The 288,358-nt window shown below is 47.4% G+C and overlaps 1 protein-coding gene and 2 non-coding genes across 4 annotated transcripts; 2 read left to right on the forward strand and 1 right to left on the reverse strand.

Annotated features, from left to right (window-relative positions):
- The first annotated feature begins 32,892 nt into the window (after nucleotides 1–32,892).
- PLXNA2 (plexin A2) lies at nucleotides 32,893–240,255 on the forward strand. 2 transcript variants are annotated; one of them, XM_033092346.1, is made up of 32 exons: nucleotides 33,410–33,545; nucleotides 57,911–59,175; nucleotides 65,209–65,391; nucleotides 127,802–127,936; nucleotides 163,695–163,795; nucleotides 166,957–167,080; nucleotides 168,866–169,019; nucleotides 170,475–170,571; nucleotides 173,640–173,754; nucleotides 181,574–181,774; nucleotides 183,517–183,613; nucleotides 187,315–187,505; nucleotides 202,955–203,106; nucleotides 209,533–209,650; nucleotides 211,564–211,700; nucleotides 212,607–212,774; nucleotides 212,918–213,011; nucleotides 217,099–217,338; nucleotides 217,926–218,069; nucleotides 218,371–218,605; nucleotides 220,683–220,825; nucleotides 221,521–221,789; nucleotides 223,704–223,770; nucleotides 223,983–224,129; nucleotides 224,731–224,890; nucleotides 225,264–225,367; nucleotides 229,022–229,121; nucleotides 230,131–230,321; nucleotides 231,683–231,852; nucleotides 234,377–234,589; nucleotides 235,261–235,411; nucleotides 236,158–240,255. In XM_033092346.1, the coding sequence occupies exons 2-32, from the start codon at nucleotides 57,988–57,990 to the stop codon at nucleotides 236,251–236,253; spliced, it is 5,685 nt and encodes a 1,894-aa protein (XP_032948237.1). In that variant the 5' UTR covers nucleotides 33,410–33,545; nucleotides 57,911–57,987; the 3' UTR covers nucleotides 236,254–240,255. The 2 variants fall into 2 exon arrangements, 1 of the variants encoding a protein (XP_032948237.1); XR_004421527.1 differs by lacking the exons at nucleotides 221,521–221,789; nucleotides 223,704–223,770; nucleotides 223,983–224,129; ... (6 more) ...; nucleotides 235,261–235,411; nucleotides 236,158–240,255 and having other exon boundaries at nucleotides 32,893–33,545; nucleotides 218,444–218,605; nucleotides 220,683–220,819.
- TRNAV-AAC (transfer RNA valine (anticodon AAC)) lies at nucleotides 148,947–149,020 on the reverse strand. The gene has a single exon. It is a non-coding gene; the product is annotated as a tRNA-Val (tRNA).
- LOC117015492 (U6 spliceosomal RNA) lies at nucleotides 184,693–184,795 on the forward strand. The gene has a single exon (XR_004421730.1). It is a non-coding gene; the product is annotated as a U6 spliceosomal RNA (small nuclear RNA).
- Nucleotides 240,256–288,358: the final 48,103 nt, after the last annotated feature.

Below are 288,358 nucleotides of genomic sequence, written 5' to 3' on the forward strand. Positions count from 1 at the left end.
TCTTTACTTGCATGCAATTCAGGCTCTTCTTCCCACTCTCTGGCTCCAGTCTCCTGGGGCTGCCTGCCACCTGGTTCTGCTTGGATGCTGGGCTCCTCTGCCTGGCAACAGCCCCCACAAGCAACCTGCTTGACTCAGAAACATCCTTCTAGGGAAACTTGAACCTTAGGAGGAGGTAACACTCTTTAATGCATCTTCATTCACTGTTATGAATAATATCAGAACACATTTAAATCAATAGCAACAAGCTCTCAACTCCATCAGACAATAAGTTTAATGAAGAATAGGACGCACACACAAAAAAAAATATTTTGACTGTACGAGGTTAAATAAAATATATTACAAAAATTAAAAAAAAAAAAGAGTAGGACGCACAATTATGCCTGTCTGTGTTCAGAATGTCAGAACAAACTTCGAATTTATACATCAATATGGCACAAGCAAAACATGTAAAAACCTGAAGCCACAATGATGACAAACTGTCCCCAAACTGCACATGTGTTTTACAGAAAATTTCTCCTGGTCTAACTCTTTCTGACAGCAAAAATCAAATGATACTTTACTTTTCAACGGCTACTCAATCTCAAAGCTGGGCAGCCATTTTTTAAACTGTCAACAGCCAACTTTATAGCATGGAAACTCTGAGCACTCCAGACCGAGGTAAGGCTGATGGGCATGTGTGGTGCACTCCACAAGCTCATTACGTCCATGAAATTTCATTCTGCATTAATCACTAACTCCTCCCAATGGAACCTGCCATTCCTCACTCTGCAGAGCCTACCTGTCTTAAAGTTCATAGCTGTATTTTCTGCCTTCCCTTCCCACAATATAAAAATAATACCTACCATGTGTGTACCACTTTAGAGATTTCAGACTATATTTACAACCATACCTTAAATTGACCCCCACATCAACAAAGTTGAGTGGGTATTATTGTCCACATGTTACAAAAGTAGTACCTGAAGTTCTGAAAATATAAAGGGCTGTGCAAGGCTGACAGCTGGGACGTGTTCGACCTCAGGCCCTTGCTTCCACAGCCGGGCCTCAGCCTCTTCGTTGCTGCTCCTGACTCAGTCGCTCAGCACTCGGTGCCCTTCAGCTCCCACTTAACTCTTCTGCAGATGAACTCTTTTCATGCGGCCAACATACTCTTCCTCATCCTGACCGCATATCAGTACCGTCCGTTTGTGAACATGCAACGTATGTATTTCAGGTTCAGACACCACACATACGTTCTCTGCTCCGTCTCCCTCCCTCCTTTGTGCCCTTGAGCCACACCTCGACCATTGCACTTATTATGTTGTTTTGCAGTTACTCACTTGTGTATCTGTCCCCTCCAAGACAGCGAAGACCTTTGCCACCTCTGTGATCTATGTGGGTGCCTGGAACTTGGTCTGTGTGGATATCTTTGAGGATCTTCAATGCCAAGTACTCAACCAGACGTTGAGCACTGACAGGTGAGCCCCAGGTGAGCACCGATGTGGCTCTCTCAGCCCTGGGTGAGGGGACCAACAGGCTTGTCTGTGAAGAACCTCCAGCCTAACAGCATGCAGATCCCCATGTGGATTAGGTCAAGCAAACATGGCACATATCCTGTCCTTTGTGACACATGTTCTCCATCTTCTCTGAAAGCCCCCAAAAGAAAATGAATTACTAACATGCAGTAATTTTCATTGCAAATTATGGTATTGACCAAACCATGGGGACGGGTTTCCACTGGGCTATGCCAGGTTCCTTTGTCCAGCCCAAATGGTAATATGCGTTAGCTGGTTGGGGACCATTGGTAACCCACGTAAGGGCATTTAAGTGGAAACAAGCAAACCCTAGTGGTTAAAGACAAGATGGATAGTGCTGTGGCCAACCCTCGTCTTTGAAGAGAAAGGAGTGCAGTCATTATTACCTAGCTAATTACATCCAATTCTCCTCCAGCCTGAATCTCCGGATTAGTAAACTTGGGTGGAGCTGGGCTGAAACTGTGAAGTCAGTAGGAGTAAGGCTTTGTTGTTCTGGATTCTGGGTTATCAGGGACTAGAGAATGTTTCCATGGCAAAATAAACAATCTGAGAGTTACAAGAAAGATATTTATTTAAATATAAAAAACTGGACATATGGTTTGACAAGTATGAGTGTATTTTGGAAAATATAAGGAAAAAATTTAAACTGGGGCTGTTCTTAAAAACATTTGGCATGTGTCACCTTTACACAGTGCCCTCACTGAAGGGGAATACAGTATGTACCATCCAGAATAAGCCAATTAACACAAATCACTAATTACAACTATGGGTAACCTATGGTATACACACAAGAAGAATTTATCAGCACTGCTCAGTTGAGCCTCTTCAGTGACTTTCAGCAGCTGAGCTGGTCATTCGGAAATCTCAGCACCCTACAAGAAGAGCCTTCATCTCTGCATGTCAGGAGATAACAAAACTCGGGCCAGTGCAGCCCTGGGAGCAGACTCAGAGGCTAATCAAGGTAAAGGGAGCATTACACACTGTCCTCCCAGAGAGCTTACCCTGAGGGATTGTCCATCTCTTTTTTGTGCAATTTAGACCAGGATAAAGTGACAATTTTCCTTACTACCAAAGAATTGCTTTATTTTCATCTGCAAAGTGCGTAGTTGGTCTTGGTCACCCCAATACACATATATACAGATCTCCATCACAATCAATCTCTCTCTCTCTCTCCCTCTCTGTCTCTCTGTCTCTCTCTCTCACACACACACACACACACACACACACTGAGCAGGCTCCATTTGGTTGTAGCTCCTAGGAGGGATGCAAAATGGAGCCAAATTTGCATAGTATGCCAGACAAGCCCTCCAGCCCCTGAAACTTCACACCTGTCTCCTGCCAGGACCCAAAGTGCCATCTGCTTCTCTGGGAAAGCCAGACACAAGGCCCCTCTGTATGCCTTTGGTAGATGATGAGAAAATCTGGCATAGGGAGCCTTAATTGCTCAAAATAACTCCATGGTACATAACATACAGTTACATGAAGATCCGAAGGAAAAGCCTTGCAGTCTTTTTACAAACATGCAGGATGATGGTTGGGGCATGCAAAAGGGAAACTATTTAAGGACTCAACCTAGTCCCAAATTATTTCCAGTGCCAAGGACTCTACACATGAGGAGTTCCGTGTGTGGTTGAAAGTCCCACATAAAGGGACTGTGAGGCATCCCGGCAGGATCATATTTTTCATCTGCTCCACTCTGAATATGAGTTGCTCTTCTAAAAATTTTTCTACCCCCTCACAATAAATAATTTTACTCATTAATGCTACTTTTAAAATACAGTTCTATCTCCAGTTATAAGAGCAAAGCAGAGAAAAATTCCCTCTGCCAGGTCCGTATAGCAGTATCTGAGCAGAGACCAGCCCCACATAAAATAGGGAGGGCTGAGAGGAGTACATAGGTTGGCTTTCAGCATGATTTAAGCACAGGTCTGGCTTGAGGCAAGAGGAGCGACCAGTACAGAGTTTGTCGACAGTGGCACTACTGACATTTGGAGCTGGATGCTTCTGTGTTTTAGTGAGTTGTCCTGTACATTGTAGGATGTTTAGCAGCCTCCCTGGCCTTACCCACTAGATGCCAGTGGCACCCCCTCCCCCAGGGTGACAACCAAAATATCTCCAGACATTGTTAAATGTCCCCTGGGAGCAAAATCACCTTTTTTGAGAACTACTGGACTAGATGATCTCTTGAAGTCTCCTCAAAGCCCATTATTGGGGTATGTGGGTGGCAGAGAGGGTTCTGACCTCATAGCAGTTATCATAGAAGATATTGGTTATTTATGAAAAACTAGTTTTTCGAGGACAAGAACCATTTGCATTGGAGCACTACTGTCTCTCCAGCCCGCGACCCGGTGTCTGGCACAAGTCTTAAAGAAATGAATCAATGACTATATGAATGGCAGGTTGGATCCTACTCTCCTTTCCAATCTTATGCTCCCTGTGCCAATGTGGTGTCTTTGTGTTGGTGGGGGGGGCGGGGGAGATATCTTCACAAAACTAATAAAATAAATGACTAAATAAATGGAACCTCTTGTCTAAGGAACACAGAGATAAGATAAATCATTTTGAGTCCTGGGAAAATTATCTCCACCATCCTGCCCTGGTTTCTTCCATTCAGCCAGAAAACACTTTAATTTATCTTGTGAAATTTTTCATACACTAGAGTAACATCAAGTATTTCTTTCTTCTTCTCCTTCTCCTTCTCCTTCTCTTTCTTCTTCTTTTAATATTCTTCTCTCTACGAAGGTGGGTTGGTTTTCTACTCATTGGAATAAAAGCTCCATTAGCCTCAGTGCACGTAAGGCTTGTGAGATTGGCCTGGATTCAGGGCCAGAAGGAGGATAAAGAAACCTGACACTCATTCTTCACATAATTAGAGTTGGTAAAATAAACTGTGTGCATTTCATTAAGGGAATGGATCCATCAGGCCCAGGACGGAGCAGGAATCCCATGCTCACAGCACCAGCCTTTTGTCTTGAATTAACCCCCAGCTGATTAAAAAAAAATGTCCCCGTGGAGTCACTGGGGAACATTCCTGAACCCCTTCATCCTCTTAGTCTCTGAGTCCACATGGTTCCTCAGTTGGCTCAAACCCAGCAAACACTACAGTTGTCTTCTTACACGTGACACATGTTACCTGACTCCCCCCAAAGTCCCATACAGGATGTTTCCCTCCCTCAGTAACAAGATGCCATTTGAAAACACATATCCAGGAACCACCCTCGGCCCAGAGAGTTTTGCTTTTCCATGCTTGTCAGTAGCCAGGATGGGAGTTGTGCTGAGAAATCCACACCTTTGACCAGCCCCGTGACAAGCAGCAACATGAATTACATCATTGATTGAGAATCAGCAGAATGATCTGTGAGGATGGAACAAGTTCTCTTGGAAAAGTAAACAGTCCTTTCCTAAATTCAAACTATGCTTCTTAGCTATGGTAGGACCCTCTTCTAAAAATCTGACCCAAGCAAATCCAACCCAGCTTTCAAAAATTCATAAGGGTCTTTGAACTTCCATTCTACATTCTTGGATGACTTGGTGCTGCAGTCATAGCTCTGAGTAGTCTCTATTTCTGTCACTAGCTTTCATCCTGACTTCACTTTGGCTAACTTAAAATCGGTATCAATTTCCTCTAATGGTCCCTTCCCCGCTCCTGACTTAGTAGATATCCATATGTAGATAGATAGATAGATAGATAGATAGATAGATAGATAGATAGATAGATAGATAGATAGATCATACATATCTATAAAAGGAAGGTAGGTAGGGAAATACAATAAGCTTAGAGAACAGACAGGCCAGCTGTCCACTGACCAATGGAAGAATATCTCAAGCAAGAAGCAAGAAAGGCCCCGGAAGAATAGTACAGCACTGCTAGGAAGTAAAGACACTCTTCAAAACAGACAGGCTGAGGAAGAGGTTGCAGAAGTAGGAGTTGTTTCACCCAGAGATGCCAGAGAGCAGTCTGCCAGTTTCCCCTCAGTGAGTGCTTGCAGGGTGCTGATTGGCACTACACAGTTGTGCCCAATCATGGCAGATGGAGATAAACAACCACGGCTACAGTATCAGCTGATGAGGAGACTTTCCTCATGACAACGACTGTGAAACACAGTTTTCACCACATCTGGGGTCTTCAAGATTAGGAGAGGCAGTTGTGTCTCCAGGGAAAACAATGCTGAGCTCGCCTGGATGAATTCTTAGGAGCATTTTTAACTCTAGAAAACTATGAAAATCGAGGGGCTATACCAGGACAGAATGGAGCACCGGAGCAGGCTTGGGATGGGGGAGGGTGGTGCCAGCAGAGCCTGGCTCTACCCGTGGCTCAGCTCTTCAAACTAGCCTGGGTCTCCTTGGCTTAAGCATGTTCTGAGTGGCTGGTACATTTCTTCACAGTCGGGTGGGAATATTATGTTGTGTTTTTCTGTTTCATCTTCTCATGTCTCATTGATAGTTAGTTGTGTGTGTGCGTGTGTGTGTGGTGCGTGTGCACACGCGCGCACACACACACACACACACACACACACACACACACGGGCATTTCCTTGGCCATTTACCCCATGGAAAGTTTCCAGGATATTTCCATGAGTACAGAAGCCTCAGCAGAGGCAGGGAGCAGACAGAGATGGCTCTGGGGAGTGGGAGGGCGTCTGTTCATGCCTGTGCCTTCTCTTCTCCATGAACTCAGCTACTTGGCATCCATGACGTCTCTCCCTTTAAGCTCACTGGAGAGTTTAGGGCAGCTCGTCTTCCCTGATGTTCTTTGCACACCCTCCCTCTCTCCCTCCTGCCGCCTTCTAGGCCCTGCTCTCCTTCTCCCCTCTGGTTTCTTCAGTTGCAGTGAGTTTATTGGCATGACGAATGTTGCCAAAGCCAATAGCACTGCGTCTCAGTGTCTGGGGATGGATTTCACAGTGGGAAGGGGATGACCGGGGCCGCGGACCACGTTCCCACTGTGGGTTTCTGCTTCAGCCTGAAGTGGTGGCAGGATGCCAGGGACCTTGTTCACTTGGGTTTCCAGTCTCCGCTGAACTTATCAGCCTTGTCTCCAGACAGGGAGAAAGTTCTTATTAAGGCAGAGGTCATGTCTGGAGCTGCAGGTCGGAGGTGGGGGATGGGGGCTTCAAGCTTATGTTTTCAAGGAGCAGTTTATAAACAACCCCCTCACAGCGTGTACAAACTGCAATGTTAAAACTCCAGCCTCCCACTGACACTGCAAATACAGACTGGGACCAGGGTGACAAAGACAGGCAGCTCTGGTCCAGGCATTCACAGGAGATTAAAAAGGGTCCTTGATGGGTCTTCTGAACAAGTGTGAATCTCACCAATTTCCATACCCCCCCCCCTCCCCAACACTCTCTCTCTCTCTCAAACACACACACACACACACACACACACACACACACACACGAATAATTTGGAGATTCTGAGATAGGTATGAGAAAATGGATATTGTTATACCTCGAGCTTCAAACATCCATCTCAAATGAGTTCTAGCTAAGGAAATCTCCTTCCTAATGAACAAGCCTTATGAAGCTTATCAAGCTTCTCTCTCTCTCTCTCTCTCTCTCTCTCTCTCTCTCTCTCTCTCTCTCTCCCCACCCCCTTCTTTTCTCTCTTTCCCATTTTCTCAAACACATACACACATACACACACACATGCACGTGCACACCTTGTCAGCACAGCAGACATTCCCCTCCAGGGTGCCCCAGCTGATGGAAATTTCTATTTGCAATGAAATCAACTTTGGAAAAACATCACAGCGAGGGATTTTTTTTTTCCTGGCTGCCCCAAGATTGATCTGGTCCATAGGATGTCCCAGATCATTGCATTCGGTAATTTCATTCTGCTTATGATCTATTTCTTATACGATCAATATGATAAATGCGAAGCAGAGCAAAGTGGGTTCCGGCCCGACACTGGTGAAGTGAGTAGGAGAGGGGAGTGCGGGGCTGCCGCGCTGTGTGTCTCATGAAGCAGAAAAGCAATTCAGTCAGACTAAGGGCTACAGACAAGGCGGTATATTCTCCATGATAGATGCAAATGATGTGACTACATTTCCCCCAGTACAAATGGGGCGGGGAGAGAGAAAGGGCCTGCTGTCTGGGATCACAGCATTCCCTAGGAGCCCACAGGAAATTTGCACAAGGCAAGCATTATGGGGGGTGAGAGTAGGGGCACTGGGAGGGAAGAATTAGAGTTTGCTTACATAATCAGGAGGCTGACGGCAAGCCCCCTCTTCCCGACCCAGCCATGCCTCTGAGCATTGCCATTTTTAAAGCGCAATACAACAGAAACGAGCCTCAGCGAGAGGAGAAGCTCAGGGGACGACCGGACAGTGCACTGATCCATAAGACCCCATCATCCTCTCTGAGCGGGGAGCTCCCTCAGCGGCACGTTTCATCAGGCAGCAGTCATGTTCACTGTCTGCATTGTTATTTTGGGCCAGGCTTTTCCGTTTTCCCACGTGAGTCAACATTTCTAGGTGTCCTTGGACAAGGCATTGAATTCTCTGCATCAAAATTTCATCATCTGTTAAAGGGGATCAATTATATGTCTGCTCCTGCTGGGAAGTATCTTTATGAGGACAAAATAATGGAGATAACTTCTAAAAATATATAATGTGCCCCAAGTGTGAGGTATTGGCTGCTGCAGTCATGGTGAAGTCTCTAAAGGAGGAAGACAGGTCACTGCCCTCTGAGAGTTTAGAGATTAATGGGACAGTTGGGTCAAATGCATGAGAAGGACAGCAAGACAATTCACAGGGGATAAAGTGTCCTGAACCCAGAGGTACAAACCCTGAGTTGTAAGCAGGGCTCTACCACCCCTCATTAATGATTGTACAAGTTTTCTTCCCCACTCTGGGCTTCAGCTTCCCCAAAGGAACATGAGACAGTCAGGTAATCTCCAAGGCCACCCAGGGCTCTGACTTTTTATAACAAATTGAACACTACTATGGATGAAGACGTGAAAGGGTGATCCGAACTCTTGGAGGACATGGAATAAGCTAGATCTTCAAAAGGGGAAGAGCCTGCTTTGGCACAATGGAAGGGCAGGGACATTCCAAATGTAGAAATCCACCTCTCTGCGCCCCTCACTGGGAGTGAGCCAGTCCCAATCAAGTATGTTCTAACAGTTCAGGCGGCTGAAACCCAGAGAAGAGTAAGGAGAAAAGTAAAGAGCACGGAAGATCCCTTTGGCTTCTGAGCCCTTGTCTGGGATGAGAAGATGGGGAGGAAGGAGTGGACACTGCTGCTGGGCTAGGTGGGCTCTTCACACTGGTGCTGAGAAGAGCCGGACCTGCTGTCCTCTCTCCCTCATATCAAAAGGACCACAGCCTTTCGGGATATTTCTCCAGAGGAGTGCTCTGTCACCACAAGGCTGCTGCTTCTTGGGTCCTTTCAGGAAATTAAATTTGAAGTTGCTCAGCCGTGCTAGTGTTTGATCCTTTGCAGACACTTTTCCCCTCCTGCTGCAGAAAGCCTGAGGCTGCCCAGGGAAGGTAGGTGAGGGAGGGAGTGTCGTGGGTGGAGCTGTCATGCTAAGATGGATTCCAGAAACTCTGCATTGGTGATTCTCTGTCCTCCCACACCTCCCTCTGCGTGGAAGTCTGGTCTCTGGAGAAAGGCAGACAGAAGGCCCCTTCTATTTTCTCATCTAGCTGGCAGAGGCTGTGATGAGATCTTCATTGGGAATGGTGATTAGTGGCCACCGCTCTGAGGACCGGGCTGGGAAATGTGATCCAACTGATAAGCAAGCCGTTCACGACCCACGTAAAATGCTCGGGACAACTCACCTGGACGTTTTCCATTTGCAAGCTCACCAGAGGAATTGTGTTCTTAATACGTACTCTGTCAACCAAAGGTATATCTTAGATTTTATTAAAGATGACTGTTCATTTGTTCACTTGGTACACTTTCACCCAATGGGAAAGGGAGCTCCAAAGCACTAACGTATTGCATCCCTGCTCTATAGCCGAGATGGTTGAGTACTCTCTACGGTCATTAGAAGGCCCTCGTGTCTAGACCAGTGTGAGAGGTCTGTGACTTTGGAAGGAGATGAAGCCTGGGTGGGGGTGGGCCATATGCAACTGTTGAGCTGCATGCAACTGTTTGAAAATTAGAAAAAGAAACAAAATTTTAAAAATGGGAATTATTTATCTTAGTTGATGCTTTCTCATCTTCTCTCCATTAAAATATCTCAGTAAGTCTGAAGTTCAGAAGGGAGGACAGAGTGGTGTCAAGAATCGAAGGGCAAGGCCTGCCCTCTTTGACCTTCATGAAATGAGTTGCCTAGACAGAACACATCAGCTTCCTTATCAGTGACTGAAGATTATCAGCAAAGCAAAAAAATGTTATGGGTTTGTGTGTTGAGAAGCTGGCGCTGGTGTGTTAAATTAAAAATATGCAGGTTATGACCTGCTGAAGGAGGACACACAAGGCACCCACCCACACAGTCAGCAGATAGCTAGCTCCCTCAGTATCCGAGCTCCCACTTTGGAGAAGTAAACACCCCAGGGTCATTTTCATTGAAGATACAGTTCCAATATGCTCATACAAAGGAAGTCACAAGGTTTTTTACTCACAGATCCCAGACATACAGGGGTGGGGACTGTGCAATGAGCTGGGGTAAGGGCAGTCCTCCATCCCAGGTCACTAGTGACCAGATGATAGACAGCAGGGTAGCAAGCACCTATTGCTCACAGGTGGTAGGGGTGGAGGTCAGTAACTTTGCTGGGCTTAACTTTAAGTAGTTATTTAAAAGGTGCCCTGGGCAAAGCAAACGGGAACTTGGTGCAGGAATCCTAAGCTCAGATCCTTTTCTAAATGTCCCAGACTCTGCATATGAGCAGGGTTGTCATAGTGTAAAATGCCTAGGCAGTAACTCAAGATAGTTGTTTTTTCTTATCCCAGTTTGCCATCCAAAAAGGGAGAAATATTGTTCTTTCCCCATCCTCCCTACATCTGAGTTCACTTTCTATGACTTTACTTTTAAGCATTTTTGAGTCCTTGGCCTGGAAGTGATTTCTGACTTGCTCTTCGCCAGCAGCCCAGGCTGCTCTTCTTTTGTTGGTAATGAGTTCAATTCACCTGAAAAGCCAGAGCCTGCTTCTGAGACATTTGGGCAAGTCTCAGGAAGCACTTCTGCCAGTGCCACTTGCCCGAGAATTCCTCTCAAGCCCCCAGGTCACTTAGACTTCACTCCCTCCAGACTACCGTCAGTGCTCCAGAATAAGTCAAATACCAAAAACCAATGGAATATTCCAGTAGGAAGACTTCCAAAATTACCAAAGACTTGAATTACCTTTCCATAACTGGGGAAGTCCACCAAATAGCAGAGAAATGATCTCTTTCTTTTTCCCCTTACTTGCCAATCAAAACACTGTCTGCTCCCAATCCAAGGTGCGTCATAAGGTCTGCTCCCAACGAGCTCAGCCCCAGTAATTGGAAGCAGCCCTGCCTCGCCTTTGGTCTTGGGTTTTTCATCATTGGACGGTTGGAGCCAAGACATACATTTTGCCAAGGAAAACTTTCCTTTGAAAGCTCCATCTTATCCAAACAGAGCTGGAATTGACTTTTGGCAGCTCCAGAGATAGTTCTGAGTTATGAAAAATAGGATATATATGTCAGCCCATCTATGAGATTGCCCCCAATCTAAAAAAAAAAAAAAAAAGCACCCTTGCACATGAACTCTTCTTTCTTTCCAGTAAACTGGAGAAGCCAATGCACCCGTAAAAACTTCAGAACCCAGCTATATGGCCCTTTGAAGCTACCTGTCCAGTTCCTCTGACTGTGACCTCCAAATCCTTCTACTCAGAGAGGCTTTTGAGGCAAAAACAAAACAAAACAAAACAAAAACACAAACACACACACAAAACAAACAAAAACAAGGAGTGTTTCAATGAAAGGGAAGACCTGGGGTACAGTGAAAGTTTGTTGTATTCTTCACGGGGAGGCGTTCAGTTCTAGCTCTCGCGATGGCAGTTTGGGGAAGGTTTGGTCTGACTTGGAGGAACTGTAATGTTGGCAAACAGGGCGTCTGTAGGCGCTGTCTATCTCCTTGAGGAGTGGAACTCTTCATGAAGGGAACTAGGCTAGGCTTATATCCAGAAGCTGATGAAAACATTTTGCAAATATTCAAACCAGGTACCTGAACTGGAAAACAGACGGTATGACATCCCTAGACAGGCTTCTATAGGGTAAGGGAAACAGGGTCCTTCTCGAGGAATCCCGGGCTCTATGAATCCCTTGTCCTGTGCAGCCTCATCCTGGGTGACCGATTTCTCTCCGAGTTGCCTTCACAGTTACTGGAGGTGTGGTACTGCCATGTCACACTCTCAGGACTGTCACTTTAGAGGGGAAGAAGACGACTTGGAACCAAAGAATCTCATAATTAGACATGAGCTTAAGCCCATGTAGTCAGATCACCCATCTCCTGCTGGAAGGCCTGCATAACATAGGACACCACCAGTGCCGAGACAGTCACTGCCAACAGCACAGCTCCAGATTCAGGACTGCACAGAGCCACATCATCCCAAGTGGCAACCAGATACCACGGCAGAAAACCAGCTTTGCCAGTGGAGGGGGTTGCTGTAACTGGTGGTTAAGATCATGCGTTTAGATGTCTGGAGTTAGATTTCTTGACTCCTAGGTGACCTTGGGCAACTTACGTGACCTGTCTGTGCCTCAGTTTCTCCTCTGTAAAATACAGATAATGATAATACCTACCTCATTTGGTATTTGTGAGATTAAAATGAGTTAATATGAGTAAAGCGCCTAGAATATTGCTATCCCACCAAATCGACCAACTGAGATCCTCCTCATTTTAAACACTTTTCATTATAAGTAATTTTGTATATACACAAAAGCATAAATGTCAGTATACCGCACGTCATATAGCAACACATCATAATGAATGCTTCACCTAGTTTCAACGATGATCAACAGGTGGTCATTTTTGCTTTATCTTTACTCCACCCACTTCACCACCACGCCTGATTATTTTAAAGCAAATCACATTTATCTTTAAATATTTCAGTAGGTATCTCTAAAAAGGGGGACTGTCTAAAAACTTTATAACCATAATAGCGTTATCTCACTTCCCCCAAAATATAAAAATAATTTTATAATGCCAAATATCATTGCTGTCCCTCTCTCTCTCTCTCTCCCTGTTATAAATAATATGAAAAAATGGTCCACACGTTTGTCTCCTTTAATTTGTAGGTCCCCCCGTCAATTCTTCTGTTTTACTATTTTTCCCCTTGCAACTTTTTAGTCATGAGACTGGATCATTTGTTGTAAAATGTTTCTGACAGGCTGCATTTTGCTGATCGCATATCATTTACCATGTTTCTCTGTGTTTCCTGCAAGTTGATAGTTAGATCTGCAGGCTTCATTGATTCGGGTTCAATAATTTGACAAGACTCCTTCATGGGTCGTGGTAAGTATTTCTATCAAGAGTTTGACAATGTCTGGTTGGTTCTTTTGTTGTTATGTTAGAAGTACCGGCAATCATTGCCTCGATTTATTAACTCATTGTCAGATTGCCAAATAAAATGCAGATGTCCAGTTACGTTTGAATTTCAGATAAGCAATGAATGATTATTTAGTGTAAGTACATCCCAAATATACTTTCACTAAGCAATTTTTGTATTTATCTGAAATTTATATTTAGCTGGGGTCCTATTTTTCTATTTGCTAAATCTGGCAACTATAATTAGGAGCTGCAAAATGGTAACATTCTAATTCTATGATTCCTTTTTTATTTGTTAGCTGTAATACTTTTATAAAGATAAACTTCTCCTCATCTCTTTGACAGCCCTGAAATACAGATCATATATGAGAAGCAGGATAAATGCTTTATTTTTCCTTTTATTTATCAACTAAAAATAATGAAATATTTCCTTCAATGACCAATAGAGAGGTACTATTCTGAACTCACGGTTGTGAATATATTTGTTGTGAATGTCAGTCCTATGCAGTTATTATCCTTTCTGGTACTTAAACTCGCTCATCTCTGGCCAGTGAGAATCTATTCTAGTAGGCCCCTGAGTTCTTTTGACATGAAACTAGTAGTGTTTGATATTTAGGTTGCTATCTGGTATGATAGGATTTTCCAGGCTTGTCTTATATATTTCCTGCATTCCATCTGGAGTCAGATTTATTTATTTATTTTTCATTTATTGGGGTGAAAATTGTTAGTAAAATTACATAGATTTCAGGTGTACAATTCTGTATTACATCATCTATAAATCCCATTGTGTGTTCACCACCCAGAGTCAGTTCTCCTTCCATCACCATATATTTGATCCCCCTTACCCTCATCTCCCACCCCCCACCCCCCTTACCCTCTGTTACCCACTAAACTATTGTCTGTGTCTAGGAGTTTTTGTTTCTCATTTGTTTGGCTTGTTCTTTTGTTGTTTTTGGTTTATATACCACATATCAGTGAAATCATATGGTTCTTTGCTTTTTCTGTCTGACTTATTTCGCTTAGCATTATACTCTCAAGATCCATCCATGTTGTCACAAATGTTCCTATATCATCTTTTCTTACCGCTGAATAGTATTCCATTGTGTATCTATACCACAACTTCTTTCTCCATTCATCTATCGAAGGACATTTTGGTTGTTTCCATATTTTGGCCACCGTAAACAAAGCTGCAATGAACATTGGAACACACATGTCTTTATGTATAAATGTTTTCAGATTTTTGGGGTAGATGCCCAAGAGAGGGATTGCTGGGTCATATGGTAATTCTATTCGTGATTTTTTGAGGAACCTCCACATTGCCTTCCATAACGGCTGCACCAGTCTGCATTCCCACCAACAGTGTATGAGGGTTCCTTTTTCTCCACATCCTCTCCAACACTTGTTACTATTTGTCTTGTTGATGATAGCCATCTGACTGGGGTGAGGTGATATCTCACTGTGGTTTTCATTTGCATTTCTCTGATGATTAGTGATGTTGAGCATTTTTTCATATGTCTATTTGCCATTTGTATGTCCTCTTTGGAGAAATGTCTCTTCAGGTCCTCTGCCCATTTTTCAATTGGGTTGTTTGTTTTTTTGTTGTTGAGTTGTATGAGTTCCTTGTATATTTTGGATATTAGCCCCTTATCGGAGGCACTGTTTGCAAAAATCTTCTCCCATTCAGTTGGTTGCCTCTTTAGTTTGTTGATGGTTTCTTTTGCTGTGCAGAAGCTTTTAAGTTTCATATAGGCCCATTCGTTTATTTTAGCTTTTATTTCCCTTGCATTTGGAGTCAAATTCATAAAATGCTCTTTGAACCCAAGGTCCATAAGTTTAGTACCTATGTTTTCCTCTATGCAGTTTATTGTGTCAGGTCTTATGCTTAAGTCTTTGATCCATTTTGAATTAATTTTGGTACATGGTGACAGATAGCAGTCCAGTTTCATTCTTTTGCACGTGGCTTTCCAATTCTGCCAGCACCATTTATTGAAGAGGCTGTCTTTTCTCCATTGTATGTTTTTAGCTTCTTTGTCAAAAATTATCTGTCCATATTTATGTGGTTTTATTTCTGGGTTCTCAATTCTATTCCATTGGTCTATGTGTCTGTTTTTCTGCCAATACCATGCTGTTTTGATTATTGTAGCCTGGTAGTACAAGCTAAAGTCAGGGAGTGTGATCCCTCCAGTATTGTTCTTTTATCTAAGATTGCTTTGGCTATTCAGGGTCTTTTGTGGTTCCAAACAAATCTGATGTGTTTGTTCTATTTCTTTAAAAAATGTCCTTGGGATTTTGATGGGGATTGCATTAAATCTGTATATTGCTTTGGGTAATATGGCCATTTTAACTATGTTGATTCTTCCAATCCATGAGCACTGAATGTCTTTCCATTTCTTTGTGTCTTTTTCAATTTCTTTCAAAAATGTCTTATAGTTTTCAGCATATAGGTCCTTCACATCCTTGGTTAAGTTTATTCCTAGGTATTTTATTCTTTTTGCTGCAATTGCAAAAGGAATTGATTTTTGTATTTCTTTTTCTGAGATTTCATTGTGAGTCTATAGGAATGCAATGGACTTTTGTACGTTGATTTTGTAGCCAGCAACTTTACTGTATTCGTTGATTGTTTCTAATAGCTTTTTGGTGGAGTCTTTAGAGTTTTCTATATATAGCATCATGTCATCTGCAAAGAGTGATAATTTAACTTCTTCATTCCCAATGTGGATGCCTTTTATTTCATTCTCTTGCCTGATTGCTCTGGCGAGGACTTCCAACACTATGTTGAAAAGCAGAGGTTATAGGGGACAGCCCTGTCGTGTTCCTTCAACTTTACTGTATTCTTTGATTCATGGCAATTATTTATTTATTATTTCTCTTCCTAGACATCTACAGGAGTGGCTTCTGCAACAGGTTGATAGGAAGAAGTCTTTCTTTTGTTTTCCAGTACTTGTTGGCAGAATGTTTTATTTTCTCTCCGACTGCAGCCTTTTTTTCTCTCTCACACGGTAGTGCTATGTTTTCTCTGCACTATTCCAGCTTCTCACAATGGGGGGATTCCTGGGAGATGGTCTTCTTCTCTGTTAATAGTTCTCCTGGGTTACAGGGCACAGTGTCCGTGTGTGTATGTGGAGAGCTTTTGAAGTTCCAAAGCTCTTCCTGCACCAGATTTGGAGCCTGTATGTTTCATCAGTTCTGTTTCCTCCTGCAGGGATCTGCCCAGATAGGTGGGGCCAAGGGCGGGGTGAGTTGTGAGAGGTGGCCCAGAGCAATTGCGCGACCACCACCATAGCCGGTCCTGCTTCCACAGCTCCCTCCCCTTTGCAGGAACCATTGGGCTGCGAATCTGTGTCTGCAGACCACAGTCCTCAGAACAGCAAATATTCTGTTCTTTTGATCTGACACTGCCACTGTTCCGCTTCTAGCACCGGGCAGGTGGGGGCAGGGCGAGCTCTGGGAGGGTAGGGAGGGGCGGCTAGTCTCAGTGTCTAAGGCTTCCGTTCTGCTCGGCAGTGAGGGCTAACCACTTTCCGTTCTCTCTGCTCCCTCAGTCTTTGCTCCGAGGTCTCTGCCGTGAGCGTTGGGTTCAGCCGTGTTATCTGCTGTCCCCTCAGCCCTGTGGGCCATAAACAGAGCCCTCGCAGTCCGAGTTCTTCCCTCTCCCGCAGCTGCAGTAGTTCCAGGAGGCAGCGAGCTCGGAGCACTGAGCCAGGGTCTGCGTCCGTCCTGCGCCCACGGCGCTCTGTCTCCGCACTTCTCCCTTCCCTCCTCCCCTGCAAGGTGGTGCGATTCAACCACCTTTAGGTGAATTCAGTAGTGGGCCTCTTCGTCTTGCCTGTCCACTGTGCAGGGAGTCCTTTGTGGAGTTATAGTTGTTCGATTAGTTGTAAATTCCAGGGTTGCTTTACAGAGGCTCACCTCACGCCGCCATTTTGATGACGTTGAATCAGACATTTCTTCAAGAAATCTTGTTTCCTTTTAAAAGAAAATGGTATTTAGAAAACATAATCTGGGAGCTAGGGGTGCTCTGTGCTACTAAACTTTTCATCAGTTTAATTTTTTTCAATAGAGCCAGTAAGGCATGTATTTTTTAAAGATAATGAGTTCATAATGATATTTCTAATACAAATGCAGAATTACAGGTTTTTCTTCACCTAATCGATCTCACATCTGTGTCTCTTTTCTCACATAATAAAAATCCCTGCTCTCAGTGACATTGATAGAATTACTCACATATAACACATACATATTAAACAATATATAACAGGTCCTCAAATTACATCATTTCATTCAACATCATTTTGTTATAACATTGATGAGATGTCATAAGAACTTAACTCTCATTTATATCAACTAACCTATGGTAGAAATGGTTTCACTTTATGTCATGTTGCTTAAAGTTGCAAAACCTATCAATGACATTAAGTGGGACCTTACTGTACACTACAACTTCAGAATAAAAATATCGAACTCCCATCAACAACATGATTGCTAAAAAATAGCATAAGGTTTTGTTGCATTTTGTATTTCTTTTTGCTCTTTGGTGTATTCCATTAGGAATATGAAAATATATACTTATTTTTTAAATTACTTGAAATACTTTCTTGGTGTGCTTTTGCTCCAGCTGGATACTTCCTAATTTTTTAGGAATTGCTTTGTTGTATTTGTTTTAAAATTATATAAAATATTTACATAGTTCCAGTGATAAATCTATAAAATGTGGTATATTCAAAGGTGTCTAGTGTCTACACTAGTGTCTTCCACTCTATTCCCTCTCTCCTTTTGAAAGTAAACATGGTGTTTTGTGATTTATCCTTCATTGAGTTATCCTTCTATAATTACAAAATATACCTGTACCCTCCTCTTCTTCAAAACTCAACTCCAATATTACTCCTCTGAGTCCTCACCACCAAAAAGAGAGTACTCACCAAATTACTGTATTTCCCCCAAAATAAGACCTAGCCAGACAATGAGCTCTAATGCATCTTTTGGAGCAAAAATTAATATAAGGCCTGGTATTATATTGTATTGTATTATATTGTATTATATTACATTATATTATAAGACCCAGTCTTATATTATAATAAAATAAGACTGGGTCTTATATTAATTTTTGCTCCAAAAGATGCATTAGAGCTCATTGTCCGGCTAGGTCTTATTTTTGGGGAAACGTACTTCCAGCCAGAAGTACATCCTTCTTGACAATGGTATACTGGTATGGTCACAGGAATTGTTTACAGCTAGCCTCCATTCTGATTATTCCTTCTCTGTTCTAATTGGTTGATGCTTAAGTTTTATGAGGTGTGATCAAACAATACTGTGAATGTTTAAATTAAAAAAAAACATTATTACAATACAACACACATTTGCCATTAATCCCCTCAAAATATTCCTCCTCACTTTGAACACACTTATCCCATTGTTCTTGCCACTTCCTGAAGCAGTTCTGGAAGTCCTCTTTCATGAGAGTCTTTGTTTGCACTACTGTGGCTGCCTCGATGTCCTGAATCATTTTGACTTTGTGGAAGAGCCAGGAGTCACACGATGCCTGATCTGGTGAATAAGGTGAATGAGGACACAGTGTAATGTTTTTATTTGACAGAAATCGCCATATACCAGAAGCGATGTGTGACACAGAGCATCGTCATGATGGAGGATGATTTACGGCACACTTTAAAACACACCTTCTCTCAACTGTAGCTCACACCTGACTGACTGCACTGAACAAGTTGAAACTTGTCACACACTGTTACTAAGGTTTCACGTGCTGCTTCCCGTATTAAAGATCCCTGCCTTTCTGTTGGATGGCACTCGGCAGCAGCATTCACTGTATTTGTTGATCACGATAGAAAGGCTCTGTGTCACACATCACTTCTGGTACAGCAATTTCTGTCAAATAAAAACATTAAGGTGTGTCCTCATCCACCTATTCACCGTATCTGGCACCACGTGGCTTCATGGTCATCAAAATGACCATGAAAGGTAAATATTTTGAACTGATTCAGGACATTGAGGCAGCCACGACAGCACAACTAAAGACAGTCACAAAAGAAGACTTCCAGAACTGCTTCAGAAAGTGGCAAGAACAACGGGATAAATGTGTTCGAAGAAAGGGGACAGTATTTTGAGGGGGATTAATGGCAATGTGTTTTTTACTGTAATAAATTTTTTTATTTAAACATTCACCATAATTTTTTATCACACGTCGTATCTGACTACAGGTCATTGCATTCCCATCTGACTCCCTTGGTAGCAAAAGTTGCTAGGATTTCCTAGAAAGCCAAGACCTGACTGGCCCTTACATGTTTTTATATTTCATACAGCTACAGCCTCAATGAAAATTTGCTGAATTGAGTGCCTCTTAGCCCTGGATAAGCATCCAAATTACCCCTCCAAGCTTTCAGCTTTTTTGAACATATAGGTTGCCAAATTCTAACCCAAGACCCACTGAATCAGAATCTCCAAAAGTGATCGCCAAGAACTGAATTAAATTGTGAAGCATGATTCTCCTCTACAGTTTGACAGCCACCTGACCAACAGCCATTCTGTACAAAAGCCTAGGCAGAGTACAGACAGCACTGCAACGGATGTTCCCCTCTGCTCTTGGGATAGTGCAATTCTGTGTTGCAAAGCCAAAAGGAAAACTTAGCTGGTCATATCATTACCCTGATGGTTTTTCTTCAGAGAAAACTTAAAGAACTGAGGAGGGGAGCTTAGGCCTTTGACAGAGAATTCGTTGCATATAAAGGTTAATGACTTTTTAAGGTCACACAGTTCGTCAACAACTAGGAGATGAAACTGGCTTTGTGGTCTTCTGGCCCAGAGCTCTGTCACCATTAGCAAAACAGCTGTTTCCCTTTACCCCTCCCTGGAATTACCCGAGGGCAGAGATGACACAAATCTTCCCAACCCTCCCCAGGGGCACTTCCATCCCCAGGCAGGCAGGACTTGAGAGATAGAGATCTTGGGGCTCTAATTCAATCCCTAAAGTTAGAAAACATTTTGGTCTGGGTCAGAGAGGCAGGTAAAGGCAGTGCTAGGACTGAAATCCAAGGTTCATTCCCGGTGGATCAGCTTTTTACTTCCCTTGCTATATGTCTCATCTACGCTTGTGGCCCATCACAGCTAACAGTCAGTGCATGGAAGCCTGGTGGTATGAATGAAGCTAAGTTAGAGCTGTTGGACATTTAGTCTTGGCCTAATATCACATTTCTGTAACTGTGGTGAAGGCAAAAATCAGACCCTATTCCACTTATCTAAGCTTTAGTGACAAATGCCATTACCAGACCCTGAGTCCAGGAAGTTATACCCAATGTGAGCTGAGAGGAAGACGGGGGAGGGGACTGAAAAAGGATTATCTCCTCCTCCTACAATAACTTTAAATGAGCTCTCTCATTTGGTTTTCCTTGATCATCTAGCAGTGAAAAGAGACAATGGGATGGCTGGAGGTGGGGGGCCCCCAGAAGGAGCAGCACAATTGGCTTCCTCCAAGTCTGCTGTTTCACTTTTATCCCCAGAGCTCTACAGGCAAGAGATAGTCTAATTGGTGTCCTGGTGGAAAGAGATGGGGCTGAGCTCTATAGAAATTAGGCTTAGGTTTTTCTTCCATTATGCCAATCTATATAATCCCCGTTCCCCGCCCACAGTTTGAACCAAAGGCGGAAACTGGAGGTGGTCCACTTGGTACATCTGGCTATTTTTGGAAAGCTCCAGGGAGGGAGCATCATGGTAATCAAATGCATCAGTTAAACCCATCAGATCCTTTTCAGTCACAGGCAGCATGTACACACACACACACAATGTACACACACCACACACACACACACACACACACTAATCTAATTGCCTGTCTCAGTGTACTCTTCAGGGCTCACTCTGGCCTCTCTGGCTTTCATGGTGTGAGCCAAGGCAAAAAAGAAAAATCTATTCAGGCCTCAAGGCTGAGGTTTATGGGGGGTGAAGGAAACAGAGGGGACGGGCAAGCATGCCGTTGAACTTGAATGTGTTCCAGAGAAGGGGGGCAAAGGGCTTTGAAGGCAAAAATCCCAGAGCGATGCTAATCGTGAGTATTTTGTTGCGTTAATTCTGCGTCTCTTTGTCTCACTAGGATGCCCACAAAACTATGACACAGGATGGAGTCCCCCAGATGCTCACAATATTGCCACTGACAAAGTTGTTAGTGGTAAAGCCTTCTGCTCAAGGCTTTCAGAGAAAATCATTGCTTTCACTGGATTAAGGTTCAAAGGAAAACTTAGGCTAGAAATAAAATCTTTCAGGCTAAAAGTGCTGTAAAACAGTAACAGATAGCAGGCGTATTCGTGTTAGGTTGGTGCAAAGGTAATTGCGGTTTTTGCAATTATTTTCAACCTTTTAAACCGCAATTACTTTTACTCCAACCTAACAATATATTCTAGGCCTCTTAAAAGTTATAAGGTGGTAAATGCCTTATCATTGGATGGATACAAGAGATAAAGAATGATCACTTACTGAGTTAATATAAGATATCTTTTTATAGAGGCGGGTAGTGGGGTTTAAATTGTGTCTCCCAAAAAGATGTTCAAGCTGTAATCTCTAGTGCATCTGAATGTGATCTTATCTGGAAATAGGGTCTTTTCCAAGTAATCAAGTTAACATGAGGTCATCTGGAATAGGGTAGGCCCAAATCCAATAACTGGCTTATAAGAAGGCCATGTGAACGCACACGCACTCGCGCGCACACGCACACACAGAGGGGAACAGAGGCAGACATGGAGGGATGCAGTTACCAACAAGAACGCCAAGGATTGTGGGTAACCAGAAGCTGGAAGAGGCAAGGAAGGATTCTTCCCTAGAGATTTCAGGGGGAGCACGATGACACCTTGACTTCTGACTTGTAGCCTCCAGCACTATGAGAGAACAAACTGTGTTTTAAATCACCCAGTTCAGTGGTCCTTTGTTATGGAGAAACTAATACAGAATAAGATTAAATGACCTGGACAGTCTCTTCAAAGTGCAATAGGCTACAGTCCTAAATTTGTGGGGGTTTCTTTGTTGGGAGTTTATACAGAAAATCTTTCTGGACTGATTTTTACACAATCCTGTAATGAGAGAAGGAGGCATGGTTGTCAGTGAGACCCAGGGACTGTAAAAGCCATTGTAGGTCCTATAGAGAGAGCCGCAACTGGGCTTTCCTGAAGAAGGGGTTGACTTTTGCCTTACTACAGCATCCTCTCACACATGAGCTCCCTTCGTCCTCCTGCCATGAAAACCTACTGCATACTTTATATTCAATCTAGGGGACAGGAACCAGACCCCGGTCTCTGGGGATGTCAAGTGGGATTCCTGACTCTGGAGGCCATTCAATCCCAAACAATTAATATAATGCAATCAACATTGCAGACAGCACACACTGATGCCATTAGATTCAAAATCTCCCGGGCCGTGAGGGAGGGGAAGGGGAGACGAGGCACAGAGGGCTCGGTCTCAAGTTCACTGTGTTCTCTAGACTGGGTTTCTCGAGACAGATCGTTCGGAAGTGATGCCAGGCATCCTCAGGCGCAGACACCAGTGTCATCCTTCTAGGAAACTATGGCCCAAAAGTTAAAGATGGCCAATGTCAAAAGACAAGGAATCATGCTTGTAGGAGAGCCCAGGCCACCTCCATGAACACTGCATTGGGCCAGACTCAGTAGACCTTGTTTGGATCCCACGTCTCCATTTAATCAGCTGCACCCTCTTGGGCAGAGCAGTTACTCCCCTAAACCTCAGTCTCCTGGTTTGAAAACAGAGACAACTACCCAAATTTCATCTTTCTGGGTTGTTCTGAAAGACCACAATGTGTCAGGATCAATGCTTCTCACTTTATAGAGGAGGAAAATGAGGGGACCTGACTGCCCAAGACCACACCACCAGTTAGTGACCGACAGGGCTATCAGAGTAAACTGCCCTGTAAGGAGCAGTTTTCTTGTGCCAGCCACTGGGGTTTGCGAGACTCTCATTTAATTCTCCTAGCAACTTTATGATGTCTGTGTTCTTTTCCTGTTCACCCACTGAAGAGACCGAAGTTGTAAGAAGTTAAATAACTTTGCTAAGACCACGGAAGAATCAGTAAAGGAGTCAGGAGAACCAAACCCACTCTGAAATCTATGGTCTTAGCAAACTGTAATGAGCACAGCAATTTTTTAGTCTATATCTATCTGCTTCGAATGTACATGAAAACTTTGCCAATGGTAACCCTGCCTATAATGTTATTACATTAATTATTAATATCAACCATTAAATAAAGCTCATAAAAAGCACAAAGGTGAATTCATAGGTCCTGGGATGAGGTGGATATAAAAATTGCAAGCAATTTGGCACATTCTTGTGTCAAAGGGTTTTTTCTGAGCTCATCAGGTCAACAGAAAATGGAGGATGACTTGTTCAACAATTACCAACAAGTAGACGAGCTGGCTGGCTGTCACTGACAGTTGAACTAGTAGCAGTAAAACTGAAGGCGGCATCTCTAATGTCTCAAAAGGAAGAGCTGTTTGACCTCCTGACGTTCCTTGTGTCATCATGCTCCGTCTGAAAGAGACTCAGGGCAGTGGAGCAGATCTGGGAGGCTCGTGGTGTCACCCTTTGAGAGGAGCATAGATCATGACTGTTTGCCAATCCTGGGGGCTACAGGAGACCCAGCATTGGAGCCAAGACCGTCCAAAGTTGGCTCCATAATATTTAGCCACTTTTACAGACTGGAGAAAAAGTTGGGGTGAAGTGGGTTACAAGACATTGATAAACAACTTTCACGTCCAGTGTACAGTACAAGAGAAAACATAAGGCACGGTCCCTGCCCGTGAGGAATTTGCAATATGAACAATGAAGTGCTGAAGTTAGGCACCCTACTTAGTAACAGGAGAGGTCAGAGGGGCTTGAGGTACAAACACAGCACAGCGGAATGGAAAGGGCCCTGGACTTGGAGTTAAACTACCTGAGTTCCAGTATCTTCTCTGCTGCTTACTGGACCTGTGATCTACATATTACTGAAACTTCTCTGAACATCCTTCCTTTATCATCTCTGAAATGGGTAAAAAATTGGCAGATGCCACTAGTGAAAGTAATTCAGCAAACATTTCTGACGTGACATCTCGATGCCAAGCTTACATGGACATGGATAGGAAACAAGTTTACAAATTCTTAAACACGGTAGGACTATCAAGTGCCCTTAGCACAGGTTGGAAAAGATATCGTAAAAGAGATGGCCCTTGAAAAGGTCCTAAAGATGGTTCAGGCTGTGGGAAGTGAAGAAGGGGAATGACATGTTCCAGGAATTACATGGGCAGAAGCTCAGGGGTACATGAGCTTCGCAATTTCAAAGGGCTGACAGGGAGCCTATGGCTGGGTTGGCGGGTAGGGATTGTTAGATGTAAGACTGAGCACAGAGCGTAAGGCAAATTATTAAAAGTCCTGAAAGATGGCCGTTAAGTCCTCTGACATTATAGTTATGTGATGTTATTGTTATTCAATGGAAGAAAAAAAAAAGCATGCTTCTCGAAACCCAAACATCAGGACATTCTGTTCCTCTGATTGTGTTTCGTGAAAATGCTCTCCAGCAAAAAGAAAAAGAATGATTAAGGGAAAAAAAATAACTGGAGCCACATTCATTTCAGCTCTCCTGAAAGCACAGCAGGAGGAAGTAGCTGTGTTTGCCAAACTCCAGAAGAGACACAATTGGTGGGGGTGGGAGCGGGGGAGGGCAAGGCTGGGTGGAGGAGGTGTCCCAGTGTCGTTTTAGTCTCCCAAGAAGAGATTGTAAATAATGGCAAGATATAGAGTACAGAAGGGGAAAATTACTCTGACAGGGCCCTTTTAGGGAGGAAAAATGGAACTAAATACAATGTTCCATTATTTCTGATCTTTCATTCAACTCGCCATTTACATGGGGGCTCCCCGGAGCTGATGTTTCCCCTTTGCTGTCATAAGTAGTCATTGACTTGAGCCGATCATTTCAAATAACGGCCTGCAATTCTTCCATTGTCGTGATTAACACAAGGTAATAATTATTAGCCACACTGAAAAACTGCAGAGAAGAGGTACTGCTGCCAGGCAGCCCTGCTTTTCTGAAGTCAGGAAAGTTCCCCGTCATTCCACCAGGGGGGGTGATGTCCCCAAGAGACAACAGAAGCCTTTCTGCTCTTCACTTCTCCAGGAGGCCAGGAGCTAGAGCTCCCACACCCTGGCCAGCAGCCAGGGCCGGGATCTGCCATTATCTCAGGACCTTGTGCAATAAGGCAAATAGGAATTCACCAGAAAGAGAGAAGGTTGGAGAGCGTGTGTGGGTGGGGGAAGAACAGAAAAGGTAAATACGTGGTATGCAATCATCCCAGACCCTTGGCCTTTGAAACATCAGGAAATATTGTCAGCTGAAGTGATCGAATAGGGCTGGAGTCACCCATGACTCAGAAAGATTCGTAACACTAGAGCCCTTGAACAGAAGAGTTTATCAGAGGCAGGCAGAGGGAGAAATCATCCAACTCGAGACAATTCAAGGCAAAATCCTATTTTCTCAGCTCTGTCCCTGAATTGCATTCCCGCGTCGATTTTTTAAAGCTCTTTTGTGTCCAGTGTCCTTCCTCAATCTCCAAGGAGAGACTTGGAATGATGACATTTCTGCAGTGCTAGGAGAGGGGAGGATCCAGCCTAATTTCTACTTTTTACAGACGGGGACACCAGGCTAAAAGAAGTGAGGTGACTTTTGCCCAGCCAGGGAATAGCAGAGGGCAAGATTAGAACCCAGGTCTCCTGACACCCAAGCTGGGGATAGGGGTTCCAATCTCTGTGTTTTGATGAAAATAGCAGTGTTTTCATTCAAATGATTCCCAGTGAATAGAAGGCATTCCAGAAAAACCATGCTGTGTCCCAATGAGAAAGAGGAGGAAAGAAAATCAGATGGAAAGAATAGAAACATAATTACTCTTGCTGATCTTTCCTTCCCATTTCATACACTACCCAGAACATCCAGCAAGAGAGTAGTTTACACGAGGAATAGTAATGAACTTAACATTAAACTGACTATGAAGGGAAAGTGTGGACTTTTCTTTCTAGGACTTCAAAACTCAGAATACAGAAACAACATGAAAGTGTGTGTGTGGGGGGGGGGGGGTTTTGCCATCGCTATTAATGATGTTGGTGACAATGCAATTGATTCCTGCCAAGAGTTTGTGCCATTTTTGGGTTTTTCTTTTTAGACCTTAGTGGTTCATACCCTGCCCTAAATTATAGCACTGACACAGGCACTGAGGTTTGCAACTGGAGGTCAGGGTATTTGATTTACTTAAGCAGTGTGTTTATTTGTTTTTGCATGGGGGGATGGAGTCTACTTTCTGCCAGCCTCCTCTCAAGACAAAGCCCCACCCATCCCTACCCCCACCCTCTAGGGCTGTGGACCAGCCACCAAGTAGCTGACTTGAGACCTCCAAGACTGCCCCAACCACTGCTCTGCACTGCCTCACAGCAGACTGGAGACAGGCCCCTGGGGCCCGTCTTGCTTTCCCAACCAGCCCCCGTTCGTCACTCTCATCTCACATCGGCTTGGGGCCCAGGGAGGGCCTGGCATTGTGTTAGGGACTCCGAACATCAGCCAGGAAAGAGGAGTCAGGGCCGGGAGCAGACAGAGGGGCTGCTTAATGTTCTGTCGCTGAAGAGCCTGCACTCCGAGGCAGGGAGAAATTCTTCTGCTATCATCCTTGTCTTCCTTTCTCCCCTAATTAGGAGGAGATGTAAGTTTAATTCTGTTGGGGTTTATAGGACACAGATGCAATCAAGGAGAAGGCAGACACTGGCGTTTTGCTCACCCTGCTCCCCATGGGCCCCCACAAAGACCAGCTGGCATGCTCTCTCTAAGGGGTGAGGGCAAGACACATTGCACCCAATTATCCCATTATTTTGAAAGGCAGGTGTGGCCATGTATGTGGTGGTGTGCAGGGCAGAGGTGACATAAGCTAGTGAGGATTTGCATGTGTTGGCAACTTCTTTCCTCTGGGCCAACTCTCTTTGTTAAACACACACACCCCGCAAAATAGGGGAGAATTGAGCTCATTAGTGTAATTGTTTATAACAATCATGACAACAATTGCAACATGCTCTCCTTTGTAAGAGAAAATGACATTCCGGACCCTCAGTAGGACAGAAGCTCAGGGAAGCTTTGCTGGACTCTGATGGATCTGGAGGAGCCCTCCTGCTTCAGGAGTCTGGGTCTCCAGCTGGTTCCGTGCTAAGAAGAGGGATGAGACCCAGTGCCTCCCATTTCCTGGCATTTGAAGTACGGACTCCCCCTCTTTTGTCACTTTCTCCTCTTTAATAGAGGACAAAACTGAAAAAAAAAATGGATGTTAGATAAACCTAAGTTCAAATTCCAACCATACCACATCTTACCAGGGTGACCTTGGAACCAATCACTTGACTTTCTGCTCATCAGTTTCTGCATCTGTAAAATGGGGTGATAATACTTGCCCTGTAAGATTAGACTGGTGAGGACCGGGCGTCGTATCAGTCTACCACCAAACACTATGACTGAAACAGAGTGGGCACCGAATTTTAGCACTTACCATTATATTATGATAATTATAAGCAAGTGAAGGGAAGGTATCATTTTGTCTAAACGAAGAAACCTGGACAAAATGACCGTTTCCTATCAGTTCTGATCTGAAAGGAACAAACTACTGGTTTTGTCCTGTTTTATTCCCACCCTACTAGGCCTTGGGTGGGCCTGCCCATGAGACACTGAATCCCGAGAAAGCCAGAAGGCCATCTCCAACTGAAGCTCTGAGAGCAACTGTCATCCAAACCAGGTCGGGCCATCGAAGCCAGGAACGTACATATGAGGCTTCCTGGCTGGTGAGGGCTGCAGACAGGGAAGGATCCAAAAGTGCATCTTTAAAATACATCTCAGGCAATGAGGGTCCATGCCATTCTAATTCCTGTCCAACTGAGGGTGTTCCCCGAGGCATCTCAGTCACTTCTCTGACTGGGAGCGTATGGGCGTGTGTGTGGATCGCCTCACAATGAATGCCGACTCCAGCATTGATGTGCTTTGTGATGCCATGTGGGAAGGTAACACACAGAATCTCTTTGGGTCTGTAGCATTTTCCAGTGGAGGCTTGGGAGAGAAACAGGGACCCCCAAGTGATTGGAAGATGACGCAGCCACCCCTTAAGCAAAGGGGTATGTCTAATAAGCCCAGCTATTTTTCTTTGAAAACTGAACAGGAGAATGAACTGAAGTTATAGCAGTCAAGAAGTGGGTCTGGCACTGAAAGGAACTTCTAGATTTTAAGACAACCTCTCCACGCATTTGTATAATGCTTTCCAATTCACAGCCGGTATCTTATTTGATTCGTGTGAAGCAGAGTCTGCAGGGCAAAGCATGTTATTTCCACTTTATAGATGAGGAAACTGAGGCACTGGGAGCCTTAACCAGGAATTACATGACCAAATGAGTAGTGTCTTCATTTTTGGAATCTTCTAGGAAAAAACAATGAGGGAGGAAGGCCCTTTCTTATACCCTCAGTGCCAGGCCCAGAGCAGCAACAAAAGTCACCAGCCTTCACCAGCCCTCACTTTCCAGACCTGAAGCCCAGTTGCGTCAAGGCTCCCTCCTTTCCCCCTGCAGCCTTCTTACCTTGCACGTGCAGGATTCTTCCAAGTGTTCCAGGGACCCATTTAAGTAGGTTATGGGTTGTGGTTAGCTGAGCCTCACAGAGGATATTCTCCCTCCAGAGCAACATTCTCGATTGATGAAGGGGGGGAGGGGGCAGGGAAAGAGGGTGAGGACATAAGCTCCACTTGTGGGAGGTTTAGTGAGAAAGGAGTAAAATCCCGCCTTGTTTGATTTGGAGCCTTAACAGGCTTGCTACTGTTTAAAGTACACAGGAAAGTGGGATTTGTTAAGGGATGAGGAGGGAGTTAGAGAGGAGGGCCATCTTTATGAATGGTGAGGAAAACCCTGGAGCAGGTGCCCTGTGCTGTGTGTGTCCTGGGCCCCGGCCTCCTGGCCCAGGCTGATGCCTCCACTCCGGCAGCCTCTCTCTTCCATTCATGGGACTTGGCCCACACACTCCTGTCTGGCCCATCAGACCCATCCCTTTGTTCCCAACAATGTGGGGGGTAGAGAAGACTGCCACTTCTGCACTGAGGTTGCCTAACAGTGTCTGCTGGGAGAAGGTGAGGTACAGAGGGAGAGAGAGAAGGGCCCACCCACAAGGGAAACCCCAGGGTCAGGGCAAGTGAAAGATGACATGCATTTTAGAGCAGAGATAGATCAAGTTGGTGGCGGCATCTGTGGTCTCAGCTTTGAGAGCCAGATGTAAGCCCGCTAACAGAGCCTGCACACCCCAAAGATCACGCACTGATGCTGGCCAGCCCACCTGCCTCCAGACCACAGGCCCAGGGCATAGCCTCCCAAGCCCAGCCCCCATCCTGCTCCAGGCAGCTTAAATATATGCATGTACACACTCTCAGGCAGCATTCCCAAGCTAAGCACTGATGGCTTGCCACCCCCCACCTCTGAAAGCAAGCAAACTTAATGCTGAAAGCCTGCCAAAGTGTGGCTGGCTTCCAGCACCAAAAATACCTCCTGTGATCCTAGGGGCTACCATACTGGCATCTATTTGTGGCACTAGAGCTGTTGCTATAACAGAGAGAGGACTCCCCCTGGGGATCGGCTGGTTGCCCATTTGGGCCTATTCTCCCCAAAGTCTAAGCTTGCTTCCAAGGGCCTGAGGAGGCCTACTCAGCCAGACTTGCCCTCTGCAGGAGAAATCTGTACTCATTTCTCCCGGGAAAAATTCAGCTCCATCCCAGAAGGCGTTTGCTCTGTCCTCGCATACTTCTCTTATCCTCTTCCCCATGTCGTCCATCTAGTGACAAGCAAAGAAAAGGCCTGGGCCCAAGATAGCAATGCAGCAGACACAGATGACCTTGCAGGGTGAGGTTCCAGGGGACCATACCTGGTGGGGGTGGGGGTGGGGGGGAGAAGAACCCTGTTGAGTTTGTGAGGACTTTCCCAAGATGATGATTTAGTATAAGACAAACATGTCTCCGTCCATCCATCCATCCATCCATCCATCCATCCATCCATCCATTTAATATTTATTAAATACCCACTACTCACCCAGCACTGGACTGGGCTGTTTCCATCAGGCCAGCCCTCCTGATGGAAATGAGGGTGGACTGCAAAGTACTGGGATAGGTTTGGTGAGTCCCCAGGGGCTGTGGGTTTGACATCAGCTGGACAGGATGAGTAAGAGGATATCAAAGGTCAGATAGATGCCAGAAAAGTGGAGTCCCAGAAAGACATAGACAGGCCTATAGGTAGGGAACCTGTTGGATTATTAGCATGATTTCTTAAAATATGTGTGGAAGAGATAATTACGTACTATATATAATTCCATTCAAATAAAAAATTAAATAAACTATTTTAATAAATAATATTTGTGAAATAATTGAATGAATGAGTGAATACCCAATGATCAAAGGGATGAGGTTATCTGAACATCTTTAAAGACCAAAGCTCATGTATATATATAGTCATTGCCTTGGAGGATGTTATATCTAAATGCAAACCATGAACCTGAGTTGTTCTCTTTTTATTCCCAAGATACATTTGTAATTATGTGCTTAACTAAGAAGATCCATATTTTCTCTAGCCTATTAGGATTAAAAACATGAACAAATCTTTCCATTTAATGATATCATTAACTTTTCTAACATTTTAAATTATGTCTATTTTAATTCCCTGTCTGAAGATTAAAGGTAGAAATTCCCATCTTACAGATGAACAAACTGAGGCCCAGAGATGTTAAGGCAACCTCATCCAGGGTAACTCCCAGTAAACCAGGTGTTCTTCCCTTGTTATGCTGACTGCAGACACTCCCATAGTCTCACCAGACTCAAATCTCAGACACTGTTCAGTGGCAATGTGGAAACTGGGTGACATCGTGTCACACTGCCTTCAGTGTGTTCTCCTGCCTGTCTTCTCTCTCTCTCTCTCTTCCTTTATTTAGGAAGGGAAGGGAAAGCTGGTGGTGAAGGATAGGGGGAATGGAGGAATCTGTCCCTCCTTGCTCTTCATTTAGGGTTTATTTCTGAACCACGTGGGAAGGTGGTATTAGAAAATAATTTCAATTGTATCATAATCTTCCTAAGATGTGATTGAATTGAGGTGTGGGGAAGAGCTGTGACCTATACCAGGGTCACATAGCACTTGATTTAGAACCAAAAGCCCTAATTTTCAGCTTCCAGCTTTATCAATTAGAATTTCCAACCCTACCACTGGCTGTCTTAGTTGTAGCTGGCTAGACTGATGCTCTATGTATCAAACGAATGGGAGAAATGTTCCAAAATCTTCTAGTACCTTCTTCAAATCATCTTCCTTAATAAATTGTGGTTTAGATGTGGTCTACCCAGAGATAAGAGGGTAGACTAGACTGTCTGGATGGGGAGACAAGATCTACTTATAAAGAGAAATTAATAATAATATAGGATAACTTATGACAATTGCATGGAAGGGTGCCAACAATAAATGCCAAACCAGTTCAAAGAAAAGAACAAGTATGGATCAGAGAGACAGCTTAGGCTCTTTATGGCCGACACAACCAGGAATAACAGTGAAAGTCACAGGGAGACAAATTTCAGCTAATTACAACGAAGAAAGAATTTTTGAAGAATTTAGCTAACTTCTGTAGAGAAAGTAAAGACTAAATTTCCCCCACAAGATTTTCCACATCTTTTGCAAGATGATCAGTGGGTCTAAATTTCTTTTTCTAAGGCCCCTGCTGCTCTGAGAATTTCATGCAACTCCCATCAGGGTAAAAAAAAAAGAAAGAAAGAAAAAGAAAATTCTATTTTTACCACTGAAGACTGTGGCCACCAGAGGGCAGTCGAGGGAGCTTATCACAATACTTGGACGTGTACAGTAAACTCGGGAGTGCTCTAATCGCCAGCAGGGACTACGCAGATCCAGCCAACTCGCTGGGGTCTGGCTTGCAGGCCCCTTTCGAGAAGCGGCGTTCAGAGGCTGCGGAGATACGAAGAACTCTTTAGGACGCGTAATCAATGGCGTAAGGGCACGGAGACGTGATCATCAGGAATCCAGAAATCTCTCACTTTAGGTTATTAAAATAAGTTATCTTACTGCCACCTCTCTGATTCCCCTGCCAGGCAGGCTCCCTGGGTCTAGATATAGAAGGCTCCTCTCTAGTCTCCACCGCTTGCTAGAGGCCCAGGATCCCCAACAGAACTGGAAGCGTGAGATTCCGAGCAAGGCTTATCTTTGCATTATAAAAATAATAATTAATAAAACAACTTCAAACCTCATTTGACAGCTTGTTGGCTTTCTGAAATTCACCAGCAGAAGAAATCTGCTCGCACCGGTTCTGAGACCCCCGTGTCGACCTCATCAGGCAAGGCGGTTTCATCCCCCACTCGCCTCACACTCAAATTAAAGATGAAGAGGGAGGTTGCAGGATGTACGCGGTGGCAGGTGATGCTAAGGGTGGGGGAGCCCACGTCCCCACTACCCTCATCCCCCTCTGCGTGGGTCCTGAGCTCCCCGCCCCAGGTCTAAGCCCGCTGGGTTCCCCAGGCCTCCACCTGAATCCCGGCAAGGTTTTCGTTGCCTCCTTGCCACTTAAGGTGGCTGGTGGGACCGGGCTGAGCTGGGCGCAGGGTGGGCAGAGGGGCGGCCTCCGGATGCCAAACGTGCTTCTCCTTTGTTGACAGCTGAAGAAGGAGGAAGTCGGGGCGGGAGGGGGAGGGGGCAGGGGGCCGGCTGCGGCGGGCGGTGCCAGCGGCGGGCGCGGCCCCAGCGCGGCGGGTGCGGCTGGCAGGGAGGGGGTTAAAGCGCGCGGCCTCTATGATAATGAGCTGCCTGATAATATAGGGAGGGAGGCCAGCGCGGAGGGCTTCGCCGCCGCCGCCACCGCGGGAGCCGGAGCTGCCGGGCTGAGCGGCGTCCGCGCCAGGCTGGAGCGGGAGGGCGGCTGGGCGCAGTTGCTGGGAATTCTTCAGCCCGCAGGGCGAGCGATCAAAAGGGAGCCCCTGAGAGCTGGGGAGCAGTGGGGAGCGCGAGCGCAGCAGACCTCCCAATAGATCGAGAAAGCCGGTTCCCGGAGGAAATGGGACTGTGAGCAAACCCGGAGCGAGAAGGGAAGGAAACGCCGGTATTGCTGATGTCAGAGGAGCCCGGAAAGTCGAGCTGGAAAAATCTGAAGACAGCCAGGGCTCTGCTGCTTCCCCAGGAGAGACACCGCCAGCCACCCCCACGCCCCCTCGGTGCCTCTCGGATCCCCCCGTGAGCCGGCGACAGCGCCCGGCGGGTCTGCTGCGGGGCGACAGGGAACGGAGGAACGCGCGGACCGGAGACCGAGTGGCCACTTCAGGAATACAGATAAGTAGCTGGTGGCTTGACGTGGATTTTAATGAATTTGGACTCCATGTGGATGTGGTCGTCCCCGTGATTTCGAGCTGCGGGCTACGAGAGAGGCAGCGCGCCGCCCTCGGCAGCCGGCGGCCGAGGCGGACCGACCAGGGACACAAGGACAGACGGACGTCGCCGAGCTGGGTAAGCGGCACTCGAGTCGCAGGCGCCCTCAGTCCTCTCCCCAGACGCGCGCACTCCCCGCGGCGGCTCCTCCCGCGCCCGCTTCACCCGGGTCCAAACCCTTAGCTCCCGGGCTCGGCTGCGGCGGGCGAGTCCCCGCTCGGGCTCGGCCACTTTCGCGGCGGAACTCGGAGCCGCTGCCCTCCGGGGCTTCCCCGCCAGCCACCGGCTTCCCATCCAGAGGCTGCGGGCGGCAGCGGCGCTCCGCGGCGCGCCTCCTCCAGGCACCTGCCGGCGCTCTGCGGCTTTGGGGAGCACCGGAGCGGCGGGGCTGTCCGGAGAGCTGGAGCCCAAAGCGGGCCTTGGTGGCACGAGCAAGAGAGCCCAAGGCCACTGTGACCAGCGCTCATTTTGGGGGCGTTCCCTTCAGTGCTGGAGTCCCCGGCGGCCTCTGGCAGTTCCTTCGGATCAGGGGACTTGGGAATGCTGCACGGGTTCCATAGGCTCTGGGAGCGAGTCCAGGGCGCTGAATGGGGAGAAGTGCTGCCATGCCCCCTCTGTGCGCCCTCGTGGTCCACAACCATCAGCACCTTCCCCTGGTTTAAGCAGCACGAGAGGGTTGGGTGCTGAAGTGAGAGCTTGCCCAGGGTCCCAGAGGTGTCTTCTGACCATTTGAGAATACTTCGTCCATGGGCACCTTCTTGCCCCACCCCACAAGTCATGTAAGGAACTTAGAAAATTCTAGCCCTTTTGATCCATCCCACAGGCAGTCTCTATAAATGTTAATAGTGGGCTGGATGGCCAAATAGTCGCCAGAAACTGTCCAGGTCCTAGAAAAATGTCCACTTGTTTGGCATGACCCTTGACCTAGGAGGATACCTACTCAAACTCAGGTCCAGAGAGATAGAAATAAGGGGGTGGGGCAGAGTTGGGTAAAAGCCTTGGGGTTCTGGGTCAGTTAAACATCTAGAAATGAGAGCCCCCTGAAGTGGGCAATAAAAATATGGCCAGGTCTCCTGTAGGGATCTGAAATCCTGGAATAACGGTGACATACCAGCAGTGGGTAGGCAAGGGACCTAAGGCAGGACCAGTCTGAGGGAGTGGAGCTGCCAGCTGGAGCTTGAGGCAGTGGCTTAGGAGCTTGGAGGAACCTGCAGGAATTTGAAGACACATTCTCTTCCTTCTGTTCTTGAGCACAGTGGGTGAGGTTTGTGGAGTATCGGGGCTGGGCTGGACATTTTGGGAATAGAGTCGGTTTCAGCTCTTCCCTTCCCATAGCAGGCCTTTCTCATATCTTGAAACTTCATGCTTCCCTCAGAGCAAGCTGTGTATTCTGGGGCCTTCAACAGAGCGACAGAGCCTGGGGAAGAGATGGCTCTGGCTGGAGGAATTCAGCTATTCCTAATTGAAATGCACAAGTTTTGTACACTCACCCCAGAAAGCTCCCGAAGTTGCTAGCACCCAGCCTTCTTCTCTTCTGACCTCCTGGCTAGAAAAGAAAAGAATTCATTAACTTCCCCCCTCACCTCACAATGAGACATTTGAACTAATTACCTGTGATCTCTCCTCCTTGGCCTGGGGGATGTGCGTGGGGGGAGAGGAGACAGGGGAGAGAACGAAAGAAATGGAGAGAGCATCTGTCATGATAACCTAGTGAGGTTGTTTTTCTTTTCCCTTCTTCCACCTGGCACCTCCGCCTGTCACCCTAACCCTTCCTCACCCTGGAACTTGCCCTCACTTGCTAGCATTAGCTAAAAGAGTCCCTCCCCTCCATCCCCCAGCCAACCCTGTTCAGGGTCCCGCTGATAAAGGGAAGGCAGTACAGACAGCCTTTCTGCTCCCTCACTGTCCTCAGCAAATTGCATTTGTATGGGGCAGACGGGCTCGCAAAGCAGCTAAATAGAAATGACATTTGGAGCCAGGTGCAGTGGACATGGTGCTGAGGAGCAGAAGAGTCAACATGGTAAAGTCCCTAAAGGTCTCCTCTGCCCAGGGACCCCAAGTCTGGCAAAGGAAACCCACTTGGCCCTTTCTTTGACAGGACATAAGGACCTGGGTCCCTTATAGCCTGGAGCAGGGTAGCGGGGGCTGGTTGGCATTTCAGCCCAAGTGTGAGTGAAGAGTAAATGGTGGTGTCGCATGTCCATCACCTGAAAGAGACCATGTCATTACAAGGTTGGTGGCCCCCTTTCAGAGCTGGCCTGAATACCGACCCCTGCCTGCAAAGCACCAGGGGACATTCACCCTCCAACCCTCTTGACCATCATAAGCTGCAGGTGTGGGAAATGTAAAAGTTCACCATCAGTTTTACTGGAGTCTGCACTTAAAATAAGGTTAAAAAAGAAAACCTTCAAAGAACAGCTACTTCTCTGTTAGGTCCGTTTCCCATTTACAAACACTTCTGATCATTCCGTTGATCTTTATTTCAAGGGCATGTTACAAGAAAACACATGTGAGCGGGAGGGAACAGTGACACAGTTAAATATATACTGGGCAGCAGCTGGCAGCAGCCAAACTCACCCGTTCAGGTAGTATGAAATATTTATGGTGCTGGAGTTGTCACTGTTTAGGGTTTTATAGTCTCTCTCGTGACTCCTTTTCTAAGGCTGCCTCCCCAAGATATGGGGTTTGGTGTGGGGGAAAGCAATTCCTGTCTCCAGCAGCAGCACCCTCCCCTCCAGCTGTCTTTCTGCGTTGCCACACAGCTGTCTCCACACACACAGATTGGGGCCCAATATACTTCTGTCCATCACGGCAAACCAGGGAGGCTATGAGGCCCCCATCCACCCCCATTCTGATCATAAAGAGACTGGAGCATTGTGTTATAGTCTGTTAACTACAAATAATTCAGGACTGTCCACAGGGAAACTGGCTTTGAGGTGCTGTAGTTTTACAGTTCAAGTACACACCCCCATCACTACCACCTCTGCCCAGGGGCAGTCTGTAATCAATTCATTACATGGGACTCTTCTGTTTCTCCCCTGCACATATGCTCAGTTCAAGCAATGATGAATGGAACCAATCCCCTCTGGGAAACAGTTTTTTTACTTAGTTACAAAGATTTCATGCCCAGTTAGAGTAAATAAGAGTGGGTATGTGTCCACTTCTTTTTTTGGTCATTTCTAAAGGTGAGCCCCGTGGAGACAGAGAGAAAGAGAGTTCTTCCAGGGGTCAGACAGCTGGTCCCAAGGGCCCAAGAGGGATGGATGGTCAGAACAGCCCCCTCCCCCTTGGCTTTGCCCTCAGGCACTCAAGGGCCCCTTCCCTGGCATGGGGCATATGGAACTTCTTTATCTAGCTCCACACTGTTCCATCTGGAACTGAGGGCAGAAATAGAGGCGAGAAAGTTCTTTGTTGGGGAGCAGGGTCCCTACTGGGTAAGAGTGTAAAGAGAAGAGAGGAAGGGAGGGTGAGAGCTGAGAAAAAAGGCTTAAGCCTGAGCAGTGCAAAAGTCCCCTGCTCTCACAGTTGCTTAACCATTAACCCCTCGCCCTGCCCTGGCTGTATCTCTCACTGGGTGAAAGGATATATCTCAGTAACTCCGGGGACCAGCAGGTGTTCCCAGTGTCCTCCTGTCGCCCCAGCAGAATTTTCTCTGTTTCCCCTCCCCTGCTTCTGCCCCAGGCTTAGTCCTGGCCCCCACTCGCCCTTTTCTCTCCCTCTTCCCTGGCACCAACACCCTCTTCCCACCTCCTGCCAGCTGTCCCTTCACCCTGGCTGTGCCAGTTGTTTGCATGGCAGGATGCATGGCAGAGGCCGGGAAACAGGCAGGACAGTGGGGAGAATTGATTGAGGAAAGGGAGCTGGTTTCACACTGGACTCCAAAGCAAGAGTTCCAAGCTCAGCTTCTAAACATCTTCAACCATACATACAACCAAGGAGGCCAGGTTGGCTTGAGGAATGAAGGTAGGGAAGGTAGTTTTTGCCAAAGTTCCATTCTCCTCCAGGAACTCGCAGTTTCCCTAGCGCTTCTCACTGTGGGTCTGGCTTGTGGGTCCCTGCTTTAGCCCTCTGAGGTGAAGCCATTTGATCCAAAGCCTTGTCGAAGCCTTTCCAGCTCATCAGACCCGGCATCCTGAACTTCAGAAACAAACAGCAGATGGGCCAAAGATCCAAGATACTAGAGCCCCATGCACATGGAAAGACCCAAGTCACCATGTAGAAACAGTCACAGATAAACAGAGAAAGGCAGCATGACAGAAGAGGAAGATAAAGACAGAGAGAATAGAATGACAGTGTGCATGGGGCGGACATTGCTGAGCGCTAACAGGAAAGCAAGTGGAAAAGACCCTTCCAGGCAGACGGGGCATCTTCTCAGTCTTAAGACCCAGGCAAGGAGAGGCTCCTCTGGGCTGAACTAGCAGGTTATCTCCACTAGAGGGGGCTCTTAAAAGCCAAGCTAGGCCCTAAACAGTGGCTTTTGTGCATTTTTTTTTTAAGAGAAGAAAAAAAATAGACGGAGATATATTAGAAACTCCCAGCTGTCATTACCCAGAGACCACAACTGGTAGGGTCCTATTGCCAGTGGGACGTTTAGGCTCTGTCTGGTCACAGAGGAGCGGAAAGACGCCTGCAGCATTAAGCAGAAGGTGCCCCAGGGCTGTCAGTGAGCAGCTCAGGGAGAGGCCAGCCCACAGGATGCTTCTGGGGTGGGAGGCGGGGAGGGGGATGCCTTCCCAAGTTAGCAGGCAGTTCTGTCGCCTGGCTGGCGGTCCAACAGGCTCTTGCCTTTATCAGCAGAAGTTTTTGGCCCATCCCCAAGGCGCTTTCACATGCCTTCCCTTCTTCCAGGTCCCTAAGTGTGGACTTTCGAAACACTCTCAGGTGGTGGCAAGACTGGTCATGAGGAGGCTTTTGAAAAAAGACCTTTCAGGAACTGAAGGCATGTCAAGGTTGTATCTCTGATGTAATCTTTGTCTTCATTTCTTTCTGTGGGAGCCTGTCTCTGAATTATAATCCCCCCTTTCATTTCAGCAGAGGGCAATATGGAGAGAAAGCAGTGTCCAGAGGCTTTTCTCACGTAAGGAGATAATAACTGTCTAAGAGGGGTATGGAAAAATATTGAAGTTTTGGTATGGGCAGAGGGCCAAAAAGTAGCATCTCTTCAGATCTGATACCAACGCTTGATAGTTAATCTTGGCTTCACCTTGGCTCAAATTTACCTGGGTCAAGGCAGGAGGGAAAGGAGGAAAAAGAGAAGAAAACAGAAAAAACAAGATAAATGTATCGTTATGAAAGTTTAATCCTGCTTTCCCTTGGTTAAAATTACTTTCGGTATGAGAGATAAAAGGCAGTCGAGTTGCCCTTGGAAAGTTCAACTTGTCTTTGAGAAGCAAGGGGGAGGGATCCTAGGGCTCAGAGTGAATAGCCTGTGAGTGAACCTTTCTAGTCTGTGCCCCCCACTCTCCCTCCAACACACACTGTTCTCTCTGAAGCTCTGTGAGAGGAGGACAGAGGCTTCTGACAGAGGCACCTTCAGTGCTTCTGTGCACTGTCTGGGGAATTAAATTCCTAGGCGTTCTCTCTTTGTATTTTGACAGCCTCCCTTCCTACCTTAGTTTCTTGTTTGGGGATGGAGGGTTAGAAGAACCAGGGGCAAGTAGGACAGTTGCGCATCCCCTCCAACTTGAATCTTCACATTTGCATTGTCACACCACACTTCTTGCCTTTGCAATGAACCAAATAAGAAGATGCTGAAAGCAGGAATCGGAATCCATTTCAGTTTAAACAAATAGAAATTGATCATTTATGTAGTGCTAGGAATGTAGTAGCACCTAGTACAAAGGTGGAAAAGTAATAAAGCCTACCTTCAAGAAATGTACAGTATCCTCGGGGGAGGGAGAACTAGCCAAGCCAAGTACCCCCACAGAACTTTAGTAAACGTTTAGAATGGAGTTAGCAGTGCACTGGGGAATCAACAAGTGAGGGACAGAAGCTATTGGAAGATTCTGCTCTAGTCCGAGGAAGGTGCCCTGAGGGTGGGCCAGAAACTTCTGTGGCTGGTGAAGAAAGGCCAGGAGAGAGACTCGGTTGCGTGAGAATGTCACAGTTTCCTGTCAAGAATAACTATCTAATGCTCTCTCATTCCTCAGCCTCTGAAAACTGGCCCTAAGCATTTTTTTCTCTCATTCTGCTCCACGGATTTTAAACTGACAACACTTGGGTTGTTTTCTATTAGTCAACATCCTAGAGCAAGATCTCCAGCCCCCCACTCCCAGGGGTTTCGCATTGTATTCTATGTAAATTGCATCCCTTTCCGGTCCCCTGGAGCTGGCAGTGTGGTTCATCAGGAAATGTTATTACTCATCTGTATTCAAATCTCAGTGTCCAGAATCCTGCTGTTAAGTCACCCTCTCTTATCTGAATGAACTCATTAAATGGACGCGACAGAGATTTTTCGGATTTTACCCCTACCCCTTAGCTGAGCCAGAGAGCTCACTCCACCAGCCATTTCTGCCGTAGTGCTGTTTGCTACCTGGAGAAGGAACCAGTCTCTTAAAGTTTCTGTGCAGAAAAAAGGCAGAACAGGATTAATGGAGGGAGGTTAGGAGGAGGCAGACTTCAACTTAATTTTAAAATGGTCTATAATTCTGCAATGTGGTAAAGATGAACAAGTGGAAAGTCGTGTTCTTGCACCTTGAAGTATGAGAATCAAGTGTGGGGTGGGGGCGGCCCCTGTCCTGGAATGGACAGCACTACAGGACATGCTTGGGTTTTACGAGGACTTTCAAACCCTTGAAAGTTTGCTTTCAAGAAATATGTGGAGGTGACAGATAGATGAAAGATGATTGATAGATAGATAAATAGATAGATATCTGAAAAGGAGTTTATGCCGCCCCCATCCCCAACCCCCCAATGTTAAGAACCACTACACTCTAGTCTCTAGGGCCTTTTCCTACCCTCAGTTTTTGCTTCCTACTCTGATGGTGGAATGGGGGCTTTGGGTGAGGAACTGTAAACCCCAGAGCTTCTCCATATCTACAGGGGTAGATGACACACTCTCAGAGTAAACTAGAAAAATCCAGGGCAGGCTCAGAATGTCAGGGACACCCCGGGGTTGTCATTACTCTGCAACCATGGGCAAGTTGTTGGCCCTCTCTGAGCAGAAGGCAGGGCGGAGGGGGCACCTTCCTATAAGGGAGAGAGGCTGGAAGTTTCAGGAGAAGAGGAAGGGGTGGGTGAAACAGCCTGCCCTGCAAATGCAGGAGGGCAGGGCAGACAGAAGTGGCCAGAGGGGATGTCGCTGCTTTGAAGTGCTTTCCTGCTTCATGAAAGCGAAAGGCCTCTCTGGGCTGGATAAATATTACGTTGGCCTCTGACCTCCATCTCCCCTGACTGCTCCCCCAGCTTCCCGTTCTTTCTCCTGAGTAACAAAGATACCCCAAGGGAGCAGAGCCTGTTTTCTGAACTTGGGGATCCTGAGCGGGAACCCAGTCCAAGCCAGACAGGCAGACCACCCTCCTTCCCTGTGTTCACACAGGAGAGCCCTCTTCTCGGTCAGCAAGCTCTGCCCGGTGGTCCCCCGGTCCACATTAGTGGGTGGTGGTGTTCGCAGGAGAGAGGCAGTTAGGATTTCACAGTCCCCTGACAAGACTGGCCCCCCACCCTCGCTCAGCTGTCTAGACCATCCTGACAAGTCCCTTGGCTCTCTGGAATTAAAACCACACCACTAGGGTTTCTGTTAGGCAAACACCCCCCTGAGGTTTACCCGGAAATTAAGAAAATTCAAGTCTGCGCCCCACTCTGAGCTGTGAAGCCAGGAAGCCACACCCTCACCCTGGACAGGAGGCTTGGGTCCTACTGAGAGGGCAGAACAGATGGTCAGGAAGAGTCTGCTGTCAGAATAGGGTCCTGACACAGGAGGACAAGAGAGCCTCCCTTCACACTTGAGCTCTTCTTCTTCCTAAAAGATTTCTCACCTGTCCACCCAGTGCTCAGCCTCCATTTGCTCCCTGGTCCCAGGAGGGAGACAAATGGCGCCACAAGACACCAGGGAGACCTGCCTCCTGCCCCTCCCCAGCACCTCAGGTTCTCCATTTGCACAGTGGGAATGAATGTTTTTCAGGACTCCCGAAGTGCTCTCACTTGCCTTTGTTCCTGGAGCCAGGCATAGCAAGATGGTTAGAGGATCTGGAAAAATGACAGTTTTCGCAAACGTGCAAAACTATTCTAAAATTTAGAGCAGGAATAAAGCCAAGCGAGGGATATTTTTCTTCTCTCTCTCTCTGAATTTGTTTGGAACTTTCTGAGAAAAATAGGATTTTATTTAAAGAAGGGCTGTGTGCTAAAGGTTTATATATGTAAAACTACATGAAGGTTGAAGACGCAATGGAGACTGGAAACAGAGGGAAGCCAGTGGTGATCCTGGCACTGGGGCCGTGTGCTTGGCTCGAGGTTAGCATTTAACCAGTGGGGCTGGGATTGGAATTCTGAGTTTGCTACCCTTGTGGTTTTGGTGTCTTCAGGTTTCAGAGTAGAGATGAATGATACTGTCACAGAACTGGTAAAGTGGCATTTTTCTGGGAGTTAGCCTCCTGTGGCAGGGAAAGGGGCAGATTTCACGGGCCTCTGACTGCCTGCCTGCAATGGGCTTATATCTCAGTGCACATGGAGCTCCCAGGAGCATGGATATGGATGGGGCAGACATAGAATGAAAAACAGTAGCGGAAGCTCGGTGCCAGAGCCCAGGCTGGGTCCCGAGGCTACGGGATTAGATCCTCAGCCAATGCAGAACATAGCAGGCAGTCTGGGGAGACATATCAGCTGTCTTCTCCTAACCCAAGAAGCTCCTCCATGGCCCTCCCAGCTGAAGCACAAGAGCTTTATCCCTTGTTGGAAGTGCAGAGTGTGGGGAGGGGGCTCTCAGAGGAGAGAGTCCCTTGCACTGGAGAGCACTGTCCAAGAGCCAGCTGTGGAAAATGAGTGTGACAAGGGGCCTTCATTTTCTTTTCGGAAACATTCTTAAGAAAACAGTTTGAATTACAAAGGAAATAGGTGTTCTATGTCCAGTACCTGGGGAAAATGTTTCTGAGTATCTGACAGTAGCTTTTCCCTAGGCCACCTAATGTGAAACCCGAGTTCAAACTGGGTTCAAACTGGGGGAGTGGGTTTTCTGGAGTCACACAGCGAGTGGCCAGTCATTGCTCTGATTTTGAGGACGTTTGTTTGTTCCAGCCTTGGCGAGCACACCCTCTTGATCTGACCATTGAGCCCCTCCTCTTCCCAGTCTCTCCTTCCCTGACCTTGTGCCCAGAGATATGTCCTGGGTTGGAGCAGTGAGCAGGGCTCTCCCCCAAAGCTGACCTATCCCTTTCTCTGCCTGTCTGTGGCCATTAGGACACAGGGACTGCCTCTCTATGGCAATGGGCAGTGTGGTGTGAGAAGCCCCCTCCCCCCACTAAATAGCTTCCACCAGCTTCCCTCCATCCACAAGGAGCCTTGCTGCTTGCACAGTGAATGGCTCTGGCAAAGCCAAGCCTCCCCGCCCTCCCTGAGAGGCACTGTGGGCACTGTTTGTGTTTCGGTCTCTGTAGACTCAGCATTCACAACTTGAAGTGGGTGAGACAATGACCCCAGCAGCTGCCGGCAGACTGCTGGCTGGGAGGCTGCCGGGGAGTGTCAGGCCACCAGGGTTTGCCTACCATGCACCTGGGAGCGTTCTCAGGCAGCCATGACCGACCCACAGTGAATGAGGGGGGAATTGGGATCCAGAGGACTGATTGGCTTCCGCCCACATTTCCCAGCTTCCTCGGCCAAACTTTCCACCAGCTGTGTTATCCCTGGGGGCCTGGGGGAAAGAGTAGGATTCTGGCTCCTGAGGAAGTGGCCATTTCTCGCTGAAGACAGGAAAAGACAGAACACTTGTCCAGGTAGAGAAAAACAGGAAGCTTTCACGAGGAGGCTGCCCAGGTAGAAGAAAGGCACATTACTTGCAAGGAGATTGAACATCATTGTATGTGACTGAACAAATGTTTATTGAATATATTCTATGTGCCGAGTATCATGGGAGGGAGGCAAGTCACTCTGCTGGCTCGTGAGCTTACAATATGCCAAGGGAGGAAAGGTATGCACACAAATAATTGTCACACAAGTTAAATGTAAGTATTGCAAGACAGAAGTGAGAGAGATTAACCAGGTCCATTCAACCATGGAGAGGGCCATCTAGGGAAGGAATGAGCTGCACGTCATTTGGGGAATTCAAGCAGAGGTTGGAAGATGTCCCGCGGGTCTCAAGAAGGGATTCTGTGTGGAGCAGAAAGGTATTATAAGGGATGGCTGAGATCCCTACCCACTTCCAAATCTTCCAAACTTGAGTCTCCCTGTTTGCTGCTCAGTAAATTCAATGGAGGAAAAGCTGAGAAGTGAAGTGAAATGAAGTGTCAGGTCCTCAGCTTCTGGCCTTAATTCCTCAGTAAATAGAGCTGGTTCTCACACTTTCACCCCCCACTCCAGATTCCCCTCAGTGCAGGGTGCCAGGAAGCCTAGGCTGCGGTAAGCCCCCGTTTCCCCAGGAGCCAGAATTCTCCTCGACACATTAAAATGAGTACTCCCCCTACAAGCAGGGGCACACCCCTCTGAACTGAGACTTGGTCAGCTCTCTTCACAGCTCTAACTTCTAATCATTGTCATAAACGGGGTGGAAGCAGCTGCTCACTCCAGTCTATTATCAGCTTGGTTGGAGACAGAGAAATTTAAATGACAGTAAGATGCTTAGCAAAGAAACGAAAGTCGGTGTTAAAAATAAAGAAAACAAGACAGCTTGTTTCATCGAAATAGAAGGGTTATTAAACAGCCCTGAATTAATCAGTGATCTGCCAGGGTTGGAAATTGAAGAGCAGCATGGCCAGTGTAGCTGGGAGAAGAGTGGTGAGGGAAAGGTGGCAGCAGGTAGGAGCTGCTTGTGTTCTGGGGCTGGCTGCAGGGACTGTGGAAGTGTCACAGTCTTCAGAGGGCCAGTGGGCAGCTAGTTTCCTACCCTACAGATATAAGCAGGTTAGGTAGGGAGGGGACTTTGACACCCCAGCCTCTCCCTGCAAAATCCTTCTTCTGGACTCTTTCCATCTGCTACCACCTGCGCCACTCCTGGGACCAACGTCAGTCCTCAGCCCCTCCCCAGCCCTCCTTCCCACCAGCCAGGGCTGGACGGGAGCCAAATGGTGTTTGGGGATGGCCAGAAGCTCCCAGTCCCAGGCCCTTCCTTCTTTCACAGGGGGTCCCCAAGAACTCAACTGAGTTGAGCTCCTTACACCCCACCCCCATTCCGAAAGAGTAGTAACAGTATATCCCTGAGCGTGGCCAGCATCTTGCCTACCTGGAGGCAGAGAGGGATCACTGGAGTAAGTGATCTCTCCTTGCAGGTATCTCGTCCTGGCACCTACAACTCCAGGCAGCAGAAAAGCAGGGTGACAAGTTTAACTCCAGGAGCCCCATGTCCAAGTCCTACTTCCACATCTGGTACCTTCACCAAAATATTTCGCCTCAAATATACCTGCATTTTTCACCTGTAAAATGGTCACGCTGATGTTATTTTCTCCCTCACAGGCTTGCGGGGAGGGGTTCATTAATAGGGTAGTGTGGGCGAAATTCTTAGTAAACTGTAAAATCACTGCACAAATGCTAGTTTCTATTACAGTGAGGTCCCTTGGGGCCTCAGAACAAACCATCAAAAGAAAATTTTTGCAGAGGGCATAGAATGGGTCTGGGAAGAAGGGAGATTTGCTCCCCGACCTTAGCAGGGGTGGGGGAGGGGGCGGGGGCCAACATCTGCGAGCACATGAGCACCCATTGGGGTGTGCAACATGCTGGATCTTGAATCAATCATTCCAGGAGCATTTTTTTTTTGCTCTTTGACCTCAGCATTCTTTCTCCTCAGCCCTCCCTCCCTCCTGAGTCCCTCCTGGCTGTTTACCCTTTTCCAGACTCCTCTCTCACACCCCATTCATCATGGGGGCCAGATTCTCATTCAGGGAGTTCTTTTCATCTCACTGCCCCAGGTCCCCCCATGCTGCACTGGCCTGACTGCCTTCGCCTGGCTTTCCCTCCAGCACATTCTTCTTCCTTTGTCATCCCCTCTGATAATTGCTCCCTTCACTTTCCCTAGCAGTGGGGCTGGGGTCCCCAACTCATAGGGCCTCAGGGGCCTGAAAAGTCTCTTCTCCCCTGCAGTCTCACCCCGGGGCTGATGCCGCGCCAGTAGTTAAGGGTCTCCTGGCCAAGTGCACATGCATCTTGGCACAGACAAGCGCCTTAAGTGGACAGACCTCTGCCAAGAATGCCAACCACCCCACAGTTTCCACACGTCCTTTTTATCCAGCTCCACAGCACTTTCCCTACCCACATGTGTGACTGTGAGCTCTCCTGTTACTTAAGAGAGGCTGCCTGACAGCTCAGGATCTTTTCTGCAAGAGCTCAGAGTCTCAGACAAAGAGAAAAATAATAGAAACTGAAGGTGGGAAGGTACAGGGTGGGGACACAGCCTGCTTAAGAAGCTTCCTCATGAAAAGGAGTTACAGCTTTTTATTCAAAGGCTGGATGTTGGTTCAGAAAAGCACCAGAGAGAAGGAGAGGGAGGAAAAGATGAGGGAAAGGAGTGTCATTGACATGCTGGCCAAACCCAGTATGGGAAGAGCCCAAAGGATGTGGAGCTCTAGCTGGCTGTTCTAGCATCTCCTCCTCCTCCTCATATGGGGCAGCTTTTCTCTTTTGTCCTTTCCTCCCTCTTTCCTGCCAAGGATACCAGGATGAATCACCAAGAGCAGCAGAAGTGGCCCTTAAATCACCCTCAAGGCTGTGAGAGAAGCTGAGAGGGTGGGTAATCTGGACAGCGTGGGGCCGAAGGGTCTGTGGAGAATGGCTGCTAGAGACCAGCAGCACCCAGTTCCTTCCGAGAAACCAGGGTTTGGGGAGCTGGGTGCTGGGTCACCACACTGTCCCGCACAAGAATCACCCCTCTCCTGGCTGAAACAGCCCTCGGCCTTCATTGCCATCATACAGGGCAGCCATCGCTGCCAAGGAGATGATGCCCTGTTCAGTGTTTCTCCAAAAACAGAAATGAGAGTAACTGGTATTTGTTCAGAGCTGTCGAGTTTACTAAAACACTTTCATATCCACTATCTTATTGATTCACACCACAGCCCTGTAAAGTATTCTTTTATAGCTGAGGAAACTGAGGCTCTGAAAGGTTAAATACTATGTTCAAGTTCACTGAACAAGGAAGTGATAGAGCAAGACTTGAACCCAGGTCTTTATCAAACCCCATGGTCTTCTTTCTGCACCCGCTGCCTGGCTACATGCACCACAGTGAGTCTGGCCTCCTGTGGAAGAGCCCTGTTCTGAAACTTTCCTAGGGACTCTCACCCCACCCCACTCTGCTCTTGATCACTTCATGTTGTCAACTGACCATTTATTACTATATACGTTTCATGCGGTCTATGAGATTATACGATTTGTGGCTTTGGAGCTGTCCTTCCAAGACCTTGCCCGCACAAGCCCTGTCTGCATTTGGGCACTCTACAGAGGCAGAGCTGGTATCTTCCCGTTCTTCTTCATCCTCCTCCCCACCTCATCCACGAGTTAATGACATTTGTTCTTCATCCAGTGGGTTCAAGATGATCCTTCCCAAACGCTTCACTCCCTTATTCACTGCCGCCGAAAGATCAGTTACTGAGCCAAATGTGGTAGTTCAAACCACTGTCTTAGGGCAGCTTAGCCGCTGAGTATCCCAACTCCCCTCCTCTTTGCGCCCATGGTTCCCACGAAGCACAGACTGAATGCAAGGCCCTGGGCTAGCCCTGCAGGCCATGCTGAAGAGCCGGAGGTATTGTGCCCGCCCTCCAAGAGCCCCAACACAATGGAGGGATAGGACATAGTCATATAACATAGGAGAGCCAGCACTGCAATGCAGTATGTGCTAAAAACAGCACTTTCTAATTGACTTTGGAGAAGAAATGTGTGATTGGGGGCGGGGAAGTTCTAGAGGCTTCATGAGGTTTTGAAAGACGGACAGGGTTTGGATAGGCAAAGAAGAAAGTGGAGATGGGCATTCTGGGGAGAGGGGACCACAGAGGTAAAACTGTGCAAGGTTTTCTGGGGACTCAACAGTTTGTTGGGAGTGGAGTCACTCGGGGAGAGATGGGAATGAAGATGGAAGAGCCGTCTTGGAAAGGACTTGAACTAGGGTGCTTAGCAGTCAGGCTTTGAGTCTATCCGGGCAACAAAAGGTGTTTCCACAGGTGGATATCACACTCTGGCCATGTGCCTGGCAAAGTTAGACAAGGAGTCTGAAGCACAAGAAATGAAGCAGGCACAGCTACAGCTGAATCTTAGCTTCCAGGGACTTTTATTCAGGTCTGTCTCAGCCAACAGTCTCTGTAACAGTCGTACATGCACCATTTTCAGGGAGGCAGCACCAGGCTTGCTGGTAAAGAGACCCACTCTTTTGAACTTTGGGGAAACCTGACTTCTAGAAATGAACAGTGTTAAAATATGCACCTTGATCTAGCACTAATGGCCACTTTTCCTGACGAGAGGATGAAGCAACAAGGATGGGGAGTACTCCTTGTGCCTAGAGTGCTTCAGTGGGCGGTCCTGGGAGCCACGGGGGCAGAAAGACAAGAGGGTGTGCAAAAGAAAAAGGAAGTGCTCTCACCAGGGGACTTCTGGGGGATATTAAAAATTGTCTTCAAGAGAAGAAAGATGCATACAGCTTCCCGGAAAGTAAGTGGAGTTTAGGGCCAGTCCATTGCCTGAGAGCTGAGATGAATGCCTGGTGTTTTGTTTGAATTCCCCCCACCTCATTTTTTCTCCCGTTCCCTCTCACTGCTGTGAATTGGAGCTGTGTCATTATTCTTTGAAAACATTACGTGGTTAATGGCAGCATGATATGCCATTATGTGGAGTAACTGTAATTTATTTAACCATTTACTTGGGCACTTCCTATCCTGGGTCCTGCTCTCCTGCTGTTTCTGCCTCAGAGTCCCTGGCTGTGCCGTGGATAATAAGGAGGGGTGAGAAGGCAGGACATACATTTCCAGTCTCCCTGGAAGGGTTGTTTGGAATGTCTCTGAAAGGTGACTGCCAGCTAGCAACCCTCTTGCCACAAAACACCCCTGGATTCCACCTTGTAACACATAACTCCACCTACACCAGCTCCACCCCCAGCCCTGTTCCATTACCAAAATGGGAGCCTCAAGTTTTGACCTTTAAAATAAAGTACTTGCCAAATCTAATTTAACATTCTAGTGAGTCTTTCCAGACCAGAGATAAGAGGGTTTGGTTGAAAAATAAACGCTAAATAGCTAAGGCAAGGTGGAATAGTAAGCATGCGCATCAGAAAGCTCTGCTTCCTAGTGCAAGCAGAACTAGTCTAGTTATAGACTAGTTGATAACTAGTCAAGTTATCGACCTTCCTGAGATTCTGTTTTCCATCTGTGAAATGGGGAGAATAATACTCATTTTGCAAGATAATCAAAAAAATTTTCATTGCATATGCACAGAATCTAGTACAGCATGCCGTGTAGCAGGTAGTTAATTAGTAATAATAGCTGCTCCTCTTTATTATTGTTGTTATAAAAACAAATGGGAGTTGCTCTTACCCTGTTTCCCCGAAAATAAGACCAAGCCGGACAATCAGCTCTCATGTGTCTTTTGGAGCAAAAATTAATATAAGATTAGTTTTATTTTACTATAAGACCAAGTCTTATATAATATGATATATGATATGATATGATATGATATGATATGATATGATATGATATGATACGATATGATATAATTTTTGCTCCAAAAGACGCCTTAGAGCTGATTGTCCGGCTCGGTCTTATTTTCAGGAAACACAATATTATGCTACTCATTGCCCTTAGGCGTGTGAGTGTGAAGTCTCCGAACACGAATTTAGACTCGACTTAGCAAAGCTATATCCCCACTTTTACTCCTTTGCCTGCTTTTGGAAGGAACCTGAGACTTCCTTTTTCTGGCCTTGAATCCCACAGTGCCTACCCGAACAGCAACCTCCCTACTAGGATGGTTTAAGCAGGGTCCACTTTAGAGTCAGAGGAGAACTGGGGTGACTTCTCTGAGCCCCCATAGTGCCTAGGGCAGGCTCACTCCCAGGGTCTACTGCTCCTAGCCTCAGAGCCCTGCTAATCTGCAAAAATTCTTTCTACCCCAGGGGTGAGGTGGCCACGGCAAGGTGGCACTCCTCCCTGGCTGTCCCCCAGAGGGGGTTGAAGAGGGCAGAGCCCACATGGGTGGGGGGCGGAGAGTATGCGGGGAGGCAGCTTCTTGAAATTGATTGCTCTTGTACTTTAGTTTATACCATGGGCTTTCTCAGCATTGCCCGGGTAGCGACCTTTAGATAATAAAGGGAATTCTGGGAGATTTCTGACAGGGCCATGACATATGGGGTAGGTCTGCAGGGTCAGGCGTGTATCTCCCTGCTCCTGGCCCCAGGGTAATGAATTGTGTTTTGACTTTGCAAAGCCAGCCTAGCCAGCGCCCCCTCCCCTTCGCAACCCCTCAAGGGAGTAAGTGTCTTTGGAACCCTTCATAATTCAGGGAGACAACTCCAAACTTTTACGGCCTGTGAGAGCAAAGGACAAACACTGGATGTTTTGCTAAGGCCCTGGGAGAGCTGGTAGTGTTTCCAGGGTTCGATCAGAGCCCACTGGGAGACCTGGGGGGAAAGCAGCAGAGAACCATCCCTAGTCTGAAAAGGCAGGGTTTCCCGGGACAGGCAGGAGTGGGAGCTGCATGGGATTGGAGGGAGGTCACTCCCTGGGAGTCACAAAATATCCCATAAGGTTCTTGGGGTGTGACAAGTGACACACTGACTCTTCTGGGCAGGAGCAGAAGAACCGGGTGGAGGGGGCCAAAAGGCCAGGGACCACTCTGCAGGAAAAGCCCAACATTAATCCCCTGGGGATAAAGCTGGGAGAGACAGCAAGTGGATCCTCTGGGCTGAGCTGTGCTGCCTTCAGTCCTCACAGAGGTATTAGAAGATCTTCCTCTTCAAGTGTGTTGGCCCCAGGATGGCTCATACCCACCCACCCCCTCGATACAAGCATGCGTGCTTGCGCATGCAACCCCACACACCCCTTTTCTCTAAAAGAACAATCCCTGAGCCAAGATACTAAAGTACATTACTCCTCCCTGCTAGGTTAGTCTGCAAGGGTTGCTTGAACAAAGTACCACAAACTGAGTGGCTTAAATAACAGAAATGTATTGTCTCACAGTTCTGGAGGCCAGAAGTCAAGGTGTCGGCAGGTTGGTTCCTTCTGAGGGCCATGAAGGAAGGATCAGTCCCAGGTCTCTTTCCTTGGCTTGTACATACCCTCTTCTCCCTGTGTCTCTTCTATCTGTGCCTGTCCTATCTCTGTGTCTAAATTTCCTAATCCAACAGTCAGTTGGATTAGGGTCTTTCCTAATGACTTCATTTTAAGTTGATTACCTCTTTAAGACCCTATCTCCAAATACAGCCACATTCTGAGGTACTAGGGGTTAGGACTTCAACATATAAATTTTGGGGGACACAATTCAATCTATAACACCTGCCATCCTGCCTTTCTTGCCAACATCTAGCCCCTGCACTTTACCCTGTCACCCTGTCTGCCCACCATGCCATTTGGGAGGTAGAGTCCATCACTGTCATGTGCTCACGTGGAATGCAAGGGCCTATTGCCAGACTACAGAGCCACACACAGCTCTGGTCACACAGCCTCTTACTGCGTCACCACCTGGAATATGGGTTCTTCCCTCACTGCTGAGTGGACTGTTAGAAACTTCCTGAGTTTTCTTTGCTTACTCATTGGTCATTGGAGAGTGGATCTGGTTTATCCACTTGTGTGAAAGGAATTACATAGAAAGACAAGCGGGGGAGCTCTCTTCTCAGGATGAAAGTGACTGGATAGAAATTGTCACCAAAAGTTCTGTTGACACACACTGGGGCAGGGGACAGGGGAGCACAGTATCATCTGCTTCACCTTCTCAGGGAAGGATGCCAAGAGGGCATGTAGACAGATGCCTGTTTGTTTTCCTTCTCTGTCTCCCCTCACCTTCCTTCTCTCTCGCTCTGGGGCGAGGTGTAGCCACTTAGCTTCACATAACAGCACAGAGTCTGGGGAAAAATGACATTCGATTAATGAAGCAAATGCAGCTGGTATAGCAGTGACATCTAAATTGTTCCTTTGGTCCCGTTATTTTCCGTAAGAAATTCCCCCTCTCCCACCCCCACCCCCTTTTCCGTTTAAATCGTGTGCATAAAATACGCTAATAACAATCTTTGGTGTCTGTGCATGAGTGACAGCTGAAATAAGAAAAAGACTAATGGTACCTCCCGCAGCCCCGTCACATGGGGATTAAATGAGTCTCTCCCCCTCCCTGCTCACCACCCCTCTCCCCTACTCTCTCCTCTCTCTCCTGGTCTCTTCTCAATGAGAATCATGGGCATTTGAATAATAATATTATAGACACCATCAGGGTGACAGTGGGAAAAAATTCAGCTCAAACCCATGATTATTCCTTCAATCTAATAATTATTTAAATACCAGATAACTCCTTTCACTCTAATTGAGCCTTTCAGCTGCCAGCATTCCCCAAGGCCTTTGCTTTCGCCCTCTCGCTCACCTTGTGCTACCAACGTGCCTGGACTACCTCTGAGGTCGGTGTTAGACAGTGACGCCTAGAATGTTTGCATGTACGACCGCACAAATGACATTAAGTTGGCTCCTTCAGGGTCACTCCCCCCACAGGGAACAAGCTGGGCCCCACAATCTCACATTTAGTCATTTTATCCTCGTAGACTTTAATTCATAGAAATCTTATGCCAAAAGGAGCCCTCTGAGGTCATTGGGACCAATCCCCTGCCTCTGGGTAAACTTTTTCCTGGACAGCTGTCAGGAAAATTCACTGTCAGAAAACTTCGTAATCTCCTTGGCAGTGTGCCCCAGGGATCATCTCTGGATAGGATGCCCCCCTCCACTTTAACATCTAACTTTAGCCCCTTCTGCTACATACAGTTCTAACTCTTTGGGAAGAAGAGACTTCCTGTGATTAAACTCCATCTGATCTGTCTGTGAGGCTGTCTATAACCCAGAGGGATGTGGCACAGGACACCGTGGCCCCCAAGTCACAACGTAAGTGCCATACTTGTGTGTGACTACTACCTGGGCCTGCCTTGGGCCTGGAGTATGTCAGAGGTCATTCTCCGTACCACAGATGGAAGCCATTCTTAGAGTGCCTCTCTGCCTCTTAATCTCCTGCCTCCTTGAGTCTGCCTTGCAGACCTCCTCTTTGTCCAGGCCCAGAGCCAGGCTCAGTTCTGCCCATCATGGGGCCACCTCCATCAAAACACCTTCTTTCCCAAAACAGGGCAACCTCAAGGCAGAACATAAGTGATTCCCAGGACCTTTTCGCCTAGGCAGAGGAAACACTAGACTTTTTGCAGAGCTCTGATTGCAGCCTGACTCGTTTTGAGTGACCTTGGACAATTCATTTCCTTTCCACAGATTTTGGTTTCTTCATCTAAATAGAAGTCATAGATTGCAGTAATCGTATAATCTTCTTCATCATTGGCCCTGAATTGCTGCTTTAAAGGTGCTGCTAATTGGAAAAGATAGTTGGGGGAGAGGACGAACCTCCCTCCCTCCACCATGCGGGAGGATGGAGGTAGGGTGAATTCCAAATGCGGCTGCTCACTCCTTCTCTGACTTCATAGCCCTTGTCGCCATGCCTCCTTTTTCTCTGTCACCATGTGGTTCCTTGGGATCCTGGCTGTGTAAGCCACCTAGTAGGTGCAGTCATAATAACAGGTACCTTCTACTGCTGTTATGAAAAATATCATAGCCAGGTTGGTGCTGGTGACAGTGCAGGTGGTAATGAGGAGGGTGGTGACAGTGATGACGGAAAGGAACAGTGCTGATGGTGGAGCTATAGATGGGCCCAAGTCTGTGAGATCTACTGTCGTGAACTTTGAATCAATTTGGCAAAATCATATCCTGACTCGAATTCCTCTTCCTACCAACTCCTTATGCAATAAGGGAGACTTAGTGAAAGCATAGAGGCATGTGCACCCGGATCTCCTGGAAAAGGCAACAAAGCAGGTCAGCAGGGTGGAGAGAATCCTGCACTGAGCTGAACTGAATGTCATTTCCTCCCTGCTTTGCCACGGAGACTGCAGCAGCTGATCAGGATGGTATTAATGCCTCCACTGGCTGTCACCAACACCTGCCTCCTGAATCCTGATCAGGGAGGGAGTGTCAGCAGGTCCTCCAAATAAAATATTTAGCGACACTTGCTTCCCAAAGAGGCAAGCATGGCCTCTGCTTGGCATCAGGAGCACTCGGAGTAAGATGTCCTGGGAGGCTCCGCCAGTAGGGTGAGAGCATCCCAGAGCCACGTGTCCTGGTTGGAGACTTGGGGTCGGGGAGAGGGAAACTGGTTGGAGAACAAAGACTAGGCAAGTTTTGGCTCTTGAGAAGGCGTGTGACAAAGTGACTTCATGGACTGGACAGATAGTGGAAAAGTGACAGAAAGAAGGAAGCATCATTAAGAGGAAACACCTGAGGTTGACATTAGAAGAAAATTGGGGTGAGGAGGAAATGTTACCTGTACAAAGTCATAGGCATACGTTCTCTGGCTTCTACCAAAGTGAGAATGGACGATCCATTCTAAAGTAAATCATGGAATGGATGGAGATAAAGAGCCGGAAATATTAAATAAATTACTATTACTAAAGATTAATGTGTTACTGAGCACTTACAAGGGGCTGGGCATTGTTCTAAGTGCTTTATATGTATTAACCGACTTCATAATAATAATTTCATGAGGCAGATGCTGGTAGTAATCCGTTTTATGTAGATAGTGAGATAGTATCACAGAATGCCTAAGGACCGTGACCAAGTTTACATAGCTGTCAGCTCTGTTTGACTCCAAGCATCTAAGTTCAGAGTTCATGCATTTAACCATTGCACCACACAGCTTCTCACCAAAGATTAAAATGGGGTGTCCATCCCCCTTCTTCGGAGCTCAAATAGGAGATTTGATGTTTGCCAGCTGGGCCCTGCTTTGCAACAGCTACCTAGTTACGTCAGCTTTGACGTGGAAAGACAGAAGCCCTCAACTTGCTCTTGAAGTCAATTTTCCGTGTGAAACCACACTCCTAACGTAGAGTGTGAACCTTCCCTGCCACCCCTGCACTGCAGGAAACCAGGCTGCCTCTTGACTCCAGTCCGCCTGTTGCTGCTACTCCTAGATGGGTGATCCTTGAGCCCCGTGGGATGCATCCACTTGGCTCATCACCAGGAACAGTCTGACCCAGAATAGACAAGATTGAGGAGTAAGAGAAAAACAGCTCAACTATAGTGGTCTGCTGAGAATTCCTGGCCTAACTGGCTTTACCAGGTAGGATGGAAGGACCTCAGCTGCTGTCTCAATCGCAGACTCTAGAAACTGAAAGAAGCAAGCCGCAAGGTATTATTTCATCTGAAAGAAGAAATCTTACCAACTGGCTAATTTAAATACCCTTTATTTTAAGATCAAGAAATAGGCTCAAAGAGATGCTAGACCAATCTAAAGCCATGCAACTTATGCGTGACCCTGGCAGGATTTGAATCCAAGGATCCCGTGGCCCCTACTCTTCCTCTTGCCCCATGACTTCATGCTGTCTAACATCCAGGCCAATTTTCCCATTTATCGTTCAACTCTTAGGATCCTGCACCTCTGCCAGCTTCCCTGGAGGCTGCAGAAAGGTTATGCTGGGACTTGTGCAGTAGTATGATAGAGACGATCACCTCTTTCCTTTGACACATTGAACCCCTTCACCAGGTCAGGGAGAGCTGGCAATCAAAGGTCTCCCCACAATGCTCATTCCCATGGAAAGAAAGAATATGAGAAAAAAGAGAAATTGGGAGCTTTGGCAGGATTCCTGAAGAGACGCCTCTTGGGGAGGCTTCAGTGAAAATAACTAGAAGTTGAGCATTCACTGTGTGCCAGCCACCAGGCTAACAGGTGTCCCTGCATTATCTCATTTACTCTCATGACAACTGAGAGGTAGGTACTGTAATTATCCCCATTCCACCAGTAAGAGAGATGAGACTTGAATTTGTCGCAAATTTGTCCCCAAACTCTGCCTAACAACAAATCCACTCATGATTCAAACTGTGTCTCAGGGGGAGGCTGGGAAGGGAGGTGAGACGGTTGATCTTAATCTCACACTGTGCCCTTTGATGTTATCTCTGCTACCAGGACCTCCAGCCACAGGCTAAACATACATGTACATGTATGTTGTGGAGAAGGCAGGAGTGTGCTGTACACAAACTGAGTGCCAGATTATCTCAGAGAGCACTAGTAAAAACGCAAAACGCTAAGCGCAGCATGGTGACAATTATAAGCCTCCATAGAGCTCCCGGTGGAAAGCACTGCCCCCAACATGAGGCCAAAGGAGCTTTCTGACTCAGTGACAGGGGCAGGCCTCTTGCAGTTCCTTCTCCAGCTGGGGAATGTGAAATTCTGTTATTTCCTTTCCGCAGCTCCTCTTGAGGAATTCACGTCCTGCTACCGGCCCCAGGACATAGCTAAAAATAAACTCTGGTTTTCAAACTGAAAGCTGTCTGTCGGAGGCTTTGCTGGTGTGCTCATGAGGCCGGAAGGGCTGTGTCGGAGTCCCCTGAGGTCAGCCGGAGCCTCACGCTGCTGTTGCCTTCCTCTTTCCAAGGAAGCCTGGGGCCTCATGAGTCACCCCAGAACTCCCGGTGGAGCCTGGTTGGAAGACAGCAGTCAGGTGGGGCCTGCCTCTGGCACCATGATGGCTATCAGGCCCAGGAGGCAAAGTTGAGGTGGAGGAAGGACAGTTTCTAAAGACACAGAGCAAAAATGGTTCAAATTCCCAAGGTGGCATCTGTTCTAATTTTAATCCAGTCCAGCCAGACTGGGGAGTGGAAAGAGATGGGACTCCTAAGCTGCCTTGGAGCCAATTCTTCATCCTTGGTCTGGCCGTGTCCATTCCTGCTGCCTCACACACCCAGAGTTCTGTCTGGACTTGTCTGAGAAGGGTGCTGGGCAATCTGTCCAGCGGGAGGAAAGATTTCTCTGCTACACGGGTCACTGCCTCCTCCTGCTGCTGCCACTGTCCCTCTCCACACTGGTCAGGAGCAGTGCTTTTAGAGTGAAGGGACAGCTCCTCTCTCCCACCCCTCTGCCCAGGAGTCTCCCAAGGTTCTCAGCACGAGCCCCACTTTGCCCATCGGAGCAGTTTCCTTGGAAAACAGAAAAGCTTTAGAGCCTGGTGGTCCAGAGGGAGGGGAAGGAGCAAAGGAGTCAGGCAGGAGCCTGACTAGGCTCTGGCAGGGCAGGCTGAGGCCCAGGGATGACTTCATGGACCCTGAAACAGTCACAAGGCCCCAGCAGTACTGGAATGAGACTGACCCTCAACGTGACTCCCTTTGCTCCTCTCCACATTTTCCAAACCCAGAACTCTTGTCCATGTGGCTAAAGCTGGACTCAGATGGCCAGTCCCCGTTCACAAAGAGGCTGACGTCCCCTGTGTCCTGCCTGCAGAGAAGCAGAAGTTGAAGTATTGTCCCCAGGACCTGGGAGGCAGTAGCTGGCATCTTCCTGTCCCAAAGAAGAGTGTGTGTGCGGTGGTGGGTGAGGGACGGGGTGCAGTGTCTACTCACCTCCCTGGGGCTGTTCAGGCTTCTGAATGGCACACGTGGGACTCCCAGGCCTATTGGCCACAGCGCATTTTACTTTTCTAACAAATTTCAACAGCTAACATCAGGGATTCTTCTTTCTAGAGAGGACAAGTCTGAGGGGCAGCGAGAAGCACTGTTTTCAGAAGTCCTTCCCCGTGGAGGACAAAGCATGAGAAAATAAGGAAACAGCCACGTGAGGGAATGAAAGTCTGAAATAAGGAATTTTATTTGTGATATCAGACTCTGGGAGTAGTTGGCCAGGAGAGGCCAAGAGAGGACCTTCCTAACAAGCGTTAAAAAAAAAAGGGAGATTTCCACCCAACCGGGAGAGGTCAGACATGACACCTGGGTGGGGAAGACTGGCTTTTAGTCCCAACACGGGAATTGACTGGCTCAGTGAACTTAAACAGTCTTTTAATCTCTCTGAGAGATAAAAACGATGTCTTAAGAGCACAGAAATAGAGATGCTTTGTAAAGTAAAAGAAAGGATTTTACAGCGTAAAGGCTGGAGACCAAAATAGATAATAGGATTCCCTGAACAACTCAAAGAGGGAGACAGTATGTTAAAAATAGAAAAACCGACATGCAGAAGGAAGAGACTCTCAGAGCTAGCCAGGGCTGGGACCCTGGGTCAAGCCATAGGATTCACTCCTCTCAGGACGTATTTTCCGTCTGACCACCCTGCCTTATGTTTTCCAGAACCATGTGAGGGCCAACCCAGGAAGGTGGTGTTGAGCGCTCAGAGGATCTGCCTCCTCATCCTCGCCCCTCTCAGCATGGAACAGAGGAGGCCCTGGCCACGGGCCACTGAGGTTGATTGCTGGTCTGTGGTCCTGCTCTTAGTGGTCTGGGTGCTGCTGGCACCCCCAGTAACCGGCATGCCTCAGTTTAGCACCTTCCACTCTGAAAACCGTGACTGGACCTTCAACCACTTGACCGTCCACCGAGGGACAGGGGCGGTGTATGTGGGGGCCATCAATCGAGTGTACAAGCTGACGGGCAACCTGACTATCCAAGTGGCTCACAAGACAGGCCCGGAAGAGGACAACAAGTCTTGTTACCCGCCCCTCATTGTGCAGCCCTGCAGCGAGGTGCTCACCCTCACCAACAACGTGAACAAGTTGCTTATCATTGACTACCCCGAGAACCGCCTGCTGGCCTGCGGGAGCCTCTACCAGGGGGTTTGCAAGCTGCTGCGGCTGGATGACCTCTTCATCCTAGTGGAGCCGTCCCACAAGAAGGAGCATTACCTGTCCAGTGTCAACAAGACAGGGACTATGTATGGGGTGATTGTGCGCTCTGAGGGGCAGGATGGCAAGCTCTTTATTGGCACCGCCGTAGACGGAAAGCAAGATTACTTCCCGACTCTGTCCAGCAGGAAGCTGCCCCGGGACCCTGAGTCTTCAGCCATGCTCGACTACGAGCTACACAGTGACTTTGTCTCTTCCCTCATCAAGATCCCCTCTGACACGCTGGCCCTGGTCTCCCACTTTGATATCTTCTACATTTATGGTTTCGCCAGTGGAGGCTTCGTCTACTTCCTCACCGTCCAACCTGAGACCCCTGAGGGTGTGGCCATCAACTCAGCTGGAGACCTCTTCTACACCTCGCGCATCGTGCGGCTCTGCAAGGATGACCCCAAGTTTCACTCGTATGTGTCCCTGCCCTTCGGCTGCACTCGCGCTGGGGTGGAATACCGTCTCCTGCAGGCTGCTTACCTGGCCAAGCCCGGAGACTCCTTGGCCCAGGCTTTCAATATCAGCAGCCAGGATGACGTGCTCTTTGCCATCTTCTCCAAAGGGCAGAAGCAGTATCACCACCCGCCCGATGACTCTGCACTCTGTGCCTTCCCCATCCGAGCCATCAACTTGCAGATAAAGGAGCGCCTGCAGTCCTGCTACCAGGGCGAAGGCAACCTGGAGCTCAACTGGCTGCTGGGGAAGGATGTCCAGTGCACCAAGGCGGTAAGGAGGGCTCACCCCGCTCATCTCCTGATCCGGAGTTCAAGCTCCGACTGTCCTGCCTGTGCCCCGGTGCACACCCTGCTCCTGGACTACCTGGGCTTGAAATGAGAGAGGTTTTCAGGTTCACCTTATCAGGTGGTGGCCAGTAACCAGAGTCTGATGTGTACCAGACACACAGAGCATGTTTGCTGATCCAACCATTGAGTCATTCCGAATACAGTGACCCTTGAACAATAGGCATTAGGCGCGATGACAACCTGCACAGTCAAAAATCAGTGTATAACTTTTTACCCCCCCCCTCCAAAACCTTAATTGATAGCCTACTGTTGACTGGAAGCCTTCTGATAACATAAACAGTCAATTAACACGTATTTTGCATGTTATATGTATCATGTACTGTATTATTATAATAAAGTAAGCTAGAGGAAAACAAATGTTATTAAGAAAATCATAAGAAAGAGAAAACATATTTACAGTTTATTTAAAAATATATATGAGTTAGTATACCTGTGCAGTTCAAATCATGTTGTTCCAGGGTCAACTGGTTAACTGTGTGTGTGTGTGTGTGTGTGTGTGTGTGTGTGTGTGTGTGTGTACCTCGAGTGCCTATCACACCAGGCACTGTTGTAGGCACTGTTGGCTTCAACGGTGAACCATACAGCAAAGCTCCCTGCCCTCATGGAGCTTTCATTAGTGAGGCAAGACAAATAAATACATGAAACATGGAGTCTGTCAAATGGTGATAACAGTAGAAAAAGGGGAAAGGCAGGACCCAAGGGGATTGACTCATTGAAAAAGTCATCTTAGAGCAAAGATTGAGGAAAGTAAGGAAGTGAGCCATATGAGTATCTGGAGAAAACATTCCAGAAAGAGGGAGCAGCAAGTATAAAGAATTCAGAGCATGCCTGGAGTGTGTGAGGAATAACAAGGAGACCACTGCAGCTGGATCAGCACATGTGGGAGAGAGAGTGGCAGGAGATTTGGCTGGCCAGAGGTCACAGAGACCAGATCATGTCCACGTAGGGCCTTGTGAAGCCAAGTGAAGGGGTTGAGTAGGCAGGTGGATATGGAAGTCAGAGGAGAGAAAAGGAAGTTGAGCTTGACTGGTAGATTGAAAACTGGGGAAATATAATCAGGTGTCTGGGCATAGGGAAAAGAATAGAGGAAGAGGAGCTCAGGATCCAGACTAGAAGACACCAGAGACAAGAAAATCAGTGGTGAGCACTGTCCTGTCAGAGGGTCAAGTTCCTACTATCTAAGTGGTCACCATGATCCACTCATCCATCCATCCATCCTTCCATCCATTTATACTTCCCTCAATCCATCCATCACACATCCTTCCATCCATTTATAAAAAGGGGTATTGAAGATATTCCAAGTGCCCAGCAGTGTACCGGGCTCTAGGGATACAAACATAAAAAGACACGATTATCACTCTCACATATCCATAAGGAGAAGGAGAGGGAGAGAGAGAGAGAGAAATAGCCAGCAATATAACAGAATGGCTCAGAGTGTGGGCTTCAGAGGCAAAGCCCACAGTTCGAATTCTATGTGTGCTGATTCTTGGCTTCAGAAGTACCTTAAGGTCTCTCTCTACATGAGCATCTGTTATCATCTGAGAAATGAGATCATAATGCCTACTTCATGGATGACCACATGAAATAATATATGTCAAGACTAACACCATGCCTAGCATGCTAGGCTTACCATTATTAGCTAACTGCTATGCCATGTGACAAGTGCTAAGATAGGTTTCTGTGCAAAGTGCTGTGGACTCCGGATCTGCAGCTTGGGGGAAAATCTGAGACCTAAGGACCCACATGGCTGCCTCCCAAGTACCCTAAATTGAAGGTGCCTGCCATTGGGACCAAAACCACTTCTTAAAGCAAGAAAACAGATTATTCCTAGTCTATACTTCTGTTCCCACCAGCATTTGCTTGGTATGATAGGGGAGTGGTTAAAGTTAAGACAATAGGCTTTGAAGTCCAACAGATTTATATTTAAAAATCAGTTCTACCACTTAAAACTGTGTGACTTTGGACCTGCTCTGAGCTGTAATTTTTTCATCTTAAATAGAGATAATAGTACCCTCTTTTATGGTTATTATGAAGATCAAATAGAAAATGTGTATAAAATGCTTAGCACAATACCTGACACATAATAAGCATTCAATAAATGGCAGCTATAATTATTAATATTAGTCATAACAATAAAGAACCAGCTATTTGCTGTTATTTCATTTTTGTAAAATTAGGAGGCTGAACTAGATAATCTCCAAATCTTTATGGCACTAAAATTCTATAACCTATGGCCCTAACCAGTCAGGAGAAGTGGCGAAGAAATGAAAGGGTTAACCCTCTTGCAGAGTCCTGCCTGGTTGCCCAGAGGGGGCCTTGTCAGGAGGAAACTGCTGATTCCTGCCTGCTTCTGAACCAGGGAAGAGGAAGCCTACACCCTTCTCTGGCTCCAGTGGCTCCCAGAGAGACAAGCCTGGGCTAGTGACCAAAGAGCAGCAAAGGCACTGGGAGAGAGGTTACAGCAGGTAGGACCAGGGCCTCAGAGAAAACAGCCCCTCACCATCATCCCCCACTTTATCCCAGGCTCCCAGCATCACTCTTCTGGTGCAGCCTTTACAGCAGTAAGGACGGAGGCTGTAATATGAGGAGCACCTTATAATCCAAGGAGTCCTAGACTCAGGGACCCAGAAACACTTGGTGGCTTTAGAGGGGGTTAAGGATTAGTGAGAGAAGCTGTAGTCCCAGGGCTTAATTTTAACATGATCTCTGGACTAACATGGAACTCTCAGATGAAGGGTATAAGGTCTGTCCCCAGAAAAGGGAGGAGGAAAGGGACTATCATTCATTGAAAAGCAGCTCTATATTAAAGGCTGTTCTGGGTAATTTAAGTTTTATCGCACTTGACCTTCAAAATGACCCTATGAAATAAGGAATATCATCCCCATTTGACAGATGGAAAAACAAAGGCTCACAAAGATAAATTGTTTAAATCCACACAACTATTAAGGATAAAGCAAGGATTTGAATTCATTTCAGCCCATATAACTTCTCCGTCCAAGGTATTTCTGTCTAGTCAAGTCGCTTTAAGGAAAGCCTTATTTCAAGATCTCACCATTTGAGCAAAAGAAAAAGGACATCAGGTGTTTGGGAATTATGACAACTTAGAAAACAGAGAAATGCCAGCAATCCCAAGGGCTTGGGCTCAGAATAAACCATTTTCCGTATAGTCTAGATTCTATAGTCAGGAGGGATGTAGAGAAATTCACAATCACCAGCAGATTTTGCTTCTGTCATTATTTCTCAGAAGCTTGCTTGGGCTATGCCTGTGCCTTTGTCTACAACCTTACCAGCCCCAGGAGAAAGTGGGAAAGTAACGGAAGCTATGAAATCAAGGACTTTGAGAGCTGAAAGGGAGCTTAATGATTACCTGGCCCAGTCCTTTCACTTTAAAGATGAGAAAACAGAGGCTCAGTGAAGGTACATGAACGAACCATCAAGTCATGGGGCTGGATGGTCGTAAAGACAGAAGTAGATCTCTCCTGTGTCTTCCCAGGGCACCTACCGCCTAAGGAGTAGGGATGAGAAAGACAAGCAGAAAATGCAACAAGTTGTAGCTGATTACTCTGACCTGCCTTTCTAGGGAGTAAGAAATTTCCACATTGGCTTTAGGGATGAGCTGGTATATATTAAACAGCTGACTCTATGCAGGCAGTAGGGGTGGTGGGAGCCTTGATTAGAAGTGTTTGCCAACACCCATGGTGTAAATACTCCCACCATAACTGATTTCAAGCTACCAATGTGATGTCACTGAGTGCAGAAGTGTACAGTCATTCCTCATGTCCTGACTTTACTCCCTTCCTAAGAAGCTTATCCCTTCTGCTAGGTGGGACTCCATTTATTTATTCCAGAGTTTAAGGTCATCCTTAGCCTAAGAGTTAGTCCCCTTTCCTAAAATACACACACACACACACACACACACACACACACACACACACACAGGCAGTACCACCATTTCTGCCGGTAGCAAGAGCATGCAAAACACCAAGGAATCCCAAGATATGAGTCTCTGTTTCCTTCGGACCTGAGAAGGGAATGGAAGGGAAGTCCCTTATTTAATAATCACATGCCCTAGCGTATAAACCAATTGTTCCAAGGAAATGCGGCTGTCAGTGACTGATGAATCAGCCTGTTCATCACCGGTAAGGGTGAGAGGAGGAAGTTGAAGGGAACAGGTTGTGATTTCTCCCTAATGCTTTCTGTGCTTCCCATGATAGTCATTTCCTTCCTCCTCTGGGATGCCTTTCCAGACCCAGAAGGAATAGCTTCCACAGGACGCAGGGCTCTTTCTGGCCCAGAGTCTGCAGCCTTTGCCCACAGGCTTCCATGTTGTGCAGTCAACACAACATGGACCCTTCATGGGCCAGCCCCAGGATAGAAACTGTACAGATAACTCCAACCCTTTGGCAGCCCCTGTCCTCAGGAAGCATACAGTCTTTCCAATGTTTTGTTTTGTTGTGCTTTGTTTGTTTTTAAAGATTTTACTGGGGAAGGGGCACAGTACTTTATTGGGGAACAGTGTGTACTTCCAGGACTTTTTTTTTTCCAAGTCAAATTGTTGTCCTTTCAGTCTTAGTTGTGGAGGACACAGCTCAGCTCCAGGTCCAGTTGCCAGTTGCAGGGGGCACAGCCCACCATCCCTTGCGGGAGTCGAAACGGCAACGTTGTGGTTGAGAGGACGCTCTCCAACCAACTGAGCCATCCGGGAGCTCAGCGGCAGCTCAGCTCAAGGTGCCGTGTTCAAGCTTAGTTGCAGGAGGCGCTGCCCGCCATCCCTTGTGGGACTCGAGGAATTGAACTGGCACCCTTGTGGTTGAGAGCCCACTGGCCCATGTGGGAATCGAACCGGCAGCCTTTGGAGTTAGGAGCATGGAGCTCCAACCGCCTGAGCCACTGGGCCGGCCCTTTTTTTTTTTTTTTTTAACTGGATGAGATCTTAGAAATAATCAATTTAGCATCCTCTTTTAACATCCCCAAAGAGGATGTCATTGGCCCAATTTTATACAACCACTTAGCTGTAGGGCAGAGACTAGAATTCAGGTCTTCCTACTTTCTGTCCAGCTATTTTTTCATTTGTTTAAGGTGATCTTTCAAAGTTTCCCCAGTCTCTCCTGAAAGATCACTCTTTACAGAGGTACATCACTACTCCTTTCAAAAATCTAGTAATAGGAAGGACATCACCTCCAGAATTTTCTTTCATTTCTTTCTTCCTGAACATGTACAGTAGTGGAAATCATTGCGCAACTTAATGAAACTCTTTTGCCTGCATTGTTTCATTTGCTCCTCAATAATTCTCGCAGAAAGGTACACAGGTAGTATGACACATGGAGGTTTATGTAGGTTAAGTAACTTTTTCAAAATATAAGGTTCTGTTCAATATTAGGATGAACCTTATTCTAGTATTGAACAGAACCTTGTATTTTGGGGGGATCAATTTATCCCCAGTATAGGATGTGGTGAATAGTTGACTGGCTTAAAATTCTTTAGGCCCCAAGGGAGGCCCAAAGAGAGTCCTTGCAGCCCAAGAAACAAACAAGAAATCTTCTCCAGGCCAGTAGAAATCCTGGATGTTGCCTCTAGACTAATTCTCCACCGTCTAAATAGAAAGACCTACACAGAATGGCATGGTCCACAGGGACATTAAAATGACCAGAAAATTAGTTTAAGCAATCAGCTTTACAAATCACCCCTGGGCCTCTTGGCAAAACAGCGAATAGGTGACTACAGGTGAATGAAACAGGCTGCTTGTTCCTCTCTCTGGTTTCACAGGAGTCATTATGGGATTCGTGGGTCAGTTGGTGAGATATTGTTGTTTATAGCATGTGTAAAGACCTTGCTCCCCATATCTGTACCTCTCTGAAGCCTGCTGTTCTAGGGCTGGCGGTTGGGGGCGGGCTAGTGTAGAGTGACTGCCATGCCTCCGCTGCTATTCATCCTAATTCCCTCCCCTTTCCTTTAGCCGGTCCCCATAGATGACAACTTCTGTGGACTGGACATCAACCAACCTCTTGGAGGCTCCACTCCAGTGGAGGGCCTGACCCTGTACACCACCAGCCGGGACCGCATGACCTCAGTGGCCTCGTACGTTTACAATGGCTACAGTGTGGTTTTTGTGGGGACTAAGAGTGGCAAGCTGAAAAAGGTAAGAGTCTGGGAGCCCACACACCCCAATGCCATTGAGCTCCTCAGCTAGGAGCCCCTTCTGGAAGGTAGCTCTTTTGGGACATTTAACTACCGGCAACTCTTAATTTTCTTGATGGAAGATGTCGGATAGTGGAGTAGATAAGGGTTCATATTTGCTTATCTTCTAGCAGCTTCCCCTAGCCGTTAGTTAACAAGTGTCTAGGGAATGCAAACATATTTCAATATTGCCCAAACTTCAAGGAATTAGGAAGGTGCATCTGCCTAAGGAAGAAGAAGACTTCACTCTTCATCTCCAAGTCAAGTAGAACTGACAAACTCCCCCCACGGCTTGGGGAGTTGATTATACTGGTCAAAGTCTTCGTTGAGTTGAAAGCAGATGGTTGAAGCAGATTATGGGTCTCCATTCTAAGAACATAGGCAAATGGTGGGGCTGCTCTCTCATGGTATATGGTGCCTGGATAAGATGCCATTCTCCTCTCTTTCCTTTTCCTGCAATCACAGACTCTTCCCTACCTCTCTACTCCCACCCTCCAAGACCTGAGCTGCCAGGAGGAAATAGACTACTTATCCTGTGCCTGCCCTGGGCACCTCTGCCCGCTGGATGGCACGGGCTGTGTAGGGCGGGCAGCACGGGCAGCCTCTTGTGTGGCAGGCTGAAGCCAGCAGCTTGTATCTGCTTGTCTAGTGCTTACAGTGTGGAGACGAGCACAGTCTGGTTCATTATGTGGGATTACAGCAGGCCACATTCTTTCCGGTCCCAGCTCATCCCCTTTTCCCAAGCTTACCCTCCTGCCACCTTTCCCCAGTCCCTCCATCTGTGGATCAAGGTACATGGAAGATCTTACCATATCTCACCCTTGATGTTGACATCACCCCTGTAGTTCTTTCTTCCTAATCCATTTAGAGCCTGGGAGAGATGTTGTTTGGGATGTGGAAGGAGGGTGGCAGGGAGGGAGGCTGAGGGAGAATTTCCGTGTTCTGCTTGTTCTGAGCTGCTGCCAGGGGAGGTGAGAAACACTGGTTTGGGTTTATGTGGAAGTGCTGAACCTTCCAGATCACTTCTGGTTCTCATGAGACTAAGGCCCTTTAACCCTTTTCTCACTCTCTGGAGAGGTGCCTACCTGTTTCTGTCCTATGCCCTCTATTCTGTCTGGGACTGGACCCTGGCTGGGCTTGTACCCACTTGGAAGAAAGCATGAGTGTGGTCCCTGCATTTGCTTTCCCAAAATGGGGGAGGAAAGGAGCTGCCGTATGAGGTTCCACTAAGATTTAAACGTGGCATAGTCCACCAGGACAGGGTTCAACTTGGAACCCTGAGGCTGGCTACTTCCCTGCTCAGCTGGCTTACCTGTACAGTTGGGTAGACTGCATCTGGCACAGAGACAATGGGCCAAGGGGTCTGTCGACGTTGAAATCTAGCCTCAGCTTTTCCTGTCAAGACATGTACCCTTGGGTATACACATCCACACAGAGGGGCTCCTCTTACGAACCTGTCTGCCCATAGAAACCACCTTTTTCTAAATTGCACAAAAACTTTCTAGGGCCAGTGGTAGGCACAAATCTGGATCATTTATTTGACTCTGTCTCCTTTATTCTCTTGAAAATTTTATTAAAGGAAGAGGTCATACTTATATTTTTTCCTTCTTCCTATCTAATCCTTTTACTGTGTGATCACACATGGGATAGGCCCCTATAGTGTTTTGAAAAAATAGGACTATTCTCTAAGGAAACTTAGAGATCATCTGCCCAATACTCTAATTATTCAGCAGGGAAACTGAGGTCCAGGGAAGAAAAGTGACTTGTCCAAGCATAGACACTAGGACAAGTTGCTTCTTGCCCTGACACCCAATTTAGCACCATTTTTACTTAAAGAAGTAGCCACAGAGCGCAAAAATGGAGGCTAAAAACAATTTTCGCGTCCAGGCATGCTACAGAGTTCAGCCAGGGGCCGGTGCCTCAACTATCTTCGGTCCCAGATCTGAGTTACGGCATTAATCTTTGCTAAATGGGTGGATGAGGACTGATTAAAGGAAGAACAACCCAGCCAGATTCAAAGGGTCCCTTGTCCTGACCTTCCCCATATCTCTGTGCATCTTGCACAGCACAGGGGGCTGCTTAGGGCATCTTTCCAAGCAAGCTAAGTTCTCTGAACCCTGGCAGACAAGTTGCTGTGGAGGCAAGTCAGTGGGTTCAAGGTGAAGACCGGGGGCGAGCCTGTCTGCAGCTTGTTCCATCCTGCAAGTTGGCCATTGCTTCTCGCTCTTTGCTTCACCTTCTTTTGACCATTTCTATGAGCTCATATTCCCCCTCCTTCTCCTCCGTGCAACTCGCCCTCCCTTTCTGCCCACACTCTCCTGAGGCACCTGGTACTCACACCCCAGCTCCCTCTGGCCTCTTATTTACCCACCCACCACTATCCAGAGAAACGCCCGTGAGGAATTTATGGAATGTCCCTAGGAAACCCTACCATGGTCCAGATCCCATAGCTCTTTCAACACAGGAAGGAAAACACAGGGAAAAAAAAAAAAAAAGCTAAGAGTTGGGAGAGGGGAGGGAAGCAGGCTGTCAGAACTCCCCACTTCTTCCCTGCCTGCCCAGGCGTCTGTCAGACTGTCCAGCCCTCATCCACTGCAGCCCATAGGAACAGGATGTTCCTGAGTGGGACACTTAGAGGAAGCAGAGACTCATGAGTAGTGCTTGACCATGAGGTATGATTATGCTCTGTGTCACATACTTGCTCCTATACCCTTCCCAGCTAGACACGGGGAGAATATCACAGGTGAAACCACTGCCTCTGGACCACAGACACGCAGAGGAACAGCAGAGAAAGGCAGGACCTCAAAACCAAGATGTGAGATGTGTAATATTGGCATCAGCTGAGGGTTGGTGCATGACCAGTGATAAGAATGCAGGCAAAGATTCACCGTAGGGATGGAACAATTCCAGAGAAACCAGCTGCAATAGAGCAATCCATCTGGAAGGCTTTACCAGGGAGGACAATTACCAGGTATTGCTTAAAGGCTGAATGAGTCAGATAAATGGATGAGTTGAGGTGTGAGAGAAGGGCATTCTAGACCTTGGGAGCCACACTGAGTAGGTGTGAAGCATGTGCAAAGAGGTTCTAGAGTGCATGGAGGGGCCTGGAGGACCTGGTGCGGTAGAAAGTAGGGATAAAGTGCCGTAAGGATCGAACGCTAAGAGGAGCAAGTGAGCAGGATCTTGGGGTTTTCGCTCACTACAAGATTGACATGAGTCAACTGTGTGATGCAGCTTTAGCGAAGTTAGTTACTCTCCACCACACTAACAGAAGGACAATTTCCAGGATGTGACAAGTGGCTCCACACTGGTGACATTGTAAGAGGGCATTAAGCCAAAACGTGACATAAACAAGACCTGGAAGGATGTGGGAATTATGCTGCATGAAGAGTATATTTAAAAGGATGTTAAGCCAAGGTAAGAAGAGCAGAGGAGGAGACAAAACAGCTTTCTTCAGATACTGTAACTTACCAAGCAGTCATGTGTCAGGTGTTATTCTAAGAGTTTTATATCCATTAACTCACTTAATCTTTATATAACTCCATGAGGTAGGTGCTATTATCACCTCCATTCTACAGGGAAGGAAATAGAGGCCAAGAAAGATAAAGAAATGTGTCCAAGGCCACATGGCAGAGTCAGGATTTGAACCTTGACCGTCTGGTTTCACAATCTGCATGTTTAGCCTCTAAGCTGTGAAAGATGAATTAGATTTATTCAGTGTAGCCCCAGAGGGCTGAATAAAACCAATGGGTAGGAGTGACAGTAGATTAGCTTGCCACTAAATGTAAGGAAGAAGTTTCTTGCAGTCAAACTGTCCCACAATGGAAAGCCTTGACTCAAGAGGGAGTGAGCTCTCAGTCACTGGAAATATTCAAGCAGAGCCAGGATGACCACGGGGCAGGGAAGCTGTCGATGGTGCTGCTGCCCTGACCATGTGACATTTGCAATGTTGCCGTTGTTCTTTCTCTGACTCCTTTGGTAGGAATGGGTGGTAAGGGAGGGCAGGCTGTGGCAGAGTGGAGGAGAAGGGACAGGGAAGCCGAGGCACCCTGGGTATGGGCTTTGAGGGCATGCCTGGATTCCGGCTTGCCCTCAGAGTGTGGTGGAAGCCCCTCAGGGTCAAGGAGGAGGTGCGTGGCACAGACAGGGCCAGGCTTGGCTGGCCAAGGTGATGAAGGCAGGCGAGCCTGGGGCAGGAGCTCGGGGAGGGACAGCAGGGTGTTCTGGGGCTGGGTTGACAGGATGACATTCCTCCTGGCTCAGAGCAGGCTGTGGACGTCCAGAGAAGAGATACCAAAGCAGATGGCAGAAGAGTAGTGGCAACAAGAACTGCAAACTCATTTAATTCAACTTCCCATGTTGAAGGGAGGAGTTCAGGAGGCCATTTAAATACAAGTCTCCTGGGGGCATAGGAGGGAAAGGGCCACGCTAAGCAGCCAGAAGCCACCAGGACGTGCGAGGAAGGACTGTCTCAAGATTTTGGGCAACATCCCTCAGTTTCCTTCTCTCCATGTGCAGCTGCCAAAATTGCTGCCTCAGTCCTGGCTTCACGTCCCTGCAGGCCTCCTCTGGCCCCTCGGCTCTGGGGCCTTACACAGCAGCAGGAAGCATTGGCTCTTCTTTCTCTATCCCCACTGGAAACCTTGCCTGCTGCTCAAGGGCTGGTGACGTTTCCTTCATCCTCTGCCTTCAGGCATTGTGAGTAGTGCCTTCCTAAGACCCCTCATGGCAGGTAGTTTTGCTGCCAGCATCTGACAAGGGAGCAGCTGCAAATGTGTCCACTTATCTTTAGATTGACAGATCCTGGAAGACAGGGACCCCCTTTTTCATATTTATGTTACACATTAGGTGCTCATGAAAATTATCTCAAATGTATTGGGTACCTTCTCTATGCCAGACACCCATTAGCACTGATTGGAATAGATCAGGCACCAAGAGTAACCCCTGTTGATGTGGCTGGTTTGCAAAGGAAGGAAGTTACGATGTGTTAGACAGGTTGGAGGGGGAGGAGGAGACAGGAGGGCTCAGGTGGTGGTGGGATGAGGAGTCAAGGAAACAAGAAAACTGCTGATAGGTAATGGGAAAAGAGTTCGTCTTCTGGTTAGCAACGTTTGGAAGAGGGTGGGGTGGTAGTCTCAGAAATGCTGAATGGGGTGGGAGAGGGACTGCATTCACACTGTTGCTTGGAGATCTAGAACGGCATGGACAACCATCTGCCTCACTGGGATCAGAGGCAGGCTTGTGTTCAGCAGGGAGGCAGGTACAAAGCCCAGGTAACCACTGCTCCCCTCTGTGCCGCCAGCCCTCTGTTTATGATTCCTGGACGTTTTTGCAAATGCACAGAGAGCCCTTTTCATGTTCTGGGGAGGGCTCTGTCCTCTTTTGGCACCACCTTTTCCCCCATTAGTTAGTAGCCGGCCGCTGAAATACTTGTAAAGTTTCTGAGGAAAATTCTTTCTGCCTTTCCCTAAGGACATACCAACCCAAGGTCTCCAGTCCGCAACCCACAGGAAGCTCTGACAGCCCAATTCTATTCTCTTTGCAATCTCACCGAGAGTTTACTAAGCAAAGCCAGGAAAACTGGGAGCTTCTTGCAGTTGCAGCTTAGGCACTGAAAAGAATCCGTGGAGAGCACAGAGGTAGTAACTCTCCCAGGCCCCGGGGTTACTGCTCAGTTATTCGATAACACTGGTTACTTACAAGACACCTTTCCGTGGTCCTTTCCATCTTCCACAAATACTTCAGCGAAGTGTGGTGATCACCTCTTGTGTCTCTGCCCTATTTTACAGATATGCAAAATTGAGCTACAGACATACTAAGTATCTTGCCCAAGGTTATATGACCCCTCCATTGGCAGTGTTGGCATTGGTGATTATACTTCCTCCCAAAACACACACAGAAGTTCCTAACCTGTGACTTGGCTCCCTCATGGGGTGGAGTTGTCTTGGCGGACAGAAGGCTAAGTTGGATGAAATGCTGGGAAACATGCCTTTCTCTCTGTGCCAACCCCTCCAAACAATAGCCACTCATTTCTCTGAGTGGAAATGATTCACTAGTCTCAGTGTGAACCCTGGATTGAGTAAACAGCCAGGGCGGCGGGTCCAAGTCTAGGAGACCTCATGGCTCTTCTGGGATCTGTGACTGCTGATCTGATGCCCTAACTCCCCAGGCGTCTCAGCAGTGCTGGGGCTGGGGGAACAGGGAGCAGACACCCTCTTCCCCTTCCCTGGAGAGGATGGTGGTAGCTCAGAGCTCACCACCATAGCCCTAGGAATGAGTCTGGCTCCGCGCCCAGGCTCCTGCCGCCAAACTCACTATTTGTTTTGTTGTTTTATAGGCCTCTTGGGTCTGGAGAACTGGTCTTCTGAAAGCTGGGAAAGGCAGCATTTGGTTGGCACAGGGAAGGAGTCATATTTACAAAATCTCCCCAAGCTCAGGGCTTTATCACAGGATGGGTAAAATACAGGGAACTGTGTTTCAGGGATGGCGTCGGAGAGAGGGGTAGAGCTCATGGAATCCAGGTTACCCAAATAGGCTGTGCAGAGTTTCCAAGAGGCCAAGGTACTCATGGTACAGGTCTCTCATCTTTAGGAAAACACAAACCACATAGATGCGTAGCATTTTAGGCCATTGAGCCTTGCCTGCCTGTGGATATGGAGCAGGGACATATATCTCAGTGTTGGATGGAACCTCCAAAGACCAGCTGGCCTAGTCCTTTGCCTTCAGGTAGGAACAGATTTGTATAATGAATAGTATATAAGCGTATGGGATGCCATCCGGACTCCAGCCTACTAGCTGCGTGACCTCTGAGCTTCAGTTTCCTCAGGTGAAAATGAGGACAGCGATCATACCTGCCTCATGAGACTGTAATGAGGATTAAATGAAATCATCCATTACTGAACAAAAATTTATTGAATGCCTCCTATGTGCCATTTGCTGGGTGTATGGTAGTGACCAAAGCTGTCAGAATTGCCTGCCCTAATGAAGATTATATCTTAATGTGGGAAGACAGACAAAAACAGACAAACAAAATAAGTAAGTGCAATATAGTATATGTAGAATTAATTAGTGCTAATGGAAAAAGTAGAGCATACTGAAATAATTCATGTAAAGCGTGGTACCAAGCTTTACATGAACTTAAATATTACTATTGCTACTTAACTTGTGAGCCTCGATGTTTTTTCTTCTGTAGAGTGGGTGGAATACTTTGCATGGGATTATAAGGACTAAGTGAAATCAAGCACTGAGTCTAGTGCTTGGCACAAAAGTGCTTCCATGATTATCACTAACATTTTTGAGACTTCTCCCCCAAGCCCATTCTACTCTGGCTCTCTGGGGGAGGGGAACTGTCATATCAGCCTCCTTTTTAGTAACATGTTTGCAAGGTCGGATGGAGGAAGAGAATCCTGCCTCCTGCCCCCAGCCCTGAGTCATGGGAAAAAATACTTAGAAGACTAGACCAGCTGAGCTGAACTAATCTAATCCTGCTGGACATTGGCACCAGCTGCATTAGTCACCAGTGAGAGCTTTCCATGTCCCATATCACCAAACAATATGTACTCACCCCTCCCCGGGGCGAGACTGGGGAAGTGGTGGTTTGCTCTTGGAGCTTTGCAGAACTAACTAAAACAAGGCCATCCTGTGCCCTGTGCATCCTCTGAAGCCAACCGTGATGTCTCAGTGCTGCACAGCGCTGCCTCAGAGTAACTGTGTGACCTTGGGAGGACCCCAGTTTCCTCAACTGGTACACTAATGCTACCTTGAGAGATTGTTATGCATGGAAGACATGGGGGATGTAAGGTACCTGATACAGAGCCTGATACATGCTGTGTTTCCCCGAAAATAAGACCTAGCTGGATAATCAGCTCTCATGCGTCTTTTGGAGCAAAAATTAATTTAAGATCTGGTCTTATTTTACTATAGTATAAGATCGGGTCTTTAATATAATGTAATGTAATGTAATGTAATGTAATGTAATATAATATAACCGGGTCTTATATAATTATAAGACCCGGGTATAATATAATATAATATAATATAATATAATATAATACTGGGTCTTATATTAAGTTTTGCTCCAAAAGACGCATTAGAGCTGATTGTCCAGCTCGGTCTTATTTTCAGGGAAACATGGTAGTAGGTGCTTCATAAATGGCAGCCATTGCTGTTATCACCACTCTCACTACGACCGTGACTCTCACTGGTATTATTACTGGCCTTCCTGTGCTATTACCATGCTTTTCTTCACGGGCCCAGATTCCCTTGGTTTCTATTGGCTCATTACTCCCATAACATTTCAAATCAACAGGAAGGGTTGGGATAGTTCTCTGCTCTGTTGCATATGGTGATACTGAAATGCAGAGAGAGTATAGACTTGCTCAGGGTCAGAGGGTAAATCAAGGGAAGATGTGGGAATTGGAATTAGAGCTACAAATATTTCAGGTGGAGATGGGCTTAGCATACACCTGGGTCACTTGCATAGTCCAAAGATGACAAAGCTAAAAGCCAGCAGCTACTTGAACTCATCTTTCCTTCTCATTATCATGTGTTCTTCTCTCTAGGGGAGCAAGAAATAAATGGAATACGAGGGATGAAGGTCAACCTTGAGGTTTTGTCCTTCGGAGTCTCTTCCTGGGCTTCTATCCCTCTCTTGCTCTCAGCTTCCAGAAAGTTTTCTAGGCTCCAAGGTGGGGCAAAAGTTTCGGAGCGGGTGCCTCTGGGGTTGTGCAGCCAGCCATCACTCTTTGATACCACATGCTGGTTTTCTATTTCAAAGGCTACTGCTACCAGCTGGATGCCCTACCCTCATCCTCCCCTACCCTCAAGCTGGAAAGCCTCCCCTACCCTCAACCTGGAAAGGGCCATGGCATCAACAGACTTGAGTAACAACTCAGGAATTCTCATGCTTTACTGTTCAAGGTGGGTGAGAGTGCCGTCAAGCAAGGAGGGGAGGCTGTGGAGTTGGGACTCTGCAGAGGGGCCAGGGCCCCTCAGAGAAAGGGTGGACTCCATCATGCAAGGTCAGGAATCTTCTCCTGATTTTATAGCTAGAAAGGACCTTAGAAAACTGGTCCAACCTACAGTCTTTGGGCAGTGGAGTTGTTTATTATTCTGTTTTATGTATAAGACAGCTGAAGCCTAGAAAGGTGACCTACACAAGATCACCCAGATTATTAGCAACAGAGGCAAGACTAAAATCCAGGTTTTTCGATTCCAGTTTGGGGGCCTTTCTCTCTGTATCAAACGGAAGAACAGTCCTTCTGCACAAAACATCAGACTAACCTCCACCTCTCCCCAGCATGCAAGCATTCCCTAAGTAGAACGAACTTAAAATTGGTCTGGGGATCACTCTCCCTAGGGCAAGAGCCTACCTGAGCGGAAGCCTGCTATCCCAGGCCAGACCATGCAGCCTTGTTCTAGGGTGACCAGCACCCCTGAACCCTCACTCCACATGTCTTGGGGATCTTACTAGAAGGCTTATTTAAGCACAAAATTCTTGCCTTGGGGCTAAGAAGTTCTGACAAATTAGAACACTGAACTGAGAATCTTGAGTCTTAACGTAGTCCATTCTCTAGGTATGCCACTTTTGGGGGATTGGGGGGCCATTATAAATTAAGCCCTCACTTTGTGCTAAGCCCTGAGCTAAGTGTTTTTTCAGTTAAGCCTCACAATATTCTTGTAAGATAAGAATTAGTATTATATTTGTTTTTTAGGTGAGCAAACTGAGCTCAAAATTAAGTAACTTGCCAGAGTCATATTTCTAAGTGGAGAGCTGGGATTTGAATCCCGATCTTTCTGACTCCAGACCTGTGCTTTGTTAGCTATCGGCTTTCTCTAACTCTACTGGTCTTCTCTAACATTCTGTTTGTCCATCCATAACCCACCACCTGCCCTACAGAGAGCTACGAGAAAATGTATAAGAGGAGAGTGGAAGGGCTGATACTTTGCACTCTTTTGAGCAAAGATGCTCTGCGAACCCAGGACCTGGCAGCTGTCACCTCAGCACACGCTGCCTTGTGTCACTCACCTCAGGCCTCCTTCTCTGCTCAGGCCTCCTCCTCCCCCGCCTTACCCATCTCAGCCCAGGCCAGAATGGATAGGATGGCAGCCTTTTGTGCTGCACGCAATCCCCAGCTGACTCCTCTTTCTCTAGGCACCATTGTTTGCTGAGCTTTCTGAAGGGGAGACAAAGGAGTGTTGCTCACAAGGCCAAGAGCTGCTGTGTGAAGCGTGGGCCTAGGCCCATCACCCTGCATCCCTTGGAGCCCCAGGGCTCTTCTTCAAAGACGCTGTCTGGGATCTTTTGTGTGCCAGCCATACCCATTCAGAGTAAAGGTTTCAAGGGGAGGAGGACACTGAGAAATGGAGTCATTTCCATCTGGCAAAATTGGAAGAGACATTAATGCAATAGTTAACAGCAAACCACGTCTGGGGGGAAGGGCGGAATGCTTGTTCTCTGTTTATGGGGCTTATGCAATTCCATCAATATTGATGCCTGATGTCTTTGATTCTGACACTAATCATTGCTATGAATTAAATTTGCAGCCATATAATTAGGATCGCTATTAATAGGGCCCTGAGCTAAGCACTATGATGCGGCGTGTCTTTTTCTTGATAGAAAATGGCATCCTTGGAACTCTGCTAATGGGGCGCACCTGGGATTTGCCAAGAATGATGTGAAAATTATACATTCTATATTTGTATTGGGCCTTTACTGAAATACCAGCAAGCAAAGGTGAGGCTGGAGGGAAGGCTCTCTCCTGCCCAGTGCTGTAAGCAGCAATTAGATATCTCACGCTCTTTAGAGTCTTTTGGAAAGAGTATGCCAGAGCCAGTGTTGGTCACCCATGGTCAAGACTCAGACAGTTCACAGTCAGGAAGGTCTTCCTTGTGTCTAACTTCATGCTAGCCAGCTTAGCCTAAGAAACTAGATACTACGGTGATTTTGTTTCTGAGACTTGAAGATGGCTATGAGCCAGCGAAGGGAAGAAGAACGTCTCGTTATGCCCTAAACTTGGTTGAAAAGGTCTTAGCCAAACCTCTATCGATAGGCCCAGTGGGCCTCATGTCTGGGTAGATGATTGGGAAAGACCCCCATCCAGAGAACTCCCTGGACCACAGAGCGTTGGCTAACCTCAGTTTGAAGTCATTGTGAGAAGACAGTGGTTTGAGTTCAAGTCCTAACTCTACTATTTGTTAGGAGTGGGATCCTGGCTAATTTACTTCACCTCTTGGAAACTTGGAGTTGAGAGTTCTCATCTTTAAAACAGGGATAATAATATCTACTTCACAAGGCTTAGACTAAGGTTAAAGAAATATCTGAATTGCTTATCACAGGTCTTCTATACCAAATAAAACTCCCACCCTTCTTCTCTTTCTCCTCTCACATGTGCCAAGATACAGAAGACAAAGGGCTAGCTCTTGGGACCATATTTTAGTTTCCACCCATTCTCAGGGACAGCAACACCAAAAAGTTAACTCCTTCAAAACAACTGGTAAATAGGCACATGAATTCCAAATGCCTTCAGGTCTTTTCTCACCATACACTGAGAGACTAGACAAGGGCTTCTTGATGGACTGTAGGCACCATAGTTCCTGCTGTTTCTCCTTATTTTCAAGTAGTCTGAGGTGGACGGCATTCATATTTGTATCCAGGGCCCACAACTATTAGGCTCTGAGTGCTTCAGGGGAATGGAGACAGGGTCGGGAGCATCCTGGCATCATCCAGAACGGAGGCTCTTCTTCTCCAGGGTTTTGATCCATTCTGCCTTCTGCCCACACATACACTGTGCACTTCCCCGTTCATAAGGCAAACGCCTGGGGGGATGGCAGGTGGTCAATGGCCACCATTCACCAGAGCATGCAGGTGCTTTGCTACATAAAACCCTAGAGAACAATGTGTGTGGTTGAGTCCTCAAGTGCGTGAATTTTTCATTAATTACCAAAAATTTTACTCTTGGACCCTGAAGTTGAGTGAGGTGCAGAGTCTTGTTGGGTCACTGTTAGTGATACTGCTGTTTTCATTCCCACTAAGCAGAGAGCATAAATCAGTCCTTTTAGTGTTGGAAATCAGCCTGATGCTGAGCAAGTACATAGGGACTGATACGTGCATCCAAGCACACATGCATTCGGCATAATCCTCACAATTCTCGTCTCTTGTTCTTTGCAAGATCTTTTATAATACAAACAAAACCCCCAAACTGACTCACTCTATGAGGCAATGTGATGCACCCACAAGCCCTCCTGTATCTTCAGTCTTTCCAAGAGTCTAACTGCTGTGGAAGCCATAAAACATTGAGTAGCTTCAGTCTCAGACAGATTGGTGGTATCCCCAGAGGCATGGCCATAGTCAGAGAAATAGAGGAAATAATATGCCCAACCCCCCCTCACCATCAAAGTAAAGAAATAAAACCCCTGTCTCCTTGGTGTCTCCCCAGTATTTATGCCTGAGCTCAGCAGACACCCCTGGGCTGCAGTCAGTCTGTGTATTAGCATTAGTCCATTACGTTTTTTATGATGCATGTCACCCACCCTCCATCCCCGCTCCCAATGTAACATTTTATGACTGTCCTTTGCATTTCTGAAAAGAGCCTCACAGAATGGCAGATGCCTGCGTTTCCCCACTCTTTGGGGAGCTATTTGTAGGCAGCCTGTCCCAGGCCATAAACAAAGGGAGATAAACCACCGCCACTGGCAATAAATACATCCACAGCCAAGGAGGTGCAAAGAGTAGGGGGGCTGGTGTAAGCATGGTGGGGTCCATATGAGCCCAACGGCCGGTGGGTATGGGGTAGATGCGACTACCTACAGAAGGAGAGTCCGGGGGCTAGGACAGAAATGGATGCCACCCTCCCAGAGTTCCCTGAAAGCTAGAGGAAAATTCTATCACTGTGTCATGCCCGGCTCCCCACTGAAGCCACTTGTCCCTTAACTGCAATCAGAGCAGGGGAACTTCCCAGTAGGTAGAGGATGGCTCCCTTTGACATTCTTTCCTGCTGCAGCTCATGTGGCCACATGGACCACTGTGTGCCACTCATTTCCCATCGATGCTTCAGCCTTGGAAGAGCTTCCTGAAAGTTTCTTTGCCTTCTTACACCCTGTCTCCCTGTGACACCCACCCCAACCTCTCACTCCTCTCTCCCCAATGCTCTTCCCCTCTGTCATGCCCAAGGCCAAGCCTTCCCAATCAATCACCACTGCTTCTGGCTCATTAAAACTTTGGCCAGGGCTCTGGTGACAATGGCATTGATGTTTATTTATTTGTGCTTTTAAGCTGCACCCACAAGCAAGCCACTTGTGACCCTGCAGGAGATGGCACCTGCAGCCAGCTTTATTCCAAAAAGACACCCCTGGGAGAAGCAACCCAAATTCCGCATGAATAATTGGTCTACTGGATATTTCAAATTCTTCTTACACATACAAACAGCAACTGAGAGTGAAGGAGAGAGCAAAGATTGGGGGGGTGGGGGTGGGGTGGGAGGTGCAGGACAGCCAACAAGGCCCTGAATAATTAGTGCATTGAAGAATTTTCTTTCTCATCAATGCCATCTTGGTGACGGACGTAGTCAGAGGGGAAGGTGATTTTTTTTTCTCTCCTCCTTATTGGTTTTAGACTACATCAAAGGGAAACATGTAGGTGAAAGTGATGTGTATTTAAAATGTCTGTACACATCAGACTGCTGGAGATAGTAGTTATTATCCTGTGTGTATTTTTTTTTTTTTCAGTAAGCTGCTAAATTATTTATTGGGCACTGGACTTTAATCTCATAAACCTGCCTGTGGGCCCGAGGCACCAGCAGCCTGAATGCTGCATAAAACACAAATGTAGGGTGGGTTGCATGGAGCACTCTGGAGACTCTGGCAGTGATTGGTCATTTCCACTGGGTCTTTTCCCCCAGATCAGCTCCTTAAAAGTAGGTAGACCCAATGAAGAACCTTCTTGTTTTCCCATCACCTCGAACTTGGAAGTTGATTGGCACTTTCATAGACAAGGGCCCTAATCTGAGTACGAAGGACCAAGGGAGCAGAGTGTGGCAAGAGGCTGCTCCCAGAGTCTCTCCTTGTCTGAGGGATGGAACGGAGCCTTAGACGGGGCAGCAGATGACTCAGGGCCACTGGATGTTGCTGGGGTTTTCCAGAGCTAAGTACCCTAAGCTCTGCGGTCCCCACCACGCCCAGGATTTATCAGTGGACGACCCTGAACAAATCATTCTGTATCTTAGGCCTCAACTTGATCTTTGTAAGTAAAAGTGATCTCCATTCCCCTCCCTGGTTCCCAGTCCTGAAGGCAATTTCCTTGGGATAAATCTCCCAGCCACTCTCAGAATGTAGTGATCCCCTGCCATGATGATAATAACACTCTTAAACTTGTTTAGTGGTTTGAAGTATATGAGGAGCGTTCATGTATATATTCCTCATTTGGAGCTCATCTAGTAATTCTAACAATGCCACGGGCAGATCTTAGGGATGAGGAAACTGACCCAGAGAGGTGATTTGCCCCGTGTCACCCAAGAATGACACTGAGATTTCAACCTAGATGCCCGTCCTGTCCGTTCTAATCCTAGCCTAGATGTGTGAGCTCACTAGCATTAAGTTAGTGTGGAAACTGAGGCATAAATTGCCTCTGCCACCCAAGCCCCCTCGGGCTGGCTGTGTGGGAGTAATGTTATCCTAATGCCCTCATCGTGGAAATTTGAGCACAGGAAGGTTGGGCGTTCCAAACCCCAGGCCTCTGCTCTCTTTGCAGAAACGAAGCGATGCCAGGACTGTCTGAGAAGCACCATCCCTGTGCTGCAGCCACTAACATCTTACATCTCTCCCTTGCAAAATCGGAGGGCAGGGAGATCCAGCAGGAGGGTATGGCAGGAGTTGAGGGCACAGGATTTTTAACCTGTGTTCCAGGATTCAGGGGGCACGTCCACGATCTACCAAAGAAGCCGGTTATGCAAACATTCTCATGTGTATAATTTTTTTGTAGAGAGCTCATTGCTTATATCACATTCTCAAAGCTGTCTATGACCTTAAAACATTAAGACCCTTTTTCTAATGGTTTGTAGACAGGTTTTTAGACAGTGTTCTTTTGAGCTCCAATTCCTACGTGTGTGTGTGTGTGTGTGTGTGTGTGTGTGTGTATTTACATATATATATCAAGGTTATGAGTATGATTTTTTTGTTGTTTAAAAAGAAAGGGTCAAATGACTGCCTGGCTGACCATCACATGGTGTGTACCCCTTGTAACAGGCATAAATACACCATAATCACCACCCACCGCCCTTTCCACACACACACCCACAAACTCCCACCCCCAGACCTGGTGTCAGCAGAACAATGCGAGGCTGGAAGAACCCAGATCAGGGCCAAGAGGTGAACCGAACCGAAGGGCTGTGGCAGGGAGAACAGATCAGGCATGTGGGAGGAGTAGGTTGTTCAGGACTGCACCAGTGGGAGACAGAGTATCGGTCCCAGACTTGGCTGTAAAGCTAAATCAGACAGCACGGGCTGGGAGAGGAGACCAAACAGGCAGTTCTGAGTGAGTGTCCAGAGCAGCAGACCAGGCTAGAAGGTAGGAGCTCTGTCAGCTGGGTGGGCCCTCACCAGCCTGGGTGAGGCAGTCCACACGGAAAGGGTAAGAATTGCTCCCATGAACCTACATGTGTCTCCATGCTCCTCACCTCAGGAGCATTGTTCTCTCCGACGAGGAACACTTCGTCCTCCCCCTCGCATAGCTATGACCTTCTCATCTTCAAGATACTGTGGTATCACCTCCAAGAAGCCCCCTTGATGTGCTTCGTGGTACCCGGTCACATGGCTCCGAGCAGAAGGGCATAATGGTTCAGAAGAGTCCAGGCCTAAGAGCCAGGGTTCCCTGGGCTCCACGCCTAAGCCTGCCCTTAAATCTGGGTGATGTAGTAAGAATCACTTCCTCTCTCTGTGCCTGTTTTCTCATCTGCAAACTGGAAATAATAGTTTCTGCCTCATGGGTTTGTTGTGAGCGACGTGTAAAACGAGTTAGTCCCTGTAAAGCACATAGATCAATTTCCAAAATAGAACAAGAGCTCGGCAAATGTTACCTATGGCCATTGTGTGTATCACAGTTTCCCTTTTCTGTGCCTCAGTACCCTCAGCAAGTTTAGGATAGCATGTTTGTGCCTAGCATGCCAACAATTGTAGCGGACATTCAGTAAATGTTTAAGAAGAAAGAAAGGAGAGGGGGAAAGATGGAGTGGGAGGGGGAAGAAATCCTAGGACAGGAGCCATCTTCCTGCCGCGAGTCAAAGGGGCCTGCAGGTGCGTGCTATGTCAAGTGAGGTAGGACTTCAGGGGTTCCACACAGTGTCTCTGTCTGTCCGTGGACAACGTAGGAGCTTCTCTGGGGGAATGCACGTGGTTCAAGCAATCACATCTCATACACTGAGATTCAAGCCGTCATTGCTGCAGGCAAATCCTTTGGGAGTGCCCTTTCCCAGAGGGAAGAATTTCTTCAGCCTCAGTTAACCCCCAGGCTCACTCATCAGTCAATGCTCTATCTACAGTTCCCAGCAGATGCCAGGTCTGCACCAAAAGGCAGCTGGCAGCAGAAACACCAACATGAGCCTGGTGTCCTTCCCAGCACCCTCGGGTTCCATCAACCTTCTGGAGTCCACAACATAGGAGACTGTACTCTTCCCACCACCAAGTGTTTGAAGAAGCAGAACTACACCTGTTATTACTTAGTCTGTTCCTTCACACATTCACTCACTCATTCAGAAAAATGAATATTGCTATTAGTGCCTTCTATGTGCTTTCAAATAAATATATTACTTGTTGCCAATATCACCATTAATTACATTAATCCAGTATTTTGCAACGGCGGCAATTCTGTGGACATTTGGCAATGTCTGGAGACATTTTTGATTGTTAAGTCTGGCACAGGAGGTGCTACTGGCATCTAGTGGATAGAGACCAGGAATGCTACGAAACATCCTACAATATACAGAGCAGCCCCCAACAACATAAAATTACCCTGTCCAAAATGGCAATAGTACTGAGGTTGAGAAACTGATCAAAGCCAGAAACATTTATTGAGCATCAACTCAGTGCCCACCACCATGCTAAGCACTTTACTTCATTTAATCCTCATAACAGCGCTGCAGCACAGGTGTTATAACTATTTATCTTTCCAGATGAGGAAACTAAGGCTTAGAGGGGTTAAATCGTTTCCCCATTCATTCATGTCACATGTATTTATTGGACAACCCGGTAGGTGGTAAATATGGAGAGCAAACGAGTTCTGCTGGCCCCAAAGTCGGAGCTCATCCACTAAACCATGCTAGCTCTCCGCACAAGGTCAGGAAAGAGAAAACATGAAATAGGTAAGTGGGGGAGAAGCATATGTTTGGGGAGGAGAGCGTAGTTGATAAATGCCACTGGGTATGAAGAAAGATATTACTTTCCTGCCTACTTTCCCTCTCCCCCACACATGCTCACATGCTCACAGACACACATACATGGCAATTGAACAAAATCCTTGAGGCCCCTGTTTGCCTTTGGTTTATTTTGGTGTGGGCGGTGATTATAGTTTGAGATTGTACCCTCCTTTCCCTCCCCCCAAAATGTTTCTCATCTACAAACACAGCCAACCCTTTGGCTAGGAGGAGGGTGGAGATATTTCTCCCACTCCTGAAATGTCTTGATAAAGATCTGCTCTCTGCCAGCCTCCAGCTTTTCCTTGTGCTGATTTAGTGCAGGCTGTAGGTGTGGTATTTTATTTGTAGCTCCTGGCCGGTGGGCTGTTTGGACGGGGGCCACATATGTCATGGGAAGAATATGGACTTTGAAATCAGACCATCCTAGTTCAAATCCTATCTTTGCCACCTACTAGGTAGATGGTACCGGGGGAATTAGTTACCCTTATTGAGCTTTGGTTTCTTCATCTGTGAAATGAGAATGATGATACCTACCTTGTAAGGTGCTCTGAAAATTAAATGAGGTCAGGTATGTTCATCTTTGAGCACAGTTGCTTGGCAAAGAGTGAGTACTCAAGAAATGCTAGCCAGGATGTGCATCCTCCCGCCTCAGCCCCAGGTTGGCTTTTTCCACGGGCTCAAGCAGACAGGGAAATGTAGTCAGTCCACCCTTCTGGTGGGTCTGCTAAGCCTTGCTTTCCTACCTGCTCTGGGGCTCCTCTGGGGTCCTCGTGTACAGTCAGCCCAGGTTCCTGAATCAACCACAAGACTGCCATTTGCCCTGCCTCTGCAGTGAGTCAGGTGACTTAGACCACAGCCACCACCATGTCCCCTGGCATGACCATGTGAGTAAGAGTCATCATATTTACCCCTCACCCCAGCAGAGACCCAAAGAATGGTATGGAGGCGCTAAGCTTTGGTACCAGTTGACTTTTTTTACAAGACGTATCCTGAAATCATTTAAGACCCCGAGGCGTGGAGGGATCCTCAAGATGCCCTAATGATTGTCCTCACCGCTGTCCTTTTGCCCTTCTCATGCTTCTCACAATAGAGGAGTTTTTTAGAATGGATGGACATGGAAGTGAAACCCATTCACTGAGAGACTGCCATGCACTAGAGCCTTTGTCACCCTAACGTAGCCCACCACCCCCGCTCCTGGGTACTCTACACCCAACCCACCTGGAGCAGGAGATCATGAACGGTGCTCTAAGAACCTTCTGGAGAGGAGCTTCCTTATCTCTCTGCTGTCTTATCTTTTGTGACCTTCTGAACCCTCAGGGTCAGGAAGATCTAACTTTACGAATTACAGTTTGCAGTGTTTACATTTCTCATCTCATTTACTTCTGATAGCAGCTCTAGAGGTGGGTATTTTTATCTCCGTTTTGAAGATGGGGTAAACAGAAACCCCAATAGATTATTCAGTCAGTAAGCCCTGGAGCCTAGACATAAACCCTAGTTTTGTGGCTCAAAGTTCACCACCACCATGATGCCTGGCACTCTTGTGGCCTTCCTTACATTCTACCTCAAGCAGCCATTCAAACAATATTCCTGGAACCCCTATTATGTATAAACACTAGGCTATAGGCCGTGGGAGATGTAAAGGACAATGCAAGGCCCCTTTCCTTGGGCACCTATGAGGGATATGTTTTCCTTCTTCTCATGTCCCCTGAAGACAGGACATATGCACCCTGTCACAGAGGTTCTGACTATGCAGCTGGGAAAGAAGCCCAGAATTCAAGTGGCCTGGGCTCCAGCCCTGACTCTACAGGTAGTCAGCGTTTTCCCTTATGTCTAAATGTGCTTCCTACTTTACAGGATTAAGGGCATGTTTGGTGAAATAATATGTGTGAAAGCATTTGGAAAGCAAATGAAAGGGTCAGTGCTCTCCTTCTGTCCCCTCCCTCTCCCCATCTTACTAGCAGCCTCAGACAATCGGTAGACATTTCTATTGCTAATCACCATTGTCCCCTGACCATATGCCTATGACCAGGACAATGACAGATTCATGCTTTAACTGCTGCCCAAACCTTATACCGTTCTCCTGCCAATTACAGATGTTACATATATGATGGTAGGTTAAAATACAACCCTCCCCCAATTGAAAAAATAAGCACAGAATGAGCAGGAGCTGAGAGAGAGGACCTAATATCTGCAAGTTACATCCCAGGAAAATGAGGCCTGGTAGTGCCCGGCAGGTGGAGAAAACATATTCCAGGAACTTTCATAAGATCTTGGTTATTGTCCCAACAGGAAGGGGAATAACAACAGTTCAGGGAGGGCAGAGTACCCTGAGAACACCTTCCCGCAGCTCTGGCTTCCTTGGTCTCCCCAAGGAAGATTTTTGACTTGAGACATTTTCCGGTTTGCCTACATGGGCTCAGTTGTAGGGAACTAAGCCGTAAACACAGAGCAGAAAAGAATTTCGGATTCCTGGTGTTCCTAAGGGCTGCATTGTTGTGAAGGCTCTGTCACTACTGCTCTACTCCCTTCCCAATCCAGCCTCCCTCAGTCTCCCTCACACACTGTAGAACTGAGATCAGCTAGGTAACAAAAAACATCTTTCTCTTGCTGGCCTGTGACATGCCCCTGCCAGTCTGGGAGCCATTACCTTTTCCAGATGTGGAATAATTACAGGGCTAATCACCCCTGGGTCTGCTGGCATCCCTCTGCAAGGGACTGCAAGGGACCGCAGGTCTTTTTATTTAATCCTCATGACAGTCACTAACAATAAAGAAAAAGTGGAGATGCTGAGTAGACGAGCTAAGATATTTGCCCAAAGACACAGTGAGCTGCTCTTAATTCCAGCTCAACATTCTTAGGTCTGCAAAACACTGAAATATGTCTCTGATCCCTCCCCCTTATTTCCTGCCGGAAAAATTTTGTACAAAATAACATTGCAATTCCCAGAGCAACGCTCTATTCCTGAGCTACCTCTCTGCAGATGGAGGGCCATGTACTCCTCCCCCGTCCCATTTTCTCCATCACCACCTCCTGCCTCCAAGCCCACCTTCCTGAAAGACATCCTTGACACTGTCATTAAACAGCTGCCAGCAACACCTGCTGGCATTTCTCCCTTGTAAGGATAACAACCCAACTTTAAAAAGAAAGAAGACTGAACAAAAAGCCCTATGGGAGGTAGAGTTGTGGGGTTGAGACTAGTTTTTTTGTTTTGTTTTGTTTTGTGCTTTTTTGCTAAATTGCATTTGCTGCATTTCTCTGTTGAGTCTCCTATTCCTCTGCATTTCCCACTCTCTGCTTATGAATCCCCTCTTCCAACCCCTACTTTGAAAATCAAGGAAAGAAAACCTGTTTGGGGATTCAATGTGGTATCTGTCAACGTGGGGCTAGGACCTCAATAGCTCAAAACAGAGTAACAGGGACTATCTCCACCCACCCAAGCCTTTAATAGTGGAGGGGAAAAAAAGTGAACTAGCCAGTCTTTCCTTCCTGCCTTCCTGGGCCTCCTTCCAAGGAATGCTGATGCAGGGTGATGAAGATAGAGTTCTCAGAACCTGTGCCTAATGATAATTCCCTCAGAAAGTCATTACCTGGGTGGCTTTTCCAGCTCTTGCTGGTACCCTGGGGTTTCTCCTGTTTATCCAAGGAACCATCATAAGGAGCCAAGCCACATCTTTGCTTATGGCCCAAGTGATTGCCAAACCTTGACAGATGCCTACTCAGCAGGCCCTCCAGCCTGCCCACAGAGTTCTAACCCACTCAAAAACCATCAGCACCCCACCCTTACTCACACTGCCCCTAAGTGCCGTGGGACGCCTCTGCCGGCTCAGTTCCTCCTGCTGCCAGCTGAAGCTCAGATACAAAGCCTATTTTTTAAAAAAATGATAGGTCAACAGTAATGGCTGTTTTTACTTACAGACAGAGGCCAATGAGGACATCTTTGGAAACTGAGCTGTATTTTGTGGTTGCCAGGGGGTTGGGGGCTGGTGAGGTCTGGAGGGGGTGAGTTACTGGAAGCAGGGTTCAAGGGAGCTTTGCAAAGGTCAACCCAAAGCTGCCTTTGTGGGAACGACCAAACTGATGACTCTGCTGGTTTTCTATTGTGTCATGGAAAAGGCTTCTAGGGAATTCGTGCCAAGTCTTTAGAAGAAAAGATATATATAGCTAAAGATGTGTATATTTATAGAGAGATATATGGATATATTTCTGCCAGTCATGCCAGTTAGCTCTGCAGGGAGGAGGAGGGGTCTCTGGAAGGAGAGTGCAGCACCAGGATCTCCCTGCGGCTCTTTCAGGCCCTTGGGAGGAGGAAGTAGCATCTTGGAAGGTACCAGGGTCTTTGGCCTTAATCCTCCTGGACCCCACCTCCTGGATTGAGAGAGGCTTCCAAATGGAACCCATGTCTCTCAGCCCAGAGTTTTCCTTTGAACTATTCAGGCGGGTCTCTGCGCTTTAGAGGACATCTTGGAAGGAAATCTTTCTGGGGATCTGTGATCCCCGAGTAACCTAATCTTCAGAGCAGAGTGTGAGAGGCAAGGCATCCATATGGGAAAGTGCAGGGGTGCTGAGGGGCAGGAGGGAGGCCTGAGGGCTTGCGGCCCCAAAGAAGGGAAGGAACGTCTCCGAATTCATGAATTCATTTGCTTTCCACCTGTGGGAACAAAGCTTAATTGGACTATTGGGCTTGGAGAGGCCCTGATTTTAGAGGTATTGGGAGGCTTGCCTGCTTAGCCAGGACCATCTGCTGGCCCCCTTGGAGCCGAAAGGAACAGCTGAGGCTTACTGAGAAATTGGGCAAAAGAGTCTTTCCAGAAATCTCCCTGGGACTACGTGGTGTAAGTGGTGCGTGTGTAGGTGGTGTGTGTGTGTATGTGTATTCATGTATCTATGTGTGGTGTGTATGTGTGTGATGTTTGTGCATGCATATGTAACATGTGTGTGCATGTGGAGGTGTGGTGTATGTGTTAGTTTGTATGTGCTGCATGCATGTGTGGTTTTGGGGGTGTATATGTGTGGGGGGTGGTATATGTGTAGATATGTGTTTGAGTGGTGCGCGCGTGCGTGTGTGCATGTGTGCGTGTGTGTGTGTGTGTGTGTGTGTGCGCGCTCCCTCTGACTTCTCTCCACCAGGGACCTCCCGGGGTGGGTGGAGCAGCCAGGCCTGTGAATGAGTTGAGTGGGTGGCGTAGCTGGCACGCTCAGTATCTAGCTCATCACCTCCCGTTCCAGCTCCATCATGTGAACAATTTTTAAAATTGACTGAAGCCTCACAGCTTGCCTCATCCCAGCCTGTGTCCCTGTCCGCATTCTTGCCTACGCCCGCCCCAGTGGAAGCCAGGGGGTATGATGAGTAAGTCAGCTAATGACACTACACCCGCCTTATCTAGGATTGCCCTGGTATACCTTCCTTGACATTTCTGAAGCATGGGGTGGGGAAGGGAGTTAGGATATTATTGCAAAACCCGTTTGGCTGTAGCTGCCGCCCGAATGCCTCCTGTGCTACAGACAGACACCCTGTGTTCCCCAGGCAAATTGAATAGCTTAGGACTAACAAAGAGACTCCAGGTCAAAGGAAAGCATGCAGGGTGCCAAAGTGAACATCATCGTAGTGACATTCTTATATCTCCCTGCCCTCCGCCCCATCTCACCCCACCCCATGCCCATCCTTAGGGCCAGGCATTCCCTCTGAAGACACCGAGATTGAACGTTAGGCTTAAGTAAGAACTTTTTAGAACAGTACTGTGCAAAATAACTTTCTGTGATGATGAAGACTTTTTATACATGTTTTGTCTAATACGATAGCCACTAGTGGCTACTGAGAGATTGAAATATGTCATGGTACCCGAAGAACGGAATTTCTGATTTTAGTTAATTTTAATTAGTTTACATTGAAATAGCTACATGTGGCCAGTAGCTACTGTACTACATGGTGCAGTTCTAGAATATGAAGTACAAACAACTCGGAAGTTTAGGACACCGTTGCAGTCTAAGGGTGCGTCCGGCATCTCTCAGTCTCAGTCGAAAAGGGACAGTTTTCTAAGATGCCCAAATAAAGCTGATTTTCCATCTCCCCCAAAGTGGACCAAATTCCCACCTAAAGCTCCAGACAGTCCTCTTTCTATGATCTGTTCCCCAGACAAAGTAGCTGAGGGATGGAGAAAGCCGGATGGGGCCCAGCCCTCCCCCCAGAACCATGCTGGCCTTCCACTGCACCTGGCTGCTCCCCATCCACAGCCCGGGACCCCAGGAGGGAGCAGGGGGTGGGGCATCATGCAGAGTGGTGCTGCAGCTGCAGACATCTGCTCTCCCTCCATCTCTGCCCCTTCATTTCTTTTCTGTCAGCAGCAGCTCGTGGCCGCTGATGGTCAGCAGAGTCAGAGAGGCCCTGCAGACCCCTTTTCCAGCTCCCTCAGCTCCCCATCCCCTGCTGAGGAAGGTTAAGGGGGAAAGAGGAAGAGAGACAGGAAGGCAGAGTGCGGGTGAAATGAAATGTTAGTGACATTCAAGAAAGTGACATGATGGGCCTCTCACTGCCTTCCCTCTGGATTCAGGATGAACCTTGTCTGGTTTAGAAGCCATCGGTGACTTCTCCCGTCTGAGTCGTCAAACCCTGGTGCCCCCACCACCTCCCTCCCATGCACACAGAAGCACATGTGCCTCTCCCACACCATGGCAGGTCCATCTGTGACCTTTATCCTTCTGACCTTACTCCTGGAGGGTGAGGGAGCCCCAGAAGAGCTTTCACTGCTTATCCCAGACTGAATAAATTCCACTGTCCTCCCTGACTTCAGCCCTCCCAGTTCCTCTGGGTACACAGGGGGAAGAGAGGAAAACTCTCTTTCTGGGCCAGGAGGTTGCTATGAAATTGGTAGCTATGGAATCACAGTGCAATCCTCTTGAGGTTTTTTGGGTCCAATTTCTCAGGGAAAAGAGGTGAGCTAGGTCCTCATCTCTGACCAAGTCTGACTCACTCACTGCCTCTCACGTTCTGTGCTTTGGAGCCGAGCTGCCTGCTGAGCTAGACTGAACAGGCCATGGTGGAGAGGGAGGGCAGATATTAAGTAAATTAGCTCTTGTTTGTGTAGCAGCTGGAGCAGGGAGGAGTTGAAGTGAGATCATAGAAAGAACCTCCTAAAGCAGTGGAGTTCTCAGGGAAATGTAGCGTTTCCTTTCCTAGCAAAAGTTCCCAGGAAGAAAATTAGAGGGGTACATTTGCATCTTGAAAGTTATTTTTCAGAGCATGTTGAAAAATATCCATTCCCTGTCTATCTGTACACCACCACTTCCCACCCCCAGACCCACTCCCTCCCTTCCCAGGCCCACAGGGGTCTGGTCTACAGATGGTGGGAAGTCATGGGCTCTAGGAGGAGGGGTCGTGCCAGAGAGCAGGGGTGAAACTCCCCCCCCACCCCCAGACCCTCACTGACTTCTGACCTCTGCACCTTTCTTGCTAGTGATCCCTAAATTACTGAGCTGTCTGACCCTCTGTAGGGGGGAGGGAGGCAGTCAGGGCTGACAGGAGGGGGAGCAGAGAAAGGATGAGGTGGAGGTCAGGGGTCTTTTCACAGTATGTTTTGGCAAAGGAGGCCTGTGGAGCAGCCAGTGGGATCTGACTTTCATCCTTCCAGAACTTCCCTAACTCAGAAAGCTGTCACTTGAGCCCAGATATGGAGCATGTGCTCTGGGGAACAGGGACTCACCCCTCACGGTTCGGCGACCTGGGGGAAGAATTAGATTACAGCCCCCACTCCTTGAGATGTCTGGCTGGCCTGCATGAGCATGCAGGTGGGAGGGTCCTCAGAGCCTCAGCCAGGCTGGGTACGCCTCAACATTGTCATGTTGCTCCAGAGAAATACACGTGCAAAGCCGTCTCCTGTGCAGGCAAATTAAGGTCAAAAGGAAGGGAGAGGTTGCAGGCTCAGGGCATGGAGGCTAGAGCTTTCCTGCTGAGTGAATGCTGGGAAGCCTTGGAAGGCTGGGAGTTTGGGGCTCCAGAGGAGCCCCCATCATCCCTTCTCACACCTGGGCAGAAGGGAGACACCAAAAGTTTGACCTGACCAAAGAATAGTTATTCTTTCCCCCGATGTCCCCGCTCTCCTCCCCACACCCTACAGTCCACGTGTCTTCTGCCCAGCTCCCCTTGGCTGCTTCGTGGTCTGGTCTTAACTGGAGAAAAGTCTTCAAAGACCCAGGCCATGGTGTCACGTAGCCTGTGTTTCCATGCTTTGTCCACCATTTGCTAGCTGTGTGACTCTGGGCGAGATATGTAAGCACCAATTCTCAATGTCCTCTTCTGTAGAATGGGGATGATAACAGCGCCTCCCGCGTGCCTGTGGATTCACTGTGAAAGTGGTTGCAGAGTGCACAGCGCAGTGTGTGACACATGGGAAGTGCTCTGTCAGTGATAGTAGCTCTTTCTTGTTTCCCAGCTCTCTTCTCTTTAACACACACCTGGGCACAGTCCATTCCCAGGCAGCTACAGCCACCGCCATGGCCGAGGCAGGGGCTGGGAGATGAACTTTTCTCTGCCTTCTCACCCTGTCCCAGCCATCCAGGCACAGAGGTGCCCGCTCAGGCCCCCGAGCCAGGCCCTCTCCCTCCGCCTGATGCAGAGGCGTTTCCTCCGTTGACAGCCTGAAGACAGGTCATTTTTCTTCTCTTCCCATATAATGAAATGGCCTTTACTCCCCTACCCGCCACCCCCTTTTCAAGTCTTAATGACTTTAACATACACACAGTTCTTTAAAAAAAAAAAAAAAAAAATACAAGCCCCCAGTGAGCTGCCCCAAACCTCTTATAGTAGAGGAGAAACACCCCAAACACATGTTCACAAGTCACTGCGTGCGATGACAGGGGGCCTTCTGCTAATTTCCTCCTGTGTTTGAAGCCCTGGTGAGTATGGGGGTGGGGTGGCAGGCAGCAAGAAGCAAGAGATGGAAGGCTGGGTATTTGATTGCTCCCTTTGATCCTTGTAGAAACACTATAGCGTTTAGGGAAATATTTCATCCTGGGAAATCTTGAAGAATAAGAAAGATGGGTTGGGTGGGTGGCGGGGGCTATTGTGAAAGGAGAATGCTACCAGCTGACCTTTTCTCTCCTTGAAATTCTGAATCTCTGCTCTGTCTTGTTTCTCTGGGTAAGAGCGGGGAGGAGACAATCTCTAAGGGGAGACTCTAGCTCTAAGTATTGTGGGTTTGCTGAAGACCCTTACCCCAGCATGCATGGTTTCTGCTTCCAGTTTCTCTTTGTGGCTTGTCTGAGAGACATGGAGGCCTGCAGAGCCCAGGGCCCTCGTCTTCTGAAAGCAGGCAGCACCCAGGGTGAGCCTCTCCCACGCCTTCCCCTCCAGGGTTGGCATCTAGTCTGCAAACTGAATACCCACGGGACCGTGCCGTGGGGGTGGAAGGCACTTACTGCCTATGTCTTGGCCGTCTCTCCAGCCCCTCACCTGCCCAGACAGGGCAGACCCCTGTGCCTAGAGGGGAAGCGGACTGACTAGAGGGAGTTTCCAGCAGAAGGGAGGGAGGACAAAGGGCGGGAGTGCCTGCTGCACCCCCTGACATGGAAATGGAGCTGGCTGGGATTCAGGTTTTCTTCCAAATCAGAAGCAAATGCACGAAAACTCCAACTTCACCTCTTGACCAAAGACGGGAAAATGCCCGTCTGACCTCACGTTGCTGATGCTATTATCCTCATTACTGGTAATATCACCGTCATCATCCTGTAATTTACCAGTTTCAATACTGAGGAGGCTCAGGTCTCCTCTGGGCTTTCATGTGAAGAGAAAATGAGTTGTGGCAGCCTCCCCGCCTCTCTCCTACTCATTACCACCCACCGGGCCTCCCCTGTCCTTTCACCAGGGACTCTCCCTGGCCCAGGCCCAACGTGCCTTCATCCTGGGAGGGGGTGTCACTGTGTGACAGGGCTAGATGCCTGGACAAGGGGGAGGAGGCCCCTTTGCTACGGGGTATCACATGTGCCTCTTCCAAACAAGAAAGAGACTTTAATCCATGCCCTTAACCAGTGGATCTCAAACCTGGGCATGCATCAGAATCACCTGGAGAGCTTGTAGAATACAGATCACTGGGCCCCACCTCAGAAGTTTGGATTTAATGGAGATCGCGTGGGGCCTGAGAGTGTGCATTGCCAAGAGGCTGATTTTGCAGGTTCCCAGATAAGGCTGACGCTGTTGGTCTGGGGACAACACTTTGCAAACCATGCTCTGAATCATCCTACACTGGGTTTACTTAGGAGGTGACTCACTTGAACTCTCTTCCTCCTCCCGTCTTCATGGATACAGGTGTTAATTTCGTGCCTCATTCAGTACCCTCAAAAGGGGGTTTCCAGCCAGGGGGCCGAGGACCCAGGTGCAGTGTGAGGTAAGGGAGTGCTGCTAGCTCTCACACATATGGACCCCTTGGAGAGAAGGCAGAGGCAGGCATCCCCACCGCCGGAAGATTTATTCCTTCATTTGGCATTTCAGGCCTTCCTCAGGGGGAGGCTGCGACCAGCCTGACTCACTGTGTAAACTTTTGTGGGGAACGCTGGGCCCCAGCCAAGCTCTCCTCCCTCATTCTTCCCCACCTGCTCCTCTAGCTGAGCTTCAGGCTTAGCAGAGAATGTGCTAAGCACCCTGTCCCCTGTGCACCCTGTCCCCACACCCATGAAAGAACGGGCACCCAGGGTGCATATTGTGTGCACTAATGCTCAAAGTAAGGCTCCCATAATTCTGTGCGATAACATCCCCCTCCCCTCTGCTACATAGAGCTCAGGAACGCTATTCCAAAAGCAGTGCCCTGGGAGCATGGCTTTTTCTCTTTCATTCCTCTGGTACCACTTCTCTGCAGGAAAATGAGGAAAGAGCATAGGAATTGACACTTGGCAGAGACCACGCTGGATTCACCGCACATCATCTCCTATCAGGAGCATGTTTTCTCCCTAATATCTGCTCCAGTCATCAGGGTAGGCTCCAAACTTGTTTTGCAACAGCAGGTTTGAAATCTCAGGGCACACACTATATATACCCAGATAATGAGACATGGGCAAAGTCTAGCCCAGTGGTTCCCAAACTTGAGCACGCGTCAGAATCACCTGAGAGCTTGTTAAAACACACACTGCTGGGCCCCAGCCCCAGGGTTTCTGATTCAGGATCACTGGGCTGGGGTAGAGACTGGGAATTTGCATTTCTAAGAAGTTCCTCGGTGGACTTGATGCTGATCCTCCAGGGACAACACTTTGAGAACCTACAGCCCATTGCCTAGGCTTTTGCTGGCTGTAATTCCAAGTTGCACTTCATCGGAACTGTATTTCTACCCCTGCGCCAGATGACACTCTTTCTGAGTTCTTCTGAGGTCACTTAGGAAAAATGTGACCAAACTTGCTATTTCCATGTTGCTTCTTCATTCATTCAAAAGATACTAATCATTATAGTAAACACGTATGTAGTTCTTACTAAGTGCTGTTGTCCTAGAGCTTTCATTTATTAACCCTTCTAATCCTCACAGTGATGCTGAGGTATCTATAATTATTATCCCCATTTTATAAATGAGGCAACTAAGGCACAGAGAAGTTAAGGTAAATCAGAGGCAGAGCAGGGACTCAAGCAAGGCAGTAGGGTTCTGGAATCTGTACTCGTAACCAGTCCCCAACTTGCTGAGTATCTGTGGTAAGTCAGGCATTATGTCGGACTCTGAATTGTAGGAGGAATACACAGGTGAGTAAGTCACATCTTGTCTTGTATTAACAAATGGAATGTCACAGGATAGTATCAGGATAGAAATATGTACCCAGCGCTGAGAGCCTAAAGCTGAGAGAATGAATGACTCAGCCTGGAGAAGAGATCAAAGAAGAGTGGGCATTGGAGCTCGGCTTGTAAGTGTGGGGACAGAGCCCCAGAGAGCAGTTTCCAGGCGTTCGGCCTCACGTGGAGGGGTGCTGGCTCGGGTAGTAGATCGCCATCAGCTGTGGCTGGTTGGCCGTCAGCTGTAACCATTGAGCCATTGGCCACTGATATAACTGCCGCGGCTGCGCTGGGGAGTCGAGGAGAGTCGGTTGGTTAGTTAGCAGCAAAGCGAACAGCAGGTCGCACATCGTGTGAACCCAGCCTCCAGTGAGACCATAGTGGTATGACTCCCCTACCTATGGCTCCGTGGGTGTTCGTTTTTGGCCTCACCATGTCCTGCGTTCTTATGTGGGGAGCGGGAGCAGAGACCTGCAGGCCGCCCCGCACGACAATAAGAATAAGGAGTTTCGAGCTGGAGAAAAGGCTGAAGGCTACTCCTAGCAGCAGCCAAAACAGTGAGCAAAGACCCTCCATGGAAGCACAGGACTGTGAGGGGCTCGGTGCTCAGGGCCCAGGCTCCTGGAGGAAGGCAGTAGGCGGGGAGGGTGGCGAGCCCTGCTGCACAGGCAGGCTCAGGCCAGGTGTGGAGCTGAGCCGTCCTGAATGGCATGCTCAAGGTTTGGACTTTGGCAACCAAGGGGGAGCCATGTAAGGTCTGTGAGTAAGTCAGGGACATAATGTGTGACTGTGAAAGATAACTCCAGGTTTTCGCTTTTGATCCAGCATGGGCTACATGCCAGACATACCGAGAGTTAAACTCCCCCCGCTTCCTCAGTGACTGACATCCATCCCCCTGAATCAAAAAGCGTTCTTTCCCTGGCACTTTCTATCTACCTGGACAACATCCCTTGACTGTCTCTTTCCCACTTTGGGCCTCTTTCTAGTTTATCTTTCCTGTTCTTCTCAAGGCTGTTCGAACCTGTATCCAGCTATGACCTTGTCACTCATCATCTTGAGTCTTATTGTCCTTGCCCCCAAGTCATGCTGTCATATAGCCTACAAGCCATGACCGGGTTGACCAAGACTCCTGCCTGACAGGTAGGGGGTAGGCTTGGATATTCATACATGCAGCATGTGATCACTATCGGAGTCACAGCCCTCCCTCCTAACCACACCTATGGAAATGGATGGATCCCAGAGTTCATTGCAGCTCATTAGGACTCCCTCTGCAGTACTCACCTCCACTACATTTAACAGGCTTTGCCTGGTCTATCTAACTGGGATCTCATCACCAACATCTTTCCCTCCTTTTCCTCACCCGTGAAATGGCAGTCAGTTCTCACTCATTTATTCAACAGAGTTTGTGTAACCTTAAATCAACCTGACTTCGAAAGCATTTTGTAAACTGTAAAGCACCAGAAAAATATGAAATAGAGGAGGGTACATAAGGCTGGTTATTCAGTCAGGAACAGAATTAAGCCATGCATCAATGTACTTCAAACAAAATCCCAAGATACCACGAAATGGGAGGCCAACCCATATCTAACCCTGTAAGCACCCTGATGAGTCCCTAGGTACCTCTTAACCATCTTTTGAACTGTAGGGTTTTCCTTGTCCAGCTGTCAGGTTTTCTTAGGCGCTCTCTTTGGAAGACTGCCTTTCTTTCTCCAGCCTGATCTCTGCTCCACAACCCCCACCCTGCCCCCAGGGCCTCAAGTTGTAGCTCCCATGCCCCATTGGGGCTGGGGATAACCTTCCCAGATTTCCAGCCCATTCCCCAGGAGAGCACTTATTACTGGTATGGAGCCAGCTGGCCCCAGACCTCCCAGTAGAGGATAAAACAAAGCAGGAGGATACAAGCCTCACAAGGCTGCCGAGAATTTTAAGGGATACAAGCAAAGTTAGGCCTTGTCCACCTTAATAGGATCTTTCAGATGCCATTTTACCTCTCTCACTGCCTTCAGGCCAGGTAGCCTCTATCCTTTCCTACTTGAATGCTGGAGCTCTTGTGTATCCCGAATGGGAGGACCCCTGGGTAGCAGACGCGACAGCCCCTAGCGGATCCAGTGGGGGAGGAAGGAGGTAGCTCCTCTTGGAAGAAATGGCTCCACTTGCCCATCGACTGGCTATATTCCATACTTGAATCCACACTGCACTGTCAGATGCTGAGCTAAGATGGGTGGACCTGGGGGGCAGACACACACTTTGTTTCTGACCGAGCACTCGCCCATCCTCCCCCACACTCACCCCTTAGCCTTCTTTCTCATCCTCCCTCAGTCTAATTCCTGAGTCCTCTTCAGGTACAGGGTCTCCAGGTGTTCTACTTCCTTATTATGCATGTCCTCCCAAAGATTTTTGCAGGACCAGCCAGTCTGCTCGCTGCTGGAAGGCCGGTGCATGTGCTGTTGAGTTCTATTTTCTAAAGGCCTGGGAGCTCCCACAGTGTTGCCAGTGTACAAAGTTCCAACCACAGCTGGCTCACAGCTGACCCAGTTCCCCCAAATATAGCAATTGGCTGGCCAGAGAGTCCTAGCACCAGGGAGGGGTCAGATCAGCAGGGACCAAATCTAATTTCCCTTGCTTCCCAGAGACACTGACAGAGACCAGGAAACACCAACTCATTTCCTTGAAGGGATTTCTCCCATGTCCACCACTGCTGCCTTGAGAATGTTGTCACCTTGCAGCAGTGAACTTGAGGTTTAAAGGAGGAGAGCAGGTGTAGGCTTAGTGCAGAGCAGGGATTGTACTGTGGAGCTCGAGTCGCGGTGGAAATGTAAAGCAGAGGAACTAGGCAGAGCCACCTCAGGAGTGCCTGGCAGTCTCTGTGGTCCCCACATAGTAACCAGCTTCACAGGAGGCATGGGAATACCTCCCACTTCTCACTCGGATGGCATTGCTGGGCCGGCTCATTTAGGTGAGCTGCCTTCTTTACCTGTCTCTGATGCCCTTCCCAGCCGTCTTCCCCTCATTTTGTTCTCTTCTCCTCTCCCCTACTCCAGCCCATCTCCTCCATATGGTCTGCACATCTGGCTGATGACCATCCAGAGAGGTTGACAATGCCTTCGTCCCTCCCTCAGCAGCCCTTCCCTCCTCCCACCCCCACCCGCTGAGTCTCCTTATGACTCTACCTTCTGTGTTCCTCCCTCCCTCCCCCAGGTGCCCTGCAAGAATAGAACAAGAAAACAAGCTCTCTGAAGAACTATCCCTTCCCTCCCCATCCCCCAGCCCCACACAAAACCTTATCTAGTCCCCACTTCCCTCCTTCCTACATTCAGAAGCCCCTCTGATGGACGGGAGCTGAGGCCATTCAGTGGGCAGGGTTCCTCTATCACCAGGCTGGCCCTAGACACATTGGCAGAGACCAACCTCATCATGACTCTGAGATTCTAGCCTCTGACCCTAAAACCCTCCTCAGAGGGGGCTTGGCATAAGGGAGAAGACCCACATATTCCACTAACAGCTCTTCTTTCCAAGGCTCTGCAATGTTGGGCCCCTCATTCTGTCCCTGGTGTGAGTATGAGCCTGCATGCATGTGTGTGTGAGTGTGTGAATTCACACATCACGTCTTGGCATCCTGGTGCTCAGGCAGCATTCCCAGGCGGGACAGAGGAAATGAAAGTGGACAGACTGTGGCAGCAGATGTTGCTGTGAGTTGTTCTTTGTGGCTCAGTGCTACCCATCCCTCTGTAGGTCAAGCCTGTAATGAGAGGATTAATTTTTAGTTCCCCTCAGTCTCAACCCCAATATGGCTGCCTAATGCGGGTTCAGCTGGTAGCATTTCCATTGGCAAATCCCCTACCCACCCAGAGATGGGCTCAGCATATACATTTAGGCTCAAAAGTGGGACTGCCTGGAACTAGGGCATTGGCCCAAAATCTTGGCCAGATGTGACAGCTTGGTAACAAAGGACCAACCTTTTGTCCCAATGCAGACAGATCAGAGTGGAAAGAGGACTGGGCAGGGGCCGTGTGGGAATCCTGGCGTTGCCATGTGCCAGCTGTGTGACCTTGAGAACTTCATTCAAATTCCCTGAGCTTTGATTTTTCTCATTTCTTAATGAGTATAATAACACAGGACTCACAGGACTTGTTTAAGGATTAAATATGATAATATATTCACATGTAGTAAGCGCTCAGCTAATGCTAGTTAAGTCTGAATCTCAACGATGCTCACAGGGCAGGGAACTAGAGCCATAGCCTTTTTAGAGCCCTTAAGAAGACTCACGAATCCAACCCCCTTCGTGCAGGAGCAGTGAAGGCAGTACTACCAGTAAACACATCTAATGTTTCCTATGCCAGGTCATGGTCTCAGAGCTGTATATGTATTGATCCATAATCCCGCACCAACCCATTTTTCAAATGAGGAAATTCTGCTGGAGGCTAGTACCTCACCCCAGGTCACGTGGCTCATCCGTGGTACAGCCGGGAGTCAAACCTAAGGAGAAGGTCTCCAGGCTCCCGTCTCAACACTGCCCTTCGCTGCCTTCAGATGTGCTGATAAGGCAGCTCCAGCCCACAGAGGGCGGGGACTTGCTCAGGGTCACCCAGATGTTAATCTCTCCCTCCTCAGCCAGGGCTCCTTCCCTGGCATCAGGCTGATTGGCCTCATTCTTTAGGAAAGGCTGGAGGGACCCATCTTCTGCATACAGCCAGCCCCAGAGAGACTCAGTTACCCCTTTCTCCTCCACGGCTCAAGAAGTGTCCCCAGAACACAAAGGGCAGCTTTGTGCAGGCTCCTAAGGGGACTTGAGGTAAAGCTGCTGGGCCCGCCCAGCCCTCCCTTCTGCACAGACAGGCAGTGGGCTCCATACTTTCCGAGGACAGGATGAAATCAGCTCAATCTGCCCTCCAGGGTCTTGTAGAAACAGAAGACACTTCTCTGGGACACCTGCCACCCAAGAAGCCCTCAGAAGCCCAGCTCCCCAGTGGTGAGATAAGAGTTAGACCATGTGTTCTGCTCAACCCGCCCAGGCTGAGCTCAGACCCTGTGAGCCCCGGGTGTCACCGCAGATGCAGACATATCTAGCAGGCAGAAGCATCTGAAGTGGGAGAAAAGGGGGCAGCAATAAGTTCCAGTTCTTAGGAGTTGTTTTTAAGGCAGTGGCAAAACAATGAGCTGGAAATAGAGGAAGAATAGAATATACCCTTTCACAAGGCAAAATCCAGGCATCTCAGGCCTTTTTCATAATATGATCCCACGTACCTTTCCAATTATACTTCCCTCAGCCAAAAATGTTACTCCGTGAGTTAACAGAGACCCAAAACACTGGCATTCACATAGGTCTCCAAACATAATGTGCATCTCTCCTCTCAGGATACTAATGCTACTGTTTATTGAGCACCTACTATATGACAGGCACTGTGCTAGTCTTCCCATGCACTTTCTTGTTTAATCCTCACAACATAATCCTATTAGGAGCTATTACTATTATCATCTAATAGTTTAAGAATCAGAAGTTTATCGAGTAGATTAGGTAATTTAGACAAGTTTATTAAACTCAGTGCCTCAGTTTTCCCACCTCTAAAATGGGGAACTACATCATGATCTTATTTTGAAGATTAAATGATGTTGTACATACAAAACATTTAGAATAATGTTTGGCTCTAGTAAGCTTTCAGTAACAGCTATGATTACAATTGTAACTACCATTAAGTCTGAGGGAAGGCGCCCCACCCCATTCCCCGACACTTAAATCTTACTAGTCCTTTTGGCTCAAGCAGTGGCAGGGACAATGCATGGAGGCCTCCCCACTTCCACTGCCACCACCATTCTTCTTTGATATGGACAATTGGCCTTTCCCAAGTTTGTCAAGTGCTAAGCAAATTTACCTATCTACCTTTAATCTGTGTCCCCTTGTTTCATTTTGTAGTCAGGTTGCAGCCCTTCATGAGATGATACCACTCATTATATTCCCCTCCATACAGGAAGCCTTTCCCTTTTAGCCCCAGCTGATCCCTGAATTCCTGGCATAACCATCATTATTATCAGGCATTTGCTCACTGGCCTTGTTCCCTGTCATTTTTCTTTCCCTGTCATGTCCTCTTCATTAGATCCTGGGATTTTTGAGAGCAAGAAGTATATGCTGCCAGGGTATTTATCACTCAGAAGTAGTTTAAGAACTTGTTGGTTGGTGGATCACCCAATTGTAGTGAATTGTTCATTAAAAACAATACAGCTTATAGGTTAAAAGACAATTTTCATCAGCATTAGGCCTATTCCAAAAGCCAAAATAAATTTGGGGTCACAGAATCCTATCATGAAACCTATTTGATTTTGAGCACACCAGATTTGTTCAATCTTCTCATGCTTAGCTGAACTATCCCCTTTATGAGCACCCCCACAGATAGCTCTTGCCTACTAGCCAGTCCCTGACCCCTTCCTGGCAGGCATCCAACCTCACAGGCCGGCCTCCTGCTCCCCTGCCTCTGTGGGTGGCTGTGCCTCTCTTCCTGGCTGTGGTTCACCTCCCACCCACCCACACTTCCCCTCAGCCTGTCAATCACTAGTCTCTGGATATGGTCCCCCAAAGCCCATGGCAGTCCTCCCCAGCCTCTAATCATAAAATGACTGGTCCAAGGCAGGCTGGTCTTTGTCTAAGTTCCTTTCATTTGACTTTGGGCTAAAGAGGAAGGTAAATGACACTGTCTCTTTAAGGTAAGTAAGAAGGAGGCATTTAAAAGAAGACCTCTACTTTTTTTGCCTTTTAAGAGAAAAAAAAAAAAATGTCTCCCAGTTATTAGGGAAAAGAAAATGATTTGACTTACGCTGCCTCTGGCAGTCTGGTGATGCTGAGACAATATACCTGTCAGCATCTATCAGGTTTGGAAAACAAAGCCATCTGCATATGAGGAAATGAAGGGGGGCTGGGGAGTGAGAAGAGGAGGTGAATATCTAATGCGGGATGCACAGGGCACCCCACACCCAGCTGGAAAAGGCCTTGGAGATCCTGGTTTCCATGCTTGGCTGTGACCAGAAAAGTCCAGACATTTCGGTAGGGAGTAATACGTCTGGAATTTTAGAATTTTTTAAAATAGTAAAGATTTTAGAGTTCATCTAGCTGAAGCCCTTCATTTTGGGGGGTAAAGAAACTCAAGACCATAAAAGGGAAGTGACTTGCTCAAAGCTACACTTGATTTGTACCCAAACCAGGGCTAGAATCCAGTTTTCTTTGGCATTGTGGATGCTGTTCTCTCCTCTGCTGACTGAAGTCCTCTTCCTACCTGTTGCCCATGCTCCTCCTGTTCTTCCTCCTCGCCCAACCCCCAGCCCGCCCCCCATCTGTCTCCCCTTGCTCTGGGCTTCTCTGCACTCTGCCCCTGCACACCCCAGTGTAACCCCCAAGTCCAAGCCTCTCCCATGCCTTTGTGCTCCAAGCCCCTTGCCCACTTGCCCACAAGGCTGGGGTCACTGTAGAGCACATTTTCCAGGAGAGGGGCTCTGGCTTATTTCCAGACAGGACCAGATGCACCCAAAATATACTTTTGCATGCAGCACCAATCTGCCCTGGGGCTGGACACTGCTGCATCCAGTCCCGTGGGAGGCAGAGCAATATTCATGATGAGTTCTACCAGTATGCAAGGCTGGTGGTCCAAGACTTGGCCGGTCACGTGTAACCCCTCTGAACTCTCCCTGTGTCTTGTCATCACTCCATTAATCTGCACTTGTTTATCAGTTTTTTTGTATGTGTCATGTCTGGATCTGGAGCGTGTGGCCTGTCACCCCAGTCTGCCCGTGACTCCCAAAGGTCAGCCTCTTCTTTCCTCCGCCTCTCTAGGCAGCATAAGAGGGAGCACAGTGCAGGGGCGTGGCGGCCTTCGTCCCAGCCAGGGCCGTTCCACGCCCAGTGACTTGGTCCGGGAGCATCTGCAGGCCTGAGTGAGGACAGCAGGACACTCTCTAGGGAGTTCACTCTAAAAGTGCAAGCCGGGCTGATGACCAGCTCAGTGGAATAGAAAACCGCCAAAGGAGCATGGTATCTTTTGAAATGAATATGGAGGTGGAGTCTAGAGTCCACAATCCTGGAGGAGTTCAGGCTTCTGTTTCTCAGAAGTCCTGCCTCTTGTGCCTGCCGAGAACCCCTTTTTCCCTGGCCTCGCCTCCTGGTTGAAACTGGGACTTACTGGGATGCTATAACCTGGCCACAGATGGCCAATGAAGAACAGTGTCGGGGCTCATTAGCTTCGCAGAAGCAGTGTCTGCATTCTTAAATACCACACATGCTTTATCTTTCCTCTGATCTTTTTGTCCCTTTTTCATAAAATTCGAAACTCCTCATGCATTTAGAGCCTGCTGGAGGTGCCAGAAAGGGCACTTGAGTCAGACACCTGAGTTTTTATCCCAGGCTAGCTATTGTGCCTTCGGCAAGGCATTCAACCTCTCTGAGCCTGTTTATTCTTCTGTGCAATGGCTCTCATGAGGTTATTATGAGGATTAAATAAGAGAAAATTATTTATTTATTCCATAAGGATTTCCTGAGCACCGACTATGTGTTGGTCACTATTCTAGGGGGAATACATCTGTGAACGATACGAGCCTGTTGCATTCTAATGATGTTTTAACTTGAAAGGAGTGTGCTGTAAACTGAAATCTGAGCGTGAGGTATTGTTACACCCCTATAGTCCCTTCCCTCTTGGACAGATAACCTCCATTCCCCATCCAGACACAGCTATGTATGAAGAAGGGAAAGGGGAAAACAGAAGCACTAACATTTCTCATAAATTACCCCTTTTAATCTTCACCTGTCATGTAGGTGTTACTGTGCCCACTTTCTGTGTAAGAAACCAAATCCCCAAAGGTTTGGGTCACTTGCCCAGGGTTTCACAGCTGGTAAGTAGCAACACCAAAATTTGAACCCAGGCCTTGTGACTCCAAAGCTCTGCCCTTTCGGTTCCATCAAACTGAATTCATATGTCAAGTTCACTTTGTCACCTATCTTACTATCAATAAAGCTGGGTCCCCAAAGCCAGAGAGTAATTCAGTGAGGGATTGAGGGGGCACGTGGAGGAAGGGCAACACGCAGATGCTGCATTTGTGTCCGCCGAGTCTGTGTATGTGTGTGGGGTTTCAACGACGGCAGGGATCACAGTAGGGAATTGGTATTTGGGCAGCTAAATAACGACAATTTGTATTAAGTAGAAACATAGTCATTATGCATCATGGGCAGGCTGCTGTGCCTGACTCGCATTAGAGAAACAGGGAGCCAATGGCACTTTGGCCTGTGGTCTGGTGAGAAGCTTTTGGGGGCAGGATGTGGGGAACAGGTGGTGGAGAAACCAGAAGAGAGGGGAAGGGGTGTGGGGTATGCACCTCTACTCTGAGGGGCGTGTGCTTCCGCCCTCCTACCTCCATGGGCCTCTCATCAGTAGAGCCATTCCAGTTCTCATTAACACAAGTAAATATGCGTCCTAGCACAGGGCAGGGGACACATGTGTTGATATTTAATTATATGGTATGCGCTGAGTATATTATGGCTCCCCCAGGGAATGGCAGCTGCAGACAATGAAGTGCAATAGAGTACATTCAAAACTCCAGTTAATTAATGCATTAGTGGTTCCCTTTTCTGTCGGGGGTATGGATATTTTCCTGGTGTCCTTCTCTTTCCTTCCTGTTCCTCTCTTCCTCTGAGCCCTTTTCTTCCAAAAGCTCTGTGAAATTCTCAGCAGTCAGGGCAGCCTCCATTAGGAGTTCTGGTCAAAGATTTAGTGAGCAAAGGGAGTTAAAACTCGGAGCCTACATAAGTAAGTGAAGCTTGGAAGTTACGAGTGGATTTCCTTTGTCTAGTTGTTGCCAGTTCCCCGGGGACCTAGAGACTCAGGGAATCAGTGGAGTGACATTCCATCATAGCCCCAAGCTCTGTTCTCTATTTTAGGAACTCTCTCTCCTGTTGGTAGCCCCAGGTGCAGACTCAGGTGCTGAGTTGCACAGAATCCCATTGGGCTGGGAACTGAGGGGCTTGGGGTGAGAAGGAAGGTGAGCTGTGAGTGAGCCAGGATCGGTGCCAGGAGCTGACGCCAGAGGTTACAAATTCATCCACTCAGAAACGGAACCCAGAGAGCCCCTTTCTAAGTCTCTGCCCACATGTGCCCACCCCAGCCCTCCGAACACCAAGCCCCCTTCCAGACTTTGGTTAATTCTTATGTTCAGTGCATGAAGCCCTCACTTTGTGTTCTTTGCAAATCTCATTACTGTACTACTTTGCACATGAGTTGATTTTCCTTTCCTCACCCCGTACCCTGTGAGAAACTTTCTCTCTCCTTATTTTGAACTTCCAGAACGTTTTCCAAATCCCTCCATGAGCATTGTAACTAAGCCTGGAAGTAATCTGTATCACTCCTTCCCAGTACAAGTGTCTCAGGGCAAGGTCCAGATCACAGCCAACTTTCTGTGCCGAGCATCATGCTTTGCACAGTAGACATTCAAGTGATATCTGAAGTGATGCATTCTATCCTTCTTAGATCTTCAGGAAGCCCCCGCAGGTCAGGTACGGGATCTCATCTTTGTCCTTTGGAGTCCCTGCTCCCACAGTGGGCAGAGCTTGTGGACTGCTTGGCTTGCAACAGCCTAACATCAGCTCTTAGGGCACCTCCCTAAGCCGACACCTTACTGAGGGACGGGGACGGGGAGTGGGACTCGGGTGTTTCCGTGGGAGTTCCCAATCGGTTGGTACTGCTTTCCTTTCTCTTCCAAAATCTTGCTATTCCAAAATACTGATTTCTTTCCACACCATGTGTTAAATGTGAGAAATGTAACGTGCCCTTACATGGGGTTGTGTGAATGGGTCCCTTTTCAGGGTCTTCTCTCCTTGGACCACTGGGGATGGTCCTGCCCTCTCATGGGAAGTAATCCTCAGTTTACCTGCACAGAATACGTAGCTGCAACAGGAAGTAATCCTTAGGGGGAAACTTCTGAGCAGCAGGGAGGAGTATAGTAAGCACGGAATCACTTTGTCAATGAGAATTATAGAACATTTGTTCACTTAGGTCAAAAAATGAGACCTGCACCCCTGGCCCACACAGAGGATGGAGTGTCTCCCAGAAGCTTGGGCTCCTCTCAGTACAGCCCTGAGCTGAGGAAGGGACACCATAGCTGCAAGCTTCCCTCTGGGTCCTCAAGGAGTGACACAAATGGCCCCAAGACCAACCTAGGGCTAGGCCAGCCCTGGGCCTGGTAGACGCAGCTGGGCCTGTGGGCTTTTAAGACAAATGAAATTAAATGAGGATTTGCCCTGGGCTATTGGAGAGAGCCCCATGGGTTTCTCACTAATAGGAAGATTAAGGAAAGCAAAATAGAGGATGAATAGAATAGCGGATGCAAGATGAGCCTGGGACAGGAAATCAGAAAACCCTCATTCAAGTCTGCCCCTTCCTAGATGGGTGATCTTGGGCAAGTCTCCTTAAACTCTCAGAGCCTTGTTTCCCCATATATACAATTGGAATAATAATTCTCACCTTATAGGCACGTTGTGATCCTGTAATGAGGTATTGTATGTGGAAACGCTTCAGAAGCAATAAAAACATTCTATAAATGTCGGGTATTATTATTCCCTCCCATCTAGGATTTGGTTCCTTGTCCTGGGTAAGAGAATGTGCACTACAAAATGAATCAGAGCTTGGGTACCCACCACCCCAAGCAGAGAGGGTCAGGTGACTGCAGGTAATTCCACCCAATAAGTAGCTGTCCAGACCTTATAAAAGAAGCTAAATGAATCCTTCCATTTCCATGATCCTTTGCAAATTCAAATTCAACATTGTGGCAAGTACAAACTGGAGGCAAAAGAGGAGTCAGGCCAGCCAAAGGTCCAGCACCTTGGGTTCCACTCCTGACTTCTTGTCCCAGGGGCCTCTCATCACTGCAGTTCCCATAGCATGGCCCACATCTAAGCCTCTTTGCTAACAGAGAATTTTTAACCTGCCACCTCCTTCCGCTTTGCCGATCTGCAGACAAGGGTCTCCTTGAGATAACAGAATCCATTAGTGCCGCTAGCAGCAGGCATTGCCTGCTAAGTACGTCCTGAGGAGGTCCCTCCCAGCACTCCCAGTAGAGCTGCTGCTGCATGGAGAAACACTGAGGGCGAGGCAGGCCAGCTCTGGGGCCCAGTGAAGGAAGCTGCAGTGCAGCCCCGAAAGGAGTGTGCATTCCCTTCTTACGAGTTTTCAAGGATGGTCCCTGCCCATGCTTGTTGAGGAACCATATGATCCCACTTCTGAGAGTGAGGATCAGATGTGCTATCTTCCCTTTTCCTTCAAAATCCCACAGGGATTTGGGAAGAAAGCATTTCTTAGAAAGGGTCTGGAACTGGCCCTCAAAGCAAGACACCACGAATAAGAAACTGGTGGTAAAACCTATCGGAGGGTGGGGAAGCAGACCCACTTGCACTCTGTTACCTGTTGAATGAGGGTGGGCAGGGGGATCAGGAACTTCAGAGTCCAAAAAGGATTCTGGGGAGTGGAAACAGAACTCTTGGCTCCTCCCTCTTACCCGTCCTCAGGTAGCTGCTGGTAGAAGAGGTTGGGGGAACAGAAGTTTGGGGGAGTACAGAAGGGGCAGAGGTGGGTCCACTGGGAGGGCTGGCCTGGAAGGATAGTCAGAGATCTCTTCACCTGGAGCTTGCGGGGCTGAAGGTGTCCCCTCGCCACATGCTCTCTAATCGCTCAGGTACCAGCCCCCCTCCTGCTACAACCAATTTCAATGCTAAACTGTTCATTATTGCCACCCAGCAACACTGCATGGAAGTGTCAGAACCCATCAGTGTGGGGAGAATGGACAGGTGAACACATGAATATATCTCCTGCCCTGTGGTCTGCAGGGAGCCGCAGACTCTGGGAAATGGTGACCGAGAAGCCACAATGCAGACGCCCAAGGATGGGAGAATGGCATCCAGCCCAGAGGCAGGGCTCAGTTCATTGAGCAAGTATTGAGCGAGCATTGGTGTGCCTAGTGCGATGTTTGGCACTGGGGCACAGGACTGAACAAAGTGCAGGGCTAATGGGGAAAAGGACACCAGCGAATACATGCAGGAGTAACTGCTTGTCACAGTGGTGACCAGTGTTAAAGAAATGTACAAGGTCCCACAAGCAGGTAAGAACCTGTAACCAGAGAACCAGAACTGTTGGGAGTAGCGGTGGGGGTACTCAGAAAAGCTTCCCTGGATAAGTGATGCATAAGCTGAATTGTAAATGCCTCCTCAACCTCTCTGTGCACCCGACCCCACACCCCTTAGGGTCACTGTCCACATTCCTCACCAGCCATTTCAGGCACAAGCACAGGTGTGCTCCCCTCAGACTCCTTCCTCCCTCTTCCTCATTCTCCATGTTATCTCCAGGTGTTCCCACCTGCCCTCCTTTCCCCCAGCTCTAGCTGAGACTTTTATCATCTGTTCCTGCACTTGTGTTGGCTCTTCCTCCCAGCCTCCACCCCCATGTTAGCAGGGACATTCTTTAACGCTTTCATTGGCTCCCACAGCTTTTAGGATATATCACAGACTCCTGAGCAAGGTGCAGGCATCCTGCCACCAGGAACACTTCGCTTCTTCCTGCATCCCTTCTCCACGCCACCTCTGCCACACTCATGCCCCTTTGTTCTAGTTTTGCTGGTCCCTCTCTCTTCCCTAAGTGTCCCTTCTAGCCCATGCTTTGGTTCAAGCTTTTGCCACCATGCCTCCCCACCCTTGACTCAGAGCTCACCTCCTCGGTGAAGCCTTCCCAGATTTGCCCATTCAGACTCAGTTGTTCCTTCTGTAAGTCCATGGTCCTTATCACTGGTACAGCACTTAGCAAAGTCTGCCTTGTATGTGAGTTACTTACATTCCTTTCCCCAAGGCAGTGTGCGCACTGGTGAGTGTCACCGACTCTGGAATGGGACAATCTGGGTTCAAAACATGATCTGTCCATGTGCTAGCAGTGTGACTTTGGACAAGTTACTTAACCTCTTCGTGCCTTACTTTTCTCCTCAGCAATACGGGGATAATAATAGAACCTATTGCATAGGGCTGTTGAGGGCATTTAATCTTCTGGATAAAGCACACAGAACTGTGTCGGCTTGCTGTGATTTTTATTTCATATGTTATTGTTACCTGCTTTCTTTACTTGATTGTAAACTCCTGGAGGTCAACAAGCAAACAGAATTCATCTTTGTATTCCCCCAAAGAGATTCTGCTTCTCCCCATAATCTCTCTTACTTTCTCCCAGAAGGAAGCACAAAAGACTCAAGCTAGGAAGGCCCTCAGAGACCATCTTGAGTGAATGCTAGTCCTACAGATCAGTAATCTGCAGCCCAGATGAGCTAACGGAAGGCCTTGTTCAATTCACACAGCTAGTCTGCACTCAAAACCTAGCAGTCAGGAATGGATACCTGGGTCTAACGCCCATCTTTCCTGCTCCGACACACGTGCTATTTCTGTCTCCTCTTTGGGAGACAGATGGTCGTTGGCACGTCCAGCCTTCTCCTGGCGTGTCACTGAGCCACACTTTCAAATCGCCTCTCAGTCTTCCACCCTCTCTTCCAATGATCTCAGTTGTCCTAAACCCTCTGGCCCTTCCTAATGAGGCAGGTTTTTCTACCTTCCAGTCGGGGTGCTGTGTATCCTTTAAATAGGGAGGTGAGAGCCAGATTGAGGCTCGGCCTTAACTGAGACCCCAGGGGCAGAGAAAAGGGGGCACTAAGTCAAGGCAGACACTGACTGGCCCTTGGTCCCCACCCCCTCTCAGTACCCACCCTGCCAGGCACCCAGACCACATTCAGATGCCTCCCTCCCTTCACTGTGGATTTGATACAATCTGGAAAACACATTAAACATTACACAGAGTAGTTGACGCGTAATTAATAAAGTACAGATTTTGGCTGGAAGCCTCAACTTAAAATAGCACCATGACTGCGGGGAGAGGAAGGGGAGGGGCGGGAGACTCGGAAGATGGCATGTGACAAGAACCAAGTCCGTTATCTCTGAGAATAACAGGGCCACTTCCCTGAAATTAGGGAGAGGGGAGAAAGATAACAATTTTCTTTTTTTATTAATAAGGGTGAAACTGGGGTTCAGAGAGGCTAAATGTCTTGTTCAAAGACGCTCTTGCACCACAGGACAGAGCCAGGGACCCTGTGCCTGGGCCAGTGCATTTGACACTTGTCAACACTCTCAGATTGTGGAAGACCACCATTCATGTATCACTAAACCACTCTCTCGTGAGGTTGCATATTCCAGGACTGTTTTTAATTTGAGAGATGTTTTAATGGCATTTTGAGACAGGCTGTTCCCTCACAGATTCTCCAGAGAGGCCAGAGGGAACTTCACATCTTCTTTGAAGCAAAAAAAAAAAAAACAAAAAACGGTTTTTCCGTCTGTAGGCATGTTCAGAGAGCCTTTGCAGTTAACCAGCCTTCTGGTGTGAGAGTACAGGTGAGGAAGGGACTTGAGGAAGTGCAAGGAAGGGAAAGAAAAGGCTTCTGTGGTTATTTTAGATGCTTGGCCTCAGGGGCATTCTCTACAGAAACTGGAGCCCTGCTGCATTTGGATCCCAAACTGGTTTTCTGAAGCAAAATGCAAATTTCAGCCCCACTAATCAATCTTGACAGGGCAGCATCAGCTCAAGCCTGCCAGTCATTAACAAATGACCCAGGGCACACCTGAGAGAGGAGGAGTGCCAGCCGTGGGTGGAGGCCTAGGTGGAAGTTTCTAGAAACTTCAAAATGAAGTCATCGTTGAACAAAACGTTGACACCAAAAGGGAAACTGAGGCATGTTTCACCAGACAAAAAATTCCGATGTAATCCCCTCATACCACTTGCAATACTTTCTCCTTTTCTCTTTAAGTCAGAAATGAACTTGATCTTGTTGAGCCAGCAGTGAATGGGTAAGGATGTGTGAAAATTTATTGTATTATGAGACACGCAGGCCCTCCATGAGCAAAATTAATCTATTAATTATGTAGCATAAGGAAAACAGCACTGGCTTCTATGGCATGATCTGTGTTGCATTTGTGTCTGTATCCCCAAAGCAAAAGCACTATCCTTAGCACAGCGTAGGTCTTTGAAAATGTTTGCGACCAGACTCAGGAGACCAAAATCAACTCTTTGCTCTAACATCCCATCCGCCCACCACCCCACTGTCAGAACCTCAGTCTATTCATCTGTAGGATGAAGTTACAGAGAGCTTCCCTGCTCTCCCCGTCGGGTGGATTGAATGAGTTGCTGCTCTTAGTCTGGAAGCCACGCAGTGGTGCATTGCTGCGGTGATGTCAGATATCTGGCTGCCTTGTTCTGCCTAGTCCTTGGTTTTTCTTTCTCTCCTCCCATGCCTGGGTCAAAGCCAGCTGGACAGACCTGGCAGTCAGAGGGACACATAGAGTTTCTGCCTGCCACCCCCCATGCTTCAGAACTTGAACCCAGAACCTTATACAGCTACTTCTCCCCAGGGGAAAATAGAGATCCAAACCTGGGAACCTAGCCATCAGTCAAATCCCCAGCTCTAACCCTTTCTACCTCGGGAAAGCGGGTGGAGGGGGTACCAATGAAGGACAGAGAAGAAATGCACTATCCTGTGCAGAGGGAGTGTGGGGGAGCCAGTGGCAGAGCCGGTTGGGTATCACTGGCATCCCATAGTGGGCTTTGGTCATGCAGCTGAATCAGAGCTGAGGGAGCTGCCGAGACCAGAGGAGCCTCACAGTCGGCTGTGGGCAAACCTGATAGCCCCTGTGGAAAACATCCACAGCCTGCCTCCCTCCCCCACGCTCTGAGCTCATGGGAGGAGCCTCAGGAGGGAAGCGGGGCCAGGTGCCTCCACAGGTAGGCTGGGCAAATCCCCCAGGTGCTCGCCCACAGGCCCCTGCTGCCCCCTTCAGGATCTGATAGCACAGGTCCCCCACATACCAGCTCCTGGCTTCAGCCCCTGCACCTTCCCCTCAGAACCAGAGTGAGCTGATCTTATGGCTCCAAGAACGGCAGGAGACCGGGGAAGGGGTCTCGGAGATCTGGCCATCCCCAAGTTATCCAGGGGGCCTGAGAAACCAGCCCCATTCCATGTCAGGAAGAGGCCCAGATGTGCATTAAGGTAGCATTGATACCAAACTCTCAGAACAGAAGGATCTCAGGGCTGGAAGACATGAGACCAACCATGCACAGAGCAGGGTTGACCAGCTGCCTGGGGCCTTGTGCTATCCTCAGTTCTGCTTCAGGGTTTGCTTTGTGACTTTTAGGGTGTCATTTGTTCTCTTAGGGACTCAGTTTCCTCCTCTATAACAGGATACCTGCATCTCGGGATGATCATGAGGCCTATGTCAGAAAAATTCAGATGATAGAAACAAAAAACAGAATTACTACCAGAGCACACTCTGCAGAGCAGATGGCAATGCAATGCCAGTTACATCAACAGGTGCCAGCCTCATCTCGAAGACCCTCAGTGTTACTCTGCCACACTGAGGAGTCCTCCCCACAGCCTGTAGGAAAGGGTTTTATTTCCCCATTTTCCTGGCATGTTTCCCACTCCGTGGGTCAGTAGGAGTCATGGGTTTTATTAACCCTTGACCAGCATCCATCCAGCATGTGAGGTGGAGGTCTATGAGACACTGCCTCCCTCTTGTATGCAGACACCCACACTTTCCTCTCTGAGCAAGACAGAATACCGTCCCTGCAAGCCCCTCCACCTGGTGCACTGGAGAGAGCGCCCACCACAGGGAGGATCCTGAGAGCCAGCTGAGAAAATTTACCCATTTGTTGGAGAACCTGACAGGGTCAGAGGCAGCTCAGACCACCTGGAGGGGGCCAGGCCCTTTTGCCCACCACAAATCTCTTCTAACAACAAACTTTGAGAACAGCCTGTTTTCCCAGTGCAGCTTCCTGCATAGTGTTTGCCTAATCTGCCTGCCCCAAATCCCCTCCAAACATGAGGTTTCCTGCCCTGCACTGGCAATCAGAGAGCTCATTATCTTGGATTAGAGCTGGAATGGGGGTGTCCTTTTTAATTACAGGAAAAAAATTAGCCCAACTCATGTCAGCAAAGCCACTGGGATTAGAATGCAGTCAGGTCTGGACACCGGTCAGTGGGGAGGCGGGAGTGCCCCATGTTCTGGGCTGAGGTCTTCTGCTCTTGACTGTCTCTGGAGTCTGTGGGATGAGGGTGGAAGGAAGGTTCTCAGAGCTTCTCTCTTGGGGATGGGGGAGAAGGGTGTGTGTGTGTGTGTGTGTGTGTGTTTGAGTGTGTGTGTGTGTGTGTGTGTCTATGTGTGTGTGTTAGAGAGCAGAGAGACAGCACAGAGAGAGACAAAGAAAGATGTAAAAATGTCACAGACAAACAGGACATGACAGGAGAAGGACATGAAAGGAAGGAAGGAAGAAACTGGCAAGTGGGAGTTAACAGGAGATTGCTTGTGAAAACAGAGACAGACAGACAAATGTTCAGAGACCTGCATTTCTCTCCCCACAGTTCGTATCTCTGTCACTTTCCCTTTCAAGGAGGGGACAACAGAAAGGCAGCAGAAGCAGGCCTCCCTCCTGCCTTCCTCCTTTCCCTCTTTCTACTCTTCTTCTAGTGTCACACACTGACCCAGTTTTGCCACACACAGTGCAGATGACCAACGCTTTCAGTCTGGCGGGGGGACAGGGTGGGTGGGGAGCTTGGACTCCATGGGGCTCTCAGTCATGTCAAGTCTCCTCTCTGGCCTGAAGATAGGGCTTTCTGCCAAGCAGTCCGTGCCTTCTCTTCTATGAGAAGAATCTCTTGGCTCAGAGAAGCGTTCATTCATTCTTCCATTTTACAAATAGGCAGGGAGCATTATTACGGGCCAGACCCATAATTGGTCTACTGATTTTTATTAGCCAAATGGAAGGCAAATTGACTACTGGCTTTAAATTTTGAGTGGTATCTCTTCACCCTTTCCCTCTCTTCTGACACATTTCATATCTATATCTATCTATCTATCTATCTATCTATCTATCTATCTATCTATCTATCTACTTAAACCATCATGAGAGTAGTCAAGTCCTTCAGAAACACCCACTGGCTAACTCCTACCCACAGAGGCAAAGGATATGAGCACACAGTTCAAAGACCTGAGAACACGTCAAGGCAACATACAACAGAGTTCAAATGCATTGGTGCAAACAGAGTATATTCGTGCATGAGTGTAATTATTTGTATGTATTTCTATCTCACTTATTTCCAAATAAAGAATTAGGTGACTTATAATAAAAGATTTGGCAAACATACGTAATGAAAACTAGCATGAAACTAGAAAAATCCAAGCCACAAAAGGGGAGTGGAAATATATATGCTAACAATAAAACCAATATAGGAAGCATCATTAGCATCAGATTTGGCCTGAGCATCCTGGCAGCCAAATCAAAAAGGGAAATGGGATAAACTAGAAATCCTTACTCGCCAATAGAAGGTATTGTTGTTTTTTTCAGGATAGACAATTCCCAGACATTATATTCTATAAGTGATTTATCATGTAAGACCTTGTACAGAAACCAGGACAAAAGTTGAACATGAAAATCAGAAGCATCTTTTATATGGCAATTTCTTGTAATAACTCCTGCCAAAGTGCTAAAGCTGTGACATCTATGTAACAAAAAACATCTATAATTACTCGCATGGAGGAACAAACAACAAAAAGCAAGTCAATAAGCCTGTTAAGGAAAGTGAAGCTTGATGGTTAAGCTTGTGGTCCAAGTTTGTGATTTTTCTGGAGCTCTAACTTGATTCAAGGATAGAATGAAACTTTTTAAGCACCCCCTTTGTGCTTGCTACTCTGCTAAAAGTTGAATAAAATGAACCATGTAGATCCAGCTTCTCCATCTGGAATTTATAATTTTTGTTGGCACTTCCATAGGGGCTCACAAGAGCATTAAAATAATAGTAAGATATTAGCATCATACACAAGACAAAGGTTCAGGAGTCACGTGGCTTAAAATAAGATTGTGTAACCAAACTGACACAGGTTCAAATCTCTCTCTACCACTTACTACTGGCTATGTGATCTAAGGCAAGTTACCTAACCTCTCTGAGCCCATTTCTCCATCAATGAAATGGGTTTTGGGAATTAGATATTTGGTATGAGGTGTTTGGTGCCCTGTCCAACATATAATATGAGTTCAATAAGTGGTAACTATACGCCATTCCAGGATTGCTAAATAAGGCTAGATTCCTGGTGTGGGGAGAGAAGCTGCGAGGAAGAGAAAGAGAAGCAGTTCTCTGATCCTTGCCAGGGTGGCTGGGCACCCATTGCACCTTCGGAGAAATCCCCTCAAAGCCGTCAGCTTCCTAATGGTTGGGAGAGTCCAGAGCCAATTCTGCAGATGTTCCAACCTAGGTTGTCTCTCAGGAGGCCCCAGAATTCTCTCCCTCTTTGCTCTGTTTCTGTCACAGTTTGCCTGGGAAATCCCTGTGCCTGCTTTCTCTCAGCTGTTTTCTTTCCTTTTCGGAAGTGCCCAGGACTTAGGTTTTGCTGCTCTGTAAGGTCAGTGTTTAGGTCCATCTGTCCTCGCCCAGCCCCCTAGTCTTCCCATACTCAAACCTCAGGTGTCCCTCCTCTGCTTGTCGTGGGTAGGTTCAGGTGTCAGGTAGGATGACAGGTATTCACTCCTGCTTCTCCTTAAGGCATCCTGTGTCCAGATTGGATGTCAGCCAGCCCCAGGCAGCCTCCAGGCGACAGCAAAAGGGGGTAAGGCCAGGAAGCCGGGGCATGTTCCCTGCCCACCTCACACCTCCCTGACAGCTGAGGACCCAAAACTCCCTTGAGCCACAGAGCTGGGCAGGAAAGGAGAGGCAGATCCAGAGTACCCAGGTGTTGGGCCAGGGGCCAGGCACACACCAGGCTGGTTCTTCAGACACATCCCTTTTGCCCACCCTCTCTCCCTTTCCTGCTTTGCAGTTTTTCTGGTACTTTCCAGCTCACTGCCAGATTGTCAAAAGCTATGAGAGGCAAAGTGCTATTCAGTTAATGATTCTGGTCCCTGGGGAGGTGAAGCACTCTTTTAAAAGAAAAAAATAGAGAGAGAGGAGAGGGGTGTGGGAGGGGCACAAGAGGGGGATGCTTTAGTACTTTACACAAAAGCTAAGCTGTAGCTCCTTCTAGCTCTTTCTAAGGAGCGTATTAGAAGTGGATAGGTTTGCCCCGAGCAGCCTTCTCTCTGTGGGTAATAGGCTGGAGCCTCCCCCTCACTTTCTCTTTTGCACAAATTAAAAGGGTCTGAATCAGAACATTGCCATTCTTTTGGCCCCAGTGGCCTCAGCCCTCTGTGTCCCCAGCACAGGTCCAACAGAGACCCTCACCAAACTATTCCTTCTCACTCAGAGAGACAGTCTTCAAAAGCAGGCTGCGACTCCCACAATGCAAAGGGCTCCTGCTCCAAACTCATGCTGCTCCTGCTCCTCCTCTCCCTTCTCTTCCTCCTCCCCCTCCTCCGAATTCCCCTCCCCCTCCTCCTTCTCCCTTAGCGTGCCCCCTTGGAATGGACAGAAAACAGGGGTGACCAACTGCCCCTATGGGCCCCTGAAGAATTTCCTCCCTGCCCAATTTTCCTCCTCAGTCTGGTCCCACCCAACTCTGTGAATTGAAAGTAAATCAATCAAAAATGTTTTCCCTCCATGCAGCCTTTTCCAGTGTCCCAAATGCTTTCACATTCCTTATCTAATTTGTTCCTGCCGCAGCCTTGTCATAGGCAGTATTGTTTTTACCAGTTTTGCAGACGAGGAAAGTGAGAATTAACTCCCTTGGCTGAGTGGCCCTGGGTGGCCTCCGCCCCAGTGAGCTAAGACTTCAGCCCTGACTGGACAGCCAACACCTATCAGAAGGGAAGATTGAAGTGTGGGGCATGAAACATCTAGAAAGGAAACTGAAAACCTTTGAAGAGGCTGCCAAGACAGGCCTGTGTGCTCTTTAATTTCCATCGTCTCCAAGTGTGAACCAGCTTAATGGGGCTTTTTTCTAGATTATTTTGTTCCACATTGTCTTTAGACTAGTTCCCTGTGGTTTTGGTCATTGTCATCTGTTCATATCCTCATACAGAGAATTGCATCTGCTGCAGAAATGCAGCCACTCCTTAGGTGCCATGATGCGTGGCTGCTGCCCAAGATCCAGGAGCACGTGTGTCCTAGGTAGTGGAAGCCCCTCAGGCGTCTGGAAGATGTGGGGAGGTGGCGGAGAACGGAGGCTGCACTTTGCTGACCTTTCAGCATCCTGGATATTCTACAAATACTCAGAGAAAAGGCAGTACAAAGTTTGTTCCTCACAAGGGTCCTGCTCCCCTCCTTTACCCTCCCCAGTGAGATCCTGGCACCTGCTGTACTCTTGTACCCAGCCACCAGCAGGGTCTGCATGCTGGCATTATGCCCAGCAGCTGTGGACATCAGTGCAAGGAGGGTGGGCATTGAGGAGAAGCAGATGTCCAGCCAAGAGAACAAGGTGACCAGGAAGGGTCTCGGAGCGGTGATGCCAGAGAGTGGAGCTGGAGTCAATGGCAGATCAAGCAGAGCAGCAGCCCTTGCTCGCCACCCCTTACCCCAGCTCACCTTGATTAGAAGGATCTGGCCCCAGAAGAATAGCAATGAATTAATTAGGGGTCTGTTGTCACGGTGCAGCTCATTACTAAAGTCCTTCTCCTGGGAGGGGAGACGGGGAAAGGTGTGAAGAGGGCAGTTATTCAAACAGAATCTTTTAAAAGAGCTAGACCCTCCCCAGTTGTCTGTCCTGCCCTTGGGCTCTGCCAGGAAGACAGACAGAGCAGAGGACACTGGCACCCTGAGCAGCCTGTGCTGGCTGCTGAGATCTCAGGATGTAAACTTTCTGGCCTCACCTCTTTTCTCCTCCTCTGACACTGTGTCTGAGACCCCAGCTCTGACCCCAGCATCATGACCCTAGCCCCTGCTTTCTACCTGTCTTTGAGCCAACACAGCTCGAGCTTAGTGGCTCTGGAGTTCTTCTCATAGCAGCTCCTTGAGTGTTGATAGCACTTTTCTCCTAAGAGCTCTTACTGGTCCAATGGGGAGGCAAAAAGATCATTTCAACAGAAGCAAATGTGTATAGTGTGTTTATGTGCCAGTTCCTGAAGGTTTGGTTGGAGAGACAGGGAAATGTGCAGAGCAAGATTCCCTCTTTCTCTACCCGTTCTTTCCCAGAGAGGGGAAAACAGAGGCCCAGAAATGTAAAGGCCTAACGGAGCTGAGATTCTGGCTCTTGCGCCTACCAGCTGTGTGACCTTTCGGAATTACCTCACCCCATTGTGCCTCAGTTTCCGCATCTATAACATGAGAATGATAGAGCGCTTAGCACGATTTCTAACAGTAATAGGGGTTAAATAAATGTGAGCTGTGGCTAATGTTCTACTCCTGCAGTTTCAGCAGCAGGATTCATTCATTCCATCAGCATGTATTACTAAGGTCCTACTGTGTACACAGTAGTACCACATGCAGTAGGGCATGCGAAGCTGTACAAATCATAGTGTCTGTTTTCTAGGAACTTACTGTCTTAGGAAAGATAACTGCATGTGTTCACAAGTGACTGTGCCAAGAGACACGCAAGGCACTATGGGAGTTCACAGAAAGGTTCAGGACAATCTTCATGCAGGAGGTGTCACTGAAGGATGGTTAGGATCTAGGGGTTAAAATAAATTGTCAAGCAAAGGCATAAAGACCAAAAACCTGGAGACATCATTGGAAAATGGCTAGACCCCTGAATGACAAAGGAAGAATGTGATCTTCTCTAAATTATCACTGGGGGCAATTAAAGGTGTTTTGTATGTGTGTGCATGCAACGACTTACTTTTTTTCATATTCCAAAAGTAGTGTATGCTCATTATTTTTTAAAAATTAGGAGACTGAGATAAGCAAGAGAAAGAAAATTACAAACACCTGAAATTTAAGGATTTTGCATACAGAAAAGGCAGGATCAAATAAGTGTTTTAAGAAGATTAATCTGGCAGTGTTTGGGAGAACAGATTAGAGGAAGAATATGCTGGAGGCAGGGAGGTTTCTCAGGTTATTGCAGTAGCACAGATAAGAGGCAATAAAGACAGACCTAGCCTGTGAGCAATGGGGAGAGAAATACAGCGGCATGGATGTGGTTTCTGTTTTTTTTTTCAGTTACCTCGCATTTTCTGCACTGTGGTATACATATGTCACATGTGTTTTTTAAATGACTTTTCCTTTGAAAATCTCAGGGAGTCCCCCGCATTCAGGCAGAAGCCCCGTGTCAGATTGCTGTGCGCACAAATCTCGACCTCCTTTCCCATCCTTATAGTCCCAAATGCCATCCTCAGTGTTAATGAAAGCAAGAGATTACTGTTCCAGATTATAAAATGCAGGGCAATTTTAGGCCATTGAAAAGAATGACTTAATTAAAGAGGCTAATAACCCTCTTAAACACCCACTCTTTGCTCTTTTTCCAGGCTGCAGGTGGCCGTCTTTGTCACACTGGAGGAGACAGCTATATGATCTATTTTGTTCCCCAGGACTTATCTCCAGGGGCTCCCAGCACTTTGGGGATGTAATTTTGAGTCCCAGTGCAGGCATTGTCCTCTTGTTTGACTTGGGGAAAACTGAGGCCCCAGAGGGAGGCAGGATGAAAGAGGCAGAGTCCAGGCTTTGGAATCAGGGTGAGCAGCTTTGAGGATCACACTAGCTGTATGATCCTGCTCTGGACACTTAACGTTTCTTATTCTATGAAATGGGGAGGCCTACGAAAAAAAGTTTTCAAGATTATTTATGTTGATATCACCAATCTTTGGCACACTGGTGCCCATGTTCAATCGATGCTCAGTAAATATATTGAACTAAGTTGGTAAAGGAAGATAAGCGCTTTGAAAGCCTGTGTGCATCCAGTCCCAGGATGGGCTGGGATCCGTTGCCTGCTCCCTCCCTGGGAGTGTGGTAGGCCCTTTCCAAGGTAGTTAACTTACATGTCAACATGCCTAATTCTCAGCATCCCAGCGCTTGGTGAGGAAAGCCTCACCGCCCTCTACATGAACCCTAAAGGGTGGTTCTAAATGGTTAATTCAATCCTGAAACAGCCAGGGCATCCCCAGTTAGGGAACCTGTGTGCAGTGCTTTAAATGGAGATTTCCAGAGCTCACATTGCCAGAGCTTTGAGTAAACAGAGATTCCAATTTGGCAGAAGTTGCTCATTATTCTTTGTGAATTCTTCCTCCCACTTTTCTACACTCCCCCCATCCCCACCTCGGTGGGCGCTCTCTGTGAATTATTGCTTTGCTGCTGCGTGATTTGATTTCATCTGAGGCTGCTTAATGCTTCGGCTGTCCCTCGCTGTGTTTATCTTATTGTTTCCCAGAACAATCAAGTGCTTCCTCTGCCCCTGGCAGCTTCATCCTGTTCCCAGCGCCTCCTGACCTGCCCAAGTCTTGAGCTAGAGTAACTCTGAAAGGTGGGGCTGGTCTGAGGCCAGAGCCCTGTGCTCTGTGATGGTCTGACCTCAGTCACCTGTACAAGCTGTTGTCCTTCCCTGGGCCTTGGAGCTTAAGCCCTCTCTGACGGCGATAAACCAACAGATTGGATTCTTTTGCTTCTAGGTCTGGACTCACTCTCCCCTGAATGCTAAAGGGAAAGGCCCCTGGGATAGGAGTGGTGGGGCTCTTGTGAAGTGCTGTCACTAACCACAGGAAGGGGCGAAGCCACGGCCGCTCCAATGGGCCGAAGAGACCAGTGATTACTTGGCCATCCACCCCTGGCTGAGGAGGAGCAAAGAAGCCACGATTTAGAAAACAAAACAAAACAAAACTTCCTACTCCAGCCAACATCTCCAACCTGACTTCTGAACACTTCCTTTACTCATAGTAGATGCTCAATAAATATTCATGACATCTACTATCCCCCATCTCTGTGAGCCAGGCTCTGAAATCTTGGACTATCCCAAGATGCAGAAATCCAGAGAACCAGTGCTTCCTCTTTGGGAGCCACTCCCCTTGTTCATGGAGAAAGCCCTCATGGCCTGGCCTTCTGAATCCAGGAGCCTCTAGCCCTGCACACCCCTCTGCTAACCCATCACCCTTAGTTTAATATCTAGGGCAGATTCCGAGCATACATAGAAATAGAAGTAATTGTACATGGAAATGTCAATCTCCGGTGTCAAAGCCCCAGTGATTGACCGACAACTCATTAGGGATCAGTGCTGGAAGCCTCGGCATGTGTAGGGAAGGGTGTGTGTGTATGTATGTGTGCCTGTGTGTGTGTGCTCTCACAAGGGTGGGGACAGCCAAGTTTAGTACATGTTAGTGACCTCCTTCCTTTTCATGGACAGGCAGATCCTTGGCCTTTTCTCCTTTCTTCCTCTTCTCTCTTGGGTCAGTGCCACCCACAGGCCAAGTTTCCAGGCTCCTGTGTCCCTCTCCAATTAGCCAAGCATTTAGGGCCAGGCTTCCAGCTGTCCTCTGGGGGAGCCTAGGCTGATGGGCTGTGATGCTGCGTGGTTAGTAAAGTTTGCACAGCTCCGGGGGGGTGGGGGTGAGCTAGAGGCGCCCTGAAAGTCTCTGTGGCTGCTTCTGTGTATGTGTGCACGTGTATGTGCAAGATAGAGGGAGGAAGAATCTCAGAGACTGAATTTACTAAAGACCTCAATCTATAAATAATTCGGGTCATGAAGCTGTACAAAAATAAACTTCAGCGTGCAGCTTTTCTCTCACAGCACTAAATGCACTGCAGCAGACACACTCGCTCATTAACTTACTCCCGAGTTCAGTCTGAGCAGCACCAGGCCTCCTCCACCTTCCCCTCTTTAAAGGTCTGAATGTGCACACACACATACACACACACGTGTGCACACACACATTCATATACCATAGAAGCCCAGAGGCAGAAATAAAGTCAAGTCATAAAGGCCTCTTACAGAGTGAATTTTGGGACATCAGGTGACAAGACCTGCTGAAATTGTTGCCGAACCCGCACCTCAGTCAGTGCGTGTCAAAAACCTCATACTCTCCAAATGCTCAAGTCTGTGACACCTAGTTTCCAAGAAATCTGGGCTCAGACATAACAGTAACTCTTTCATATTTACATCACGTTTCAAATTTTCCAAAGAACTCACATTTCCATTCCTGCTTTTCAGTTTAGGTGTCACCTCTTCCAGGAAGCCTCCCCCTTGGGGCTCCCTCAGTGTAGGTGAGGTGCTGTCCTGTCCCCCACGCCGCCTCCCTGGGCTCCCCAGCAAACCTCCTCTCACAAGGGGCGGCCCATGTGTTTGGGTTGGATTGTCCATGTCCCTATTCCTTGGGCTTCCTAAGAAGACCCTTTGTCACAGTGTCCCCAGCTCAGCACAGGCCTGGCTCACGGTAACCATGGACTAAATGCATGTGGGACTATACTGAAATTCATAGCTAATAACTCATTCCCATCCTTCTGGAGCTAGGAAAGACAGGAGTTACCACCCATGTTTGGCAGCTATGGAAACTATTACACAAACAAGTGAAGTGACTTGCCTGAAGTCACATAGTCAATTAATGAGAAAGTTGGGATTAGATCTCAGCCCTCCAGACACAAACCAGTGCCTCCTTCTGTGGGGATGCCTCCCAGACCAATCTATTTCCTACTGAGAGGCCCAAGAAGATTCCCAACAAAAGGGCAATAAAAGTTGCTCTTCAGCAGATCTTGCAAAAAAGAAAATACTATCACTGCTGCTGTATTACTACTACTACTACTACTAATAATAGTAATAATAAAGTGATATTAGAGTGCCAAATACCAAGCAAGAGCACCATAATTTAGGACTGACTAGAGAAGAAATTGATGCACAAGAAGAAGAGTTTGGAGGGGCCTGCAGGTAAGCCAGTTAATTGGATATGCTGATTTGAATTGCATGTTCAAGTAAAGAGGCTGTCATTAATTTCTACACAGCCCTATCTGTCATTTAAAAGAAAGCTACTAATAGGATTACTCTTCATTCTCATTTCAAAGCGACCCCTCCCTTCTGGAGGACCAGACAGTTAATCTCCCCTGGATTTCACCTGCCCTGAAGCCAGTCCTGAGAATCTGACCTTTAGCCCCCAATCAAGGTCCCCCTAAATTAGGTTCTGAGTTTATCACTGCCTCCAGGAAACAGATGGTTGTCCCACTTTGGCCTTGGGGTCTGAAGGAGAAAGAGTAAACAAGGAGAGAATTTGGACTTTCGATCTGCTTTGTTCTCTGCTGCAATGAACAACTATATCTGCCCATTATTATTCTCTCTAAGAGAGTCACAGAGTGGCTGAGAAATCAGGCTCTGTGTGGAAATCCCAGTTCTGCCACCCTTTGCTTGTGTGATCTTGTGAAAGTCACCTAACTCTCCCATGCCTCAAATTTCCTCTCTGTAAAATGGGAATAATAATATCATTTACCTCAGTGGTTCTTGTAAGGATTAAAGAGTTAATTTTTGCTAAGTTCTTTCAATAGCGCCTAGCATATTGTAAAAGCAATAGAAGTGGTAGCTCTGATAAAATTCTTTAGGCAAACAGGGAGCTTTGAAAATTCACCAAGTCCATCCAACCACCTTCAGGCAGGGCCACATTTATCCATGAAGCCAAAGACATTATCCTGGGTTCTAAACCCTCCTGAGAAGGTGGTTACAGCCTCCTGTGGTCACTTGTTCTATAGCCAGGGCTCCCCACAACAGGAATTCCTACCAGAGCTAGCCAAAATCTCTTTGTACAACAGTTTAGGCACATTTCGTCTTTTTCTGGTCTCAGGAAAGACTGTCACCCTCCACTGTAGCACACTATCTTTCTTATCCCACCTTCTGAGCGCTGTCTAAGCAAAATGGTACAGGTGTCTTCTGCATGTCCACTGTGGTCCAGCACTCCCAGGAAAGGAGGAGGAATCCAACTGGAAAGACATGCTCAAGTGATTCCCTTCCACCTGTGTGTGTCACACCCGTCCTCTGCCCACCCCCTTGTTCCTCCCCTGCCTGGTTGGACCTGGAGTTCTGTGTAGTTTGGTCTGATAATGCCCTTCTCTTGGACTGGATTCATGGCCCATTTCAGTTTATTGTTGTCCTTGTGGTCATTGAAACCTGGCTCTGGGGACACAAGCTTAGAAGCTGAATAGAACTGTCACTTTGTCAGGCACCACAGAATAGACTCAATCAGTGGGATTTTAAAATCCCATTTTTGTTTGGGACTCCCTGACAGTCCCCTCACCACTACCATTCTGTATCTGGCAAGAATAGAGGACAACTTTGAAACTCAAACCTTGCTATGCAAGGCAGAACAATCTGGGGAATCGTGTGCTTCTCCCCAGGAGGACCTTCCTCCCTAGTCCCTGGTCTCCATCAGACATGCGCTTCCTTTGGACCACATCAGCTGGGAGCCGGTTTGAGCCAGTTCCACCACTACCACTACCAGCTGTGTGCCCTGAACCGAGGAGCTCAGATGCGACGAGCGCCAAAGCCCTTGCAGCTCCAGCAGTGTTTACAAGTCTGTGATTCTCCGTTGATCGGCTCTGAGCACATTGCCTCTTCCTGTTGTGCAGATGGGAAAAGTGAGGCCCAGAGAGATAAAGGAACTGATCTCAAAGTGTACCATTAGGCAGAAATCAAGCCAGGCAAGCACAGAGTCAGACCGGAAACCCGGGAACCCTGAACCCCACACCTATAATCTACCCACTTGGGAGGGCCTATAGCCAGAGGGAACAAAAGGGAATTAGGGAAGGGAAAGAGCTCTGCTGCTCAGTTGGCCTCCCCTTGCCTTCTGCCTGCCAGCCCCTGGCCCCACCTCATTTTCTTTGACCCTCCCCTGCCCCGGCCTCCTGGCCCCATTTTCCATCTTCTCTGCCCTCCTATAGATTTCTTGGAGGGCTACACGAGCTGGATGCAGACAGCAGGGAATAAGTGGAAAGGCTCAGACTTCCTGGGCAGTACTGCTCTTCCCTCTAGGGACTTAGACTGAATGAAATAGGATAGCTTAGTTCAGGTTCAGTTCCAAGAAAATTTTCTGTTCTGGTTTAGTTTTATCTCTGACATTTGAGAGTTATGTAGATTTGATTCTGGCTTCAACCAGTTTATTAAAAGATTGGGGTTGCAGATGGAACAACAACAACAAAAACCTGCCTACGTCTCTGATTCAGTAAAAAGGGAATGGCTGGGATCAGTCCTAACTGGGACGCACCAGAGGATGTGATGATAAGTTGTCTTTGGTCAAATTCCAGCTCCAACCTGGCCGTGGGTACCATCTAATCCCAGGGATCACAGAGGGATAGGCAGGCTGTGGCATTCTTCCTTCTAACTTTGTGTCCAGGCTTTGCTGGGGAGTCAGGCAAGTGCCCAGGCTCTTGGAGAGGAATGCTGCTCTGCCTGGCAGAGTTAACCGGCCAGCCCAAGCAGACACATCCGGGGCCAGGCCTGATGGATGGGGCTGGTTCTATAACTCCTGGGGCTGAGCCAGCGCCTTGAGGAGACTAAAGTCTCACTAGAGATGAGCAGTTGTCACAGGGAGGGTGGTGAGAAGCACTGGGATATTTCACCTTCAGAGGAAGAAATGGTCCTGGACTTCCCATTTTATGGAGACAAAAAACTGAGGTTAAGCCAACCAGGAGTCATGACTATCACATGTTCCCTCTACCTCCTGCAAAAGCACAAGAACTTTTGTGACTAAAAGCTACGACATTTCTGGAAGGATCTCACGGAAATTTGGGATCTGTCCATCTAAGAAAGACTGCTGCTTGTTAAGGGGAACCATTTGAACGGTGGGGGCGTTTTCCCAGATAAAGACTCTTGCTCTTCACTCTGCTTGAATCCATAGTCAGAAGGTACTAGCCTTATCCCATTGTATCGTCCCTGACTCCAGAGTCTTCCTCCACCCTCTGAGAAAGAATTAAATGGCATCCTAACCCCTCCCCTGGAAGGAGGGGCTTTAGTGACAGTTGCCAAGGCAACAGCTTTGAACAACTGGAAGCTACTAGCTAGGCAGAAAAAAGGCAAAAGAAGAGCTTAGTGGGAAGAAGAGAGTCCAACCCACAAAGGGAGTCACTGGGGTAGAAATGGCTGAGAGCAGAATTTCTTTGGTTCCATTGAGGTCACCTCCTCACCTTCAAGCTCAGAGCCCCCCAAGTCAGCCTTCAAAGCAAAGGGAAAACAGGATCTCTGATTCCAGGCCTGCCCCACTCTTCTCACCCTCGGGGCTGGACACAGGGCTTCAGGCATGAATGTGCTGTTTTTTCCACTAGGAGCCCTTGGGACACAGTTCCCCACCCACGATAGGCTGTGTCTGCCTCCCACCCACTCCATTCCAGCCCAAGCCAACAGGTACAGACCTTGCACCAACTCAATTCCCTCAAGTGTGAACTAGGTAGAGAAAAAGGAATGGAAACGTTAGTCCTACTACCCCAACTCTGCTATAAGTAATGCTCTGGACACCTCTTACTCTGCTAATATGAACTGATAATGCTCCACTCATCAATTCTTACATGTTTACTGTGGCATCAGGCACCAGGCTTGGCCCTTGGGATGAATAAGCCAAGGTCATTGTGCTCAGGAGCTCTCCTTGGGGTGGGAGAAATGGGCAGAGGGAAGGAGATGGTTAGAAGTACAAGAGAGGAATCAAAGAGACTAGGAAGGAGAGGCCTTAATCTTAAAATCTTCTAGAAAAAATGTCTTTTGACTTCATTTTGGACTAAAGGGTCCACGATAATTTATCAGTTGGTTCATAGTTCATGTCCTTTCAACAGGCATTTCTCAAGTATTCCCTTGTGTCCATCACCAACTATGTTCCAAGCCCGACTCAAGTCCTCAGATGTTATAAAGGAAATAGAAAATGCGTTCCTGCCTTCAAAATGTTGACGGATGTACACACAAGTGAAGCAATTAGAGAACAATTTAAATAGGTCGTCAATACATGTTAGCTAGTACATATACAATGAACAAATCAATTGATTATTATCCTAGAACAAAACATCTGGTAGGAAAAAAAAGGCATGAGGGTGAGGTGCAATTAGTGTGGTGGACAGATTGGGGAAGGAGATTGGAGAAGGCTTCCTGGAGGAAGTGGGGCTTGAGCTAGAGGGGTTTCTATGCATAGAGGACAAAGAAATGAGCCAGCAGATAAGGAACATTGGTCAACAGTCAGCCACTATGGGGAGAGAAAGAGGATGGGTCCCAGTCAAATCAAGGACTCCTAGCCACCAACTTTTGGAGGGCCTTAGGGACTTCTCCCACTGAATCTCAGTATTCTGTACGTATAGTGCTTAGACTAAATTAATGCTTTTCAAGCCCCAAGACCAACAGTATCCACATAACCTTGGAGTTTGTTAGAAATGAAAATTCTTAGGACTCATTCCCACTGAATCAAATACTCTAGGGGTGGGCCCAGCAATACATTTTACCAAGCCGTCCCCATTCCCCCCACTCCCAGTGATTCTCAGGGCATGCTAGTTTGAGAACCACTGTATTACATCAGTGCTTCTAGACTCTGGCCACTCATTAGATTGACTTAGGGAGCTTTGAAACCCAAAAAAGATGCCTAGGCCCCACCCACAGAGATTCTGATGAATGGACCCAGCCCTGACATCCATATTTTTTAAAATTCTCCAGGTAATTCTAATTTGCAGCCAGTGTTGAGCAGTACTAGATTAGATGATGTCCAAGTCCTTTCTGGCTTACTTACCCAGGATGGACTCTAAGAGACTGAGCCAGGATTCTCGGCTCGCTGGATCTCACCAGGTGGATTTGCAGACGTTCAGGGGATATGTTTGGGGCCAGAGAGACATTCCTGAAATCCTAAAATCTTGAATCTCTGGATGACCAGCTTTACGATGGTTTGTGTGATTGTCTTACCATCCTCCCTTACCTACCTGAGACAGAAACACTCTATGCAGATGTTGATTTTTTCACTCCAAACACAAATGTGAACAAGCACACACTCACTTGCAGACACTCCCATCACACAGTGCAATGAATATATGTAGACACACACAAGAAGAACCATATAACGATATTCAAAACCACACGTAAGGGCATATATATGCACACACAAATAAACCCACTATCAGGAATCCCAGACTCAGCACACTCAGACCACCTGAAAAATTCTTCTTCTTTTTTGGTGGGACGGGGCTGTTTGAATTAAGGTGCACCTCTGTCTTCTCTGCTGCCAGCGTGGTTCAGGGTAGCAATTGGTTGCAGGGTGGAATGATTATTTTCTATCAAGCTACGTGCTCTAGGCTGAGGCAGGTAAACCACAGAGGATTGCTGAGCACAGATACTGAGGAAGCTCTTGTTTCTTTCACAGATTCGAGCCGATGGTCCCCCCCATGGCGGGGTCCAATATGAGATGATCTCTGTGCTCAAGGATGGGAGCCCCATCCTCCGGGACATGGCCTTCTCCATTGATCAGCGCTACCTGTACATCATGTCGGAGAGACAGGTAAGTTCCAGCACCGATCCTTGCTTTCCAAAGCCTAGGAGGAGCTGATAACCTGTGACTTCTGTTCAGGAGCTGTTCCATCTAACAAGGGACACCCCTGGGCTTGCTGCTCAGGAGTCCTGGGAGAGGCAGAGTCCATGGAGGCTTTTGCAGGGAGCCAGAGAGAAGCAATGGGGGGCAGCCACTTCCCGCAGGCTTCTCTCTAGTCTACAGCCCCTGTCTCAGCGCGTGATGAACAGCCCCGCAAGGATGGGCCAGACTTCACAGAGCAGCTTGGTGTGATTAGGAGGTAGATTTACTGCTCCCAGGCCCACAGAGTCTGCTGCTCAAGGGAGCCAAAGAGGTGTAAATAATCCAGGTCTCCAGGCTGGGCCCAATCCTGGGAGAGACAGACCCAAGAGAGTGCCCCTGAAGGAGATAAAAATCTTGGTCTGCATCTTAGACTGAGCAGGGTAGAAGCTGGCCAGCTCTAAGATGCTGAAGCTCTTCCTGCAGAGCTGGGGAGCTCTGAGAAATACTTATATCCTCTGCTTGGTAACAACTGACCAGGTTCCCCACCCTCTTGGATGGAGTGTTCTCTCCCCAGATTGTGTTTGTTCTGGCTATGTAAGGGTGCAGAGAGAAGGCAAATACAGGGAGAGCCATGGTGAAGGGCAAGACAAGCAGGGAAGATGGGGGACTCACCAAATCAATGGAGTTGCAGAAAGCAAAGCAAAGACCTTAGGAAAGTCTGGTTTTTTCCATTCATTCAGTAAGTGGGTCAGCAGTTGTTCAGCAGAAGTGGTGATCTTGGCATTGACCTCAACACGGTAAGCCAGATAAAAGCCAAAGATGGAGAAAAAAGACTATCAGTCTCTCTTGGTACTGAGGACAACCACTTAGGCTAGGCAAGGAGGCTGGGCTGGAGGACCAGTGAGCTTTCACAAGGTGCCGCCCAGGTCATGTGTCATTCTCAAAAAACTCTGCTGAGATTCCAGGTGACCTTGATCAGCGTCACCCTGCTGTTCTCTTTTCCTCCTTTCTTGTTGAATGTAAGAATTCTGAATTCAGGGATGATGGATGAGTGGAGGAAGGAAGGAAGAGGCGAATGGGCACATGACAGCATAAGGGAAGCAGTGATGCAGGTCTAACTTGAAAATTACTTCTTGAGAATAGATGACACAAATCATATGCTAATTGTATGCAAATTACATCCAGATCCTCTTGAACCCACCTGTCTTCTTACCTCCTTTCATGTGGCCCCTGCAGTTGAGGCATAAACAGGTCCAGATGGGAACTTGATAAAGCTGGAGGGGGCTTTGCCTAACCTAGCGTGGGAAAGACAGTCTTGGAAGTGAACACTGACCTGTCATTCCAATAAAACGGTGCCTCCCATCCCCAAAAAGCATTACTGGGAATATATTGGGAACAATGTACTGGGAAAACATCAAAATGAATGGGACTTGGTTGCTGCCCTGAAGTTGAAGTCTAGAAATATTCTGTCTTTTCTTCCTATTCTTTCTTATAGACAAAAGGTTATTTTTTAAATAAAAATGGTAGATGGTCACTATACAAATTCAACCAATACATACGGAAAAGAAAATAACAACAAGTCCCTAAACCCTACTACCCAAAATGTAACACGTTGTTAACGTTTGGTGAACACCATTCCAGACACTTCTGCAGGAATATACAGATAGAGGGATGGATAGATAAATGGCGACGTGGATAGATGGATAAAAGGATGGTCAGATGGATCAAACAGACCCACATTATACATGATATTTTCAAAAGACATTATATATGGCTGAGGACCAGGTGGTTAGAGCTCTTTCTTGGGTTCCTTGAGCCCAGCGAAGTGGAAAAACAGAAACAGCAAACAGTAGTGACCGATGAGGCCTTATTGAAACCAAGATGTCAAGACATGCATTTTTCGGTTGCTTGTCTTTTTCTCAAATGGGATGTTTTCTGAAATTGCATTCAAAATGTGATCAAAGGAGAGGGCCTGAGCCAGTGCTGGAAGCTGATGAGTGGCCTTCGGGGAATGTAATGGCCTCTTGAGACCGTATCTGGCTTCACCTCTGAGATCATCAGCCCTGGCTAAACCAAGTGTCCACACAGCTTATTTCTAAATATCCTCTTCTTCACCCTCATCTTCTGCCTCAGCTGCCAATTTCTGTAACAATCTGCACCAGACAGAGGGGTTTCCGCAGTAGCCAGTCACACTGAGTAGATGTAGGAAGAGTTTGGGTTGAAAACCCTGGGGCTGTCTCTAGTCAGGAGAGGTATTAATCCAGGGAGCTCCCTATGCAGGTGGAGCTGTGATCAGTAGGCAACGTCTAAGGGGGATGTGTGGTGGCGCTCTAAGGCCTGTCACCTGGAGAACTGTAAATCATGTGGAAATAGGTATCAGGTGACTTCAGCAGGGGCTCGGGCCAGGGATGAGGACCAAGAACAGCTCAGGAGGCCCATCTATCTGAATCCGAACAGGTCTGAGTAGAGTGTTCGCAGACAGCTCAAAAAGGAAACTGTTTAACGTGTGGCAGCAGAACAGTCAGTGAACATGAAGTCAGATGACTTGGGTTCTAGTGTGGTTTTTGCTATAACCAGAAGTATGGCACTCTGATAGCTCCAGTTTCCTCCCTTAGAAAATGAAGGAGTTGCATCAGACAATAGGGTTGTCTCTGAAGTCCAAAGCTTCTTACTGGGATCCACCCCAACGTTTTACAGCCAGGTGACCTTAGACAAGTCACTGCACCTCAATGTGTTTGACAAGGGTCAGTGTGTGGCCCGGCAGAGACAGCAAATGGGAATTTGTTTTACACTGCCCCAAGTGCCACACAAACAGCCGTAGTGAAGATTTTATATGGCTCCTTCCAGCTCTCAGGTTTTCTGATTCCGTTACTAAAGAGAGTAGTGGCCGTGGATGGTGATCAGAAGGAAGTGAAGTGGCAGGTTGGTGCTTCCAGGAGGCCTCGGGCTGAGCCAGAAGATTTATGTTCTAGCCCTGGTCCCACTTCTAACAACTGGGTGACCTGGACCCTAACTACTCAGGGACTCAGTTTTCTCACCTGAAAGAAAGAATAAATCTCTCTCTCCAGTCTCTTTCAGATCTTAAAGAGGCTGTCTCAGGTCTTGGCATTGGAGAGACAACAGCAGTAGAAAGGCTTGAGGTTAGACCAAAAGAAGAACTTTTAGAATGAGAGTTTATGAGGCCATGTGTATTTGTATGAATTTTTCCCCCAAAGGGTGAACACTGCAGAGAGGGCAGAAATGCTGACTGGTGATGGATAAGTGTATTCCTGTTCTGAGGCAGTGACTTAAGACTTTGGAGTTGTCTAAAAGACCTAAGACTTTATAAGACATCATGGGAGTGAGGCTTCCCATCACTTCACTTTGTAATAAATCTCTGGGCTGCCAACTCTCATTCCTACTTTCACCTTGTCCCCAACTCTTATCTCGCTGTTCCCTTCCTCACCCCCCCAAACATGGCACCTATTGTATTCTTGATGCCATCCATCATCTGAGAGTAAAACCAAGTCTCTGGTCTCAAGTTCTGCCTAGAGAAGTTTTCATCTTCCCACAGAGCTAGAACAATCCAGTACAGCTCATGTACTACCCCCGCCTCTCTCTGTTAATTAAACGTAATTAAGAAATAGAATAGCAAGAAGTGTGGGGTTGTTAGTGCCCCTGCCTGACAAGTTGAGTTAATGTACTGTTCGTAGATCTAAGGTCATCCAATCCCAGGGGCAATTTTGGGACCCGGTTCCCCTATCCTGTTAATCGTCCAGATACTCCACTGATAGGATGCCCGCCTGGCTCTTCCCTAGAAAGTCCACCCAGCTTCCTCAACAGTGAATTGACAGATGTTACGGGAGTGAATACAAGCCACTCCCTTATCTTCAGTGTCTAATGGAAGTCAGACAGTGAGTCCAGGGAAAATCAGGCTGCGAGCCAAGTGAAAAACTGAGCAAGATGAAAAGAAACTCGATAGCCCCAGTTTCCACCCAACTTGTCAGGCTGGCCACTCCCAGAAAGGGAATCTAACTCCATACTCAGGGTGGATAGGAAAGGAGTACAGGGATGGAAGCAATTATTCTATTTTATACTTTAATTAGTTTGAATTAGCAGAGGGAATAGAGGCATAAAATGATCCAGCGAAGGGTGAAATGGAAAAAGGGAGTCACAGTGGAGAATGGATGTGTGCAGGCTAGAAAGGGCCTTGGGAACAGCAGAAAGGCTGGTGGTGGGTGTGTGGGGGGTTGGTGGGGGTTTGGGAGCTGCTGTCTATTTCAAGGCCTGGAGAGGCAATATAGCACAATGGTTACGATCTGGAGCATAGGAGTCAGACTGCTTTCCATTCAATCCATGGCCACTTCCTAGGCATGTGGCTTTGAGAAAGTTATTTCACGTCACTGAACCTCAGTTTCTTCATCTGTATAATGGGCCTACCAATGGTAAGTGTTGTGAGGATTGAAAGAACATACATAAATGACCTAACACTGTGTCTGACACACAGTCAGTTCTTTCAAATAGTGGTAGTAGATATCATCATCATTGTTAATAGTAGTATTATTAGAAGTTCTCTGGAACCCCAGAGATGGCAAGAAGCATTTCCACTTAAATTATGGCTGGGACAGAATTCTCAGTCTTAGTCAAACACCTCCGACCTGCCATTCCTGCAGCTGCCTCCCAGGGGACACCTCAGAAGCCTCTGGCCTGGCCGAATGACAGCATCAGGCTGAGTCGCTCATAATCTGCTATTTATTTTTAAAATCCAGGAATGTGCCCAGCAGACTAAACAGTCTCGCTCCCCTTGACATAAGCAGAGGCAGCCCTGGGCCCGCATGTGAGGCTCAGGAGGCCAGCACTGCAGCATCTGTGGAGAGAAGGGAGGGGACCCTGAGTCCTGGTCATCGCCCCACCCTCAGGGCCCTGTCTGGCTCTGTGTGTAGACACTAGGCCAGAAAGGGGCTGTCTACTCGGCTTTCCATTTTTGGCCTCTCCAGGTAAGCAAACCAGTCTCAAACTCATTGCAAAAGATGGTCTCCCATTCTCCAAGTAGTGGACACTGAGACTCCAGTTCTGAAGGCCCTGAATTTGTCTGTAGTTGGCACACTCTTCTGGGCATTTATTGCTACATAACCAACCACTTCAAAATTTAGGGTCATAAAACAACCATTTATGAAGCTCACAGACCATGTAAGTCAGGAATTCAGATGCAGTGCACCAAAGAGAGCTTTCCTCTTCTCTACAACATGAGTAGCACGGGGTGACTAGGATGAGTAGGGGCTAGAATCGCCTGGGGGCTAGAATCGCCTGGAAGCTACTCCTCTCGCATGTCAGACATCTGAGAACTTAGATAAGGCCTCTCCCCGGGTCATGGACTTCCTCTTGGTGGCCTCAAGATAGTCAGCCTTTGGGAGCATGGCAGCTCAGGGCTACAAGAGTTAGGTAGAAACTTTATTGCCTTTTTTATGACTTAGCCTTAGAAGTCACATAGTTCTCTCTTCCACCCACCTCTTCACCTCTCTGCGACCAGTCACTCCAGGTGATTCTGATGCGTGTGGCCCACGAGCACACTTTGAGAAAGAAGGCTCAAGGCAGATAAATCCATGGTTTCCTGTATTTCTCCAAGCTCCTGTGGCAGTCTTGCATCAGCCTAGTCAGAAAGCAGTCCTCCTTGGTGGTCCACCTTTGGTACGCAGGGCAGTGGATAACAGGAAACTAACCTGCATGGATTACAGGAGACTGACTTTTTAACCACCCCACTTTAAGTCATTTAAGGGGCATGAAGAACTTTGGGCATTATTAGAAACAAAAATTATTTGAAAAGATTGTGAAGTTACCCTTCTCTGAAGGTCTCAAGTGCAGGACAGATTCCCCACCCCTAGTTCCAAGCGTTGGGCGATGACCCTGTGCAGGGTGGGGAGGAATACACCAGACCCGTCCACGTGCCGTGGCACCAATGTCCAGCCAGCTTCATCAGAGAATCGATTTTGGTTTCCTTGATTTGGGGATGGGCCTGTCAGCTATAAACTTGGACCTAGGGTAAAAAATAAGGGGCATTTTCAAAGGGCCTATTGTGATATTATAGTAGTAAGTCTCCTACCTGTGGCCACAGCCACTGAGCAGCCAAGCCCCAAAGGCATCTGAAGACTTGAGGAAGGAGAGAAAAAATATGGGAACGATGCTTCCAGATGTCCCCTGCTCATTTATTTTGACATCTCAGACTATTATTTTGATTCTGCACATTTGTTTAGTCCAGGCGATAAGCTTCCCAGGGCGCAGGCCGAGCGTGCCAAGGTATATTTTTACAAGGCGGTAGAAGTCTCAGTAACAGGAGCCCTGCCTGCTGCCTGGGCCGGGAGGCCTGGGCTGAGCCACAGGGAGGAGAGAATGTGAGGGAGCAGGGGCTGGAGTGGAGCCTGAGGGACTTTGGGGAGAATTACAGAGTTTGCAGATTAGGAAAGTGAGGATAAGCGAATTTCTGCTGCACTTTTGTTTTCAAATGTGTCACTTTCAATCCAAGCCTTTGATGCACATGTGTTTCTGGTTAAGGACACAGGACCCCAATGTGGGCCAGGAGCTGAGTGCACATCTCAGTGCCTTTCCCAAAGGAAGGGCGGAATCCTCCCTCCTGGGGGAGGGGGAACAGGGAACAGTGGCCACCCCAAGCCAGGGGCTTGGATTTTTCCCTCTGTCTTTCCCCCTGTTTCAAAGAGGCTGACAGGGAGCTGATTCCTTGGCTATTAATATTCTTATTGGAGCATTTTTGATAAATATTTTCACACGAGGGAAAGGAAATGCAAACCCACCCTATTAATCAGACATTTGGCTTGTTGTATTTAAGAGAGAAAACTCCAGCTTCTTATTTTAAAATCCTTTGGTTTGGAAAGAAATGATTGAACACAATGCCCAGGCTGGGAGAACTGGTGCCAAAAACACTCATTTCTCTAAATGAGCAGGGGGGCTGGAGACTCTAATCCTTGGCAAGGGATTTCATTTCTCTTTCTAGGTAGGTATTTCTGAATGCTGACACTCTGACTGCCCAGAATGATGTTCCCACGACGGAGAGATAGGAACTCATAGTGCCTCGATACCAGAAAGAACCCCAACAACCCCCACACTTGTTCTATATTTATGTATTTCTATATTATTTATTTATGTATTTGTTTATTTTGCCCCCCACTTATTTGAAAATAAGAAAACTGATGACCAGAGAGGGAAGGCCCTTGCCTAGGCCATCCTCTTAATTACCAGAAGAACCAAAATTAATCCTAAATAATGTCCAGCCCAGCATTTCTTCCCCAACTTAACAATAGCTGCACTCAGCACAGGCCAGAAAGAAAACTGGTTGTGTTAAAAGACTTTCAATTACAAAATTAAAACAACCTGGGCTCCAGAGAGTCCCTGAAGATTGTCCCAAGGGTCAAATTAAAATAAGGGAAGATTTGCATACATTTGCATACATAGACTCATTCATTCAATAGACCTTTAAGTGTCTACCATGTATAATGCATAGAGCTGTCTACTGACAAGTCATTTGCATATGCAGATATAGGTTGGACAATCTTTCTAAGTAATAGGCTAGCGAATACCTTTAAATAGGGCTGCCCTGAAGATACCGTGTATCCCCAAAAATAAGACCAGGTCTTATATTAATTTTTGGTCTAAAAGACACATTAGGGCTTATGTTCATGGGATGTCATCCTGAAAAATCATGCTAGGGCTTATTTTACGGTTAGGTCTTATTTTCGGGGAAACACGGTAGGTACCTTCTTGATTTCTTTCTGCTCTTTTCAATGCAACACCCCATACTGGTAATTGTGCTTTTGTGTAGCGATAAATAAAATAGAATCCCTGCCTTCAGAGAGGTCACATTCAGGCTGGAAGAATGGTGTGTAGATATATTACAATATAAAGTCAGCACTGCTATAGCAGAGGTATACCATGTGCTCAACGATTGAAGTGAGTCATACCAGACAGGAAGGTACCCGTCCTTGTCCCTCCTTTGGGGGTTCACTCAGACAGAGGACTCACCTTTTCTTGGACAATAGCGATCCAGAGCTGGTTAAGTGTCAGAGATTATGTCATGAGGAGTAGCCCTTTATTTTATAGATGAACACAGGAGACCTGAGGGAGAAGTGACTCTTGAGAAGGAAGGGTCTTCCAAGCCTGACTATGAAGAAGCAGATGGTGATTGATGATGGGCCCTAGACTCTGCCCGTCTGCCTGGGTTCAAGTCCTGGCTCTAACATCGCTCTGATTGCTGTGTGACCTTGGGCAAGTTTCTTTATCTCTCTCTGTGCTTCGGTTTCCTCATCTGCAAAGTAGGCATAATTTTGAGATCTGCTTTAGGATTAAGTTAAATGAATGAGTACATCACAAGCACTCTGAAAAATACCTGGCCCATATTACCTGCATAATAAATGTTAGTAGTAGTAATTATATTTCTATGGCTGTGCCCCTACACACAATCACCAGGCCAAGCCCTACAGATCATGTTCTGCGTATAGCCACACCTAAAAAAGAAAAAAAATTTAACTATCCTACCTTGCCTCTCAGCTCTACCTTCTTTAAGATGTGTTGAAATCAGCTAACTAACATTTAGGTCATGTTTCTCTTATTTTAGTTTACAAACATGGCCTCAGCTACTACAACAATCCGTAGGTTGAGATAAGTGGTATTGTCCTTGCTTTTTTTTACAGATAAGAACACTGAAATTCAATCTGACTAAGTAATTTGCCCAGGGCCACCAAGCTGGCAAACATCAGGGCTTGGACTCTACCCCACACTTCTGAAGCCAAATCCACACCTTGGTTTCCTGATAGGCGCCGTCTGGCGGCCTCATGGGAGCAGAGGGCACCTCTCCTCCTGTTCCCTCTCCACCCAGCTCCAAATTAAAAAGGGCTCAGAGGCGGCCTTCAAGGCTCCAGGAGACCAGCACTCACAAGTCCTCACTTAATACCTGCACGGAAACTGGAGCAGTGCACTTTTTTGTTTAAATAACCAAGAAAGGAAAGTGAGCACTGCCCTGGGCCTTACATGAACAGTCACAGGAACTGTTTCTGATGGCCCGAGAGGCGTAGGAGAGAGAGCCGTGCTGAAGTTGCTGCTGCTGTTTATCCTATGCAGCAGGCCAGGCACTTCACCAGCATTATCTTGACTCACTACAACAACCTTGAACGATAGGTATTATCACCCCCATTTGATACATGAGGAAGACTCAGCAAGGTTAGGTGCCCCGAGCAAGGCTGCTCATATAACTCGCAGGGGCAGAGCCAGGTTGCGGTGCAAGTCTGTGTGATTGCAAAGCTCCTGCCCTGCCTGCCTTCCCCCAACTCCACGGAGACCCACCCAGGAACTCCAGCGGGGGCCGTCATGACTCCCCTGCACATGTCTATCCCTATGCACAGCTCAGCCTATCTGGCAAAGGCAAGCCTTTGCGAGGAGAGCAGATGCAGAACACATGACAGGCGTTGCACCCAAGGCCCGATTCGCCACTTGGGTGCAACTCCAGGTGTGAACCTGACAAACTGGTATTGGCTCAGAGGCTGGCGCCAACCAGGGGTTCTTGGGTTCTAAAAAGCTTCTGTGCTTGCCATCTTGAGTCTTACTTATCCAGGCCCAGGGCCCCACGGTGACACCCCAGAAGTTCTCAGCCTGTTTTTTAGCTCCAAAGCTCTCCCTCATGCTCCCTGTGTTGAGTTTCTGTAATTGAATGTGTTTTATTTAGCCCATAACATTTAGTGCCACTTTGGATTTCCAATCAGTCTTCAATCAGACATGCGAGTCTGATGCGTTTTGTTGTTTTGATCCACACAAAAGATGGCAGCATCAGAGGAGCCGTCATGAAAAGTTATTTCCATCTGCTGATGACTAGGACAGTTACTGTGATGTGAAGACACAGCTTCAGAGGTGCCAAGACAGGCACCAGGCGTCAGGGAAGCGGGAGGGAGGAAAGAGGAAGTCAGTGAACCTTGGGAAAGAAGCATAGTGTGAAGTTTGAGGTGCATGGCCCAGCCCGTACAACATGGTCCCCTCCAGAGAAAGTGGGGGTGTGGGTGGGTGTTAGGAATTAGATGACTTGAGGCTCCTTTCTATGTGGGGCGGGGTCCTGGGTGCCCGGGTGGGAGGGGAAAGGAGTTGGTCTCTACTCCAGCTGCTTTCTCACACCAATGGCCTGGGTCTTTTATCCAGAAGAGGTTCCATGCACACAGGGTTCTGCGGTGGGAAGCTGAACATAGGTCAATTTCTCCAGAGAAACGCTTCTGAGCTGCTCAGCCAGAAGTGACCAGCTGTGCTGGTTTACAGAAATATTGGGGGGCTTTTCCTCACTGCCTGTGAGTTCTGGCCAGCCACCCACATATGCTGCCTGTCGGGCGAGGTTTCTCTCTGGGGCTGGTCCTAGAGATGAAGTTTAGAATGCGACTGAGCTGTCAGGGAGTTGGCGGAAGGATAGCAGAGGGGTGATGGGAGAGTGACAAGGGCGTGATCAGTTAGGATTCTGCCTTCGACTAATCATCAACGTGTCTCAACCACTGCAGCTGTGTTAATGCCAACTGGCGCCTCAGTTTCCCCATCTATAAATTGTATTTGAATGCCCCCTGCCGCCAAGACACGTGGGACATTCTTTCTAGCCCTGAATATGTTTCAAACAGCAGCTGTATGCACAACACTCAGAAGGTGACCTGGGTGCGGTGTGCATGCACTTGTGAGAGCAGGGTCGTGTGGGGATGAGTGAGATGGAGCAAGCTTGTGTGTTCGGGGGTGTCTACACGAATATGGCTCTTTCCTACTAAAAGGCAGGGCTCTAATCACTGGAGGAAAACAGGTCCATGTTCCTTCTCCTCAGCGCTTGTTCTGTTTTCAGAGCCCCACTTGGCTGCATTTTTCCAGCTGGCCCTTGATGTTTCTGTAGCCCACTCAGCTCAGGGACCCAACGCCTCAGCCACAGTCTTCATTTCATAGTTTGCATGCTGCACAGATGAATTCCCCAAACCTTTGCCTCTTGGCACGAAGTAACCTTCCTCACTCCCCCTCCGGTTATTCCCTCTCCTCACCTCTACAAACAGGTTAGGGTTTGAAATTTGCACCAGGTCGGAGGAGAACTGGCTCTGTCCTCAGCTGTCAGCGGTTTAGCAAACACTCTGGGTTCAGCCGCCGTTCCTCAAGTAATGTTTAATGATGAGAAGAGAGAGATGGGAAGAGATGAGAGTCAGGCAGAAGGAAGATTGGAAAGAGAAAAATGGACAGAGCTGAGAACAATGTCTACTTAACCACTCAGCCACCGGAGTAATTCATCAAACAACCTTTGAAGACCTATTGGGCGCACAGAGCGTGTCTTCACAAAATCAGACATACCTGAGGAAAACAGAAAAGTCAGCGGTGAATTACAATACAGTATGCAGGGCGCAGGAAATGCATGAGCGTGTGCCACCAACAGCTTGTGAGTCAGGGAAGGTGAATCATGAAAGAAATGTATTTCACCAAGTGGAATAAACACAAAGGAGCATTTCTTAAGTGAAGGGCAGCATGGAGACATGAAAGAGTTCGGTATATTCAGGGCATATTCCCCAAATTTTGTTACTGTTGGAGCTAAAGGCAAGCATTAGGAGACATCAACCCTCACAGAATATTCACAGCACACAGGCAAGCAGGCTTCAGGTGGACTTAACCCACTGACCCTTACTAAAATAAAAGGAGCCTCAGCCCAAAGATAGGGTGCTTCAGGCTCCCCATCCCCGGCTGTTGCAACATAGGACTTGGGAGAAAACAAGCACGCACCTAGCTCTCGGTGTTTCTCCTTCCCTGGCAGCGAGCCCACTAGCAGGCCCCCAGGACAGGCTATGGGTCTAAGAAAAAAGATGGCAGGCTGGGGCCCTTTGTGATCAGGCCAGTCCAGTCCCCCTCAGGACAGCCGCGTCTCTGACTGCATGAAGTCCTCTGCCCATCTCAGGTTCGTGGGATGAGGGAAAGAGAGTATGTACCATTTCTTACATTCGGTCATTTCAGCAGCATTTATTGATGACAGAAACCTTGCCTGTCTGGACTGCTTCTGTGTCCCCAGGAGACAGTACAATGTTTGGCCTCAATAGACACTTGTTGAAGGGTAGTAAGACAGGGAGGGGAAGAAGGGAAACAAGAAAAGAGAGAACTATGAAAGGGTAGGGTAATGTAGAGAGCTCATCTTTGGAGGCAGTTAGGTCTGTATTCAAATCTTGGCTCAGCCACTCTTTAGTAGGGCCTGGAGTATGCTCTCTCAGCCTCAGTTTTCTCTTCTGGAAAGTGGGGATAACGATAATACCTGCCCTCTAGGGTTGCAGAGAAGATTCAGTAGCTAATCCCTTGGACAGAGGAAGCGCCAAACCTGGCACCGGCCCCAGCTAAGCCCTGCTCCTTCCCTCTGGTGGACTCGTGAGCTCCCCAGCTCACTGCCACTGAGCCCCTAACATGTTGCCCATTTTTCATCCTTCTGTCATCTGCCAGTTGCATCTGTTTCTAGCCTCTGTCTTATGAGACAAGAATAAGGAAGGGAAACAGATAACTGAAGAGGCTTATTTGCCAATTGTCAGATCCTGCCTTCAGCAGAGCTCACTGTCTGCTTCTCCCTGGGTGCCTGGAAACATCACTGTGACCTTTTATTTACTGGTTGATCTAGTCAGCTCTTGGCTCCAGGTCTCTCTGCCCACCCCGCTCCAGCCCACCCCACACCCTCATCAGAGCAGCGTTGGCTTTCTGCCTCCCATGCCCCAGCAGCTACCCTGGTCCCTCTGAGCCTCCCTGTCTTCATGATCATTTTCTTAAAAACCTGTGGGCACAAAGAGGAGGCAGAACCAGAATTATTGATCTTTCCTACGCGGTGCTCCCACCAGGGAGGATTTCTGCTGCTGATCCTCTTCCACAGACTTCTCCCATTCCTGTTTCACTAGGGAGGTAAACTCCAGCCAGCAAGCGACCTGCCCCACAGTCACTCAGTAAGCCAGCAGCGTGGCCCTGAGGAGCACACGTTTCTCCCAGCGCCTCATCCCGGGTTTTGCCCTTGGAGCTTTACCGTGTGTCTCCTCTTTTTCAGCCATTTCCCCTCAACCTCTACCAGTCCTGCATCAGCTCCTGGCCTGGCTGGCCTGCTGCTTTTCTTTCTCCTTCCTCCCTGGGCCCAGCCAGCATCCACCTATGGCCCCTCAGCCCCAGGGGATGTGGGGTGGCAGTTGGGGGTGGTGACAAGGGGACAGAGATGGTTAAAACATGGGTACTGACAGGAAGACATGCCACACAGGTCCCAGGAGGCCAGGAGTGAGCCAGGCAAACCGAACCTACCCGTGTCTTCATTGGCGGTAGGAGGGCAGTGTGTGTGTGCATATATATGCATCACCCCAAATCAGCTCCTGATAAAAACGACCCCAGGTCGAGTGTGGCTTCTTCCTCCATCGCCTTCAGGCCACCTGCCGTCGACTTCCCAAAGCCTTCATTGCCCGTCTCAGACTGGGCCAGACTTGCAGTTCCCTCGAATTTGGGGAAAGAAATTTTAAAAGCCTCTTGTGCAAGTCAGCCCTGCTTTCCAAGCTCTCTTCTTGGCCCGTACTGTCAGCACCAATTTTTTGCAGGGAGTGATTTAACGTTCATTTATTCATTAATTCTTTTTTCCCCTTAACTTCATTAGGTAAGATTTATAAAGGTGCTGAATTGGAAAGGTCACCTGTCCCCAGGCCCAGGACACAGTGTGCCTGCATCTCTTCTCATAAGCTTCCTTCCAGGAGTGCTCTGGAGGTGGGGAGGGGAGGGGAGTAGCAGGGAGAGACCAAAAGCAGAGCGTCTGGCTCCCCAGGAAGGCAGGGCAGGCAACGGGGAGCCACAGCCTTTGAACATGCCCCTGCTCTGCTCCTGCTCCGTGTTACCTGCTGGCTGTTGGGAGGCCTAATTGCAAGGGGGAAGGACAGGCTTTGTGTTGAGCACATCCAGAATCCTGGCTCTACCTCTTACTAAATTGACCTCCATCATATTATCTCATCTCGTCAGGCCCTCAGTCTCCTTCTAGAAAAACTGTTGATAATGATAGACTCTATTTCATCAGGTTGTTGCAGGGGTTAAACAAGACGTTCTATGTAGAGCCCTGAGCCCAGTGCTGGGCACACAGCAAACATTCAACAGCAGCAACTTTTTTGACAAGATCTGGAATTGTCCTGGCGTGGACCTAGCCATGTCAGGCAGTGGTTAGCTCAGTAACCACTAGAAACTGGTACACAGGAAGTCGGTTTTATTTCCCCAAGAAAAGGAAGCCCACATATTCCACATTCCATGATGGATCCCATCTCCAGAACCACAGGTAAAGCCTCAGCTCATGGAGGAGCCCGAAAGAGCCAAGCCACCACTTGGCATCAAGATTGCTTCCCAAGGCTTAGCAGATTTCAGCAGGAAGTCAAGCTAAACTGGCATCCTGCTCTCTGCCTTGGGCTGGCCACACTCATGGTTTCAGGCCCACCCAGCAAATTACCCATAGTCCTGGGCTTTTCCCAAGTCTCTGAGGCCTGCTGGGCTCAGCATTCAGCCATCTCATCTCAAGGAACTCTATCTTCCATTAACAACCTCCCTAGAAGGAGAGGGAACCGATTGTAGGCTAGAGAACCACGCAGGTATTTTGAATGTCTAGAAAGTCAAGAGTGTCTGTTTGCTACCGCCTCCATGTGTCCTTGCCCCTTGTACCCCAACAGAACTCAGAACCATCTCACTTCAGCCCAATCAGAATGAATTGTGCTCTCTGAGCTTCTTTAACTTAGGATAGAAACTACATATCTGCTGAGTACCCATTTGGTATCTCCCCTATTAGGTTCTAAGCTACTAGGAGATCCAGATGCTGTTTAGAAATACCTATCCCCTCCTAACACTGATTGTATGGACAGAACTCAGTGTTTGAGAAAATAATTTTAATAGGAAAGCACAGAGAAAAGAGGGCAGGCAAACCTATTCTGTGTGCCAAGCTGAGAATATTGGGTTTGAATATGATCACAGAGGATTACAAGAATTAATTTTATTTTATCTAATATTCTTCGAGTTCCAGCCTCTAGAACTCAACATGCAAATTTATGCTCATAGTGCAAATTGAAGCATGCCAGATTAATGGAGAAAATTCTAGTCACCTCACTTTTTCCAGAATCCTATTTCCCTCACCTGGGATCATCTATTTATTTGCCAAGGATACGCTAAGGAGTAAATTGCAACAGAGAGAGGAACTCTAGGGCTGCGTGAATCTGGCCAATGCCTCCTCTGTGCTAGATGGAATGAGAGAAATGCTGAGCACTGGACAGCAGCCCTCTGAGGAGCATGGGACTTCCGGGCAGTAGCCACAGGAGACCTACACTGCTACTCTGGTCCCAGGGCAGCCCTCACCGGTGTGCAAACCACTTCACATGTTATGATATTAGTTGATACTGTCCTCATGTGTCCAAATTCAATGAGATTCTTTGGGCATTGTTAAAAAACAATGCTTGACCTTTTAAGGGTGGCCACATTATATCATTTTATTTCATGAAAGAGGGCCCTACAGGACCGGCTGTTTGGTATTGTTATTGTTCCATTTTCACATAGATTTAGTTCTAGAAATAAATTTGGTTCTGTGACTCTCACAGTATTCATTGAAATGACCAGAGATATACTGGTCACTGAATGGGAAGTGATCAGCAATCATACGTGAAGTTCATGGTCACTCCTCATTATCTGCATTCTTCCCTGGGTCTCTAGCTATGGTTGCTACCATTGCCACCATGCCTGCATCTCAGGACGCTGTAGTTTTTAGTACTATCTTGGCCTGACTGTGGACAATTTCCTCTCCCTGTAACTCAAGCTAAATCCATATTGCAACGTATAGGACAGAAAGAAGACCTCACATAACCCTCTTCAGTCAGGTTTGCCTGAAGCGTAAGTATTAGTCAGTGGTATGTCTGGTTCCATTTTGCACAAAGTTCAATTTCTTTACCTGTGGCCCCTAGACTCACATCTAGCGGTCACAGGGTAGTGATGGGAGGCATCAATACAGAGAGTGAAGCTGCACACACAATTTAGTCTTTAAGTATTTTCTGTCTCTGGGGTCAACTGGATGGAATAGATACCCGGTCATTCCTGAAACTCTCCTAATAGCTGCCCTAAGGGACATATCTCACATCAGTTATAAAGCAAAGGTGACTGACATTTCCTGAGTCCCATGAATAGCCTAGTCCTTTTCAATCCAGATTATAAGCCATTCCTACTTCAGGAACTGCCTTTGGCCCAGGGGTGTTGCTTTCCTGCTTCATAATGCTACAGGCTTAACATAAAAATACTTTAAACATAAACAATGACAGATAACCATTAAAGGAGAGTCATCCTTTTATGTTGTAAAAATAGAGTTGGGAATTGTCACTTTTAAGAGGTAAGAGAGAGACATATGGACAGAATACCAAGAGACTCTCATTTGTCTCTTAACATTAAATCTAAATCATAAAATCATAGACAAGAGACTCTTACACTTGGAGCCTATTTTATTTTTCTTTCTTTGTGAGAAGCATATGGAGGGTACAAAAAGCACACACTCGAAAAACATGTCATTTCACTGCAGATTGGTTTCCCAGTGGCAAAAATGAAGACTCCAACAGCCTGGTCTCTAAGTCGGTAACTTAGTGCCTAACCCGATTCAGTGAGATTTCTTACGGAGAACAATTGGACGGTTTCCATTATTTATGACTTTGCTGATGTGTGACTTTAATAAGCTCTGCTCCTTCACCTTCTTGGCTTTGAATTAAGAAATTTAAGAAGTCACTAACATATGCGACAACATCGTGAACATTGAAAACGTAATATTAAGTGGAAGAAAGCAGCCACAAAAGATCACTTAGTGTATGATTCCATTTATGCGAAATGTCCAGAATAGGCAAATTCATAGCTGATTGGGGGTTGTCTAGGGCTGAAGCAGTTGGGGAGGGGAGGAGAGGGAGTGACTGCTAATGGATATGGAGTTTCTTTTTGGGGATGATAAAAATGTTCTAAAATTGATTGTGGTAATGGTTGCACAACTCTGTGAATATACTGAAAACCACTGAGTCATACACTTTAAGTGGGTGAATTCTGTGGTATGTGAATTGGATTATATCTCCATAAAGCTATTATTTAAAAAAATCTCAGGCAGGCTGAGCCATAATTGTGTGGCTACTCCAAAACCTTTCCTTCCTCCAGTAGCCCCCACCCAAGAAGGCATGGGCACTCAGTCCACCTATGCCAGTGTACAGCAGCCAAGGGCTCTGCCGTCCTCCTCGTTTTCTCAGCCTTTCCCTTCTCCTGCCTCAGTCTCCTGCTTTCGACTATGCCTTATATGTCCCTCCTCCTTTTCCTTCTCTCCCTAGTGATTCCACCAGCCAACGGGCTTTCCTTGACCCCAGAAAGATGAAAGGGGAGGGAACAAGAGATAGTGAAAATTAATTCTAACTGTGATAGCAAATTATTAGTATTACAAATTATTATTAGAGTTGTCCAGGACTTAATTTAATCTTCACAACATAACTATTTAGGGAATAATTATCCCCATTTTATAGATGAAGAAACTGAGACTCAAACAAGCAGCACAACATGCCCAAGTTTATCAGGGGCAAAACCACAATCCACACCCAGGTCTGTCTGGCCTCACAGCCTATTCTGCGAAGCACGATAGGCTTAAATATGAGGCTGGGTTTGGTGAGTTACTGATAAATTATAATAGAAGTAATTTCATGGGGTTCAAAATTGCCGTATCTAAGATCTCATCGGTTGGTCTGATATTTATGGCCATTTATGGATGATATCTGTATGGCTGTTCTATTCATTATGGTTTTCATTAAGACTCTCTAATCCTGTTTAGAAGTCTGTTTGTCATTTTTGACTCCTCTGTTTAATCTTGGACGGCCCTAATCCTTCTTCACTACCAGGCAGAGGGAGACAGCTACCCATGGCTGTTTCCTTCTCACAATTGTGTGCAGGCTCTGGTGTGGGGGAAGGGCGATGAGTGTGGCAGGAACATCTGTGTGTTATGAGTGTATGTGACATGAATATGTGTGTGGGATATCAGTGTAAGCATGTGATGTGAGTACGTGTGAAGTGTGTGTGTGGTGTCAGTGTGTTGCTGTGGCATGTGAGTGTACGGTATGAATGTGTGTTTGTGTTCATGAGTGTGTTTGTACAAGAGCATGAGTTTGTGGAGTGGTGGTGAGTGTGTGTGTCAGGGGGCTATCATTCATAGAGTCTTTTCTCAGAAGCCCAAGAAGTTTTGAGTTGAGGCCTAACCAATTGTTTCCAAAGCACAGGGGCTGTTGCCCACCCCTGCCTACCAGGCCCTCTCCCCTAAGATGACCCTGGAGTTGGGGGGGCGCCTCTGGAGTTCACCTTCTCACTCATGGTGGATATTAGTCTCTGCTCAGAGTTCCCAGTGATGGAACGCTTCCTCCCTCCCGGAGTTGTCGGTTTATAGAAAATGTCTTCCATTGGGCTAGTCTTCCCTGAGGGTGGCCTAGAGTTGTTTTACTTTATAAACTCTTGGTTAAAATGTCTACTCACAAGGAAGAAACAAAATCTAAATGGGGACATCCATTATTGTGTCCTTTGCTGTCCCCAGAGCACACCCCAAATCTCATTCTCTCTGTTTTGGCTTATGATGTGTTGCTGCCCAGGACACGTCACCTTGCCCCTCCTCGAGCCCCACCTCCTCCCTGGAGCCTTCCCTCTTCCTCAACCCACCCTCCAGTCCCACCTTATCTGAAATCCGCATCCCCAAAAGGGCTTCTAAGAGTCACACATTTTAACGCAAAAATTTTCTGTCTCTGGGTCAGCTAGAACTCTGGTCGGCCCACGCTACACATTTTAATTCCTTATTTCCCTAAAGACTTGGGGCATCAGTGTTGCCAGATATGGTGGTTCAGGTTGTGAACTGCACAGAGGCATATCTGGTTAAGGGGCAAGTGGGGGCGGAAACCAAGTCCTCACTCATCTTACCAAGCCATGCACCTAGAGGAGGTGCCTGTTTCAAATTGCACAGAAGTGCTGTGTTGGTTGGAGGTGGCCGAGAAAGGGAGCCTCAGAGAGTCCAGTCCTGTTGCTGGAAGGTCTCCGGTAGCAGCCAGAAGAATGCTTAATGAGAGGTACAGCGCGTGCTGCCCGCCTCCGGTTCCCCGCACCTCAGCAGATGGAGTCTGGCCCCACAGCCCTCCTTCGGAAGGCCTTTACCCCGTCTCTGATTAATCCCATCAAACCCTGATCACCACTTAACTCCACATGCCCTTGTCTGGCTCCAGCTTAATTTTCGCTTCCCAATATCTGCCTTTTAAGTGCCCTAAATCTCTGTTTCACATCTTTGTTTTGTCCTTCCAACTAGTTAGCCAGCCCTAGGAGGACAGACAGCCCATTTCCACTTACTTTGCCTTCGGCCACCCCTGTGAATCTATCCAAGGACTCTACCCCCACCCCGACCCCCACCCCGACCCTCAGGGGGGCCAAATCAGTGTTGCTAACAATGTGCCACCAACTGAAGGAGCAGAGAAATCACAGTTCTGTGCTCATATCCAGGAACTGGGCAATGACACCCCCCACCACCACCACCACCTAAACACCAGCTCACAGGCATCTCAGGGGACACCCACATGTCCACTTGGCCTCCCTCCAGCTCTGGACCTAGTTGTGTCCATAAGGATTAGAAAATTCTGGAAAAACTCAGCCCATCTCATGGTCTCTCTTTAGGGTAACACAAAGTACAGGACAGGAAAATTAAGAAGTGGCCTCAGCCCTTCACCAGATTAACCTTTAGTTATCACATAGTGCCTGATCGATTCCATTTCTGAGGTACAGTGACTTGGCAGGGACTAACACTGTCCCCTCCTAGACATGTGTTTGGTTTGGATGAGGAGCGGGCCCAAGTGAAGGCAGAGCATCCTGACTCAGGGCCTTTGGCTGGCTCTGTGACATCATGGCTTTGTTGTTCCTCTGCAGAACAATGCATCTAGCAGGTCTAGCCTGCAGCAGCTGGACAAGTATCTCCTGCCTTTTCTTCCTGAAGACGTCCCACCCCAGGGCCCCTGGCCGACTCCCTCCACTTCCATCTCCCCTTTTCAGCATCCATGCCCCTATGCCCCTCAAAAGTCTCTCACACTCCAAAATGAAACATTCGGGCTGTCACCAAATAGCAGTATAGATGCTCCATCCCCGCAGGCCCTGAGATGGTAATGCATCACCCATGGTGCGTATCCAGATTATGCTCAGGTGGTTAAAAGTCCAGGTCTAATTAGAGTTCCAGGGAATCGAGCCATTGTATTATTAATGATTCGCCGGCAATGTTCTGATTAAAACAGTAATTTTAATAAGCACAGCTCGATGCTAAGTGTTCACTGAGCACCTAATTACATCAGTTATAACTCCAAAATTATTTAAAATTCCCCCTTTTTTCCCACCAGACCTGGCATGCACCAAATAAAATAGAAATTCAGACAACTCGGTGATCATTTGCTCTAATTAATTTCCTAAGCACCTGTTTAAAAAAAAAAAAAAGGAAAAATCTTTTGTTTCTCTTCTATCTCCGTATGTCCCCCTCCACCCCTTTCTATCCCCTAGAGGCTCCGTGACATCAGGTACATTTGAGGCCACCACTGAAGGAGGCCATGAATAGAAAGCAGTGAGGAAGGTAAAGATTTGAACAGTCCCCGTCACTGACCTCCAGGCCAGAAGAGGCTGCAAAGCTCTAATCCCCGCTGAATGCTCAGGCAGGGCCGCACCGAGCTAAGGGTAGCAGGAGCATCCCAGGGCTTCTGACCAAGAGCCAGTTCCTCACTGCACCCTATTTTCATCAGACCAGCTTCGGATGTTGTATCCATGCCCCGATGACTGTGCTTACATCTCCTGGAAGGCAGAGGCAAATGAGCCAACAGGCTCCCCAGGGGAGCAGTTCTCACGATCTTTTGACCCATGAGCCACTTGGGTTGAAAAGAGACTTCATTCCCTGAAAGAACCCCAGGATTTTTTTTAAGGGGGGCACAGCTCATAGTGGCCCATACAGGGATCAAACCAGCAACTTTGGTGTTGTTAGCACCATGTTCTAACCAACTGAACTAACCGGCCACCCGACCCCAGGATTTTAGAAAGAATGGTCTGCTGAGCCATGTATCTGAGCGTTGATGCCCAGATTTTGTTGTTGTTGTTGTTTGCTTGTTTGTTTTTTAAGTTATGTGATCAAGAAGTTATCATTCGGTCCCCAGAAGTAACAACCATACCCCCCCCCAGATCTGTGTGATAAGCCGATCCTGAACCATGCAGAGCCATGGCCCTCACTTCACGTGACAACATGTGCATGTAAGAACAGCAGTCCTCAGCCTGGTCTGACCCAGCCAGTGTGCTGGGAGATAGAATGAAGGCGTCGCTTGTTTTGTCTGCCGCTATCCTTTTTGCCTACGACGTCTCAGGCAGGCTGCATAGCTCAACAGCTCACCGTTGGATAATACAGGGACCCTTAAGTCTCAAACACAGTCTCAGTTCAGAATGATAGTGCCCAGTTCCTGACCAGAAGTAAAACTCTGAACGTGACTGAAGCACAGAGCATTCTCCTTCCTCAGCCTGGGCCGGCTGCACACCCCACTTGCAGCAATGAGGGATGGGAGGTGTGTTTCTTTTTTTCACTTCTCTTCCCCCACTCCATCCATCGTTGTTACTGACCCCTTCAGAGGAAGGGGACAGGAGGGGAAGGGTCAGAGACGTCCTTTATCACTTGAACTGGAATTGTTACAAGATAGCCTCATGCTCTCCGAACTGGTTGATGATTCTGATTTGTTTGGGGCGGGGTCCTTAGGAGCTACTTCCTGCCCCTCTCCCCTCAGCCCTGATTTTCCAGCACTTCACTCCACATAGATGTTCACAGTAGAGTCCCAACCCTACCTCCAGGGGGTCCTGTTGGACAGGTCTTAAAAAGATTCCAGGCCAGCTCTGGCTCCTGAGGTCCATACCTGGATCTGGTGCAAGGAAGCACTTCACATCCTCAGCCGACCACCATCACGGTGAGGGGGAAGGGGCCTTTCAGTGACTTCCCAAGGTCCTGCCTTCACTCTGCCTCCTAAGAACTCACCCACCACCCTCTGGATTTCCTGTCTTCTGGATTTGCCAGTCTACTCTGTCCCCTGCAGTCCAGGGCATGCATCTCAAGCTTTCCAAGTGGTCCTACTGAAAGGTGGCTTAGTTACAGCACTCCAGGAGCTTCCTTCAAGCATCTCACATTATCCCCTCTTTGTTATTCCTGGACCCTTTTATTTCTTTTATCTGGCTCTGGAGACCCAGGATGAAGGGTAGAAGAATCATGAACCTGGATCTTGAGGATCTAGTCTGAAAAATTGCCTGACAGTCTGCCACCTTACTTTAGGATGCAGCATTCATTTTATCTTGGTGCATTGGTGGATGCTTTAATTTTGAAATCCAATAGTAATTACAAAAGTGGAAACTGAGGCTCAGCGCGGTTAAGTGTATTACCCAACACCCAAGTTGAGTACATGGTGAGGCTGAGCCAAGTTCTCTCTGACTTTAATAGTTGTGTCTTTTCCATGACACTATACACCTCTGCTGGGTTATAAAAACATTAAGTCCATTAAAAAAATAATAAAAGCCTTCGTGTCACCTAATGGATCCCAGCAGAATGCCGGGGCCTCAGCCACACCTAGAGAACCTTCATGTACTTCTTAGTACATTTACTTAAGAAGCTTAAAATAAAACCTGGATCACTGGGCAAGTGTGATTAGCTTCTCAGCAGGTATTTATAGACCTGTTTTATGTAAGAAACTGAAGTTGGAGCATACGGGGATATCTCATTTGAAGAAATAAAAAGCAGAGCTCTATGAGTAACCTAAGAAGACTTTAAAAGTGCATTTGAGTCCTGTCAACTGCGCAGGGAGTCAGATTCTAAATTCAGAGACAGAGAAGTTGCAGAGGTTGGTCACAGAAGGCTGCATGGAGGAGGGGGAGCCCAGGGTGATGGGCAGGAGAGGGGAGGACATTCTGACTGGCAGGGCTCTGTGAGCAAAGGAGGCAGGACTGTGCAGAGCATGAGAGGAGGCCAGCCTGCCAGGAGTTGGGGGTTGATGCTGACAGAAGGTAGCCTAGAGTGGAATTGTCAGCCTGGGTGGGTAGCAGAGGTTAAAAGGCTGAAATATCAGGCTAGAGTGTTTGGACAGAGGTAATTTTTCTTGTTGTTTTTGACTTTTTTGGGGTGTGTGGGGTTGGGGGGTTATTATTTTTTTTGTTTTTGTTTTTGTTTTTTTTTTAGTTGAGGCCATTATTATAAAACACTGCCTCTTGGAAGGCTTCCCTGATTTGCCCTTGCTCTTTGCTCTTGTAGCAGTACCACATCTCAATTATAGTGCTAATATTTTATTACAGTTTGGGGGTTTTCTATCTTCCTGACAAACTCTGACTGCTTCAGGATCAGGGCCATGTCTGGTCATCTTTTGAACTTCCTACCTGCACGGAATATACAGCAGGTGCTTACTATGGATCCCAATAATAACTAACAGCTATATGCCAGGCACTGGGCTAAGTGTTTTCTAACCTGTGCCATCCTTCATGCTCAGAGGCAATTTTGTGTAGAAGTTCAGAGCATGAGTTTTGCAGCCAGCCTGTGTAAGTTTGAACCCCAGCACTACAACTGACTGGCTATGCGACTTTAAATGAATTCACTGAGACTCCTTGTGCCTCTGTTTCTTCTTCATCCACAGATAGTAAGTCTTATGTAAGTATGTACTGTTATTATCATCGTTTCACCAACCAACAAATGAGGCTGAAAGCTAAGTAACAGGCCCAAGGTCACAGAGCTAATGAACAAAGGGGCTGGGATGTGGACCCAGACAGTCTGACTCTAGGACCCGTGCCTTCACACATTACACATTTTTGAAGAAAAGGAAAAAATGAGGGTGTGCAGAACACAACTCATGTGGGAAGAAGAGAAGGGAGACCAGTGAGGTCATCAGCCACCATCCTGCTGTGAGGATGGGGCCTGTAGCTGGGGCAGGGGGAGGGAGGCTGCAGGAACGCAGTGACAGGGACAGATGTATAGAGAAGAAATGCAAAACCTCCTGTTTTCTTCCTTTCTGTTTTGTTTCCACCACCCTGGCCTTCCATGATCTACCCTCAGGTCCCTTTTCTTAGCAGCAGCCACGCCCTAATACCTGTCCATTCCTGGAATTCTCCCCACATCTTCTCATGGGTGTTCTTTGCTGATGCCTTACTCTTCTCATAGAGTGTCTTTCCTCCATTCCTGTTTATGAAAATATCACCAAGTTTTCAAAACTGCCACAAATGATGACACCTTCCTAGACCCTTCACCCAAAAGTGATCACTCCCAGCTTGGAACCTCCCATATGACATTTTTTACTTTCTAGCGTTCCCACCAGAGGGTGTGCTTCTTGAAGGCAATGTAAGCCCATGGCTAACTTTTATTTGTACCATCATAGCATAAGACTTGATACCTGGTCTGTTGAATAAATGAATAGATGGAAATGAAGGATTCATACCGAGATGGACTAATGAATGAGCGAGTGAATGGTAAGCAAATGAACAAATTATAAGTGCCAAGTGTATTTCAACCACATGCAGGTCTGCTCAGTTATAAATCAAGTCTACATGAATGTGGCTCCACAAGGCCAGGCCAATCAGCCCGTACTGACTAGTCCCCGAATACAGAGCACTGTGGTCATTGCTGCCTCAGTGGAATGGTCTTTATCCAATTGACCAGCCTATACGGGTTCCCAAAGCAGCCCAGTGCCACAGGATCCAGCAAAGGATGGGATCCTGCCTGCCTTGTACATTACCGCCTTGCCAAGTTTTCATGAATGAGTGAATGGCATGAATGCATACGTGAGCTCTAGACAGAAAGGAAATACGATTTTTTTTCATGTAAATGTAGATTTTTTTTCCTTAGGCAGAGATTTATCCTTTACTCTTCCATCTCTCTCTCTCTCTCTTTCTCTCTCTCTCTCTTGCTCTCACACACTCTCTCTCTCTCTCTCTCTCTCTCTCTCTCTCTCTCTCTCTCTCTCTCATCCACTCATCCACTCACCTACTTACTTGTCCTAGGAAGTTGTGACAAGAAACTGCTCTGTTCTTCCCAAGGGAGCTAGCCACTTAGCATACTAAGCATGAGAGAGAATATTTTCAGATCTGATGTCAAGAAGGACAAGATGGCCATGTCTCAGATGGTTAGGAAGGAAAGTTGAGAGATGATTGAGAAGATGTGCTCCATGGGGTCCACTGGAGAGCAGAATTCTGAATTACAACATGAGGCTCCAATGACCACTTGTCTACTCAGAATTATACAGCAGACAGCTTAGGAAGAGGGGTGTAGGCCTGTCTCAGAGCCAGGGCCTATGGATAGAGCTGAGCCGGCTGAGTGTTTTCTCATGTACATAGCTGTTGACTGGGGTGTACTAAGGAAGGGCCTGGGCAGTTGAGCTTGACCAAGTCCAATTCCATCACATATGCCATTTGGTAGGATTTTTCTCCCTATATCAAGATGACCTGAGAATTTCAACGTGGAGTTCCTTCGGAATCGCAGAAGCAAATTCCAGGGAGGGTATCAAGCATGGAAAATTAGCACACAAGAGTCTCTTAAGAACCTGCCAGCTTGTATCAATAACTATGAGTGCCAACATCAGAGCCGGAAGTGGAGTTGAGCACCCAGAGGCAGAAACTGGAGCTTGGTTGGGAGGAACTCTGCCAAAGGGAGAGTTATGATCCCCTTCAAGAGTAGTGACGCCCTAACGCCCCACTTTGCCTCTAATAGAAGGATTTCCTGAGTCCTCAACTCAAATAACACAGAAGTTAGCCCCTGCCTGCTACCCAGGCCACAGCAAACGTGTTCTTACCCCAGATCTCTGACCAGCCTCTTCTTGGGCCCAGTGATTTCCACTGACACCTCACCTTTCTAAGCATGTGGGCCCTAGATGTTTCACAGAGAATTTGGGATCAACTGGCACTCCAAACCCTCTTGTCTTGCTCTCCTGGTGACTGGAACTTGAGGGGTGGGGCCCAGAGGCCAGAGCCTATGAGACAGATGTTTAGCTCTTAGATAAAGTCAAGCTCTATGTGGTAAGGCTAGACTTGGGTTCTGTGCATCCAGGAGCCTCCCTGGACTTGCCCAAGCAAATAGAAGTGTGGAATGAGTGAATGAGAATGGGAGGGTATAGGGACATTGCTGTCTTGTCACTTTGCCGTCATCACTCTTCCCCTCCTGGAGCAGATGAGCCGATGTTGGCCCTATAGGGAGCTTTGTGGGACCTGGCTAATCCCAGACATGTGGTTTCCAGGTGAGAGATCTATTTTAGTTATTTCTTAGGGCCTATTTCCCAAATCCTTCTCATCTCCCATTTCCTACTCCACTTGCTTTCCCTAACTGAATAAATCCACTGTTGTCATGGAGACAACATAGTATCAGCATCTCTGCTTCTTCATACATCCTTCCTAAAACCAGAGCTAGAAAGAGTCCTACTCCTACCTCCCCAGTATTTCTGGCACAGGAGTCCAGCCTGAGAAAATACTGTATGATATTTAGAATATCTGCTTTGCCTGCTCAGTTTCCTTCCACTTTGTACTTTTTCCTTGTCCAAGTTTTACCTTTTTTTCTTAGGAAAATAGCTTAATTTGACTTCTTTCAGCCAGGGACCCTGAGTTTCAGTGCACTTTGGCCTCCTGTAGGGATTATGTCATCAATAAGGACAATAGTTTGAGTGGCTGTGCTGCTCTGCATGCAAAGGGCAGACGTAATTCTCCTCATACAATAGATCAGCAGTTGCAGCCCAAAGAGCCTAGGTGGCTTGCTCAAGGTCACCCAACCCATGAGTGCAGAGCCTGGGTGGGGGCGCTCTGCAGCTTTCCTGTGCAAACACTGCCACCTTCAGTGGGGTCTGCATATAGAGACTGAGCATAACTACCACTGTTGAGCACCCACTGTGTGCAAGGTTCTTAGTGTACAGATGTCACTTAAGCCTCAAAACAACATTGCAAAGTTGATATCGTTATTGTTACCACTTTAGAAAGGAGGAAACTGAGGCTCAGGAGGTCATACAGCCAATAAGTATAGGAGCTGGATTTGAAACTGAACACTTGTCTCCTTCATAGCCCGTCTTCTCAACCAGAATGAAATTTGGCTTCTACCTAAAAAAAAAAAAAAAAAAAAAAAAAAATTCAGGAGAGACCATTCCCTTAGCACTCATCAAAAGGACGAATTCCACGCTTTATCTTCTCCCCTTTGACTCCTGCATGACCCTCTGCTATGTTTTGTGAATGAGGAGGAGAAAAATGCCATTGAAAAGTTCAGCCAACTTTGGATTCCACTCTCTGAGTGATAGCTTTAATTACTCCGAATTACTCAGCCACTCCACTCTTCTCCCCAAGTCATTAAAAATAGATTTTCTCTTTGAACTCTACTCTGCCTTCAGGTCTCCAGAGAGTCCCGTGTTCTTAGGAGACAGCCCCAGGGTCAGCTGCTAGTCAGAGGTCGCATGTTGCTTTAGCTGCAGTGACAGGCTCCAGAACCTCCAGTTGGTTTTCTTGGGCAGTGCCTCCTTGTTCTTAGTGATATTGGTCATGTGACTGTCACATCTCAGAGTTCAGGAAGGCGACTGGGTTGGTGTTTACTTTATGGGGACTTAAGGGGATCTCACACGTGACTATTGATTTTTACAGAACTGGATCTAACACTGGGAACACATAATAGTGAGTTCTTCACATTAATCACCGGGAGTTGATTTGTAAGAAAGACCAAAGCTGAACATGTGAGTTCAGAGGTGCTTTTTGCTCCCTGATGAGCAGGGGAGATGAGTGAGACAGGTATTGCTGTCTCCATTTTAAAGATGAGGAAAAGGAAGCCTGAAGAGATTAACCAGCTCTCCCAAAGCCACACAGATAACAACTGGCAAACCAGGGCAGAAAGCCCCGGCAACTCCACTACCCGAGCTGTGCTCACTGTTTCTCTAACATCTCTACAAGGTTCAGGGCAAAAATGTACAGCCTGCTCAGAGCCGCCTCCTTTATTGTCCTGGTTCTGGCTGGCTTAAAAAAATATCTAGCAGGGGAACCTTCCATCTTTATCCACCTACCTCCCTCTTCCCCCTCTGGTATGATCCTTTTTGTTGTCTGGCTCAGGATCCAGCAGTTGAATCGTTGTTAGTAAAATGAGCTAAGAGGTAGGCGGTGGTCGGGAGTGAACGTAGTTGCAGTGTCCAACAGCCTAGCACCCGATGTCTAGGAGGGAGAAAGGTGACCTGACAGCCAGCCCTCGGGGCAGCTCTGGTAGAGGGGCCTCCATCTCACTCCTCATCCAGGGAGTCAGACATACCTGGACTCGAATTCTGTTTCTGCCACCCACGAGGTACATGACCTTGGACAGGTTACTTAACCCGAGACTCAGATTTTTAGTAAGTCAGATGGGCCTCAGACTGCTTTCACTGCAAGGCTGGCATAAGGATGAAATGAGATAATATAGGTAAAGTGGGTGGCATGCAGCCGGTGCTGGGTCAATGGCCACTACTATTATTGTTCCTGTAGCTCTGTTCTATCCAACAACCTCAGTCAACTGCCCTGCTCAGAGCAAGGTGACACTCCAGCCAGGACCCTGCCAGCCATCAGCAGGAGACCTCAGTCCCCATCCCTTCCTGTCCCCCAGTCCCTGAAAGCAGATCCCAAGAGGGGATCTCATTGCTGCTCCAATGTCCCCCACCCCACCCACTCCCAGCAGGAGAGATTTAGATTAAGATGCCACTTCAGGCATCCAGTAGGCAGTCTGCTCTTCCCCTGTAAAGGACCAGAAAGAGAATATGGGTATTTTATCCGTGGAGTCTTGTTGAACCAAAGAGGATGTAGTACAAAGCATGTCGGGGAGCCTGACCTGTCCGCAGAGGCTCCCCTTTGGCTTTGGTACCCGAGAGAATCTGGCAGGGGCCGGGGGCCAGGCTAGGCCTCCCTGACTGACCATCTGCCCATGTTCGTTGCCGCCTCATCTGGTGTAAAGGAAAGATCAGAGCTAAGCTCTGGGCCTCTCGCACTGATTACCCTTGTTCCCTTGGGGCTAACAAGAGTTGGGGCAAGCCTGTGAAGAGAGACTCCACTCACCCATCCAATCCATCAAGTAAGAACTGCTGGTGTCAGCAAGCTCAAAGCTGTGGAGTCAGAGAAGTGAAAGAAAGCCTGCCCTCAAATTGCTTCCCACCTCCTGTTCCCTCTCTGGTTCCGCTTCTGTCTCCTGGAACTGACCCCTGAGCCTCCTCTCCTTCTTTACCCTCAGAAAGATCCCTTACTGTATGTCACCTTCATGGGTATTGGAGGGCTGTCCTTTAGCTGGCAACTGTGCCATTCACTGTGACACTGAGCCCTGGGTTAATCCAGCCCTTTGCAGCCTGTTTCCTGGTGGATCAAATGGAACATAACAATACCTAGCCTCTCTTCCTCCCTGGGGAGCTGTGCAGATCAAATGAGATAATATGTGTGAAAGTGATTGGAAAATGCGAACCCCTCTGCTGGCACTGCTGTGATTGTGCCCTGGCTCGGTCCGCTCGCCAGCCCGGCGGGCCTCTCTTCAGTCTGCCCCCAGCTGCGTCTATAAATGAGTAGCAGATCTTTTCTTCAAAACAGGTTGGATCGGGGAAAAGAGGAGAAAGTGGGTCTGAGACCCTACAAACTCCGAGAGACGGGGGGCTGGTACCGAGAGACTGCCAACAGAAGATACAAAGGAAAGGAGAGAACCAGTTGTGTTTCAGCTGCTGTGCGCTTTGCCCCAGGCTCTGGGGACCAGGAGGCTGTGGATCAAGCCAACTGCATGTTCCAACCAGGCTGTGTGTGTCACCTCCCACCCCTGCCACCTGGCTCTCGGCCACTGAGAAGGCCTCTGTTACTTTCCTGTGTCAGGAGGCAGGGGACACGTGTGGGGACAGGTGTACCATCTGGCAGTGGGGGAGCAGATTCCAGGGAAGCAGGGGGATTAAATGCTCAGTCCCCAAGGGGCCCCTCCAGCCTAGGGAACAGCTTTCCCTTATTTCTTCCCCCTCTCCCCTTCTCTCTTTTGCATTATTACAAAGGAATCCTGCAGGCCTCTTCAACACCAAGTGCTGTGCCAAAGCCCCCTGAGGCAAACCTCCACTCGCTGTCTTTTGATCCCTGACTGTGTCTTGATTATACCTCTATTGTGGCATCTATCCCACTATACTGAGATGCCCTGTTTCCTTGGTTTTGTCCTCAACCAAACTATGGCTCCAAGGAGGGCAGAGAATGTAGCACCATTGCCTAACAGAGAGCTTAACACAGCACAAGTGCTGAGTAAATGTTGAGGGACTGGATGGGACCCAGGCACCACCCATTGTCAGAATCCTATGTGTTGTTGTGCTTTTAACTCAATGTTTTCCCATAGAGCCCCCCCAAATTCTCGGATCTTCATAGCTCCTCATAGGCGTCCACATAGGGGGGCCGAGGTGTAGCACTGATTCTCTGCCCCCAGGTTCACTCACCAAAGGGCTCTGTTCCTTGCTCCACCATGGGAACTCTTCTCTCTGAAGAGTGATGAGTTTGTACCTGGTGGTAGTGAGTGTGCAGGGCCTCTGCCCAGGATGGTAGTAACTACAGGGCCACAGAGGACTCACTCTGGATGCTCCAAACGCTACAGGTCTGCCGTGTTCTTCAAGAATGAAGCTGCTTCCAGCAGTTCCCTCAGGGACTTGTCCTCACGGCCAATGCCACTCCTCATTGTGTACCTCCCTGTGTTGCTACCCAATGTGCTGAAAGGGTGGGGGGGCACCTCAAACTCTGCACACCCCTACTGAGCCCTTCCCACATAGATCTCCAGCTCCTTTCACACAGGCCAAGGAAGGTACCAGAGACGCGGGGCCCCGGGGCCAAAGAAGCCAAGAACACAGTATGAGTCACCTTAAATTGAGAGTATTTCTTAAGCAAATGACTTAATAGGACAGTTATATTCATTAGAGTCATAATTACAAGGCATAAGATCAAGCAGCGAAGAATGCAGAACGTAAGGGTGGAGTCCAGTCTGACGCATCTCCGTGATCCTTGGGAGAAGGCCGTGGAGGGGGCAGGAGGAGGGAGGGTGTCAGGGCGTCCTCTGACTGTGGATTTTGCCAACCCAGCCACCCTCTGATCCTAGCACTCAATGAAAGGGGTGGGGGAGCCTTAAGCATAATTAAAATGCAATTATAATAAACAAACACTAATTAAAGCATTACAGAGTGTCCCATTAACTCTGAGTCACCCCTGACAGAGTGCCACCTGACGTGGTGGACACTCTCCAGGAGAAAGCTCCCTTCCTTTCTAGAGCTTCCAGAGAAAACTCTCATGCCCACCCCAGCCCACCAGATCCCAGAACGAGTGCCCGCCTGTCGCCTGAGGTGCAGAGTGAAGTGCCCCCTGACTCTGGAAGCCTGAACTTGGTCCTTTAGGTCTTCTATAGGCCCAGTTATTAGAATCAATTTCTCCCTGGGCATAAAGCAGTCTCCAGAGTACCCCTTCCCCACCTTCCCTCACATCAGTCTAGTTCCTTCCATAGCCCTGTGGCAGAGTTTTATTCCATTTCTTCCTAGCCCCAGGGGCCTGACATTTAAAAAGACTTCCCCAAGGTGTGAGCTCATCTACGTTGGTGGTTCTCAAACTTAAGTATCCATAAGAATCAGCTGGAGAGCTTGTGAGACCCATTTCTGGGCCCATCCCCAGAGTGCCTAATCCAGTGGACACTGGCTTCCCCTGTCTCATAAGCTCATAGATAATGCCTAGGGTGCTGACTCAAGACCCATGCGTTGAGAGCTGTTGTTCTTTGAGAGCCACAGGGCCATCTCTTTTTGGACGATACTCTTTTGGCCAAAGAGTGACAGGCTGGAGACCTAAGAGACTGCTTATATTCCAGCTCCATGGTCTTCTCGGTCCTTCCCAAGTTAACCCAAACCTGCCCTTCCAGATTTCTATCCACCGCTCCTAGCCCTCATGCCAGGTTTTCTGAAGACACTGTCCTCCTGTGTTTGCTCATGTGGTTCTTTCCACCTGGAACTCTTCATCTGTATAAGCATCATTCACCCTTCAAGACCCAGACACATGCCATGTCCCTCACAAAGCCTTCTTAGGACTCCCAGCTAGAGCAGCACTGTCCCATGGAAATTAAAGGCAAGCCACAAATGTGAGCTTCATGTGTGACAGTAACTTTTCTAGCAGCCATGTTTTAAAAAGAAGAAACAGTTGAAATTAATAATGGATTTTATTTAACCCAATATTTGCTAAATTTTTATCTTTCTAGGGCATCAGTAAAAAATTAATGTCGTATTTTACATTCTTTCTTTTCCTATACTAAATCTTCAAAACCCAGTGTGTAGTGTGTCCCTATGGCACGTCTCAGTTTGGACCGGCCACATTTCAGATGCTTATAGCAACCCGGGCTAGTGGCTATTGCACTGGACAGTGCAGACGTAGAAGTATTTCTCTTTGCTCTGAATTCCTTCAGGCCTCTTTCAACACCTCTCTGAGAACCCACATCACTTTCTGGTTTTCGTTGCGAATCTGTTCGCAACTTGAAGGTGATGGTTGTGTTTCAATGCTGCTGTTGTTTTTATTCCCCTGAAGTGCTTAGCGCTGGCCTGGATGTAGAACACGATCAATGAATATTGGCTGATGAGTGATGAATGAATGTAGCGACACATGAATATGGCAAAGACAGAGAGCGCATGGTAACATCTGACTTTGAAGGTCTCCTCCCAGTCCCTGTGACATTTCTTTCCTCTGGTTTGTATATGGCTATTAGATCTTTGAGGAGAGAGTGATTCAAGTTTAAGAACTGCCCCCCTCCCCAATAAGTTTCCTGTTTCACTTTGCTCTTCAACTCAGTGCATTTTAAAAAAAAAAATTTCCCACCAGGAGGGCCCAGGAAACAGGAAAAATAGTTGTGCTATTGGTTTCATGTTTGGAGAAGAACAGGGTTCTCACTATCTCTGTGGCACTTGGCGTGAAAGTGGGCTTTGTTGCTGGAGACACTGCTCCCATTCAGGGCCTCCTTGCCCAGCTGCTGAGAGCTGGGCTGTGTTTTGACAGACGGGCCGAATGCAATGCAGACAGTTGTTTTAATTTCCAGCCAGATGCAGACATCACTCACACAGAGCCCGAAACCCAAGAAAGGAAGACCAGGCACTGGGCTGCTGCTCTCAGACCTCAGAGGGTGGGATGGAGGGGGCCGGCGGAAGCCAAGCGGGTGGCTGGGGTCACAGATACCCAGAAGGGCTGAGAATCCCAGGCCCGGAGGTGCACCCTAGGAGACTATCCGGCAAGCACCTGTCAGAAAGGTGCTTCTGGTAGGAATCACAGGCCATGAGTCAGGGGTCAAAGGTTTCTCTTTAAGGCAATGTGATATCTGTGGCTGGTGGTGATGGCTGGGTGTTATCTTTTAACTGTACAAGTTATACAGGAAAAAAAATCATCAACAGTCTCAGGGAGGAGTTAGGTAAACTGTGGGAAACAGAATCCTGAATGTGAGAATTGGAAGGACTAGTGCAGCCTTCCTCTGAGGACAGAAATCATTTCACAGCCTCCCAGATACATGTCATTTTGACTCTGCTTACACATCTCACTGATGGGAGTTCCTTCTGGAAGCGAGGTCTTTTGCCATATTGGATAACCTTGACTTACTTCTGTTGAGCTTTCCTGACACTTGTCACCCAGGAGTTTTATTGCAGCCACACTGCTGCCCTTCAAACACTGGAAAACAGCATGGCCACCTTGAGACTCCACTTCTTTGAGCTAAGTAAACACCCCAGGTTCACCATCTGTACCTCAGATGCCACATATCGGTCCCACCCTATCATGACCTCCCTTCTGAGGACGATCTCTGGTTGAGCAACACGCTTCTTGGGGCAGGTTACAGACCTGAGCAGGTTGTAGACCCCAGTGTGGGCTGGCCTCTCTGGATCCTGACACTGTGTCTATAATCTGCGGCCCAGGAGCAAATTAGCCCCTCCAGCTGTTCCATCATCCTGTCAAGTCACGTTGGACATCGAGTCAACTCAAACTTGTGGCTCTATTACACATGAGCAATATCAAACCAGCTTCCCCCAGCCTCTGCTTAAAGTATGAACTTTTAAAAACAAATTTAAAAGTTGTTTTTAAATTTATCCTTCCTGCATTTCATATTTTTATTATTAAGGGGAGGTTAAGGGTATTTAAAGCTCATCAGGTGACTTGCTTACAAAAAGGCCTTGAAATGCAGAATGTTAAGTGTTATGATGTGGTAAGAACACCCAACAGAGAAAAAGAAGGCTCCTGGGGCTGGTACCTAAGACCTTTGGCCATCTGGCTCCTGCTTACATCCCACCAGACTCATCTCTCACCCCAGCCCATCCAGGTGCACCCTACACTTGTGTTACACTGAACTCGTCCATGATTACTTTTGCACATGATAATCTCAGCTTGAAATGCCCTTCTAGGCTGACTCTTCCCCTGACTCACCCCTACACCCTTCTTCCCGACAGGTTGTACCTAGGCACCCTTGCTCTAAGTTACCAAGGGTTCCAGGCACAATGGAGAACAGTTCTCGGTTTGTAATTACCAACTCCCACTGGACTATGGGCTCTGCCAGGGCCAGATCTATGTGCTGTTTGCTGCTGTTTGTCTTTTGCATACCACCAGAGCCTCCACACGGTGACAGCTGATAAACATTTGCTGCATGAGCAGTGTTAGACTCCATCCTGAGCCTCTCAGGAGGACGCTGTGAAGGCGTCTCCATCAGATCGCTTGTCCCCCTGCCAGAGGCAGAACACTATGCTGCTGGACCACAGGTTGCATTTTCACTTGAGCTCACACATCAGTAGGTGGGGGACCTCTATGCCCTAACAAATGAGAAGCCATTCCCAGCCCAGCAAATGTTTTTGCAGCCCAGCAGCCTCCTGCCCCAGCCAACTGACGGCTACTGAGGACATATCAAGTGGAAGCCTTCGATCTCCTGACCCCCTTGTCTGGCCTTAATGTCACACATACTGGGCAGGAAGGGATGAGTGATGTCCAAACAGGCACAGCTCAAGCCCTGCAGGGCCCCACCTGGAAGCCAGGAGGAGTGGGCAGGAGTCACCCCCTCTGGGGGGCAGGAGCTTGATCTGCAAATTCCCACTTTCTCCAGCAAGACCGAATCAGAGAGGCAGCTCCTCTCTGTGGATGTCCCCATTTAGTCAGACTTTTCAAAGGATGGGAGATTTACTAGAGAAACTGAATGTGGACATCAGAGAATGGGATAATTGGATCCAGGTGGTATGTTTGGTTGGCTGTAAAGAGATTGTGTCATACGATGAATATTATTTGATAGGAAAAGTTTCTCCTTCTCTCCCTTTTTAAATGTGTTCTGTGCAGGCAGGATGTCTCAGCCCTAGCCCAGCTGAAAGCTCTTCAGAGACGAGTTGGTGGCACGCAATAGCCTTTTAACAGAGTTAACTATTTTCAGCACTTGCCATGAGCAAACCCAGCTCTCCTGAGGACTTCAGTTCAGGAGAATGACACTGGAGGTGTTGCTTCCATCTCTGGGAAGGCAAGAATCCTTGAGCTGCCACCTGAGAAGCACATTCTGCTTAGCTGTACCTGCTTGTGCCAGGCAAAAGATGAGAACAATGCGGCCACTGGTTCACCCCGACTGTCACCTGTTTAGGGCTGGTGACAGGGCACGTGTGGGTGGATGACCGATGAGTTGCACACACATCGGCAAAGCACCTGATCTAACCATGTTCTTTCCTCTCTTTACCAGATCACCAGGGTCCCTGTGGAATCGTGTGAACAGTACACAACGTGTGGGGAGTGCCTGAGCTCGGGGGACCCTCACTGTGGCTGGTGTGCCCTGCACAACATGTAAGTTTGGGACTGTTCTGGAAAGGGGCCTGGACTGCAGAAGACCAGGTACTTAACTGGGAGTTCAGATGAGGGATGTGACAGCAGTTCGCAGAGAGAGAGGAATTCCCCCCTTCTGAGCAGTAACTCTGATCGTGGTTGGAGCACTGAGAGCAGCAGCAAGAGGGAAAGAGGCCATGGGTGGTCTTCCTTCCAAGTGCAGTGTCTTTGCCTCTCTGTCTTTCATTCCACTTCCAAATTCTGCCCTCCCAGCCGCTGTCAAATTTTGTCAGTATGGGGAAGGGTAGTGGTGTTGGAAGAACTCACGAGGGAAGCTGTAGAATTTCTAGGTTTCCCAAGAACCTTCTTGGTGCAGCCAGAACTAGCTGTCTCCTGCCGCGAGTGTGCAGTTGGCAGTGCACTCGAGTCGGGAGCTTTGGATGCCAGTTAGCTGCTGTGCGACCCTGCCTGGTCCACTGACTACTCTGGGCCCTCATTTCTTCATCGCTCAATAGGGATAATGCCTATCTTGCAGGTAAATTGTGAGGATTAAACGAAATAATAAATGTTCTGGAAATAAGGAAGCCCAGAACAGACTACACAAATCAAAATAATTACTCTAAACCCTGAACTCTTGGGAGGACCCTTCTGGTTTCATTATTTCATGATTCCAAGAAGTCCGCATTTCACTCCAACTGGCCTCACAGCCCAATTCAGATACATCCCCTGCCATTGACTACCAGCTCGATACAAATACAAAATTACATTTAAACTTCCTGATTTGAGGAGCCCCAGAAGGAGAAAAAAGGGTGAGCTGGCTAAGAATTCTGTTCCCCAGTAGAGTTGGAAACTCCATGGCTCGATGCCAGCCAGCAAAGCATCTCTATGAAATGTGCCGGGTTTAGGCTTGGGGTGGAGGCAGCGGAGGAGGGCCAGAGTTCAGGGGCCGCACAATAGCTCTTGGCTTCCAGCCTCTGCAGCAGGTGTTGGGAGGACTGTGGAGGGAGGGAGGGAAGCAGGCGCCTCACAGTTGCAAAATCTGGACTGGATTCGAGCGCACAAATACTGGGTTCCCTGTGTGGGTTTGGAGAAAAGAGACTCCTCAAAAAGTTTTGCAAAAAATGCTCTCATCAGAACCCAGACAGTGAGTCACCATTTAGGTCAGACAAATGGTAAAGATGCTGATGACGCCTCTGTTGTGCCCCAGGAATGGCAAAAGTGGCTAAAATTGAGTTCCTTTCAGTGAGGCTAACCTGTGGCCATTGGACTCTCTCAAGGGATTTCTTCCTACACAGAACCTGGCAGCTGCCTTTAGCTCCTTGCAGTGTCCTGGGCTACCAGCCCTCAAACCGGGCAGTGGCCATGTCCAGTGTAACACCCACCCCCTGCTCCTCCCTGTCATGCCTGCCCAGGTTCCGTGTAGCTGGCATTTCTCCCATAGAGAACACACCAAAGTTATAGATGGGGATTGTCATTTATTCAGCAGCAAGGACAGCCACGTTCCACAACTTGTACTAGTGCCTACAAATCTATCCATGATGCCTGAATCTCCTGGTGGCCCCAGAGTACCCGTCACCCTCCAGGGTGAGGTCAGATGTGGGTACCAGAATGACGGAGCCACAGCGTCACGGTCTCAGGTTTCCTCTGTCCTCTGGATTCCTTGCCTGTCATCAGACACTACCTGCTACCTACCAGGGCACACCTCTCCTTCCAGTAACTCTGCTTGCCAGAAGTATGTGGGGAACAAGCTTTTTCCTGTTTATACCCAGAGGTGTCTCCTCTTCTGATCACTTTTGTCTTCACCAGCCCCTTCTGCAGTGCCCTGCCACCTGCCACCAGCAGCCTCCTTGGTAAGGGGAATGAGGTGATGGGCCCAGCTCCAGTTCCCAGGCCTGCACACTGGACCTTAATGGAGGCAGAGGGCTGAGGGAGGTTACTAAAGAGCCTTAAGGTCCAGGGGGTTTGAAACCTTCCTGTCTCTTCTGTGTGCCTTGCTCTGGCAAGTGTGTTATTGTCTCCAAGGCTATTTATCTCTGTTAGGGCTGTTGCCATAAATAGTATGATAAAAAAAAGAGCCATTTCAGTGAGTCAATGAGATAAAGGCTCCAGTCAAGAGCTCACTTTAGAGCTATCTTAAGGATTCACTTAAACCTCCATAATTCTTTTCTTTGACAGCATTCATATTTAGATCCATTATGTGCCTAGAAAGGAAGGGGGGAGGGACTAGGGGGAGCTCGGGTGGGAATCACTGCCTGAATGTGGAATCTGGCAGTGTCCGGTGGCTATTGGTTTGGGGAAACACCAGCATGTTCCTGTGTGACATAAGTGGCAACCAGACACACATGCATGTAGGTGCCACCATGCCCACCTGCCACTGTAAGCAGAGGAGCCCCGGAGGCAGAGATAAAGATGTTGAGAGAAACAGCCACACGAGCTTTCTGACAGAGGCAGCCCTGGCTGCCACTCCTCGTCTGTCTCTGTCTCCAGGCATTATTTCACGCCACAAACATCTATTTAAAATATACCGTGTGACAGGTAGAATATCTCAGTGAATAAAGCATGGTCCCTGCCTTCAAAGAGCCATCAATCCAGCCATAAGATCCCACACACACACTATCCCACACAGCTAAGACCCTGTCCATATTTTTAAATATCCCTGAAGAATAATATTAATAATCATTACTATTATTGTTATAAAGGCTAACAGGCCATTTTCTAAGCACGAATTCATTTACTCCTTACACCCTATGAGGTAGGTTGGGGAAACTGAGGCACAGACTGATTAAGTAAGGTGCCCAAGGGGCCACAGCCAGCAGGCAACAGATCTCGGTTAGAGCCCAGGTCGCCTGGCTCCACAGTTTATGTTCTTAGCCTGTCATGCGCATCTTCTCACATTCCCCAAACTTCCCTCCCTTGATCATTGAGCAGCCTGCAAAGATGCTAACTATCGATAGCTGTACATCTGAACCACATCTCTCGTGTTGGGGTTAATCCCACTTTCTGTCTAACTGCACTAGAGACCATCTGGGAGGCACCCAACCCTGTGGGACGAAAGTCTTAATGAGAAGACCAGCCACAGGCCTCAGAGCAGCAAAACCCTCTTACTTACCCCAAGGGGGACAATGGAGCCAAACAGAAGGGTCTCAGAGGCCTGACCGCTTGTGAATCTGTGTCTGTGGCAGGTGCTCCCGTAGGGACAGGTGCCAACGGGCCTGGGAACCTAATCGATTTGCTGCCAGCATCAGCCAGTGCATGAGTCTCGAGGTACAGCCTAGCAGCATCTCAGTGTCTGAGCACAGCCGGCGGGTGAGTAACCTATCCAGAGGGATGGTGGGGACACGGAGCCCACACACGTGTGGGTGGGTTCCTTTAACTCTCAAAAAAGGATCTGTAAATGGATCGTGCTTTAAATGCTCCAAGGAAATTATATTTATAGAAAACCTATGGCAACTCCTATTGTAAATGGCAAAGTCATCCTCCGGACTCCTTGCAAATTCATTATCTATTGATCTGTTTGTAAACCTAGATTTTGCATTTAGTAACAAAGATCTATGACATAATGCATCCCAACAGCAAACAACACATTCTTCGGTACATGCTATATTTACAATCCTCCACTGATGCAGTCTCACAGAAAGCTGAGAGTTGCCTCTCTGTGTGTGTGTGTGTGTGTGTGTGTGTGTCTGTGTATGTAAGAGAAACTTAATTCACAGTCAGTGTGTGCTCAAAGAGAATATTAAAGGGAATAAAATAGTCCTCAACCACCTGTTGAAGTGCAACCCAAAATATTTCATATCCTCAGGCCTTGCACAATTATTTCATTCTGAAGGTTTTATGAGCATTCACGAATGTTAATTAGTTAATGAACCTTCCAAAATTTCCATTCATTCATCCCCACGGGGAGGTTTTGGCTCCCTTGGAGCTGAGGGAACAAACAGCAGAGTTTGTACCTAAGTCTCTGGGCCCCATGGAAACGAAATTGGGGCAGAGATTCAGCAGCAAGCAAATGTATGGGAAGGCGGTGAGGTGACACCCACTGTGACTGAGGAACCCACTGCTAACCAATACCTCCCGGTGCTGGTAGGAACACAAAAGGAGACCCACCTACATCATGGCTCCCAACTTGGAGGCCACAAGGCTATTGTCACCAGCGAACCCTTATGAGTACTCCCACTGCCAGAGGGATCCAGTCACATTCCTTACCTATTGTTTCAAATACCACTTAGATGTTATATTGTGGTAATTGAGTACAAACTCATTTCCAAGTGCACTGAATTCAGAGTGGCATCTTGCCATTAAATAATTTCTCAATCAACAGATTCTTTTGACAGTCTGGGATATTTTTACCATACAAAGGAGGGTGTTCAAATTTGAAAAGGCTGGACGCTGCTGGCCTAGATCGTTGGAACCTTTTATAGGTAACAGCTGACGTCATCTGTGCCATTGGTGTCCACTTTCCTGCTTTCTGTCATCCCCTAAGTGCCTTGTGAAAAGACTGCCCTCCTTTAGGGGAGCTGTCAGCAAGCAGAGAGACCAGGAGGGACAGAGAAGCAGAAATTCTAGCAAACCCACCACCTTTGATAAGCAGGCCCTAAGGACAGCCAGGGCGAGGAACTAGCTGTCTTCCACCAACCTGGTGAACTCCTGCAGAACCTACAAGCCAGTGATACTTACTGTCCCATGAGCCAAGGCTAAGGCTTATTGTAAAGAACTCAGCTCATGACTTGCTTTCAAGTTTGTGTGGTTTCATGTCAAAATGAGCTGGGTGTGAGGTGGATTTTAGTACCTTTCCCCCTAGTGTCCCTCCCTTTTCACCCCCCAGTGCTTTCTGATGCTGGACAAGACTGAAAAATAAATTCATAATAATATTAATAAAGACCACTGACCCTGCACAGCCTGGCAGAGCTACTATAATTGTTCAGTATCAAAGCCAGAAGATCACCTACCCCAACATCCTTCTTTATAAACGAGATCAGGGGAGATTAATTAGCCAGAGGCAATGGCAGGGCCAGGCCCAGGTCCCCGAGCCCCGAGGGCTCTCTTGCTGTGGCATCGGCCCTGTGCTCCTGAGCCTCTTTGCTCCTCCCACAGCTCAGCCTGGTTGTGAGTGACGCTCCAGATCTGTCTGTGGGCATCGCCTGTGCCTTTGGGAACCTGACAGAGGTAGAGGGACAGGTGTCCGGGAGCCAGGTCATCTGCATCTCACCCGGGCCCAAGGATGTCCCTGTCATCCCTGTGGATCAAGGTAAGAATTGTCTGCCATGAGAGTCATGTGCTAGGGGCTGCCCTACCAGGGGGACTACAGGACGGGGTGGGGGGGGGAAGATGGGAGTGAGAAGTACCAGCACGGAAGTTGCCTGACCAAGTCTCTTTATGCCCAACACCTGGTGGGCATATTGTCATGCAGGGTGGCATACAGGGTCTCTGGTCTTGCTCCCCACATAGGAACACAGGATATGGTGAGGCCGAAAAGGAACACCAACAGAGCCATAGATAGGGGAGTCGTACCACTATAGTCTTGCTGGTGGCTGGGTTGGAGACATAGGAAGCAGGAGCCACACTATCCACAACCTGTCGTCCACTTCTCTCTGCCAACTCACCTCACTTGCTAGCTGCAATCCACTGTGCTCACTGCAATCCGCTCTTGCTAGCTCAGCCACCATCTTCTTGCTAGCCCCCATTTTTCTGCTAGCATAGCCACAGCAGTTATATTAGTGGCCAATGGCTCACTGGTTACAGCTGACGGCCAACTAGTCACAGATGATGGCCATCCAATCACAGTTGATGGCCATTTACTACCTGAGCCAGCACCTTCCATGTGAGGCCAAGAGCCTGGAAACTGCTCTCTGGGGCTCTGTCCCCTCACATATAAAACTCATTTTAATTTGAAAACAAACTGTCTTGCCCCAAAGCAAAATTCGGAAAGAAGGAAATCCTTTGCTCCTGTTTGGGTTAAGGGTACACAGTGTGTAAAGAGTGTTTCCAGACTTCCCTTCCATGAATGGCAGTGTCTTCAGCCAGTGGTTTTCAGCAAGGTTCTATCCACAGAACTGGGATCCTTTTAAAAGTCTGTCAGTAACAACTTTCCTGGCCCAGGCAAGGGGCTCTGTGGGATCTGATTACTTCTTCCCTAAGCAAGTGTGTGGGGGTCCCTGGGTCTCCGTGACAGCTGGCAATCAGCTGGACGAAAGGGACTGTGTCGTGTGGGGTTTCTGGTCCTGCTCCCCGCACAAGAACGCAGGATATGATGAGGCAAAAAAGAAACACCAATGGAGCCAGAGATAGGGGGTTCCTACCACTATAGCTCGCTGGCGGCTGGGTTGGAGACACAGGAAGAAGGCTCCACATGATGCGCAATTCACCGTCTGCTTCTCTGCCAACCAACCAACCCCCTAGCATAGCCACGGCAGTTATATTAGTGGCTAATGGCTACCCAGTAACAGCTGATGGTCAACCAGCCACAGCGGATGGCCATCCAATCACAGCTGACGGCCATCTACTACCCGAGCCTGCACCTTTCCTCGTGAGGCCGAGAGCCTGGAAACTGCTCTCTGGGATTCTCTCTTGGGGGATGATTCAGACAGGTTCCACCCACCATCTGTGCCCCAAGAGCCCTGCAGTGGCTGAATGACTTACCCTCAGAATCTCCACTGGGCCCCCAGGTTTTCACTACCCTCTCCTTTTTTCTCCTTTTTTCCAGACTGGTTTGGGCTAGAACTGCAGCTGAGATCCAAGGAGACAGGGAAGATATTTGTCAGCACCGAATTCAAGTTCTACAACTGCAGCGCCCACCAACTGTAAGTACTTGTCAGACAGAGTCTTGCCCTGGGGCTGGATATGGGCATGGGTTTCTTCTAACATCAATTATGTCCTATTCACCTCACAGTCTGCCTCCGGGGCCTGGCACATTATCTGGAACAGAGTAAGCTCTCCATAAACGTTACTTTTCAGTTCTATTCAGTTACATTAAACTGAATAGCAATCACTCTCCACAGGCTCTGATCTCATTCAGACTCCCCTGCCGGCGGCCCCACCCTGCCCCCAACTCTTAAGCTAAGACAGTAAAAAGAGGGTTTGAAGTACAGACAAAGGTCATAGCCCAGGAACCATAAGAAAAGCTCTCCTTTTTTGACCAATTGGTGGTGGCTCTGAACAGAGAGCTTGACAGTGAATAGAGTTTAGACGTGTCATCCATGACCAAATTAAGAGGGACTCAGATATAAGAGTCAGCTATGCACACAGTTACCCCCAGAGGAGGGACAGGGGTGGGGCCATAGCCTCACTCAGCACTCGGGAAGAGGACCTGGGCTGCGAGGGAGAGAGGAAGCTTTAAACTCCACCGTGGTCCAAACCCAGCCTTCAACTTTTTAGAAAGAAAGGGAAAACCGGACCAAACCACCAGCCTCCGGGAGGGTTTGAGTACACCCCAGTTGACCTAACCAGCCATATCCAGCAGCAAAATGCCTACCAGTGGGTGCCCACAAGTCTGTGAGATCCGACAGCTGTGCAGGAAGCTGGGAGCTTTTCCTTAGTTAAAATCAGAGGAAGGAGTGGACGAGATAGAGAGACCCATATTTAGTTTCTGCTGATCCTCTGTGGAAGAAAAACTGAGACTTCTTCCATGCAATCTGGGAACATTGGCCATGGGACCAATGACCTTGGACTCTCAGCAAGGAGAGAGATCAAATAGCTTTATACCAGAGGAATATTCTATGGACCTATCCTTCCCATTGCCTGGCACAGGGAGAGCCTGAGGTCTACAGAACGGGCAGAACTCCAAGGCATCAAGTCTTGGGCACACTGGCTCAGCTTCCACGTGGGCAGTCTGTTTGCAGCTAACCCGAAGTAAATCTTTAGACCTTAAAATATACAAATGAGCCAGTCCTCCTTAGTTTCCCCTTCTCTGATCTTGATTTTCATGATTAGAATCATCTGCTGGAATTCTGGGACCTCCATGGTAGTTAAGGAAGGAGACATGGCTGAGCCCCATTGGGACGAATCAACAGATATGCTGAGAAAGGCAGGACAAGCTGTAAAAATGGCCTGGGGAAGGAGCCAGCGCAGGGCAGTAAGTGGCTGAAGTCAAAACAGACAAAATTGCCCACTAACCACTGCACTCCAATCCCACCTAGCCCTGTTTTGGGACATGCAAGCATCTTGGAAAAAGAACTTCCCAACCTCCTCCTGAAACTCTAACACAGTGATGATGGAATCCATCGTTTGTGAGAGCGTCCTCTTCTCCATGGCAGTACAGTGTGATGTCACCACTTTCAACCATGAACTGCTTTGGCAATAGAGATGCTGTCACGGGCAGCAACTTTTAGCAAAAAGAAAAAGCAGGTCTCCTTGACAGCACAGATTTTATCATTTTATTGCCAAACACTATCTTACCGTTTTGTACTCCTGGCATTCACAGTAAAAAGTCACAGAATCAAGTTCAGTCTTCTCCTTTTAATGTAGTCAACTGAGGTCCAGAGAGGATAAGTGCTGCAACGAAGGTCACAAAATTTGCCAGTGGGAAGAACTAGGTTTAGAACCCAATCTCATCATGCTTGTTCCATTTTCATTACTTACTTGCTGAATCATAAGATGTTAGCAAGAATCGGTCATCTGAACTAAGCTCAGAAATGAAATAACTTTGGGCATATCCAGGAGATAAAAATGATTGGCCCAGAGGAGATGAAGTGTAGATGTGCTAATGCACCCAACACATGGTGGCATGATAGCCAATGACCCTCTGGATGGAGCCCCACCCACCCAAATGTAATGTGAGTGCCCACCAGGTGGCGCCAGATTGTGTCGCAGACCAAGCTGTCCCTTCCCTGCTGTCTAGTGAAAGACTAGACTAGGGGAGCTAGCAAGAAGCAGGAAGCCCAACCCCATCTACAAAATCCATTTCCATTGTAATGGACTGATCACACACACAAAGCCAAAATAATACACACAGCCTCCAGGTGAAACAGGAGGAAGGGAAATGCTCACCCTGGCAAGAAACTCAGGAGCCACACACGTAGCCTATTGCTACCTACCATATGCCTGGCTACTTGGAGAATGGAACAGTTACCATTTAACAGTTTACCCCCCAAAGCCCAGTAACACAGGTGATATGAACCAATTGTTAACACTCAAATGTGATTTAAAAGCTTAAAATAACAGGTAACTGAAGCACTTGCAAATAATCCATTTAGCATTGTATTTTTCAAAACCATTTTCCTATACATTATCTCGTTTGATGCTAAACAGCCCTGTGGAGTAGACAGGAAAGTTTGATTACAAACAGATGAAGAAATTTCCAATTCAGAAGGTGAAGTGACTTACTCAGGGTAACCCCAGTGGCAGTGGCAGAGGCAAGACTGGAATCAGATCTGCCCAATTTCTACCCTTCTGCTCTTTCGGCTATTCTGTCTTATAAGTGGCGGTATGCTGATAAATGTTTAACCACCAGGAACCATGAAAAAAAAAAAACCCTCATATGCAGCACTTGCCAATTTCTATGGTGTAAATACTCCCTCCGTGACGGATTTCAAGCTATCAACATGATGTCAAGCCACTTGCAAAATTCTTGAAGATATATATATAATTGTCTCTCATGAGCTGATACAGGCTAGCTCCAACACACCAGTGCTTTGTAGGTTACATTAGTTCCATTCTGGACTCTTTTTTTTTTTTTTTCAATTCTCTTGTCCTGTGAATATCTTGGAGGGAGAATCCACAACCCTCAGTGCTGGGGGATGTGCCTGCAATCTACCCTCCTGAGAGTGAGACCAGGATAACAGACTTCCATCAGGACACTTGGGGTACCTGGCACCTTTGTCTTCCCTCTCTGCTCCCTTCTCTTTGCCTCTTACTGTCTCCGTCCTTGCAGGTGCCTGTCTTGTGTCAACAGCGCCTTCCGCTGCCATTGGTGCAAGTACCGCAACCTCTGCACTCATGACCCCACCACCTGCTCCTTCCAGGAGGGCCGGATCAATATTTCAGAGGTAAGCAGGGCTCACCTTGGTATGGCAACAACATTCCCAGTGAATCTGAGTGGCCCTCCCTTTTCAGGTGGTCAGTCCAATGGCTGGGCCGTCTCCTGGCCCATCTTTGTCTCCTTCCATGTTAGAAAGCCCTGTTATTATAAAGCTCAGAAAGTGTCAGGAAATACCGCAGAGGCAGAGAAGTGTTCTCATCTACTAGACTCCTAAGACTCTGCATTCAAAAGCTTGAGGGGAGCTGAGGGTCGAGACTGAAAGCTTAGAGAAAATACATCTAACCAAACAGACTCCATGGTCTAGAAGAGTACAGTGAATGGCATTTGTTGTTCGAGTCCAAGCCCTTTGCTTGGCTGCAGACGCACTCTAGTTCAATAGAACATTCACTTTCAATCATTCTGCACAACCTCTCTGCCAAATGTAAAATTCAATGATTCTTGGATGTATGACTGGGTAGGTGGCCTTATTGAAAGAGAGAGAAATTTAGCTGGTGAAAAGAACCAGACCTTGCTAAAAGTCCCATTTTATTATGTAATCAATGTTTCATCCCTAAAGCCTGACCCACCTTTGTTGGCAACACAATGAAAACACAAATTGCTTATCTTTCCAATGAATATTCCATCCAATGATTATTCATTGACACTGACTTTCTTACATATTCACAGCATGTCTTAGGACAAGGAACCCTGCTTGGTCAGTTTCCTTTTCTTGTGTCTAAGGTTTTTCACACCCCAGGGTGGTTGGTTGGTTGGGATTGAACAATAATAGGAACCTTATGTATTCATACAAATGCAAATGTGCGTATACACACATCCCTTCTTAATTCTACCTTTTAGAAAATCCACAAATAAGTGACAGAGTAGCATTTGTAGGCTTTCTCTGCACATCTCCCTCTTGTACTAGACTACCAGCTTTTTAAAGGCAAAAGGTTCTATCTTATGTTTAAATCCTCAGTACCTTCTTCAGTGGATCTTTGTAGAATGCATGCGTGAAAGAGTGGACAAACCAATGACCACTTTACCCAAAAGACATTGATAGGAAACGGTTCCTTGGATCTACGTGTCTAAGAGTTTGAGGAATAGAGTCTCCTGTGTCTGCTAATCTTGATAGAAGTCCTAGTTGCTTCCATGGATAAACATAAGAAAGTAGGCCTTGGTATACAAATATTAAATCATCACGATGTACACCTTAAATAGCTTACAATTTTATTTGTCAATTATATCTCAATAAAGCTATTTAAAAAAAAAGTAGGCCTTGAAAGGTTTCCCAAACATACACTCATGGCCCTGAACTCTTCTTAGTTTCTAAAGCAATATGTGTTATATTCCGCCAGAAAAATGGAATTTGCTTGTCTTGGAAGAGAGAAACATAGATGGCGCCTACAGGTTGCATTTAAGGCAGACACATCCATAGGTACCTCAGCACGATGGAACCAGTTATCTAGTGCCCTGAAAACCTTTGAGAAAAGGGTTTCCTTCCAGCCAGTTGCTATGCTTTGACATAGCTGACCAGAAAACAGCACACTGGTCTTAGTGGACCCTGGAAAATCATCCCAGTCCCAGGATTCCACAGGAGTATGAAACTTCTTTCAGGCTTATCTTCTCACTCATAGGAAAGGGCCCAAGAGCTGAGGGCGTGGGGTGGGGATGGTTAATCCCTCTTGGGAGTTAATAGAAGAATGACAAAAGGAGGCAAGGAGGGCCAGAAAGAGCAGGAGCCACAGGAAGAACTGCTCAGAGTAAAGGCCGGACAGTGAAGGACCAAGATAAACAGTCTCAGAGACTGACCTTCACATTGGCCACTACTAAACTTCTAAGTTACTTAATAAAATAAATCGAAGTGGACTACAAACACAGAGAGAGGGTGAAGTGCAGATCTGGACAAGAAAGAGCAGCTGCTGCATTTTCTCCCAGGGGCCCCCACCTCAGGCAAGAGAAACCCAAAGCCAGGACTGAAAGCGCCTGCAGCTGGAGTGAGGGCCGGAGGAGGAGTGGCGCAGAGCAAGACAAATAAACTGCCTGGTGTGGAGGCCAGCAGGGCTGAGCCCCACAAGGCTAATTGGAAACATGCCTGCCTCCCTCACGTCCTTTAGAAGTAAGTCACTGGAACACAGTTCCCTCTCAGCCACCAGAGTGAAATGCAGGCTTTCCAGAGAGCTGGGCCTGAAAGATGTTATGCACCCCGCCACCCCATTCCACCCCCTAACCCCCTTCTGCAGCAGCTCAGGATTGAGTTAATAAGGGAAGAGTCCTGGGGGTAAACCTAGAGGCTTCCCATCACCTCTTAGTTTTGCTTTCTCTCCTTAATATCTTTATCTGGGGTAGGAGAGGTGGTTTTGTCGCCCCTCACCTCCCATCTTCCAGGAGTGGGAATGGGGCAGACTGCCACTCTCTTTATGTAATAAGCACTGGCTCGGGCACGTCCCTGGGTGGGATTGGCTCTCTGGAAGGTGGAGAGGGAAGCCCAGACTCCGTCAGATCCTGAGTTTTCCTCAGGAAAGGAAAGAGGGTGTAGGCTCCCAGTGAGGTTGCTAGGGCCATTCTCTCACCTTTCTCCGAATACTGCGTGTGCTCTTGGCCACTCACCTATCCCTTCCCAGCACATAGCTCCCAAGCCCTGCTTTCTGTCCAAAGCTCTGCCTTTGGGGAGCCCCATTCCTGAAAATGTGGGGAACCACAAAGGTGCACGTGTCCAGTTTAGGAGAGGTTCCCCTGACTCTATTAGGAGTCCTACCTGATGGCTTCAGGTTCTTCTGGGGACTAGAAATCCTTTAGCTGTACTTTTGGGGTTCCTAGAATATCATTTACACTTCCAGTAAGACCCCCCCCCCAATCTGGAATCAAAATTGTATGTCTCTCTACTTCCTAGAAACAACATATAACTGATTAGCTCCACGGATTTACGTAGCAACACTAATAGTATGTCACACATTTTTAATTCTCTCCACATGTGACAGGAGTTCTCAGCGTGTATGTGGGGGTGGGGGACCAGCAGCAGCAGCAGCATCACGTGGGAACTTGTTCGAAGTTCGAATTCTTGGGCCCCATCCAGGTGAGCCCGAAGATTGAGAACCACTGACATATGGCATCTCAATTGATTCTCGCAACAGACTTGCAGTTTCACATAATTCATATTTGACATATATAGTAACAAAGATGCTAAAAATTTAGGGTTTTTTGCTCAAGGCTAAAGAGATTTCAGGCATCCAAAAAAAGCTGAGTACCGTATGCTTTCTACAGAAAATCAGGGCCAGGTAGCTTGTTTGTCTGCATAGCCATAGCCACACTTGAGAACCTGAAGTCAAGCTGGCCGTGGTCTGTTGATGATGACGGTTCAGGGTATGGAGGGACCAGCACAAATCCATCTCCACGGAGGGAGAGCCTGCCCATGGCAGATGATACAGTGGCACTTCCACATACAGAAACAGCCCACTTCCATCCAGAGGGCTGGTGGACCAATTTCATGCTTAGGCCTGACAGCAAAGAACCACTGTGCTAGAGTGAATGCAATTCAAAAATAAAAACACTAGTGAACGTTTATTGACTCATTTATATGCAACATTTTAATATATATGTAAAAATCTCGTTTAATGTACTCTATGAAATGGACCCTGTTATAGATGAATAAACTGAGATTTAGGTGTACACACAGGAGAAATATGCAGTAGTAATATTAACATCGTTAATCCCATTTATTACCATTTACAACATACTTTCATATTCCTTTTTCAAGAAATCTAGTGTTGTCAGATTTTATTGGCCCCATTTTCTAGATGAGGAAACTGAATTTCAGTTGAACTATCTCTTGAGTTCTTTTAAGGTCATGAACTAAATTTTTCCACTGCTCAGCGCACAACAGATTTCTGAGGGGGCCCCCAAAATCTCTGCCTCCCTGGGCTGGATCAAACTGTGACACGGTGTTAGCAAGCAGTGTGCAGGGAAGTATGTATGCCTTTCAGCTTTAAAAGCTCATCTCCCTCCATGGCTAAACCGGGCCTAGTGAGATGTAGATACATAAATATGTTCTTTATGCCCTGTCCCAGGGGAAAGATAGAACCAAATAAATCCGATTAGCTTCCCAGGATGCTGGCTGCTCTCTCTCTTTGAAGTCCAGTGGGTGAAGATAATGCCAATTTCCCATGGGAGAAGTCGCTTCCGAGAGCTGAAGGGTCCCCAGCACTGAAAGCTGGTAATGCACAGCTACACAGGGTGGGCGAGGCAGCCCTGAGACCTTAGGGTCCTGCCCTCCTGATGGCCCCGTCTCCTCCTTTCAGCCTCCCTCCCCCCACCCCCCGGGATATTCCCAAATAGAACATCTGTTCATCTTGATGGAAAGTCAGATGGCTGCTGTGGAGGTGATGCTGCTGCCAGTTGGCCTAGAGACAGAGAGAAGAAGAAGGTGACCTAGAGGGGCCGTTCAGAGCGCTGAGGGGATCAGCAGTAACGATGGGTACTTTAACAATGTGAGCAACAGTGCTTGTGTTCTGCAGCAGAAGCACAGCATGAGTATTTGCTCTCTTGTTCTGAGGACAGGAACTGTGTGTGTGCGCGCACACATGTGGATGCCTTTGTGTGTGTGTGTGTGTGTGTGTGTTCTCATGCACTCACTGAAGCAACCAGGTTGGAAGTGGCCTCACTGTAGCTGATGAAACCTGTCACCTTCCTCAGGCCCCAGAGGTATCGAAGTTCCGACAACTTGGCAGGTGTCTGGGCTGCCTGCTGTGCTGTACCTGCCACAGCTCTCACCACTGCATTTCCACCCAAGACCTATTGCTTCCTCCTTGCTGTATCCACCAGAACCATCTCACAATCCAAAGGGTCTATGTCTTCCCTATTTCCAAGAAAGAGTGTGGACCTGGACACCAACTACTTCTTTCTTTTGTGCCAGAAACTAGAAGGATGAATCTTACTCTCTGTGGTCTGAGAGAAAAAGCCAAGGGCACAAGCAAAGCATAAGACGTCCTTGTCTACTGGGGCAAAATTGGAGCATAAACAGGCATATGGGAAGCCACCAACCATTGTTTTTAAATTTAGTCCAAAAAGGTCTGAAACAGCAGACTATGGGAAATTTTTATAAAATTTTAGAATCTCTTAGAAAAAAAAAAAATAGACCCCTAAGACTCCTCATGAAGTCTCTTTTTATGATTCTTCAACATCCAGGCTAAACCAGACTTAGCCCAAAGAGATGAGATTGTGTACACATGTGTATATAATATCACATATCAATATACATAATAAGATGTATGTGTGTATGTGTGTGTGTGTGTGTGTCAAAGTTAAAGGATTCTTCAACCCTGTTTAGTAACCCAAGACATACTTCCAAAAGCACATCTTTAAGACTACTGAAATTTGAATTTGTTCTCTGGGCTCATTAGAGATGAAAAACAACTGGTCATCATTTATAATGTGTCAACTGGTTCTGAATCTGAAAATCTAGTCTCTCTCTCTCTCTGTCTCTCTCTCTCTCTCTGTCTCTCTCTCTCTCTCTCTCTCTCTGTCTCACACATACACACACACAATCTCATTATACCTCAGACATATTTCTAGTCTAAATTAAAATTCTAATTTATTAGATGCTATGGAGACTTTTTTAGCCACTAACAGGAATTAGTATGTCTCCTTTTACATGAGATGCCTTGTGGTGGGTTTTTTTTCCTTCTCATCTATAAATATATTAAAGACTGTCAAGAGTATCTATGGAGAATGAAAGAAAACGTGAGCCAAAGAGCAAGTTTATGAGTTGGCAACCAGAGTGATTGGCTTCTGAACAGGGACACATCTGTTGTGGGGCTGCCTTATGATCCTGTCTCTTGTGGGAAGCTTGCCTGCCTGGTGTCTTCAAATGGAGTTGTCCTGCAGGCGAGGGACAGCATCAGTGTCCCTGGAGGTTCATTCAGGTCCTCCTAGATAGCTTTCTATTTGAAGTTTCCCCCTGGATCTGGCTTTTCATAAATCCTTAGCTTCCTTAATAGATATGGGCTCACCGATGTGGTGATCGTGTGACTCCAGAAACAAAGACCATTTCCAACCCCAGCCTTGGGAATCAAACTCGTTCTCAAGTCTCTTGTTGTCCAGAAGGCAGAGCTTTCCCCTCCTCTGTACAGAATCTAGAGAGTTGGATCTAGAAAGAAAGTTAGAGGTCTTTTTGTCTATTGCTTTATTTTCTTATTTTCCATCTGTCCTCCCATAAGCAATCACCAGGTGTCCACTACATGCCAGGAACTTGGGTAATGACTGGGGACAGAGAGGTGAATATGGTGCGGCCTGATCCTCAAGGCTCACAAACCAGCGAGGAAGACAAGCCAACAAGAAGCTGCAGTTCTAAGGGTTAAATGTGATTACGGGAGAATGTCCATAACCACCCTGAGGGCCAGTGCAGGCTAAGGCTCAGGGACAGCTTCCCAAAGGAGATGCTGAGTTTGTAGATGAATTAAGAAGTAATCAGCTAAAGAGGGGCCTAGGTTGGGGCCAGGAGGAAGACGGAGAGTGTGTAGGAGTGAGTGTTTCCAGTAGAGAGAAAAGCATCTTCTAAGGGACAGAGGTGGGTGAGTAAGGGTGGGCCCTCAGAACCAATCTTAAGCTCAGTGTGGCTGGACCTTGCTGCACAAGAACCATAGGGTAAGAGGTAGGCAGGGGCAAGCGAGGTCGTGAAGGGCTTGCACCCAAGGCCCAGAGAAAAGAAGTGACTGCCTAAGCCCACACTGAGGCAGAGGCCCAGTTCTACCGGTTCCCTTCGAAGGCTGCCTGTGTTTCTTAAGGCTTCATACCAGGAGTCACCTCCAGCATTAGGTGAGGGACAATTTATTGTTGGAGGCAGCACCTCACCTTGCAGGAAGTTGAACAATCCTGCCCCCTCCTTCCCTGCCAAGGCACTTAATGCCAGTAGCAGCCCCACACACTCCCAAATGCTCCCTCTGAGAACCACCACACGAGGGGAGTGGGGAAAGAGGCACCTTCCAGAATTTCCCTAGTTGATCCCTGGAGACAGGAAATAATTGCATCTGGAGGTGGCTGCCCTGTCCTCTCTTCCTTAGGGAGGAAGAAAACAGACAGGGGATTGGAGCTGTGGGGAGGTGGTAATTTGACCTCCGACAGAGAAGCAACATTTAGGAATAGAACTGAGGAAAATCAATCTCTCTCTCTCTCTCTCTCTCTCTCTCTCTCTCTCTCTCTCTCTCTCTCTCTCTCCCTCTCTCCCTTCCTTCTCTCTCTCCCCTTTCCACCACCCCTCCCCACCAAGACTTTCCTTTTTCTGTTTTGTTTTCCAAAGCACATGGCATTCATGCAGGGCCTGGTAATGAAATGAGATAAAAAGCCAGAGCAAGTGTTTGCAGCATTGCTGGGAGGGATGGATCCACCTCCTGGAAAGGCCGCTCAGTGGGAGCTGGGAGCTGAAGCAGCTGATAACAGACTGCCTCAGGGCAGGGGCAGTGTGAGGGGGAAGAGGGGCTGGAGCTGGGGAACAGATGAATGAAACCAGGAGGTGGGGATTCCAGGCTTGGGCCAGGGACGGTCGCATGGAGCCTCCTTTATCCTGTGTCTCAGGAGATAAAATCTACAGCCTGCCACAACAGCATCTGAAAATTAATTCCTAAATTGTAACACGCACACCAGATCCAGGACAACTTGTGGGATGGGGACGATGGTATCAAAGGCTGGGGTGCTAAGAGACAGATTTCATTTTCCCTGCTGACTCCACATGCCCCTTAAATCAGGTACATCCTTCTCCTGGGCAGGCCGCCTGGGTACCGGAGGGTCTGGGCTGGCTCAAGTGACTTGGAAGGTATGAGCCAGGACAGATGGAGCCTCTCTGCTTGCTCCCCCAGGACTGTCCACAGCTGGTGCCCACGGAGGAGATCCTGATACCTGTTGGGGAGGTAAAGCCAATCACCCTTAAGGCTCGAAACCTGCCCCAGCCTCAGTCTGGCCAGCGAGGCTATGAGTGCGTCCTCAGCATCCAGGGGGCCATCCACCGAGTCCCCGCCCTGCGCTTCAACAGCTCCAGTGTCCAGTGCCAGAACAGTTCGGTAAGAGGACTCGGGCTTGGGCCCTGCCTGGTGCAGAGCTTTCTCTCAACCCCTGCCAAGGCATGCCCAGGTTTCTGGAACCTTCCAAGTCCCCAGGCTGACCTCACATGCCCAGGGACAGAGGAGCGGGCATGCACTCCAGGTCGCTTAGCCGGGGCAGAACAGATTGATGGGATCAGAGGAGATGGAGTGCTGTGAGGACCCTAATAGCATAAGTTGAGAGTTTTGTGCCCTTGCTGAGTTTAAAGAGCATCTCTTGGCCTTCAGTGAAACTTTAGCCAAAGCCAATCAACTCTACTTTCCCCGTTCTGGGAGTGAATAAACTGTAAGGTGCCACACAGGAGGAAAGCTGCAGGAAAGACAAGCAGGAAGCAGAGTGGCATGAGAGGAGGTGGGTGCAGAGGAAGTGGAAGCAGTGAATTTCAGGAGCAGCAAGGGTTCAACCAATTCTGAATGCCAGACAGAAAACATGAGGTGTTTAATTATAATACTAGCCCAGAGAAGATCTATTTATCTGCCAACTCCCTGTCTCTGACTGTGGGGGGTCAGCTGGAGATGGGGGCGACGTGACAAAGGTGTTGAGGGAAGCTAATTCGCCTGGGAGAGATAAAGAGAATCTGGGCCTCTTATCAGGGAGCTGTCAGATTGCCGGGTCACAGGCGCGTGATAGAATTTGTAATCGGTGGAGGGCCGCCAATCTCAAGGGGAAGGTGGGATGAGAAAGAAATGGAAAACAACAAAGGGAGGAAGGCAGCAGGAAGGGCTAGGGGCAAGAGGGCTGACAGGGACATGCCCTGAGAGCTAAGTGGCCAGGGCTGGGGCAGTCCCCATAGATGGGATTCCCAGAGCTCCCCTTCACAGAGGCACAGGGCCTGCGCCACCGAGAAGGGTTATTTCTGAAGTGTGTGAAGGGCGTAAAAGTCCTCCATGGGATCAGCATGGGAGAGAGTCGACTCTGGCCACAGCTGAGGCCTTTCATGGTAGGGCCAATCAGATCTGTGCCCAGAAAGCTCTGGGCACTTTCCCTAGTGAACTCTTGACCAAAGTAAAGCTCACATGCAGAAAGAAAGGACCACCACAGGGCCTGGCCAACCGTTTGTCATTCACATGCTTTGCTCAAGGCTCTGTGGGGTTTACAGAGCGGTACATGGACCTTCTGGAGAGACTAGACTTGTACATGAAAAGGTGCAAAGCAGCTCCGAGGAAATGCCAGGTTAAAGATAGAAATTGGCGACACCAGGTGCCAAGGGCTGGCAGGGATGTCAGAGAAGACCTGGGGAAGGTAAGTCTGAGCTGGACTAGAAAGATAAAGATAGGTTTAAGGGCAGAGGCTGTAGGGAAAGGGAGGCATTCCTTCTAGATGTGAATTAACAGAGGCACAGAGCGGGGTTTGGGTGGGTGTGTGGAGACAGGTGGATTCAGAGATTTCCTTAAGAGAGCAGTGGAGAGGAAGTGTGGAGAAGAAATTTGGATGTGGAAGGCACCGAATGCCAAGCAAAGGGGCTTGGTCGGGTCCTGTGGACATTAGTGACGGGGAGTCAGGGGCAGGGGGGTCACAGGGATATTTGAGCAGCACGTGGGGTTCCTCTGATTCTTCCTCTGCTGCTTTCTTAGCCCAGGGGGAACTGGAGTCCCTGGTTGCTTTCCTGCTGTAGTCTGGGTCCTCTGAGATGCCAGTGGCATCCCTAACCCCCTGTGATAGACAGCCTCATGAGCCCTGTGCCTCTGCCCTCTCCCTGCAGTACCAGTACGATGGAATGGACATCAGTAACCTGGCCGTGGACTTCGCCGTGGTGTGGAATGGCAATTTCATCATTGACAACCCTCAGGACCTGAAAGGTAAGCTGTTACTTTCCGGTAATTTTGATTTGTTCGTGACCCTGGGAAAGACTGGGGCTGGAGGGATCAGAGCCCACTGGCCGCTGTGCCATGAATAATACACTCTCTCTGTCAGCGGAACTCTTCAGAGGATCCAAAAGCAACGTTTGGAGCCATCAAAGGAGTCCTGTTGGGAACCCTGTTTTATTACAACCAGAGCATCCGCTGGCAGCTGCCGGCTCATCGCGTTTTCTTAGGCTCCCAGAGACTTTGAAGTGTCTGTGGAACCTGACCTAGGAGAGCAGCAGGCAGGAAGGTCCTGCCAGTTTCCCTGGAAATGAAGATATTGTTTCCAGTCAGATTCTGGTTCCCTGTCCTTGGCCTTGCCTTTGCACAAAGAAGGTTTTCAAGGCAGCTCCCCTGGTCCTGAGCTGGGTGGGAGGGACCAGCATGCAGACTCAAGTGCACAGCCGGTGCCAGGAAGTTCAGGAAGGAGCTGAGCTGACACTGGGGATGCTCCCTGGGGGCCACGCTTATTCATCATCCTACAAAAACATGTGCAGCTCCTACAAGCGAGGTAGGCACTACCCTTGAGAGAGCAACATTCCACCCTGCTCTCAAGAATGACAAAAGTACCTCCAATCTGATGAGTACTCACCGTGGGTAGGCGCTCACTACCGTGTTTCCCCGAAAATAACACCTAACCGGACCATCAGCTGTAATGCGTCTTTTGGAGCAAAAGTTAATACAAGACCGGGTCTTATATTATATTATACCCGGTATCATATTATGTTATATTATATTATATTATATTATATTATATTATATTATATTATATTATATTATATTATATTATATTATAAAGACCCAGACTTATATTATAGTGAAATAAGACCAGGTTTCATATTAATTTTTGCTCCAAAAGACACATTAGAGCTGATTGTCCAGCTAGGTCTTATTTTTGGGGAAACACTGTAAGTTATTTACTTAAGGTTATCTTCCTTAATCATCACAACAACACTGATAGATATGTATTAACATGATTCTCATTTTATAGATAAGGAAACTGAGACCCAAGGAGGTTAAGAAACAGACCAAGAGTGCTTACTTCAGCAGCACCTATACTAAAATTGACATGATACAGAGTTAGCATGGCCCCTGCCCAAAGGTGATACACAAATTCTTGAAGTGTTTCATATTTTTAAGACATATGCTGCATGGTATCACTTATATGTGGAATCTTTAAAAAAAAAAAAAAGGTCAAACTCATAGAAACAGAAAGTAGAAAAGGGCTGGGGATGGGGAAAATAAACAAAGGTTGGTAAAGGGGTACAGACTTTAAGCTATAAGATAAATGAAGTCTGAGGATCTAATATAAAACATGGGGACTATAGTTGATAACACGGTATGTTACCATTGAAATTTGCTAAAAGACTAGAACTTAAATGCTCTCAGTATATATGTATACATATATGATGTGTATATTAATAACTAGATGGGAGGAGTCTTCATTATGTGTCCATATATCAAATCATCATGATGTTCGCTTTAAATATCGTACAATTTATTTGTCAATTATACCTCAGTGAAGCTGAAAAGAAGAAAAAGAAAGAAATGGACCAAGAGTCAGATAGTAAGAGCCAGTATCTGAGCCAAGACAATCTAATTTCAGCGCTCACATGCTAACCACGTCACTGTCCTCTCAGTGACTCAGCCCACTATGGGATGTGAAGTCTCCTCCCTCCAGATCCCTGTCACCCCCACCATGAGCCCATGTTTCACCACAGTTCAACTACCTAGGGGTGCCACAAGTCTCTCCCTCAGCCTGAAGGTCACCCCGAGGGCAGAGACAGGGAGACCAAGGCTACAGTAGGGCCTCAAAGTGCTTCACCATCTATGGGGCTGCAGCTCACTGTCCCAGATGCAGCCATGAAAATCCATGCTGCTTAGGCTGGAAGAAAGAAACTGAACCAGGGAGATTTTTTTTTTTTCTTCCTTCTCCTCATACCCAGGCCAAATTTTCTCAGCGCTAAGAGATAGACATTTCCCCTGCTGAGAATCTGGGCTTAGTTCCCAGAGGTTGCCTTTGCACCTGGAGCTTAGAGAAAAATGGCCACATCCAAGCTGTCACATCAGAACCCTCCCCTGTGGCACTCCTCAAAGTTCCTGGGTAGCGCCATCTTCACACTTGTCACCCTCCCAGAGCCCGAGTGTTCCTGAAGACTGCTCACTGGGTTGGGTGGAGAAGGCCACCATGTTTAAGAACTCCGGTTCTTGAACCTAACAAACCAGGGTTCTAATTCTGCCTCTATCACTTAGAGTTATGTGAAGTCAGACTAATTACTGCTCTTCTCTACATCCCAGTTTCCTCATCTGTGAAAGGGGCGAAAGGATGCCCTCTTCTTGGGGCCATCATGAGGCTCAAATGACGTGTTATGTAGATGTGGACTATTTTTGCACAGTAACAAATGCTCAATGTGTACTTGCTCATTTTAAGATCCCCATTTCCTGTCCTCTATCCTAAGAAACCATAGGCAGGAGGATGTTCAAACCTAGTCCCCGCAGCTGGGACTGAGCGATGATTGACAGCAGGGAACAGGATGAGGACCTATGGGAGAATAACAATATACGCCCCCCCCCGGGACAAGTACCTGACCTCCAGGGGAGGCACACCGCCCAGCCCTGAATGTCTGCTTGACCAGAAGAGTTGAAAAATGACTTCTGCTTCTGGACTCTGAGTTCTACTTCAGACAATTCTACTTGAGACTCTAAGTTCAAAATACGGGCAAGCAACAACAAAGCTCCAGGTTCACAAAACACAGTTCTGCGGACAGGCCTGCCGAAGGGCTTCTCAGTCAGGAAGAGCCAAGATTCAAAATCAATGGATATGCACACTGCAAAAGTGACCTGTTTAGTGGCTGCTTTGTCTTCTCTGGGGACAATCCTCTGCATCCACAGGGGTCATGAAAAGGATATATCAACCCTCGTTCCTTGTCAGCTCTGCTTCTGCTTCCAGCCACCTGGGCTTTCTTGAAGCCCAAGCTGACTCCTCTCCCAGACCCACCAGTTCCCTCTGAGCCAGGCGAGGTGCCTCTCCCCTCTCAGGACCGACAGTCTAGCAGCACAGCTAGTTGGAATTTCAGGATCCCAACAGGAGTACAAACCTTAGTAAGCTCCAGGAGTCATTACTTCTCATTTTTGAGCTTCACTTTTATGTGAAATGGAAATTTAATCCTTACCTCTTACCGTGAGGGCCACATGTGAGAGTAAGAGAGGCAGCAGCATAAGCATGTAGTTTGTGTTCAAAGAAAAGATAATAAGCATGTATAGAACATCAGATATGTTGCAGGCACTGTGATAAGTACTTAATATACAACGTCTCATTCAAATCTCACAAAAAACAATGATTAAGTAAACAAGGTTCTAGGAGGTCAAATTCTTTGTCACATTGCTAAGAAGTGGTGAAGCCATAATTAAAGCCCTGATCTGATTTAGTCTAGAACGAGAACTTTTAAATAATAATATTTTTTCTGTAGTGCCTTTAAACAACTGCTAAGAGGCTCAATTTATTATTAATTCTTCATCAATTACTCTTGCAATGATACTGATGATTATTCGTGTCATCAGTGGTTGGGGACAGTCTCTGTCACTCCTGCAAGAAAAAGGTGACTTGTGAGAGGTCCTGTCAAACCCCGTCTGTGACCGTCCCCCTGTCTTTGCAGTCCATCTCTACAAGTGTGCAGCCCAGCGGGAGAGCTGCGGACTCTGCCTAAAGGCCGACCGGAAGTTTGAGTGTGGTTGGTGCAGCGGCGAGCGCAGATGCACCCTCCACCAGCACTGCACCAGCCCTTCCAACCCCTGGCTGGACTGGTCCAGCCACAATGTTAAATGCTCCAACCCCCAGATCACCGAGGTGAGTCCCCTGAATTCCAGAGTCGAAGAGGATGGCCAGGCGCCAACCCCAGGGCAGTGGGAGACGGGTACAATTTGACCGTTTGTGGAAGAATTCTTGGTGTAGGGTGTGTTTAATGTAGGGATATATAAAGCCTCTCGTGGGTGTCTCAAAGGCCCGTGTCCAGGCATAAGTGACAAGTGTATAGAAGTGTGTCCTCATGCCTGCGCAAAGGAAGGCAGAGCCAGCTCAGCCTCCTTGCCAGGCCGCTGGCCGGGGATGTGGGGAAGAAACTGTCTGCATGGTGGGTGAACATTTCAGAAACGAGGTTTCACTTTTCTCAGCAGAAATGTGAGTTTAGAAGCTGAGATTAGCTCAGAGTTGCGAAGTTGAAAACAGAAGAAGAAAAGAAAGGCAGGCATTGCATTAGCCACGGTGCCATTTCCCAGGGTTTACTCTCTGTCCCAATTTGTTTGTGCACTTTAATAGAAAGACATAGGTAATTAATTATCCTCAAAAAAGTGATGTTTCCCAAATAGCAAATTGCAAAGGAAAATGAATAGATGATGTGAATGAAAATGCCGCTGCTGGGGTTTTGAATGGCCTGGGAGAGGAATAGTTGTATTCAACTTGGCTGACATTATGTACTCATCACTCCTCACTGTTCCCTATTCACGGACTTCACCTGTACTTTGGAACTAATTGCACGTTCCTTCTGGTGACTAGGAATAAGGCCTGGGCAGGTACCGCTGTGGTCTGTGTGTTTAAGAAAGCAGGGAGGGGCCGCTCCTCTTCTTCCTCTTTCTTGAGCTGACACAGTATCCCTTCCCATACCTTGTTTTCCCTACTGGCCAAAGAAGGCAACTGGCTCTTACCTGTGTCTCTGAGTATTGGGAAACTTCTGGAGCACCCTTATGATCATAGCAAAGCTTCAGATCAGTAAAACGAAAACCCTCCAGATCAAAGGAGAGTTATTAACCTATAGATGGAATATTTGAAGAGGGAGCATATTTCTTTAGTGGGCTTACTTGGCATTGTCTCATGTAATCCTCACAACCACCGTGGGAAGGAAGTAAATATTCTCAGCTCCATTTTACAGAGAAAAGGAGGCCCAGAGGAGTGAGTTGCCCCAGTTCACTTAGGTGTTAAGTGGTGGGGCCAGGATTTTAGCTCAGATTTATTTAATTATAAAAATATTTTTAAAGTCTCTACAATTTGCCAATGTTACATAAAACAAGAAGTGCTGCCTCCCTTCCTTGATGTCCGGCCTTTCTAGCTGGTGAGATCAGATGGCCACCATCCGTCCACATGGCCGCCCGCGTATCTCAGGGCAGCACAGTGCGGAGGGAGTGACTTCTGCATCAAGTCCTCATGCACCCCAGGATTAAGGTGTTATGGGAGTGGAGACACTGCCTCTCGAGATTGGGCTTCTCCAGCCCCATTTCACTCTTTCTCCTGTGTGCTTCTCTCCGGGAAAGAATGCTTGCAGGGTTGCTGGCAATGCCCCAGCCTCCGCCCTTAGACAGCTGGCTCGCTGAGCTGCTCAGGGCTCCGTGCCTTCTCCCCGATTGTAGTGATTTCCAGCAACTGTTGGCCTGAGAACTTGCTCTGTTCTGTAATTCTTCTTGTTGATGCGTCTCTGCATCTCTGTGCCTGTGGCATTGGGGCACTTAAATTAGGCCTGGACTCGCTTCCATCAGCACCTCCCACCTCCGCCAACCCCAGCTGCTGCCCCAGCCCTGTCTATTCCACAACTGGCAAGGGCCCCTTCCCAGCCCAAAGGCAGGCTTCTTCCTGGGAACCTCTGCCTCAGCCACCCCTGCTCACTGACCAGGGACTGACAGTCTGCTGTGTTCACAGAGGACACCCAAGCTACACAATTCTAATTAACCCCCTGAGGTAATAAGGCTCGTAATTGATTTTCCCACTGAACATAGCAGCAGGAGCTAGAGGCCCCAAGTAGTGGGGTCTCCTGTTGGTGTTTTTCAAGCAGAGGCTGTGGAGAAATCAAAGAGCATCTTTGGAGAGAGACATATCCATATCCATGCTGTGTCCCAAGCCACTCTGTGGACATCATTCTGGACAGGACATGTGGGATCCTGGGTCCTCCATCCAGGCCTAGAATGTTTTATCCACTTTTATCAGGAATATCTTCGTTCATTTTGCATATCCTACTCCCAACCTATCCTGCTCTCCCTATAAAAGTCATTTTTCAATTTTTTTAACTTTTAATTTTTGAAATAATTTCAGATTTAATAAAAGGTACAAAAATAGTACAAAAAACTTTCATATATCCTTCACTCAATTCTCCAAAATTAACATCTTAACGTAACCACAGTACAATTAACAAAATCAGGAAATTAATATTGATAAAATTTTGCCATCTTATATATATATATATGCCTTATTCACAATTTGCCAATTGTCCTCCTGATGCCAAGGATCCAATTCAGGGCCACATGAGACATTCCACTGTCATGTCTCCTTCATGCTCTAATACTCAATCTTTCTTTGTCTTTCATGACCTTGATACTGTTGAAGAGTACAGGCCAGTTATCTTGTAGGACGTCCATCAATTCGGACTTGTCTGATGTTTCTTCATGATTAAATTCAAGTTATATATTTTTGGCAATGAGTACTAAAAAGAATGCAAGGTACATGTCAAAAAGGCACAGGAGCCACTTGATTTGGCCCCAAGGCCAAATCTGGGACAATTTGAGCAAGAAAATAAATAACGATACCAGTGGACTATAAGCAACAGAATAAAATAAGAACTATGGTCCTTATTGATATAAACAAATAATTCATGGAGGAGAGAGAAATCTCTGTTTTATACTGGAATTTCAACTCATAAATGTAGAAGGACTTGTTGAAATAGAAAAGTACCATTTGGCAAAATTCACAGTAATATTGTTTGAGGCAAGAATGGCCAATGAGTGCTAAAATTGGAGGATGAATGTATGATGAGAAATTGGATATTTACATAGTCTCAAGCTATCTTCCCACAAAATACTTATTAATTACAACTTTACTGTGAGAAAAACTTGACAGACATTACCTTAACCAAGTGGTCAAAGTTAACATCACCGGGAATGGGAAAAATCAACCTCATGCATCTCTCAATAGGACGCACTGAGAAGAGCACTTCATTTCGATGGCATTTTTTTTGCCCAAAATGTGTAATTTGTTAAGAGTAACTTTTAAGAAGAATCAACTCATTTTATTTACCCCATGTTTCTTTGCTAATTCCTTGACATTAATATAGATCTTTTTCTTAATAATCGGACATCTATGAGATCTATGCCCTTTTATACATACCCCCCCCCTTGTCTCTGGCCCTTATGTGTGTCCCCCTCAGTGCAAGCCCACATGCAAACAGAAGCCATTTCCTACAAAGATCCTGTGTGAGGCGTGAAAAGAGGATTCCATGAAGGCACGTGAAGGCTGCTGGGGCAGTAGAATTTCCAATGCTGGAAACAAATGGGGGCTGGAATAGGTGCTGTCCTGCCAGCGGCAGGGAAACCGATGAGATGCCCTTGAATGAGTTCTGCTTTAGGAAGAGTGGGCTCACGCTTAGTTAGATGCACAGCTGTTCTTCCTTAAATCCCTCCTTACCCCACTGTCTCCATGACAACCAGGCCCACCCCTAGAGACCCATCTCTTATGGCAGCTTCATCATGTAGGACAAGTCTTACAGCCTATCGAATTTCCCAGTTTGCATAAACTTCAGGTTAGGGCCCCCTCAGGACTCACCGTCTGTTCCGTCTCAGCCAGCCCGTGTTGTGATAATGACGCTGTCCCCTGTGGGAGGCATCCCAGGCTGCTTCCACTCCAGCTGTCATCCCGGGCGTCTGTGCACGTGTCACCTGTTCAGTCCCAGGAACAGGAGACATGCAGAGGATTGGAAAGCCCGTGAGATGCCTGGCCCATCACGTTCCTGTTCTTCCCAGCGTGTGCTTCAAGACCTGCTGGGACCTCAAAGAGGAGAATGTTACAAACCACCCGCTAGAAGGAAGGCTCAGAAAAAACATTTTCCTAGAGTGGGCAGTATCCAGCACAAAGGGAGATGGAATATGTTCTTGGAAAGAGAAATTTAGGAAGGACAAAGGGCTTTGGTGCTTTGTGACAGAGGTGTCTTCTCTCAGAGTCCATTAATTTCCTATGGCTGCAGTTACAAAGCACACAAACTGGGGGGCTTAAACAACAAAAATTTCTTTTCTCATAGTTCTGGAGGCTAGAAGTCCAAGATCAAGATGTTGGCAGGGTTGGTTCCTTCTGAGGCTGTGAGGAGAGTCTGTCCCATGCCGCTCCCCTAGCTTCTGGTGGTTGGTGGCCATCATTGGTGTTCCCTGACTTACAGAAGCATCACCCCAATCTCAGTCTCTGCCTTCAAGTCCACATGGTGTTCTCCTGTGTGTGTGTCTGGCTCCAACCTTTTTATTATTTTTTAAATAAGGAGCCCCTGTCATGTTGGATTAGGGACCACACTAATTTTACCTCATTTTAACTTGATTACCTCTGAAAAGACCATATCTCCAAATAAGGTCTCTTTCTGACATCATGGGAGTTAGTGCTTCAACATTTGAATTTGAGAGATGGTAAGAACTAACTCATAACAGACCATTCCGAGAAAAAGGAAGAGATGCCACAGTTCCAAGGAAATTAATTCACTCATTAAATATTCATTTCATAACTGTCTACTGTATACCATGCACTGTACTAGGCTTAGAAGTTATCACATGGATAAATTAGTCCTGTGTGGGGAGGCAGGGGGATGCAGCCTTTCCTTGCAGGGCCCCAGCCTATGTCTGCTCATTGGCCACTTGGAAGAGGCTTGAAACGGCTTGCCCTGCAGGCCACTGGGCTTCCTCCAAAGGGCCTGGGATAGAACCGTCTAATCTGCACCCTTTGCAATTGTCTCCTGTTTCGAAAAAGGACCACAGCAGGGTCCTAGGTCGCCACAGCTAACAAGGACACAAACCTCAGGCCAGGGACATGAACAGATGAGCCACATCCCCATTCTGGGCTTCTTAGTAATCATACCTTTTCTTTACAAGACTGCTGTGTGCCGGTACCTGTGTACTTTGCATATCTACTCCTCCTAAGAATCCTGTGAGATAGCTACAATTATCTTGATTTAAGAGTTGGGGAAACAGTGCTTAGGGAAGTAAATGATTTCCTGAAAAGTCACACATCTGGTTGGTGGCAGAACAAGCTCAAAACCAGGGCCTCTGACTCCAGGTTGCAGACTCTCCCACCACGTCATGTGACCTCTCTTGGTCAGAGGGATAGAAAGGTGCCCCCTAGCTCTACACCTCACCCCACCCCAAGTGTATCAGAAATACCTGCGCTCAGGATCAGAATCCCCTTGGAAGGTCCCAGGAGACGCCAGGCAACCTGGAAACATTGGCTGCCCTTTGTATTGAGCCTTAAAACAGCCTTCACCTATCTTCCTAACATAATTAGGTCCACGCATAGTCCTATGAGTAGAGAGGAAAACAGGAAGAACATTTTCGGGTGCATTTAAGCTTAGGGCGATCACTTCTTCCCAGTCCAGGGTAGGTGTAACTTTAATTACATGTGTTTCTTAAAACTACCAGACTCAGTTTGGTTGGTTTCTGGTTGTGTCTATCAAGGGGACGATGGTTAAGGTGAAAGTTGGAAACTCCGTAGGCTGGCTGGTAGCTCTGACTTCTGAAGCCTCTGTCTGATGGGAGAACCTGGAGGACGGGGCCCAGGTGGTTCACACCTGCAGGTGAGACCAGCGATCAGGAAGAAGTAATGGCAAAATAGGCCTTAACTACAAAGGAGGAGTCCCCAGGGCTGGGCTCCTCAGGAGGTGACCAGGAACCTACCACCGTTTGGGGGCCATAGAATGTTCCCGTGTGTTCCTGAAGCTACCTGCCGCATTACCCAGTCAGGAAGGGCACACTCATGCCCGGCTGCATGGGTACTGGTTCTGCAGTTGTCTCTCCATTGACCACCTTGTAGTTTTTACTTTAGACATTTTTAAACTTCAGTAACTACCCCAATGCGTCACTAGTTGTCACTGGGTAAGAAAAACCCATTCTAGAAAACTCATGCCCTCCAAAACCAAGTCTAAATAATTGTTGATTCAATTGTCGTTTGAGATGACTCATCGCTCTTGCTTCCTCCTGCTCTCCATTTGCCCAAATAACTTAAAGTAGATTTTTTTCCCCTAGATTCAGTCAGATGCAAATGCATTTGTGAAACTGTTTGGGGAGCTGGACATTTACAAGTATTTATCTATAAGGCTGCACCAAATCTCTGCAAGAAAGGCCAAATCCACCTGCCCAGGGCCAGAGTGACTTGCTACAAAGTTCCCTACAAATAAGTAAATAAGTCAGCCAGCTTTCCTGAAAAACAAGTCTGCACTCTGCTCTCCGTTCATTTATTTGCAGGCCTCATTAATATAACATCGGTGCAACAAACAGCTAACGGGGGATGGTGTCAAGATGAATAATGGAGTCACTCTGCTGAGATAACAATTAGGCTTTGAATGTACTATCAGCTAAGACAGAGCCAGCAAGGATTCACGTTGGGTAGGAGAGCTGGCACCGCTGATGCCATAGATTCCTACAGAGCTGTCAGCTGGGCTCTAGCCTACCGTGAAGGGTGTGCATACCCATGTATGCACACGTGCTGCCACACACACACACACGCACCAAGCTGGAAAAGGATGTGACAATTTGCCATCTCAGATCAGCATGCAGGAGTCTTTGAGATCAGAACAGGATCGCATTTACAGGCACAAAGCTGGCATCACAGCTCTCTAGAGTCAGGGAGACGCCAAGCAACAGGAAAGGAGTAAATAATTAGTCAGGAGAAGATTAGCTGTCTACACATCCCGGACTTGTCCTCACTGCCTTGTCATGACTAGGGGACTGCCTAGGACAGAACCCTCCTGATCCCAGTCTCAGACACAGGGGCTTTCGTATGAAGCCCATCATCTGGGGATGCTGCATCCTGGAGTGGCTTCTTTGGGAGCCCTTCCCCTGGCTGCTCTGAGAGGCGATGACGTCAGTCTCTCCTATCTCCTCTTAAGAACCAGTCTAGGGAGCTGACAGCCTGCTGGGGACATGGCAAGAGCTGCACAGGCCCATCAGAGGCCGGTGACACCATGCTGGGCAGTCTCCACACCAGCCACTTCTCCTCCACAAGTCAGGCTGTCTGCCCCTCCCCTCAATCCCCACCAAGAACAGTACCTAAAGGCTCCCCCTGCCTAAGATGCTTGGAAAAATGAAGCCGCTTTCCCTCTGGACCTCAGGTAGCCTGGCTTCTGTCCAGATTCTTAATTCATAAAATGGTAAGGAGAAAAATAATAGCTAACGGTCACAGAATGCTTACCTGGCACCTAGCACTGCCCTTTGCACCCTAGGTATGTTATCTCATTTAGACCTTACAGCAAGTTTTATGAGGCAGAAGCTATTATTATCACCAGTCCTATTCTACAGATAAGGAAAGCAAGGCTCTGAGGTGTAATAACTTCCTTGAAGTGCTAGTAAGTTTTAGAACCAGGAGTTGACCCTCAGTTAATTGACTCTAGAGCCCCACCTTTTAGCAGTAGACCATCCTTAATATCTTCCGTGGGCTCGTTTAGACAAATGGAACTCTCGACACACAGGGCTGGAGGAGAGAAAGATGCTGATATCAAGCCTGCTGCAGAGATGGGAAGAAAGCCAGTGGTCCACACACCCAGCATCATTCGGGGAGATTGGACATACACAGGGAGAGATGACAAAGGGGCAAGGCCAGTGGGGCAGTGTGGACACTCACAGCGGCGGGGCAGAGAGGAAGGAGGAGGGAAGCCAAGAAGGTTAGAGAGACAGTGGTGACAGCAAAGCCAACTCCAGAGCTTCTTGGAAAGCAGCAAGTTTGGCCTTAGCCAAGGGAGAAGGACGGGGACCTAAGCAGCGGGCACCCATGAGCAGACTGGCATGAGTTCTCATGTTCGATGACCTGAGGGTCTCTCCTGGGCAGAAGATCAGCTCAGGCGGTATTGTGTGGAGGCTGAAAGCACAGGTTAGATAGAGCTGGCTCGGCTCTGGCACTCACTGGGTGACTTAAGTAAGCAAGTTATTTCTCTGGGACACCATTCCCCATCTATGCAATGGGAATAATAATAGCACATCCCTCACAGCTTGTTTTGAGCCCATAGTGGGATAAAATAGATAAAGCCCTTCGCATACTTCCCGGCTCATGATAAGTACTTAATAAGTGAAAAACGTGTTTAGCTATCATTATCAGAAGCTTCAATTCTGGATCCGATGTCCCTTTTCTGTCTGCTCTCCCATCGTGTTTGTCAGACAGGTGATGTAAAAGAGGAAGACTGGGGCTCTAGGACGGGAACTGGGCTTTGTGAGGCTACCACCAAGAAGGGGTCCTCCTTTGACCCCTTAAACCCCTACCCTGTAGGAGGCCCCCACTCGGCCCCTCCAAGGCTCCCTGAGTCCCAGGAGTGGCACAGCGGCACTCCTCAGGCTGCAGAGCCCCTGGGCCTTCTTCACCTCCCACTCTGCTCCCTGGTGCAGCCCTTTGGAGCTCCCCAGCTGTAATTAATCGACTGCATCTGCTCTCCCCCTTGGGCGGCTTTGTGGCACAGTTTCCTCCGAACTGTTCAATTAGTGGCTCTAAGAATCAGGGCGAGTGCATCATCATGGCAGCGGTTTTCCAGGTCATGGCACCCATGGTGGAAAACCGACATGACACAGTCGGCAGGAATACAGAGTTGGCTGGGGTGCTCGGGTGCTGGTCAGAGCTTGGTTGGGCTACGCTGCTGGCAGGTGAGGAAGTGATCCTCCAAACCAGAGGCTCTGGGAGACTTCGAGAGGACCCATCAGGAGACAGCAGGCTCCTAGGTAGTCTCCTACCATTAGCACATGCCAGCCTCTCCTCACATCCTTCTGACCTGTTCGTCTTGACCTAAGATGCGCAGATAAGGAAATCCTTGGTCAAGACTTGGCCTAGCCCCCTATGTACCCGGGCATGGTCAGTGACTGCGTATAGGACAGAGTTCAGGGTTGCTGGACTGAGCCCTCTGCCCTAACATGTTTCCCACAGTTTCCTTCTGAATCCTGAAAATACACAAATATTTTATTTTACAACCAGTTAAAAAGCCAATACTCCTAAGACAAGATAATAACACGACTTAAGGTCCTATCAAGATGCAAGTAAAGATTTCCTTAGGGAGGAGAGAATAGCAGGGCGAGAGGTGCCTAAAATGGGAGAAGGAACCCCAGGCAATCAAAAAAGAATATGAGAAAGATACGAAGGGTTTACCCTCCCTCTCGGATTTGCCCAGGGCCAGCCTGGTAACCGTAGGTGACAAGAGAAGGGAAGGGATGTCATCTGCAAGGCCCTTCTTAACTGCACGTCGGGCAGGCCTTTGCTCAAGCCACAAGCCTACCGGGGTCACTATGCTCTCAGAGGATGCATGGAAATCTGAGGTCCAAACAAAAGCATCTGAAATGATCAAAGAGTTTAGAAAATAGTGTCTTCCAACAGAAGGCTAACAGAATTGCAGAAGCGCAGGGCAGGAGTGATTTAATTGCCATCTTCGGTATCTGAAAGATGTTTGACGGGGAGGCAGCTATTCAGTCCTCCATTTGATGAGAAATCACACCAGAAATTGGCTTAAATGAAAGTAAGGGCGATTGTAGCAAGAGCTTCTTGATGATTCCAATGTTAAAAGACTGCATCACTCCCAAGCAACACATGGGCACCTCCATGCTTCCAGCCATCATGAAAGAACACCATTTGTTCTAGAAAGCCTCACTGAGGAGGCATCATGTAGCAGAGCCTTGCGAGAGGGGTAGGCATTTGTCAGTTGACATGTTTGATGAGCATGTCAAATGCACATGGGCTTTAGGCCCTCTAGCCGAGGGGACACTTAGCTGTCCCTGGGAGCACATGTGATACACAAGAGAGCTAAATGGAAGCACAGGGGAGGAGTGCCCAGCAGGAGCCCACACAGAACCTAGGGGAGACCCTCACTGTCCCCTTCACTCCAGCTCAGCAATCGCAGCTGCATCTGGGCTCTTCTCTCCCCCATCCCCTACTGCTGGCTCCCACAGAGGAGAATTTGGATAGATTTTTGGTCCACAGTATAATACGTGTCGCAAAGCATGGGGCTGAAATTAGTCAATATCTAAGGATCTTCCCAGCTGACTTTACAGGTTTTCAGCTTCCTTCTCCCTCTCTCTCCACACCCACACCCACACACACCCCAAACTGTCAAACCACTTGTTTGTGTGCGTGTCTCATTCAGAAATACTTCCTTGAAAGAATTCATTGACTTCATTGTGATGTGCTGTGCCTACCTCAGAATGGCTAATAGCCAAGGGAAAAAGAAGTGGCGAGAAGGGAGGGAGGAAAGGATAAAGGCCATTTTAGAAAGGACAAGTGTCCTCCCAGTTTTATTCTGGGAAACAGGGTGATATCTGGCTCAGAATATGTTTCTGTGAAGGGCCCAGAACCCACCAAAACCCCCGCCCCACCCCAGCAGCACAGCCACCCCCTGCCCAAGCTCAGGCTGCAGGACACCTCCCAGGCTTTCTCCAGTCAGCCCGTGAACAGCTCTCTCCCCGGGTCAGCCCAGCAGCTAAGTAATAAGTTCCCTGGTCCATGTGTCCTCCTTCCAGATCAATAGGAAGATCCCCCTCATCTCTAAGCTCCCAGCCAACACCATCACCCCATGTTGTTGTGGTCTAGGGAGACACAGGTGTGGGAGAACACAAGGAAGGAAATTGCCACTTATCAAGACCTGTTCTCTAAACCACCATCACATTTGGGACTTTCCAAATGGTGTCTCACTTAACCTTCACAACATCCGCATGAGGCAAGCATCGTTATCTGTTTTCTGACAAGGACACTGAGATTGAAGTTCACATAGCCCATAGGTGTCAGAGCTGGAATTCAAATTCAAGTCTATCTCACTCCAGAGGCTACTCTCTTCCTGTTGCAGACACTGCCTGAGCATCAGGTGATCTCCTCGCTACCCCAGAGTAGCCAACAGCCCGAAGGCCATCTGAAACTGGAAGCTAAGACACATGGATCTGGCTACCATCCCGGCCACATCTCCTTCCCTCTGTCAATGAGGGAATCTATATAACTCCACCCTGCCCTCTCACCCTCACCTTTGTGAGCAGTTAGCTCTCCTTTCTCTGTAGCCCCACAACTCCTTCCAGATCTGGAAGGGCTTCCTTGGAGTTCTGCAAGCAGTAGGTGCGACTCCAACTTGCCTCTTTATAGACCCATGTGGAGTGGCCAGACTTGGCTCCTGAGAGAACCAAGCTTCGTGGGTGCTACACTGGGTGCCCTGAATCTAATGCTGCCGTTAAGAAGAGTCTTCAGTGTGGGCGTGGGACTCTGCAGCTGCCTGTTCCGAGGTGGTCCCGAAGGGATCCTGTAAACTTCCTCTCTGGAGAATGGATCCTTTTTCATCAAGCCTCCCCTCTGTAGCCTCTTCCCCAACCCTCGGTCCCAGGAGAAAATGAGAAAAGCAGGAGGCCTGGGTTCCTAGCACCCAGGCCACCATGCAGACATCACCACCCTTGTACTCATCCCCATCTGAAAGCCCTCAGGTGGCAGAGGATATGTCCTACACTGCATGTTCCCTGGTTTCCTTGCGCTTTGAGCCCAGATCTCCACCTTGACTCTCTGATTTGCAAGCTGGGGGAGAGCAAATGGCATGTGTAAAGTCACATTTAAAGTGCATTATGTGTATAAGAACTGCTGGTATCTGGGGAGAACACGGAGGACATGGTACAGGATGGCAGATGTGGCTGAGAAGTAACAAAGGTCAGAGCTAGGAGGACAAGTGCCTGGCCAGTAATTAGGGACTTTGCCTTGACAATGGTTAGAGCCACTGAAGGTTTTTAGAGCAGGCAACTACCGTGTTTCCCCGAAAATAAGACCGGGTCTTATATTAATTCTTGCTCCAAAAGACGCATTAGGGCTCAGGGGATGTTCAGGGGATGTCCTCCTGAAATATCACGCTAGGACTTATTTTCCAGTTTGGTCTTATTTTCGGGGAAACATGGTAGTAACCTAATCAAGTATGTGTTCGTGAAGGTCACCCTGGCGGTACGAGGAAGTTATATTATTAGACCACGGAGGAACATGGGGTCCTTGTCATTAGTGTGGGTGAGAGGTGATGTAGCCCTGCTCATCACCTGCTCTGGAACACAGAGCAGGGCACAGATTCAAAAGACACCTGGGAATAAGAATGATAGTGCCTACTGACCAGATTTATTATACAAGGTAGGCGAGGGAAAGGAAACAGATGAAGATGGCTTGCACGTCGCTTGGCTGGGTGCACAGTGATTCCATTAACCTTGAAAGAGAATCTGGGAGGATAATCAGGTTAGAGATGGAAGGAAGAAAAATTAAGAGTTCATTTTTAGACATGGTGAAATTTGAGGTGCCTGCGGGACATACCTGTGGAAATGGAGACATCCAGTAGCAATTGGATATATGGATATGGAGCTCAAGAGAGAGGACTGAGCCAACAATATAGATTTGGAAGTCATCAGTAATGGAGGCCTTGGGAATTCTCTTGCAAGTTAAATACTCAGCACCTCATCTGTGTTTGGGAAATCCAGACTTTTACACATCAGTTTCGTTTTAAACAAGGAAGATATAAGCTTTGTCCCTTTTAAGCCCCAGGGCATGACGGCTGCTGAGTGCCTTGACCTCCAAACTCCTTCGCCACCTACCCCAGGTGCTAGCAGCGTCATAGCACGTAGCATGTGCCATGTGGGAAAGAAGACCCACGTGGACCCAGCATTCCCCAGGTGCTGTCTGATTCTCCAGGTTTGGATATCAGCTGGTTGCTGGGTTAGAAGGGATCAGGCTTTTGTCTCCACACCCCAAACTACCTATCTCTTTGACATGTGTTTTCATGCCAAGATTATAACTCTTGCTAATAATTTTTTTGAAAGTCCTCATATGCTTCTCAGCAGCTCAGTGTCCATAACCACGTCTCTCACCCCGACCCCTGAATGTGCGAAGGAGACAATGACTTATCAGTGAGAGGAAGCTGCCCTGTGGAACCTGCCAACACCACTGCATATCCACAATACGATCCCCACGTGCTACCTACAAGACGGAAATATTTTTAGGCTTTCCAGAAAAAAATCATTTCACAGTTTTTCTGAAAGGTTGTAATTAACTGCAGTGAACAAAAGAATGTAGCTTTAAAAATAAGAGTGGGGGAAGGAAAGCAAAGCAATCACCACAGTTTTGTCAGTCCCTTTTGGTAGGTGGGTTCCTGCCATCCAGGTGGCTGGGGGAGAGGAGAGAAGGGCCCTCTGAGCTCATTCCAAGTGGATCAAAGGAGAAGCCGGTGCTCAAGTTTGCTCAAAGCAAATTCTTTCCTACTGATGCTCTCCTACAGGTGCCCAGAAGCAGCCCCTTCCCTGTTCCTCATTAACAAGTGTCCATCTTGCAGAGCCCAGGAGGCCCAGGTACCTGAGGAAACTGTGCCAAGGGAAAGTGGAACAACCAAGATCGAGTATTGGTTATTTTTAGAATCTCCAGGGACAGAAAAGCTGTGGGCTATCGGTTCCTCATGCCAGCTCCTTTCTCTCCAAATTCTCCTGCCTGTCCCCACACGCACGCAGAGATGCTGCTGAGCCTGTCCACTGTCCCCTCCTCGATTTATTTCATGAATCTTGTTGATTTTTATTCATAGGGTGGGGTATTTTATCCCTAGTCAGAGCCATAGACAAGATGACTCGGGGGAAATGAGTCCTGGGATGAGAGCGTTCAGGGCCTGGGCTGGCAAGAAAGGAAGGAGGCTACACTGTATAAGGCCTGCAGAAGAGGGTGGGCAGTGAGGAGTTTCAGTTCTGGCTGAGCAGCCAACTTACTGAGAGCCCAGGAGGGAGCCGGCAGTGTGGCCGGGGGCCCGGCCTGCTCCTCGTTCCCTCATCTCTTTTCTGTCCACTGCCACCTGGAGATCCGTGGCCAAGTTGGTGGCAGAACTCATGGTGTCCACATCACAGGAAGAGAACAGGGTCCCTTTGCGGGAGGAAGGAGGTAGAAAGAGTTTCCAGTGCCTTCGACAGCATTTTCACCTGTACTCACCTATCATCTGTGCCCTGGGGTACACTGACTCCTCTGCTCACTGGACATTCCACCAGCACATACAGGGATACGGGGAGACTGCCGAGAGGAGCCCAAGGACAGAGGGCCCAAGGCTGCATCTCTCTGTCCAGAGGCTCCATCTGGGAGAGACTGGCAGACACTTGGCCTTGACCTGGCCCCCTTCCCTCCCTCCCTCCTTGCCTCCTTGTCTTGCCTTTCTTACAGTGTAATGAAAAGAGCCCTGGACTTTCTTACAATTGTGTTTATAGGTTGTAGGAGTATCGTAAAATAAGACACCCTGAATCCCTCCTAGTTCTAAAATTCTGTGTTCCTGCTTAGGATTGAGTTCCCATCTAATTTCCTTCTACTTTGGATAACTATGGACCACAAAGTATGAACTTACCCCCTGGGATCTGTTAGATCTCAAAGAGTTGCATTTGTCCTGGCGCCCAACCTATTCCCAGACAGTTCACACCTTGGTAGAGCCTGATTCAGTGGTTCATCTTCCTCTTGGGTCAGAGCAAAATGAGACGACAGAATTAAGAAATGAATTAATAAATGATCTTTGCTAACAGGGAGCCAGAAAAATTTGGAAAATCCTAAATTCATTTCTTCTTGATCCTAGCATGCTTCGTGGGAATTTTTCCAGAACAATGTCAAACACACTTTCCGTTTTCGATCATCCCTCTGCTCACTACCTAATCGCAGGCTCCTCCGGGCTCCCACAGGTTTCCCACTGAATCCACCTTCTTATTGTGTACCCGGCATCAGCATTATTTACGGCCTCCTTTATCTCCTCCTCTTGACCATAAGTTCCTTGAGGACAAATTTCTGTGTATTCATCACTGTATCCTCTACAGAGTCTAGCAAGCACACAGGAGTGGCAATAATAGCACCTCAGAATTTCAAAGCACTCTCTGGTTTATAGAATTCTCCCGAACACCCTCTGTTTGGTACAGTGGAGCTCCAGGGGGCGAGGCTGGTAGAGATGACTACCTCCCTTTCACAACTAAGAAGGACGGAGGTTCAGGAAGATTATGTGACTTGATCACAATCAGGCAACTAGTGAATTAGAGACACGTCTCAAACAATGATTTTCTGCCTTGAGTCCAGTGTTTTCTCATTTCTTTTTAATAAATGGATGAATGAATAAGTTAATTACCTAAAGAACCAAGGAAGTAGTGTAAAACAAGATGGTTCGGGGATCCTAGAGAAGCTCAAAAGTGGAGAAAACACTCTTCATTCACCCAGGTTCCAGGTATCCATCCAAGTCCCTACGCCTTCCTTGGGAGAGGGTTAAGATGCTGTAATCTCTACTCCTGTGCCCAGACAGGTTTGCTGATCCCATTTCCCTCCAACAGATTTTGACGGTATCTGGACCACCTGAAGGAGGGACTCGAGTGACCATCCATGGCGTGAACCTGGGTCTGGACTTCTCTGAGATCGCACACCACGTGAGGGTAGCTGGGGTGCCCTGCACACCCCTGCCAGGGGATTACATCATCGCTGAGCAGTGAGTCAAGTCAGCTCTGGCCTGCCCTTTTCCCATGGAAGCTTCTGGGCAGGCCCCTTTCCCCTCCCTTCTCTGAGACTTCTCCAGGATTCACCTCCCATCTCCTGTTTCCCATGGACCCTGCCCCTACAAGCTGGCCCAGGGCCCTGTCCGTTCCCACCTCCACTCTCAGAGGGTTGTATTCTGTTCCAGTCTCTGTCCCCTGCCTCCTCTGGCATCAGGGCTCCCAGTGCGACGCTGCCCCTCATTCAGTCCTCACCTGCCCACTGGCATGACTGAATCAGTTTCCTGAGCAATCCAGGCTCCTCCTCTTCTTCCCTGGTCCTCCCCTGCCAGACCCCATTGGAATGCACCCCACATGGTGGGCTGTGGGCAACAATTTGTTTGGCTCATGGGGCTCTGACAGCAGCTTAATCCGAACAGGGCCTCCGCCGGAGCAAATTCATTTATTTCACTAAGGGAAATGTCAGCTGGAAATTAGAAAATAGGCATGTAGTGGCGGACAGGCGAAAAGGGGCTCCAGAAGTGACATATGTTCCAATTTGGGGTGTTCATTTAGCAGTGGCGGCCTCTGTGGAGTTAGTGGGCAGGAGGTGGGCACGAAGCTGGGGTGGGAGGGTAGAAGGAGGAGTGCTTCCCTTCCAAAGGAGAAAGGGAGGGGAGCAGCCAGATCACTCTGCATGATTTGTCCTGTAAAGTCAGGTCAAGTCACCCTGGTTCTATTGAGAACACAGCTCTACAAGGAGTTCTAGGAGCTTGGCCAAGAGCATAGCTTGGGGGAGGGGCTTCTCTCCCTAAGCTCCACCCCCTGCAGCCTCAGGGGGGTGGAGCTTAGAGAGAGCTCCTTCTAACCTCTCCAGAGGCAGCCTTTAGTAGCAACCGTAAAAATGACATCGCTTTGTCTTTTTGTAACACTTGCCCTTTCTCATCCATTATCTCATTTTTAATTGATAAGGACTCTGAGAGCTACATATTGTTATGGTCATTTTACAAAGCAAGAGAGAGAAGTGAAATGACTTTCCCAGTTCATTCAAAGCACAAGTGGCCAAGGCACAGTTGGAACTCGAGGCTCCTGACCCCTACTCCAGGCCTCTTTCCCTTCCTTAACAGTGATGGGGCAGGACCCCTGGGTAAGAGTGGCCTAGAAATGCCGTGATTCATTAGCATGTGGCTTCCGCATCAGGGGCCATGACTCCAGGGTGGCCCAGTGCAGTGGCTTCCGCGTCAGGGGCCATGACTCCAGTGTGGCCCCGTGCAGGGTCAGAGGCAGAGGGGTGAATTCCCAGACTGTGAGGCCGCGTGTGACCGCTGCCAGCCCCAGCAGGGGAGGAAAAGGAGCTGATCTGACGCTCCAGACCCTCAGATCCTTCAGAAATGATCCCTCACTGACAACCTTATCTCTGCAAGGAATGCTTCTCAGAGGAAAGGCTGGCAGGGTCTACAAGAAAGAGATGAGGAAGTGGGAGAGGACATGACAGAAGTAGCGCTTCTGAGCCAGAAGAGGAGATGAAAGCTGTTGGTGCAGGGGCCAGGACAGCCTGCAGAGGTCCTCACAGTAGAGGCCTTCACAGAGCCCAGCACCCTGCCAGACCGGGCTCGACACTGGGCTGTACTGACCCAAGTCCACTGTGGCCTCCAGGACCTTCCTTGGGCCCCTGGACACAGGCTAAGTCTCCAACTTGATGAGACGCAACAGGACTCCAAAGGAAATGGTTTTGGGGGAGCATTGGTAAGGATTTGAGTAAATTCTTGGGCAGCTGGACACGGACATGTCATGAGATTTGGAATTCAAATATATTGTAAATCCTGGCTCCTCCCCTGGCCACCCCTGAAGCCTTAGCAAACTGTTCAGTCTCTCTGACCTTCATCAGCCTAATGGAAAGCATGATTCCTGCAGCACAGTTTTTGAGGAAAATTCAATAAGATGAGAAAATAGAGACTGTAACATGCCATACAAATGTAAGGAAATAGAGTTTTATCTATGAAATCCAGTGTTCTGCACTCACCTGAGGCCACGAGAAACAAAGTGCCAAGAGAAACTGGAAGAGAGGATATGAAAGGAGCCTAGAAAGATAAATGGTCACCAGGGACCCCTGACAAGGCTGGTGGTCACCCTAGAACACTGCCACTGTTGTTAGGGCAAGGGAAGGGCAGAGGTGGCAAACACACTAGGTCCCTCGACGGGATGCAGCACAGATTTCCAGCTGTGCCAGGCTCATTACTGCTCTCGAGGTTTCAGAGTTTGTTAACATCATTAAAGCCGCCATCCTGGGCAAGGAGCAGCAGGCGTGATCGTTACAAATGTCTGGGAGAGATGAATTTGGCTAAGTGGGCACGGTGCAGAGTCCCGGGCACAGACAGGATTAGCGGGCATGGCAATGGCTCACCATATGCTTGTGCTTGCCATCTATCACTCAGCAATTAGCTTAATGTTGGTTAAAGGGCCCTGCTTAGTCCTGCAGTCAGCACCTCCAAGACTATGGAAGGCCAGATGAGTCCGTCACAGGATGTTTTCCGGGCAGTGGGACACAAGTTGAGGCTGCAGCATAGCCCCTCCTGGGACAGGGGCTCTGTGTGGTATGGACTCAGTTCCAGGCCTCAGACCCCCTCCCAGCATCTGTGAACTCAGCCATGACTGGATGGAGGTTGGATGTGTGTGCTCCCCACCCCAGGATGCCCACTTGTGAGGAGACAGGCACCATGTATGCCAGTCCATGGGAGGTGGTGTGGTGTAGGGGGTGAGAGCACTGGCTGGGTGCCAAGAGCTCAGCTATTGATGGTTAGGTGACTTCGGGCAAATGACTTTGCTCCCTGATCCTCAAATGTCTCATCTGGAAAATGGGTATGTAGAAATAGATGAACTCGGGGTGGCTGGTTAGCTCAGTTGGTTGGAGCGTGGTGCTGATAACACCAAGGTTGCCAGTTTGAGCCTCGCATGGGCCACTGTGAGCTGTGCCCTCCTTAAAAAAAAAAAAAAAAAAAAAAAAAAATCCTTCTGAATTAAAAAAAAAAATTATAAAAAAAACAAAAGAGAAAGAAATGGATGATCTCTACAATCTCTTCCATAGTCCTTAGGATATCAGAAGCAGTAAACGATATGCCCCATGGGATCTGCACCTCCCACCATTAGAAAGTTTATTGGTGGCACTAATGTGTCTCCAGAAGCCCCCTGTCAACCAGGAAGAGTCAAGCCTTCAAATGTTGAAGGTAAATAACTGTTGGACAGCCATTTAGTCCAACTGCTCAATTTATAAGAAAACATCCCCAACACTTGTCTCCTAATAATAAGCCTATAGCCACCAGGGATGCCAGGAAGAGGCAGGGAAGGCAGGAGGCCCCAAAAATCAAGCCACAGGAACTTTACCAACTTGTAAGGCCTGAAGGAGGAAGTGGTGCACCCACCACTGCCGGCAGTCGTGTACAACCAGGAAAGTAGAGGGCACAGCTGGTGAGCTCTCAGGGCCTAGGAACCAGCAGGTCTCCCCCTCCACCACCACCACCCTCCTCGCCCTGCCAACAACCTCAGCTCCACCCCAGCATTGCTGCCATGTCCACCTTGCCCCCTCCCCACGACATACCAATCATTCCATTAATTCTGGAGGTCATAGAGTGGAATGGCCAAAGGCATGAACTGTGGAGTCAGGCTGATGAGGATTTGAATCATGGCTCTGCCACTTATCAGAACTGTGGCTGTCACGAGTCCCTGAGCATCTCTGAGCCTCAGTTTCATTGTCTATGGAATGGAGAGTATAAGACCCACCCTCTAGGAGATCCTGAGGATGACACGAGATCCTCTTAGGCAGCACCTGCCAAGATCACAGCTCAGTAAATTGTGACTCGTATTTTTATTAAGATGCAGAATCTGCTTCCACTTGACCCTCATTCCTCAGTATAACCCTTTCCACTCCCTGTAGCTGCCCTTGCTTCTTCCTTTAAGTCTCTAATCTCCCTGAGCTCAGAGAACAACTGCCTACAACAAATACACTCGTGGATATCTTTCCACCTTCACTGCAAGCACTGGGTCCCAGGAGTGAAAAGGAAGAAGGGTGAGAGGACATTCGAGTTCTGCCAGAGTACCACCTGCTTCCTTAGGAGTCTCACCTAGTTCTTAGACCTACCAAGCCACACCCTTTCCTATAGCCCACTGCCCCAGTTCCCACTCACTTGATGGAGCTGAACCTCACGCCATGGGTGGGGGTAGGGCTCAGCTGCAGTGCTGACAAAGGGAAGCCATGGTCCAGCTCTGGCCCCCGCCCTGCATCACACCCTTCCAGGCAGGGCATTGGGCAGCCACTCAGCCCTGGACACTGGGCAGTGCCCATCTGCTATCCAGCCCCCTTTTTCCCAGATGATTGACATGAAAGGCTTATCTCTTGGGACATGAACTCTGAGCAAAAAAAAAATGTTCTAGAAAAGACAGTGTGCCAAGAGACCCCAGTCTGTTGTTAACTCCCCGCAGGGACAGCTAAACAGGCCTTTGTAGGCCTCTTCTCCTGGGCCCCAGGGTGGCCCAAAGAGGAACATGTATGCCCGTGACCTTTACATGTTATCATATTTCCTCTTTCCATGACTTCAATCCTGCCGTGATTTCTTCTTTTCTAGAATCACTCCAGCACAGATTGAAGGACAGGGTGGGAGAGGGACAAGAAAGCCCTGAATGAAGAGAGGGAAAGAGACTTTATCTGCACCTCTTCTGTACCCCATCTTCCCCCACTGCTCACAATAGATAGCTGATTCTCCTCTGGATGTCCTTGAGAGCACAGGGCATGGTTTATAGGATGGTAGGGACCCCAAACAGCGTCAGGCGCTAGGACCCAGGAGACAGGATAACAGAATTGTAACTCCAAGCAGGTAGCAGCATGGAGATAACCACACACAGTACCTTAAATTAGGCTTCTCAAATGCTCCCCTAATGAAGTTTAAGGAGACAGTTATGTGTAAAATACTAATTGATCATCACCATCATCTTTACTCTGGGTTCATAATTAATTTATTCATTCATAGAGAAAGGGACGGGAGTGTATCCTTCCTTGTGCATTCAGTACTTTCTTGTTCAGTCTAATACGCTAAACATAATAAGACAGTTATTGCATGTTAAGTAAATATTCACCAGAAGTGAAAGTGCTTATTTGGGATTAAGTGTTATGAAGGAGATGGAGATCAGTGCATGCCGTGTGTGCGAGCATGCGGTGTATTTCTTTAATGCAAGTTTTATTACATCGAAATGAAATCTCTGTTTAGTTACCTTCCTTCCTAGAGAAGCTGTTGAGATAAGCATCTCTCAGTTAAACATGGATCTCCCCCACAGTGCCAGGATAATGCTGGGGATTAGTGTACAGGGGGTCTGTTTTGTTGACTCCCCACTAAGCAAATCTACCAGAGGCGCCAGGCTGCTCTGAACTCTTCACACGGTGTCAGGAGGAAAGGAAAATCCTTCCCTCTGCCCCTGGGTTCCTTTTTGCTGAGCCTGATGGGGCCTGTTCGCACCCACCCCATGCCTTATAAGTCCAGGCAAGAGGTACCCCCAACAACCTGATTTCTTCAATCCCTCTCATATCCTTCAGCTGCCCACGCCTTCTAGAAGGCTCCTATGGCCAAGGCAGCCAGTCTCCAGATGTGCTTGTCGTAACTTATCTCAGGCACCAGGGAAGTCAGCACTGGGGGTATTGATCTGCACTTTATGAGAGAGAACGCTGCACCCCTTCTTCCCTCCAGCTCTCCTGTTAATATGAGACATGCCTTCCAACCCCAGGGCTGGTTCACTGCCTCACCCGCCAGCTTGGTGTGCTCAACCCTTGATTAAGTGGGAGTCTAGTGTCCACTGCTGTCCTAATGAACTCATCCACCTCCCAGCCCTTCATCTCTGGACACAGAACTCCACTGCTCCATTGTGCTCCAGGTTGGGGCTCTCACTATCTCACCAGGTTATCTACTCTCTCTTTAAAACTCACTGCAGGAAACAAAGCCCAATTGAATCAATTTGGCAAGTAGGCCCTCACTCCCTCTTTTAGGGAGAGTTGCAGTGTTGGCTTATCACATAGGAAAGAACATTAAATTACTGCCCCTGCATCTCTCTGTTGGGCATGAGGTTTAGTCCACAAATACTGGGTAGCCACCCAGTGCTAACCACTGCACTGGACAGTAGGACTACGGGCTTTTCAGAGAATTAGGCAGCATAGCATTTTGGAGGCACACAGGGCTTTAGAGATGATCTCATCCAACTTCTCACTGTACTGCTGAGAGACTGAAGTCCAGAGAGGGAAAGCACTTTACCCAAGGTCACACAGCTAGATGGGTGAGCAAGCTGTCTTGTTCCAGCACTATTGCCAGAGTGTGATGAGTCATTCACTGTGATGGGTGAGCAGGTGGGGGCAGGGCTGCCAGCTCTTGCCAAGTCTCTCACAGGAAGGTTTGCTGTCTCCTCAGGATCGTCTGTGAGATGGGCCACACCCTCATGGGAAACACCTCTGGACCCGTGAGCCTGTGCATTGGCGAGTGTAAACCAGAGTTCATGACCAAGTCCCACCAACAATATACCTTCGTGGTGAGTATTGGGTCTCGTGCGGGGCTACAGCTCCCAGCAAGGGCACACTTCCTTCCGGACTTCTCCCAGGAAGATCTCACTCACCCCCTCCCAAGCCAGGTACCTCCAGGAGACCAGAAAGGGAACATCCAGCCTCGCTGTGCATGCCTGGTTTTTCAGGTGGGATAGTTGTGTGACTAACAATGCTATGGAGACTTTGGAGTCCAACAGAGCCACAGGTCAGAGTTCTAAATAAGGCAAAATCAGGCCTTTCTTAGAAATCAGATCTTAGAAAGCACTTCCCAGGGTGGGCAGGGGCTGTCCTTTGTCACGGCCAATGTGATATCTTCATCTAATTCCAGCCTAATGAGGACAGAGCACCTGTGAGACCTAATTAAAAAGGTCTGTGTTTATCAGCAAGCTATGTTTTCTGCCAAGGTTATTGCAAGTAGGAATTTAGAGGGGTCTCTGGAAATCCTGCAATGATGTGGTGTCTGTGTGCGGGATCAGGGGAGTGGGGTGAACAAGTGAGTTGTTCTATGTGTTGGTGTGGTTATACACATATGCACACATTCACACCTGAAGACATCTCTTCACACTCAGTCAACAGGTAGTAGAATCACAAAGGCTTTCTTTAAAGCTGGCACTATATTCCTACTGAATCAATAACTTGCTTCTGAGGCCCTGGAGTCTGCTGGGGCAATATTCTTATTGAATCAATAACTTGCTTCTGGGGCCTTCAAGTTCCTTTTCTGACACTTACCTACATTGCCACATAGAGTTTTTCATTAAAAAATGTTAACACCAGTGGGCGGGGTCAAACCAGCCTTGCTAAGAGTTTTGAAAAATCATTAGACCACAAAATTCTATTCTCTGAAGCATTTTATAGCTTGTGGTAGGTTTTCCAGTCTCTGCCTCCTTATCCCAGCATCTGTACCTTTTTCTTGTACTCTCCTCTCTCAGATTGGAGAGAACCACAGCTTACCTAACCTATTTCATCTCCTCCATGGACAGACAGGGTCTTGTGTGAGAAGCAAACACAGAAACACTAGATCGACTGAGAACTGTAGAATGTCAGAGCTTTAGACATAATCTAGCCCACCCTGCTCTCTTGACAGAGGGGCAAACAAGCCCAGGTCAATGTAGGAACTTGCTTCAGGGCCCATCGCCAGTGAGTGACTAATGCAGACTACTTTAGGCCTGTATAATTGCTCAGTTAAATAAGCCTTCAAGTCCACTCCACTGCCCAACAGGCAAAAGCAATTCCTTTATGACTTAGATCAGCTGCCTGATGTATTTTAGGCTAAGTGACATTTCTTTTAAGCTTCAGGCTTAATTTTACAACTTAATGAGCTTTCTAGAAAGTCCCCGCCAACCATGGGCCATCTTCCCGGTGCAGGTTGGGGAAGCCATGCCTAAGTTTACTGACAGCTCTGTGCACCAGGCACCCTGCCATGCCCCTCGCATGCTTAGGGAAGGACATGTGCATAGACCATTAATGGAGGAATTTAGCCTCTTGGTGGCACGATCCAGGCAGGGATGCTTTATTTAGCCCTATCGATTTTATGCCAAAAAAATCAGTACAGGCTCTAGATAGAGAAGCATTTTCAAATTGTTCTCAATTTGTAAACTAATTGATAGATTAGTCAGTGTCACTTCTGCCTTCCCATGAGTGTTAGGAGTCTGAGACTCCCTGGGGGGTTAATTAATTCTAAAACGTGACCTTTCTGTCTTCCCTGGACATGCCCAGAGCTTCTTCTTAGAAAGGATCTCAGGTCCAGGGTAGACAGAGAGTCTTTGGGATTTGAAAAGGCCGGAAAAGTACCTTCACTTCAAGCACGGACACAGTCCCTCCTTCTGTCCTTCAGTCTAGCCTGGGTCCATCCCTTGGGGCAAATCCTGAGCTGTGATCATATCTCTGCTTCCTCCTAAAGAACCCTTCCGTGATGTCACTCAACCCGATCCGAGGGCCAGAGTCAGGAGGCACCATGGTGACCATCACGGGCCATTACCTAGGGTCTGGGAGCAGTGTGGCCGTATACCTGGGCAACCAGACCTGCGAGTTCTATGGGTAAGATGGGCTTGAAGGAGCACGAGGAGACTGTCCCTGTGTGGCCTGTGCACACACATCCCTGTGCGTGTTCACCCATTTGCCTGCCCATCACCTCCAAGTCGTGTGCTAAGTCTGGGACCCAAATACCGTTCTGGTCACTGTGAGAAATATATTCCACTAAGCAATGTATATATCTCATGTGTCACGGGGTGGATACTTCTAAAAGCAATTAGAAGTCAGGGCCATGAAAACTGCTGGTGAGAGAGGCTCCCAGGAGCTCTCCAGTCACCCGGGACCACACATTCCTTAGGTCCCCACTATGGTCACTCGAGAAACATGGACATTGCATGGCCTCAGTGCTCAGCAAGCACACAGACTCATGCTCAGGGCATCTCTTTGGCCTAAAAAAAATTGAACACCTACCATTTGTCAGAGATATCCAATGGGATTGTAGAGAACCCTGAGAGAATTCTGAGAACCTATGGCTGAGAACCCAGTTGGCCCAGTATTACCTGTTAAGCTCCTCCTTGGACCATAAACTCCCTGAGGGCGAGGACTGTGTGTTCACTTCTCTGCATATCGGTGCTCAGTGAATATTTATTAACTGACTGACTAGGCTCTAAGCACCAGCTAAGTCATATTCTAGAAAAATCCGGAAAAGGGGAGCCCCCCAAAGCCCATGAAGTCCTGCCTCAGCCCCCCATGCTCTGTTTGCTCCCTCTGAATCCAGACTTGGATCTCAAGTGAAAAGAGGCAGTGATATGCACTGAAAAGGGATATGTGCCATAGTGTACCGTGTAACAGGACAGAGGACAGACCCTTCCTTCCTGGTCACACCCTCAGACTGAGGAAAAGCCCTGTCCAAGCCAGAGGGCCCCCCCGCCCACGCCCCCCTTCACAAGCCTCCTGCTGTCTCCCCGTCAGACGGTCAATGAATGAGATCGTGTGTGTCGCACCCCCGTCGTCCAACGGACTGGGCCCCGTCCCCGTTTCCGTGAGTGTCGACCGAGCCCGTGTGGACAACAACCTGCAGTTCGAGTACATAGATGACCCCCGGGTGCAACGCATCGAGCCTGAGTGGAGCATTGCCAGGTGAGGCAGAGGGTGGAGGAATGTACCCGGTGCCACGTGGCGTCATCCCTTCAGCCCAAGTGTGGCTTGTGAGAGATCTCAGGGATTGGACTGGTGGCAGCTTGAGAGGGTTTTTACCTAACTTAGCCTCTGCTTGTTCCCAGTGGCCACACACCCCTGACCATCACGGGCTTCAACCTGGATGTCATTCAGGAGCCAAGGATCCGAGTCAAGTTTAACGGCAAAGAATCTGTCAATGTGAGTAACCACAGGCCCGCCCAGCCCTCAGCAATCTCAGCTGCGTGTCTGTGTTTTGCATCGAGCTCTGTGTTGGACACTGGAGTATCTGACGACAGGAGAAGAAAGTTGGCTCAAGACACTGAGCCTGGAATCATGGCTTCAAACACCATGCCTGACAATAAATTTTATAATTACAGTATAATCATTTCATGTCAGAAGGTGATATACTAAGTATATAAATACAGTACCTTCTGAGTTTAAAATACAGCACTAAACGGTTCCTGTTCTATGTCATGTTCACTTTGAGGTCCGATAAGAAGCAGTGTGAGATGTTGAAGAAATTCACTGCGTGCAAATAGTCCCACCCAGGTTGCTTACATGATCAGGCTGAACATTTTACTTTACTTCTCTATACAGAGCCATGTAATTCTTTTTTTTTCCACTATGGATTTTTGTGATTTTAAAGAAGTTTTCTATCATAAGAGCAGAATGTCTGATATGTTATAATTTTTTTAGGTTGTTCTACTGGCTCCATGTCACTCTTCTTAACCAATATTTTCTGAAACATTATTGTATTCCTAATTATAGTCCAGGAGATGCTGGCGTTATAAATTATGACCATTATTTTTCATATAAATTGCTAGTATTATTGCTTCGACCTTCGGGGGCCTGACTAGGCTGAGATGGAGATGGGGAGGATTGTTTTATATATACCCTCTTATCCCTGACACATTCCCAGCATGCTTGAGGCTTCCTTAGGAAACAGAATTACACAAAATGACAGGAGGCTAGAAGGCTGGATCTGGAAAGGTCTCAGGGATCATCTGTTCCAACCTCCTCATTGTACAGCTGAGGAAACTAAGGCCAGAAAGGAGTATGTCTTGCCCCCCAGTCATGAAGGTGGCTGGTGGTAGGGCCAAGCTAGATTCCAGATGTCTGGCCTCTTCGTAACTAGACTACATGAGATGCTCCCAGGCTGGATATTCCATCATGCCAGAGATGTGAGGACACCTGTATCACAGCTTCAGTACCCACTGTGGTCACAGCTCTTTGGGCTAGGAGAGTACATGCCTCCGTATCCCAGGTGTAGAGCTCGATCCATGGGTAAAAGAGTCTATCCCCTACTCCACTTCCAGACTGAGGTCAAGTGTCCCCAGTAGCTCACAGACCACCTCTGTCTATCCAACTCCAGGGCCTAAGCGGAAGGGCGGAGGGTGAGGGGTAGGAATGGGGATGGTGAGTTCACACTCAGAGAGGATACAACTCCAAAACAAATTAGGTACATTTTTTTAAATTTAGGTTTTATTATTATTCAGGTATGGCAAGGCCAACAGACCAGGAGATCCCAAGAGAAGGAGGCCATGCCACGGTGGTAGGGGGTGGGAGGCACCACAGGGAAATCTCAGGGTAGTTTAAAAAGCAGAAAGAGAAAGGGAAACTGGGGCAAGAGCCTTTATTGTGGTTTCCACAGGAAGTAATTAGCAAGGCTAAGGGAGCAGGTTTAGGATTGGCACTTTGGATCATTTTAGTCGGCTCTGGGGCGGGACAGAGGCACTGTCCCGAGTTGTCTGGTACCTAGCGCTAGTGTGGTTAGGGAAGGTGGATAGTTACCCACAGTGTGAAAGGAGGTGGTTGGGGTGTGGGCTGTGGATGTTGCTTGTTTGCATTCGAAAAGCATGCTCTAGCAGGCAGTAGACTGTTTACTATCCCTAGGAATTCGTGAGCCTGGAGAGTGCCTGTCTCTCCAGGGTCAGCAAGGCCCCAGATGTTAAAATATCAGAACACAGAAAATAAAAGACATAGTTAAGATAGTACAGAGGGAATTTTCAACAATGAGTAATGTGACTGGTATGTCGACCTCCTAAGCCTGCAGCATTAGTCCCAAGGAAGTCATCTGAAGAGGAGACTGGACTGGGGAGGGCTTCGCCATACCTGCTGTCCACCTGAGAAGGCTCAGCCCTGGGTGTTCCCTCCCCTCCCCGGAGGCCGTAGCAGCCCCGGGCAGGAATCTCCCCAGCGGTTCCCGCAGCCCACCCACCGTGACCTCAGTGCTTCAGGGAGTTAAGAAGTACTTCCCAGTTCCTCCCTCTTGAGAGTTGGGGACCTTCAGCTTCAGTAGTGACCTACGTGGGGTCTGCAGGCTTTGCAGGCCTGGAAGAAAGGCCTGGAGTTTGCAGTCTTCCATCAAGCCCGGCTCCGCAATGGGAAGCTCGTGAACTCTGCCCTGTGCCTTCTCTTTCAGGAGTGCTGGAAGAGAGGTACTTGGCTCTTCAGCCTTACTTGGGCCCCATGGCAGCCCAGCCGTAGCCCACTGGACCTCCCCTTGCCTTTGGGTCACGAAGCAGCCTCAGTGAGAAGTGAGAAGGGCGAAAGGGAAGGCCGCAAAACCCAAAGGAATGTTTGGCCAACAAAGTGCCGATGCAGCACAGGGCAGGAAGCAAACAGAGGCCGCCTGTTTGGGAGTGATTTGTTTATTCACAGAGGAGTCCAGTCTGGGGCAACTGGAATGAGCGGGGATGAAGATGGAGTGGGGAGTGCAGACACACTCAGGCTGTGTGTCTGTCCTGCGGAGCCCAGAGTTTGAGACTCCCTGATGTACTTTTACCTGTTTAACTGTACCCCCCACTTCCCCCATGCCAGAGTGTCCCCAACTGGAACATGAAAGGGACATTAGGCTTGTAAGGAGCTGCTGAAGTGTGAGCTGAAAGGGACGGTGGGAACTGACTCCCAACACATCGCGAAGCCCTCAGTGAGCCGTGGTTTAAACTCCGACGCCCTCTGCACAGGGAGGGTTAAGCCTTGGCCTTGGAGCTCTGACATAGTCTTTGTGCAAGTGTCAGCTCCTCTGTACTTTCACACGCGGTCTTGTTTTCTGAACATGAGGTCCGAGTAAGGGTATGTTGGCCAGACACACATGTGCAGACCTGCCAGGATGGCATGTACTTGAGCAGGCTGAGTTCTCACAGATGCCCTTGGCTGCTTCTGGGACACCGTGGCTCCCAATGCTGAAACCAAGCCATGGGAGTAGGAGTCCAGGTTTCATTCCCAAGTCCCACGTGGTTTCTTCAGTCCGGCTGCTGCCTCGGGCAACCCCAGAACTAAACCGGATGAGACTGTGGCACAGTTCACACTGAGCAGGGGCCAGCCCAGCTAGGGTTTCAGTTGTGAGACTAAGATCCACCAAGAAAGAAAGGACATTATGAAGTCAGTGTCAATACTAAAGTGATACCCCAGGCAGAGTTAGGGGGTACTTGGTTGGAGAGGAGAGGGACCCTAAGCAGAACCTTTAAAGAGTTGAAGTCTCCTTTTCATTCATCAGTGTATTCAATAAACGTTAACTGGACACCTACTATATGCTGGCAAAGTGCTCATCTCACACTATGTCCTGCTAACCCCCACCCCCCACCTCCTGACACACTCACACACTCACATTCATACCCTGCACTGCTTCCGCCCTAATTTTCCCCCAAACCTTCCATGCTCCCTCATCCCTGGGCTTTTGCCGCTGTTCCCTCTGCCTGGGACTTGTTCCCCTCCCTCTCCCTCTCCTTGTCTAGGTAAGTCCTACTCATTGTTCACATGAAATTTCATTCATTTCTCCCAAGGGAAAGCTTCACCCTGTCTGCACAGTCAGACACACACACACACACACACACACACACACACACGATCACGGCCACACACAGACATTCCCACAGTACCCAGGGCTACCCCACCAGGGCTTTCCTCACATCCATTCATGCATTTCACAGTGCTTGGCCCCTATTGTGTTCCCAGCCCTCTTGACAGGAATATGTTATACTTCCTGAATCCTTTGTCTCTCCCCACTAGACTGTGACTATTTCACTAGATGGCCCCAACTCCTAGGACAGTACCTGACACAAAGTACGCACTCAGTGTTGATGAATGAATGAGGTTAAAATTCACCAACCCAAAAAAATCAATTTTACAGCCCTTTTCCTCAATGGGTTCACCATCTAATGAAGAGAAGCAAGCCACCCAGTGGTGATGGTGACAGCCAAAATAAGCAGAGGGAGGGAGGGGCGGCAGCGGGACCCCAGCGTCACTCACTCAGTGTTTGAATGCTACACTCTGGGCCTCTTAGGTGTGTAAAGTTGTGAACACCACCACCCTAACCTGCCTGGCACCCTCTCTGACCACGGAGTACCGGCCAGGCCTGGACACCGTGGAACGGCCAGACGAATTTGGATTCGTCTTTAACAACGTCCAGTCCTTGCTCATTTACAACGACACCAAGTTCATCTACTACCCCAACCCAACCTTTGAGCTGCTCAGCCCCACTGGAGTCTTGGATCAGAAGCCAGGATCCCCCATCATTCTGAAGGTAGGAATGTGAGGGGGTAGTGAACACCCCTCTCCCCTGGCCGTTCTTGTTCTCCTTCGCATATGCGCTCACACAGCTGTCATCTCTCTGTAAAGGGAGCTTGTTTATAGATATTGACCCACCGAGCGATATATCGCACCTGGGATTTCCAAAACACGCTAGAGTATCTCTGTTCTTGTGAGCTTTGAGACCCAAGTTCTACAGTAAGTTGGAAGTAACGACTGCCTTTATTGGCCACTTCCATGGCCACTGTAAGCTGCACACGTATTTCAGGAGGTCACGGCTCCCTGGTACAAGTGTTTCATTGCTCCCCCACTTTCATTATGTCCCATGTGTCCTCCCCCCAAGTTTCACTTGTGCAATGTTCTGTCTCCCCTTTCTCTCTCCCACTCTCTTCTCTTCCTGTCTTTACTTCTCTCCTCCCTTCATTTCTCTCTAAATTGTGGCTGTTTGAAGTCCTCTACAAAAACTTAACCATGGAGTCATCTATTGGTTTTTGCACTGCTGCCCTTTCCTCCTTCATCTCTCCGTAATCTTTTTTTTAAATAGTCATGTGTGCATGTGTCAATTATTCCTGTTATCTACAGGGCAAAAACCTCTGCCCTCCTGCCTCTGGAGGTGCCAAACTCAACTACACGGTGCTGATTGGAGAGACGCCGTGTGCTGTCACTGTGTCTGAGACACAGCTCCTCTGCGAGCCTCCCAACCTCACGGGGCAGCACAAGGTCATGGTGAGTGAGAACTCTTTATTATTTCCCTTCCTCTTCCTCTGCATGCATACGTAATCCGTCATAAAGACGGGCTCTCTCTTCTACCTTTTCCATACCTTATTTCCAAGTCCGATGTTAAAATGGGTAGAAGTCCACAACACAAGAAAAGGAAGGCGGATAATCAGCAGGAAGTTGTTTTCTGTCCAAATGTGCACTGTGTGGTCGTGGTCTCTCATGTGCCTTCTGAAACGATAAGGATTCAGTGGCATGCCAGGGCGCTACAGCGTGTGTGTGTGTGTGTGTGTGTGTGTGCAATGCACAGGTTCACGTGGGCGGGATGGTGTTCTCTCCCGGCTCGGTGAGTGTCGTGTCAGACAGCTTGCTGACCCTGCCAGCCATCGTCAGCATCGCGGCGGGCGGCAGCCTCCTCCTCATCATTGTCATCATCGTGCTCATCGCCTACAAGCGCAAGTCCCGGGAAAACGACCTCACTCTGAAGAGGCTCCAGATGCAGATGGACAACCTGGAATCCCGTGTGGCGCTCGAATGTAAGGAAGGTAAGTCAGGCCCTCCCTCGCTTCCCGGAGCCCTTTTTCTTCAGCAGCCTTATTACCTCCCTCCTTGTCAACAATGCTCATCTTTACTTACCCCCCTCCACCCCAAGCCACTGCACTCCACTTTGACCTGTTGCACACAAACTTCCTTTGCCCTCAAGATCGAGAAGTCCTACTAAGAATACCCACAGTGAGGCCCCAGGCCTGATGACATCGTTCTGTCGCCCTGTGCCCTGACTCATCCGACAACCTGGCTGCCTTCTCTCCCTCTCAGGGCCTCAATTTCCCCACAGTCCGAATCTCAGCCCCTAGATGCCCCACGTGAGAGGGTCCCACTCCTTTTGCATAACACCCTGGAGTATGGAAGCAGCAGCAGCAGGGAAGGCAGGGAGCATCTCACCTGCCTCCCACCTCACCGCAGTCCCCAGAGTTTATTTTCTGTCTGTGCAGCAGGCTGAGCATTCTGTAGCACACTTGTTGGCATCTTTGGCCATGGACATGTGTGGGAGTGGAGATTCTGTTTTCTTCCATCTCCCCCGCAACCACAGCTACAAGGTGACAGGTGTACCTGGCGTCCTCGCAGGCTGAGGACCCAGTGGGCACTCTAGGTAAACATTTCAATTAGAAATCAAAACATTTCTCCTTTTGCTGCAAATGTCAGGATCAGAAACAAGCCCTCTGCTAGATGAAAAGAAGAGCTGGGCTGGGGAAGACGGGCAAGGGCTTCTCCTGGTGCCAGGTCTGAGGAGGAGGGAACCGGGGCTCACCAGGACACAGGCCCGCCACCAAGGAGATGATCCCCTGCAGGCTCATGGCCAGGGTGCCCCAAGGCTGGGTTGGGTTTTGTTCTCAGTTTCCTGTGTGTGTGTGTGTGTGTGTGTTAAAATATACATAACATAAAATTGACTATTTTAACTTTCATTGTCTCTATACCCCCGTGCTCTCCCCTCCTCCAGTTCTGTGGCATTAAGTACATTCACATTCTTGTGCAGCCATCACCACCATCCATCTCCATAATTGTACCATCTTCCCCAACTAAAACGCTATATTCACTAACCAATAACCCCCACCGCCCACCAACATCCCCTTCCCTCAGCCCTTGGCAACTACCATTCCACTTTCTGTCTCTATGAATTTGACTACTCTAGGTACCTCATATAAGTGGAATCATACATTATGTGTCCTTTTGTGTCTGGTTTATTTCACTTAGCATAATGTCCTCAAGATTTATGTATGTTTTCACGTGTGTCGGAGCTTCCTTCCTTTATAAGGCTGAATAACAACAGTCCATTGACTGTATAGACCACATTTTGATTATCCATTCATCTTTCACATTTGGGTTGTTTTCACCTTTTTATATTATGAATAATGCTGCTATGCACATGAGTGTACAAATATCTGCACAAATTCCTGCTTCCAGTTCTTTGGGTAGATACCTAGGAGTGGAATTGCTGGGTCACATAATAATTCTGTTTAACTTTTTAAGGAGCCACCAAATTGTTTTCCAGAGCAGTTGCACCAATTTGCATTCCCACCATCAATGCATGAGGGTTCCAGTTTTTCCACATCCTCGCCAACATTTGTCATTTCCTATTTTTTGGTAATAGCCACCTCAGTGTGTATGAAGTGGTATCTCCTGGTAGTTTTGATTTTTGTTGTCCTCTAAGATTTTGCGTCTTGATTTATTCTTCTGCTTGGAAAAGGGGAGCAAAGCTGCCTGTTTTGGTCTTTGCTTGATCCCCTTGGCCACTGTCTCTCACCTGCTTCCAGCACCTACAGCACCTGCATGACCCAGGTCATGGTGTTCTTCCTTTTCCTTTGTTTTAACTACACTTGTAATGCATAGAGAGGAAATCCAAAATTATAGAACTACAGAGGGAGAAATAATATAGAAATCTCTCATATCACCTAAGAAACGCAGCCTGGAGATAGCTCATCCCCACCGGAGATGCACCCCTGTATCCCTCCCTGTCGATACCTCCTCAGGCCCTCCATTCCTCCTTCACAGACTCCGCCTGCCTTCCCCTACCCTGCCCGGGTTCCCTTCCTAAGCCTCTCTGTCTCCACGGCACTTTTGCAGCGTTTGCCGAGCTCCAGACAGACATTAATGAGCTGACCAGCGACCTGGACCGCTCAGGAATCCCCTACCTGGACTATCGCACCTATGCCATGCGAGTCCTGTTCCCCGGCATCGAGGACCATCCTGTTCTACGGGAGCTGGAGGTAACACCTGTCTCCCTGGCCCCGCTGTGCAGTAAGGACACAGGGCCTGGGTGTACTAGGCTAGGCCGATGGGGCTCAGCAGCTCAGAAGGTCAGGAATGAGGAGGAGAAATAGCTCGTAAGAGCATCACTACAGCAGGGGTATTTCTAATCAGGAAGATCGTGGCCAATAGGGCCCCCTGGCTCTTTGGGATGATTCCAGGGCCAGGCTCGTTGTCATTTTTAAACTAATGACTAAATTAACTACAATTCTGCCTCATTCTCAAATGGATTTAAGGTAACTTAACGAAAGATGCATGATTCTGTAAGGTTTGTTTGTTCATCTGTTAGTTTGTTTTACTAAAGATGATAAATCAGAACGGAGATGATTAAGGAGAGACTAGTAAGCCGAGTAGGTCTGATGGGGTATTTCCTATGGGGCATCCTGGGGAAAATCAAAGAGACACCATCCCCACCGAGGGCCCAGCCTGGAGCCCACCCCTCCCAACCCAGGGGAAGGTCAGAGCAGACTGTAGGGTACAGAGACCGGCCATTCCTACATCATTCTGGGTGGGGTGCTTATGGGTGTTGTGGAGAGGGTCCTACAGCTGCTATCATTACCAGCAAAGGCCCTCAGAGTCGGGCTAGGGGGCTTGGAGCTGTCCTCTGAAGGTGCACCCATCACGCCCCCCACCCCCGCACCCCCTCTACCGCCAGGTGCAGGGGAATGGGCAGCAGCACGTGGAGAAGGCCCTGAAGCTCTTCGCCCAGCTCATCAACAACAAGGTCTTCCTGCTGACCTTCATCCGCACCCTGGAGCTGCAACGCAGCTTCTCCATGCGCGACCGTGGCAATGTGGCCTCACTCATCATGACTGGCCTGCAGGGCCGCCTGGAATATGCCACCGACGTCCTCAAGCAGTTGCTGTCCGACCTCATCGATAAGAACCTGGAGAACAAGAACCACCCCAAGCTGCTTCTCCGGAGGTTTGAGCCGCAGCCAGGGCCTGGAGGGTGGCAGGGGTCTTAACAGGGAAACAGGGCCCATGAGAGCAGGTCCCCTAAGCAGCATGAGAGGGTTCCGCTCCCTAGAAAGGCCTGTGCCTGCACAGATCTTCCTTCGGCCAGGCGGCTGTAGGGAGCCTGCAGCTGCTAAACGTGATGGAGGAGCACAGGCCTCGGCTCAGTTCTCGGCTTGAAACCCAGCTCTGCCACCTGCTAGTTGTGTGAACTTGGGCCAGTGACATGGCCTCCCTGCCATTTAGTTTTCTTCATGCACAAAATGACATGAAGAACGCCTGTCTCGGAGTCTCTCTCCCTCCCTGTGCATCTAGAACTGTGCTGTCCAACAGGGTAGCCACATGTGACTATTTGTTAAAATGAAATAAAATGTAAAATTTATCTCCTCCATTGCACTAGCCACATTCCACCTATATCACCACATATTGGCCACCATATTGGACAATGCACATAGAGAACATTCTAGCAGAAGGTTCTGTTGGACGGCACCGAGCTAGAGATTTAGTGCAACCCATACCTCCGGGGCCCAGCTTCCTGGACCTGAATCATGGCACAGCCATCCCGTGTCCCCTCCCCAGTTGCCCTTTTCCTGGTGGAGGACAGGGTTGGCGACTTTGGCATCCATCCCCTCGCTGATGCTCTCTGGAGCCTCCAGCGAGCCAAGCACAGCTTTGGAATAAACCACCTCTATTTCACTGGCTTCCCTTTAGCCTTCTCCTAGCAAGGTCTCAGGCTTCCAGGCCCCACGTGGGGTGAGGAGGGAGGAAGAATGGCTTTGTCTTATGAGAACTGAGCCCCTATCCTGCCAATCTGAACATTAGAAACTCTCATTAAGACCTGTTGTATTTAAATTAGAGCTAATCTCAGACACAATGCAAGGAGAAGGTGCTGGGAGGGGCCAGGGGAGAAAGGTACAATTTCTTCTACATTGTCACTCTCTCCCAGGGCCAGATCGCTGAGCAGCCCTGGCAAATGCCTGGGATTTACTGCAACCAGAGGGTGTAATTTCCACCACGGGCAGGGAGGTAAAATACCCCTCAGGCATCCCCATCACTGTGGATCTGTCACAGCTGGTTTGTTCCTTCCTGAGTCCCCAGATCCAAAGCCCAGGAATGGGGGTAGTGGGAGGGTGATGCTTGCAGAAGCAGATCCCGTTAGCGAAACACTTAACACACACACAGTGCTCTCTCTACCCGAGGGGCTGGGATCCATAACCCCACATGGCAGCAGTAATGACAGCTATTGGATACTAGGTGTTATTCTTAGCACGTTACATATATTAACTCATTCAACCCTGACAACAATCCTATGGGACAGAGATCATCGTCATCATCATCATCATTATAATCATCCCCATTTAGAGATGGGGAAACTGAACTCTGAGAGATGAAATCACTTGCCCAAGGTCGCACAACCAGTAAGTACATGGCAGAGCCAGGATTTGAACTCAGGCAGTCTGATTCTGAGTGTTTGGAAAAGTAGGCACCAGGTACCCTCTGGACATACCAAATAGAGTGTAGTACTCAGGCATGCAAGAAATCCCAGAGGGACAAGGAAACTGTTTATCACCCTGAGGCCAGAAGGGAATAGAGCGAACTGGTTCTTTATAGCCCTATGGGATGGGGTACTGGGCACCTTTATCTGCAGCTTGGAGTACCACTCCTTTTTCACAGGAAATTGGGGCCCAGAAAGAAGAAACCTCTGGCCCAGGCTACACTTGTAGTTACTGGTAGAGTTGGGCTAGGACCCAGGTGTCCTGGCTTCCAGCCCTGTGTCCTTCAGTGCCTGTTGTCCTGTTGGGCTATAGCCCACACAACAAACCAGGCCCCTGCTCTGAGACCCCTCATAAAGGACTGCCCCTTGTCCCTGCTCCCTCTCCAGGACAGAGTCTGTGGCTGAGAAGATGCTGACCAATTGGTTTGCCTTCCTGCTGCACAAGTTCCTGAAGGTGAGAGTGGGAATGAGATGGGGGCCGCAGTGGAGAGCAAGTTGGGGGGCTGCTTCTCAGAGCCTGGCCATCAGGACTAGATGGGGACTCCTTCACACTCAGGGACCTACCTGGCCGGGGTGCTGCAAAGCAAAGGGGTCTGGGAGTGTGATCAGGAGAGGGCGGGCAGGAGGCTGATGCCACCCCGTGCCAGGCCCTGTGTTTGCCCACAGGAGTGCGCGGGGGAGCCGCTCTTCATGCTGTTCTGCGCCATCAAGCAGCAGATGGAGAAGGGTCCCATTGACGCCATCACGGGCGAGGCCCGCTACTCCCTGAGCGAGGACAAGCTCATCCGGCAGCAGATCGAGTACAAGACCCTGGTGAGGAAGCCGGACGCTCCTGGGACAGCTTGAATCTCCTACCACTGATTCCTACTTTACCCTCTGACCACAAAACCAGTCTGAGGGGTCAAGAAAGAGGCTTGAAGACTGTCCAGTCTGGGGGCAAGTCCAAGTGAACCAAGGACAGGCAGACCGTCCACCTGGGCCCCCTCTCCCATCTCATTTGGTGGGCCCCTAGAGCTCTCACCTCAGTTTACCAGAGATAATGTTGAGTGGAGAAAAAAGATCACCTCCCATTAGGAATGAGGAAATTAGCATCGTGGGAAAGAATGTGAGTGTGGATTCCTAATGGAGAGGCTTCAGGGAAGCAGAAGGCCAGCCCTTGATACACCTGGAGCCGTCTCGGAAGCCCAGGATGCCTCGTTCCAGGATTACAGCTCCCTCAGCCATCCAGGAGCTAGAAAGTACAGTCCCGGTTCTCTGAGGAAGAAGAGGGGGGCAGAACGACTCAGGCCATCACTGGCAGATGGCAGGGAGGTGAAAGAAAGTGGGGAACAGACAGAGAGGCACCATTTCTCCGTCTGAGTCCTCACTCCGCCTCCCTCAACTCCCTCCTGCTCCCCTTTCTTGCCACTTGCAGATCCTGAACTGCGTCAACCCCGACAACGAGAATAGTCCAGAGATCCCAGTGAAGGTGTTAAACTGTGACACCATCACACAGGTCAAGGAGAAGATCCTCGACGCCATCTACAAGAACGTGCCCTACTCCCAGCGGCCGAGAGCCGTTGACATGGACTTGGGTAGGAGGCCTGGCGTGGCTTGTGGGTCCAAGGGTGGACAGGCGGCTTCCAAAAGGGCATTTGGCTGTGGGAAGGGACGGGAGCCCTGCCCTGCACAGGGCCCCTCCTAGTGGCGTGACTGGGTCCTGCCCAGGTGAGGGACCACCTGAAATACTACTCCCAGAGCATTTCCTGCTTAGATGTGGCGCCTCTGGTGAAGCCCAAGCTTCTGCCCAGCTGTCTGGACCCCATTGAACCCTAGACATCTTAAGTGCTATCACTGCACCAGCTTGAGGGGGCCGGGGTTGCCAGGTCCTGAGAGGAGGTAGGACTGGGTGGTCCTGGCTGGCAGACCCCACCCCCTCACGGTGACCGGCGCCACCCCTCCACCCAGAGTGGCGTCAAGGCCGGATTGCCCGGGTTGTGCTGCAAGATGAGGACATCACCACCAAGATCGAGGGTGACTGGAAGCGGCTCAACACACTGATGCACTATCAGGTGAGGGTGGCGCCTCTCGGTTTGGGAAGCGGCTTTGCTCCAGGACCATTGTCCCTACTGTCTTCTTCCCTCTAAGTGTGCTCCGAGGACCTCAAAAGCCGGAAAGGGATTTTCTTAACCTTTCCTTTTCTCCTCCTCCCTGAGCCTCCAGCAGTGATTCTTAGCCCTGGCTGCCCATTAGAATTACTTGGGGAAACTTGTCAAAACTATGAGTGCCACACCCACCCTGAGAAACCGACCTAACTGGTCTAGATACGACTCTGCATTGCTATCCTGTTAGCTCCAGGTCTGCAGAAAAATTCATATTGGGAAGTCCTCCAAAAGGACAACCACCGTAGGCTTACACTTCTCACTGCAACGTACCAGGAGATTGGATAGACTTGTCTTCGTGGTTTTCATTCTGCCACTTGCTAGCTGGTGTCCTTGGGTAAATTACTTAATCTCACATCCTTTTTATCTGTAAAATGGGATTAATGGTGATCCCTGCCCTGTAAAGTTGTGTGGAATAGATTAAATATAGTAGGTAAAGTGTTTAGCACATTGGTAGACACATTGACTGGTCAAAAAAAAAAAAAAATCCCAGCAGAATAACAAAAGATCCAGTTGTAATGCATCCTGTAGAACAATTATATTGACTCCCCTAATTCCCTCCCACAGAGACTAAGCACTCTCAGCCTGGGGTCTCTGTAAGAGTAAGCACAGGTAGGCAGGTTGGAACTCAGGAAAAATAATAAAATAGAAGCTGAAAGTGAGAGATACCAAGAGAAATTAACCAGAGGAAGTGCCTGAGGCTGCAAGCCCCAATGGAACGGCCTGATTCCTAATATCCTATGTCTGTGCCTCATGTGGGAGGGTATAGGGGGCTGGTGGGCTGCTGGGCTCTGAGGCACTGAATTGCCAAAGGCCAGGAAGCTGGGCCCTAACAGCCAACAAGAGCTGGCTGGGAGCCTCCCCAGCACTAGAGGGCGCTGGGGAAACCCCGAAACACTCCTCTCCAGGCTCCATCTCCCTTCCTGGCCTGCATTCTCCACGCCAGATGGAGGGAGTATGATGCAGTGGGAAGAGAAAGGACTTTCTGCGCTGTATTTGAACCCAAGCTTCCCCACTCACTGGCGGTATGACTTTAATCCCTAGGAACTGGGCTCCTTATCTGTAAAATGGAAATAACAGCCTTACCTGTGGAGGCAGTTGGAAGGATTAGAAACAACAGGTGAGGTTCCCCAGATGTATGCGGACATCCTTGGGAGCCACAATTATTTCATGTTGATCCCACCCCTGCTTCAAGGTGCTTAATGCATCCTGTAGAACAGTTGTAACGAACCAATTAGAGCTGGAGAAGAAGGTGCAAAATAGAATAGCATTATGCCCCTAAATTAATAGTTTCTCCAGGGCAGGAGTGGGGTCTTTCTTCTCTGTCTGTGATCCCCTAGTTCTGTTACCTGGCTGTCCTTCCGATGGCTCCCAGTCAGAAGAAAGGAATATTCTGTTCTTACGGTGCTCATCATACAAAGCACTTTCAATTCCCTGATGTCATTTATCATTCATGTATTCAATCATTCCTCAAATATTTACTGAGCTTTACTGAGTGCAAAGCACTTCCCACACACTGGCCCTGAGTGACAGGGGACCACAGGGATTATCCTTCCCTTTGGGAGACGATGAGGACCATGATGCTCGTAAGAGCAGCACTAATGCCATACTTAGGAGGGCTCACGGGGCACCAGGCCCTGCCCGCAGCCTTTCGTGTCCTAACGCCTTTAATCCTCACAGAAACCCAGACAAGATTATTATTGCCTTCGACAAGTGCGACAACTGAGGTGCAGAGCAGTTAAGTGACTTTCCCCACGTCCTGTAGCCAGGAAGTGGCACAGCCAAGGTCAGACCCAGTCAGGCATCTTGACCTCGGATTTGTGCTGCCTGTCGGTTACGAGAAAGAAAGACTGAGGTCGAGAGAGAGTTAGTGACCAGGCCTGGAACTGAGTTTAACGGTGGTCATTCCAGGCATCTGGTGAATCTTCCTTTAGGTGACAACAAACCATAGAAATGGTAACGTAATCTGTTCTTCCTGGGAGTGTAAACTTCTGCCCCTGCTCGCTTTTCAAAGTATCATTTCTAGGCTGTCAGTTGCAAGGAGAGTTCCTGAAAACACAGAGGTGGAAAGGTCCCCCACAGTTGCAGACCTGGTGCTTATGGTGCAAACTGCTGGCTCCCAGGAGCTGGCCCAGCTGGGAAATCATGGAGCACCGGCACCTTTCAGGAGCTGTGAAGAGCGCAGGACCCCCAAGCTTTAGGCCATCATGCCAAAACACTGTCCTCTTGTTACCCTCCCTGGAGTCAAAGGTCCTTGGAGCTCCTGCAGGAGAAAATCTGCATAATCTTAATTAACAAAGAGATGTTAAAAAATGTCCCAGGCTCCCGCAGATTTATAGGGAGGGTAAAATTAAACACCACTACTAAAACCAGCTATCAGGGAATCTCGTTAGCACTAATGTTCATTTACAGTTAGACTTCCCAACATTTAATTCTTTTTTGGTGGGAGAGAGGGACTGAGAATTTAAGACCCAGAAAGATGGTTTTATGACTGGTGCAGCTACAAATCAAACTTATAAAGTTCATAAAAATTGTTAAAATAAAAAATGGTTTAATAGGAATGTTTTATGGCCCATAACATTGTTATAGCTGTTTTATTCCCTCTGCGTTAGGGGTTTAATTGGATCGCTACAATTCTGGGGATTCACCGTTTTTATTGGATAGAGGGTAATCTTAAATCCTAACGGCCCCCACATGTCTTCAATATGGCTCCTCATTTATCAACCCTTGCCCTCTAGGCTGGGTGCGGAGCCTGGACACCCTCACAGAGACTGGGGCAAGACACCATCTTTCTCTCTGACTCCCCAAGAACAGCTGTTCTGTTGGGAAAACTCCTCAAGGTGGTCCAGGCATTATAGGACCCAGACCAGAAAAAAATCAGACCAAAAGGGAAAATGGACTTCAGACCTGTGTGACTTGCAATAAAATCCCAATGAGAACTTGCTTTGGAGCCTGATAGACCTGGCTACAGATAGTGGCTGCGCCAGGTATTAACTGTGTGACCTCAAAGATGTTGGTTAACCTCAATTTTCTCATCTGTTAAATGGGAATCATTGTACATAACTCACAAGGTTGAAGAGAGGCCAGGTCTAGCCCAGCACTATCCCATAGAAATGTAATACAAGCCACATGTGTAATTTTAAATTTTCACTAGCCACATTTAAAAAGTAAAAATAAACCGATGAAATGAATGTCAACAATATATAATATTTAACCCAACTGATCTAAAATAATTATCATTTCAACACGCAATAAATATAAAACTTATGAGATAGTTTGTATTGTTTTCACTTATGCTCAGGCATGGAAACTCAATATGTATTGCGCATGTACAGTACATTTCAGTTCAGACACTTCCAGTGCATCTCCGTTTGGACTAAATTTCAAGTGCTCAGTAGCCACGGTGCTAAGTAGCTATGTTGGAGAGCAGGAATTCTTCCTAGTATGCCTGAACTTATTGCACTCTACCCCACATCTATTCCATAACCTTCTAGAAGTACTTGACTATTCGGTTTCTCAAGATACCGACATTCACCCACGCTGTACTTTTCATACCCTTCCCAGGTGTCAGACAGATCGGTGGTGGCTCTGGTCCCCAAACAGACCTCCTCCTACAACATCCCTGCCTCTGCCAGCATCTCCCGGACGTCCATCAGCAGATATGGTAAGAACCAGGAAGGCAGCCTGGGCAGCTCAGAGGGGAGTCTTCTGTGACCGACCAGGGACCACTCACTGTCCCCTTCGGATAGCAGGAAGCCCTTGCTGCTGCCAACCTCCAGTCAGAGGCCTTTGCTTATTTGTTTCCCTCCTCCCTAGTCCAGTCATTCCCAGAGCAGCCTGTGTCCTCAGAGCTGTGGGACCAGGTGGCACCTGTGGGACCAGGTGGCACCTGTGGGACCATGTGCCCTTCTTTCAATAGCACAGGCCTGGTGACGAATTCAAGGGGCCCAGAACCAGGGAGGCATCTGGATGGAAAGTGTTTATATCCCAGTCTATGCTTATTGTCCTGGCTGAATTATTAATAGTGTCCCCTTTTACTCTCAAATATGTCCCAGTCTGGGCAATAAATTGGCCACCTTAGCCTGTACACTGAGGAGTGCTAGGGCCCCCTGTGGCCTCTGGGGAATGAGGTTACGGTACTTCACTCTCTCTTATCTGTTTTCTCTGGTTTCACATACGCACTAAGGCTTTGGGCTGCCCACATAAAGGACACCACATTACTGAGGCCAACAGCTCCAAAAGGGCCTTGGCAATTCCATGTTCTAGGCCTCAAGTAAAAAGGACCCCACTGACTCCCAAGAGGGAGCATTATACCTCACAGCTCCCTAGGACCCAAGTTTTTATCAAAGCCTCTTTGAAAATGTCCATTTGACATTTTACCTATTGATTATTCTTTGCTGGAAGCATCAGGGGAGGGAGACTCCCAAATTCCCAACGGTCTCTCCAGCTACAGAATTTCTAAATCGTCTTTTAAAAAAAGGTTTCAGGCTGTCTTCATGCCAACCAAGGATCCCTAAAATCACCCATCCAGCTGAGGTCCCAAGGGTCCCCTTCCAATTGAAACTGGTTTATTCTGAGTGAGTGTAGCAGGGGGCAGGGATTCTAGAAGGATTCTTCAAGCGAGGATGATGGAATCAGCTGCTCACAGGCCTCTACTGCTCGCTTCCCCTCAGACTCGTCCTTCAGGTACACGGGCAGTCCTGACAGCCTACGGTCCCGCGCCCCCATGATCACGCCAGATCTGGAGAGCGGGGTCAAGGTGTGGCATCTGGTGAAGAACCATGACCACGGGGACCAGAAAGAGGGTGACCGGGGCAGCAAGATGGTGTCCGAGATCTACCTGACCCGGCTACTAGCCACCAAGGTAACTCCTGCTCTGCCCAGCCCAGGGAGGACATCATGGAGTCTGTCCTTTCAGGGGACCCATACAGATGAGCAGGCCCAGGTCTCCGGGTGGGCTTTCCAGGGGATCGGCCCTGCTGTTCTCTACCCTTTGGCAAAATCATAATGATATCATTGCTCCTAGCCCACTCCTCGAGACCACCATTACCCTTCAGAGGAGTGGCTCCCCATGTCTGGACCTGTACCCCTTAGGAAGATATTGTGGTTTTCTTATTGGTGGTACCTGGACAGATATGCCAGCCTTCACCATCATCACCTTTTCTATCTGCTTTCTGGCCACAACGGGAGGGAAAGCATGAAGGCCTGGTCCTGCCAATAATGTGAGAGAAAGCTCCCCTCTCCAGCCCCATCCAGCTGCCCCCAAATGTTGATGGAAGCGAGGCATGGCCATGCTGGAAGCTGTAATCTAAAGCTGTCTTTCAGCTTCCCTTGCAGAGAATTAATATGCCTGTAAGTCTGGCAATCATATGGCCCCGCAAGGACAGGCTGGGCTAGATTTCAAATACTCTCCCCAACTGACCCCACCAAATTGCTGCTGAAATTCTCATACAGTGGCATACAGATTACAGCTCACAGACTTGCTCCTAGAAGTGGCACAGAAATGTACCAGCAGACCACATGCCTCAAATTTTGCTTCACCTAATAGGCTAGTAAGAAACCAACAAAGAGATATCAGAAGAGGTTAGACATTTTCCTGACCTTCAGAAGTGTTCCTTGAACCTGTAAGCTGTGGGACCCAGGCCCACTCTTGTCCCTGCCCCCCAGAGACCTTCCAAGGCTCTGTGGGTCAGGGCTATGCCTGAGTGTTCGTGAATCGGGACCTTTCACCTACAGCTCCCACTCCAGACACCACTTACCACAGGCCACTAATATCGTAAGCCTCTTCACGCCTTCCTCACTTTCAGACCCTCTGAGGTCCTGCCACGTTCCTGCCAGAAGGCTGCCAGTCCTCCAGCTGGTTCTTCAGACACCCTCTCGTACCAGCCTTTGACCCCCTACTCCCCATGGGAAGCCTGGACTCAGAGCTCTCACAGTCTTCTTATCAGACACCCACCCCTGGTGCAGACATAAGCATAAATGTGGCATATGGCTAAAAACTGGAGGAGATCTTCCCAGGAATCTACAGCCCATTTAGTCCCTCCCAACCCCCCAATACCCTAACAGTTCCCTGCCCAACCCCACAACACTGTCTGCTCAGCCTGACTTCGCAGACAAATTTTCAAGGCAGGATTGGCCCAAGGCACCATCTGGTCTGCACATCTGCTGCCTGTTGCCTCCCTCCACTGCCCTCCACCTCATACTGTCCCACTGCCCCTCCCCCAGGGCACCCTGCAGAAGTTCGTGGATGACTTGTTTGAGACCTTGTTCAGCACTGTGCACCGGGGCAGCGCTCTTCCCCTGGCCATCAAGTACATGTTTGATTTCCTGGATGAGCAGGCAGACAGACATAGCATCCACGACACAGATGTGCGGCACACCTGGAAAAGCAACTGGTAACCCCTAGGGAGCCCAGGGGGAGGTGCAGCCTGAAGAGGCTGCAAGCTGTGTGGGGTGGGGACCAGCGGGGGCCAGGAAGATGGGGGGAGCCTGTTCGCTGTGGCTGGTAATCCCAGGCTCCTCGGACAAATAGCGCACATATGCTCTGCAGAGCCACCATGGTCCCCAGGCTGCCTCCAAATGGGGCCTGCCTGGCTTAGGGCCTGGCACCAGGACACACAGTTGAGCTCTGCCCTTTCAGGTTGAGACCCTTCTCCAGGAAGTGCCTCCTCCCTGACTCAGACCTCTGATTTTCAGGTTAGGGGGGTTAGGGGAACCTGCACAGACAGCCCCATTTGAGACCTAGAAGCAGAGCTTCAAAGCCAAGGCAGTGCCGGGCGTTCTGAGCAGGGCAGAACCTAAGGCGCTTCCCGAGACCCGGAAAGCCTGAGTTAAACTGAGGAGAGTGGCCAGCACTTAGGAGAGAGCTCACACCTGCTGCAGACTCAAGCCCACGGACTAGGATGTCATTGCAGACTCGATCTCTTAAGGCCAAGTTGTTACCCCATGGCTATCAGGAAACAGCAGGCAGATATCCTGCAGGCATGGCTCTTCCCTGAAGCAGCGCGGACAGCAGCTCCCGCAGACTCCTGGCATAAGACTTTTCTTTCTTGGGTTTGAACCTGGACCATGGACCAAGCTAACGTCTGGCTTTCAGGTCAGACAGGGCCTGGCCAAGACACGGAGTCAAAAATCTTCTTTGGGGAAAGAGCACAGAGAGTGGAGAAAGGAGTCCCAGGCATTTGGGTTGGGCAAGCAGCCCACACAGCTGTCTGGAGTCAGTGATCTCAGAAAACAGAGCTGACACAGATGGGCCCAGGCTGTTATTTGGGAATCAAAAGTCCTAGCAACCAGCAAAACACTTTGAAAATATCCAACCCCAACCCTGTATATTCCTTCCTTCTCTGAGGTGCTGTGGTTGCTGAGCCCTGCAAAGTCTGCAGCTTTGATCACAGTGGAATGAAATGGGGAGACTCGGGTGGTGGTGGTTATGGGGTGGGGAGCCATGGTGCATTTCACCAGGACAGGACTTTTATCTGCGTCTCTGGGGGCAGGGTTATGGCTGTCTCCTTTGCTTTGGAGGATCCCAGCCCAGCACTGGGAGTAGGCAATTTCAGGGAAATCAAGAGAAAATTCTGGATTATCCCCATCTCTGTGCCTTCTGTTGCTGGCCAGGCCCAAATCATAGAAATGCCCTACACTGGTGTTATGGTGGGGAGAGTCCCCTTATCCAGACTTCAAGTAGCTAATGTCCAAGGTAAGAATGTCAGAAGTTCCCCAAAGCTACTGGAAGAAGGGAAGGGTGGAAGAGACGAGTCACCCCGCAGCTGAGACAGCTCCTCCCCGGTTATAGGAAAGTGGGTGATCCCCTTGCATTTTGAAAGATAAGCAGAAATCTTAATGAAAGGGCTTGGAGTGGTAAAGCTGATCTTTTCCGAGACTTAGCAAGACTGAGATATTTGGGAAAGTTTGGGGTCCATGAGCATCAAGAGAAGATGAAGAACGGGAGAGGAGAGGTAGTACATAGGCTGGATTGCTGCAACGTCACCTCAGGCCAGAAGGGCAAGCCTGGGGACAGAGCTCACTCCACAGAGGAGCCAAAAGAGTTAAGGTCCCAAAGGCAGCTGGAGGAGAAGGCAAAGTTAGAAAAGGCAGGAGAAACAGCAGCTGTTCTGGATTTGAAGGGGAATAAATGGGCTTATCCTCCTTCTGCCCTAACAAGCAGAGAAAATGCATTCTGCTCTGATTATAAATTCCCACTTTGCAGAAGGAGCTCGCCTAAGCACCGATCAGTTCCTTTTGGGGTGGGAAAAACTCCGAGCTACAGTGAGTCATTTCCAGCGTGCCAACAATGGCCTCCTCCTTTCCGTCAGCCCCTGCCCACATACGGAAAGCCCTGGGGAGAGTCCTGAAAGAGCTGGCCCCAGGGGACCCCTTCCACAGCCCAATCAGGCTGGGCCAGAGCCCTGGGAAGCGGCTCTGGGGGCTGGGCTCTGGGGGCTGTGCTGGGCGGAGAGCACAGGTGGTGCCCTTTATGCCCACACTGAGGCCATGCCTGGGGCTGCTGGCTGCATCCTTCCTGACATGGCCATGGCCAAGGACTCTAGGAGCCTGGTGGCTTTGTTGGAAGCTTTGAGAAAATTGTGCAGTTCTCTGTGCTTGGGCTGCCCTGGAGGCACAGAAGCCTTTGGAAAAAGCTGCCAGGAGGGAACAGAACCACCCCCCCACACCCACCCCTCAGTTGTTAGAGAGCAGGCTCAGAGCCCCGTTAGAGCACAGTGGCGCCTCTCCTTTTCTCCTAGAGTCAGGAAGAGCTTAAGCGAAATTAGCAGCCCTGGCTGAACTAGTTTTCTGTGACTTCATTTCCTTGCCCTTTGGAGAGAGAATTTTGCATTTAGGGGTGAGGAGGAACATTAGCAGACAGCTTCAGGGGTGAGGCCATGGTACAGCCCTCAGGGTCTCCTCTGCTTTTTCCTACAGCCTCCCTCTGCGCTTCTGGGTGAACGTGATCAAGAACCCCCAGTTTGTATTTGACATTCACAAGGGCAGCATCACAGATGCCTGTCTCTCCGTGGTGGCCCAGACCTTCATGGACTCTTGTTCAACATCAGAGCACCGGCTGGGCAAGGACTCCCCCTCCAACAAGCTGCTCTATGCTAAGGACATCCCCAGCTACAAGAGCTGGGTGGAGAGGTCAGTAGTACCCTCAGGACAGGCCCGTGCCCCTGTCTGCCTGCTCCATTCCCTCCCCTGTGGGCTTTACTGACCCAGGGCTCACAACTGTGTTTGCGGTACCTTAGGGACCTCTCACCCCCGTCCTTTCTCTTGTCCACACTTCCTGCCTGAGGAAGGAAGGGAAGCTTTGTGCCCTTGGAAGTCAGATCATTGTCATTCAAACTACCATTTATTGGCACATGCTAGGCACCCAGCACTGTCATAAAGATGTGTACGTATCATCTCATTAAAATACCCAACAGAGTTGTAAAGTACATAGGTGTTATTATCATCCTCATTTTACTGATGCAGAAACTGAGACACAGAGAGGTTAAGTAATTTGTCCAAGGTTATACAGTTAGCAGGTAGCAGAGCGGAGATGTGAATACAGAGTCTGGCCAGAGTCTGGGCATTTAACCACTCTGGGGCCGCTGCAGCCAGGAGCTCACAGCTAGATGGAACCTCGCCTCAGGGAAGACCAGTCACCAGGCTTGAGGCAAAAGGACAGAGGAAACTACATCAGAAGAGAAATTTGGAGGCAGGAACAACTGGGGACACCTCGTGCTCCCTGGCAAGGGGCCTGGGGTCAGGGTCGGCGTAGGCAAACATTTGCTGAGTCCCCCTGAAGGAGTCTGTCCTCCCTTCGGCAGATACTACGCAGACATCGCCAAGCTGCCTGCCATCAGTGACCAGGACATGAACGCCTACCTCGCTGAGCAGTCCCGCCTGCACGCTGTGGAGTTCAACATGCTGAGCGCCCTCAATGAGATCTACTCCTACGTCAGCAAGTACAGCGAAGAGGTAAGACAGCGCCCGGAAGGGGCAGAAACCAACCCGCCGCGAGCAAGGCGGTTAAACGCAACGCCCGGCCCCGTCATAAATAACAGCGTCAGCGGGTAATTTAGAGAACACATTCATGGAGTCCAAAACCTCTGAGCTCAGAACTCATTCCCATTCCCTCAGAAGGCAGCCTAACCGCTCCTGATTCATTGAGCTCATCCTTACACATTCCATTGTCTCTCACTCATTCTTAACTCAATAAATAACACTCTTAATAATGTCATTGTTTTCCAGTTCAAGTGTTGTATGATTAATTTCATTCTTTCTGTAACAATAAATCAGACTCCTCTTTGCATTTGGGCAGGTCCTGTCCGTTACATTTCAGATAGACACGTGGATCCTAACATGAATAGAGGTTGAATAGGATGGCTTCAGAGAATTCACAAGTCACACATTAGCATTGTACCTGAGAATGATATCAGTGGGAGTAGTAATAATAACAATAATAATAGCTAAAGCATAGTACTTTCTATATGCCAAATATTATCTTAAACACCTTAGATATAATATACATACACAGACAGATACTTGCACTACATACATACACATATATGCATACATACTCATACACACATATTCAGTTAATCATATACATCCTTTAAGTTATTTCACTAGGGCAGAATGGAAAGGCAGGTAAAAGGATTCCGAAAACGGCATCTTCTCTACTGAGTCCTGAGGTCTTCCCCACCTTTGTTTTTGTTCCTCAGCTCATTGGGGCACTAGAGCAGGACGAGCAGGCCCGGCGCCAGCGGCTGTCGTACAAGGTGGAACAGCTCATAAATGCCATGTCCATTGAGAGCTGAGAGATGGAGCCTCCCGTTCCTGGGACGAGGGGGACCTGTGAAAGTTGTCACACTGGCAGTCTCAGAAGGAAGGACAAGTGAAGGGGATCAGACTCCAGAATTTGCTGTCCTCTGAGACCCCATCCCGGGGCAAGGGGATGGCCCCTCTCCCGACGCCAGCCAAGTCTCATCACAGGCAGTTCCTGCAGGGAGGGACCATGGGCGCCATCCATCGCCAGGGACAACCAGAGAGAAGCAGGGCCGTGAAAAAGGTGGCTCTTCAAGCTGAGAGGCAGGGCCTGGGCATGGTGCTGCCTCTATGACTGCTGCTTTGCATGAAAACTCATATGATGTATATTGGGGAAATAATGAGAACTTTATTTAATTTTTTTTAAGAAAAAGGAAAACCAGAAATAAAACGAAACAAAAGCCTCCCTGTTAATCCCGTCCAACTTTTGTTGAATTCTGGTTTCTACCCCACTTCCTTCTTTTGCCCCCATTCCTCCGTCCTTGCCTAACTCCTGTTTTCAAAAGCCAGAAAAAGAGATGCTGAGAGAAATCGGAAGGAAAATGATTGTTTCCTTTCCCTTGAAATTAAAAAGTAAGAAGAATGAGCACAAGTTTGCACCAAACACTTTGCAAAAATAGAGGCCAGTAAAACCTGGAATTATCCTGGCAGCCAGAAGAGCATGGGAACTGCAGAAAATTGCAAAGCCACCGAGCAGCTCAGCCTGGCTGACTGGAAATTGCGCTTTACCAACCTCACACCTGTATATTCTCATCTCTGGAGAGGAGATATGTGTCTGTAGAGTACCAATGCTTTTTGCTACTGTTCTTTTTGTTTTTGTTTTATTTAATCCTAAACCTCAACACACGAGGAGCTGAGCTGTGGTACTTTTCCTTTTGGCTTCCCTAGAGTCACTATCAGAAGTTGGGGAGAGGTGGGCCTCTCCCACACCAGATGCCTGGTCTCCCTGAGGACATTGGGCAGCTCTGCCTTACATCAGTCGCTGTCATAAGCCAGGCACCCTGGGGAAAGGGCCTGGGGGCATGTGGGCCAGGCCTCCAGGAGGTGCCGCGTGGGAGCTGATGTGGGGACATGGTGTTTGGCTTCGGATTCCACTTCCATCCCCTAGTGGTTTCTACAATTAAAGAGAAAACAAAACTCAAACACTGTTTACACAAGCAATACTTGAAGAGCATAGTTTAAAGGAGCTGCAGTATTTATTGTTACGCTTTTTTCTTTCATTCTCTCGTGCCTGGAGAGGGGAGACAACCCTTCGCTCATATGTAGAAGCTCCTGATCCTGATGGTCTGAGCACTGGCCTCAGGAGAAATGCCTAGAATCCCCACCTGACTGTCTTCTTCTGCTTCTCTTTCTGCCTCTCATGTCCTTATGAGTTTGAAGGACAAGTGGGTGGCTTCTTACTGGGTTCCTTTCCTTCTCTCTCCCGCTGACACCTAAAACCATGATGACCAACTCTCCCGAGTGTAGTTTCCAAACAAAGAGACCAAAGCTCTGTCCTGGTCCAGAGGACCCATGGATGCCAGTGGAAGTCATTAAGAGGAACGTGGCTCTGTTGGCGGCAGGACCTTGTTGACCGGGACAGCCATCAGAGTTTCCAGGCCTTCCACATTGGCATGGATCCAAGCAGCCAGCTCTAACTTCTCTATAAGCAGCAGTGGAGTGAGGGAGAAGGAGAACAACAGGAAGGCAAAGAGATGGGGAGTGGGGAGGTAGAGGAGAACCACCCTCCCCTTTCTACCTTCTACTTTTCAAGGGGCTGCAATGCTGGGAAACTGGACCAGCCACCTCCAGAGAGACCAGACCAGCGTCATTTCCTCTGTAATTAACTCTGGGCCCCAGCTCACTGTGCCCTGATTTACCTCCGAACAATTCCAGTTTCCAGAGGCTCTGCTGACCACATTGGACTCCCAGGAAAGGGCTGGAGGAGGGGGAGCCCTGAGGGCTGGCTTCCATCCCTGGCGTGTGGCTTTGGATCACTGAGCTAACCACACAGCAGACATCGCCTGGTTGCCTCAGCTCCAGTTTCTTGCCTGAATGCAGCTGACAAATGGGAAGAGAAAAGCATTCAGCAAAATACTCAGGAAACTCGCTTGTTTTCATTATAATTCCCAACCAGCCATGCCAAGGCCACTTTCTTCTGATAATCCACTTCTGTTAAAGTTTCTCTGGGCCCTATTAACAGCCTGAAAGAAATACTAATGACTGGCCTGCACCGAGCCAAAGTGTTTACTCTTCACAGCACCCAAAGCTTATCAGCTCAGAGCCCATGATGTATGGAGATGAAAAGAGAGGAGATATGGGCAAGAGGAATGTGGGAGTGGGGGGCTTTGTGCTATCCACAAAAAAATCCAGTCCACCCTCATTTTACTTCTGAGCTCTGAACGAAGGTTTTCTGATCACACCACTGATCAAACTGGCATCTAAAGTGCTCCACCAAGAAGTAAAAGGAAGTTAGACATCTCAATTGTATCTTAACCAGCCCTAATATCTACGCATCCACCCAGGTATCTCCCAGCAGCTACTTTGGTGACCATTCTTCCTTGAAAGTTTTTGAGGGTGTAGAGAATAATAGAGGTAGAAGGCAGATTCAGAGAGTAGAGAGGGGAGAAGCCAGAGCTGGCAAGAGTGGGTTGGCCCCATGACAGGATTCCATGAGAAAGTTGGGGAAGTTGGGTTGGCAAAGGAAGTGGCACGGGGGCATCCCTGAGGAAGGAACCAAGGAAGAGGAAAAGTCATTTGGACTCAAGTCAGATCATGAGGGTAAAAGGTTGTAGAGCCGCCTGTCTAGATTCCCACCTGTCCCTCCTCCACCAGCTCTTGCTTTGGGTCACCAAGTACCAGTGGAATCCATGCCCTGTGGATAGAGAGGAGAGGCAGTTGGTTGGCCTCTTCCTCAATATTGTCCAATTTGAAAATAGTTTGACCTTGGGTGAGAAATAAGTATTAAAGTCACAGCAGCAACCCCGCGTGAAGCCATCCGTTCTGGAGGGAGGCCGAGAGGGAAGCCTCTCTTGAAAGTCAGTCCAGTTTCATTTTGTTTTATTGATCTGCGTAAGAGACAATTCTCTGGAAAAGGAAAAGGACCCCAGAAATGTGTTTGGCAAGACAGAGAGTACTAATGTGTAAGATGGAGATGGACAAGATGTCCATCTTGGTGGAGCAAGTCCCTCCAGCTGGCCTGCTGCTGCTTCCTGCCCTTGGCATGGCGTCAGGTGCTTCAGTGCCAGTCCCCAAACCTCTCGCTACAGTACGTCTCTCAGAACCATTTCCAATCCACCACTGGCAGAGAGCACCCTCTCCTCGTCGAGTTCAGTCATTAATGCATGGATTAGCTGTTAACCTCACTCAAGCAAGAGAACCGCTTCTTACACACATTCACTCATTCATTCAGAGAAACTTCATGAGCTGCAACTATTTCCTAGGCCCTGCTATACCTGCCGAAAAATAGCAACATATAAGACCAAGAAGAGTCTTCTTCTAGTAAATTTATATTCTTCAGGCTCCCGGTTCCTACCAACTTAGCAGGCACAGTTCTTCTCCACCTGAAGAGGGCAACAGTTTTGTAGAAACGGAGTCAGAAGACGGAAGAAAGCCGACCAACCCAGCTGCCTTACATTATTCTGGGGATATTACTCCCTCGTTGCCACTGCTGCTCTCTCTTCTGTTGGCGCTTCCCCTGCTGTTTGAGCTCCTGATTTTCCTTCATTTCCACCAAATGAGGACAAGAGATAGTACTTGAGGCCCCTGGCCCTGCTGCATGTGAAGCAGAAGTAATGGATGGGTGTGCTAGACTGAAAATGTCCTGGGCAGAACACATAGAGAATGCTGGAAAGCCTCTGGCTGATAAATCTCCAGGTGCATCCCTATTGCCACACCTGCCCCCATTAACCTGCAGCAGGTAAATACTGAGCCAGCAGCTGCTCTACAGGAGGCCATCTTTTCTCATCCACACCAAGACTGCCCTGCCTGAGGCCCCTGGGGCCTGGCCACAAGGACATAACTGAGAGTGGGGTGGGGGTGGGGCCTCCAGGGGTGAGAAAACGCACAGCAGCCTCATAGACACTGGGCTGTGGGAGTGGATCCCACAGGGAGACTTGGGAGATGAAGTTCAGGACCTTCTGATGCCGTCTCAGGAACAAGCTTTGAGAAAATGGTGGCATCCTCTTCATAACTCCAAAGTGTCTCTTCCCTATCTCTTTCCTTTCTCCTGGTTTCCCCCAGAGCGAAGTTTTGGCAGCTGGGGCTCAGTGATGCCACAAATGAAAGATAAAGTTTCACTCTTGGAATTAGGCACATCCTGGGAAAGGATCGAGTCCACTGCTTATCCCACAGGGCATCAGCCCAACAAGCAAACCGGAGTCTCAGCTTTTTGCGGATGCCCTCATCTGGTTCTCCTCACTTAAAGAAGCTCTGCCTTCAGACCAGGCTCTACCTTTTCTGCAGTGCATCCTGCTCCTCCTGTCCTAGCCTCAAGGAAGATAGGCAGCAGCCTCTGGATTTCAGTCAAGCCCCTGACTTATTTGCCCTCCCTCTTGGCATCACAGCTGGAGAGCAAAATGGAATATAATCCCCCCCATACAGAACAGACATTCTCAAGAATGTCAGGGAGGAAGGGACAAGCTACTGATACTATGAGGCTGGGAACCTGAGCTCACCTGCCTCTCCTCCCGACTTCTCCTACTCAAACCCACTCTTCTTGACACACTGGAATCTGTATTATATATATTTTTAAGAAAATACAATGATAGTTGTCTGGTTTTGTTGTTTTTACAGGTGTTGTGGAATAAAAACTGTAAGAAAATTAAGTATTTAAAATGTTCCAATAAAATGGGGTTTTTTGTTATTCTAATATATTATTGTGTACCTATTGTAAATATGAAACACTCCTATTTTGCAAGCCAAGGACACAATTTGTACTGTTGTTATATATAAATAAAGTTTACTGGATAAAAAAAACAAATCTTCAAATGAACCTGGTTGTTCAGCAGCATGGATACAGAATATTTCACGGCATATTTAGGAAGCAGGGTACTCACTGGAAGATGAGCTAAGTTGTTTTGAGGGACTTCTAGAATTCTCTCTGGAGGCAGAGCTTACTAATGTCCAATCATCACACCACACACACACACACTCCCCTAAGAGACTGGAGAGATGCAAATGCTGCTCCTGAGGGTGAGGAAAATGCACACACAACACCCTGAAGAGCCAGGGGAAGAGCACGCTGCTGAGGCCTCTGTGTAATTAGTACATTTTTTTCAGTTGTATGAAGGGTTTGTTGAATTGTATGGAGGGCCATTTTACTAACATCCCTCCACTTCTCTTTTAAATGCAGACCTAGAGCACTGGAGGCGCTCTGTGTTCCAACACAGTAAAAAAGGTGTGATCATTTCTCAGCAAATCCACAGTGTGGCCCTGGTGAGCTCCTGCTAAGAGTGTGGTTAGAGGAGATGGGCCTGTCAGAGCCTGACAGGACCCTGGAGTCAGCTGGACACAGACTGGATGAAGGATGCTGCTTCTCTGTAGGGGGTCCTTGCACCCCAATTTCCCCTATCTTCCTGCTGCTCCCCGTCTTCCCTCAGCAACTTGGACTTGGAGTACCTCTATTATTAAGTATCCGCTGCAGGAAGGGAGTGAGGAAGAGGAATCAGCCAGGTGCCTGTCTGTCCTGTTCACTGTTTTAGTCCCAGGACAGAGCATGGTGAGTGCCAGACGCACAGCACATACCTAATTAGAAGGTTCCAAATGAATGAATGAATGATTCAACAAATGAATTTTGCGAACCATTTGCCATATTCCAGGCACTGCAACATTCTCTCTTCGAGGCCTCTCAATTTCATGCGATAGGAGTGTTCCATTTTTATAGTCTGAGGCTCAGAGAAGTTAAGGGATTTGCTTAAGGTCACACAGCCACTAAGTGGTAGAGCCACAGAGGTCTGACTCCAGAGTGCAGATTGCATGCTTCTTCTACTGCATGAATCTGCCCTTCATTAGCTCCAGAACCATTTAATCCTTGGAAGTCTGCCCCAGAAACGGATCCATCACAAGTGCAATGGGACCACTCTTCAGCATTCATTAATATTCATATTTGTTCAACACAATCACTACTGATTCGCCACTTGCAGTGAGCCTGATTCTAGACTAGGCACCGTTAGATATAGAAAGGGGGGAAGCGAAGTCAAAAGTTGCAGCTTTCGCAGAATTTACAATCCAGTGTCAACCCCAAATCATTATTCAAAGAGAGAAAGATTCAGCCTTTTTCCTAGTGGGAATTACATATCATTTTTACTACAAGTGCAGAATAATTTTGCCAAACTTCATCAATAGGCATGTCAGAGCACTGGGCTCCTCTATTTGCCCCCACTGTGTTTGGCTACTAGAAGCTGGGAGCCAAATTTTGGGCTCTCTGGTAGCACATGTGCAGGACTTCTGCTACATGTTAATATACTATATTATTAGCTAATATAATATATATTATAATATATATTAGCTAATAATATGTAATATATATTAACTAATAATATTCATTCTTATTCTTGGCTTTGCTTTGTGTCTCTGCCTCATTTATCTTTATTCCTCGCTCCCTACTCCTTTCTAATTACTAAGGTTCATGGATCCCTCACTAAGAGCACAGGCCTCGTATTTAAATTGCCTGTGGTTGAATTCCAGCCCCAAGCTAAGTGGTCTGGGGCAAGTTTCATCACCTCTTTGTGTATCAGTTTTCAAATTGATGAAATGGGGACACTGTATATTAACTATGGTTGTAGTAGGAGTTAAGATAATGTATATAATGGGCTCCATAGGTATTACAAAAGGTAAATGAGAGAAAGAATTAATCATACATCCTTCTTTTAGAGACAGGTCAGCAAGACCTAAAGGCAGGACGAGAGGAGGGTCTCTACCTGGCTGTGGGAAAAAGCTGAATTAATGCTCATAGGTTTCAGAAGTCAAAGTTGGTACCTGATCGCTAAGCCCTTAGGGGACTAGGCATGGATGCTGATTAAGGAAAACAGGAGATGAATCAAGGATTTACACAAAGGCAGAACCAGATATGAACTAGTCCGTTAATATGCTACAGGTAAATGGAAAGTAGCAGAGAGAAGTGGATCAAGACAGATCTCGATGTGCTAAGCTACAGACAGAGTCCAGGTGGCCAGAAAATCAGGAAATGGCTTCCCGAAAGCCTGACCAGGACCAGGGTCCAAAAAGTGTTTAGGGCCTCGTAGGAAATTTACCCCTTCACTTGGAGAGTCGTGAGCAGGTCAGACCCACAGGCTCAGGGCAGGGGCAACAGAGAAGGACAAGTGGGCTGGAGGCAGAGGGCACAGACCCCGGGGGGCCGATTCACAGAGAAGCCAGGAAAGCAGAGTCGGAGAGCCAATGGAGCATTCATGAGACCTGGGAGTAGCACCTCACCTGTCTCCCCTCTGGGAGAAGTCTGGGCACTTCCATCTCCAGCTGGTTTCATGTGAGTGTATTAGTCAGACCAATAGAATGTGTGTGTGTGTGTGTGTATCGGGTAGGTAGAGAAAGACAAGACACAGATTTTATGGAATTTATGGAACTGGCTCACACGAATATGGAGGTTGCCAAGTCTGAAATCTGCAGGGCAAACTGGCTGGCTAGCAACTGCAGCAGCACTGTTTCAGTCTTGTGTCCAAAGGCAGCCTGGAAGCAGAATTTCTTCTTTGGGAAACCTCACTTTTGCTCTTAAGGCCTTCAACTGCCAGACGAGGCCCCACCCATATTATGGCAGGTAATCTGCTTTGCTCAAAGTCTACTGATTTTAAATGCTAACCACATCTAAAAAATAGCTTTACAGCAACCTCTAGACTGATGTTTGACTAAACTGCTGAGCATCACGGCCTAGCTAAGTTGACACGAAACAACTAACCATCACAGTGAAGACAAGTCAACCTGCTCTCAAATACTGAAGCTAAACTCAGTGCGTGATCTGTGAATCCATTCGCTTTGATGCTTTTTTTATTGCGGTAAAATACACATAACATAAAATTTACCATCTTAACTATTTTTAAGTGTACAGCTTAGTGGTATTAAATACATTCACGTTGTTTGCTACCATCACCACCACCCTCATAACTCTTTTCATCTCATAAAACTGAAACTCTATACCCATTAAACGATAACTTCCCGTTCTCCCCTCGTCTCAGCCCCTGGCAACCCCCAGGAAACCCTTAGTTTCCTAGTCAAAATGCTTTATAAAAATCCCTAGCTCACAAAAGGAGAAAATGGACAGACTTCAACAAGATGTGAAGTGCCCTGGAGGCCACGAATGATGGATGGACAGGGAGGGCCCCAGCTCCAGCTCAGGAAGAGGGGCTCATCACCGGCAATAGAAGGGAGTGGAGGAAACTGGAAACCACCTCCTTCTCAGCTTTTTCTTCTGAATTCATAAATGTCTATATAATCCTAGCTCACTTTAAGAGCCCCACCCAAGAAGTATACACCAGAAACTGGTAAAACAAACAAATAGAAAACACATTTAGTTGTTTAGTCTCCAAGAATCATGCAGAATTCTAATCTTATGATTCTCCAAGAATCCTAAGAATTCATCTCCCCAGTCTCATCTTGCCTTGGTTCTCCCATCTTCACTTGGCTCCATGTCTCAGTTCCTGATTGTCACCTCCAGTGCCCCTAACTTTGATGTTGCATTTTAGACGAGCTCACCCTGGAATTCTGCCCCAGCATCCAAAGTGCCCCCCGGCCACATCAGAGAAGAGCCTGAGGTGTCCGACACAGGAGGGTGGGAAGGGACTTCTCTATCCTCACAGTGCCTCATCCACCTCGCCCTGAGACGACCCTCAGCGACTTTAAAGGCCGCAAGCTCATGGTCAGAGCTAAGCCCTGGGTGATGACAGTGAGCCTTGAGCTTTGAGGCTATAGGAACAAATCTCTGGTCTCTGCATTACAGCAGTCCTTGGTTTTCATTTCCACTCCGTTTCCCTGTTAGAAGAGTAAGGATGTTGAGGGAAAACAGAAACATATATTGTCATTTATCTTGGCCATTTCCCCTAAAATGGTGGGGTCTTAAGTTCTTCTTCAACCTTAAGGAGTAAGGTAGAACATGGGGAGGGTGTGCATACATGAGAGAACTGTGTGGGGATTTTGCTCTAGGACAAGTCTGTCCTTGCTCATTTGTTTATTTAATCAAGTATTTATTTAGACCCATATGTATGCTCTGCTCTGTGCTAAACACAGGGAAAGGTCCAGGACCTGGCTCCTGAGATCCTAATTCTACAAAGTTCCCTGGATGTCATGTTCATCTGGTAACAATGATTTTGTGTGTCTATTGTGCACTTACTGTCATTAGTGTTGCACATACATGATCTAATTGATTCCTATAAATGCCTGAGAAAGTGACTATTATTTACTCCCATTTTAGAGACGAGAAAACTGAGGCTCAGAAAGATTATATAGCAAATCAAAAATTGCACAGCAGTTAGTGGCAGCATTGGATTTGACCACAGGTCTTCACCATCTGTGGCATCAGTGGCCACAGAGAAAGGCGTTGCTTTTTGGGGTTCAGGGAAGGTGCCACACCTATTTCAGACACGGTGCTCAGAGCAGAAGGGGTGGATGGCCCTCATGCTCAGAGCCAGCCTGCGACAGCAGCATCCAAGCTTACTGGGCGCTCAGGCCTCCCCTAGCCAGAACTAGGCAAGACATAGAAATCCACAAGACTCTTGGAGAGGTGGGTCGTGCTGGGGCAAAGTCCTCAGAAGTCTGCCACCAGCCATTGGTCCTGTCTTCTCCTAAAGCCCTAGTCTGCCACTAAACCACTTGGGTAGCCTTGGCAAATCCTTTCTCTTTGTTCAGCCTCAGCTTTCTCTTTTATAAACTGAACGGGCTTCAACAAGATACGTAGTTTTCAACTTGTTATCAAAGAAGGCTCAGAGAGAATCCAGATCCAAGTGAAATTGCTCTGGTGGGGACAGAGATAAGAAGCCAAGACCCAACACTCTCTACTTCCCCTCCTTGCCCCAAGTGTCCTCTCACCACTACCACCCCGTGTTGTAGCCTGAAGCATCTCTGAGCACCCTCAGAACTCCATGGAACACTAGTGGTCCCAGAAAGTCCCACCTAGGGGCCACCCTCCCTATCAGATAACACTGCCTCTTCTCCACAGCTGCAGGGTAGACCAGGTAGAGAAAAGCACCAAGGGTCAAACTGGAATCCAAGTTCAAAACTCAGCCTCAGACCCAAGGAACTAAGAGGAGAGCAAGGGCCAAATATGGGGGCAACATAAGCATGGTGACATCAGAAAGGATAAAGCTGGAGTAGCAAAGAGGCAACAGTATACATGGCCTCGAGAAATTCCAGAGCTGAGAGCGAAGGATGTAGCTTTTTATAGAGCTCCAGCCCTACAGGAGGTGCATTCTGGGTTCCTTTAAGGAGCCACTACAGGAAGCATCCACTCCCCCAGACCCAGCCTTAGCTCCTTTCTCTAAAGCCTCCGTTCTGTTCCCGTATCAGAAAATGATCTACAGAACACAGAGGCAGAGAGTTTCTTAAGCATTCCTGAGGAACATAACAGAAGTTACCAAGTCTTAAGATACATAATTTTCCACCTACAAAGGACCAACAAGAGTTCTGCTGGACTAGGCGACTGAGAACAACAGAGAGGCCTGGAGGCGGGACTGGGTGCAGAGGGAGCGCTCACCCTGAGGATGAAGGAGTGATGGAATGAGTGGAAGAGATCCTTAGGAGGAAGGAGAGAAGGGGAACGTGAGGTTATTGAACCCAATCCATTTATCCCTGAATGAAGACCAGGATTTCCCAGTGCTATGGCTTTGAGATTTACTTAGCCTTTACCAGCCCCAGGCTTTTTTATGTTGTACACTCTGTTTTGATGTGGTGAAGAGTTGAGAGGATCTTAAAAATGAAAAGGGAGAGTGCTGGCCTAAGAACCAGGCTCCTATTTCAGAGCTGACCTAGAGGCAGGACAGCTGATGAGAAGACAGACAGGTAGGCCAACTCCTTACTCTAAAACCAGGAGAGAAAGGAAAGGGGAAAACACACACAGGACCGTTTTGGGATGGCAAGTGGACATGGGGCTAAATTTGCCCCTTTTCGTATTCTTTTTACCCCTTCCAACTGTCTGCCCACCCAGGCCATGGAAAATCTTCCAGGGGCAACGACCCCCCTTCACCATCTCGGGAAGCTCTGCACAGGAGGGCCTCAGACCTGGGCCTAGACTGTGGGCATTCGGGAGGCCGACGGCCAGCCCTTACCCAGCAGCCCCACCTGCCCAACCACCACTGACCCCTCCCTATTCCTGGGAGCTCATTATCGTTTCTCCTCCTTCTGTGTATTTTTGCACTGAATTAAAATGGTATTTCAACCTGCCATTAGATATGGGTGCAAACTAACAAATATTTTACTGTTTGGTTGGTAAAATTCCCGTAAACCAATTTACCCATACCAAGTTTGCTCATCTGGGAAAACAACCCATTAAAAATGTCTGCAAATCATTCCTCTTAAAAAAAAAAAAAATGGTATTTCACCACAGACACAAGTAAGAACCAGAGAGGCACTGGACAAAGTGCACACCTCAGAGAGCCCTGGTCCAAAACATCACTTTTGAGAAATCAATCTCCCTCTGATGTCTCTGATCTTAGTCTAAGAAAATTCAGAACTTGGAAAACCATGGTGTGATTCTCTCTCCCTCTGAGCTGCACCTCCACACACCCCCAGAATGCCCACCTTTCCTCTCAGGGTCCCTTCCTTTGGTCACTGCAGGGGACGGGAAAGGACATGAACCCACATACCACAGACAGCCCCACATCCCCCCTCTTGATCCTTGAGTGCGTCTCATCCTTTTCTGGATCAGCTCCATCTCTGCATCAGTGACATGGCTGACTCGTTTCTCTTTTATGATAGTGTTAAGTGGACAAAACTTTCTCCTGGAGTCTCATTCCTGTCCTGACCACACAGCCAGTTTCCCCAGCGGAGGTTTCTTTGGAAACTGAGACTTCCCAGCTGTGGATCCTCAATCAGACCAGAGTTCCTGGGGTTCAAAGCCCCACCCTGCCCCTGTTATCCTAGCTCCCTGTGCCTGTTCACTTTGAGCTTTTTGTGAACTGAGACAGAAATATCGCAAGATAGTGAGATAATTATGACAAGCCAAACAGGTCAAACTGCCAGGGCAGAATAGCAATGTTGTGACTGGTTTAGCCTGCTCCACGAACAACTTGAAGGACAGCTCAGCTCATGAAGATGGAAAAGGTAGAAGACATGATGGAGGGGTCTTCAGGGAAAAGAGGGCAGCCTCAGGACTCGGGTGGGAGCCTGGTGGCCCTTTCTATAAAGGCTGGTCAAGTCAGGCCTACTGGGCATCCAGAACGAGAGTCGGAAGTCCAGGAGGCACATGCCAACAACTTACATGTAGACAGAAAAACACTCAGAAGGTGGAAAGCTGGGCTGCCATGGGTATAATGAAGGGTTTCACTAAGGCTTTCTTCAAGAGAGTGCCAAACCCTCCATCTCTGCTGTGATTCCCAGAACCACAAAGCTGGTGGAGGAGACATGTAAAGGCAATAGCTGACTTTGCCACCTTGGGCAAGTGACTTGACCTCCGGGGCTCATTTTTTTCTCATCTGTAAAATAAGAGGATTAGATGAAGTCATCTCTCATGCCCTCCACCTCTGTGGTTTCATGATATCTATGACTAGCAGAGCAGAACAAGTAAAATCTGAGAAGCAGAGTAAGAAAGTATCTTTCAAAGACACACAAAGGAAATAAAAGGAAAAGCCAACATCAGAACACAGGTGCCTAGATTCTCAGCCCAGGGCTCTACCTGCATCACAGGAAGGTCTAATGAATAATAATTTGCATTATTGCATTTCCTGTGTCCCCCAAAAGCAAAATCTACCTCCCAAAGCAAATGTGCTTTATCTTCCCAGATCTTTTGCTATCAAACTATATCATGCAATGACCCTTCCAAACAGCATTCACAATATGTGTTGTTTTTTTAAATTATGGATTATTGAGATGATGGAATGCTACAGGCCAGGAACACCTAAGTGTAGGAACTACATCTATACATGGATATGAATGGATGGATGAACTTCTAGTGGAAAAGAGGTGGCTCCATGGGGACAGGTATGCACTGATTACGCAGGTGGGAAGGTGACTGTGTGCTCATTGTTTTACTTACTGACCATGATTAGAGGCAAATTTAAACTATATTCACTACTAGAGATTCAATACATGAATGCTTATTATTTTAAAATTCTGGTTATTTTAGGCATCTCAGCCACTGTTTTGGACAGAACGTGACCAGGACCAAAGAATCCTTTTTAAAGCAATGGGCTTCCCCTTTCCTCCCTTCCCACAACACACACACACCCTACTCTCTGCTTCTCACCCTCACTGGACACACAGGCTCTCTCCCCGCCACATACTCCAGCTACAAAAGGCCAACTTGCCTAACTGGCTGGAAGGAGGGGCTACAGCAGGCAGCGGAGAGGGAGGGAGAGGGTGGCAGAACTTGCAGGCAGAGCTTCCCCGGGGCTGAGGACGGTAGATGCTAACATGACCCCACTAGTGTGGGTGGTGAGCTGACAACTGAGCCCTGATTCAGGCGAACAGCTTCAAACACCTAGAACTCACATCACTAAGATTCTATTACTATGGGAGCTGGAGTTAGAGACACCTCAAAGCTCAAGGAACCTCAGACATTCTCTCCAGATGATCAATTTCCCAGTCAGAAGAGTTTGGGGTGGGGGCGTGGGAGATGCTGCTGGACCAACCACAGCACAGCAGTAAGAATCAGAGGATTTGGAATTAGACACAACCGCGGTGAAAACTAGGCTCTGCCACTTAGCAGCTGGGTGATATTAGGTGTTTCTTACTCTCTCTGAGCCAGTCTTCTAATGTGTAAAATGAGGTGTTAGCTCAGGTGGCTCTGGTAAAAATTAGACTAATGAATGTCAGTCATTGGCACAGACCTGGCACACAGCAGGCCCTTGGGGAACAAGGAGGTTTCCAGTGCAGCCTTGTTATTACCTTGCAGCACCTTCCTGCAATATTCAGACCACACATTCTCCTTCATTCTTCCCTGGGGGAGTCTGGAGACTGGAACCCCCCATAGCCAGCATATGGCTATGCTGAACTGAGAGAAGGGCAGGAGCAGGGGCAGACCTCAGTCCCCACCAACCTTTGTGTTTGCTGAACTAAAGACCAAAACCTGGCATCAAACTGCTCCATCAGAGTCCCTTGGGGCTCTGAAAAGCTTCTGCCCAGAGGCTCTGATCAAGGGGTTGACTCTGTATTCAGTACATGAATCCTAGTTTGGGAGAAGCAGGCAGTGACTCCAGGAGCCATCTGGAGAGGGTGGCATTTCCATGCAGTGCTGGGAAAGACCAGACAATAATCAGAACACTGTGGCATTAGCACAAGAATAGACAGATCACTGGGATTAGACAGCCTGGAAACAGACCCTAATACATACATAAGGACTTAATAAATGATAATAGAAGCATTGTAAATCACTGGGGAGGGCAGGAGTTACACAAAAACTGGGATCTGGAAAAATTGGCTATTTGAAAAGGAATCAATTTTGATCCTCATCTCACAGTATTCACTAAAACTTCACTTAGACCAAAGAGTTAAACCTGCAAAAAACAAAGGAAAGGAATAAAGAGCCAGAACATGTCATTTTCCCGAATGGTAAGACTGCATAGTATAAAGATGCAAATGGTTCATGAATTAAGATATATGTTGAATCCAATTCCTTTCAAAGTCCCAAATGGGATTTTTTTTTTCTGTAGCTAGATGGCATGATTCTAAAATTCATCTGAAAAATGAGCAGAAATAGCCAATTAAGAAAGAGAAATTGTGGAAGATTTGTTCTACCAGATAATAAAATGCTACATTTCGTATACAAAAGTGTCATATTTTAAAATATGTGAATGTATAAAGATACAATAATTAAAACAGTGTGATTATAACAGAACCAACTGAACAGAATAAGACAACTCAGAATAGTCCAGTGTATATAAAAAAAAAATTAGCACGTGACAAAGGTGCCATCCAAGCCAATGGGAAAGTAAAACATTCTTTATCACATGATGCTGGGACAAATGGTTACCTATTTAAATCCTTATCACACAACATAGAACAAAATAAATTTCAGATGAATTAAAGAGTTAAATATTTTTTAAAAATGAAACCTTAAAATACTTACAATAAAATATAGATGACAATTTCCAGCTCAGTAGTGGTGATGGAATTTCCAAGTACAGATACAATTGGGGAAATCACAAAGAAAAATAGATATATTTGGCTGCATAAAAATTTAAACTATCTCTACAAAAAATCTCATGGAAAGTAAAAATAAACAGCAAATCAACCTGAGAAAAATGCCTGCAACTAAAACATCAAAAAATTAATGTTCTTAAAATATGAAATAGTATTTACACATAACAAAACCCAATAACCCAAAATAAAAATGTACAAGGAACAAGAATAGGCCATTTGCAGAAGAACTACAAATAATGGTTTAAACATACAAAGAAATGTTGAACCTCACTAGCAATCAATATATGTGAAAAAAACACAATAATGAAATACATTTGTTGGACTTTAGAATTAGCAAATATTTGTAAAAGTCAATACAAAGTATTGATGAAGGTATGGTGTAATGATGGGCCCGCTCACACATTGCCAGCACAATAGAAAGATGCACAATATTTCTCGAATGCGATACGGCAATAAGCCTCAAGAGTCTTTAAAATATTCATTCTCTTTGTTGCAATAATTCCACTTTGATTTTGAGCAAGTAAAAATAAGAATAAGCATATATGTTTGTATCATTTATTTATAACAAGTAGAAACAAATTAAGTATTCACCATGTTTTTGGATATCCACCTAGTTTTGGAAAGTTAAATAAATTATAGTATATCCACAAGATGTAGTCGTATTATATTATTATTTAAAATTGTGCCCACAAAGAATTTTTAATGATTTGGAAAACTGTTCACAATATGTTACAGTTTGATCTGAACAAGGCAGTGGGATCATGGGTGAATTTTATTTTATTTCTTACTTATTGTTTTCCACTTTCCCATACCCCAAATTTCTACAGTGCAATGATGATTGTATTCCCCCACCTTTTTTCTAAAGAAAAACCCTTGTACTGCTGAGCTCCTGTTCCTCCGCAATCACCCTTGTGCTGTAGCCAAAGTACTCTCCCATGACCTAAACTCAGCAGACCCTCTTGTCCCAGGTCCTAACCTAAACTGTACTGGTTGGTAACCTCTTCTCCTCCTCTGAGGTTGCCCAGTGGGAAGGTGGATGATCCCCACATTGCGGGCTTTGTAGCAGGCCATGCCACCCACAGAACCTGACACCCAGAAGGCAAAGCAACTTCCCAGACTTTGGCACTGGTAGAACCTCCCTGGGTTCATATCTTAGTCCTGCTACCTGATAAATGCTAGCTGATGACCTTGGGCAAGTCTCTCCACCAGAGCCAAAAAGTATGCTCCAGGAGGCAGGCTCTTTCTGGACCTCTATTGTGTCTCCCAAGGGAACTCAACAAACATTAAGTATACAATGCTTCTTCTGTGAAGTGGGTGAAATAAGCCCATTTGACAGAGAGGCTGTGAGAACCAAATCAGTTATATACACGGGCAGGCCCACGCTCAGTGCTCAGTGCAGTCTCACACCGGGCTGACCATGCACAGGGCCTCCGATGCCACGCTGTCCTGCAGTGAGACAGCCTTGCCGAAGCTATAAATGGTTCGGCCTTGTCTCTTTGAGTTTTCCCAGACGGTCTGAAGCACGTGGCTGTTTTCTTCTTCTTCCTCTTCTTTTCCTTTTCGTTTCCTCTGAATCGATTCTGCCACTGGTGAAGGGCAGTAAATTAATAACTAGATTTCCCCCCACGACAATAAGCTCAACAACTAATTGGCTCGATAACTCCCGGTTACTGTATCACTTTGGGATTTTCTGGGTGAGATATAAATAAGCCAATTCTATTAATAAGCCATTTGGCCAAGGGAAGAAAATACACTTCCGAGATCCCAAGGGGCCTGGGGAAGCCGCTCAGTGGCCCATGGAGCAAAAGACGTGATTACAGAAATGAAGTATTCCACCCCTGTGCCTTCCTCCTTGCAAATCCGTACTCCCGGCAGAGTCCCCTCAGTCCTGGGGGCGGGGGAAGGAAAGCTGTGTGAAGTTTAAAAATTATAATTTAGATAAATCTGTGCATTCATTGGCCTGAGTGTGTCTCTGGAAAATAATAGTTAGCAGGGTAGAACCTGCTGCATTTCAGGGGCTTTATTGTCTCCTTGTAATTAAGTCCCACACAGAAATCCAATTACCAATGTTCTCAATCGCCCTCCAGCTAAGTGCTAACAGAAGAGGGGTGGAATGTTCTTGGACTTAAATAACTGGATAAAAATTAATATTGTGGCCATGTTGGCTAATTAAAAGTGCCGCCTCTATTAGCGAGCCTTTATATTAATAAATGAGACTATTATTATCATATCCGACAACCTGGGCCCTGCTCTGTCAGCCTTGCTCTTGAAAGCCCAAGTTCATTGCCCTGGGCATAGGTCTCTGTGGGAGCAGAGCAGACGACTCCATCCTAGCCAGTCATTTGCATAGATAGGCACCTTAGCGTACACCACCTTGCTTTCTCCACACACCAACTCTGTCTGGCATGTACTATGGTTCCTGCTTCATAGTTGAGCCGGCTGAGACTTAGATGTTTAGTAACTTCCCCTAATAAGAGGCAAAGCTGGGATTCAAACCTGCAGTCTCAGGATCCTGAGTCTAGCACTCATTGCATTGTATCAGCTAATTTTCTTTGTTGGATGGGTTAGGTGAGTAGAGGTTTTTACTATGTGTTGGTACCCGGAAGGTGAAAAACTTTCCCTCAGTAGATTTGACACATTCTTTTGTTGCCCGATGACCTATTTACTAATCCCCTCCTATGGGCTAGGCACTGTCTGAAGCACTGGACACATAACTGTTCCTGCTTTCAAAGGTGCCAGCAGGTATTTACAATGGCAGAGCAAGCATAGGGTGCTCTAGCAACATGCCAGGAAACAGCCAACACAGACTTGGGGGCAGGGAAGATTTCTCAGGGGAGGTAGCATCTAAGGTGAGTTTCGAAGGGCAAAGAGGAGAAACCCAGGCCATGTGGTGAGCCAGGGGGAGGAGAATCCCCAGGTAAGGAAATCCTCTGTACAAGGTATGAGAGGGTAGGTGTAAGGTATCCATTGTGCCCGAAATATAAAATTGAAGGTGTGCTATGAAAAGTGATAAGGCTACAGAAGAAAGCAGCACCAGATCAGGTCATGTAGGGCCTTTCTGCCTATGCTCACAGCTTGGGCAGTTTACCCAAAAGGTGATAAAAAGTCTTTGAATGGTTTTAAGTAGGGAGTGACATGACCAGAACTGCATTTTGTGCTCATCATTCTGGCAGGATTGTAGATATGAATTGGCCACAGGCCACCCTGGAAGCACAGAGCCAGTTGGGAGTGATGCAGGAGAGACATGAGGGTGACAATGGAGATGAACAGAAGTGGCCCCATTCGAGAGACATGCAAGAGATAGAATCAACCGAATTCAGTGACTGACCACAAGTAGAGCGTGAGGGAGAAGGAGGAGTCCGATCTGACCCCAGTTCTCTGGCTTGAGCAAAGTAGAGAGATGCCAGAAGATGGCAGAGAGAGGTTAGGGCGCACCTGTGGGTTAAAGATAATCAGCTTAATTTTGGACATGAAGAACTTTCAGTCCTGAGGGACACTGAAGGGCAGTCACCTCGTGAAGTGCTAAACACATGGGCCTGGAGCTCAAGAGAAAGAATGGCCTGGAGATAACGGTTTCGGAATTATTAGGTCATAGATGAGGACTGCAGTATGATCGTAGATGAAATCAGCCAGGGAGAGCCGGTGGAGTGGCCAGACCAGTCCTCAGTGGGCCTTAATACTCTATGTTCTTCATTTCAGCAAACATTTACTATGCATCGCCTACAAGCAAGGCAGTCATCTCTTGTTACCAAGCATTTCCATCTATGAGTACATCATTTCCTTGGTGACAAGAGATGAGGAATGTCATGTCCAGTTTCTAACCTGGGCTAGATTTCTCCCAACCCACCCAGAAACATTGAATTTAATTTGAGTCATCAGTATCTGCTGGCAATCCAGTGAACATGAATCAAATTCCGGCTTTATGCCAACCTTGGGTTGGCCTCTGATTTATTCCAAGGCCTGAACTATTATGAGAACAGGGTGACTGAGAAAAAGTAGCCAAGTCCTCTCTCAGTCTCAGAGATTATTTACTCTAAGTCACCAGAGCCCCATAATGGGACCCAGACCCGATCACTTCAATGTCTAAATTCCAAAAATAATGATAATAATGAAAGGAATACTGACTTAAAGAATAAAAGCTTTTAAGTGAGACAGGGTGTGAGGAAGAGGGAGGAAAGAAAAAATATCCAAAACAACATCTTGTTTTTACAAAGTAATGAGCCAACCATTTGCCATCCATCAGCTAACAAATGCAGGAAAGTCCAGATTGATAGGAACACTAAGAGAACGGGGTGAAGGGTTACATGCAAAGGATTTTCTCATGATAAGGAGACTGTTTCAGCTTTCACTGAAAATCTGTCCAGAGTTTCTGGTTAAACGTTCCTGCTCTAGTAAATCAGCCACTTTTTTGATCCTGCTTCTGGGTCAGACCTGGGGCAGGTGAGAGACAAGACTGCCAGGGTAGAGTTCAGGTGGTTGTTTCTTATACAAGATTATGAAGTGTGTCAAAAGGCGGAGCCCCAACATCGTGACAGAAGAGGTATCAAGGTCAAAGGCATACGATAAGATCTAAGACATGACCATCAACCCAAGCAGCTAGAGAAGAAGCTAAAGATATGGAGTCAAAACAAGAGGTGAGGGGTGGGGACATAGAGTCAAGAAGCTACAGATCAGTAAGTAGGAACAGTAGTGAATGGATGAAGTCTGAAGGAATCCCAGAAATCAAGAACTGGTGATATCTGAGTGTGTTAGTTATCTTGCTGTGTAACGAATCATCCCAAAATTTAGTGGCCGAAAACAAAACATTTACTATCTCACAGTTTCCGCAGATCAGGAATCTAAGTATGTCTTAGCTGGAGGTCTATGGTTCAAAGTCTCTCCTGAGGTTGAAGTCAAACTGAAGACCAGAGCTGTGGCTTCCTACAAAGGCTTGACTGGGGAGTTGGGCAGGAGGGAGGGTCCACGTGTAAGCTCACTCAGGTGGTTGCTGGCAGACCTCAATTCCTCATCTCATGGGCCTCTCCTTAGGCTGCCTGAGGGTTCTCACAACATGGTAGCTAGTGGTTGGGGAAAGAGATGGATGGATGGATGGATGGATGGATGGATGGATGGATGGATGGATGGATGGATATAAAAGAAAGTGAGAGAGAAATAGAGCAAACACTCAAGATGGAAACCAGTTTTTTTATAACCTAATCTTGGAGTCAAAACTATCTCAACATCTATAGCCATGGAAAATAATAAACAAGGTGGATAATGAATGAGCCAGAAATTCTGTAAGATTCTCACCCATCAAAATAGTTTATCCCACTTACTGATGTCCAGCTTGACTTCAACCTCAGGAGAGACTTTGAACCAGAGACCTCCAGCTAAGACATACTTAGATTCCTGATCTGCGGAAACTGTGAGATAGTAAATGTTTGTTGTTTTCGGCCACTAAATTTTGGGATGATTCGTTACACAGTGACATGTCATTGTTTGTGTCATATTTTACTCATTAGAGAAAAATCAGTAAGTCCAGCCCACACCAAAGGGGAAGGGATTATACAAGTAGGAACCTACCACACTGGGGTTGTTTTTTTAGTGCCAAAGGTGGGACTGCATGCGTGGACAAGCCAGGTTCATTTAAAACCCATTACAGGCTGGACATCAGTAAGTGGGATAAACTATTTTGATGGGTGAGAATCTTACAGAATTTCTGGCTCATTCATTATCCACCTTGTTTATTATTTTCCATGGCTATAGATGTTGAGATAGAAGGTATAGGCAGGTAGGGTAACTATATCCTGATTTTTGGACACTCTCTAGAAGTTAACTTTTTACCCAAATCACTGAAGGCATCCTACATTTGTCCCCTCATCCCTCTGATCCCTCCTTCTCAGTAACTCCTCTGTAATTATTTTATGTTCTATAAATTAGTTTCCTATTTAACCTCTAATTGTCTGTACTTTCTCACAATGCCACCTGGATTGAGAGATCTTCTGGGAGCAGAGCTCCAATATCTAGTCAGTCACATTAGGAAAATAAAGTGTATTTCTCATGACGGTGTGTGAAAGCCTTCCACACCTTTAAAAGAGTGTCAAGCATCAGCAGGTCAATGAGAACCTGGGGTATGATGTGTGGTCAGAGTGACAAGAACACGTTAAATTCTGGGCCTGCTCAGCCTGCCCGGATGAAGTCTGACTCGGTGCTTTCCGAATGTCTCGGAGAATGGCAGGTGGAATCGGAAAGGTCAAAGAAACAAAGGCACAGCGGGACCAAGCTTGTATATTTTCATACTGGGACTGGGCCTTTGGGAAGCATACTATAAATGCATCTGCCTGGATGGTTGAGAACAACCAGGGATCAGGCCAGGTCTGTGGAGAGGAAATTGAGAAAATGAGAAAAGGTAAAATGACAGCAGTAGAATATGAAGAAGGGAGGGGAAATGAGAAGAGAAAGAAACCAGATAGAAGAACCCACAGTAGAAATGGTAGGAAGCCACCATGGTCAGCTCTGCAGTGATAACTTTCTCTGCATGGGGAAACGCATTTAACCAACTTCACTGAGTTCCTACTAAGTTCTAGGCCCAGAGATTACAACGATGAACAGAGCAGACATCAGTGCTGTTCAATCAGCATTCCCTATAGAGGAGGGAACAGAAATGGAGCCAGTATGATGAGGCTCACCGGAGAATGTCAGGTCTTCAGGACGATGGCCAAAGATGTTGAGGTCACCCCACCAGCACAGCAGAGTCTATGTCCTGATGGCTTTCAGCCCACCTCCAGGAGACCCAGCCTGAGTGAAATGCCTCTCCAAATCTTCACCCCAAACCTTAGCTCAAGCTTTGGGCTACAGCCCAAGAGACCAGTGTTCACCTCTCACACTCACTTCTCTCTTGGTCTCACTGCATTGGCCATTTCTCAAGATCTGAGTGTTTTTATCCTTTTCCTGCCTCTTTCTCTGTCCATTCAGTATCTTTGGGAATGGCAATCGCAAGAGAAAAGCCAATGGCTGTCCCTTGCCATGGGTTTGGAAGAGAGCACATCCTTCAGTCTTGATGACAGGAAGAAAAAGGAAGTGTGCCCAATGGAACTCTACGTGGGAGAGGCAGGGGGGCATCTGGCCTAAAATAGGCAGAGGCCCAGAGGCCGTTCCTATCCTCCTCATCTCTCAGTGGCATTATGCTCCTTGTGGCACAAAGATGGCTGACTCTCTGGGCACACTACAAGGAAGACAATTTAACTACAGAAGAAAATGGTAGTTGGTGAGTCTATAGTTCCCAGGTGTGCATCTGGCCTTAAATCTACTCAGAGAACCCTCAATATCTCTGTTTGGTGGACTCCTCCTCCACTTCCAGAGAGGTCAGCTATCAGTTCAACCCCAGAGAGGTCAGGCTATCTGTCTAGCCTGTTGTGAAAACCCTCAATCATTATTTTCTGCTCCTCACCTATTTTTATGAGTAAGAGTTTCCTCTTGAAGTTTGCCCTAAATCCTTCCTGCTATTATTTCCTCCTACAATTGAAAGAACTAGAGTCAGCAAAATGTCAGATTCTGGACACACAGAGGTCGAGTGCCTGACTGCACTCACGGTTCACACTGGTAAGCTGAGGACGGGGTATTTCAAGTAGGGCTTGAGAAGCACAGCAGGAAAGCCAGGGTGGCCCCAGAGCCCCCATGAAAGCTGTGGGATGCACACCATGTGTACATCTCTCCAGCTTGCAGCTCCAGTCACAGGCCTCAGTGTGCTTCAGAGGAAAGTGCTGAGCTCCACCTGGCAAGATGCCCCTCAACCCCAGCCCTGAGTGTGGCTGACACGAAGCCCCTTTCAGTAGGCCCAGTGCCCCTCACCTCTCTGACTCTTGCCCCCCTTCTCCCACCCAGAGCTTTTTTAAATATAATTTTCTGGTTGGCTTGACCAATGGCAGATGCTGTCCATGGAGCTCCGGCCCACGTACAGCTCCATTCGCACACGGCTGCAATGCTCCTATCTGTCTTCTCTCCCTGCTCAGCGAGCCCCAGACCCCCGCCTCTCCATCAAATGAACTTCTATGCCATTCAGAGGCTGTGCACCCATTCTCCGCTGCCCTCCTAATCCCAGAGTTCTCTTCATCCCTAACCTTCACCCAGACTTAGCAAAGGGGTGGCTCCACAGGCCAAAAGGGGTGGGAGACGGAGCAGGAGGGGAGGCTGGGAAGTCAAAGCCCAGTCCCTCTACATCCGCTGCTGCAATCACACCCCACCCCCAAAGCTGACAAAAGTCCTTTTTACAGCCAATTGCTCTGGTGCTGGCCAAGCCCCCTTGGAGCAATGACAGCTATGTGCCACATGTGCCCAATTCTGCAGCTGGGCTAATTACTGTAGTTCCCAAGCTTGGGGTCCAGCCCCAAACTAAACAAATTAAGACAAAAACCACAGCCTTCCTCATTCTTCTCATTCCCAGCCAGCAATTGCTGAAGGACCCCTATAATTGATAACAATGCAATAAAAGCCCACCACCTGTCCTTAATCCTAAGGACTTGGGAGCCCAGCCAACAGCTCAGCCCACATGGAGTTTAGCAACACTGCATCTCCAAGTTCCAGCATCACCCCAAAAACAACCTGGGACCTGTCATGTCCCAGAACCGGTCAAGCCTGGAAGAAAGAGTGCAGCTGGGTAGGCTAATGGAGGGAGGACTTGGGGCCAGGACTGTCCAATGGGGTGGGCTCAGCCCCTTGAGGATTAGTTCTGGTGCTGGTGCAGACACAGAGGTACATGGAGGGAATGGCAGTCCTCAGGATGCACTGAAGGTGGAAGTCACATATGGACATCTCAGCAGCTAAGAATCACTCCCATCAGGCCATATTCAGAAAATAAGGAAGCAGGAGGAAGGGATCAGGAAAGTCTAGCAATCAGTAGGAGGGCCCTGGCTCCAGCATCCATAGTCAGGAACAGAATTTAAAACAAGGATCCAGTTATGCACGAGACCCGAGTGCTAGAGGAGGAGAGCAAAGCACAGTTAAGGCAAGCCTCACCAGCAGTTAGGGAACGGGACCAAGAGCAGATGCTGGGCGTCCTAACCAGAAATAGAGGAGGCCTGATCGGAGACAGAGAACCAGCTGTGACACTCAGTGGCTGGACCTATTCTGCCACCTCCAGTGTGAGCCTGGTTGAGAGGCAGCAGGTGCTTCTGCAGAGCTTGGGCCTGAGAGTGACAGGCACCCATCTGCCAACAATGGGGGCTGAGCAACAGCCCAAGGCAGTGTAACATCAGGACACAAGGCTCAGCCACATCCAGAGTGAAGGAGACAGAGAACGCGTTGGAACTGGGCCCAAAGCGAAGGTCTTACCATAGCCAGAAGAGCAGCTTCCAGAAGCGAAAGTGCCCAGAGGAGTTCACAGGGGTCCCAGGGCCAGCAGCAGCAGCACCACTTGGGAACTAATCAGAAATGCAAAGTCTGCAGCCTCACCTCAGGCCCCCTGGGTCAAAAACTCTGCAGGTGGGGTCGACAGTCTGTGTTTTTCTAAGCACAGGTGATTCTGATTTTACAGCTTGAAAAAGTCAAAGCCACAGTTCTCAGGGGAGACATTCTTGTATTCACAGTTGTTGTTCTCAAACTCTGCATCAGAATTGCCTCGAAGGGTTGTGAAAACAGACAGCTGCAGTCCTTGATTCAGGAGGTCTGGGTGGGGCCTGAGAGTTTGCACTTCTGACCGGTTTGGTGAAGCTGATGTTGCGGGTTCAAGGACCACACTTTGAGAACCATTGATTTAAATATCTGGGGACAAAATGTAATCCTCAGGCTGAAAGTGAGTCTTTGTCAGACTGCATCTCTGGGGCAATCCCAGAGGCCAAGAGGAAGCACCATTACTAGGAAGGAGTGTTGTGGACTGACTGTGCCCCCATTCATATGTTGAATCCCTAACCCCCAGGACTGTATTTGGACCTAAAGTCTTAAGGAGGTTGTGGGGACAGAGCCAGGAGTGCAGTTTCCAGGCTCTCGGCCTCACGTGGAAAGGTGCTCACTCGGGTAGTAAATGGCCATCAACTGATTGGATGACCATCAGCTGTGGCTAGTTGGCCGTCAGCTGTAACCAGTGAGCCATTGGCCACTAACATAACTGCAGTGGCTGTGCTAGCAGCAAATGGGGGCTAGCAAGAAGATGGTGGCTGCCAAGCACAGATTGCAGTTAGCACAGCGGAGTGAGGGTTGTGGATTGCAGAGAAGTGGACGGCAGGTTGCGGATAGTGTGGTTCCTGCTTCCTGTGTCTTCAACCCAGCCGCCAGTGAGAATATAGTGGTATGACTCCCCTATCTATGGCTCCATGGGTGTTCCTTTTTGGCCTCACCATATCCTGTGTTCTTGTGCGGGGAGCAGGGCACCGTGGTGTGACAAAGGTGAAAAAGGTTTTCATAAGGGTGGGGCCCTAATCTGATGGGGCTGGTGCCCTCATAAGAGAGAGTAAGTTTTCTCTCCCTCCTTCTTTCCCTTCCCCACACTGCCCCCTCCCTCTCTCACCAGAAACCAAATCAGCCAGCACCTTAACCTTGGACTTCCAGCCTCCAGAACCGTGAGAAATAAATTTCTGTTGTTTATAAGTCACCCAGTTTGTGGTGTTTTGTTACAGCAACCCGAGGAGATTAATATACGCAGCCTCGGGGACCAAAGAACCTGAGTAAATACTGAGATTTTTTTTTTTAAAGAGAGACACAAAGGTCTCCACATATAGCCCCTCAGCTGGCAGCACAGATGAACCCCATCTATGGCTTTCTGCTCTTTCAAACCCATTCTCACCAGAAAGGTCTAATTGACTCTTCTCTTTTGCCTTCAGGCCCAAACAATCCTGAAGAAACTGACTTGCAAATCTCTTTCTGATCCCTGCTCCTCTCTCCATTTCCCCACACAGCCCCAGCCCAGCCCCATCACAGGGCTTCATCCCTGGTCAAGGTCACATGCTGACCCTTGGAGCTGCCCTCTCTCTCTCTTTGTCTCAGTGTCCTTTCACCTCTGCCCTCGCCCTGGCCCAGATTAATCATCCTAAGGCACAGTTAGGAGAAACAGGGGTCAGTCGAGCAGATGAGGACCGGCCAGCCAGTGAGTCACTACAGAGACAGCAGCCACAGGTCAGGGAGGCCTGAGGAAGATTTACTGGCCACTGAACTTGGCCAGAGGGGGTGGGGCAAGAAGGCAGAATGCAGTCAAAGTGATGCTTTATGTTGCTCCATCTCAGCAAAATAATTGTTCCTCTGGAACATCATTACATGATCATTTTTCTACTCCTCTGCCACTTACAAGGAAATAGAATCTCACTTTCTTCGTCATAACAAGCTGCAATTTCAATAACTCAAAGGCTTTTCCTGAGATGAAGCCATTCCTCCATCCCCACCCCAACCTCTGATGGTATGAGGGAAGACACACACCTCCTCCAGACTCCCAGGCTGGGGAAAGGCTCAACTAGCTCCTGAGAACACCGTCCCTTCTTTCTGATGCTCATCTCACCTGTCACTCAGGTGACCAACTGCCCCAATTTGCTGGGAACTCAGGGTTTCCCAAGATGCTGAACTTTTGGTGCTAAAACCAGATCAGAATGGGGCAAACCAGAACACTTGGTCACCGTATCTGCCACCACCAAGAAACAAGAGAACAGGATTGTGCATTTAACAATTATTTGTTAAGTACCTATGATGTGCCTGGCACTTTTTCAGATTATTGAGAAATCGGCAGTGTACAAAGCAGAGAAAACTTGCCCTCGGGGTGCTTACGTTCTAGTGGGGGAGACACAATAAACATACTAAATAAGTATGTTAATAACATACTAGGAAATGTTAAGTGGAAAAAATGAAACAGGGAAGGAAAATTGAAAATGAGGGGTGGGGGGGTCGTAATTTTAAATAGGGTGCTCACAGTAGGCCTCACTAAGAAGGTGGCATTAGAGAAGTTTGACAGTGGTAAGGGAGCATGTTTTGAGGATATGTGGGAGAAGGGTATCCCAGACAGAGGGGTCAGCCAGTCCAAAGGCTCAGAGGCAGAGCTTGACTTGCACCTTCAAAGCATTCCAGGGAATCTCATGGGACTGGAGCAAAGTGAGCAAACATTAAGGAAAGGGAAGAGAAGTGACAAATGTGGGCAGAGAGGCCAAATTTTGTAGGGTTCTACAGATCATTGTGAGACCATTGGCTTCTTCCTGGAATGAGATGGAGGAAGGGACACAATCCGACTTACGTTCTAATAACCTCTTTCTGACTACTGTGTTTAGATAGCCAGTGAGGAGACAGAGGGAGAGAGTAGAAGCAGGAAGACCAGTGAGGAGGCTGGTGCAATAACACAAATAAGCGGTGAAGTGCCTGAGACCAAGATGGTGATAGTGGAGGTGGTGGACAGAAGCTGGATTCTGGATATATTTTGAAGGTAGGTCTGGCAGATTTTCCTGATAGGGATTGGGTACTAGGTTTGAGAGAAAAAGAAGAATCAGCATAGCTTCTAGTATTTGAATGCACAGGGGCCACAGCTAGATCTTAGAATCAATAATATAAATTTCAAAGACCCACTCTACCCAAAGGACGTGTGCTTGAGACACGGCTGGATTTAAATTAGAGACTAAGATGCAATTCCAAATAAAATCATTAAGACTCTGGAGTATGGTCTTTAACTGCAGACTAGATTCGCATTTATAATGAGCCATCCAAAATCAGCTCTCTAGCCTGCTAACTCAGTATAGTCCAATGGTTAAGAGGATGGATCTGGATTGAAACTCTTTGAGGCTTGGTTTTCTCATCCAATTGTTGTGAGAATTAAATAAGAGCACAGTCATAAAGCACTTAGCACGGGGCCTAGACCTTGGAAAGAACTTCATTCCTGATGGAGATGTTGAACACATTCTGAGTATGTGGTGTTGAAATTCTGACAGCCACCGGCAGAGGGCACCACTAGCAGAAGACGGTGGAGCTGCACTGCAAGGGAGACTATCTAGCTTATCTGCCCTGGATCCACTAACCTGGATTGAAAATACACTCACTCAACTAACTACCTTCACACAAGTAATAGGTTGGGATTTATGTTTTTCCTCTCTCCTCTTTCTCCCCACGCCTATCTACCAAGTTTCACATTTCTCCTGGATTCTCCCCATCACTGCAGAGAACCCCTGCTGTGCAAAATGGGTCTTTTATCTTGGGGTTTCCTTTGATCAAAACAGTCCCAAACTCCTGGCATTGGAGGGGAATACTGCAGTGGTCTCCACCATCCATCAGTTCTTAACTCCTCCCCAGAGCCCTGTAGGATACCCAGAGACCGGCTGACTCTTTCAGTATCTTGGGCATGGGGAGGATGGAAACAAGGAAAGATAAGCTTTGTCCAATTTGTTCTGGTCCCTGGAAATTCTGCTTCTTATCTCCTCTCCCATTGCTTCATCACATTGCCAAAATTACCTTGATAATATATATTTTTAATTTAAGAATTCATTTTCACTTCAAGAAAGAGGAACACTGCAGCCAGATAAGAAACTCCATCTGTCTTCAAGAAAAAGGTTCGTGGATTTGGGTGTCACGAATCCTGTAATGTCTTAAATTAAGGTGCCACTTCTGAATGCTTTCTTCGTTTTTATGAAATGATTATTCTACAGAGGTGCGTTTAATATTGTTAAAATAATGATTGTGCATGCTTAATACATCAATTTAAGTTATTATCGCCCATGCTATAAAATGCAGGATAATTTCATAAATAATTATAAAGCATTTACAAATGGTGCCTTAATGCAAAGCATTCTTGCTAATCCTTTATCTTTCACAAACACAGAAATAACAATTAGATTCCTGGAATGAGAAAAGGAGGTTATATTCTAGAATGTGTCACCTCCTTACTGAATGCAAATAAGGAGGCAAGGGAAAAAAATAAAAGACTTGAGTAGAACCAGTGCACTTTCCCCTTCTTGACAGATGGAAGATGTCTGTCCGTGGCATCATTATTCTAGGTACCAGGCCCTTTCTCTGCATGAACTGGGGGGTGGGTGTTGCCTCAGCACAGGGGAGATTCTTTGAAACCCCTTGAGGAAGAGTAATTCTGCCTCCTGCTAATTTTGTTTGGGAAATTGAGAAGCTACAGTACAGAGGCCTAACCGTAGGGTTAGAATAAGAGGCACTTTTCCCCACCCACCCCACTCCTGCACCCACATACACACAGGAGAATGGACAGGATAACCCTACTTTCCTGGAACTTTGATCCAGGTCTTCAACCTTTCCAGAGGACGAATTGAGTTACAAGTCACTGGGGACCATATAAGAAAAAAAAACCTTCAGTTTTCATCCTTCCATCCATCTATCAATAATACAGACTCAGGGAGACAGGAGATCCCCCCAAGGAGCTTACACTCTAGAGGGGGTGTCTGAATGTTCAGATTTGAAACTACTCAGTGACACAAACAGTGTAGAACTGAGGCTAAATTAGCTGCATTGAAATTGGGTTGATGTAAAGTTAATCCAAGAAGGCTTTTTGGAAGAGGTGAGATGGAGCCAGATCACAGATGGATGGAATCAAATAAATCAAACATAAGCTGAAGATGCTAAAAGACACAATGCATCGTCCACTTAATGCGTGTGCATGAGCAGTGAAAACTAGTATCTAAAGAAAACAAATGATTCAAACCAAGATATTAGGAGCCAGGCTTGGTCAGTCCTGGGAGATATTTTGGGATAATGCCCATTGAATCAGTCCATCTGTCTGGACAGTGTCAGAGATGACTGAATAAAGAAGAAAGGAGGTCCTAACCAGCCTATGGGACACCCTACAGCCAATCCAAACCCCAACTCTGCAGGAAAAAACAGCTCCCTAATTCAGGCGCCTGTCTATAAACCTGAGATGTGGAAGAAAAAATAGAAGGAGCAAAATTTAAGGGCCCTCACACTGGGACATGAGTTCCTCTAGTGGTGCATTTCTGTGATTTGCATACCAGCAGAACTGTTCATTGATCCCCCAAACCTGGAGAGGAGGTGGGGCAAGGAGGTTGATCAAGAACAGACCACAATCCATGGACCATCATCTGGGCTATGTCAGGCTGCAGCCCTAAAGAGGAGGCTGCCAACAGCTCCTGAGTGCACTGGGAAGCAGGCTCCCATCACTGCTGAGAAGACCATCTTCCGCAGGACCAAGTGGGGAAGGCTGGGGGACAAGAATTCTTACAGCTGACTAACTTCCTGAGCCCTCTCCTGCAAAAGATGGCCAAGAATTCATCACTAGGAACCCCTACTAATTTCATCTTCCTCCTCCAGTACCTACACCCCCACCACTTCTGCCACCACTATGACCACCTGTGTGCCCCTGGCCAGCTTCTCAACACTCAACCAGACCCAGCTCTGGCAACAAGTTAATGGAATACTGGCCATAGGCAAAAAATGAACTTCTTAAAAATAAATAAATAAATAACGAACTTCTCTGTCTCTCACACAAAAATCTCTAGTCCTCGGGACCCCAGAGCCCTTGTCCTGTGTCTCTATCTCCCTCCTAAATGTGTCCTCTGTCTTATAATTATAGCAAACCAACTTACCCAATAATGAACCCATCAAAATAGGATATTTGCATAGCTTCAAAGCATCTACCCCCAAATATGTATTATTACTTGGTGGTTTTAACATATCTCCATAAACTCTTTGCTACTCTTTCTTCCAGAAGGTGGAGTGTAATTTCCATCCCTGAGTGTGGGCTGGACTTAGTGACTCGCCTCCAATAAATAAAGAAAGTAAAGGGAAAAACAGTGAAATTTCAATAAAGAATCCTGATGAGCAATTACCCAGAGGGGATAAAGTGCCACTTCTCCAGAACAGGAAAGCTTTGGACATGTGGACAAGAAGGAACTTGTGAACAGGAATGCTAAATTATTCTCGAAAATTAGGCTGAATCTACCCCTGGAGAGGACCTTGAACCGCTCACTGGCCCAGTAATAAGTCATGTTGAGATCATGTGCCTCCTGAGATAGTCTGATGAGAAGGGCACTTCACCTCTGTGATATTCTTCCTAAAAACCCATAACCTCACGCAAATCACGATAACATATGAGACAAGTCCAAGGTGAGGGACCATCTGACTAGTCCTCCTCAGAACTGTCAAGATCATGAAACAGAAAGGAAAGCTGAAATACTGTTTCAGACTGGAGGGGAAAAAGGATGACTAATTGAAATATGTATCCTGAATGGGATCCTGGAAGAGAAAAATGAGCATTACTTGGAAAACTGGTGAAATTAGAATAAAGCCTACAGTTTACTTACCAGTACTATTGTATTGATGTTAATTTCTTAATTTTGGTAAATGTACCATGATGTACATTAGGGGAAGCTGGGTGAAGAGTCCATGGAACTCTGGTACATGGTGCTCTCTTTGCAACTTCTCTGTAAATCTGAAATTATTTCAAAATAAAAAGCTTTTATTTTTTTTAAAAAGAACACACTGTCTCACTCCTCTCCCCACCCTGAAAAAAAACTCTCCATCCTAACATCCCATTTATGTTGCTTTATTTCTCAAAGTCAAGACCTCGTAGTTACTTCCCTTCCCCAAACACACTAGGCTCCTCTTGCCACAGAAACTTGGCTCACACTGTGGCCACAGAGCCTGCCCCCTGCCTTCCTGCTGGTCCCACTAGGCCCGCCTTTAAAGGCCAGCCCCAGGCTCACCTCCCACTGTTCACACTCCCTTCTTTGGATCTTAGGGCATTTGTAGTCTGCATCACTCTTGGATCTTTATAACCAGAGAGTGCCTTTGCAGGAATAACTCCAGACTTGGAAAAATCCATCTCTCCCTCCCTTTCGCTTTCCCCACCAACTCGTCCAAGACTGCCCACCCCCGGTTCTCGGCCAGAACAAGACAACAGCGCCTCCTGGTGACTTGTGTGAGGAACTGCTAACGAGGCAGCTCTCCACATTCCCTACGCGCCCACCAAGCCTGGGCATCCGCTCCACCCTGCCTTCCTTCTCTTTCATCATCCTTCTGGGTTCAGAGGATTTCACCTCAGCCACTCTCATTCCCACACTGACGTACACCTTTTATCAGTTCTGTACTGGTTTTCTCTCTTTCTCTAACTCTTGCCCAAGCACCCCAGGATTCCTTTACTCCCATTTTGTTACATTTGTGAACAAACTAATGACCCTAATTGAGGCCAATAAAAGTTGACCTCATTATAAAACAATCTTTATAATGCATTATAATGTGGGGGAGGAACAACCCTTTGCGCAGAAATTTGATCAAACAAATTCTTGGTCTCATTGACTTCTAAAACCCTTGAAAAGATTTAGAAATTCCATTCAGATTTTCCATAAGTCTCTCTCTACTAGCTCATCCATTTTCCTTAAACTCCAGTATTCAAAATAAAAAAAAAATACCTATTTTTATTCAATGTTATCACATTTCTGTTTTAATTACTAGCCTTGCAAGAGTATTGTTTTCTACTATTTTTCATGGCAAATGCACAGTACTTAATCTATACTGTGGGTTAAATAGGTTTTTGGCAGCCAGCCCAGGAAACTTGCCAGCTCTGATATCCTTGTTGTTATGGCAAAAAGCTTCAGACAACTAACTCAAATGAATTTTTGGAACTCAATCCGTTTGTAAGTCAGGAACTGTCTGTGATGCCTTGGATAGTTATTTGATTGGTTTCAGGGATATAGGTCTTTCTTGTTTCCCAAATAACTCATTCAATCGGTAACAAATACATATTAAGGCCTATCACAGTCAGGCCCTATGCTGGGCCCAGGGAATATTACAGGACCTAGTTTAGTTTCTCCCCTCACAGACTGATGAAGAGGATGAGCAGAAGCTGCCTGGCAAATCCAAGCCCAGGTCGCAGTTAAGGGTTGCAAAGGTGTATATGTTAGTCAAGGTATGGGGACAGAGCCAGGAGTGCAGTTTCCAGGCTCTCAGCCTCACGTGGAAAGGTGCTGGCTCAGGTAGTAAATGGCCATCAACTGTGATTGGATGGCCATCAGCTGTGGCTAGTTGGCCGTCAGCTATAACCAATGAGCCATTGGCCATTAACATAACTGCTGTGGCTACACTAGCAAAAAAATGGGGGCTAGCAAGAAGATGCTGGCTGAGCTAGCAAGCGCAGATTGCAGTTAGCACGGCAGATTGCAGCTAGCAAGTGGGGTTGGTTGGCTGGCAGAGAAGCGGGCGGCAGGTTGCAGATCCTGTGGATCTTGCTTCCTGTGTCTCCAACCCAGGTGCCAGCGAGACTATAGTGGTATGACTTCTCTATCTATGGCTCTGTGGGTGTTCCTTTTTGGCCTCACCATATCCTGCATTCTTATGTGGGGAGCGGAACTAGAGACCCCAGAAGAGACTCCGCATGACATCCCAGCATGAGAAATGGCGCAGCGAGCAGGGTACGGTGTCGGCCAAAGCTCTCCGAAAGGCATGGAGCAGTTTGTGTGTATGAACACTCAGTCTCAGAAAGACCAAGAGGAGCAGCTGCTGGAGAGCTGGACCCTGTGGAGGGGTGGAAAGACATGGCCGGTTCCCCAACCAGCAGAGGCTGGAGAAAGTGAAGGTCCTTGCGGCCCTGTGGGCTGGGAAGTGCTTGCTGAGACCGCCCAGATGCAGGACTTGTAGTCCCAGGAGGAAATGCTTGCTGAGTCCTCCGTGGGAGATGAGGGTGAGGTCAAGGTCATCCTTCGCCCCCAGGACAGCCCTGGCAAATGACTGTGGACTATGGGGAATTGCCTTCCATCCCTAATTTAATGGACTGCTTGACTGTTTTCTTGGGAACATACGACCATGTAGTGGAACTAGTGGATGTTAGCTTTTGTGTTTCGACTGGCCGCCATCGAGAATATGTAAGCACCTTGACTGTGAGTCGCTGTTGTTCCAGCACGGTACCCTGAGAGGCCCAGAGAGAGTGGCAGTGCCCTGAGAGGCCCTGGCTGTGCCCAGGAAGTCTGGCTGAGCCCAGAGAGAGTGGCCCTGGCTGTGCCTGGGAAGACTGGTGGTACCCTAAGAAGCCCAGGAAGTCTGGCTGTGCCCAGAAGTACTAGTGGTGCCCTGAGAAACCCTGGTTGTGTCCGGGAAGACTGGTGGTACCCTAAGAAGCGCAGGAAGTCTGGCCGTGCTCTGAAGGACTGGTGGTACCCTGAAAAACCCTGGTTGTGTCCAGAGAGTCTGGCTGTGTCCTGGATATTGCATTCACCTCCAGGCTCCTCACACAGGGCCGCTCGCGGAAGACGCTTGTCACGTAGATGGTGAGGCGAGACCCTGTAGTGGTGGAGTGTGGGGACAGAACCAGGAGTACAGTTTCCAGGCTCTCGGCCTCATGTGCTGGCTCAGGTAGTAAATGGTCATCAACTGTGATTGGATGGCTATCAGCTGTGGCTAGTGAGCCTTTGGCCACAAATATAACTGCTGTGGCGATGCTAGCAGAAAATGGGAAGTAGTAAGAAGATGGTGGCTGGCAAGTGCCGATTGCAGTTAGCACAGCAGAGTGCAGTTAGCAAGGGGTTGGTTGGTTGGCAGAGAAGTGGGCGGCAGGTTGCGGATCGTGTGGCTCCTGCTTCTTGTGTCTCCAACCCAGCCGCCAGCGAGACTATAGTGGTATGACTCCCCTATCTATGGCTCCGTGGGTGTTCCTTTTTGGCCTCACCATATCCTGCATTCTTATGTGGGGAGCAGGAGCTGAGACCCCGCCTGCCACCCTGCGTGACACAGGGTTCACCAGAGAAACACAGCCAATAGGAGATATCTATCTATATCCACATCTTTCAACCGATCTACTTACCTATCCATAGATAGATTTATTTTAAGGAACTGGCTTATATAGTTGTGGGGGCTGGCAAATCTGAAATCTGTAGGGCAGGCCAGCAGGCCGGAAAAGAAGGTAAAAGTTGATGCGTCTTAAGTATGAAATCTGTAGTGCAGCTAGAAGGTGAGAACCTCCGGGAAGAGTTCTATGTTGCAGTCTTGAGGCAGAATTTCTGCTTGTTTGCAAAACCGCCATCTTTGCTCTTCAGGCCTTCAACTGATTGTGTGAGGCCCACCCGCATTTTAGAGGTTGATCTGCTTCTCTCCAAGTCTGCTGGTTGTAAATATTAATCACATTTAAAGAATACCTTTGCAGCAACATCTAGACTGGTGTTTGAGCAGACAACAGGGCAGCATAGTCCAGCCGAACTGACACATAAAATGAATGATCTCACAGTAGAAGCTATAGATGAGCCATAGAGCCCAGAGGTGGGACTCCGATCTGGGTCTAAGGGAATGAGGTACAGCTGAGACCTGAAATAGGCCTTAACTAAGTGAGCAATGGCAGAGACAATTAGCACATCCTTGCATATCCCCTGGGTGGTCTATTCCATGAGGGACTCATAGAGTATTACACTGTATTATACTCAATTCCACTCTCCAGCATGAAAATGTTCCCCCCACTTCCTCAAGACCCTAGGAGTCACTGCAAACCACCTGTGCACTCTGATTGCTAACGGCCAGTACAATCTTGACCCACTGGGCATTAGCTTAAAACTGAGAGCCCAGACCAGACAGCGCAGGGGGGTCTCCCCCACCCCTCCCTTCCAGTGCAGCTTGAACTCCTTCCTGGCAACCACTTGGCATTCATGTTCAAGGATGTGAATCTCTCCATGTGACCGCCACGGACCCAGCCCAGACAGGGCCGTGCCCACGTCTGCCTAGTCCTGTGGACCCCTCCCCACCTCCTTCCTGTGAGGAAGGGGATGTGTGAGCATCTGGTGCTGCCGCCTGAACAGTCCATCAGCCTTCACACCGCTGTCACCATGAGACGTGGTGGAACGAAAACAAAAGACGTGACAAATTTGTCCTTTTCTCTTTCATAATTAACCAAAATATCTCAGCATGTAGCAAAGCTCAGTTCCTAATTAACAGACAGGCGAGAGGCGATTAAGAAAAAAAGCCGCAGCCCCCTCTCAACACCCCTCCCACACACACTCCAGTCCTACCTGGCAGCCCCCTCCGTCTACCCCTCCACCCGGTAATTATATTTGCAGGAGAGAATGATATTCTGGTCAGACACGACAGACAGAAAGAGACCAGTCCCCAGTGAGGCAATTAATATTTCACACCTGCCAAAGCAAAGTGGCCAGGAGAGGGGGAGGTGCCGGAAAGGCGACTGCATTGTCACAGGCCAGAGTGTGCGAAAGCCAAAGGGGGACAGTCCTTCTGTTGGGCTGTGGGAATGGGAGGCCAAGCTGGCACAGAAAACAACTGTTTAGGGTGTGTATGGAGTGGGGGTAGGGAATCGTTCCACAGAACAAAGAATCTGCAATTGCCTATGCTCCTTGGGTGCTCTGCTACTCTGCTCCCCAACTCCCAGCTCACTTGTGTACTCCACACACATTCCCACCCTACCGAGAAAGAAGCATGGAGAACCATAAGAGACTGGGGGCAAGCAAATACAGAAAAAGAGGGCACAAGTCATTCACCTGCACCCCACCACCCAGTCCTACAGATTTATATGCTGTCAGCAGGGGTGATATTTATGTGCCAACCCTGCCTACCACAAACACACAGCTTCTCACTCTCTCTGGTGCTCCCCAATGAGCCCATGTGCGTGCACACACACACACACACATTCACACATACAACCATCTCCAACATTCAGCAAAGAGTTAGTGACCATTTATTGTGTTCAAGTTCCTGCCCCCTAAGATTCTAGCATGAGTTATGGAGATAGAGCTATTGTAAATTTAAAAATTAACAAAAAAAGGAACAGTACAGAGCAAGACTGGTAAGTGACACTTGTGTGATATGTAAGCTTCACAGCGTGCACTGAACACTTACTAGTATGTTTGCCATCCAACCACTTCACGTTTCTTATTCCCTTCATTGACTGTAAAAATCCTGAAAGACACATAAAACCATTGCATTTTACATATAAGAAATCTGAGACTCCTGGAGGTTAGATATCTTACCCATGTTAGAAAGTTAACAAAGCTGGGAAGTAAAATTTAAACTCTTCTGTCTTTTGCAAAACTCATGTTGCTTATTCGCGATACCAAAAGATAGAAGCAATCCAAGTATACGGATGAATAAATAAACATAATGAAATATATATAAAATGAAATATGATTCAGTCTTACAAAGAAAGGAAATTCTGACGCATGCTACAGTATACCGCAGATGAACCTTGAGGAAATTATGCTAAGTGAAATAAGTCACTCACAAATGGACAAATATTGTATGATTCTTACATAAGACTAGAGTAGGCAAATTCATAGAGACAAAAAATGGAATGGTGGTTGCGGGCGGTTGAGAATAGGGAGTAAGTGTTTAATGGGGACAGAGTTTCCATTTCAGATGATGAAAAGGTTCTGGAGATGGATGGTGGTGATGGTTGCACAATAATGTGAATGTACTTAATGCCACTGAACTGTACACTTAAAAATGGTTAAGATAGTACATTTTATGTTTTGTGTATTTTACCACAATTAAAACAAACAAACAACATGCATTGTTAACTACCACACCAAAGAAGTAGAGGAGGAAGAAAGTTCCCTATGGGCTCGGTGGCCAGAGCACGCTGCATGGAGCACTGAGGTCTGAATGGGGTCTTGAAGGGAGGGGAAGACTTCAGTGGGAGGAGTCAGGGTGCAGGAGTGGGCAAAACACCACACAAAACACACAGGACAACTTGGGGCCTTCATGGAGGGGGGACCTATAGAGGCCATTTCAATCCAGAGGAAACCCTTTCATTGGAAATGATTCCAGAAGGGACACCCGAATTGAGTGAGAGGTTGCATTAGATGTAATTCAGGTCTTTCCCAGAGTGAAGATGTTAAGATTTCCAAGGAAAACAAAGCCCCTTTTGAAGACAGAAGTGAGTAAATGGTCTGGATGAATTGTATGGGCCTGAGGAGGAAAGAGGCCACTACGGCCAGGTAGGTGATTAGGATGGGGGTGGGGGGCCTGAGGCCAAGCTGGAGAGTTTGAATATCCACAGGCCATGGGGAGCCCTGGTCAGGCTGAGCAGGAAGTGGCACATGGCATGGGGAGCCTGTGACTTGAAGAGACTGCTCCTTCAGAGATGGAGGCGAAGATGGCGGGGAGCAGAGGAAGCACAGAGAATGAGAAGGAGGGAGAGACCACACACAGGAAGAAGCAGCCACTTTTGGAGAATACACTGGATGAGAGAACAAATAGGAGAACGAAAGGTAACGTCGGGGCTTTACTGATGGAAAAGCAGGAATGTGGCTGCATCAGGGACACTAATACCTGGAAACAGAGGTGACAGCCGTGTGTGAAGGAAAGCAAATGGTGGAAAGGGGCGTTTCAACCTGGCCTGCAGTGCAAAGGAGAATAACTATCCCGTATGTTGGTGAGCCTTGTTGATCTGCCCCCAGTACGTATCTAGGTCCCGTTTGCTTCTCCCCAACTCCATTGCCACCTCCCCAGGCCAAGGCATAGCCCTCTGCTTTCCTGTGGCTTTGCTCAGTGGAAGATAAGTGCATTAGCATCCTCAGTGTGCCGATTAGGAAACTAGGGTCTGTGGAATTACTTGTTTAAAGTCTAACTAAGAGTGAAGGATCCACTTCAGGACGCTGAGTCTCTCCCAGCTCACAATCAGGGCAGTTCTCGGATGCAGGGACTTAGGAGAATGTTTGCCACAATTCTCTTCCCCAAGGAGTTTACAATCCATTTAGGCTGATCAAAAATAAACATAGGTACATATCTGACACTAGTATGAAATGAGGCAGGTGGGGGAACGCAAGCTTTAGTGAGCCACACACGTGGACAGAGCCACTTCCCATTGTGAGATCGTGGTGAGACCATGGGCACATTATTTGACAAGCCCCAACATCTTCATCTGTAAATGGCTACCATTGCTTCATGTATTCATTCCTTCCATCCATTTATTAATTCAAAAGCAAATATCGAACAGATACTATGAGTCAGGCGGAATGCTAGGCACTGGAAAGAGAGTCCTGGACAGACATGCAAGGTCTGCCCTCAAGGAGTTTATATCCTAGTGGGGTTGGGGCTGGGAGGGAGACTCATGCAGGCAGGAGACAACAATGCCTTGGATTCGGGCAGTGTTGTGGAGATGGAAGAGAATGGAGGCAAGTTAAGTACTAGAGGCAGAGTCACCAGAGCCTGCTGATTCATTAGGTGTTAGAAACAAAGGAAGGGCGGGGGGAAGAGTGACTCCTATTATGAGAATGAAAAATAACATATGACATATATAAGATACTCAATATAGTACCTAATACCTACAGGTGGTAGCTATCAAAGATGGTAGCTTTACATGTCATGAGCACTAAGGGAATTGGAAATGAATCAGAGTGAGGTTTCTCCAGAAGAGGGCAGCAGTAATGAAGAAAGACTTCTGAAGGAGGTGAGTTTTGAGCCAAGTTTAAAGCAGAGACGGGAAGTGCATTGACATGGGTGGAGGAGGAAGGTGTCAGGAATTTCTGGTGGGAGGCAGGAAGGAATGGACCAAACAGGTTTAGAGGTGGGAACTGTGAGTCATCAGACTTAAGAATCAATTAGGGTTGCATATATGAGAATTCTGCTTAGTACACAAGTAAGCTGTCTGCAGGATTTTAAATTTAAATGGAACCAAATCTAGATCCTCAAAACAAATTCCTGACTCCTCTTGGAGCTGTGAGCCTAGATTGGGAGATTTTTTTCCTCCACTTGCAGATTCTCCCCTTCTATGCACCTAAAGGAGGAACAACTTTGAGCCTAAAAGGCTCCAAGAGGCAGCAGGGTGAAGGACTGAGCAGGCAGGCAGGGACCAGTGCCGGAGCCAGGCCATCTGAGCACCCCTCCAGCCAGTTGTCTCCTGGAAGTGTGTTCTGAAAAGTCTGCCCACCCAAAGGCCCTTGGGCTTCTTCTTTTGGCAATTGCTGCCCAAGCAATTTCTGCTTCATTTTCAATCCCCACTCTCCTCTGAGGCTGTCTTCTCATCTGGAAAAGCTACATAAGCTTCAGATTGGGGTGGCCCTCCCCTGGCACATCCACCACCCCCACCTCAGACATCCTCCCATAACCCTAGATAGTCTGTGTGGTCAGCAAAGGCCCAGCACCTTTGAAGGGAGTGGGGAAATGGCTGGAAGCCGTGCTTCCAACAGGTGAAGCCTTCCCAGTCCTGATTACTATCTATTCCTGATTCTCTAGCTCAGCACTTCTCAAAGTGTGGTCCACCATGGGGTTTCCTGAGACATTTTCAGGGGTCTACAAGGTCAAAATATTTTTATAGTAATATTATGACATTATTTGTCTTTTTCACTGTGTTGTCATTTGTACTGATGGTGCAAACGCCGTGGTGGATAAAAGTGCTGACACCCGCAGGAACCAAAGTAATAACACCAATTGAACTAATAGTCGTTTTATTTCCTCACCACACACACAGTTTGAGGAAAAAAGCCACTTTTACTTATGAATGTTCTTTATGAAGCAGTATAAATCATTAATTTTATTAAATCTCAACACTTGAGTACGTATCTCTTTAATATTCTGTGGGACTGAGAAGTACACAAAGCATTTCTGCTGCATACAGAAACACGATCCTCATCTCAAGTAAAAAGCACAAGTGCGATTGAGTTTTGAAGTGAATTAGTTACTCCTTTCATGGGACCATTTTCATTTGAAAGAACTGGCAAGCTATGGTCATTCAGACTTGTGTTTGGGGTAGAAATTTTCTTGAAAATGAACAAAGTGAGCCTGTTACTTTACTCACCACCATGAACTTGATAGCTTCCCAGTACTGAAAATCTTTCCTGATGCGGTCAGTGGTGACAATAACAAATCTGGGATTTTTTTTCATCTTGCATAATGAAATGTGTCAACATTTGGAAGATATCTCAGTGAAATAATATTTTTCAAATGTCCAATGCATGATTCTACAAGACCATGCATAGATGAAAGAGCCATTGGAAGAGGAAGAATCACCAATGTATTTTCATAAATACATGCAATAGAGTATAAAAGTTTCACTGATATGGTTTCAAGTTCCATATTGCAAGTAAGCTTTAAGAAACTACCATTTCTTGAGTTTTAGAGTAGTATCAAAGATGAATAGCCACAATTATCTGAAGACAGTATTGAAAACTTCTACCTTTTCCAACTACATATATAAATGAGGTTGGATTTTCTTCACATATTTCAACCAAAACAACAGATCCCAACAGATTGATTGCAGAACAGATGGGATCCAGTCAGACATTAAAGAGATTTGCACAAATGTAAAATATTGCCACTCTTCTCACAAATTTTTTTTTGTTTTGGGAAATATTTTTCATAAAAATGCTATTTATATTAATACATAATATCTCTATTGCTGTTATTTTTAAATAAATTGAAAATAAGTATTTAATTTTTTTCATTTTAATTTCTAATACAGGAAATGTTGTTTTAGAAATACAACCCACATAAACAAATGTTCTTTGGAGTCCTCAAAATTTTTATGAGTATAAAAGATCCCTGAGACCAAACAGTTTGAGAATCCCTCTGTAGCTCACTGACCACCATCACCACTGTCTCCTCTCCTTGAGCCTGGAGCCCTAGTGTTCCTCCTGCATCCAAGCCCCAGGGTTTAGTTCCTCACCTGTAATGCCAGCCCCAGACTTCCCTGGCCCCTTTCAAGGGTCCCATTTCAGGGTGGTCTGTGAAGGCTCCCGCTTGGTATGTGCCTCTGTCCTCACCACCTACCCCTAACACACACACACACACACACACACACACACACACACACACACACACGACAATCGCTCCTATAAACAGTAAAGATCCGAGTCTTCTTTGGCGTAGCTTTTGATTCTGGAAAAGTCAACTTCTCAAGGCCTTATCTTCCTCAGAAATGATACACAGATGTTCATAGTTAAAACCATCCTAATCAGGCTGTTGTGAGAATTAAATGAGATAATGGGTGTATATTGGATATTCTGTAGCTGAAGACCCACTCTGCACCTTTCCACTCCCTGCTCTGTGACCCTGGAGGCTTCCAGTTGAGTTTGACCAATAGGAGGCACTGGTGGGAGAATCCAGAGGGCAGGAGGAGAAACAGTTTGAAGGGCTTTTCACCCTCCTACATGTATACCCATGTACACACACGTGTATACACTCAGAGTCTGGTAGGGCCCCTGTTAGGCAGCCCCTTCACCCAGGACATCTCCTCCTCCCTTTGGCCTTCAGGCCTCAGGATTGGATTTTGTTGGCCCCAAGGTGCCAGCAAAACACCCCTTGTTGATTGTCTTTAACAGCCCACATTTTTGTGAATAGTTCTTCCCTTCAATTCTCCTCAGTCACGTTACCTGGATGTGTCATTTATTTCCTGCAAGGACCTTGGCCGATTGATATAGGCTGTGAAACACTAATCTTAAACACATCTGTACCAAAAAAAAAGATCTTTTTCTTTCTAGCCTAAAATTTTCTGTGACCAATGGGCATTCCTAACTCCTGGCCCATCTTCCTAGGAAGCAGGAGGAGACAGATTTTATTCCACTCAATGCAGTTTACTCTCAACACCACTTATGTCCAAGGCATTACACAGGTGCTTACAAAGATGCTCAAGAAAAGGAACAAATACTCGGCACTTTCTTATCTTTATGCCTTTGCCCTTAATATTGCCTGCACCTTGAGTGTTCTCTTTCCATCTCTCAAAACCCTCAGATGTTACCTTCTTAAGAAAAATTTACATATCCCCAAAACATAAATATTGTCTTTCTCTCCCAAACACCTCTTTTAAAGCACTTACCTCTTTTTCACTTGTGTTATTCAATTTGATTCAACGCACATTTATCCAATGTTTACTTTCTGCTAAGCCCTAAGCCAGACACTGAGCAGGCAAGGAAAATTTAGACAGTACCTGTCCTAGGGGAGCCCACACTCTATCTGGGGAGACAGAAACATAAATATGATGCAAAAGGAAAGTGGTAATAACAGAAGTTTATACAAAATTCTACAGGTCTGGTCAAGGGGAACATCTATTAGGTTGGTGCAAAAGTAATTGCAGTTTTTGCAATTATTTTTAATCTTTTAAACCGCAATTACTTTTGTACCAACCTAATAGATAGATGTAGGAGATCAAGAATATTAGAAGGATGGCAGTACCCATCCAGGGAGTGGGTTAGAGAAGCCTCAGTATAAGAAAAGCCCAGCACATAGGCAGCCAACATGGCACAGAGCAAAAGAGCAGCCATTGTGAAGGCTGCGTGCTATATCAATGAGCCTGAGGCCATGCCCTTGGCTTTCTGCTATGTCTGCTGATGGTCCGTGAGGATGACATAGGACCTTCCGGTACCATGGCAAAGAAACTCAGAGCTGCCTGTTGGGCCAGCGGACCTGCAGAGGCTCGAGGCCTGATAGAAAGGCTGCAGGTGTTTCCCAGCCAGAGTCACAGAACTGGGCCATAGACTCTAACAGTGAGAGCCAGCATGATGCTACAAACAGCCAGGCAGGACGTCAGGGGCTGCCGGCCCAGGCACCCGCACACAACAGCCATTCTGCACGAGAGACCAGGCAATCTGAAATGATGTTGTGTGGATCCAAGACAGCTTTCTCCTCACAACAGCACACCATCTTTTAAACCCTCTACTGCAATGAAGGGGACCAGGGAAAGGGACAAGATATCTCCAAGACTGAGCATGTACCCAAAAAGAATGAGTCACCAGTTTCTGACAAGATGGCAAACTAGCATAAACTGCTGATTTCCTCCCCCAATTTCAATCTTGGAGAAACTACAGCACAGAAAATAGTCATGGATCTGAAGACCTAAACATAAAACTGTGAAATCCCTGGGAGAAATAAGCCTCCCCAAACTGAGAACAGTTATGTGTGTGGAGGGAAAGGATGGGTGGATGAATGGAGACAGAGGGAGAGAAGCCCCAGTGAAAGATTAGGTTGGTTCTAAAGCTCTGGTCTTGTACTGCCCTCTCTTATTCTCAAACACATATACACAAAATGACCATTGTCTACTTAGAACAACCAGCATTACAGCCCAGACTTCCAAGATTCCAAGAGCATTATTAGAGAAATCCTAAAACCCTGCTGGGCTAAGAGCTAATGGAACCAGAGATGTGCTTCCAGCTGCCCTTGGGTAGTCACTCATCCATCGAACATTCCCCATCCAACTCTCAACGTGGGTGGATCTATTAAGGATATGATCACCTCCCAACTCAGCTTCTTTTAAAGGAGAATGCCAGACAGAGCTGTTACACAGTAAGGGAAGAGCATCTAATTGAGAAGATTGTAGCAGAACAAATCAAGAGGGTTTCTACAGAAACAGGGGTTCTCTGCCTTAGAGTGTATGCCCTCTGCTTATCTTTAACTTCTCTAGGAGGTAAAAAACTAGGATTTCAGACCTTCCCCCATTACACATCACTGGTAGAATAAATGTACCCCCAAGAGAACATAGGTTGACCTGAAGGAATAAAATCATTTTAAAAGAAAGATAAACTGAATAGCATGCATCCCATAAAGCAGAATAACTGGAACATAAATATTTTAAACAAAAGAAACAATACTGAAATATGAAGTAAGTAGAATAAATCATAAAATATATTAATAGAAATATTTATATGAATAATAATTGAAATAAGTAGTATGGATGAGTACCTGGATGGACATCCTTAAAGACAAAATTTGTAAGCTGGAAGATCATGTTGAAGAATTCTCCTGGAAAGCAGGAACAAAAGATAAAAAGATAGAAAATATTAAAGAAAAGTTAAGACACTATAGGTAAATACATGTACTTATATCCAAATAATATATCCAAGAAAGTGAGAAAAAAGCAGAGGGGAGAAAATATTTGAAGAAATAAGAATAAAAGATGAAAGACCTCAAACTGAAAGGATTTATAGAGTGCCAAGTGGGACAGATTAAAAAACAAAAACAAAAAAACACCTAGACATATTTTAGTGAAATTTGAAAAATCAAAGATAGAGTAACTTCTAAAAACTTCCAGAAAGACAAACAAGTCATCTAAAAAGATAAAGACTCAGATTTTTATCAGATTTCTTAAAAGTACATATACTGGATCATGGAAAACACAGAGATATATTTTCAAAGTATTAAATGAAAAGAACATTGAACGTAGAATTTTATATCCAGCCAAATTGTCATTTACATATAAGAGTGCCTTTAAGATATATTTAGGCATTTGTGGCTTCAGAAGATTTGTTACACAAAATCCCATTTTGATAACTCTCGTGAAAGATCACGCAAATAAAAAGAGAATTAAATACAGGAAAGTGCTGCAAGAAAAATTCAATGAAAGAATGATCAAATTTCTTAGTAAGCTTATTGTCTGAAAAAGCAAGCATTAAAAAAAAATAAGAGAAAGAAAAAGCATATTTTCATAAAAGGAATGCCAATTAAAACTACACTAATATTTTGCAACTACAAGATGGGCAAATTTTCAGAAGCTTCATCAAGCATTCTTTTGACAAGGATATGGGGAAATAGAAAATGAATGTGGGAATGCAAAATGGCACAACCCCACAGTAGGGATCTGGCAATATCTATCACAACTACATATGCATTTAACCTTCCACCCAGTAATCCTACTTATAATAATTTATTTTGAAGATCCATCTCCAAAAATAGGAAACAAATATGCACAAAGCTATTCATTTTAGTATTATTTATAATAACAAAATATTAGGAAATATATATATGTATATATATATATGTATATATATATATATATGCATAACAGATTGGTAAAATAAATATTGTATATTTATACACTGGCATAATATGCAGCTATAAAAATGAGAAATATGTATAAATTGATGTGATATCCAGAATATTTTAAAGTAAAGAATATAGGTAGTATGTTATATTTTTGTAAGAAAGAAGATGAAATAAGAATATGTGCCTATTTTTGCAAAATAAACAGAGGAAAGATAAATTAGAAGCCAGTGAAACTGGTTACCTGCAGGGAGTAAGTTGAAACAAGGAAGAAATGCTAAGAAATGATTTTTGACCCATGTAAATATTTATTATACAAAAACAAAATTAAATCATCAAACATGGGGGAAAGACCCTAAAACTGAATATAAACAAAAGCAACTTTACCTGTATATGTATAAAATTAATCAATATACAGAAGAAAACAATCAATCTGATTAATCTGGCGGTATAGTATTGGGCTGTACAGCCTCCATGAGGCAGATTCCCGAAATACGAACTGTGAAGAAATTTTGAACTTTAACAGTATTGTTTTGGTAATCGTATGGATCTAACAATTCCAAAACTATTTTGTATGTATTATGGCAATGAGCAACTGAATAAATATATTGATGTTTTTGAGAACCAAGGAGGTTGAGAACCTGTTGAAAAGAATCCTTGTGGAAGAATGAGATACAAATTAAAGGGGGGTGGGGGGGGAGGAAAGGAGAGAAAGGATCTGTAGAATTGGACTGGAATTATATGTGTTAGTACATGACTTTTTAAAATCATTCATTTTTGTCAAACTTCATTGAGTTTATAATTGAAATACATTAAGTCACAGATATTTAAAGTGCGCAATTTGTTCAGTTTTGATAAAAGTACATTCAAATAAAACCATCACTGCAATAAACATTCCAATCATTTCCAAAAGTTTTGTCGTGCTCTTCAACATCCATCCCTTTCTCCACTCCATCTCCAAAAAACCACTGATATGTTTTCTGTCATGATACACTAGTGTATGTTTTCTAGAATTTTATATAAATAGAATTACATAGTATGTATTTATATTGCTTGGCTTCTTTCACTGCATATAATGATTTGAGATTCATCCATGTTGTGTATCAAAGTTCATTCTTTTTTATTGTTTTTATTCCTAAAATTAGTTCTGTTATTAGGGTCATATCAGTTTATAACTGTTATCTTCCTGACGAATTGTCCTCTCTTTATCTTTAGAGATACTTTTTATCTTGAAGCCTGTTTTATCTGATTTTAAAATAGTCATTCTACCCTCTTATGCTTATTATTTGTATACTTATTTGTATCTATTTACTTTAGACCTATTTACTTTAGACCTATCTAAATATGTCTAAATATGTCTTCATATTTAAAGTGTGTCACTTGAAGACATGAATACAGGATTTGCACTCCAAATTCACCCTTTTGCAAATCAAATTCACCCTTTTACAAATTAAATTCACCCTTTAGCAAACCAAATTCAATTTTTGCAAATCAAATTCATCCTTTTGCAGATCAAATTTTTCCACAACACTGTTTTCTTAATCTTTGTAATAAAAATAAATCCAATGTTATTGTTAAAATTAATCATTTTATTGGATGTATTTAATAATAAACATAAAATTCTTATTTAACATCAGAAATACTTATTTACTTATAAGTTCATTTATAATGGTTCTCCTTCCACTGCTTGTGGTAATTTCATATACATATTCATAAAATAATTATGACAATCTGTAGGATAGTTGCAACGGAATGATTAATAACATCTACTAAATGTTCATGGCTTGATGGATCAGCCAAAATATTTCTTGCACAGAACTTAACTTTTGAAAAACGAAGGCACAATCGAAAGTTAATATGTACACCAGCTCGTGTGACCGTGCCAATGGTTAGAGGACGAAATGTTTCTCTAGTTACAGCAATAAATATTCAGGGAATGGTGTGGCATGAAGTAATTGCACATTCTACAGTTACTTCAAATATATTTTGTGACTTTCTTCAGAGATTATTGCAGAAATTGGATGAAGATAATCTGGAGAAAGTGTGGTTTGTTTTGGACAATGTAAGCCTCCACAAAACCCAGGAAGTACGTGATCCTGCCATACTCTCCAATGATGAACTGCTTTGAAGCAGTTTTTTCAAAAATTAAGTTCTCCGCAAGGAATATTTTAGCTGATCCATCAAACCATGAACATTTAGTAGATATTATTAATCATTCCGTTGCAACTATTACTCCTACAGATTGTCATAATTATTTTATGAATATGTATATGAAATTACCACAAGCAGAGGCAGGAGAACCACTACATGAATGAAGCTATAAGTAAGTAAGTATTTCTGATGTTAAATAAGTATTTTATGTTTATTATTAAACACGGGCAATAAACTGTTTAATTTTAACAATAACTTAACATTGGAATTACTTTTATTACAAAGATTAAGAGAACATTTTTGTGGAAACATTTGATCTGCAATAGGATGAATTTGATTTACAAAAGGGTGAGTTTGGAGTACAAAACCTGTAGAGACTTTCTTTTTAATCCCCTCTGCCAATCTTTGCCTTTTAACTGAAGGGTTTAAACAATTAGCATTTAATGTAATTACATTTATTGTTGGATTTAGTTCTACCACTTTACTTTTTTTTTCTATTTTTCCCTTCTATTTTTGTACCTCTATCCCTCTTTCCAACCTTCTTTGAAATTATTTAAATAATTTTTACTATTGTATTATCATTGAAATTTTGGCTAAATCTCTCTGTATTAGTTTGTAGTGTTTGCTCTAAGGGATTAAAATATATATACTTTCACATTCAAGTGAAATGTAGAAACTTTGAAACCACATAAACTCCTTTACTATTCCATGGAACTGACCATTATGTATCATTGTCATTTGTATTATATCCTCATACATTGAAAATTCCACCAAATAATAATTTTTGCTCTCAATAGTCATATGTGTTTTAAAGAACTTAAAAGAAAAAAAGACTCTTATATTTACCCAGATAGTCACAATTTATGTTGCTCCTCCTTCATTCTTGAAGACCAGACTTTCTTTTATCATTTTCCTTCAGTCTGATGAATTTTCTTCAACAATTCTTACATAACAGGTATTCTAGTGACAAATTCTCTTAGTTTTCCTTCATCAGGGATTAGCTTACTTTTGACTTCATACCTGAAGGACATTTTTTTCTAGATATAGAATTCTGGGTTGACAGTTCTTTTCTCTTATCACTTTAAAGATGTTGTTCCACTGTCTTCTGACTTTAAGGGTTTCTAATGAGAAATCTCCAGTTATTAGAACTTTTGTTCCCCGTATATGTAGGGTTTTGTTTTTGTTTTTGTTTTTTTGTTTTGGTTTGTTTGGTTTTTCTTTTCCTCTAGCTGCTTCCAAAGGGTTTTTTTTGTGCGATTTTTTTGTTTGTTTGTTTGCTTTAATTTTCACTGTTTTGATTATGATGTGTCTAGGTGTGTTTTTCTTTGAGTTTATCCTGTTTGGGGTTCATTGAACTTCTTGACTCTTGAATCTGTCAACATGAAATAAAACAAAAATTCAATGAGGTGTTAATAGATGTATGGAGATTAAGAGGTTTTAACAATTAGCATTTAATGTAATTACATTTATTGTTGATACAGGGAGGGCCCAGAAAAGAAGGAGTCGATTCTACCAAGTTGGTGAAGGGAAAGAGATTCCAGGAATGGACTTCAGCAGGTATATGGAGTGCGGGAGAGGCAGTCTAGGCACAGGGGCCAGTGTGTGCAAAGCAATGAAACATGACACACATAGAATCCAGCTCTTCATTCTCCAGTGCTTTTTCACTTCACATCAGCGTTAAAAACAAAAACAAAAACAGCTGGCTTTGTTTCCTGAGGTCCTTAATGACATCTTCAAAAGGGACATGTTTTGTCACTCTGTATTGTCTTTTTAAGGGCAGGAATAGCATTTCTCCCAGCCCCCAACTCTTTCCCTGTATCTTCTATGGATGTCTATTACAGGGCATTTAAAATGAAAACAAACAAGCAAACAACAACCTTGATCTTTGAACAGCATATGGGGGACTGATTCTGGTTTGTCATTTTATGGAATTCAGTTTTCCCTATTTTTTAATATGTTTTATTTTTCAATTACAGTTGACATACAATATTATATTAGTTTCAAGTATACAACATAGTGATTAGACATTTATACAACTTACAAGGTGATCACCCCAATAAATCTAGTACCCCTCTGAGACCATACGGTTATTACTATATTATTGACTATATGCTATAATTTACACCCCCATCACTATTTTGTAACTACCAGTTTGTACTTCTTAATCCCTTCCTCTTTTTCACCCATGCCCCCAGTACCTCTCCCATCTGGCAATTCTCAAAATGTTCTGTATCTATGAGTTTGTTTCTGTTTTGTTTGTTTATTTATTTTGTTCTTTAGATTCCACATATAAGCTAAATTATATGGTATTTTTTCTTTCTCTGTCTGACTTACTCCACTCAGCATTATACACTCTAGATCCACCCATGGTGTTGCAGATGGCAGGATGTTTTTATGTCTGAGTAATATTCAATTGTATATATGTTCCACCCCTTCTTTAGTCATTCATCCATTGATGGACACCCATGTTGCCACCATATCTTGGTTATTGTAAATAATGCTGCAATGAACGTATGGGTGCACATGTCCATTTAAAATAGTGTTTTGTGTTTCTTTGGATAAATATTCAGAAGTGAGATTACTGGGTCCTTCTTTGTCTCTTGTTATAAAGTCTAATTTGTCTGGTATAAGTATCGCTACCCCAGTTTTCTTTTCTTTTTTCATTTTAATTTTCATGAAATATCTCCTTTCATCCTTTTACTTTCAGTCTCTGTGTATCTTTTTATCTGAAGTGAGTCTCTTGTAAGCATCATATGTAAGGGACTTGTTTTTTATCCATTCAGCCGCCCTTCTTTTGATTGGAGCATTTAATCAATTTACATTTAAAGTAATTTTTGATAGGTATGGAATTATTGCCATTTTATTATTCATATTTTTTATCTTTTTTTTCTTCTTCTTAAAGAAATCTCTTTAACATTTTGTGTAATACTGCTTTGGTGGTAATGAACTCCTTCAGCTTTGTCTTGTCCGGGAAGCTATTTATCTGTCCTTCAATTCTAAATGATAGCTTTGCTGGATAGAATAATCCTGGTTGTAGGTCCTCGCTTTTCATCACTTTGAATATCTCTTGCCGATCCCTTCTGGCCTATAAAGTTTCTGTTGAGAAATTAGCTGAAGTCTTATAGGAGCTCCCTCGTAGGTAACTAACCGCTTTTCTTTTGCTGCTTTTAAGATTCTCTTTGTGTCTTTAACCTGCAGCATTTTAATTATGACGTCTATTGATATGGGCCTCTTTGGGGTCATCTTGTTTGGAATTTTCTGCACTTCCTTAGCTTGTGTGTCTATTTCCTTCACCAAGATAGGGAAGTTTTCAGTCATTATTTCTTCAGATAGGTTTTTAATTTCTTGCTCTCTCTCTTCTACTTCTGGTACGCCTATGATGTGAACATTGTTGCACTTTATGTTGTCCCAGAGGCCCCTTAAACTGTCCTCATTTTTTTGATTCTTTTTTTTTCTTTTTGCTCTTCTGATTGGGGTTTTCTGCTACCTTATCTTCTAAATTGCTGATTTGATCTTCTGCTTCATTTAATGTACTGTTGCTTCCCACTAATGTATTCTTCACTTCAGTCATTATAGTCTTCATTTCTGACTGATTCATTTTTGTGTTTTCTATCTCCATTTTTATGTTTCCTATCTCTTTGTTGAAGTTCTCACTGAGATCATTGCGCATCCTTATAATCAGTGTTTTGAACTCTGCATCTGGTGGATTACTTGTCTTCATTTTGTCTAGTACTTTTCCTGGAGATTTGTTCTGTTCTTTCACTTGGTTCCATGTTTGCCTCTCCATTTTGGCTGCCTCCCTGTGTTTGTTTCTATGTACTAAGTAGAGTTGCTGTGTCTCCCAATCTTAGTATAGTGGCCTTATGTCGTATATGTCCTGTAGGGCCCAGTGGCCACAGACTTCCTGGTCACCTGAGCCAGGTGCCACAGGTGTGTCCCTTGTATGGTTTGTGTGTTTACTCCTGTTGTAGTTGAGTCTCAGTTGCTGTTTGCATGTCAGTAGGAAGGATTGACCCTTGGGCTGATTGGTTGTGAGCACTGGCCATGACTACAGTGGAGGATCTTGTGTGCAAGGCCTGA

Source organism: Rhinolophus ferrumequinum, chromosome 22, assembly GCF_004115265.2.
Source record: "Rhinolophus ferrumequinum isolate MPI-CBG mRhiFer1 chromosome 22, mRhiFer1_v1.p, whole genome shotgun sequence".
In the NCBI taxonomy this organism is placed as follows: domain Eukaryota; kingdom Metazoa; phylum Chordata; class Mammalia; order Chiroptera; family Rhinolophidae; genus Rhinolophus; species Rhinolophus ferrumequinum.

What these genes read in the sequence shown, in the direction of transcription:
- PLXNA2 (XM_033092346.1), top strand. Translation starts at nt 57,988, where the DNA reads ATGGAACAGAGGAGGCCCTGGCCACGGGCCACTGAGGTTGATTGCTGG. An exon ending in GATCCCCCATCATTCTGAAG is followed by an intron (nt 217,339 to 217,925) that starts GTAGGAATGTGA and finishes TGTTATCTACAG; the next exon opens with GGCAAAAACCTCTGCCCTCC. An exon ending in ACACACTGATGCACTATCAG is followed by an intron (nt 225,368 to 229,021) that starts GTGAGGGTGGCG and finishes TACCCTTCCCAG; the next exon opens with GTGTCAGACAGATCGGTGGT.